This window comes from Lissotriton helveticus, chromosome 3_1 (genome assembly GCF_964261635.1).
Source record: "Lissotriton helveticus chromosome 3_1, aLisHel1.1, whole genome shotgun sequence".
Lineage (NCBI taxonomy): Eukaryota > Metazoa > Chordata > Amphibia > Caudata > Salamandridae > Lissotriton > Lissotriton helveticus.
Genome location: NC_136061.1, coordinates 1,587,420,191 through 1,587,708,548, shown reverse-complemented (window position 1 = coordinate 1,587,708,548; position 288,358 = coordinate 1,587,420,191). Strand labels below are relative to the sequence as shown.

Genomic DNA, 288,358 nt, shown 5'->3' with positions numbered 1-288,358 from the left:
CACTGATATGAGGCTATAAAACTGATATGAGGCTAGAAAACTGATATAAGTGTATACAACGAATACGGCTATAACACTGATATGAGGCTATAGAACTGATATGAGCACATATTGTAGACTTCATTCTTTTTTCTCTTCCTCACTCACCCCCACAAATTCCTCAAACCCAAGAGATCCCCTTGATATCCCTTCCACCACACCCTCACAACTGAACCCCTCCCCCAAACAGTTGCATATTGCCATGCTTGTGTCTACTTTGTGCAACCCCACATGAAAGATGAAATGTGGGATCAAAGAAGGGGGAGTGCATCCAAATAGAGGGAAAGCAGGTGCAGATCTAAAGCAATGTTGTGGCCTCTCCCTTTGAAGAGGTAAACTTTGTGCCACTGGTGCACAAAACCTTTAGGCGCACAGAATTCTTCAGGAAAGTGGTGACAGTAATATTCCTAAATCAATAAATTGCTTAAACTTCTACTCTCCTCGGTCACTTCAACTCAATAAGTCAGATTTAAACAAGATCTGTGCTTGTCCCAGTGATGAGGATTTGCAGAGTAGTCCATGTTCTCTTGACAGTGGTGGAGAGTATCAGAAGTTAATTGCCTCCTTTTGATTCTAGTCCAGGTCTTAGTAATAAGCGCGCAAAGGATCTATATAGGGGTTGGACGTCTTCCTTCAGATGGGCACATTTCGAAACTTGAGTGACAACTCTTGCATGAACTTACAACAAATCCTTTCAATGGAGTGTCAGTTTTAGCAAGTGGCAGAACCTCTGGAACAATCGAAGTTGTATCCCGAAAACGGTTCTAAATCATTGCCTACTCTATGATCTTTCTCTCATAGGAGGCCTGAGTATCCATCTGACTGGCTGCCTTCTCCTAAATAATTAAAACGTATCTATTTAAAACAAATTGTTTCTACGCTTGCATTTAAGACAATATGCACTACATGTATATTTTGCACAGCCTTGCCACTTTTGCACACCAATGATCTGATTTTAGTCTTGGCTTTACGCACGAACCTACAATAGTTTTTAAAGTTTTTATGGCATTTATTTAATGTGGCCTAGTATGTGCGATATATCCGATCCTATTTATGTTTGTGAAAGCAACGTTTACAGTCGTCATTCTCAACAGACAAAACCTGATTTACATTTAGGCTTTTGTATATACATTCTACTGATTTTAATTAACTATGCAATAAAGGATCTAACTGACTGAATTAAAACTTATCATTCACTCTTCACTAAACTTACAGAAAGCGTAGTTATTCTGGCATTCTTAGCCAGTAAGATACTCGTGTATCACAAACATTTCATGTCAAGTTTGAGATCTTGTTTTCTATACCACAAAATTGCTATTGGCTCACATTAATTTGCGAGTTCCGATAATACACGCCTGATGCATAATTGGTTCTATGGACCCTAGACGTTTTGTATTCGATAATGTGTCAGTCAATATATTGCCAAGAGGCCCTTACAATTCAATTCTATCCGATTATTCAGGATCCCTCAGACCTCGGGGACAGAGGAAGAGTGAAGAAGTTTGTTCAGTTTGCCTCCTAGAACTTCTACAGTGGAAGAACGTCTCCTCCTTCAACTCAAATCAATCTGCTCTAAACTCTTCTTTAGGAATGCTGTCAATTATTTACCAAAATGGTATCTTATTAGCCTTCATGTATGGTTTAGAACCTAGATGTATGAACTTTCTTTTGCACCAAGATACCCCAGAATGAGCATGCTAGAACCAATCAAATCCAGATAGACCACTACCTCTTTCTTGTCTGGAGGGGGCAGTGTCTACTAGGTTACCTCCCAGCATGGAGGTCACCAGGTTTCTTCAAGGCATCCTGAACCCCGGGTCACTCTCAGTGAAGTAGCAGGACTCATATTCGCAATGGGTATTGTTTTGTTGATTTTGCACTGGTACTGTGTCTAAAATCTTTAACCGCATCGCTGCGGCGCATTTTCCCGCTGTGCGCTAAAGTTTTTAAAAACCCACGGTTCATGACGAGCTCAGCTCGTCTTGAGCGTACGAGAGGTGTACCTCATGACGAGCTGAGCTCGTCATCAGCGTTGATGTGGTTAACGTACTCCTATGCCACGAACAGTTTCCATTCCTTGCAGTACATTCTCTTCTAAGGGAAGCCCAAAAAGTGAGTTTAGCAAGGACCTAGATATATGGCTCAGGCAATCTAGTCTTCAAAAACCAACTTGAAAAAAATCATTTAAACTTCCTTGATCAATGGTCTCTTTACCTCACACATTTAAATGCTTTCTACATCCCTGAAGAGTTTTTAAAGGTTGTTGAACTTTAGTCAAAAAATGCAATGAAGTATTTTTATATTACATGTTTTAGAAGCAGTAAAATCTTGATTGAAAGGAGTCCTGCATAACACCATTTATGAGCAAGTACTTCTTTTTAGGTTGAAATCCATAATTAATGCGGGTAATGAGATTTACTCAGATGGAATGCAGTTCATGAGTGTGGCATAATTCCCTGTGAAATATGGGGTTTGAAGACACTTCGGGAAAAACTAATAGTTAAAATGTAATACCTAAAAATATGTGCTTTTACTATTAATGGCAAGGTGTCATAGCATCGCACCCTGTAATTCACCACTCTAGCATTTAAGACATTCCCAGTACACTATGCTGCTGCCTCCACTCATTGCTGATCTTGGCAGTGCCCAGCAGCTACTAGGCATAATTCATAGCTTGCATTCATGCCATATGCTCAGTTCCCCTCTAACTGTGCTGCTTTTTTTGCTGTTTTATATAGCGCAAACTCGACCCAAAGGTATCAGATCGATTTACATGAGCACCAGTTGCATTATCGATGGACACATTCATTTTTAGGCACCAGGAGATTGTGATTTGCCCACAATCACAGGATGCTTGAGCCTCCGGCTATACTTGAACCTGGTTCCTCAGCTTCAAAGTCAACGGCTCTAGTCATTAAGCCACATCATATCTACAGTGCGACGGCCTCTGGCTGTGCCCAATGCGACTGAACTGATAGGCCTGCACTGGTAAAAGCCTCCAATGACTCAGCGATAGATAACTCTGATAACGTTTTAACTAGAAACCCTGCACTGGGAAAAACGGGGTCAGCAGACGCAGGTCTCCGGACTATTCAATCTAGGCGCTCTGGACTGTTACTCAGTCAGTCGCAGTCATTCAACCCAAAAAGAACTGCAAATCTATTTGGCCCCTGCACAATAGAAGAAAAATAACAATCCCCCGAGAAATTATACCTTTCGGCCAATGGGTTAAAAATTCTGGCCCTAGTCGGATTCACCGACTTCTGAAGCCACGTATAACGTGCTAAATTCAAATAAACCTGCTTTGGGTTCTCTGCCTTATAAAAATATCCCAACGGCAGAATCTGAATGCCTTGACCACTATTTGCCAAACCAGCATGGACCTCCCAAAATATTCTCTCTACTGGCAATGGAGTATTAAAATTCACCACAATACAGTCACCCTCCCTTGATTTCCTAGAACTTCCCAACCAGGCAACACGACGAATCATGATAATGTTACGTTCAATCGCTGGACCGAAGTCAGTATTGCTGGACTTATTTTTAAGTTGGAAAAAGTCCTCCTTTGATCCAATTGGGAGAGTTGGCACGTTCCCTAAGATAACCACCAATGGTGTTGATTGCGGCGGGAGATCGATAACTGCTAAATTCTGCTGTACGTCATTGGAATACCCCTGCGGCATGCCCCAAATCTTTCCTGCAGCACTAGGAGCTGGACCAGCTTGCTTTACCGCCTGAGCCCCATTTAACATCAAACATTCAAGAGCCTTGTCACACAACCCCCCTGAACTGCTAGAAAACATATCAGCAGCAGGCGACACACTATTAATTGGAGGGCAAGAGGCTCCAGATGTCCCCTATATATGTACCTGAACCGGTGCATTTTTTGATTCAGAAGTGGCTGACACAGCACAGCTTCGAGATTGAAAGGATTTTATAAGTTTATGCTGGTCTGCTATGCTTTGCTCAATGTTATGTAACTTAACCGTAATTTGGCGTAATTTATCTTCCAGCATACTACACATGGCAGATTTAAACACTTCCATTTGTGGGAGGTCAGCCACAGTGGTGACTACTGGCAAAGGTGCCCTAATAGCTGGCGCTGGTATTAACAAAGCATTAGATTTTAATCTTTTTTGATTGACTGCCCATTGCTTTTCCTTTCCTCTTCGTGCTGCCATAGGATTGGCGTCCCCCCCCCCTTGTAGCGACGGATTACAGTCGCCGGATGCCTCGATGTGAGTGGTAGAAGTCAACCCTCCTTCCCCACCCTTTCTTCTAATAGCTGTGGGGACAGCCTCCTGCCTGTTTGCAACTATAACAACAGGAGACAGGGGCATAGCTGTAACATCCTGCTGTAACTCCAGTACGGGGGAGAGCACATCTGTATCTTGAGTAACATTACCCAATGCCTGTGTATGGGTGCTTCCAGCCTCATCAGAACAATCCTTTGAGTGATTAATAGCCCCACCCAAGAGAGGTAAAAGGCCACTAGTAGGAGATCTGGATAATCGTCTGTTTACCATCTCGATCTCCCTATCTATCACTGTAGCAGCTCTAGATAAGAAGGCATCCATAGTAGTTACAGTTACTCTTGCTGTGCCTGAACCCCCATCCTGATTTGCCTGAGTCTTACGTCCCCCCAAGACGGATGAACTAAATTAATATCCCAAACTTGCCTAAAACACCAATTAATAAATATCCTGCAACAAATTAAACACTGGGCTTCCCTAACACAAAGGCAGCCCAGTAATAACATAAAGATAAAAATATTATTACAGAAATAATAAAAGTCACCATAAGATATAAAACAATGTTCACAAAACTGAAATTGAAAAACTAAATAACCTGCCCCAGCTCAGCCTCTTCCGGCCTCTGTCGGGCGCGGACGGGCCCGCCCCTGGCCCGGGCTACACCCGGGCAACGCCCGGGCACGACCGCGCCCATCCTGCGCTGCGGGAGGCTCGGCGTGTTTTTAAGCACCTCCTGGCGCTTAGGGATGATGCCGTTCAGCTGCGCCCCACCGGAATGCCGAGAATGCTGGAATCTGTAGTTCGAGACCGTTCGCGTAATAAACAGACCACGCAGTGTGTCAGCGTAAAAGGCCATTTTATTAGACAAGGCTGCGTAATCTATACATAACAATAAACATCAACAGGTAAGTAACATCAAACACCCACTCACACTCCCCTCTCATTCGTTTCACCCGTTCCACCTCATCACAAACCCCTACATGCCCCATACCATACCTTATTCATGCCCAGCAATCACTTGTCATCCAGCCCGCTCCTTGCGTCCTTCCAGTCATGCCTCTATCCGCCATTCGAACTCCCCCCCCAAGGGATGGGTGCGCCCGCTCTTGACCCCCCTGTCCCTTCAAAGTACCGCCTAGAGCAGCTCTGGCCTAAACTGGCAACGCCATAGACCGACCCAAGCCACACCTCCAACTGCCGGGTGGGTGGGAGGCCTTTCTTTCTACCCTCCCGATGGTGCCAGGCGCAGGAAGGGGAAGTTCCCTTCCTCCCCTGCGCCTATATACCCACCCCCTGAACTCTTCCCCTTCCCCTAGCTGTCCTATCCTGCTCGAAAGACCCCGGGGGAAGACTAGTCTGCGACTGTGCTTCCCCCGGGGCACGGCATCGCGCAATAAACAGACCACGCAGTGTGTCAGCGTAAAAGGCCATTTTATTAGACCAGGCTGCGTAATCTATACATAACAATAAACCTCAACAGGTAAGTAACATCAAACCCCCACTCACACTCCCCTCTCATTCGTTTCACCCGTTCCACCTCATCACCAACTCCTACATGCCCCATACCATACCTTATTCATGCCCAGCAATCACTTGTCATCCAGCCCGCTCCTTGCATCCTTCCAGTCATGCCTCTATCTGCCATTCGAACTCCCCCCCCAAGGGATGGGTGTGGCCGCTCTTGACCCCCCTGTCCCTTCAAAGTACCGCCAACCAGGGAACCCCCTGTAGGGCGGTTCCCTGCCCCACCCCTCTTACCCAGGTCTGTCAGCCCGCACCAAGCACACCCGCACTCACTCCCTGCAACACCAGATGGCCTCATTCCATAACTTGCTCACCACATCTCTCATCTCCATCATGTAATAGGCATTTCCCAACTGTGACAAGTGTACTCCGTCGTACCTAAAAACTAAAGGTTCCTCCAGTCGAATCCCTCCATGTGCAATCACTTTGATGTCCTTGTCTCCACAGAACAGTCTCATTGCCCTATTGAGTTTCCTTCGTGCCTTTTCAATTGCCCCATGCTTCATTGCCCCTCTCCACACTTTCCTGGGGACCAACTCCGTCCAGGCAATGCAGGTCCTTGCAAGCCTAGACTTCAACACCTCCAGGTCCGTTTGCATAAGCTGTAAAAGTGCCAAACCTGACAGCTGCACCAAGTCATCTTCTCCTAGATGTATTATCAACAAATTAGGGCATCCTCTATGCGGGATCATCTTCGTAGTAGTGCCCCCCATCGCATGCCACCTTTGCCCCACCATTGTACCTCATGTAAGTGTCCTTTCAGTCCCAGGTTACGGCCCTAAACCTGTTGCTCTGCATATTTGGACGCCCAATGCACGAAGGAGTGCCCAACAATCCATGTCTCCGTCTTAGTTCCTGGTCCACCCACGCAACCTACGAAGAAAAAGATGTTAGAACAAGAACAGCAAAACCATGAATCAACCAACTGCCTACCTGCGACCATCTCACTTCCTCACATACCTCTCACAACAACAAGACTTCCACCGCCCAATTCGCCTAATCCTGTCTCAGGACCACCCCAACCTGGCTGCAGCTGTCGCAGCCCCAATTCTGAAGGAGTGAGTCCTGAAACCAGACGCATCCAGACCCAATCGTTGCAAAGCCTTGCGCAACACCGCCAATAATTTGCCCGCCGTCATTCGCGCGCCCGATGCATGACAAAAAATGTCCCCTTCCGCCACACTTGCCGTCCCCAGGAAAGTACGCCATTCACCCACAGGGCATACCGCCCCACCCTCCGTCTCATTCAGCCACACCCACTTACCCCTGCCCAACTGATCAGTCTTCAAGCGTCGCAACCTAATACCCAGGCGACCGCCATCCACCCGAATCTCCTCAAACAGCCTGCCAGCCATTCTCCTCGTACCCAACAACTCAGACACCCTGAACACCCCGAAAAACATCCACACCATACACAAACGGAAAAGGCCAGCCTCAACAAGGTCGTAACAACAGTCCGGCAACACCCCAACTAGCCCGACCAATAACTCAAAAGTAACTGCTTCCCGCAGCCTACCCCCCCCCTCTCCTGCATTCCCTGCCCCAACCCCGCAGCATTCTGCTCACGATCACATCTTTAGTCGGATCAAAACCCAGAAACAGAGCACAGTAAAAAGAGATCCCTGCCAATCTACCAGAAATCGTAGCCGCAGTCAAGCCCCTGTCAATACAATTGCGATTCTCCTATTAACATGACCAGAGAATCTGGATTTCATTAAAGACACGGAGGCTAACATTATGCATTAATCTTTTTAATGCAGCTTAGAACTGAATGACATAACAGTGTCCATAAAAGGCGTGTGCCAAGACAAATCAGCCTCTTTTAGAATGCTTTGAACGAAGAACAGATCTTGAAACTTGAAGGAAGTATACTTGGAACTTGTAAAATCCATGCGAGTCATCAATTCGAATTGTCTGAAAGAAAATAAGGCAAGTCAAGAAAGGCACAGGGAAACCTTCAGAAGCAAAGAAGAGCAAGGTTAGAGGTATGAAACGGTATGAAACATTCAAAACATTGTAAACCAAAATAATCCTCAACATCCCTCAAGGGAGGGACGGGAGGGATAATGTTAGCCTCCGTGTCTTTAATGAAATCCAGATTCTCTGGTCATGTTAATAGGAGAATCGCAATTTCATTACAAGACAGGAGGCTACATTATGCATGTTGGTAGCCCTGAATCACAGCATCAGAAACATGTTCAATTGGTTTACAATAATGATGAGCAAAGGTAGAAGCATTAGACCAATCAGCAGCTTTAAGGATAGTATCCAACTTACCACCTGACCAGTATGATTTGCTGGCCATTGCACTTCTTAGTGAATGAGCTTGGAATTTTGAAAGGTCAATACCTGCGAAACTCATAGCCAATTTAACCCACCTAGCGATAGAGGAGGATGAGATGGGTTTAAAGGGTTTAACGTAGGAGACGAGGAGTTGATTTGCATCAGGGGGTCGAAGATTAGACATCCTGGAGTCGTATTCCTTCATGCAATCAACCACGCAGAGCTTTTTACAAAAATCAAAACGTGGGTAGAAGATAGAGTCAGACATGGTCTTAGTTCTCCTAAAAATTTCGAATTTAACACCGAACATCTCATAACATCTATTTGAGATGTCCAAAGCTTTAACATCTGAAACTCTGCGACAGGAGATTAAACAAAGGAGAGAGGCAAGTTTAATTGAAAGGCATTTCCTGTTGAGAAGGGAATTATCAGGCCAGGAGCAAAAGAGATCAAGTAACAATTTAACATCCCAAACAGATTGATATTTAGGTCTGGGGGTCTTTTAAGTCTGATACTTTTAAGGACCCTACAAACAATAGGGTTTTTACCTACCGTTTTACCGTTGACAATAGAGTGACCTGCAGAGATGGCAGACCTATAACAGTTAATGGATCTATAGGAAAGGCCACTGTCAAAAAGTTCCACGAGGAAATTGACTATATTAACGATAGGAGCTTCCACGGGATCCAAGTCCCTTTCCAGGCACCAACTAGACCATCTCTTCCAGATGTTATTGTATCTGTAGTGCGTTCCAGGTGCCCAGGATTCTCCGAGGAGTGTAAGAGCAGATGACGAAAGTCCAGACAATTGGTTAGATTGCCTGACACTTTCCAGGCAAGAAGGTTCAGGCTCCCTGAAAGAACCAGGTGGTGATCTTCTCCGTTTGCGTTCAGGAGGAGACCTTGAGAGGCCGGGATTAGGAGAGGGATGTCGTAAGAGAGTTCCAAGGCTGTGGGGAACCAAGCTTGAGACGGCCAGAAAGGGGTTATCAGGACCAGGGAGCACTGCTCTTGTCTCACTTTCTGAAGAACCCTCTGAATCATGGCAAAGGGGGGAAAGGCGTAGGGTCTGAGAGGGGCCCAAGGTTGGAGAAAGGCGTTGACAGCGAGAGCACCCGGGTCTGGCATCCAGCTGAAATACTGTGGGAGTTGGGAGGATAACCGACTCGCGAAGAGGTCCACATCGAAGGGGCCCCAAAGGTCGGATAGGGAATTGAAAATGGTTGGATTGAGTTTCCAATCGCTGAAGTCTACTAGGAACCTCGAGTTCCAGTCTGCGGAGAGGTTGGATTTCCCGGGGAGGTATTCGGCCCTCAGGGAGATCTTGTGCTCCAGACAGAACATCCAGAGTTTCTTGGCTAGGTCCGAGAGGTCGGCAGATCTGGTACCGCCAAGACGGTTGATGTACGAGACTGCGGAGATGTTGTCCATCTTCAGGAGGACGGATCTGCCTTGGAGAGATTGTCTGAAGCTCATGAGAGCATAGAGCCCGGCTGTCATCTCTAGAAAGTTTATGTGGTGGGAGGATTCCGAAGGGGTCCATATACCACCAGTGTCCTGGTCGAGAAGGCGGGCACCCCAACCGTGGAGGCTGGCATCTGACTCTAGAACGAAGTCTGGAGATGAACCAAATATAGCTCTTCCATTCCAGGCGTCCAAATTGTCCAGCCACCAGGAAAGTTCCAGTCTGGCTTCTTCGTCTAGAGAGACTTGGTCTCCGTACCAAAGTCCAGATCTGAGAGCTGTGGCTTTCACTCTCTGAAGAGCACGGTAGTTGAGGGGGCCAGGGAAGATAGCTTGTATCGAGGAAGAGAGTAGGCCAAGGAGTCTGGCTAGTTCTCTCAGGGATAAGAAGTGATGTTTGAGAACAAATCTGATTTCTTTCCGAATTTTGGCAATCTTCTTCTTGGGAAGTAAGAGAAGACAGGTCGAAGTGTCCACGGTGAAGCCGAGGAACTCCAAAGATTTGGAGGGTAGAAGGGTTGATTTTTCCCTGTTTATAATGAACCCAAGACTTTCTATGAGGTTCATAGAGGTCTGTAAGTCTTCTAGAATTTGGGAGTGAGATTGGGACATTATTAGTATGTCGTCTAGATAAATGATAAGACGAATGCCCCTGGCTCTTAGGATGGAGACTATCGTTCTCATGATTTTGGTGAAACACCAAGGGGCGGAAGACAGACCGAAAGGGAGGGCCTGAAATTGAAAAAGGCGATTGTCCCAGATGAATTGGAGAAAGGACTGATGTTCTATTGCCATGGGAATGGTAAAATAGGCGTCCTTTAAGTCCAGTTTGACTAGCCAATCTCCCTGGAGGAGAAGGTCTCTGAGCAGATGGATGCCCTCCATCTTGAAGTGACGGTAGACGAGGTACTTGTTTACCTCTCGAAGGTTTATTACTGGGCGCCAACCCTTGTCTTTCTTCTTGACTAGGAAGAGGGTACTCACGAAATTCTTTTGAGACCAAGGGACCTCTCTTATTGCGCCCTTCTTTAGCATAGAGGAAACCTCTTCTTTGACGATTTCTAGATGCTCCGGGGAGAGAGTCATAGGATTGGGAGTGGTAGACTGTGAGGGAATCTCTGTGAAGTCTATCCTGAAGCCCCGGACTGTTTCTAGAACCCATGGATCTTGGGTCAGGGATTCCCAAACATGAAGGAAATGTTTTAGTCTGCCGCCGACCCTGGGAGGGGAAGAAGAAAGGGGTGCACTTACTTGAGGTGGTGTTGTTGGGAGCACCACGAGCGGGAAAGCCTCTTCCGCGTGAGCCTCTTCCTCTTTGAGGGAAGTACTGTCTGGAGTTGGAGGGGTAGAAGCCTCTGCCTCTACCGAAGGAACCTCTACCTCTTCCGTAGGTGAAAGGCCGGAAATTGCCACGGCCGGAAGAACGGCCTCTTCCACCGGCCTGGCCAAAAACACGCTTCATGTTGTTTTGGGCTTTGTCTAGGGCTGTAAAGGTTGCCACGTACTTGCCGAGGGTCTTAATCATATCTTGTCCAAAGAGGAGGCCATTAGGTTTGGTTGTAGGCTCTTTCTCTGCAAGGTCCCCGAGTTTGGGGTTGATTCTGATGAGGACAGATTTTCTCCTCTCAGTATTGAGGGAGGAGTTGGCATTGCCCAGTAGTACAATGGCCCTCTGGCTCCAACCCTTAATCAGGTTAGTGTCTAGGGGTGTGTGGGAGATGTGTGATTCCTCGGCGAGGTCTAGGATTCTGGTGAGGGGGCCCAGAAGGTCAAGGAGGTAGTCTTGACATGTTTTAAGGGCTCTTTCTAGGCCTTTTCTTGGGTCCTTGCCCAGTTTGAATAGGAACTTGATTAGGTCGGGGTCCAGATTGGGGGTCTGGCAGACCTTCCCCTCAATGAATGGGCGGGGGCACTCCGATCTCATGGTGTTACGAGATTCCCTTTGAAGGGAGTTTCTCAGCCATCTAGTGACGAACTTAGCCACGTGGTCGTGGGGGTACCACCTTTTGCTGTTAGGGTGGGAGATGTTCTCCGGGGAGAACATTTCGGCACCGAGGGGATCGAGGATCGCGTCCTTTGACGAGGGGGAGGAGTGCGCCTCCGAGGGAGGGTTAAAGTCCCATTCGTCGGTATCCTGTTCGTCAAGGTCTAGGACAAACTCGTCCTCGGGATCCAGGAAGAATTCGTCTTCCTCTGAAGTAGAGTTGGGGCTTGTCAGAATCGTGCCGCTATGGGCGACGTTACCTTTTGGGGCGCTTAGGCCTCCCGTGCTCTTTGAGGTGCTTGGACCTCCCATGCCTTTTGAGGTGCTTGGACCTCCCATGTCCTTTGAGGTGCTTGGACCTCCTGTGCCTTTTGAGGTGCTTGGACCTCCCAACTCGGATGAGGTGGCGTGACCTCCACTGGTATTGGTACAGTGCTTAATTTTTTTGGTGGATTTGGAGTGATCAGCTTCGGGGTCTGAAGTGTCCTCGTCAGGTAAGAGGGACCTTTTATTGGACATAAGCTCACGGAATGTATTAAGCATGCAGGTCCTCATCTCCTTCTGAAGGAAGGATTTAAAATTATCAGAGTTATGGTTGGGGGAGCTTGCCATGGCGTCCTCTGATTCCAGGTCAGACATGCCAGGTAGGTAGTGGCTACAGGGTTTGGAGTTAGCTCCCTTGAGTAGGGTGATAGAGTTAGGTAGTAAATCACCTCTCCTTGTTTTTCTCTTTTTTTTTTTTTTTTTTATATTTTTTCCATGTCAGGGGCCAAAACTAAGTAAGGAGGGTGTGGTGTTATTAATATAGTGGAGGTAAGTAGGTTTAGTCGCAAACTGTAGTGTCCGGAGCGGGGAACAGCTGTTTGGTGATAGCGCAGTCGGGAAAGCCTTGAAACGGCAAACGCTCGAGCTGCGAATGGTTAAGGCGGAGGAATGGACCTTAGCAGGCACACAGCGTTGCGTTGCTGTTGCCGAGGGCCATTCCTCCGGTTTGGTGAAGCCGATGGGGGTGTCGGGCTTGGTGAGCTTAAGCGTGGAGCAGAAGCATGGGTACTGGGTCCGCGGAGGGAGAGGATCCGAGGAGGTAGGGTTGCGCGCAAGGCGCGAGAAGGGAACGCGGGGGGCGGTCTGTCGCGGAAGACCTCGTGCGAGGGGTAGGTAGACAACCATAAATTGGAAGTCGAGGGGGGGGTGGGAGCGGGAGATCGCAGCGAGTGACAGCGATCGAGGGAGGGGTGGGGAGCGAGTCGCGCCACAGCCTTACATAGAAAGGTGTCGTAGTGACATAAACAGAAAGCATGTTAGGCATAAACAGTAAGCATGTTAGACAGCAGTCACAGCATTAAGGCATATAGGCATCCTATCGAAATCTAGGCATCATAACAGAGTAAACTGGCATAAGTTAGTAGTAAGGATTGAAGAGAGTTACTTATCTGTTGTGAGCCGCATTCAAAAAAGGAGGCTGATTTGTCTTGGCACACGCCTTTTATGGACACTGTTATGTCATTCAGTTCTGAGCTGCATTAAAAAGATTAATGCATAATGTAGCCTCCTGTCTTGTAATGAAATCCAGCACAAAACGTCTCAGCCCTTGTTCCACCTCAGACTCCACACCCACGACACAATCCAGATTCCAACCCATGAAAGCACTAAATTCAGACCATGCCAAACGATACGTCCTCCTCGTGGTCTCTGCAACAGAACCCTCCACCAGGCCAATCATCCTCACTCCCCCAAGGCCCAGATGCCGGCCGGCAGCTCGGTCTTGCATGTATCCGCTCCCGGTGCCAGGTGCCGGAACCGCTGCCACTGCGAACGAGACAAAGCATCCGCAATGTCATTATTCGCCCCAGGGACATGCTTCGCCCGAAACACCACATTTAGCCGCAGACAAGCCAACATGAACCTCCGCAACAGCCGCAGCACTCTCAGGTCCCTTGCCCTCTGATGATTCACCAGTTCCACAACCGTCATGTTGTCCACATGGAAAAGCACTGACCTGTTCCGAAATTCCTCACCCCACACTTCCAGTGCCACCAGTAAAGGGAAGAATTCCAAGAAAGCAATGCTCCTCCCCTGAGTGAGCCATCGAGCCGGCCAGCTCTCAGCACACCACCTTCCGTCCCAGAAAACACCAAACCCCGCTGCACCAGAGTAAATTTGGCATTGCCAGACCGCCCTTTCCTCATCAAATTCCAGGGACACACCATTAAAGTCTTTCAGGAATGCAATCCAGGTCCTCAAGTCGGCCCTCACTCCCATGGAAATCCTGACTCTGTGATGTGGATGCACTGCCCCCGACATGGCCATGCTGAGCCGCCCACAGAACGTCCGCCCTGCTCGCACTACTCTACACGTAAAGTTCAGGAAACCCAGAAGTTTTTGAACCGCACGCAAAGGAATCCGCTTCTCCTCAACCGCCCATTCCAGGCATGCCAGTATTTCCGCCACTTTGGCCGCAGGGAGGCGCGCCAGCCACCGCACCGAGTCCAGTTCGATCCCCAGAAACGTCAGGCAACAGCTGGGACCAGCCGTCTTCTCCGGTGCCAGAGGCACACCAAATTGAAGGGCCATCCCCTGGAATCGCGACAGGGCCCTGCCGCAATCCCCGGAATCCACCCTCGCCAGGAAGAGGAAATCATCCAAGTAGTGGGTGACCTCACGGCACCCACTGACTCGCACCATGACGCACTGCAGGAAGGTGCTAAATAACTCAAAAAGAGCGCAGGAGATGGCGCACCCCATGGGCAAAACCTTGTCCACGTAGATGGCCCCCCCCAAACTGCATTCCCAAGAGCGAAAAATCCGCCGGATGAATGGGTAGTAAACGGAAAGCTGACTTGATGTCGCATTTCGCCAATTCAGCCCCCGCCCCACCCACCCTCACCAGACGGATCGCATCGTCCACTGATGCGTAGAGCACTCTAGAGTCTTCCTCTGCAATGAAATCGTTCACTGACTGGCCCTCCGGCCATGAGAGAAGGTGTATCATCCTGAACTCCCCTTCCTCCTTCTTCAGCACCACCCCCAATGGAGAGATGATCTGATCATCCAAAGGCCAGTCAGTAAACGGGCCAGCCACCCTTCCTTCCTCAACCTTCTTCTTCAACTTAGCAGACACCACACTAGGCAATTCCTTAGCAGATCTCAAATTGTTGGCCCACGGCGTTCCCTAGGACCCTGATAGCCCACTCTAAAACCCTCTGTGAAACCCCAGAAGAGCCGCGCCGCCGCCTCCTGGTCTGGGTAGCACGAGAGCCACGGGGTCATCGCCTCCACCCTAACCGGTGTAGGCGCCCTTCTGTCCAGGGTGGCCCCGCCCTTTGGCGTTCCTCCACTGTTCTGAGGGCGTGGCAAGTGTGAGGCACTGAGTGAGGGCATGTTTCCCGCCGCATTCCGAGCACTCATGCTTGAACCTACAGGGGTACCTGGAACAGTACCCCCTATTATAGCTCCAACAGGCCCCTGTGGAATATCCCCCTGGCTTGTACCGTTGAGCCGAGACGATGGTGTGGGGCACTGCACCTCCTCCCGCCCCGCCTTGTGCGGGACACGGCGGAAAGGACCGATACACTACCGGCAAGCCGCTGGCTGTGTGCGTGGACGCGGTGGAGTGCGTGGACGCCATCCACTGCACCCAGAGTTCCTGATCTACTTCCCCCCAACACTTCTCCGGATTCGCACTGACCCTGCCCCTAAATTCCTCATCATAACTCAGCCAGGCAAAACCCCCAAACTGCATCTGAGCCTTGCGAATGATGTCCATGTACTTAAACAGCGCAATCGCCCTGTCCAAGTACTTCTCGCAGTAAATACTGGCATAAATCAAGAACGCTGATGTCCAGTTCTCCATCGTCACTGGCACCCTGGGGCGCCTCGTCAGCTCCCACTCTTCCTCCTTTAAACCCTCCTTAACCTGCACCTCTCTATGCAGCAACTTAAATACATCCACAAATTGGTGCCTCCAAATCCGCGCCCTGAGTTTCTCAGAAAATGCGAGCCCAGCGGCATCGCCAAACCCATGTATGGTAGTTTCTTCGGCACTTTCAGCCCTTTCTCCCCTTTACCATCCCCTTTGTCCGTCTGCACCCCCGTAATCACTGACTTACCGTCCACCTTCTCACCCTCCTCCAGTGGACTGCCCGATGGCTTCTCCGACTCCCGGACTGAACCATCCCGCACACCCACCGACCTGCAAGTCCTCTTACGCCCCCCTCGGGGACCGTCATCCCAGGCTGCCCACCAGGAGCCCTCACCTGTAGGTTCCGAGGTCCGTTCCCTGGGCCGTCCTCTGGGTGCCGCCACCTGGACCGCCGCCGTCCCGACCTTAGTCTTCGTCGCCTTTGGGGCCTGTAAGACACCAATATTGCTGTTGTCCGCCGCGCCCCCTAAGCCCTCTGCGTCATCCCGCACCTCCCCTTCTTCCAGCTCCTCACTCTCATCACCATAATCCAACTCAAGCACTGGTTCCAGATCCACACGCGCACTCTCCACCTCTTTCACTGCCCTCTTCACACCTTTCTGCACACCCCCATGTGCACGCATTCCAGTCACCACACGTGCCGCAGTAGCCCGAGCCCTCGGAGGAGGGACAGCCGCCGCAGACTGCCCTGCTGCTTCTATGCTGCGTTTTGGAGCCGTCTTGCGCCACGCCAGGCACCCCCGGGCTCTGCCGACAGCCGCCGGCTTGGATCCCCTCCCGCCCCTCAGGTCGCTCCAGCCTGAGCGGGCCCCAGCACCATCGGGCCTCAAAGCCTTCCCGGCTGTCCCTACACCTGCCATGACTCTCTGGGGGGGGGTCCAAAACGGTCTTCCTGGCCCTGACTCTCCTCTGCTCTTCTTCCAACTCTGCCTCCCGTTCCTCCTCAGAGGTCGGGGTGGGGGGGCCCTTAATTTCATGACCCCACACAGCCCCCACTCTGGCCCTGGTCTCCTCTGCCCACCTGACCTCCCGGATCTGCTCCAGGATCCGCTCCTCCCTGGCCCTATCTTCCCAGGACAAAGCACCCCAGATCTGGGGGGGCGGGGTGGCAGTAGCCGAGAAAATCAGCCCCCGGGGGGAAGAAAACCCCATGGCCAAACCCAGGGGCCCACCTGGCCACCCCACCCATAGGAACCAGGACAGCCGACTCACCCCGGTCTGTAGAGACCACGGCCGCCACCTGCCGCGCCGGGGCAGGGGTGCCCACCCTGGAACTGGTGGACAGGTCGATGGGGGCATCATCCCCTTGCCCCCCGTCCACCGTCACATCCTCCTCATTGCCGCCCGTCCCGGGGGGGGGGGTCATCTGCCTGCCTCTCTACCGCAGTGGCTCTGGACTCACTCCCGGCACCCACAAACAGCAAAGGGGGCCGCAGAAGGCTGTACCCCTGTCCCACCCCATCCCCCGCACCAACCGGCACGTGTACAGGCCCCAGCCGCTGGGACGGAGGGGCCCCGCCCCCCACTGCCGCCCCGGAGGCCCCAGGCAGGAACTCGATCGGAGGGACGGCCCGCGGGGGCAGGCCCTTACGTTTCCCGCCCCTCGCCGGGTCCCTGGGCGTTCCGCCCCCCCTCCGCTCCACCGCCTGCCCGTGTGTGTCTGGCTCGTCCTCCAGGCATGCCACGACCGCAGCTGTGACCCCGGCCGAGGCCGCGCGCGTGCCCCTCGTGGCCCCGACCCACGCCTGACCCAACACACCTGGCTGCAGTAAATCCTCACGTCCAGCACACGCCTGCAGCAGCAAGGCCGCCCGGACCTCCTCGGACGTCACGCCCGACATCGTGACGAAACTCACGCTTCCGGCGTCCACAGAAAACGGCTGCCGTGTAAACAGCCCCCGACGATGATGCACCGGCCAAAAACTCACCAACTCCGCCTAAACTAAGTGTATACAGGCCCTACACTAAGCTCCCTTTCTTTCTACCCTCCCGATGGTGCCAGGCGCAGGGAAGGGGAAGGATAGTTCCCGCCTATATACCCACCCCCTGAACTCCTCCCCTTCCCCTGCCTGTCCTGTCCTGCGCGAAAGACCCCGGGGGGAAACTAGTCTGCGACTGTGCTTCCCCCGGGGCCCGGCACCGCGTCACCACCAGCGGAACGGTCTCTCCAAGAAGTAATGTTGGGCGGCGTGTGTGGCTTCTAAACAATGCCCGGTACGGAGATCAGCTGGAGCACAAGGTAGGCAACAGAAAAGTACACAACCCCCAGCTTAGTCAACCGCTCTACTCATTAAGCCACATCATATCTACAGTGCGACGGCCAGTGGCTGTGCCCAAAGCGCTAATATTATGGGACATGATCTGTCGTCACTACCCCTTCTCAAAGTGCCCACTGCCACACTGAAGACAAGTCATTGTCAGCAGCCAGGCATAGTCACTGCCTGGTACCATTCCATGGTGCTTTAACATCCTAAAAAACTTGACGAATTACAGTTTTTCTTTTTTCGCAGTTTTTATACAGCACAGACGTGTTCCAAAGGCATTAGATACCTTTATATGAAAACCAGACTACATTACGAAAAAAAGGCGTTTTGTTGTTTGCACCCTGACTCGAGCCTGGTTCCCTGGTTGCAAGATGGTAGATCTGGCCGTCAAGGCCACAAGGGTTCCCAGTTTAACAGCGTGAGAACATATGGTAGACACTGGACCCAACTTCATAAACGTGGAAAACATTTACTTTTAAGACATGTACAACTGGACAGATTGATGTCTAAAACAGGCTTCGTCTGTCGCCCTATGTCCATTTTCGACTCCCCCTCTCCCCACCCGCGTCGCTCCTCCGTCCTCTCAGGCGTTTCGATCCCGCGCCTCACCACGGATACTGAATCCTGGAACAAAACTTTTAGTAAGACAGGGAAAATAACAGCGTTGTTCTAATACACGTCTGCTAGACGAAACCTTTGGAGCACTGTTTTCTTGGGCGAAATTAAATACAGATTAAATCATCAAACTGAATGAAATGGTGCCTTTATGTTGAACTCAGCCGCGCTGGGTCGAAAACCCATTTGCCAATCGCCACTCTATTTCGCGCTGACAGCTGGCAGCTTTAATGACTATCAAGCGCGGGCAGATGTGAAGTGCCAGGCGCTAAAAGGCCACATTGAATTGATGTTTTTGATTTGGTATTCGTCTTTGGAAAGGGCAATTTGTCCTTGTCCTTTGTTCTGTTCTGTATACGAATATTTGTATTTTATTTGACCTGAGGAACTATTAATTTGAGTCAGTGAAATATGTCAGACGAAAGTTCCTCTCAGCTCTGGTATCGTAATGTTTTACGAGGCACATTCATACTCCCCAAAAAACACTTGCACACACTCTACATGTATTCCATGTTTAAGTGCATTTCTGTCCTTTAAAATAAACGTGCTGCAATCAAACGTTTTATGAAAATTAATTAAACGAATAGATCTGCTGTTACATATATTGCTACGTTGCAACTTGAACTCTATTCCAATAGAGAGTCCCACCTGCCAAGACACTAGCTTACTGCCTTTTGGGTTCCATGTTGCACCCTCTTTTTGAGGAAAAAATCAGGCCTCACAGGTGTTTGGTTTATGTAACGTAAAATTATGCCATTGCATGTATTTAAGCCTACAGGTAGCGCAGCTGTCTGGTTTGCTAAGGACATCTTAGGGACATTGGGAAAGCTTCCCTGTGAATACTTTCCACCCATTGTAAGTCACATTTGCTTGCTTTCTATTTGCTGGCTCTTTTAATATTTTAGGCTGCGTAGCTCGAGATTGTCCCTTCCGTCGCCCAAAATCTATTCACTGTATTCTTCCACCAGTACTAGATTCCTGTAAACAGGCCTTTAAGTTGTGTTCTTATCTTGTCACATTTGGTGCATTCAAAGACAGAGGTCAAATCTCAGGCTGTGTCTTTCAAGGAGCTTGGTGTTAACTTTTTTTCTCTGACTTCAAAGCGAGAGGGTTTATGTGAGAATCACCCAGGCTCCTGGGTGTGTGTACTTGAGGAAGGCTAGACAATGTACACACCAACATTTAAATATCTGTCAATGAACTGTGCACATATTTTAGAATATGTGATGATTAGAAAAGCACAAAATAAGCACATTTTTGGATAATTCTGAAGTGTGGTGGAAGTAACTAGTTTAATATGATCAAAACAAATCAAGACGCTGGGTGATGACAATTCCACACATTATCATTTGTGTGCTGCATACTTTTATCATTACAACTGTATGTCTGTGCAAATGTAATGATCATTTTGATTGAAGATGTGTTGTCTGTAATGGCAGTAAGCAAACACACCATGCATTCTTCACTTTACTCCACTCCGCTCTACTCTGCACCACTCCACACCACTGTAGTCTGCTCTGCACCACTCCACACTGTGTTGCTGCATTGTACACTGCACCACACCACTCTATGCCCCTTTAGTCTTCACCTCTCTTCTCTACTATATACTAATACACCCTACCCCACACTACTCTACTATAAACAACTGCAACCTTCGCCACTCCACTCTAAACCACTCCACGCTATGTCACTCTACACTGCAACACTGCATTCTATGCGGTTGCACTCTACACCAATGCACTCTACTCTGGAACTCTCCACTCTACAGCAGTGTACTCTATGCTAGTCTAAACTACTCTGCGCCCTACACCACTCTACTCTACTCTACACCATTGTACTCTAACATGCATAACTCCACTCTGAAACAATCTACTGTACACCACTGCACTCAGCGCCACTGCACTCAGTGTCACTCTACTCTACACCACTCTGCACCTGTGCACTATACTCTGCGCAACTGCATTCTACTCTGTGCCAATGCATTCTACTTTGCATCACTGCACTCTACATTAATGCACTCTACATCAATTTACTCGAAACCAATATACTCTATGCCAATGCAATCTATGCCAATCTACTCTGCACCACTAAACTCATACAGTGCAGTGACATAAAGTGCTGCAGAGTAGAGTTTAGTGGTGCAGAGTAGATTGGCATAGAGTGCATTGGCATAGAGTATATTGGTTTTGAGTAAATTGATGTAGAGCGCATTAATGTAGAGTGCAGTGATGCAAAGTAGAATGCATTGGCACAGAGTAGAGTGCAGTTGCGCAGAGTATAGTGCACTGGTACAGAGTGGTGTGGAGTAGAGTGACACTGAGTGCAGTGGCGCGGAGTGCAGCGATGTACAGTAGATTGTTTCAGAGTGGAGTTATGCATGTTAGAGTACAATGGTGTAGAGTAGAGTGGCATAGGGCGCAGAGTAGTTCAGACTAGCATAGAGTACAGAGTGGAGAGTTCCTGAGTAGAGTGCGATGGTGTAGAGTGCAACCGCATAGAGTGCAGTGCAGTGTTGCAGTGTAGAGTGGCATAGCGTGTAGTGCTTTAGAGTGGAGTGGCGAAGGTTGCAGCAGTTTATAGTAGAGTAGTGTGGGGTAGAGTGCATTAGCATATAGTAGAGTAGAGAGGTGAAGACTAAAGGGCATAGAGTGGTGTGGTGCAGTGTACAATACAGCGACACAGTGTGGAATGGTGCAGAGCAGACTACAGTGGTGTGGAGTGGTTCAGAGTAGTTATGGTAGTCTATGCCATTGTACTCTACACCACTGCACTCTATGCCACTCTATTCTACCTTGCATCTGTACTCTATGCCACTGCTCTCTGTGCCACTCTTCTCTGCACCACTCTATGCCACTGCACTCCACGTCAATGCACTCCACGCTACTGTACTATACACCACTGCTCTTCACGACAGTCTGCCTTGCAACACTGCACTCTATACCATTCTAATCTATGGCAGTCTTCTCTACCCCACTGCACTCAATGCCACTGCATTCTATACCACTGCATTCTACATGGATGCACTCTAGTCTGTGGCACTCTACTCTACTCCACTCCTTACAGATGCACTCTATGCCACAGAGTGTTGTGGCGCACTGAACTCTATGCCACTGCTCTCTACTCTGCACCACTCAACTCTACAACACTCTACTTCATTGTATGCAAATGTACTGCAAGGCAGTCCACTCACTGCGACTCTACTCTACATCGCCCCACTCCATACCCCATTGCACTCTATGCTAATCCACTCTAAGCCAGTCAAATCAACTCTGCACATCTGAACTGTAAGAGGCTGCACTCTACGACACGGCACTCTACGTCACTGCTCTCTACTCTGAAAACAATCTAGTCTACATCACTGCATTCTACATCAGTCTATTCCACTCTGAGCCATTTCACTCTACGCCACTCTACTCTATGCCACCACATTCTACCCTGCACAACACAACTCCACTCAATGCCACTTGATTCTACTCCTCTTCACTCTATTCCACTGAACTCAATGCCAATGCACTGTACACCACTTTATTCATAACCAATGCACTCTACACTACTGCACTCTACTCGAATCCCACTCTGCCCCACTGTTTTGTACGCCACTATACCCTACTCTACAATGCTCTACTTTGTCACTGCACTCTACGCCACTCTACTATACACCATTGCACTCTACATCACTTTACCCTGCACTACTCTATGCCACTGCACGCCACACTAATGACAAAGACAAATTGAAAAGATTTTTATTGTTTCAGTTAATTAAAACCACAACAATACATTTTAAAGGAATCGACTAATGTGTTTAAAATTTCTTAATATATATGTACGATCTCTGTTAGTATATTCTATAACACTCTCCGTCTAATACCGAGTTTGTTATTTAAAATCGAATGAAGTGTAGTTAAAATGCAGTCTGTCTAGCTTAGTTCTGAAATTCTTGATTTTTCCTCATTCATGTTCCGGAGAGCTCTCTCCCCGCGCTACCACAGTTGTGTTATCCTTTTGTTGACAGGGTGCCATGGTGTATTTTAGCGCTTGGGAGTGGGCTGCAAGGAACTTTAGTAATAGGCAGTTCAATCGCGTGTCTGCTGGGTTCAAGGTTGCCATAATTGCAGATCTGTACGTTCTTATACCCCGCTCGTTCATAGACTTTTTTAAAAGAGAGCTTCGAGCTTGAGCTAGATTCGGGCAGATGCAGACAAGATGAATAAAGTCCTCGTTGCTCCTCCCGCATAGTCTGCAGATTTTTGGTCCATTGTGCACCCAGATTGGTTGGTCCATAATCGATGGAAATTTCCCCAAACGGAGTCTCATTAATTTCTGTTTTCTGTGAGCTGGAAATGTGATTGTTAGGTATGGGGCTGCCACAAGTGTTTTGTAATTTGATATGACCATCCATGCGTGTTTTCTGGTACTAAACATGGCTTTATCAAGTAAGAGAGAGTGGAATTTTGTCGACTTGTTTATATCCCGTTTGAACGCCGGGTAAGGCAGGTTAAGTTCCCAAAGTTTTCTTGTTTCAGTCTCAGTTATGGAGTTTTCAAGATACTGATTGTATGGGGATTTAGTGTCAGATCTAATTTCTTCCCATAGTGCTTGGTGCAATTCCGAGGCTGACGTGTTCTGTTTCAGTGTATACCAGTACTTAATACTTGTGTACTTTCTTCCCACTGTTTCATTTACTGTTCCAAATTCTAACCTCGTCTGAGCTGGTGAGGCTCCCTGTTGTATTTGGAAGGTAGATTTGAAGATGGCTGTCTGCGTTTTGTTAAGCAGATCCGCATCTTTCCCATGCAATCCTCCACTGCCGTATGACAGGGTTGGTGGAACTTTTGCTTTTATTGTTGCCAGTAGAGGTTTATATGATGGCCCCGTGAGCTTTTTAGCCAAAGATCTAAAAGCAAATGAGAGTGAATTTGATCTCTGAGTGATGTACGACATTTGCTGCTGATGGCTTTGTCGATTATCGAAGTAGAAGCTCAGGTACTTAAAGTTGGACACGGCCTCTTGCTTTGTTCCCTCCAGGTAGATGTATGTACTGGCTGTCCGCCGCCTGGTGATAAGCATTGTTTTTGTTTTTGTTGTGTTTATCTCCAGGTTGTTATTTGTTATAAATTCTGCCAGCCCTACTAGTAACCTTTGGATGCCAATCTTCGTTAGATTCAACAATACCACGTCGTCTGCATAGGATAGATGAGTTAGAGGAAGGGAGCCAAGTTTAGGTGGATGGGATCTTATTTAGACTTGATGTTAGGTCTGCCATAAAAAGTTTAAAAAGATGGGGGGCTAGGACACAGCCCTGCTTGAGGCCTTTGCTGGTATTGATTTTTCTTGAGAGCCGTGTTCCATTCCCCAATTTGACTTCCATCCAAGTATTGGAATAAAGGAGTAAATCCCTCTCAGGATTTTATCCGGAATGTTCCAGCTGCGCAATTTCCTCCATAAGATGTTCCGATCCACACTATCGAATGCTGCCTTTAAGTCAATGAAACATAGATGAAGAGGCTGTTTCCTACGAAGATATTTGTCGGCTAGCACTGAGAGAGACATAACATTAGTTAGTGTCCCAGCTCCTTTCCTGAAGCCTGTTTGGTTCAGTGGTATTCTCTTTGTGACGTCGGACCAATTTATTAGATCTTCCAGGACGAGGGATGCAAAGTACTTCGCCTCCGCATCTAGGAGGGCAATCAGTCTGTAATTAGCTGGGGATGTTCTGTCTCCTCCTTTAAAGATGGGTGAGATTATGATGCCCTTCCAACTGGATGGTATTTGGTTTTCGCCTATTATTTCTTCAAATAATATTTTTAATTTTCTGCCCCAAAAGTCCGGATCAGTTTTGTAAACTATTGGAGGGATCCCATTCGGCCCTGGTGCTCCGTTGCCACGTGACTTCCTTATGATTCTTCTTATGTCCTCTTCGCTATACCATGTTTGTTTCAATCAATCAATCAGTGACACTTATAAAGCGCGCTACATACCCGTAGGGTCTCAAGGCGCTGGGGGGGGGGGGGGTGCCGCTACTGCTCGAACAGCCAGGTCTTCAGCTTCTTCCTGAAGGAGAGGTGGTCTTGGGTCAGGCGCAGGTCGGACGGGAGGGAGTTCCAGGTCTTGGCGGCCAGGTAGGAGAAGGACCGTCCTCCTGTAGTCGCTCTTCGGATGCGGGGGACGGCGGCGAGGGCGTGGTTGGCTGATCGGAGGTGGCGTTTGGGAGCGTAGACGTTGACTCGGCTGTTGAGGTAGCTCGGGCCTTGGTCGTGTAGGGCTTTGTGTGCGTGGGTGAGGAGGCGGAAGGTGATTCTCTTCTTGACGGGGAGCCAGTGAAGGTGAAGGTTTGTTTGACCTTGTTTGTTGCATTCTTCTTCTCCCATAGGCTAACCACGTCGCGGGGAAGCCTGAGAGTTACGCTTCCTTCTTTTCTTTTTTGGGACACTACTTTAGTAGTTTGTTGGATTACTCCTGGGTTGGGCTGGTCGAGTGTTATCTCTGCGAACCTCTCTGTTAATACCGCAACCCAGTCCGCTTCTTGGACATTGGATGATGTTGGATTTGAAGGGTAATTTAAGCTGTTAATAATCCTCCAAAATGCGTTTGAGCTGGTGTTCTCGGCGGAGCAGAGTAGTTTTGCCCTGAAGTCATCTTTCAAAGACCTTTTGTATTCCCACATTTTCTTTTTATATTCTTTCTTCAGGTTTTGTCTTTGGATCCAGTCTTTGGACGACGTAGTTGTCTTTTTTAGTGCTCTGGCGTTTCTCCTTATCTCTATTTTGAGTTTTGCCAGGTTCTTTGGCAGAGAATTTTTGTTAGTGGGAGGATGTGATTTATTTTGGGCGGACGTCGTTGCTATTAATTTTCCCGTAAAGCTCTCCCATTTTTGTATTTGGGTACCTGTTGTTACCTCACTTTCTATTTTTAATCTCTGCATGTTTGCCTGCAGCTCGTCGATGTTGGCCGTTGTCCAGTTAAGTCGTTTCAGGTTAGTGGTCGCGATGTTATCTCCCACTATATTGCAACTACGGTATTTAGTCAGTTTTAAATTGAAATAAGTGTGCTGATATGAATGATCGCTTTTTGAGGTGTATTCTATTGAAAATTGCTGGACAAATGGCAATAAAGGAAGAGAGACTGCTGTGTAATCTAGCCTTGAGGCCGTCAAGGTTCCTAGGTGGGTGTGCTGCGGCGGATTGTCACCTTTGATTCTCCCGTTAAGGAACCGCAGCCAGAGGAATTCCAGGCTTGTTACCAGTTTTCGCCCAATTGGATCGAATCGCTCTGTTTGCAGCTGAGTTTGGGTTTTGACATTCCAAAATTCGTTGTCAGTTGCTATAATCTCATCATCCTCAGGCGTATAGATTAGGTTTGAATTAAAATCACCTGTTACGAGGATTTCCCAGGATGGGTTATTGTTTCGAGTATCCATGATTATGGATACTAGCTGATCCAATGCAACTTGTTTCTCTTTCACCTTTGGGGGTGCGTAGAAGTTAACAAGTAGTACCGGAGTTGGTCTGCCTGGCATTGATAGTTTTATTAATTGCATGTTTGGCCCATATGGGGCTATTTGTTCTGAGTTAATCTTGATGTCCGACGCGATATAAACTGATAAACCCCCTTTTGGTCGACCATAGTTGAAATTTTTCCATGCTGGTATAATGCATTCCATGCCAATCTACTCTACATCACTCGACGCTGCAACACTTCGCTCTCCACAACTCTACTCTGGACCACTCTATTCTGCACCACTGTACTCTTTGACACTGCATTCTACTCTGTACCACTCTACTACTCGCCACTCTAATGCCCTCTACGCCAGTGCACTCTATGACAATACACTCTATGCCATTTTAATCTACTTTGCACCCCTGCACTCTGATACTGCACTGTACAACACTTCACTCTATGCCTTTCTAGTCTACCCTGCAACACTCTACTCTTTGCCAGTGCACTCTACCCCACTCTACTATGCACCACTGCACTCTTTGCCACTGCACTCAACACAACTCCAGCACTGCAGTGTAGGTCTCTCCACTCTGCACCACTCCACTCTAAGCCATTCAATTCTGTGCCACTTAACTCTATGCCACTTCACTCTATGCCACTGAGCTCTACACTACTACTCTATGACATTGCACTTTACCCTGCACCACTCCTCTATACCTTGTACTACTCCACTCTACGCCACTCTTCTCCACTTTGCACCACTCCACTCTACACCACTGCACTCTATGCCACTTTACTATATGCTGTGACAATCTGCGCCTCTCTAGTCTACTCTGCACTGCTCTACTCTATGCCACTCTACTCTAACCCACTGCAGTCTATACCAGTGCACTCACCACTTTACTCAAAGCCAACTACTCTGCACTATAAACCAACTACTCTGCAGTACTTCAGTCTACGCCATTATACTCTACTCTGCAACACTCTACACCACTGCATCTATGCTACTGCGTGCTATACGACTGCACTATATGGCACTGTACACCATTGTGCTCTACTTCACTGCACTCCAATGCCACTCTATTCTACTCTGCACCTCTGTACTCTACACCACTGCACAGTAGGCGACTATAGTCTCCAAGGCTGCACTCTCTGCCACTGCATGCCACCTACACCATTGTGCTCTATGTCAGTGCACTCTACCCCACTCTGTTCTACTCTGCACTACTATACACTACACCACAGCTCTCTGACCCACCCTACTCTGCTCTGCACCACTTTAATCTACACCAACGGACTCTATGCCAATGCATTCTATGCCACTGCATTCTATACCATTGCACTCTACGCCACTGAACTCTACTCTGCACCACTCAACTCTATGCCACTCTACTGTACTCTAAGCCAATGTACTCTACATCACTCCCCTCTGCTTTGCTCCACGCCACTCTAATCTATTCTGTGCCACTGCACTCCATGCCATTGCACTCTATACCACTCTACACCACTGCTTTCTACGCCACTCCAGTCTACACCTTTGCACTCGACCCTGCACCATTCCACTTTACCATGCACCATTCCACTCTATGCCACTTCACTCTACTCTGAAAAAATCTACTCTACGCCACCCCAATCTACCCTACCCCATTCTACTCCACTCCACTCTATGCCAATGTACTCTATAACACTTTACTCAGAAGCAATGCCCTCTATGCCACTGCAGTCTACGCCAATCTACTCTGCGCCACTGTACTTTATGCTGCTTATCCCTAGGCCACTCCATTCCACTCTACGACACCACACTCTAAGTTACTCCACTCTATGATGGTCTACTCCATTAAACTCCATTCCACTGACACTCTCCTCCACTCTATGCCACTCCACTCTACAACACTACTCCACTATATGACTCTCTATGCTACTCCCTCTACGTTCCTCACTGCCACTTTACTCCACTTTATTCTATGATGCACTACTCCACTCTACTCCACTCGTCTTCTCCACTCCATGCCACTCCACTCTATTCCTCTCCACTCTATGATACTCTATGCCACTCCACTCTACACGACTCACCTCTATTCCATTCTACTCCACTCTAAGCTAATCCACTATCCTACACTACTCCACTCCATTCCACTCCAATCTGCAAAAATCTACTATATGCCTCTCTATTTTACAAGTCTACTCCACTCTACAAAACACCCTCTACTCCACTCCACTTTACATCACTCAACAGCACTCTATGCTACTCCAATCTACAACACTAAACTCCTCTCTGACACTCTACTCCACTCCATACCACTCAGATCAACTCTTCTCCACACCACGCCACTCTACTCCCTCCATGACACTCTTCAACATTCTATACTGTTTCACGCCACTCCATGACACTCCACTTCACTCCCCTCCACTCCACGTCACTTAACTCTATTCTTCACTGCTCTATGCCACTTCACACCACTCCACTCTACTCCACGTTACATCAGTCCTCTCCAGACCACTCTCCTTTACCCCACTAATGTTTTTGCAATGCGGAACAGCAGCCACGCTTGTGTACAATTTGGCTAAAACATATTGACAAATGCAATAGCTCTTACATAGGCGAGGCCTATTGGCTCTGCCAATCTTGTTCTCCTAGGATTATTTTTAAATGCTTGTGTCTATAACTTTCACACATGAAAAGTTCCAAGGTATAAACCTAATGTGCAGATGCACAGGAAGTAAATGCAATGTATAACCATTGCTGTGGCGGGATTGTGGATGGAAACCATGACCACTCAAAGCTTCATCTCTTGAGAGTCATGGCTCGTCCCAACACTCAATAATGATAATACATACACATATATCATATCTGCTGTGAAGATTAACAAGTTTTGGCAATGGCAATAGGTATGAGCTGTTTTAATTGTAAGTGTGAGTTGTTGAAATGGCCATATGTACAGTAGCATTGTCACTAAAATAAAAAGGAGAACTCATGAGAAAATGAGTAAGGAAAGCACTTTGAGTTTCTCAGAGAGATCAGGGGTGGAAATGCAGTGGCTGGAGAACACCTAGAGGAAGGCGATGTTCAATGCAAGAGCAATACCTTGAAAGGTAAGGGAAGTGGAAGGGGGCTTTTGGAAAGCACAATGTTGGGTTTTTTTGGAAAGAGGGCAAGTGCGGTGGCGTTGGAATGAACAGGAAGAGGGTAAATGCTGTGCCAATGGAGCATGTAAGAATTTAAGAAGGAAGGAGCTGGAAAACATTTGAAATGTGCAGTTTTATATTTTTATTCAAATAAATGTTTTCTTAAAGCAGTTGTCATTCCTTCTATACAAATGAGAAATTGTGCAATCAAGTAATCAACAAAAAAAGGAAACCATCAATCTCCTCAGTGGACAGCGTGCTAACTTTGATAAAGCAATGTGTACCAAATCACCAGTGAGTAATTTATGGAAAATGGTTTGGGATAAAATATGTTAAGGTAGATTTCAGACCTGTTCCTGCAGGGCCTTCCTGATTTCTACCAGATTACTATTAACCACTTGTGATTGTGGACTCACATCGGTTAGCTATGGAGACACTGCTTAACCAACTACCTGTAAATTACCAGGATGGACCGCAGTGCTAGCCATTCACTCACCATTGCCTGGGAATGAGCGTGAGCCAGGGCAGCTTGTCATCAGGTTAGGAGTGCTTGTGGCCTTTGGGCGGAAGTGATTTGTTATGTCGTTTTGTATTTGTGGTGCACAAACTGGTATTGGTATGTTATTGCAGCCCTTTGGCAGCCAGGGGTTGATGTTTCCAAACAATTTTGGGATTTTCGCTAAAAAAAGACAGAAAACAGCACCTGGCAATCTGCACTCAATTTTAGTTTAACTAAAAGAATTAGCATTCATACAATAAGCAGTTGCAATGCAATAGGTCTCACATTTATGAGAGTTTGAGGTATTGGCATTGTAAATGGAAATGCCTTTTATTTATGTGTTGTTTTTAAAACAGATAAATATAAGGCATTATTCATTTATAATGCCAATAGCCTAAACTTTCGCAAATGCAAGATCTATTGCATTGCAAATGTGTGCTAATTTTTTTTTTTAAAAGCATTAGGCGAGAACCTGTCCTGCTTGAAACAGCAGGCAGGAAAACGTTATTTGAGAAAATAGTGCTTGGAGGCTGTAATTAAAGCCTACCGAGCAACCACACACGTAACAGGGGGTGTCGGCATGGGAGGTTACAAAATGGGACAAGGCGGTACTAAGGAGGGACTATTAAGCCCTTTGACCAATGAACAGCCATAGTTTGCAGTGTACAATGACACAAGCCAATAAAAAATATGTGTGCGGAAAGTGGGCGGAGCTTCAAGTTCATACCTCAATACTGCTTGCCTCGCAGAGCAGAGATTGCTACGCCCAGGCTCGACCTAAAAATGTTAAATCTGGCACCGGAACAGCTGGTGAGATTCAGAGAAAGGTCCCAAAGTAAAATATTGCACATAAATGTCCAGGTGCCAGATGCCTCATGAAGCCTGAATGAATATTCAGCTCAAATTGATAACAGTGGCAATATGTTGTTTCTTAGCAGTATTTATCGAAAATAAAAAAATCTGCCATCCAGTATCGACATCATGGAAAACCAAGGAAGCGGGGCTGAGGGTTGAGAGTATATTATCGATCCCAGCTCAGGGGCTGTTCTGGTGTGAAAAATAACCTCTAAACGAGAGAGTCAGCCTCAGTCTCTTTGAGACAGCTAATCAGTTGCAATGAGAGAGGTAGGCTGCCTGCAAAGAATTGCATTCAACGGTACAGCTGAGGAAGCAGTGATCACGCAACATAAATGTGCACTGGAAAGTAGAATGGCCTCTCGAGATGCGCAAACCCAGAGATTTAAGAGAGCGACTACAACATCGCAGTTTTTTCGGTTTATGTACTGTGGATGGCCGTACCAAGTGTACATATCATGGTGGGTAAGGATTCCTGAAGCAGTAAAACATAAACTTTGCACTAGTATGCTAAAAAGAAAACAGGCCTTATACAAATGTGCTATGTTTGCTGTTTGTGGATGAAGAAATGGGGCAAATGCTAACTGCACCACTACAAACAAAGCGCAAACTGATTTAATTTCTGCTTGTTTTCAAAGCCAGAAATGGAGAAATATGTTGGGAAAATCATCCTGTTCCACTGTTTAAATAAAACAGTGCCAGTCAGTGTCCATTCTTTAAAGATATTAATCGACTAAGGTTTCTTAAGTAAAATATCCATTGCACACACACATTGATTTCGAGTTTTAAAAGAATGGTGTGCGAAATAAGCACTTAAGGCCATATATATCAAGAATGGGAATTGCGATTTTTACCAAATCCTAATTTGGAAATTGCAATTCCTAATGTAGCTTAGTCATCGACATAGATTTCGCAATTCCTTAGGATTCACAATCACAATTTAGTGATTACAAAATTGCAATCCTTAAATAGGTAATGGCAGTTTGGTAATCGCAAATTTGCGAATGTCGGTTTCTGGAGCAGTATGATAACATCACAATGAGGAAGTGAGCCATCCTGTGCTGTTTGCAGAAATAAGCTCTATAGGAGAAGGCATGATGTGTCAACAAAATCAACTGTGACCTTGTGGGGAGGTGTGTCTGGAGCAGTCTGCTCACTATGGCCACAGATGATAATTTTAAGGATGAAAGAGGGGGCATGAGAAAGTTGAATTTAATCAAAAACAAACTTGAGGTACTCACTGAAGAGTGTGTACAACAACATGATAAGATTTTTGTAAAAAGCTCACTGGAAGTTTCAGAAAGTGAGAAGTGCAAAATCTGGAAGGACAACCAGGTGAAGATTAGTGTGATTTTGAAGAATTTCGCAAGTGCTGGTCCCGAAGAAAAGGCAGCCAGGAGACTTGCAAAGGCACAGAGAACAGGTGGCGGACGATGCATCAGCCACCACCTATGAATGAAAAAGCTACTTATGTAAGATTTTGGTAACAAACTGTGTGATTGTAAACTGCATGTTATTTCGTGGGAAATAAACAACTGAACTAACTCTCAGGTGAATGCTGTTTCTTTTGATTGTTACATTGTATGATGCTCTTATGGATGTTATAATGCCTCCGAATAAATCTTGTATGATGATAAACTGAATGCTGTTGACTGATTTGATCCGAGAAGAGAAGACCTGCTACTCAATTTGCAACATTATGTTTGCCTTTTATATTGGTGTGTGTTCCTAGTTAGAATCAGATCATCGCAGACTTTATCCTTCTCGCTTTTCCACACAGCTATTCCCAGTGACCCATTCCATTTTTAAGAGTTGTGGCTTCCTCTGCTGCTATTCTTCTTTGCCTTATTATTGATGCTCAATTGTTTAAATATTGCTACTGGGTCTGTATGCTGTTTCCTCAAATTATTGAGACTCAGCTGAGATTCATGAACTACCCTTAATGGGAAGTTCAGCTGCTCTAATTGGATTCTGAACTTTATGCTCTCTTTATCTCACTCTTTTCCTTTGGATTTGAGCTCTTCATGAGTTCTAGTAACAAAATCTGGTCATGTATTTTAGAATAGGGTATGATTCCTTTATTGAACGTGCTTGATGTATTATTTGATGATTTGTTCTAACCATATTTATTATGAGATTTCTGTAAACTTACTTGAAATTTATTGACCAATCTGAAAAAAAGAATAAAAAGAAAATTGCTAAACTCATAGAGAGAAATAAACTTTTAAAACTAATTTAAACTCTCATCATTGGCTGAACTAACTTAGAACTGTTGTTGTGATTTAACTTGTGATGATGAAATAGCTCCTGGTTCAAAACACAGTGGCAAAGATCCGTCACCTGAAATGAGTTGTACTTAGAAGTTAGCATGGAAACGGGGCTTAATCCTGAACTTGCTGGTAAGAAAAAAGTGAACCATAATATTTAAATTTAGCCCGACTCCGTGCTATCGGTTGATTTCACGTTGGTCGAGAATTCACCTGCGAATGTAGAATTATTTTGTGTGGCAAAAGTCGGCGAGTGTAAAAACCCTAATATTCCAATTGTTGAAGTGCTATTGTTTTATTCAGCAGAGCAAACAAGAATTGTTTTATGTTTGTTATTGTTAATTTTAAAGATGTTTGGTGAATCACACAAGTACAAGCGAAATTGTAAATGAGGATGAGCTGCTGCAAGGAGTGAGATCATACATCAAAATGAGTTACATGCTGGGATTGGTTAGTTCGTGTACTTTCGCACTGTGAAATGGTTGGTAAAGTCAGGGTGCCGTGCTCTGATAGGTCAGTGGTTGTGTGAATATCATATTGGGATTTATTAACTGGATTTTGATAAAGAACAACTGTGACAGGATTGGAGTGAAAGAAATCTAAAGTTTATGGAACAGAATCAAAAAATTGAATTGCCATTGCTTCGCCTTTCAAATTTGTGAGAATCATAAAATGCTTTAAAGAATTTAAAAGTTTTGTGAAGGGTGATATAACAATTCCAATACAACAAGGTGAAAATGCACAGCCTGAGGGTACGCCTGCACATTAAATGGCACCTGAATTGGGATTACATACATGTTTATGGCTTTGTAAATGGTGCAAGATTACTGAGAAGCAAGGGCCATTAAAATTTCCAAAATACTGTAGCTTTGAAAATAGATTTACTGAAAGATTGAAGGAAAAATTATATAGATTAAAATCACCCCCTAGACCCACTCAATATGAAGCTTTGTATTTGTGATAAAACTTGCACCAGAGAAAGTAATGGAAAATATCAGAAAATGACAAAAAATGCAATTCAGCGCCGGGAAACCCTTTGTGGGTAGCTGTGCGCCTTATAAATGCTATAAAATAAATAAAATAATAAATTCATAACTATGCAGATGCTCGGTGAGATGAAGAACATCGGAGATGGAGGAAAGCCATTGTGAAGGGATTAGATTGTATCCAGCTATTTCCACAGAAATACCAGTGAAAGAGAAGAAGAAAAAGACCCAGGAAAAAGACAAGGAGAAAAAGAAAAAAGAAATTAGACAGATAGTGATTCGAGGGTTGATATTTTAGAAGAAATTATAGATTCACCACCCCCACCTTATGCAACACCAACTGCTAGAGCTGAAAATGATACAATTACAAGCAGTGCAATAGTTACTGTCTCTGTAGAAACCTTTACAGTGCAAGTAGAGAGACCCCCTTCAAATACTTTGGATTGCCTTACCACGTATTGCAAAGCCACAGATTGTTTTCCGCCTGTGATGACTACATCTGTTATGACTGGTCCAGTGCAAGTACCACAACCAGCAACAGTGCAGACAGTGCCTAGACCAATTGCAATTGCCCTGATAAACATTAACTAGACTCTAGAGGCTCATGGAGGGCTCGGAGGTTTAACTATGTCACGAGTTATTCCAACTTCTCAGAATTCACATATTGACTACCTCGGACAGTCCACATATTAAGAGATGGGGGAAGGATTCTTTCAATAACATCAATAGACACAATGGAAACAAATTTGTTTCAAGTTGGCATTTTTCCACCATGGTTTGAGCCAGTGGCAGGGATTAAAAAGACTGGTAACACTGTGCAGATGGCTAGCACAGAACCTAAGAAAGAGATGCCACATATTAATCTCAAATTAAAAATGTAATTAGAAGAGATCAGTAGGGGATCTCTATATTTGGACCATTCGAATCTATAGCAAGGGAAAGAATTGATTTACCTGTGTAAATTAATTAGAAGACGAGCAGCAATTACATATGATAAATGGACCAAGTTGGCCAGGAAATATTAGGTGAATTTTTCTAAAAGTATCCTCTGCAGAGAAGTTACAGGGTTCGATTAGATGATGAAGCAATTGAAACAATGTATTCTTCAGAAATGAAGTTACAAATTACATAATTAATGAAAATGCATTTGCAAATGGAGAAATTTTGAAAAATTTGAAAACAAATGGGCTAGAAAATATGCCAAGAAAAAGAAAAAAAACCTGAGTTAGTAGAGGGAAATAATGAGCAGGATGAGGAAGGAACTTCAGCTTATCCACTGAGAAAAATAGTGGAAAAAGCATATGTCCATGTGCCTTAGAATAGAGGCGCTCTTGCAGCTTTTTCAAACAATTTCCCAAAATTAAGAGAAAAGCATGTGCAATGCTACATACAAGTTGATCCATTTGTGAAGATTTCATAAGTGGTGTGTATTGATTTGAATATGATCTTTGATATTGTAGTGCCATGTGATTTAGGGGGTGAATGTAAAACTGCCATACAATGGCCAAGTGAAGACCCCCCAAGAGTAGCACCACTAATGCACCATCTCCTGTAGTTATGGAGAAATATGAAGCAAGGATTACTTTCTTGAAAGGCAAAGTGCCCCCAAAAGACCTTGATTTGTTAAAAATCAAACAAACTAAACAAGAAACAAAAGAGTCAGTACATGAGTTCTTTGAGCGGTTGTTGCAGGTGTTTCAGCAGCTCAGCATAAGAGAATATCCTGATGAGAGGGACATGGGGATTTTTGTATCTCAGTTTCATACTAGGGTTGTGTTAGGATTTGCGCCATGAACATGGCTAATACTCATACTATGCATTAGAATTGAACCAATATATGTAGCATGTTCAGTCTTTATTTTGGTTTGATTTATGGAATTGCACAAGTGTGAACTTTCATGCTTTTATTTTTCTTGTATAAATTGGTGTGGTTTGCTGTAATACTGTCATAAACATTAAGTAGTTCTTGGTATCTGAATCCATTTAGCTTAAAACAACTTGATTCAGCAGAACTAACAATACCATGTGCCTGCCACACCCACTTTACAGTTGCAATTTGCATAGTAAACCTTGGATCAGCAGGACTAATGACAGTTAACATGTGCCCGCCACACCCGGTTTACAATTGGCAATTTGCATTTCTGTTTGACCACCCTACACACCTGCAGCCTATAAAAGCCTTGAAAGCAGAATGAGACGTGCTTGCGCCCTCGTCTTCAGGACTCCCCACTTACCTCATTTCCCTCGAGTTCCCATGCCCCAGGCAGCATTCTTTCTCATTGGTTCCAGTCAGTTCTTGGTGGTTTCCAGGACAACGCCACGACTTCCTCCTTCGTTCCAACTGGGAAAAACCTCCAGCCTGCAACAAAGAAAGAAAAAGCAGCGCTCTGTCAAGTAAGCAAATTCTAATTAGCAAAGCTTGCAGTGGAAGCTCGTCAAAGATTAAACAGGTACCTTTCTGTTCTATTTCAAAGGCTAATAATTACAACTTTTGCGCTTCACAGAGGAAAAGCTCCAAGGTTCATTTAATAATAGTTTCTTCGTAGTTCAAGAGTGAGATAAATTAGACTCTTCAAAGTAAAGAGAGACAGACTAATTTCCTTCTCAGAAATAAGTGGACATTTTCTGTTGAAAACTTATTTTGGTTTGTATTACTTTTATTTATGATATTCTTGAAGACCAGAAAAAGGTGTTTTGTTGGTACGTTTTTCTTGGAACATTTGAATTTCAGTTTTTGGTGTATTATGCTGAAAAGGTGACAAGGTGTTCTTTTATTTCACTACAGAGAGAGCAGCATTATACACATGTGTTTAAGAACATCACTTTAAGCACGTGATACATCTGATGATAAAAGGAAAACATTGTCTCAGCTATATGTTGAGCAGCAAATTAAACTGCAAGGTATAATCTTTATGTGCAATGTAAATCAGGATACTAGTGAATGAATTCAACTAAGTAGGTTAATGAATGTGTATTGATCTTTATCGTTTCTACATAGATATTTTCCCAGAAGAATTGCTGTGTTTACAGAGTGGCTAAGATATTGCGATCAGTACCACAGTCGTGCCAAGATCCGAATCCAGCAGAGTTTTTTCTTTCTGTTCTTTTTTATTTTGTCCCATTTTCCCCCTTCCCCTGAAGATCTGTTCTTGTTAAGTTGTGTTGCACATACGGTTTGACCGGTGTAGATGTTTGGGGGTATAGAGAACAAGCACCTCATCTCTCAAATTGAACATCCTGATTTTCAAGTCAGTGGAGACTTGACAGGTTGAGACCAGAGATTAGTGCACGTATACAACAAAGTGTAATCTGCTGGCAGAATAAAATACTTGATGAGATTCTGATACATGCAAAATATTGCAGTGATGAACAAGAGATGAAGCAGAAAATGATTAGAGAGAAATGTATGCTGGCTCAAGCAAAGCTTTCTCAAAAATGTTTTCAGAATTAATGTTTTGCAGGAAATCAAGGAGGTATGCAAGAAATTGTTGTTCCCCAAGTAGGTTTTCACAATAATCCAGGAGGAGTTTTGGTGTTTTACAAGGTAGAGGGGTTCCAATTGATTAAGGTTCGGGAATGGATGTTGCAACACTAAAGAAAATTACCTCTTGTCACATTTATAACAGGGTCAGGCATTAGAAGAGGGAGTGTAGGTTAATTCCTGATAAAGCAAATAGAAATGTGCAGATGCAGAGCATGCCAGTACAACAAATGCAAATGCCCACACAGAAACTAATTCTGCAGATACAGGTCCCACAATCCCTCCTGCTCCTGTAAATGTGGGAAACCCCAGATTTAATTCAAGTGAGATGCTGAAAGACAAGGTAAACCCTTTGCAGAATCAAAATCAAAATACATTTCATCAATTTTCTGTTTTCGATAATGACCGTTCAGGGTGCGATATTTCTCAATGATGGTGCCTGAGGGGTAAGGAAGACTGCGTACTTGGCACAGTCTCAGATGTAGACCAAGGTGGTCCATTCGTAGAAGGTAAGGTGAATGCCCACCCTGTATCTTTCCTTATAGATAAGGCTGCTACCAGGTCCACTGTAAGAACTGTGGAAGTCCCAGACCTGCCCCTCTCTGCAAAGAATATCCAAGTTGGAGGAGTTTTTTTTAAAACAATTTACAAAACCAGTCTAAGAAAAAGTACCTGTAAAATTAGGTTAATATTAGGAAAATGTCCTGAGTGGTCTTACTATGTGGACAAAGTCCTGAATGTCACAGTAGCTGAGTTGTGTGATGTGAAATCCAAATTGTTTGAACCTCCTTGACAACACCACAGTGAGCATTGTTGGATGAAGATATTTGACAAAAACAAACTTTGTAATCAAAAAGAGACATTTGAAAATCCTAAACAGGATTGTTTGAAAGGGATAAAAGAGACTGACACTATTTTTATTATTATTTTTTATTAAAATTATTTATTACGCGCACTAACACCAGCGGTTTCTTGGCGCTCATTGACATATTGCGTTGACATATGGCGTTGATCGAGGGTGAACATATAGCGTTGATCAAGGGTGAGGGATTAATCATAGGCAGCTTGAAAGAGCAGGGTTTTTAGAAGTGTACGAAAGCAGTCGTACGATGGGCAGAGACGGAGAGAAGAAGGTAGGGCGTTCCAGGTGGAGGGAGCCAGTACGGAGAAACTCAGACCTCCATGCTTTTTCCTTTTAAATCTTGGGACCTCCAGGAGGTTTAATGAAGCTGAGCGAAGGGCTCTAGGAGGAATGTGACGGGACAAGGCTAAAGAGATGAACCTAGGGGCTGCGTCCGAAAGCGCCTTAAAAGTCGTGCATGCCAGTTTGAAAGTGCAGCGTTTGGAAACAGGGAGCCAGTGCAGACTACGGAGGAGGGGAGTGACGTGCTGGTGTTTGGGCTGACGAAAGATCAGGCGAGCAGCCTGATTCTGCACCAGCTGAAGACGGTGGAGGTGACATGCAGGAATTCCTGCGTACAGAATGTTGGCGTAATCAAGCCTGGAGGTGATGAGCGCAATGACCACCTGGATCAGGGCCTCTTTAGTAAGAAACCTACTGATCTTGCGGATCCGCCTAAGGTGGAAAAAACAGGCAGAAGTGATCGCGTTGATATGTGGTCTCATTGATAGATCTTCGGAGATAATCACCCCCAGGCTTTTAACTGAGCTCACAGGAATAGGAGCAGTCCCTAAAGATGTAGGCCAGAAGGTGGTATTCCATGGGTGATTGGGGCCGCCCACCAAGACGAGCTCAGTCTTGGTGGGGTTCAGCTTTAGGTGGCTATGGTACATCCACTCTGCGATGGTCAGCATGGTGGCCTGAAAATTAATTCGGGAGGAAGGGAGGGAGTCTATGGGGAAAACTAACTGAAGGTCGTCTGCATAATTAAAAATAGTGACCGGGGAGTTACGAAGGGAGGCTAAAAGTGGTTGGAGATATAAGTTAAAAAGAAGAGGGGATAGTGCAGAGCCCTGTGGGACACCGCAGGAGAGGGAAGTGAAAGGTGCGGAAAAAGTGGAGAGGTGGACAGACTGTGAGCGCTGGTGAAGGAAGGATCTGAGCCAGTCAAGGGCCACTCCTTGAATGCCGGCATTGTGGACACGGTCGATCAAGATGGTGTGATCGACCGTGTCGAATGCCGCTGAGAGGTCTAATAGGACAAGGGCTTGAGGGATGTTTTTGTCAGCTCCTTTCCTAAGGGTGTCCATGACTGCTACAATGACCGCCTCGGTGGAGTGGAGGGGTCTAAATCCCGCTTGTTGAGGGTCTAAGAAAGATGATTTCTCAATGAAAGAGCTCAAACAGCGGGTGACGTAGGTCTCCAAGATCTTACCCAGGTAGGGGAGAAGGGAGATGGGTCTATAGTTGCTGAGTGTAGTGGGGTCTGCATTGGGTTTCTTTAGTATTGGTAAGACTGCAGCTTGCTTGAAGGAAGATGGGACCTCCCCGGTAGCAAGGGAGTTGTTAAGTAGCGCTATCGGGGGGCCGGGGCAAGCAAGAAAGGCTTCTCTCAGGACCTGCGAAGGACAGCAATCATTGGGGGAACCTGAGCTGACCTTATGAAGAAGTGAGGAGAACTCTTGTAAGGATATGGGTGGAAATTCAGTCAGGATACTAGTGTTTGTGGGGGGAAGAGGAGGAGGAATAGAAGAAGGGGTAGGGGTGTTGTTTTTTATTGTTGTGATTTTTTCTATAAAGTAAGAATTGAGCGAATCACAGAGGGTTTGGGTCGGCGGAGGTTGGGGGGTGACTCTATCTGGTATGGAGAGCTCATTTACAATTGAGAAAATGTCCTTCATTTTGTTAGTAGAATTCAAAATTTTTTGTGAAAAGTATGCTGTCTTGGCTGCAAGGATGGATTGTTTATAAGATTTTAGGGTCTCAGTGAAAACAAGTTTGAGTTGAGGATCGTAATGGCGACGCCAGCGGCGTTCAGTTTGTCGCAAGGCGACTAACTTATATTATATATTTTAAGATTTACCTAGGCTAGAGTCTGCAGTAGAAAAGGATAGGGATACCAATTTAGAACATGGAATAGATTTGACGAATGTCCACATGAGGTTTGCTTTGCTGAAAAACTGTTCATACAAGCAAACTACGCTAAGAAGCCGTTTGCAGAATTTTGAGCTTGGCTGTATATAATCTGATTCTAGACAAACGTGTTGCTTTAGAAATAGATGCAAATATATTATGTGTTCAATTTTTGCAATATCAGTAATAATGTTCACAATAGGGCTAGTAGGGTTTTACTTGACACCTAAGAAAGACATTAGGTCTACAAACATAACTAAGAAACATCATGAATGATGAAGAGCAATGGAAAGCCTCATTTACAAGCTACAAGGAAAAAGATTACTCAACTAATGTTTATTCAAGGTTAGTGCAGGATTGACTCAAGGGCGATGAAAGTGCCATTTGAGCAGAACTCACATGTGAAACTAAGATAATGGATGGTTAAGATAGCCATCGGATGGGGGGTTTAAGAAGCTAATTATTTAGGATGCAAATTATTTAGAATAACAGCCATATAATCAATTATCTACGTAAAATTAAAAAATGAAATGACACGCATTTCAAACTGCACTAGGCAGAGATAGTTATTCGTATAGGGTGTAGAAATGCTTAAAAGCAAGTTTTCTTTTAACTAGAAAACAACTCGACAATGTTGAAATGTGCTCAAAGGAAGTTAGATATCAGGTCTTACTGTGACATGCTTAGAAATATTTGTCATAACTGCAGAATGTTCCATTTTAATAAATGTTACATTTTCCTCAGACACATCTGATTGTGATAACTACATTTTAACCCATATTCCACATAATGCTTGAAAAGAACAGTTGCACATTTTGCAACAGTATTTCTTGTTCATGTTAATGAAATGCATTACTGAACAGTATTTTTGAAGGTTGATGATTCTCTTACTTAGTATAGTTCATTGTTTACAAGATGAAACATTAACTTTAGACGGTTAAACTGTGTTTGATGCCTATGGGATAAAAGATCTATGATTCAAGAGGCTTCATACATAAAGATGTCTTGCAAGAAACTTTTGATCAAACCTTGCAACTGTATATTATTTCATGGGAAAGGAAGAGCTGAAGTCACTCTCAGGCTAATGCTGTTGCCTGGTTGGATCCGAAAAGGAGAGACGTGCTGCACAATTTGCAACATTATTTTCCCAGAAACCCATTCCCAATTTAACAGTTGTAGGTTCCGCTGATGCTGTTCTACTTTTGCCTTATTATTGATGATTGATGGTTTACAGATTGCTACTGCAACTGTGTGCTTTTTGCTCAAATTATTGAGTCTCGGCTGAGTTTCATTAAACACCCTTAAAGAGAAGTTTGGTTAGTTTAATTGGATTTTGAGCTTTATGCTCCCTTTATCTCACTCTTTTCCTTTGTATTTGACCTCTTCTTGAGTTCTAGTATCTTAGGGCCAAATGTATGAAGCTAAATCCCAGTTGCAAACGCCGAAATTTGCAGAATTTCGGCGTTTGCGAATGCGAATTAGCAAAATGGCATGTATGTATCGTGCTAAAGAAGGAATCGATAAAAAAGCAATTCCTAAAATTGCGCGATTGTCAAATTTTGAGATTTTCCTGCGATTACTTATTTTTGCAAATTCGCATTGTGCGAAAATACCTAACGGGAAATTGCAAAAAAAAAATTGCACTGAAATGTATGAAACAATCGCAAATAGCAATTTTCGGAAATTCGCTAAATACAGAATCGCTATTACCACCAAGTGGGAGCAGGTGGTAACTAGGTGCAAACTATATAGGGAGTACCAGAATGCAACAGGCCCTTTCCAACAATGGCGGGGCTTTACTTGATAGCCAGGAGGATGCGACTCAGAGCTGCTGCGCAGAGGAGGAGACGGCAGGCGAGGATATTCCGTGCGCGCATCACCATCTACCAGCGCACTGAGGAGGACATCTACACCCACTACAGACTGGAGGAAGACAGTATACTAGATTTAATTGAAGAACTCAGACCCTATCTTGAACATCCCACATGCAGGACACAAGCCATCCCCACTCACATCCAGGTCCTGTGTTCACTACACCTGCTGGCCTCAGGGAGTGTTCAGGGTGTGATAGCCTCAGTAGGAGGGGTGTCACAAAGTGCCCTTTCGCGCTTTTTTCATGCGTTCCTCGATGCCATGGCACAGAGGATGCAACACCACATTTACTTCCCCAGCACCCCACAGGAACTAGCCCAGACCAAGCAGGACTTTTACCAAATTGCCCAATTCCCCCACGTCATAGGATGTATAGATGGGACACATGTTGCAATATCTCCCCCCTCAAACAATGAGTACGTATTCAGGAACAGGAAATGCTACCATTCACTAAACATACAGGTGGTGTGTGATGCCAAAAACATCATCACTGACATAGTAGCAAAGTATCCAGGCAGCACACATGACACTTTCATCTTCTGTCACAGTGGGCTATACCATAGACTCTCAAGAGGTCATTTTGGCGAGGGATACCTACTAGGTAAATGCATTTAAACATAGGGCCCATTTGTACTGACTACCTGAAACAGTACGAACTGTCACTCTTGTAAGAGTGTGAATGTTAGTACTTGTGCTGTCACTATCACTGGCTGCAGTTGGCAGGGGCAATGTGCAGTGTCCTCCTGATGACAGCCCTGGCATTTTTTTACACAAATTAGGTACTGCTCCAAATCTGGTAGTGGGAAAAGCACTGGGTCAACACCGTGCCCTTCTCTGGGGTGGTTGCAATAACTCCTGGCAGCACCGGCACTGGTATCCTAGAAGTAGGCATAACAGGTAGCCCCTTCCCTAGATCCGCCATCTTAAGAAGGCACAGAAGGCAGAGCTTTCTTCATCATGATACACATGCCCGCACTGGCTGCCAATGTGAGGATTCCCCGTTCTCCTCGCGGGTAGCCCCCCTAGTGGTAAGGACCCCACAGGGATTCGCATACGGAGTGGCCTAGATACCCGGTGAGAGAAACCACCAGGGGAGTTCAGGTTATGGGCTGATCCAACTAATCTGAAGGCAGGGTGTTTGGAAGACCTTTTAGGGTTTTGTGGGAGCGTTTGTTTCTCTATGCGACCCCTGACCATATCCGAAGCTCTGGGTGATTGACCCAATGTGTTTGTCCCTGCGGGAGCGTCCTGTACCTCCCTTAATACATGAGTGTTTAGCACTTTGCTTTGGCATCCATGGTGGGGAGAAGGGGAGAGGATGCAGTGGCAGGTTTCTTCAGTTCCTGGATGACTAAAACTCCAAGTTCTAGTTTAGTTGTATGGAGGTACTGTACAAGGGCGGACTTGCACTGCACACACCCCACCTCCTCCTCATTCACCACCAAAGTATCTACTTCCTAGGCATGTGGCGACAGTGCGTTACACCCTGATCTAAGGCCATCATTGTAAGAGGTGAAGGTGGGGCTCAGAGACTATATGGAGGAGTTAAGGGGGTGAACATTTTTTTAAACGAGAGGGGCTACAGGGATAAAGGGTTTAAGGAGATATGGATTTAAAGGGGTAGAAAGAATAGGCGTGCAGGGGCTCAGGAGGAAGAAGCTGCGCATGGTTTAATTCCCACCCCACCCACCCACCCACTGAGGCTCCTCGGCACCACGGACCACTCCTGCCTCGGCTCGGACAGACTCACCTGAGGCCTGGCCTACAGCTTCAGTGGCAGGCGCAAGCAGGCAGCAGAAGAGGACAAAGGCTGGGTCTAGTAATAATTCAATTATGGCCGGGGCGCGGCACGGTGACGACGTTTCTCAGTAGTCTGGCTGGGTACTTGGATGCCTCACCTCACTCCTCACGCGCACTTTTAATTGTGCTGCTGCGCAATGCGCATGACTGTATGGCATTGGTCACCAGCCCCACCCTATGCCCCACCCTGTAGACGCACAGACAAGGAGACATCTGTTGAGCTGCCAAGATTTCAGATTGCCGTGTGTGACATTTTCATAATTTCAGTGTAATTATGAGTGTCATTCAACAACTATGAGTGACACTTTCTCGCAAGCAAAATCAAGCAATGAAGGCAAGGGAAACAAATATCAAAATCCACGCGCTCCTAATAAAGTAAATTAAATGAGTGGCACAACTTTGCAGACAGACTAATGACTGCTGAGTTTGGTGTGCCCTTGATCTCTGTATGACTCGGAGCACTGAACGCATCAGGTCTTGGCCCCATGAGCAGAAGGCCTCAAACCGTCCTGCATTTATTGCACTGCCCCTTTTGGCTGCAGATCTTACTTTCTATGTATAATAGACTGCAGGTTCATTCTGTGTGTAGCAGTGGGCACCATAGAGTGTACAGCTGTGTGAGGCTGTTTGCGTGAAGGTGGCTTGCATCTGTGTGCACAGTGTAGCTGTGCACAATGCTATGTGCATGCAGGAACTGCAAACACAACAATGATGGACAGAATGTGGATCAATGTCACACATTCACCCCAGTCCAAAGATCTGGGCCCAAATCCATCGTTTTTCCACTCCACACCACCCTGGGTTAGACAATGGCGATATGCAAATCAGCGCTGACCCTGTGCCCCATGGGAACAGTCCAGTCCGAACTACAAAAGCCATGTCCTTCCCAGAACGGTAACAAGCATCCGAGGACCGGCCCGGTTTCGAGGTAACACCTCTCTTCAGCCCGGCTAGCTTGATTCCAGTGGTGTGGAGTGCCTGGGACTCACGTCTGAGCATCCCCAGTACACTTAGAGCGGTAACTGCAAACACAACAATGATGGACAGAATGTGGATCAATGTCACACATTCACCCCAGTCCAAAGATCTGTATCATCTTATCTTATGATCATATTCGCGATTTTTTCCGTTAAGGAATCGCAAATTTGCGAATTCCTGAGTTTAAGAAACCGCTTTTTGGGTTCTCGCAGATAAATAGCGATTTTTACCGAATCGCTATTTATTTGCGATTTGTTTCATACATACCAATTTGCGATTCGGTAAAAATCGCTAATTCAGAATCGCAAATTCTTACCTTGATACATATGGCCCTAAATTCTGGGCTTGTTCTTAAGAATAGGGTATTATTCCTTTAAGGAATGCCTCTGATGCATTATTTGATCATTTGTTCTAACCATATTTTTATGAGATGTTTGTAAACTTTCTTGAATTTTATTGACTAATCTGAATAAAAGGAATAAAAAGAATCTTACTAAACTCTTAATGAGAAATAAACTTTTAAAACAAATTTTAACTCATATCATTGACTGAACTTAGAACAGTTTTTATGATTTAACTTATGGTGATAAAATAGCTCCAGGTTCAAAACAAGGAGGCAAAGATCTGTCACCTTCAGCAAGCTGTGCCTAAAAGTAAATTTGGGAATAGGGCTTCATCCTAAACTTTATGGTAAGAAAAGGTTGAACTATATTATTTACTTTTTGACTTAACTCTGTGCTATCATTTATTTTGCTACATATAGAAATGTTTTAGGTAAAAAGTAATACTATTAGCTCACAAATTATCATTAGCTCGCCAAAGCATTATGGGATTTGTAGTTGTATGTCGTATGTCTAATAAGAAAAATAAAGTTGTAAAATGAAGCATTTTTAATCTTATCTAAAGAGAGATACCAAATGACATGACAGAACTTCACAATGGACGTTGAATTCTATTTGAAACAAACATTAAGTACATTTATACAGAACAAAACATTTATTGAACTAAACTATTTATCATATGTCTGACAGAACTGCCTGCAACAATTACAAAAGGAACAAGGAGGAAAATCAGGACACTCAGCCAGATATATTGCCCGAAAACATTCCAGCTTCAACACCCTCAACATCTGCACCACCCAGACGTAGAGATACCAGATTTTGTGGAAGAAATTGAGAGCATCAAAGCAGACATGCCTACAACTCCTTTTGACATGATATCTACACAGAGGCATCAGTCCCTTCTTCGATGCAGAAACAATGCCACCAGAAGGCATAGAATTGGTGTTAAAAGGGCTTCTAAGGAAGTAGACATACTGCTGTATTTGGTGGTATGGAGGCGTCTATGTTGCAGTGTAAAAATATGAAGTCATTAAAGACAAAGTTGGTGTCAATTATTAAAAGCATGTACGATATAAAGGATGGAATAAAGCAGCTAAACACAACTGTTGAGGAGAGCCAAAAAGCAGCTGCAGAAAATTATAAGGAGCTGACAAATGCTATTAAGGAGTAATGCAGAGTAATGCATCAAGATAATTTAACACAGTGACGGCACCATCATCATATCATAGGCAAATTCGATTGCTTCACTAGATCTCTCCATCGCCTGACAAATGCTATATCAACATTATCTTGCTGCACAGGCACCATGCAGGTTAAGATGATAGTTGAGGATGAAGTTCTGAGATTAAATCTAAAATAAGGTCAATATTTAATTTGTACTTCTCAAAGATTTTCTCCTCTGTCTGATCTAACATATTTATGTCAATTCTAAAAATGCGCTTCTGTCTCCTCCTTCTTCTCTGTAGACCTGCCAGTATCCTCATCTTCCTCACCATGCCATAGATAGAAGTCATTGTGGAAAATGCAGATGCACTTTGGGGCTGTTTATTAAGGTTGCACCTGATTATGCCTTGTTTTGAGTTGGTGGTTCAAATACTGATTTTGCGACTACTCGCCATTTGGGAATGTTTGATACTTGTGTTTAGTGATTCCCTATTTTGAAACCGCTAAATGTGATTCCCTATTAGGTGTCACAATTTTTCGAGGTTCACAAATATTGTGAATCCCTAAAATTGGTTGTATTGGTCTACTAATCAGCCTAAACCACGAATTTGTCTTAACCATGCATTCCTTTACCGTGCATGCCTTTATCATATAATTTTGTGGTAAAGGCTTGAATGGTAAAGGGGTATGTGTGGCTAAGGTCGCGACCCTCTCCCCCCCACCCTAAGCTACAGACTCCCCCACTGCCCCCCCACCCTGATGTGCAAATACCTGGAACCCCTCCCAACCCCCATGCTGTCCCTAACCCTTAAACACTACCTCGACCTCCTCCAACCCTTGCACTGTCACTACAACTACCCCCAGCCCCCTCCACTACCCTTAGGTCTAAAACTCAAATCCCTATTTTGAAAAACTACCCCGACACCCCAGGCACTAAAAACTACCAGGCCCTCCCCTAAGCATAAAAAATAACCCTGGCTACCCATTCTTCTCCCCTGCCCTGAGGCCTAAAATGATGTCCCTTAACAAACACTATCCCCACCTCCTATCACTCCCAGCCATGAAAACTACCCAGGCATCCCCAGCCATGAAAACTACGCTGATGCTCCCAGCCCTAAAAACGACCTCCTACCCTCTGCCCTGAAAACTAGCCTCAACCCCCATCCCTGAAAACTACCTCCAACCGCTCTGCCCTGAAAACTAGCCCACCCCCAGCCCTAAAAACTACCTCCGATCCCTTCAGCCATAAGAAACTAGCCCTCAACCCCCACCTCAGCCCTGAAAACTACTCCGACCCCCCCAGCTCTGGAAATTAGCTCTGAACCCCCAGCCCAGAAAACTACCCCGACCCCCAGCCCAGATTAATGCCCCGACTCACCCTCCCCCCAGAAAACTACCCGTCCCCCCTGCCCAGAAAACTACAGTCCAGCCCCACTTACCCCACTGCGGATCTCTTCCTGGCAAGGTCTTCCTGCTTCTGTCCCCTGTAGCCAGCAGCTACACTGGGCACTGCCTTAACCACACATATGGGTGGTTAAGGCATATGCGTGGTTAAGGCAAGCGTGGTTTCGCTTGCGTATTCGGAACGTGTGGTGGTTAAGACTGCTGTTTTCTGACCATTCCCCCTAAAATTGTACAGTGAATGCCATTCATACATCACTAAAGCCTATTTAGCAGTCACATTTACTGATTCGTACCGTTTGTGAATGCAAATAGGCCTGCTACATCTGGCCCTTAGATCCTTGAAAGGGATGAAAGTGCTATACTAGTGCTACAATACTTTTGTAGCTTTTGCATTCCTAGAGTCATTATAAGTGCCCTGTTGCCTTCCGATGAAGAGGGAGTAGAATCTTGTCACTAGCTAGACCCAACGCATACTCCTCCTTCATACCATTGTGTTCCACTTGAAATACATAAAAATGTTTGTATCATCGGTTAAAAATCCTGAACATCTTCAGAGCAGAAAAGAGGATCTCAGGGCAGTGAGACCACCCTTTCATCCATTAGGGGGTCGGGTTTGAACGAGGTGCACTGATGAGACAGTCCAGAGAATGTTCTCTGAGAACCTCTTCTATATAGAAGGAACACTTTCCAGCAGACTTCTTAAGTACGCTTTGTACACTGTGCTGAGAACCTATGTGATAATGTTGAGCAAAAGGCATTGTCATATCCCAAGACTTGGAAGCTTAACAAGCATATTCACGTTTATCTAGAGCGTGAGTGCTCATTGAATTGTCCATCTGGCCTTTAGATGTGCCCCCAAGGTGAACAGTGGCAACTGACTGCTGTATTCTCACCGCTAATGTTCAGAAAGCTGTTAAACAAGAATCTATGACAAAATATCGACTACAAAAATATCTACCTAACAAAATATTGCAACAAAAATATCGATGGCAATAATATCGAGATCCTATCTCTAACAAGGTAAGTACAAAAATATAAAAAAAAATATCGATGTCAAAAATATCGTTTTTTAGAAAATAGCGTTTTATTTTAATAAATAAACAATGTAATATTACCAAATAATAATTATAAATGTAATAAACATAGTTAAAAATATATTATAATATTTAAAAGTAATAAATAATGTAATAAAAACTAATAATAATAAAGATATAATACAAAGTATATACTTCATTAATAATAACTGTAAATTAATTATTTTAATAACTTATAAATAAATCAAGATATAGTAAATTACAAATAAATTTATATACATAAAATAATAATATAAATAACAATAACAATGTAAAACTAATAAAAAAAATTAAATACATTTTGTATAGCGTACGGGTAAAAATTACTATTCCCACTCCAGAGAGTGCAACAGTAGGGAAAGTGTTGGATAGCGTAGTGGTAACAATTACTATTCCCACTCCAGAGAGTGCAACAGTAGGGAAAGTGTTGGATAGCGTAGGGGTAACAATTACTATTCCCACTCCAGAGAGTGCAACTGTAGGGAAAGTGTTGGATAGCGTAGGGGTAAAAATTACTATTCCCGCTCCAGAGAGTGCAACAGTAGGGAAAGTGTTGGATAGCGTAGGGGTAAAAATGACTTTTCCCACTACAGAGAGTGCAACAGTTAGGAAAGTGTTGGATAGCGTAGGGGTAACAATTACTATTCCAACTCCAGAGAGTGCAACAGTAGGGAAACTGTTGGATAGCGTAGGGGTAAAAATTAATATTCCCACTCCAGAGAGTGCAACAGTAGGGAAAGTGTTGGATAGCGTAGGGGTAACAATTAATATTCCCACTCCAGAGAGTGCAACAGTAGGGAAAGTGTTGGATAGCGTAGGGGTAAAAATTATTATTCCCACTCCAGAGAGTGCAACAGTAGAGAAAGTGTTGGATAGCGTAGGGGTAACAATTACTATTCCCACTCCAGAGAGTGCAACAGTAGGGAAAGTGTTGGTTAGCGTAGGGGTAAAAATTACTATTCCCACTCAAGAGAGTGCTCCAGTAGTGAAAGTGTTGGATAGTGTAGGGGCAAAAATTACTATTCCCACTCCAGAGAGTGCAACAGTAGGGAAAGTGTTGGATAGCGTAGGGGTAAAAATTTCTATTCCCACTCCAGAGAGTGCAACAGTAAGGAAAGTGTTGGATAGCGTAGGGGTAACAATTACTATTCCAACTCCAGAGAGTGCAACAGTAGGGAAATTGTTGGATAGCGTAGGGGTAAAAATTACTATTCCCACTCCAGAGAGTGCAACAGTAGGGAAAGTGTTGGATAGCGAAGGGGTAACAATTACTATTCCCACTCCAGAGAGTGCAACAGTAGGGAAAGTGTTGGATAGCGTAGGGGTAAAAATGACTATTCCCACTCCAGAGAGTGCAACAGTAAGGAAAGTGTTGGATAGTGTAGCGGTAACAATTACTATTCCAACTCCAGACAGTGCAACAGTAGGGAAACTGTTGGATAGCGTAGGGGTAAAAATTAATATTCCCACTCCAGAGAGTGCAGCAGTAGGGAAAGTGTTGGATAGCGTAGGGGTAACAATTACTATTACCACTCCAGAGAGTGCAACAGTAGGGAAAGTGTTGGATAGCGTAGGGGTAAAAATTACTATTCCCACTCCAGAGAGTGCAACAGTAGGGAAAGTGTTGGATAGCGAAGGGGTAAAAATTACTATTCCCACTCCAGAGAGTGCAACAGTAAGGAAAGTGTTGCATAGCGTAGGGGTAACAATTACTATTCCAACTCCAGAGAGTGCAACAGTAGGGAAAGTGTTGGATAGCGTAGGGGTAAAAATAACAAACTTATAAATAAATGTATAATTTTTTAAATAATAAAAATATTAACTATTAAATAAATATAACCATTTACAAATACTAATACATAATTATTAAAAACATGATTAGCAAAATATTTTTAACCAAAAAAATTAATACAAAATACCATATAATAATATTTAATTACCAATTAATAATTCATTATCAATTATATAATTAACAAAAAAATTAAGTAAAGAACATTATTACTTAATTACATTTAAATTACTTACCACCCCATTCCCCTATAAACCCACAACCCGCTACAGAACATATTTATCAATTAATCAATTAATTAAAATTAATTACTAATTAATTAAAAATAATTACCAATTAATTAAAATTAATGTATAATTCCTAATAATTAATAATTAATTTAACATAATTAAATTACTTCCCACCCTATTCCCCTATAAACCCACAACCCGCTACAGAACATATTTATCAATCAATCAATTAATAAAAAATAATTACAAATTAATTAAAAATAATTACCAATTAATTAAATTTAATTTATAATTCCTACTAATTAATAATTAAATTACTTCCCACCCTATTCCCCTATAAACCCACAACCCGTTACAGAACATATTTATCAATTAATCAATTAATTAAAATGAATTACCAATTAAATAAAATTAATTACCAATTAATTACAATTAATCTATAATAATTCCTACTAATTAATAATTAATTTAACATAATTAAACTACTTCCCACCCTATTCCCCTATAAACCCACAACCCGCTACAGAACATATTTATCAATTAATCAATTAATTAAAATTAATTACCAATTAATTAAAATTAATTACCAATTAATTAAATTTAATTTATAATTCCTACTAATTAATAATTAATTTAACATAATTAAATTACTTCCCACCCTATTCCCCTATAAACCCACAACCAGCTACATTACTAAAATACAAAATTTAATTAAATTACAAAAAAATAAATTAAAACATAATAAATACATAATAATATACAAAAAAATAATTTAAAATTCGATATTAGTAATATTGAAATTATTTACATCGATATTACTGACATCGATATTTCAAACTTCGATATTACTAATATCGATATTAAATCTATCGATATTACTTACCTTCTATATTATGTGCCTTCGATATTTAAACTTCAATATAATTGTATATCGATATTTAAATATCGATATTTTGTCTGCATACCGTTAAACAAATGGGCACATGTTTATTTGCAGGTTAACTGAAGGGAAAGAGACACAGATGGTGCCCTGCATCACATATCTTTAAGAACACCTTCAAGTTTAAAGGCATGGTGCAAAAAAGTTAAAATAAGATAAAGCCACTTCAAAATTTAAAAAAAGTATATTTCTGTAACATGTGTAATAATTTCACCTTAGTACATCAGATTATATCATTATATTTAGTGGCATTTATTAGAGGTGATAGTTTACATTCACTTACAAGCAATCATGTCCTCACCAATTTATAACAATGCCATTAATGAACTAAGAAGCAAGTCAGTTGTTATGCGTACACTCTTTGTGGTCTAGTTTATTTTTATACATGGAACAACATTATTATATCAAACACATGAGACGTTTTTGTGCAATGCACTACGAGAACATATGCATTTCAAGGTCCTCTCATCTGTCATAAAAAAGAGAAAGGAGGCAGTGTGAAATAAATAAAACCTTTATGATCACACAATTTGGTCAATGGGCAGATAGGATCGATCCCAGAATTTCAGGTTTCACATTGTGCCATTAAGTTACTAGATGGGCATCTCTTGTTCTCTCTTGTTTTACATACAACGTTAATACTTTGTTCTAAATCCTAGTGCATGATATTAGAGGGTGGGTGGCAAACAGCAGTCACGTGAAATATTGGCTAGTTTTAGATTCAAGGATCCCAGGGAACCTCGAGCTGAGCCAGAGCCAGGAATCTGGCTCAAACCTTAAGTGGCATGCCAACATCAGTAACATAATACCAATTAAGGAGACAAAGGCATAGAGAGAAGATGATTTGATCATGATCAAACAAGTTTGTGAAGCAGGAGCACCAACATCACAGTATAGGATTCCTTGTTTCAAGATCCATTGCTTTCTCAATGAAACTTCGTGTTCTCTCCCCCATGGGTAAAATCAAATGATTGTGTTACAGTTCTGTTTCTGTTTCTTTATCACATACTAACTACCTGTGCTTTATTTGATTTTTAAGTTCTTCCTACCTCTGTAAGAAAAAAGGATTAGAGAAAAATCATGAAGGGTGGCTGGGATTAATCAAAACATGTCTTCTGGTGGCAAAGCTTACTTCTTACTCATTATACAACAACTTGAGTGAGAAATGGAAGACTCGAGGACTACTATTACTAAAGAAATACCACTTTGTTTTGGAACCTGCCCACACTTTTTAATACTGAGACCACAACCAGCATGTTTTGGCAAAATGGTAAAGCCAGGATTAACCATTGTGGGCCCAATTTAGAGTTTGATGGAGGGTCATTGCTACAGATTACCCTTCCATCAAACTGAAGGTCCAGCCTCCTCATCTATAGTCAAGTGGACCTTCAGTATGTCGATGGCAGAGAATATCTGTCTCTGCCATAGACATACAACTCCAACAGCCTGATGGAGCAATGGCCTGCTGAGGTATGGACATGTGTCTGCCCATCCTATTCACAGTAGCCAAACACATGGGCAGTAGTCGCTGACTGTCACTGCCAGGTAAAATCTGGCATTAAGGCTAAGTGAAACCTGTAAAATGAACCCCAAGGGAGAAAACACCCTGTTTTTGTTTTAATTTGAAAAAGAAAATCCCCCTTTGAGATTTTCTTTCTTAAAATAAAGATATGTTGAAAGTTTATGCATGGCTCCGTCGTGTTGATGGGGCTGTCCATGAAAATGTCAATGCATTGACAGGAACTAATTGCTTCCTTAACTGAGCCTGTTTCTAAACTCCTGATGTTTGCAGATAAAAGAGTAAAGAAGATTGTAAGGCCCAAGATTTCTTTTTATTCCAATTCAATAATCAAATTGCTTCCTTTGTACAGTTGACTCACCAAAGGTATTGACAGCAAGCAGAGGTGACTTACTTCAGGGTGAGATAGAGGAATAACAACTCAGATAGAGCATAACAGTATTGTCAAATCTGTGTCTCTTCTTGAGACTTGGGGCTAAGTTTAGAAGGCACCATGGAATAAAACTGGATGTGAATGTTTACATGTTAGAAAATTTAGATGTAGTTCAGTTGACATTACTAGACCTAGTTAGCTTGCACTGGTAGCCATTCACATTGAAAAAATATTAGTGCATGTGTACATTATGTGAACAAGTCTTTCTCTCTCTGTGTATGCTTGTGTGTTTTGCCATTTCAGGAAAATCATTGAAAAAGAAGCCTAAACTGTGGCGTCTGTGTGAAAGTAAATTGTAATATTTGTGCTCAATCGAGGAAGCAGTGTTCAGGATGTATCTTTATTTTAGATTTTCAAGTTTCCCTGCCAGTGTCCTGTGATTGTCATTCATTAGTTGAACAAACCATTGTGTTGCTGAATTACATAAAAGTCAATTTGTTTCCTTAATTTGTTATATTGAGTCTAACCGATATCATGCATTAGGAATTAGGTGTCTTTAAAAGTATCGTGCTTACTAGAATAATGTTCGGGTTACATGTTTCTACCATTGCTAGTCCAAAATATTTTATAAAAGATATGGTATTTTTGGAGAAGAAATAGTTATTTCTGGTCAATTGTCCATTTATATGTTACACCATTTGCTTTATACTTAATTCTTTCTTTGGGCCTCCTTCAAAGACAGACCTTATGTTAGTCCTCTTGCAGAATAATACTTTAACTATTTTGATTGGGTTCCTTCCTAGTTAACTAACTAATTAATTTCTGCTTTCAGTAATGGTCATAGTTTTTTTTTTAAAACCTATGAGGATTTAACCTGGAATACTTGTCTGACACAGGTTTGTTTATTAGGCTTGTGAAGACTCAAAAGATTTTACAAAGACTTAGACAGGCACATCGACCCTCAAGTTTCAAATGTATTTTTAAAATTGAATGTGACCCCTCCTAAGGTCTACTATCATCGACATATTTTTTTTATCTGCTTCTCCATCATATACATATTCTAAAAACGTAAAATATCTTTTATCATTTTCTTGCATTTAATACACAGATCAAACAATTAAAAAAATTGGGAACACTTTAAAACACATAGATTCATTTGGAGGGGTTTGCAGCAAGTCCACCCAATCCTGAGGCGAGTCCAACTTAATTATTTTTGTTAAAGGAAGCAAATATGTATTTCTAGCCTCTTTCTATTTTTTCAAGTCTCAAGTTTATTATTAAAATTAAGCAGTTTAAAAAAAACATCGACCCTCTTAACTAGTTAATCAGAGTGTCAACAACATCCTCAAAATAACTCCACAACTCACAATCTACACTGTGTATATGCTTTGCTTCCCCTACGCCCATCTTAAATCCGCCCCAGCATCCAAACTCTGGGAATGTATGTGGTCCTCGGTCACACCATTGACCATATTTTTCGGACCCTGAAATAAATGTTGTGAGCATTCATGGTCAGGAGCATAACACAGCCCTCCCACACATCTAAGAAGGCCAGTGGTAAGTTACGGTCATTTTAATTTGTACATGATTAATTAAAACCTGTACCAAACGCATAAAACATTGCTAACAGTTGCTAAAATTCATTTTATGCGACTTTCTAAAATTTCAAAAAGTACTTAATGTCAGTTTATAGTAATCAATAAAATGTAAAGGTCAAATGTTTCATCAAGGAACTGTTCAGGCTGGCTTTTATTGATCCACACTCAGCGTGCTGTTGTGTCTTTTTGCTACTAGTTCAAAAAACGTTGTGACCCGACAGTTTCATTTTATTTTAGTTGGGTTAAAACACAGAGTGACAGCCTGCCTGCAAGTCCGAACAGCATGTAATTTAAAGAATGGACGTAATAAAATTTACCCTCATTTGATTTAGGGCTGATGCAAATAACATGAATAATATCTTCTTTGCCAGCGTTGGACAAGCGATACTGCTGCGGGCAGTTTTTTCTTTTCGAAAGCGGCAAGTGAGGGGCAGCTGGAATTACCCCAAGGCGTAATTTTAAAAACGGTTCTTTTGTCTTTAGGTTCATTCCAATGTTATGGTACACTTGAGGTTGCAGTGTTCCGTAATCGCTGAGTGTGATCAAGCCATGCGCTCTTTTGGTTAATGCCTCCTTGTCCTCAATGAAGGAAATGATTTGTGCTATTTTTTCGTGACTTTTTTGAAAGACAAGAGATCAGTTGTGGTGCCCCAGAGGTCTGACAGTCCCAGAGTTTGGAGTGAGTCAAATAAATAATCTCTGGCTAAGGATTTTTGGTGTCGGAGCAACTCTTCCCATAGATTGGAGTTTAAAGAACCAACCTCGGTGCTGCGAATCTTGTGCCAGCTGGTAACAAACGTGCTCCCTGTTTCCAGTGTTTGTTTTAAAAGGCCAAATTGTAACCGAATTTGCGCTGGAGAAACGTATTTTGGCAGAGTAAAGATGGCCTTGTATGAATTAGCTATCACTATATCCAATAGTCCAGCATCCTTACCTTGAAGGGGTTCACTCCCATATGTGAGGGTCGGCTGTAGCTTTGCATGCAGAACCTGGAGCAAGGGGTTAAGCGATATGTCGGGAAGTTTGACCTTTTATCGCCTGATAAGTAACGGTTCCCTTCACTCGCACGGACTCCAATTGGGGTTTAAACAAGTTCTTATTGTCCAAGATTATTCCCAAGTATTTGTAGGTGGTTACCAGATTCAGCCCTTGCCGTCAGTGCACGCTTCCACCAGGCACACACAACACCAGCCGTCAGTGAACGCTTCCACCAGGCACACACACCACCAGCCGTCAGTGCACGCTTCCACCAGGCACACACACCACCAGCCGTCAGTGCATGCTTATACCAGGCACACATACTACCAGCCATCAGTGCATGCTTCCACCAGGCACACACACCACCAGCCATTAGTGCACGCTTCCACCAGGCACACACATCACCAGCTGTCAGTGCACACTTCCACCAGGCACACACACCACCAGCCATCAGTACACGATTCCACCAGGCACACACACCACCAGCCGTCAGTGCATGCTTCCACCAGGCACATACACCACCAGCCGTCAGTGCACGCTTCCACAAGGCACACACACCACCAGCCGTCAGTGCACGCTTCCACCAGGCACACACACCACCAGCCATCAGTGCACGCTTCCACCAGGCACACACACCACCTGGCATCAGTGCACGGTTCCACCAGGCACACACACCACTAGCCGTCAGTGCACGCTTCCACCAGGCACACACCACCAGCCATCGATGCACGCTTCCACCAGGCACACACACAACCAGCCGTCAGTGCACGCTTGTACCATGCACACACACCACCAGCCGTCAGTGCATGCTTTCTCTGGGTAGACACACGCCACCAGCCGTCAGTGCACGCTTTCACCGGGCACACACACCTCCAGCTGTCAGTGTACGCTTTCACCAGGCACACACACCACCAGCCATCAGTGCACGCTTCCACCAGGCACACACACCATCAGCCATCAGTGCCCGCTTCCACCACGCACACACACCACCAGCCGTCAGGGCACACTTTCACCAGGCACACACACTATCAGCCGTCACACACTTCCAGCCTTCGGTGCATGCTTCTACCAGGCACACACCACCAGCTGTCAGTGCAGGCTTTCACCAGGCACACACACACCACCAGCCGTTGGTGCACGCTTTCACCGGGCACACACACCACCAGCCGTCAGTGCACGCTTCCACCAGGCACACACAACACCAGCCATCAGTGCACGCTTCCACCAGGCACACACACCATCAGTGGCGTCACTAGGGGGGTGCGGGGGGTGCGGACCGCACCAGGTGACACCGTCACATGGGGTGACACCGTGAGCCTCTGCTTTAAATAATCATATTGCTTTGCTACATATCAGGAGGCGAGGAACCCATTGTTCCTCGCCTCCTGCTATGTAGCAAAGCAACACGATTATTTAAAGCAGAGGCTCACGGTGTCACCCCATGTGACGGTGTCACCCAACCCATTACCCGGCCGCAGGCCAAGATTATAATTAGGCTGCTGTACGACGTCAGCGTCCAGACGTCAAGGACGTTCATCTTCCAAACGTCACTCACGCAAGGAGCGCCGGCATGCTTTTGCGTGATCCACTGAACCCAGCCCCGCCGGATGGTTTAGCTCCCGGGGCTCGGGGTTTTACCCCATATTTTCCTGATTGTGCCCCCACACCATGGCTCGAGGCGGGGGCCTCCGAGACCGGCCAGGGCCCGTGGGACCTCGTGTGCTGACTGAGGTAAGGAGCGGAGCGCGCCTGTTTCCTGTACAAAGGGCAAATCCTCACTCTTAGACTTTCGCTGGACAGCCAATTCCCAGACTCGTGCTCCTGTACACATGCACGATATAAGTAGCTTAATTTACAGTAGAAACCCAAAATAGATTTAAACTGCAACTTGGTACAATACCACAACTGCAGGAATTCACGCAAATAGTACAAAGTAAGCCTCGCTCTTGTCTTTTCTCATTCTGTTTTTATATCTCCAGATTCAAGGTAATTTTTGTAGGCCTGTGGCGGAAGCAGTTGTCTCTTCTCATGGCAACCTAATTTTCTGCTCTTGAGTACCCGACCTTTTGTTTTTCAGAGGTTAAACGTTGTCCCGTTTGTTTGAATTTATGTGAAGTGCATTTCCGAGGCAGCTTTGTTATCTAATGTCTTTGATATCTCCTGTTATTCCTGTTCTGACGTTAAGAGGTGACTGGGGTGACTACATTTTTTAATTAAAGAAGCGTTTATAAAGTGCGAGTTAAAGTTAAAAGTGGCTTTTTATTACGAGCTTGAATTCTCTAGAGTTTTCACCGTGATTGTGAAACAAGCAATTTATGCATCCTAAAAATCATGGAATATGTGGTTGTTAACAGGGGTTAGGGAAATGTGCGCGGTTTGCTGTTGCATAATTACACAGAATTACTGCAGATTTGCACCAAATTACACCTAATTGCACAAAATATGAATCCACCATTTCATGCTTTATTTAAGAGGATGCCGGCTTTCACAATATTAAGCAAGATCAGTGAGACTTTCCAGTGTGTTCCACATCTTCGAAATACAAACGCTTTCCCGTGAGTTGCACACCCTCCAAATGCAAACATTCTGAGATGGATTTAGCATAAGAACCTTTATAGTAATCCGTGCAACTGTATTCTTTAACTATCAAACCCACTATCTTAATAAGAGCTGTTGCATCTGGAACCCATTTCTTGGTTGGTAATTAGGCCGCCTGGTAGCTACTACCTATATAGGAACCTGTCAGCACCCATGCATAGTGGCCAAAATGTTGGGGCTTGTAGATGTAAATTGTGTTCTCAAGAATAAACCGAATGCTGGAAAAGCAAATCCTTAAAATAAATGCTTATGGTACAGTTACAAGTTAGTTAAGTAACGGCTGTTGTAAGGTGCGTGTTTCAGCGCCAAGATAATGATGCAAAGTGTTTTGAGGCCACTCTCTCTTTCAAGTTGTGAGAAAATAGTCCTAACAGGCAGTTATTTCAGCCGTGTTTGTGTGTACTGGTGTGGCTCCTTAATTAATTGTTTTTTGGCAGTATCCTAACATTGGAGCTGGAGGTGTTCGGCCTCTCTCTGGTGCTGTCAGCCTGTTTTGCTGCAAACACAGAATGGTTTTTGTTGCTGTATTTTGCACCTCTCAGTCTGAGCCAGGATTCCCTTTTAACAGCCTGGCTTGGTGGTGATTCAATTGACCCTGCTGTTTTTCCTATCCAGAACTGTCTTCTGTTACTTTTATGTCCGTGTTCCCCCTTGTCTTTTGAGTCTGACATGCCACTATGTCGCTCTGGGAAGCATCCGACATCAGACTTTTTTTTTTTTAACCCAGACATGTGTGTACAGTAGGGAGAGTCAGAGTGTATTCAGCAGAGAGTGGGGGAAGGGCAAGGATGGTGACTTCGTGGGCTTGTTTTCTGCTCTGAAAGAGTCCTTGGTGTGCTGAGGATTGTGTCAGTGCGCGCTTGGGCCCGACTGAAATAAATCAGTATGACAGGGCACATTTAAGTTCCAGTGCTCGCCAAGTATCCTCAGCAGAACCAAGGCCAGCATGATTGAGAAAGACAAAATTAAACGTTCTGTTAACCCTATGATTTTTGTTCTGTGGAGAAGCGTGGCTCAATGGTTAGAGCGGCAGACCCTGATGCAGAGGTCTGGCCCAGGACCAGGGTTCAATTCCCGCCTCGGCGGTTCTTGGACTCAATTTCCCCGGATCTGATAATTCTCGCCTCGGTGCCTAGTCCAGCAGCGCTGGGATGCCTGGCTTCACCTTGGGGGTGCCCAGGAGTGGACATTTCACAGGAAAGCCAGGATGGGTTCCACAGCGGTACGAATACAGCGCTACGAGACCTCTGGGTAGAAGTGCGCTATATAAAATACAAACACATTTACACATAACACATATTTAGCTAACGTGGCAGTGAACGCTGACGTGGCCATCATGGCGACCAACGCTTTTAATGCTTCGACCTTCAAGTATGTGTTCAACCCGCGATTCTGCTTGGTGATTTATCCAGAAAAGATTTCATTTGTAGCCACAGGATATGTAGATTTTGCTTTTGTTCTCATATTGTCATTCTAATGGCCCTGGCAAGCTGTAGCATTTTGCTCATCTTGCACAAACATAAAAAGAAAATGGATGCTGTCAGGACCCTGGATCAGGGCAACAGTGCAGAGATAAAAGCAACAAAAACCGTCATTGTTTTGGTCTCATTCTACGTTAGTCTTTAAGGCTTTGATAACACGATATGGCTGTACCAGACTGTAGTTAATAAGATCAATGCTGTTGTGTCGGATATTCGTGTCTTCTTTACCACGTGTTATGGTGCTTTATTTCCTTTCAATAGTGACAGTACAGCAAACTAGAAAGTGGGGATGTCAAAACATCACAGATTGACGAACATACAGTTGCTTTTGGTGTGTTGTCAGAGAAAGCCGAACCTTTTTCAGTAGGACTCTACACATTAGTGTTGTTCTTAAGAAATACCATGACAGCCTGGAGCTGTAGTTCTTATGCTTTTATGTTATGTAGACATCTGGGCCCATACTCGATCAGGTGCACTGGCTCAGCGCGCAGCCGAGTAGCTGCATTTTTGCGTCTAAGGCATCTAAAGTTCATACATGCAACTCAGAAACATTCCAGATTGAGAGAACGGATACTGTAAGGAGAACTAAACACATGGGCCCGTGGCCGCTTCAAACCTGTAAGAATGATTCCGGTCCTTACTTGGGCGCTGTGACATTCATTTCACTATCAATGTATGTCAGATGGCACACATTAACTATTCAGGCCTCTTGGCATTACAGAGTAAATGGAACCATTTACAATAAGGCGATTATTTTAGTTTGCTTAGTGGTCAGTGGGTTGAGACACAGAAAAATGCCTGGCAATGGTTGTATCAACACAGAGTTAGTGGTTATTAAAAGTGGCTTCAGGAAATGCCTGAACCAGAGAATAATTCAATGCGGTGGAAACCAGTGAACTAAGTATAACGCCCAGACGCAGAGTGAACCAAACTGCAGTCAAGTGAGTTTATATTGAGCAAATACAGGCACAAATGCTCGCAAAATACAGGGGATAAAGCTGGACACGCAGATGAGCGCCCAGAAACTCGCGCAGGGTACCCCTAGGTAAACAGTGGAAAGGGTGCAGACTGGAAGGAAAACCCGCCGATGGTACATAAGGTCCATGCGGTAAGTGGTGAGGGGGTGACACCATGAGTTACCCGCACCGGGTGACACCAACCCTAGTGACGCCACTGCACACCATCAGCCATCAGTTCCCGCTTCCACCATGCACACACACCACCAGCCGTCAGGGCACACTTTCACCAGGCACGCACACTATCAGCCGTCACACACTTCCAGCCTTCGGTGCATGCTTCTACCAGGCACACACCACCAGCTGTCAGTGCAGGCTTTCACCAGGCACACACACACCACCAGCCGTTGGTGCACGCTTTCACCGGGCACAAACACCACCAGCCGTCAGTGCACGCTTCCACCAGGCACACACAACACCAGCCATCAGTGCACGCTTCCACCAGGCACACACACCACCAGCCGTCAGTGCATGCTTCCACCAGGCACACACATCAGCAGTCACCAGTGCAAGCTGCCACGAGGCACACACACCACCAGCCGTCATTGCACGCATCCACCAGGCACACACACAACCAGCTGTCAGTGCATGCTTCTACCAGGCACACACACCACCAGACATCAGTGCCAGCTTCCACCAGGCACGCATACCACCAGCCGGGAATGCTCCTGCTTCCATAGGCACACACACCATCAGTCTTCAGTGCACGCTTTTACTAGGCACACACACCACCAGCCATCAGTGCACGCTTCCACAATGCACACACACCACCAGCCGTCAGTGCATGCTTCCACCAGGCACACACACCACCAGCCGTCTTCCACCAGGCACACAAACCACCAGCCGTCAGTGCACGCTTCCACCAGGCACACACACCACCAGCCATCAGTGCACGCTTCCACCAGGCACCCACACCACCAGCCGTCAGTGCACACTTCCACAAGGCACACACACCACCAGCCGTCAGTGCACGCTTCCACCAGGCACACACACCACCAGCCATCAGTGCATGCTTCCACCAGGCACACACCCCACCAGCCGTCGATGCACGCTTCCACCAGGCACACACACCACCAGCCGTCAGTGCATGCTTTCTCCGGGTAGACACACACCACCAGCCGTCAGTGCACACTTTCACCGGGCACACACACCACCAGCCGTCAGTGTAAGCTTTCACCGGGCACACACACCACCAGCCGTCAGTGCACGGTTCCACCAGGCACACACCATCAGCCGTCAGGGCACACTTTCACCAGGCACACACACTATCAGCCGTCACACACTTCCAGCCTTCGGTGCATGCTTCCACCAGGCACACACCACCAGCTGTCAGTGCATGCTTTCACCAGACACAAACACACCACTAGCCGTCGGTGCACGCTTTCACCGGGCACACACAGCACCAGCCGTTAGTGCAAGCTTTCACCGGGCACACACACCACCAGCCGTCAGTGCATGCTTCCATCAGGCACACACAACACCAGCCGTCAGTGCACGCTTCCACCAGGTACACACACCACCAGCCATCAGTGCATGCTTCCACCAGGCACACACACCACCAGCCGTCAGTGCATGCTTCCACCAGGCACACATACTACCAGCCATCAGTGCATGCTTCCACCAAGCACACACACCACCAGCCGTCAGTGCACGCTTCCACCAGGCACACACACCACCAGCCATCAGTGCAAGCTTCCACCAGGCACACACATCAGCAGTCACCAGTGCAAGCTTCCACCAGGCACACACACCACCAGCCGTCATTGCACGCATCCACCAGGCACACATACAACCAGCTGTCAGTGCACGCTTCCACCAGGCACACACACCACCAGACATAAGTGCCAGCTTTCACCAGGCACACATACCACCTGCCGGGAATGCTCCTGCTTCCACAGGCACACACACCATCAGTCTTCAGTGCACGCTTTCACTAGGCACACACACCACCAGCCGTCAGTGCACACTTCCACAATGCACACACACCACCAGCCGTCAGTGCACGCTTCCACCAGGCACACACACCACCAGCCTTCTTCCACCAGGCACACACACCACCAGCCGTCAGTGCACGCTTCCACCAGGTACACACACCACCAGCCATCAGTGCATGCTTTCTCTGGGTAGACACACACCACCAGCCGTCAGTGCACGCTTTCACCGGGCACACACACCACCAGCCGTCAGTGTACGCTTTCACCGGGCACACACACCACCAGCCGTCAGTGCACGCTTCCACCAGGCACACACACCATCAGCCATCAGTGCACGCTTCCACCACGCACACACACCACCAGCCGTCAGGGCACACTTTCACCCGGCACAGACACTATCAGCCGTCACACACTTCCAGCCTTCGGTGCATGCTTCCACCACGCACACACCACCAGCTGTCAGTGCACACTTTCACCAGGCACACACACACCACCAGCCGTCAGTGCACGCTTTCACCGGGCACACACACCACCAGCCGTTAGTGCATGCTTTCACCAGGCACACACACCACCAGCCGTCAGTGCACGCTTCCACCAGGCACACACAACACCAGCCGTCAGTGCACGCTTCCACCAGGCACACACACCACCAGCCGTCAGTGCACGCTTCCACCAGGCACACACACCACCAGCCGTCAGTGCACGCTTATACCAGGCACACATACTACCAGCCATCAGTGCATGCTTCCACCAGGCACACACACCACCAGCCGTTAGTGCACGCTTCCACCAGGCACACACACCACCAGCCGTCAGTGCACACTTCCACCAGGCACACACACCACCAGCCGTCAGTGCACGCTTCCACCAGGCACACACACCACCAGCCGTCTTCCACCAGGCACACACACCACCAGCCTTCAGTGCACGCTTCCACCAGGCACACACACCACCAACCATCAGTGCACGCTTCCACCAGGCACACACACCACCAGCCTTCAGTACACGATTCCACCAGGCACACACACCACCAGCCGTCAGTGCACGCTTCCACCAGGCACAGACACCACCAGCCATCAGTACACGATTCCACCAGGCACACACACCACCAGCCGTCAGTGCACGCTTCCACCAGGCACATACACCACCAGCCGTTAGTGCACACTTCCACCAGGCACACACCCCACCAGCCGTCAGTGCACGCTTCCACCAGGCACACACACCACCAGCCATCAGTGCACGCTTCCACCAGGCACACACACCACCTGCCGTCAGTGCACAGTTCCACCAGGCACACACACCACTAGCCGTCAGTGCACGCTTCCACCAGGCACACAGCACCAGCCGTCAGTGCACACTTTCACCAGGCACACACACTACCAGCCGTCACACACTACCAGCCTTCGGTGCACGCTTCCACCAGACACACCACCAGCCATCAGTGCACGCTTTCAGCAGGCACACACACACCACCAGCTGTCGGTGCATGCTTTCACCGGGTCCACGCACCACCAGCCGTCAGTGCACACTTTCACCAGGCACACATACCAAAAACCATCAGTGCACGCTTCCACCAGGCACACACACCACCAGCCGTCAGTGCATGCTTTCACCAGGCACACATACCACCAGCCATCAGTGCACGCTTCCACCCGGCACACAGACCACCAGCCGTCAGTACATGCTTCCAACAGGCACACACCCCACCAGCCATCTGTGAACGCTTCCACCAGGCACACACCACCTGCCGTCAGTGCACACTTCCACCAGGCACACATACCAAAAACCATCAGTGCACGCTTCCACCAGGCACCCACACCACCAGCCGTCAGTGCATGCTTTCACCAGGCACACACACCACCAGCCATCAGTGCACGCTTCCACCCGGCACACAGACCACCAGCCGTCAGTACATGCTTTCACCAGGCACACACACCACCAGCCATCAGTGCACGCTTCCACCCGGCACACAGACCACCAGCCGTAAGTGCACGCTTCCACCAGGCACACACCACCAGCCGTCAGTGCACGCTTCAACCAGGCACACACACCACCAGCCATTGATGCATGCTTCCACCAGGCACACACACCACCAGCCGTCAGTGCACGCTTCCACGAGGCACACACACCACCAGCCTTCAGTGCACGCTTTCACCGGGTAGACACACACTACCAGCCATCAGTGCACGCTTTCACTGGGCGCACACACCACCAGCCGTCAGTGTACGCTTTCACTGGGCACACACACCACCAGCCGTCAGTGCACGCTTTAGCCAGGCACACACACCACCAGCCATCAGTGCACGCTTCCACCAGGCACACACACTATCAGCCGTCACACACTTCCAGCCTTCGGTGCATGCTTCCACCAGGCACACACCACCAGCTGTCAGTGCACGCTTTCACCAGGCACACACACACACCACCAGCCGTCGGTGCACGCTTTTACCGGGCACACACACTAACAGCCGTTAGTGCATGCTTTCACCAGGCAAACACACCACCAGCTGTCAGTGCCCGCTTCCACCAGGCACACACAACACCAGCTGTCAGTGCATGCTTCCACCAGGCACACACACCACCAGCCATCAGTGCACGCTTCCACCAGGCACACACACCACCTGCCGTCAGTGCACGGTTCCACCAGGCACACACACCACTAGCCGTCAGTGCACGCTTCCACCAGGCACACAGCACCAGCCATCAGTGCACACTTTCACCAGGCACACACACTACCAGCTGTTACACACTACCAGCCTTCGGTGCACGCTTCCACCAGACACACCACCAGCCATCAGTGCACGCTTTCAGCAGGCACACACACACCACCAGCTGTCGGTGCACGCTTTCACCGGGTCCACGCACCACCAGCCGTCAGTGCACACTTTCACCAGGCACACATACCAAAAACCATCAGAGCACGCTTCCACCAGGCACACACACCACCAGCCGTCAGTGCATGCTTTCACCAGGCACACACACCACCAGCCATCAGTGCACGCTTCCACCCGGCACACAGACCACCAGCCGTCAGTACATGCTTCCAACAGGCACACACCCCACTAGCCATCTGTGAACGCTTCCACCAGGCACACACCACCTGCCGTCAGTGCACACTTCCACCAGGCCCACACACCACCAGCCGTAAGTGCACGCTTCCACCAGGCACACACCACCAGCCGTCAGTGCACGCTTCCACCAGGCACACACACCACCAGCCGTTGATGCATGCTTCCACCAGGCACACACACCACCAGCCGTCAGTGCACGCTTCCACGAGGCACACACACCACCAGCCATCAGTGCACGCTTTCACCAGGTAGACACACACTACCAGCCATCAGTGCACACTTTCACTGGGCACACACACCACCAGCCGTCAGTGTACGCTTTCACTGGGCACGCACACCACCAGCTGTCAGTGCACGCATTAGCCAGGCACACACACCACCAGCCATCAGTGCACGCTTCCACCAGGCACACACACTATCAGCCGTCACACACTTCCAGCCTTCGGTGCATGCTTCCACCAGGCACACACCACCAGCCATCAGTGCACGCTTTCACCAGGCACACACGCACCACCAGCCGTCGGTGCACGCTTTTACCGGGCACACACACTAACAGCCGTTAGTGCATGCTTTCACCAGGCACACACACCACCAGCTGTCAGTGCACGCTTCCACCAGGCACACACAACACCAGCTGTCAGTGCATGCTTCCACCAGGCACACACACCACCAGCCATCAGTGCACGCTTCCATCAGGCACACACACCACCAGCCTTCAGTGCATGCTTTCACCAGGCACACATACTACTAGCCATCAGTGCATGCTTCCACTAGGCACACACACCACCAGCCGTCAGTGCACGCTTCCACCAGGCACACACACCACCAGCCGTCAGTGCACACTTCCACCAGGCACACACACCACCAGCCGGCAGTGCACCTAAATGATATTTCAAGGCAATAGTTCTTGCAATAGTAAACATCGAAATTAGAAGTACTTCACTGTTAGAACATGTAATCACACTAGTACATGTCCATACACTGCACTCTGCACATGAGGCTGCCTTGGGCCTACCTTAGGGGTAGCTTACATGTAGTAAAAGGGAAGGTAAGGGCTTAGCCAGTAGGCCCACTTGCCAAGTTGAAATGGTAGAACTAGCCATTTTCACTCCGGGGACCGCATCCACTGGAGCCTGACCCTTCTTTTTTCTTTTTTAACAAGAAAGGAAGAGGTGGGCTGCACAGCGCCCTCCCGTTTGATTTCGGCCCAGGGGATTCCAGTGTCAGTGTCCCGGCCTCTAGTCTGGGTGCCCTGGTCGCACCCTGGGCACCCAGACACTTTGGGGCATGTTCTCAAGGACTTATCGCTGAGTTAGTGGCACTTGATCGTAGCCAAAGTGGCGATAAAGTTATCCTCCTATTCACAAGCTGGTGTTAACAGCTGATATCACCAGTTTTCCTGGGATAGCAGCCGCAAAAAACATTGCCACAGATGGCACTGGCAACTAAAGCTAATGATATGCAGAGTAGGCGTTCCTGTACAAAAAGCCGCAACAGCACCACTTCACAATATTCTCAACGACCAGCTAGATTGGCGATAAGATGCCAAAACAGGCAATAATGCATGTAAGCAGCAAGGATGTAACACCTGCTCTTACCAGGTGTTAAGTCCGACGACAACCTGCACCATAAAAGAGAGCCAAGCCCAGAGCCACACCTGAAGAACAACAGATGCCATGGAGCTACTGATCATGCAGCTCTGAGCCCCAAGAGGGCCACAACACCCACAGCCACCACCTCCAGTCCACCCCCCCCCCCAGGACTATCACAGAGGCAGCACAGACAAATACAGCGGAACTTCAGAAAACGCACCAGCCTCACAGACTTAACACCAGAGGATGCCATTGTCCACTACAGGCTCAAAAGGACAACCATCCTTTGCATCCTCATGATCAATGCCCACAGGCTGATGGTACCAACACAGCGGACAACCAACATCCCTCCGCATACAAAGCTGCTGGCTGTGCTGCACCTGTTGGCCTCTGGTACCTTCCAACCAACAACCGCCAGAGTTGGAGGAGTCTCACAGCCAGCCCTATCAAAGTTCATCACAACTGTCTTGGATGCCGTCATCAGCTTCGTACCCCAGCACCTTTACTTCCCCCATACTGCGCAGGAACAGCTGGAGACCAAGCAAGGCTTCTACGCCATAGCTGGCTTCCCGCAGGTGTTGGGGGCAATTGACTGCACACATGTCCTACTTGTGTCCCCTGCCGACACTTCACACAATTACCGCAACAGAACGCACACACATTCTATCCATGTGCAGGCAATGGTGGACCACCGGGGACTCTTCATCAACATAGTCGCCAACTACCCAGGCAGTGTGCATGATTCCTACATCTTCCGACAGTCCATCATCAACTTGTGCTCCCAGGAAGGCACCTATGGAAATGCACTGCTCTTTGGTAAGTACCAAATGAACACACCACACACCTCATCTCCACGATCATGCAACTCACAACCCTGGGAATGCACACGTTACAAACTCACATAAAACATGCCAAACAACATGCCCACCCACCAGACACAACAGCACAACTTACTGTGGTAACCTGGGCTAGCCATGTACACAAGCCATTAACGGCATTGCACCTCAGCCACAAAATAGCAGAATGTGGAGAGAGGTAGGAATCAGGCATGTGTAAAGGAGGCAAGTGATGAGAGGTGGGAATCAGGCATGTGCGAAGGAGGCAAGTGACCCATTAATAAGAATGTACACAAAGCTAAGTGTGGCGTGGATGTGCTGGCCAGACAGCAGTATGCAGACCACAGACATGTCCATGTCGACATATACTGCTGGTGTTTGGAGTGCAGGGTACAGAGGACGCAAACATGTTACCCCAGGCAGTGGGGAAGATTGTGGAAATGTAGCTTGTTACGTCCCCCCCCGTAAGCGTGAGCAGAGTGGGCTGGCGCCAGGCCAGCGTCGGGGTGAGAATAGCTGTAGCTACTCTGACTAGACAGTTGTTGTTGGAGGGCATGGGGTGGACTCTGGGTGTCCGTTAGGGAGTGTAAGTGGTCCCTGATGGGACTTAGCACCCACATATAGCATCTAGTGTGGCTGTCATGAGTTCGAAACCCACCCACACCTGTTCAGACAGCTTCATCTGGCAGTCCAACACACAGTGTTGGAATGCCATGTGTTCTTCGGTGAGGTGCTGGGAGCCAGAAGTGGTGGTGGGTGTTTCCTGCTGTGTGGTCTGTGCAAGGGTTGTCCATGAACCGTTGGAGTTTGTCTAGGTCGATGACCTGGGAGTCGTCTCCGTCATCACTGACGTGATGTAGGATCTGCTTTGCAGGAGATGTTGATTGTCCTTCTGCAATGTAAAGAGGAGATGCAGTTTCACAGTGTGTTCCATGCATGTTGACGCATTGGCGAAATTTACATACAGACTGCATGTCAATGTACATTGTGACTCTTTTGTGAGGAGATGCCTCTTGGATGCGGGACAGTGGACATTTGTACTATATCACGGATGTGAGGTTGTACTCGTACATTGTCATCTCACCGTTTATTTCTCTGCTTTTATGATGCATTTTCCAGCATGATGCGTGGAAATTGCAGGCCTGTCGCTGGTTATCGCTGATTTTTGTATCGTGGTTTGGGACACCGCCGCTTTTTTTCGCGTTCGTGTTTCATATTTTTTAGGCGTCACGTTAATTTTAACACTGTCAATTGACGCGTTATCGTGAGACTATCGCATGGTACCGCCGTGTTGAGAATACAATGTTAACACTGCGTTATTTTCCCGTGATAGACTGCAATGTGAAAAGTTGCGTTAAGCTAATGTTGCAATAATTATCACATGTTTTTGTGTCGTGGTGTGGGACATCGCCGTTTTTTTCACGTTCGTGTTTCGTATTTTTTAGGCGTCACGTTAATTTTAACGCAGTCATTTGATGCGTTATCGTGAGACTATCGCATGGTACCGCCGTGTTGAGAATACAATGTTAACACTACGTTATTTTACCGCGATAAACTGCGATTTGAAAAGTTGCGTTAAGCTAATGTTGCAATAATTATCACATGTTCTTGAGAATAACCCCCTGTGTTTGGAACTGCAGGAGGAGCCTTAAGGCCCCACAGACCCTTCCAGCTCCTGCGTGTCCACTTCCGGAGCATGCAGCTCACTCTGTCCAAAAGCAATTCTGCTCTGCTTCGAGTAAGCAAGAGCATTTAGCATGCTCTTGCTTACTTGAAGCAGAGCAGAGTTTGCAATGGGTTGGCGTGAGTGCCAAGCAATAGCAAACTGCAATGTCCCGGGGTGGACACCCCAGGAATTTGCAGGAGCTGGCCTTGGGGGTGACGGTCCCCAAGGCCATTATTTTCTCCCGTAAGTGGGCCGCGCGCCACCCTATTTTTACTTAGAAGGGTCGCCCTGGGGAGGTAGTGGTCCCCAAGGCCTAAAAGACCCCAGAGGGGGCCTCTCCCCTCTCATTTTGGTATTTTAGCCCGAGGAAGGTAATTGTCCCCGGGCCTGGGGAGTCTGTGAGGCCCCCAATCCAAATATTTAAGCCCCGGGGAGAGGGGGTGGTGCCCGGAGCATGGGAGGGTCTGTGAGGCCCCCCAAATTAATTCAAAATGTGCCCATTGAGATGGTGGTCCCTCGGAGGTCCAGGAGGCCCCCCTATTTCTTACAAATTGGCCCCAGGTAGGTGTGCTCCCCAGGGCCCGGGGCCCCACAAGACCTCCTATACTAAAATTATATCTGGGGAGATGGGGGTCCCCAGGGTACATATATACCCTAGGAGGGGGCCCCTGTGCATCCTTCATTTATTTATAATTTGAGCACGCATGTGGTATTTGGTCCACCCAAGGCCAATTGCAAATGAAGCATGTGAGCCCGCGCTTTTTTTTTTTCATTTTCGTCAGGAGTCACGGATCCAGCACTTTTCCCGCCAAAGTTTTTTTTTAAGTGCTTTTTTGGCCCTGTGGGAACACCCCCCCCCCCCCCAAGAAACCTAGGGGGTCAGGGTGCTTCTACCCTGGCCCCTTTTCTCTTTTTAAAATGTTTTTCCTGTGACTCGGTTCAAGCGAGTCACAAGATGGGTGCCAACACGTCTTGGTTTGAAGTGTTGGCAGTCGATTTAGGCCTGGGGACCCCATAACCAGGGCCAGTCCTTGATGAAATGGGGAGAGGCAGTGCGGTCCCGTCCCGAGCCTTTTTCAGCCCCGGGGACCCGATCCCCGGGGCCTGGCCTTTCTTTCTTTTTTTATTTAACGGAGGGGGGCCAATCTGCACCCCTCCTGGGCCATTATCAGCCCCAGGGACCCCATGTCCCATAGCCTGCCCTTTCTCTTTTCTTTTTTATTAAAAAAGGGATGGGGCCCCCTCCCTGTGCAAGTTCGGCCCCCAGGGACCCCATTCCCTGGGGCCCTGCCTCTAGTCATGGTGCCCTGCTACCACCTACTGGACCCAGACACTTTGTTAGGGACAGCGGAGGAGCCTGAAGGCCCACAGTCCCTGTTGGCTCCCACGTGTCCGTAACATGCAGCTCCCTCTGTTAAAAAGCAATTTTGCTCTGCTTGAAGTAAGCAAAAGTATTTTACATGTGCTTGCTTACCCGAAGCAGAGCAGAGTTTGCTATGGCTTGGCGGGAGCAATAATGCTCCCACCAAGCCATGGCAAACTACAATGTCCCGGGGGTAGGCACCCCAAGAAATTGCAGGAGTCTGCCCTGGGGTAGCGGTCCCCAGGGCCATTATTGGCTCCAGGAGGGGGGCGGCACCAACCCCTCCTTTTACTTAGGAGAGCCGTCCCGAGGAGGTGGTTATCCCCAGAGCCCCCCTCCTATTTTGGTATTTTGGCTCTGTGGAGGTGGTTGTACCTGGGAACCGGGGGTTTCTGTGAGGCCCCTCAATACAAATATATAAGCTTCAGGTCCCAGGTATATAACCCCTTCGACGCTCATGACGAGCTGGGCTCGTCATGGCGTAGCCTCCTCGCACGCTCATGACGAGCCCAGCTCGTCACGTAACATGTGAATGAGTAAATCTCAGCGTACGGGCGGAATTCCGCCCGCACGCATGCGGTTAAATACCTCCTTTAAATATAATTTGACCATGCCCCCAGGATTTGGCCAACCCACAGACTGATTACAAGCAAAGCGCGTGTTTTTTTTAAAGATTTCGGCAGGAGTCGCAGAACCAGTGCGACTCCCACTGCAGTTTTTTTTTTAGTACTTTTTGGGCCTTGGGGGTACCTCTGGGACCTCCCCCCCAAGAGGCCTAGGGAGTCAGGGTGTTTCTACTCTGGCCCCTTTTCTTTTTTGTAAAGTTTTTCCTGTGACTTGGTTCAAGCAAGTCACTAGATGGCTGCCAACACATCCTAGTTTGAAGTGTTAGCAGCCAATCCGAGCTCAGCACCAAGATCGGGAGGGGTCACGAATCCAGTGCGTCCCTATATATACGACTGGAAAATTCTTTGAATAACTCCAAAACTACTGACTGGATTTACACCAAATAACAAAAAGGCACATCCCTGAACCAACATCTACCTTCATGCCAAATTTGGTGTAATTCCGTTCAGCAGTTCGGGCTGTAGCCGTGCTAAAGGTCCTATGGGAATTAACAATGGGAAATGTGCTTTTAAGCACCCCATGATTCTCTGCCCTTACTTCACGGACATTTTCAAGATAGCAGCTGAAGTGATCCTCGTATCTGTTTTTGAAACTTTTGTGAAGATTGTCAAATGGCACCAAAGTTTATGGCAAATGAAAAAACACTCTTCCTGTAGAAACTAGTTCCTAATTATAACTACCTACTAATATATATATTACTCCTGATTTATGGTTAGGCCAGCTTGCATCCAAATCTTTGGTGGTGCATGTTAAAACGCTACCGCTAATGCTTTTTTGAAATTGCCACACAATCTTTCCACCATGAGAAAGAAACAGCACTCTGGAATGGACGTAAATTAAACTTGTTTATTCCATCAGCCCACTCTGGATAAGAGGCGTTTTGTATCAAACAGCCTTATTCACCTGTGACTTAGTGACTAAGGCTGTTTGATAGAGCTGAAATACAAGAAGCCATTGGTAACCACTCACCTGTAAATCTCTGGGAGAGGATGGGTTCTCAGGTGAATTTTATATAACAGGGTCTATACCTATAACCCAAATGTTATATGCTGCTTATAAGAAGGCATTAAGTAGGCTATTTAAATCATATCACAAATAAGGAAATTATCTATCTTATTCTTAAAGATGGGAACGAACCACTAGAAAGCCGAAGTGATTAACTAATATTGTAGCCAAAATGTTTGCAAATAGATTACAAAAAGAAATCCTCTCATTGATACATGACACACAGGTGTGATTCACACTGGGCCACACCTTCAGGAATTATATGGGACCCCTAACCCTTTGGGCGTTGCACAATCTCCCAAATTAAGTAATCACCTTATCGCTGGATACCAAAGAGGTGTTTAGAAATATTTGGGGGTGATGCTTATTTATGACACTGCACAAGGCGTATTAAACAAAAAGGGGGGACAATGAAGGACGATATTTACCGGGGTCCAATGTACGTGTCCAGTAAGCAGTATACAACAGTTGTACAAAGTTCCCCAAGGGGTGGATATACTAAGGAGAGGGGAGGGAAGAGAAGCAGCCACTCTCTGGAGGGTAGGTAGCAATGTGCAACAGGGAATCAAGTAGACCCTTAACGGAATAAGGATGCCTCACACAATTAAAAGGCTGGACAACAATAGCCATCCGTCCAAATAACTGTATTGTGTCATCATTGGCCTCCTGCTCCAACGACAAGCTGGCGGTGCAATGCCTGCCGGGTAGCACGTAGTGCTACTCTTTTGGTGGAGTTCTTTTATTCCTGGCCAATGGGTGCATGCGTGTGAGGGGCCTAAGAAGTGCAATTGTGAGCGTGAGTGAGAGTTTAAAATAAGTCAGTAGAGTCCATTAGAACAATTTTAATAAAGTGGCTCACTGCTTAATTAAAATTGGTAAAGGGAGGGGTAGCGAAGCGCAACAGTAAAGGTGATGTGGCCTCGTTCAACCCTCGCCTATGGTGTGGTCGACATTTTTCATGCCAGTTATGGCAATTCTTCAGGACCTATGGTTGCTCATCAATTAATGCGAAGTCTCCCCCTAATTGAAGAAACTTCCATATACAACCTGTGTATCAAGGCAGAAAGTGATGCTGCGGTGGTCCATGCCCTAGAAGTTGGGAAGAAATGGACAAACTCAGTCCTGGATGTAGTCACTCAGGATCTTACATGCAGAAGCGTATTCCAAAAAACTACTGTGGTTAAACAATATTATGTCCAAACCTGGTGAGGTAAAGGAAAAGAGAGGGGCTGTGTGGGGCGAGGGGAGACAGGGAATTGATGTATCCCGTAGAAAGATTGCTAGGAATACCATGGTTAAGTCTATACCAGTATTTATACTCCAGGCTATGACACCCATTCGTGTTGTTACAGCTTAGTGGTAGTATAAAAGAAACAATTTAAAAGAGGAATTCTGAAATTACATAGAGAACAAAGCCACACGTGTGTTCATTATAACTGTAATGGCGAGGTCGCCAAATTGGTAAATGTCGGCGAAGCCTTACCTAAACCCTTTGATGGTCGGACCCCACGTACTGTCCCTGGGAAGGCCTGAGCGGCGGGGAGTCCCCTGGATGGAAGGGTAGAATGTATATATTTGTCGTAATCATATGTGTGATCACAGAAGTGGATCACGCAATGTTGGTAAAAAGGTAATAATACTATTATTATTATTAATGGTGGCCTGCCCCGATCACTCGGACGTTCATTACACCCAAACCCCTGCACCTTACCTTAGTGGCTCTAGGCTGAGGCGGGGCAACACCTACCCATCCCACGGCGGCGGTAAAGCAGGACAGCCGGTAGATCGCTGTGCTTGTCGCGCTGTATAAATGCCGGTAACCGCGAAGGCCGAGGGTGGGCGTGTCCCAGGGGTATGTTGCTAAGAGACGCATGCGAGCGTCGTGTGGACAGGGAAGAGGGACAAGCAGACCTGCAATTCCTCAAGGTGGCCGAAATTACGCGCCATCTTGGAGTGTGGAATTCCCAATGTACATAAGACTAATTGCTATCGGTGCTGGGGGATAGCGACGAGTGCTCAAGCCACAGGTGGTGGGAAAGTACATTATGCGGGTACAGTTCAAGGATTGAATTTGATTTAGGTTTATCTGGCAAGCGCATTCCAGGGGATAAAATCGTTAAGCCCATGGGCATCAGTTTGAAGGCGGTGCACCCACCGCTGTTCCATTTTGTACAGTGCCTGCTGATTGATGGAGGGATGGCATTCCAGGATAGTCCATTTTACATCAGTGGGCAGGTGGTTTAGTTGTCTACAGTGTTCGTATAATTTGGTATGTGTCTTTTTACAACGGATGTTGCTGTAGTGCTCCATGATGCGCAATTTGACAGTGCGCATCGTCATCCCGATGTAAATTAGTTTGCATGGGCATATAAGCATATAAATACATTTAGCACTGTTGCAGTTCGTATGCTTATTGAGATGCCAAGTGAAGTCATTAGGTAGTTCCAGGGTTTTGCCCTGTATCGTCTGGGGGCATATCACGCAGGAGCCACATCGATGGTGACCCACGACAGGGGGCAAATCCCAAAGAGTTTTCAGAGGGCGTGTGCTGGACTTCTTAGGACGGGTGTGAATTAGAGTGTCCTTGAGGTTGGCTGTCCTCTTGAAAGCAAAACGGGGACGAGGTAGATCAAGGCCTGCTGTGTTTAGGATGGCCCAATGCGAGATCACAGCTTTCTTAATGAAAGAGGAATTTCTTGTATAAGATGTCACGCATGTGATCGAGTCATCCTTCTCCTTAGTGTGGGTTTCCAGAAGTGGTATTTATATGCTTATATGCCCATGCAAACTAATTTACATCGGGATGACGATGCGCACTGTCAAATTGCGCATCATGGAGCACTACAGCAACATCCGTTGTAAAAAGACACATACCAAATTTTACGAACACTGTAGACAACTAAACCACCTGCCCACTGATGTAAAATGGACTATCCTGGAATGCCATCCCTCCATCAATCAGCAGGTACTGTACAAAATGGAACAGCGGTGGGTGCACCGCCTTCAAACTGATGCCCATGGGCTTAACGATTTTATCCCCTGGAATGCGCTTGCCAGATAAACCTAAATCAAATTCAATCCTTGAACTGTACCCGCATAATGTACTTTCCCACCACCTGTGGCTTGAGCACTCGTCGCTATCCCCCAGCACCGATAGCAATTAGTCTTATGTACATTGGGAATTCCACACTCCAAGATGGCGCGTAATTTCGGCCACCTTGAGGAATTGCGGGTCTGCTTGTCCCTCTTCCCTGTCCACACGACGCTCGCATGCGTCTCTTAGCAACATACCCCTGGGACACGCCCACCCTCGGCCTTCGCGGTTACCGGCATTTATACAGCGCGACAAGCACAGCGATCTACCGGCTGTCCTGCTTTACCGCCGCCGTGGGATGGGTAGGTGTTGCCCCGCCTCAGCCTAGAGCCACTAAGGTAAGGTGCAGGGGTTTGGGTGTAATGAACGTCCGAGTGATCGGGGCAGGCCACCATTAATAATAATAATAGTATTATTACCTTTTTACCAACATTGCGTGATCCACTTCTGTGATCACACATATGATTACGACAAATATATACATTCTACCCTTCCATCCAGGGGACTCCCCGCCGCTCAGGCCTTCCCAGGGACAGTACGTGGGGTCCGACCATCAAAGGGTTTAGGTAAGGCTTCGCCGACATTTACCAATTTGGCGACCTCGCCATTACAGTTATAATGAACACACGTGTGGCTTTGTTCTCTATGTAATTTCAGAATTCCTCTTTTAAATTGTTTCTTTTATACTACCACTAAGCTGTAACAACACGAATAGGTGTCATAGCATGGAGTATAAATACTGGTATAGACTTAACCATGGTATTCCTAGCAATCTTTCTACGGGATACATCAATTCCCTGTCTCCCCTCGCCCCACACAGCCCCTCTCTTTTCCTTTACCTCACCAGGTTTGGACATAATATTGTTTAACCACAGTAGTTTTTTGGAATACGCTTCTGCATGTAAGATCCTGAGTGACTACATCCAGGACTGAGTTTGTCCATTTCTTCCCAACTTCTAGGGCATGGACCACCGCAGCATCACTTTCTGCCTTGATACACAGGTTGTATATGGAAGTTTCTTCAATTAGGGGGAGACTTCGCATTAATTGATGAGCAACCATAGGTCCTGAAGAATTGCCATAACTGGCATGAAACATGTCGACCACACCATAGGCGAGGGTTGAACGAGGCCACATCACCTTTACTGTTGCGCTTCGCTACCCCTCCCTTTACCAATTTTAATTAAGCAGTGAGCCACTTTATTAAAATTGTTCTAATGGACTCTACTGACTTATTTTAAACTCTCACTCACGCTCACAATTGCACTTCTTAGGCCCCTCACACGCATGCACCCATTGGCCAGGAATAAAAGAACTCCACCAAAAGAGTAGCACTACGTGCTACCCGGCAGGCATTGCACCGCCAGCTTGTCGTTGGAGCAGGAGGCCAATGATGACACAATACAGTTATTTGGACGGATGGCTATTGTTGTCCAGCCTTTTAATTGTGTGAGGCATCCTTATTCCGTTAAGGGTCTACTTGATTCCCTGTTGCACATTGCTACCTACCCTCCAGAGAGTGGCTGCTTCTCTTCCCTCCCCTCTCCTTAGTATATCCACCCCTTGGGGAACTTTGTACAACTGTTGTATACTGCACAAGGCGTGCCAAGCGACAAATTAGTTTCAAAAGTTAAATGGCTATATGAAAAACCTTCAACTCCCGTCAACTGTGGAGGCTTCTTCTTGAGGCCATTTGCTGTCTTTAGGGAAACACAATAATCTTTCCCCTCTATTCTTCCTCCTGGCATAAAAAACCCCATCTCTAACTCTGCTAACATGGTAGGTTTAAAAACACCAGAGGGACAAGTAAAATTGATTCTTTATACAGATAGCATCATTTCGGCACACACTAAAATGAGCAAGTCCCTACCAGCTTTCTTTAGGACATAACATCACTTGGGGTAAATGTGAAGCACTTCCCCTTACAAGAATCATTACTAGGGCTAACCGTTGTGGATATCCCATGCGAAGGATGACACAAAACTGAAATATCTATGGGTGTTTATTAATAGACAGCTTAGAGGAAAGGTCGTTGATAACTCAGAGGCATCCATTTTACACACCCAAAATACTTTTACACGATGGAAACAATGAAATCTTATACTATAGGGAAGAGTCTGTGTAATAAAGACACCTTTAGCACCATGACATAATTGTATATTCAGAATCATCCAGTTTCTAATACCCAGAATACCGAAATAAATTGAAAAGAAATAAATAATTTCTTTGAGATTCCACTAGACTAAGTTCAAAATCACATCAACTACATGCACACACTGAATCGAGAGAGTTACGGCCCCCACACATGCAAAGCTACTACTTAGCACATTAGCTTCCACAATTAGTATACTATCTCTGGTCCCAGGGGGCACCCCCTTTATGCATGGACAGATAAAGAAATATGCTTGGAGGTACCAGCGGACTAGATATCATCTTCAAATACAAAATATTACAAAACAAATAACACCGACCTAGTAATAAAGAATATGCTTTTTAACTGGAACCATGGTCATTAAATATTAGAAGTTAATCCGAGATTACATATCTGAGTCCCATTTATTAAATAATGCTGGAATCTCTGTACACAGAAATGTGATATGATGGGAAAACTGGGGGGGGGGGGGAGGAATAAAACATCTCGATCAATGGTTCGAATATGGAAAATTTAAGATTTCTACAAATCTCACAGAGGGATTCGAATTAGAATAAATCAGTACAAGCCAGTACCATCAACTGAAGCAAAACATTGGCAAGTGATTGGTGATGCTGCCAAAGTCATGTATAAGAAAATGTCTCATACTGGGGGGATTTTATAGGTGTTGCATTTTGTCCTGTACAACCTAGCAATTTAACATACATTTTCATAGTTCTGACAGAAACGAGCACTAGGACACACTGAAAAAGGCTACTAGACCAGGTGTAACCCATTGAAGAATGGATGAAGTTATTGTTCACTCATGACGAATATATAAAAGACAATAGATTGAAATTCCTATACTTTAAGAAATTGCATGACTGCCACTGGTCCCCACAAGAGAGAAGGTTCTCTCCCACATACCAGTTGTTGGAGATGCCACCAGACAGGAGGCAATAACCTACTTATGATAGGGGAATGCTCTAGCATGCAACTAGGCCTGGGCGAAATTTCAATTACGTCGGAGTAATCGGAGTAATTTCGGTAATTCTGCGTTACTCTTTGATGCAGAACCACTGATAATTATGAAATTACACTCCCTCACGAAATTAGGAGTAATGTGGGGGGGAAATCCTACTGCAAAAGCACATTTAGTGAGCGTGAGCTGTTACTCGTCCTGCTATTTGTTCTGTTACATTTAGCGCTATTTTTATTGCACAAAATGCATCCTTGCGTCCATTTTGTCACAAGGGATTTATGAATGTTCTAACAGGAAGTGTTACTCGTCTGAAGAATACTGTAAAAGGAAGAATGCTAGTGGATATGAAAGAGAAGAAAGAGACTAAATGAATAAGAGGGAAGAGGGTTACTCTGAAGTTTGAAGAAGGAATGTTTTGTGGTCCTTTACTAGTACATCTTTTCCTATAACTAGACTAGATACAGTAGTACTAAACATGTAATCACGCTTGTTTTTAAAATATGTAAACTTGACATTCAGAAGGAACTTAATTTTCATTCTGAACTGTACCTTTAATGGCGAACTTCAACAATGCGTAAATTCTATTTGTTTCTCAAAAATGATGACAAAATATATCATATTAATAGAAGAAAAGCCAAGGACTGGAATTAGGGTATTTTGTTGACATACATCTAGCTGGAAACCCAATATTCTGTGGCTCCCTTCTGCCCTCCTCTTGGTGTTCGCCACAATGTATTCCCCTAATTTATAAAAAATATTATCAATATACAAACCGTTTGCTCGATATAAAAAAAATAATTACATTTTATGTCTTGCTAAACAGTCTCAAAGGAAACCCTTTCTGTAATATTCTAATTTGAATTATTTTTCTGCCTATGTATTCTTGGAAAAATCACATATGACCTAAACACAGTCTTTCTGTGGTGGATTGGCCATATATTTTTATGGTGGAGCCTGCCTGAGTCTTGCGCTAGTGGATGTGTTCTGGCTTGCAAGGCACTGTTGTTTACAAAAAGGGCTTGAGGCCCGCTGATTGCTTACCAGTCGTTATCTTCAGCATCACTTCATCTTAGCTGCCTTCTAATTGGACAGCATAGGCCAGGCATCGTTTCCTGTTTCTTTCTGACGCATGGACCAAGCACAGACTTAAGCACACACACTTCTTAATTTGTGTTTCTCCACTGCTAACTCTGTGATTCAAGTACTTTTTATTTTTACTTTTTGGACCGTGTAGCTTCTTTCCTGTCCCACCCACCACTTCTCCATGTTGCTGATACCCCTGTCATCTCTGGCCTATTCTCCTTAGCAACATTGTAAACAAATGGTGTTACTGCAATTTCTAAATGGTTGCTTTTGATTTATGAATAGGTTTAGTAGTCCCTCGTTAGTACCACCTTGTCTGTATTTGTAACCTCCCATAAGGACTGGACTTTTTACTTGTGTTGTTACACAGTCTATTTTATTTACAGTCTGTGAGCACTGTTTTCTTTAAAGATTTTCCCCCATTGCAGGCACAAAGTGCTTTTGTGCAAGGGTGCCCACTTTGATTCCGGGTGCTGCGCTACAGTTTCAGCACGGCGCCTGCTTTAAAGTTTTTAACAATAATGCAAACTTGACAAACAAATGCTTTTTTATGTAAAAGCGCCCGATACTGCGCTTTCACTTTAATGACGGCCGAGCACCTTTCTTTAGATGAGCTGCGTCTAAGGAAAAGGGCACCACCGCCATTAAACTGAAAGCGGGTCATGGGGCGCTTTTACCATTAAAAAGCATTTGTTTGTTAACTTCACAAACAAATGCTTTTTTATTGTAGAAACCCCCCCATGCCGCAATTTCACTTTAATGGTGACCACGTACCTTTCTTTAGACAAGTCGCGTCTAAGAAAGAGACACGGCCGCCATAAAACTGAAAGCACGGCATCAGGCACTATTACAAAAAAAAAATCATTTGTTTGTCAACTTGTCAAACAAATGTTTTTTTTGTAAAAGCGCCCCACACTGTGTTCACAGTTAAAGGTGGCCGCACACCTTTCTTTAGACCTTTCTTTAGATGAGCCATGTCTAAAGAAAGGGGTGTGGCTGCCATTAAAGTGAAAGTGCAGCATGGGGTGCTTTTACAAGCATTGGCAATGCCATAGGTCACGCATTTGGGAGGAGATTTTGGGGAGAGGAGTTGGACTAACGGCTAGGGCGCTCGACCTCGGACCTGGGGATCTGGGTTCGAGGGTTCGAGTCTCGGTAACGATGCCAAAAACCTCCTGTGATCCTGGGCAAATCACTTAATCTCCCCGTGCCTAAAATGAATGCGTGTCCTAATGTAACATAACTGGTGCTATGTATCACTTAATCTCCCCGTGCCTAAAATGAATGCGTGTCCTAATGTAACGTAACTGGTGCTATGTAAAGCTGATTCAGTTCGGGTCTAGTTCGCGCTATATAAAAACTCTGCCAAAATAAAAAAAATTGTGGGAGTTTAATCTATGGGCATTTATATTTTAAAAAACAACCAACAAAAAAGGCATTGTCATTTACAATGCCAATAGCTTAAACTCTCTCAAACGCGAGACCTATTGCATTGCAAATGCTTGTTTACATGTACCAATCCATCTCAGAGCAGTACATTAAAAAAAAATCATAATCATTTCAGAATGCGCGTGCATGTGTTATCACGCATAAGCACACATGTAAAACGATGTTGCTTGCGGGCGCCTCTCACTTTAAAAATATTATTTCTAAAAAAATGCTGCACATGGTCGGCATTGTCAAGTTCAATAGGCCTCTAATGCATGTTCCAGTGTGACGAATGTAGTACATTCCAGAGATTGTAATTTAAAATTACTCTTTTACTGGATACAAAAATAGAATCATACAATGCCAGTCACTTTTATTCCGAAGTTCTTGTTATATTTCTGATTTTGGTGCCTTCCTCCATCCTACAAACTAGTGATTATTTCTGACCAAAGAATACATGAGGTTAAATGCCTCAGAAAGGTTGTACATTTCGACAACTCGCAATATCACATCTGTTCAAACACGCAAGCTAATCAGACAGAAGTTTACGTTGCCCTTTCAACCAGAGGGGGGTGCGGGAGGGGCAGTGGTTCGCTATCTGGCACCAAGGACCTTGTTGCTAGGCGACCCATCCCCTATCTTTTTTTTTTCGGGAGGGACACGTATCCCTTTTGGCCCAATAGGCGCATTGTAGAGGTGGGCGAACCGGCCCCACGGGTCTTCTGACCTTCTGAGGGAAACAACAGCACCATTCACGTGGCTGCTGATGCCTCTCCCCTGTTTTGTCTGGTGACAGTGGGCTCTTTCTGCCTATTTAACAGGACCTTGCTGGGGCCTTCGTCACCTTCCTCGCGCAGCGGCCTCTCCCCACAGAGCAGGGCGGCAGCATGTACCTCGCTTCTGTCCATGGCTCCGACAGCAGGCTAAAATGGTATGGGTTTCTACTTAAAGTAATGGATGAAATAGACTGTGAAATGTGCATTATTTATTACTGCGTGTGTTACTCTGCCTTCTCTCTCCTGTCCGGGCTTACTTTTTACAGGCAGTTGCAATCTGTTGTTGTCGTACTCTAAAAGAAGACCACAACGTCCAGAATGCAGTGTATTGTTAAATGAAATGAACATTGTATCTCAGGGTAGGCCTGTAAATCAATCTATCCATCTATCCATTCAGCCAGCCAGCCGTCCGTCGTGCGGTCGATCGATCTGTTTGTCTGTCTGTTCAGAGTGGGCCGGTGGGCTTGTAAATAAACAAAACGTTCACAGCCATATGCCACATCATTTCCGGGAAACAAGCCATGTTGTCTCCCAGAGCAGGTCTGTAAATAGCTTCATGGCTTCGGGGGACATTATGCTTCGAGAGTCAGGCATATTTGCATCTTTGAATAAGTTTACGAAAAAGCACTTACCAGACTGAAATGAACATGGTAATTTGCCTCAACCTGTAATGCCAGAGCAAGAAGGTACGTATCAGGTTATAATGGGATCTGTGAACAACCAAACGTTGTATGCCACATAATTGTTGGACACCAACCGCTATGTTATCTCATTGCTAACCTGTAAGAAACCAAAGCATTCGCCACCCTTGCAGGAGTCAGGTTTTAATGCCTCAAAATACCATGGGACCAAACTATATATTGTCTCAGAGTAGATCTGTAAAAACCAAAGACCCCGCCTCCCAAAAGAAGAGTATTTACACGCCTCATATGATTCAGGGGAACAAACCTTGTTTTACCTCAGAGAGGGGCGTGCGCATCCTGAGTGCAGTGCGGATTTGGATGCGCGTCCTCTGAGTTGGTCTGTAAGTAATCTAAGCATCACTAGTATTCTCTTGTGATTTACGTGATGATGTCAGATGGAGAGTTCAACGTTGCTGGGATGTTCTCACCTCTTTAGTGTATGCCATACTATACTGGGTATTGTGAGATAGGCCCCTAGTGATTATCACTACTGACTGGTCTAGGAGTCCATGTAAGTGAAGAGGGGACATGCAAGTGAATTACCTGATTTTACTATTGCTTATATATAATAGTCATAGTTACAGGGGCTTTCAGGCATCTTGTTTCATCTGCTGTTGCGGCAGTCACATTTTTCTAGAGCATACGGCATGCGGCAGTGGGTCAGCCCACTCCATCTCTTGGCTAACTTTGCTGTGAGTGACAATATTCTGCTCTTTCTGCTGGAGTACATCTTCACACAAAGTTGCTTCCTTCAGTGCCAGGGACTACTGTGGCAATGTATACTTTTTGAAACCAAAAAAAATGTGTTTACTTTTAGAAATGCTCTATTTTTTAAACCGCCTGCACTTTGAAGGGGGAATAGAGATACGCTTGCAGGCGGGTGCAGTGAGTGACTGCACCTGCCTGCAAGGGGATGTCTGGAGGGTCCATGTGACCCCCTTGCCTCCCTCCAGGGGCCGTATTATAGAATTGACCCGGGGCGCAACAGGCGTTTGCACCCGTTTTGTGCACCCCCAGGGCACTTTGGTACTACAGAAGGGACCGCAGATGCTTGTGCATCCCCTTCTGTAATACCAAAAGCGCTGGTGCACATGCAGCACCAATGCTTACTCAGGAGGGCGTCCATGTAAATGAGAGACTCCTGGAGCCTCTGTGCCTGCGTCATATTAGAGATGCGAGCGCAGAGGTAAGGAAGCTCTCTGGAGGCGCACTGTCAATACGCCCCCTGATCACAGCCCTCTGGTGGGAGATAGCGGGTCCCATGGACCCCCCAGACATTCCCTTATAGGCGGTGCAGTCACTCACTGCATCCGCCTGCAAGGGGATCTCTAATCCCCTGTAAAAGTGCCAGCAGGTTGCCACTTGCACTGTGAAAACACGGAGCTGCTTCAAAGCAGCTGCTCCATCGTTCACGTGAATGCTCTGCTCCCATGGCAGCATGAGTTCTGGCCTGGGGGCAGCGCATTCAGCCTAATATGGCACATTTTCCTTGATTGCAGCGGCGCACCTTTTAAAAGGGCCACACCCCATGCAAATGAGGGAATGCCCTCTGAGGATAGCACTGGCTCTATATGTGTGCCAGCGCTTTAAGTATTTGAGAAGAGGACGCACAAGCGTCTGCAACCCCTTATGTCATACCAAGTGCCCCGAGGGGCACGCAAAGCGGGCACAAACTCCTGTTGCGTCCCCAGGGCACTTGTATGATATGGTCCCTGTGTGTAAGGAATAAAAAGAAGGGTCGAGGTAAACATGAAAACAACTGAGATAAATAATAAAATATATTATTTATTTATAAGATGAGGAATAGTAGCTACGTTGCTGATGTGAGCTCTGGAGAACTCCGCTTGAATCATATCTTCTTTACACAAAGGAGTTAGGTCCTTAGTCGGAACTGAGGGTGGGCTGGACCGTTATAACTATATAAAAAAAAACACATAAGTGCCCACACTCTCTTTGTTTATACTATACTTTTCATACGGACCAAATAAAAAAGTTCATTAAATCTGGTCAGGTATTTTTATTTATACCTTTCACTTCTATTTTTTAACAAAAACTTTTTATCTAGAGTTTCTTTCTGGGCAAGAAAGGATTACATATGTACAATACACAAAAATCACTATTTACACATCTATAACTATTACATTTAAGACAAAACGAACATTGCGCAAATTACAATTGAGGCAAAAAACATCCAAATGACAATAGACAATACAAATTTCTTTTTTTTCAATGTATCCAGGTCAATTTCATTCAAACCTATACAAAGCAAACGTCAATTAACAAGAGCAACAAAACAATTGCCTATTTTTCATAACACTGTTATGTGGTATCTGTGTCTTGTGGGTGTGCCGACGCGTTTCAGGTTCGGGTAATCAATTCCCAAACCCTCATCAGGGCTTTATTATTTATCTATATAGGATGCAAGAAAACAATAAAGTTTTATTGACAACCTGTACGCCTCTTGTCTACCACTACGATTTGATTCATAAAGACTTGTACCTGGTTGTTTTCTGATCAGGCGGGAGATGTATTTCATATTTCTTATTGGGGGCGAGCTACTTGGTGAGTCTCTGAATAAAAAAGAATGAAGCGCAAATCATGTCAGGGTACAGGATGAGGCACAACCTCTCATAACAATTAATTTCTAGTGCACCCAAATTACATACCTCCATGTGCACCCGGTGCGCCGATGGAGGGGGAGGACAAAGGTGAAGCCGCTCTTTTCGCAGTCCTATTTGGAAAGATGGGGAAACGCTATTTTAATGCCTGGAAACGGTGTGTATATTACTGCACATTGTGGTCATGAATTAAAAAGTGACACATACCTCGTGTACTTATCCCGATTTGTTTGGAAAGTATTTTAATCCGCACCTTGGCGGAAGCTGTTCAATCATGCAAGAACCTGTCCAGGGTGCCTACGTCTTTCATTTTGAGACTCGCTGAAATAGCCTTGAAAAAGAACTATTTTTCATTCAATGATCAGTTTTATATGCAAGTCAAGGGCACTGACATGGGGTGTCCTTATGCCCCAGAAATGGCAGTGCTCTACATGGCACAATATGAAGCAAAATTTGTGGACAGTAACAATCCATACTCTGGGAATATCATCAAGTGGTTTCGCTATATAGACAACGTCTGGCTCCTGTGGCAGGGGAGCCAGACCGACCTGTTGGCGTTCCACGGATGGATTAATGCCAGATATATTGACATCAAGTTTTCGATGGAAGCAAGCACAACCAGAATGACATTTTTGGACGTGGAATTGACCTGTGCCGAGGGTATTTTGAAAGCTTCATTATACAGAAAGGCAACCGATAAGAACACCATCCAGCACCATAAAAGCCACTACCCTAGAAACTTGAAGGCAAATTTTGCCCTATGGCCAACTATTGCGGATACGCAGAAATTGTACAGAGATAGGTGATTATGATATTTTGCGAAGAGATGAAATATAGGGGCTATCCGAAGAAACTTCTAAAGCATTCCCATAAAAGAGCCCGGTTCACGCCATGCGAGTGCCTTCTACAAACTAGAGAAAAGAAAGAGCTAGACCGCTTGGTATGTGTGACTACGTTCGGACCAGACACACATAAGATGAGACAAGCAGTGCTTAAAAATTGGCATCTATTTGAAGGGCTTGAATGTCCTTTACCCCGTCCTATTTTTGCATACAAAAAGAACCAAAGCATAGGCCAACAAATTGTGAGAGCGGACCTAAAAAAGCCCAAATCTAAACATGATCTATTGTCACTTTGGAACATGAAACCGGTGGAGGGCCACCATAGATGCGGCAATTGTGTCGCATGTCCAAACACCATTGAAGGTAATGAATTCCAACATCAGGATGTAAAGTGGAAACACTTTGGCTTTTCCAATTGCAGGACAAAAAAATGTAATATACGTAATAATTTGTCCATGCAAAAAGATCTATATCGGAAAAACAAACCAACAGGTAAATCTACGCATAAGCCAACACAGGTCGCGTATTAAAAAGAAGGTACTAAATGCCCCTATGGTTGAGCATTTTGTAGAAAAATCTCACAATGAGAATGATTTCAAGTGGTCAGTACTTTTCACAATGAGTAATGTACAGCGCCCCGCTGATGTTGACAAGGTGTTACTACAGAAGGAAGCATACCTTATCCTGAAGTTTAATAGTACATTAACTGGTCTCAATAGTATGCCAGAATTGTCTAGAATCTGAGAAGGTGGATCCATCATAACAGTTATTGTGCCGAACTTATGTAACTAACTGAGCAGACATGCATAAAGAGGTAACCCCCATTAATATACACAAAGCGCTGGAATGTCTTTATTGACAACATGTAAGAACCATGAATAGTGCCACACACTTAGAACACGTTATTATTCTCTAACTATACAGATTGGTGTTCAATTGAATAAACTCTGACGATTACTCAGATAGTTGTTTTTACAATCAAGACCTGTGCCAAGATTATTCTTTTGTAATCTAGAGAATAATACATCTAAAGATAATATATAAAAAAAAATCATTTTTGTTTCGAACTACGGCTCCCATAATGCCTTGCAGTATATGCCCGGCTTATATGCAACCCAACATGGCCGCCGCTATCATTCAGGCGAGCCAGAGGGTGTTTGCGAGACTGCACACAGCATGAGATATTAAGGTAAGCGCTGAGACGATGCAACAATCGCCTCAATACATTTTTCGGCACTAAAATATGCATGGATGACAGCATGCTGACCTTGTTGTTGTTTTTACACAGAGTTCCTGAGAGAGAGAGTCATTTCCAGACATGGCCCAGACCGGGTCGTTAGGAAGTTTGAAGGGGAAAAGAGCAGCCTGTTAATTTACAGAACAGGTATGCCAGCTTCCTCAAAAAGATGTGTCTATTCAACGCTGTTGATTTAAGCGTCTTTTGAGATTGAATGCCTAAATACGTTTTTTATATACTTGGACAAGTTCTTGCATGATTGAACAGCTTCCGCCAAGGTCCGGATTAAAATACTTTCCAAACAAATCGGGATAAGTACACAAGCTATGTGTCACTTTTTAATTCATGACCACAATGTGCAATAATATACACACCGTTTCCAGGCATTACAATAGCCTTTCCGCATCTTTTCAAATAGGACTGCGAAAAGAGCGGCTTCACCTTTGTCCTCCCCCTCCATCGGTGCCGCCGTGTGCACATGGAGGTATGTAATTTGGGTGCACTAGAAATTAATTGTTATATGAGGTTGTGCCTCATCCTGTACCCTGACATAATTCGCGCTTCATTCTTTTTTATTCAGAGACTCACCAAGTAGCGCGCCCCCAATAAGAAATATGAAATACATCTCCCGCCTGATCAGAAAACAACCAGGTACAAGTCTTTACGAATCAAATAGTAGTGGTAGACATGAGGCGTACAGGTTGTCAATAAAACTTTATTGTTTTCTTGCATCCTATATAGATAAATAGCAAAGCCTTATGAGGGTTTGGGAATTGATTACCCGAACCTGAAACGCGTCGGCACACCCATAAGAGCCAGATACCACATACAGTGTTATGAAAAATAGGCAATTGTTTTGTTGCTCTTGTTAATTGACGTTTGCTTTGTATAAGTTTGAATGAAATTGATGTGGATACATTGAAAAAAAAGAAATTTGTATTGTCTATTGTCATTTGGATGTTTTTTGCTTCATTTGTAATTTGCGTAATGTTCGTTTTGTCTTAAATGTAATAGTTATAGATGTGTAAATAGTGATTTTTGTGTATTGTACATATGTAATCCTTTCTTGCCTAGAAAGAAACTCTAGATAAAAAGTTTTTGTTAAAAAATAGAAGTGAAAGGTATAAATAAAAATACCTGACCAGATTTAATGAACTTTTTTTATTTGGTCTGTATGAAAAGTATAGTATAAACAAAGAGAGTGTGGGCACTTATGTGTTTTTTTTTAATCATATCTTCAGCATAAATGTAATTCTGGGGCAATCACTTCCTCTCTTTGAACCTCAAACGTTAATGTGTAATGCAAGTATGTATAACCGTGTCATAATATATATATGAGCACTGTAAACATGTATTATCTGTACTCCGATCACGTCCTGATGATTAGTAATTGCAGTAGTTTACTCCTGCTAAATTGATCTACTGATTTGCTTTTCATAGATTCTTGGACCTGTCGCACAATTCACTGTGGATGTGCACATAAACGCGGAGCTCAGCCCTACCTTCAGTTCCAATGTTGCATCCTCACAAGGACTGGATGAACCAAATTGTGCGCATAGCTCCGCAAAACAAGGTGAGCTATATACAGTCTAGACCGAGCCACTGGAATCATGTGGCAGGGAAGGGCCACTTTATGCAGCAGGGGTCACTAACTTATGTGGTAAGAAAAGGCACATTATGTGGCATAATGTGTCACAATTTGTGATAGTATTTCTCCATAACTTAATTTAATAGCCAATTGCAGCAATAAGCAGCAGAGAGGGGACCAGTCAACCTTTGTGAAGGGCTGTCCACTGTGTGACAACACGCATAGCCATGTTTTTAGTAACTTTTGACCTATTTGATCAAAAATATTTTTTTGTTAAAATCTGAAGATTATGCAGCAGATGATGGGTTATGTCACAAATGTGGAACATCCATAATTATGCAGACAATGCTTCAGCCGCAAAATTCAAGCAACTCTTAGTATAAAGTGTGGGCCTTTACTTCAGCAGTGGTCTAGAAAAGGCATAGAATTTTTGACTGTAAACCTTTATGGGTCAGAGCATCATCTAGGTAATGAGAGTGTCAAAAGAATATATCAGTCAAAACCATTGTAAACATGTCTAACCATCTCCCTAAACTAAATGTGTCCAACATGTCACCGGTGACCCTTCTCCAGTCACTTCAATTTGCTTTATCTGTCCCAGAGTGGCACTGAATAATTCGTATAGTCAATGTAAAAATAAATATCCCTGAAGTATTCCCCCTTCTAGTCAGTCCTATCCCCTAGCCTTGATTCTGATAAACCTTTATCTTCCTTTCCCCTTCGGTCCCCCTTTGTCCCATCTCTCCCTCTTCGGTCCTCTACATTGATTTTAAGAATGCTACCTCTCATCTTTTTCTAACATAGATCCACTTAGCAAGTCTTGAGGAAGAAGAAAAGGGAACACATTTAGTTGGGGGAGTTGGGTGGGAACCCTAGGTCCAGTGGCGGCTAACATTGATCGTTGGTGGTGGGGCGGGGAGGCCGGGGCGTTGTGATTGGTTTGAGCACCATGGTTTGGTGCTCAGATGTGGACAGGGAGCCTGGGCATGTTCTACACAAAGGCTGTTATGCAGCCTGGGTGGAAAACATGCTAAGTGCGCATTCATGTGCACTTCGGGAGTGACAACCACTCCTCCCACCTCTGCTCTGTCAGCAGAGCCGCCCCGCCTGGCAAAGCTGCCGTGCCTGCAACAGTTAAATATAAAATGATAATAACTTTGAGTTAGTATCATTATTATTTTTCCTTACACTGCTGGAAAGCAGTGGGGTGACACTCCTCCGTCTTAACGGAGGAGCCGCTACTGCCTAGGCCAGACCAAGTACTGGCTGATAGAAACAAGCATTGGCATAGCCAATAGGTCTCGCTTTTGGGACCTTATAAGTGTTTAGCCATGCAACAGTTGATGTTGTATTTGTACAAGGATATTGTGCTGGTTAACAGGTGTGTTGCAGTTTCCCTCCCATCACCAAGTGGCGAGCTTACTGAAGTTTGCTTTACCTTGAACATGTAATGAGCAGGTGACCCTTTGTACAGATGTTAGTGTTAAACTATTTTTGTATGCAATACAGATTGTTTAAAAAAAAACAGTAAGTGTGTTTTGTCAAAAGTTACTCGAATTGACACATCCCCAAAAATTCAATTTTTTCATGTTTGATCATACCATAAAAAATCTTTATACCATCCACTTTTTTTCCCTTCAATCTTTATACCCATTATGCAGTGACAACAAAATGATTAACTTATGCTGCAAGCTGACTACATTACCTGACAAGGAAAGGCACATTCGCTTTACTTTCTGTAAAAGTATATACATTAACAACTTCCTGTTGAAAATGCTACAACAACAACACAACAAATAATTATTTTGTCTTGCATGAAAGCACAGGGACATAAACCCATCTAATTCCCCAAGCTTACATAATGTGTATAGAATATACAGTGGTGAACACAGCACAAAGCAGACATGCACATTTCTTGTATTAAAGGTCCTCTATTATTCTAGGTATCTATCCCAGTTATGTGTTAGAACTGGACTTCAGTTTTAAGTATGCACTGTGTCGGCACCATGCGCTTCTAGGTGCACCACTCCCCATTAATAAACTGACCAGCAGGACAGTATTTTGCATCATGTGTATATTGTAAGCATCTCCATAGGTGGCACTGTACGACACAATGCATGATTAGACGATAAAAAGGGAAATAAAATGGGGTTTCCCTGCACTCCAAGCGACATCTTGAAATGCCTGCTGTTTTGCAAACACTGCCTGCGGTGTGAATACATTTGGACAATAATAAAGCAAAAGTTTTTATGACAAAGAAGAAATCATTATTTCCACCATGTTTGAGTCTGAAAAAATGCGTCAAGACTTTCTCATTTGGCCGATAAAATTCTGTCCCAGTCCTTTCTTCAGCTAGGAACGGTAATACTACTGCCTTGGCAAAGGTTTTGCCTCATTAGTACAACTTTAATTTCCTGAATGAATGCAGCAATGAACATGAAAAGTGGACCCCGTTAAACACTTGTTTCAAAGTGTGTGCCTAACTACATTGCACCCAGAAACATTTTACTTGCTCTGCCTACACTATTAAAATCCACTAGATGACAGTAGTGAACAATGTTATAGCTTTCACAACAAAACATGTTCGTCACCTTGTTTTCTGCCTTAACCACTCCCATGCCCTTGACGAGCTGAGCTCGTCATGAGCCACGGTGCTCCGGTGCTCATGTCATGGCCCGTGGAACGCTCGCACGCTGGGCTAATTCCCCTGCTGTGCTGAGCGTTCCATTAAACGGGCGTGATCGTCACGAGCTCAGCTTGTCATGAGCACCGGAGCACGTGGCTCATGACGAGCTGAGCTTGTCATGAGCATGGGGGCGCTGTGCGCGCCCCCCGCCCCCCAGCACAGCAGGGGAATAGCCCCAGCAGCCAAGGGGTTAAAATAATGATGTACGTAAGTTCGTCCAAGGAGAGAGGGACGGAGAAGGGTTACTTGAAGGCATTGAGTTTAGACGACTCTCTAGCCCTCTTGAGAAGCCATGCACAATAATGAGCAGTATTAGAAGTAACCAGCGATTCTAGCCATAAAACGGAGCAGTGTGGTCCGCTGGGTGAGGGGGATAGAAGAGTGCTCCGAGCTCTCACCATGCTGTGCCAGAAGTGTAGCGCAAAAGACAAGGCATGCGTGAAGACATGTAAATGACAATTTAAACAATCATTGTACCCGCAGCCGGGCGACAAAGAAATACATTATTTTTTTAAACGCGAGTTGTGCACACGCGTGCGCGCAACCAAAAAGGTGCTGAGCACTTCACACGCGTGCTTGTGCGCGCGATAAAGCTGGTCGCCGGGAAAGTAGCACTTTCCCAAGCAGCCTACTAAATATCTCGGCCAGACCAGCATGCGCTGGATCAGACCGAGACCTAAAAATTGAGGAGTGGCATAGGCAAACAGGAGATTATAGAGGCATAGATGGAGTCGGAAGAAAAGCAAGGTGCCAAGGAGACAGAAAACGACCAGTGGTTGCGGCCATAGGATCAAAGACACCAACATGAGGCTACAGAAACTGACATTATAATAATGTCCTTTTATAGCTCTTGCTGCTGTAATGCCTCACATTTGTTATACTGCAGCGTAACAGGACATAGTATTACCCACTTTAATGGTACTCAATCAGAAGGATGAAGGGAAGAACCCCCTGCCCTGCTGGGATTTGACCTTGTGACCTACATGTCACACAGACTTTGGAGTCGACCTCTTAACTAAGTTAAGCCATCTTGCATATGTGTGCTCGATTTTCCTGGCATCTCAAGGGAAATACAGAAACGTCCTGTGATGTTGCGTTCTGTGATGTCATTTAAATGTGTAGTTTAGATGTATTATGGGCTAAATATTACAATCTGTTTAGCCGCCCCCACCCCCTCATCGTTCCACGGAAACGCTGGGCTCCTCTTCTTTGATACTTTTATTGAATTAGCCAAACAGCTTTCATATTCCAATTTGAAAGCAAAGCTGAGAACAAGAGATATGAGGTTGTGTGTGAGCAATTTATAGAAACAAGGACGGTGTTTCGTGTAGTTCTGAAAGAACAACCGTGCAAATTGTCTTGAGATGCATATAGAAATAAAAATAGAAAGCTGTGCAATCATAATACAATATATTCATGCAGATAAACCATAAAAATACAATAAATAACCTCAACGCCATCCCCTAACTTAGAGACAAGTTAATTATAAATACTGATCCTATCCTGATGTAATAATAATAATCCACATTTGTAAAGCGCGAACAATCACTCTAAGGGTCTCCAGGCGCTGGGGGCCGTCGGGAAGATTAAGCAAGCTATTGCCCAGAGTCACACCGGGCTAACCTAACGCCGCCACCAGGGATCGAACCGTGATCCCCAGATTACGGAGTCAGTTGCCCTGGCTACGGCACCACACCTCTTCCCTCATGTCAGTCATCTAAGTAAGCGTATCAAGAGAGAGAGACAGGACCAGTTAGCTAGTCCGAATCCCCGAGGGTATTTATATGTATCAAAAATAACTAGCTACTTATAACTTGTATGGAACTCTGAAAGGTCATGTCCAGTGGCACCGATTGGGTGTCTTCATGAAGCCCTCACCCACCAACCTAGTTGGTGGCATGCTTCATCATCGGGCCCACCCAGTGACTTCTAATGTGTCCCGGGTGTGCTTCGACGCCTGATTACAGCGGAGCAGGTATTTTACTGAGAGTGCAGTGTAGTGAGAAAGGTGAAATGAGATTAAAACGGCTTGGCAGGAGTCCCAGTGCCCGAGGGCTAAATTACATTTTAATAAATGGGCTCCTGTCAGCGGTTAAAAACAAGGCAAGGTGGATGTGATGGTCGTGAATTACAACCTCCTACATCCGGTGTGGGTCGACATGTTTCAGCCAGTGCCTTCTTTTAATCTGGATTTCCTCAGGACCGTTTATAAGTGTTGGTGCAAGTTAAAAGTTACATATTTAAGTGAGTGTCACAGACTATGTGTCGCACTCACTAAGGTGCTATAGGTGTTAAAGGGGGCGGGATTCCCTCCTGAAGCATACCTAGACATACAACATTAATGACAAAGACACAACATATATAGAGACAGTTTAGCACTTTGAACAAGTCAAATAAATATTATAAAATTGCGTTTATAAGTGCTGCGTGTTGGGGTTTACAAGCGGCAAAGGTGTAACAGTACTGGTGGTACTGTTAGTGGTGATAATCGGTTTCTAAATGTCGTGGTGATGCTAGAAAACGAACAGCTCACACATATTATGTGGAGAGGGGCGTAAGGATAAGTGATCTCACGCTGATGATTGGCCTGCGGTGCTTCCAGGAGTGGGTCGGCAAATTACTGGTTGGGTTAGACATAGAGAGTCTTTATACCAGCTTACCTCAGGACGCCACCATTCAGGTCCTGAGAGACATCCTCATGCAGACACCCTGGCCACATCACACGCCCAGAGAATTCATCTTGGATTGTGCGACCCTAGCACTCAAAGAGAATTACTTCGAGTTCGAGGGCACCCACTATTTACAAACCAACGGCACATCGATGGGCAGCATCTTTGCCCCAGCGTAGCGGGACTATACGTCCACCACTTTGAGGAGATCCACATCAAATCCGACTCCAACCCATTTGCTGCCAATATAAAGAAATGGCGCAGTTACATCGACGATATCCTGGTGATCTGGCAAGGCTCTGCCCAGCCGCTCGATGCTTTTCTTATATGGCTTAACAACAGAGACCCCTACTTGAAATTTACAAGTACATCCAACCCGACCACACTTGATTTCCTAGACCTCACTATCACGGCCAATCAAGGGCACCTCACCACCACCACTTATGGCGAGGAACTCCCTACTTCCCTACGAGAGCTTTCACCCCAGACCTCTCAAGGAGAACCTCCCATACAGCCAATTCCTGCGAATACGCAGGAACTGCAGTAAAGTGTCAGACTATAAAAAACAAGCCTCAAACTTGGCACAGAAACTCGAGGATCGGGGCTACCCCAAAGCAATCATAGTCAAATCTAACAAAAGAGCAAGGAACCAAAACAGAGATGCCCTCCTCGAAACAACAACAAAGGAAAAACAGGAACAACCAATAACCCGCGTCACCACCTACAACACGGCATCCAACAAGGTAGCGAGAATTATCAAAAAAAACTGGAGGATCATCAATTCCGGAAACAGAGAATGGGACAAACCACGTTTTGCGTACAAAAGAGCAAACAACCTCAAGGACCAACTGGTCTCCACTCGTCCTAGACCACAGACCAGAGTTGAAGCAAATACAATCCATAACACGTGGGGGCTACCAAGAGTGACAGGTCATTACCCGTGCAATGATTGCAGTGTGTGCCATCTCACCAGGCACACAAAAACACTGGATCTGGAACCAGGTAAAACATGGACCCAACAGTCACACACCAACTGCAACTCACGCAATGTAGTATACATGCTGACATGCACCTGTGGTCTACGATACATCGGTATGACCACGCGCAAAGTACGCACCAGGTTGGTCGAACACAGGAGCACTATAAGGTGCACGAAAAATGTGAGCAAACTCACCGACCTTTTCCTCCGCTTTAACCACACTCCCAATGATTTTCAGTGGACCATCGTTGAACATTTCCCTGAAAATGGGACAGACAACGAGAAAAAACTCCTCAATAAGGAACAACATTGGATCTATTGCCTCTCATCACAGAAGGATGGCCTCAACGACGCTATCCCGTGGAACTCCCTTAACCACTAAAATCTTAAATCGACACTACTGTATTATCCGCACTCCGTCCTACGAGTCAGCGTGTGATGGCTCCCCAGTCTTAACGTAATACTGTATGCATTGATCCATCCAACTCATCCCTGGCGCACCTGGCTCCCACACTGAGCCATTAAGAGATGAGAACCTTGGACTGCTCAAGCCCAAGTTCCCTGAACCTCATGTTTTGTAGCACATTCTGGATTTGCCACTAAGTCAAGCGGCTTAACCGCGCATGCGCAAACACCTCCGGCTGTCCCAGCCACACGCATGCGCAGCGTACATGCCACCTGGCGAGTCTCTCTTCCATTGCTATTCCCATACAGGTGCAGACAATTGAACCACTCATAAAAGCAGACCACAACCTCCGAACAGGTACCGGAGTACGAGGACGGCACTCAGGTATCCCGCAGGTCCTGACCAAGACTGTTGTGAGTACGCTGCTCTACCTACACTACGCCCTGGTAAGCGTGTCTTCCCATACAGGTCCCTCTCATACCAGTGGTCCCACGTTTGTATTCCAGGGTCATTTCCTTTGCCGACTCACTCCTGGAAGCACCGCAGGCCAATCGTCAGCGTGAGATCACTTAACCTTACGCCCCTCTCCACATAATATGTGTGAGCTGTTCGTTTTCTAGCGGTACCACAACATTTAGAAACCGATTATCACCACTAACAGTACCACCAGTACTGTTACACCTTTGCCACTTGTAAACCCCAACATCCAGCACTTATAAACGGCAATTTTATAATATTTATATTTATAATATTTATTTGACTTGTGCAAAGTGCTAAAGTGCTAAACTGTCTCTATATATGTCGTGTCTTTGTCATTAATGTTGTATGTCCAGGTATGCTTGAGGAGGGAATCCCCCCCCTTTAACACTTATAGCACCTTAGTGAGTGCGACACATAGTCTGTGATATTCACTTAAATATGTAACTTTCAACTTGCACCAACACTTATAAACGGTCCTGAGGAAAGCCAGATTAAAAGAAGGCACTGGCTGAAACATGTCGACCCACACCGGATGTAGGAGGTCGTAATTCACCACCATCACATCCACCTTGCCTTGTTTTTAACCGCTGACAGGAGCCCATTTATTAAAATGTAATTTAGCCCTCGGGCACTGGGACTCCTGCCAAGCCGTTTTAATTTCATTTCACCTTTCTCACTACACTGCACTCTCAGTAAAATACCTGCTCCGCTGTAATCAGGCGTCAAAGCACACCCGGGACACATTAGGTGTCACTGGGTGGGCCCGATGATGAAGCATGCCACCAACTAGGTTGGTGGGTGAGGGCTTCATGAAGACACCCAATCGGTGCCACTGTACATGACCTTTCAGAGTTCCATACAAGTCATAAGTAGCTAGTTCTTTTTTATACATATATAGTCATCTAAGTAACCCAGCGAGTGACAAACTCAGCTCTCTTTCAATGAGATAAGAGTTTAGTCTGATTTTCAAAAGAGTGATGGTAGAGTTGATGGAACCATGCCCCAATACATAAATTTGTCTAAACCCGAGCATTTTGATGCCTCTTTCTCTATTTATCAGAAGAAAATAAGCAAAAGGATTCCACGTAGTTTGAACCACACGATCCCAGTTTCTGTCACAGTCCTTAGTCAGGTGGCTGACTTACCTTTTACAGTGTAAGTACTTGGAGGGTGTAAATGCACTGCACATTAGTTGTGAGACTATGGGTTTGACAGGGGCTATTTTAGCTCTTATGTGTTAAAGATTACGTTGTGCTTGCTAGAGGAGGGATAGTATGAGTAAAGGAGAGTTTGGAAGTTATGAGTGAGACTTGCACCAGAGGGACATTAGGTAATTCCTACAAAAGAACTTTGGGGCATATTTACGAGCCCCTTTGCATCAATTCTTCACCATGTAACTTGGTGCAAGAGCGATGCAAATTAAAAATGAGATGTGGCCCTGAGTGGCTTCATAAATCTTGAGTATTGCAATGCAGCGCAAAGCGCTGTGTAGCATTATTCTGCACCAGGGAGGCGTTTCTATGGGCATTGCGGAGGTGGTCCCACACAACATCAATTGATTTTGATACATTCCTAGCTTTATCAGAAGTGTCTGGCCTGAGAATGTACCAAAACCTATGCCTCCACCAGGCGAGGCATAACCAAGAGAAATATTTTTTTCTCTTCTCGTTGTTTCTTTTTTCTATGTGTGCAGAAAAATGCCTCAGGGGATTGATTTTGTGCCGTAAGGTTCCCCTTCCTGCACAGAAAAAATCTCTAGGCAGCCAAAAGGTCGCATGTGCAGGGGCAAAGGCAGGAATGCACTATATTGTCATGCCTTGCAGCGCATTATGGTGATTTGGCAATAAATATTGTCCTATATCTTCAATGAATTGGATTTGGAATGTTTAGGCTTATCTTATTCTGTAGCTTGGCCTGAACTCCGAATCATTTCAAAAGTTTAGGGTATAGGAGAGTGAGGAAGCATGTTCTCTGGAAGAAGAAGCTTGCCCCACAACAGTGAATTGGTGTGCAAGTTATGAGATGTGTTGCACATGCACTGCTTGGAATATAACATATAGAACTTACCAGTAAATATTGAGGCTAAGAATATTGAGATGCAAGAATTTTGTGGACAAAATATTGAAGACAATAATATTGAAAAGTAAGTATACAGAGGAAGTACAGATGTGCTGTTCCGAGCTCCACACATACATGCAATGAAGATATAGATTTATATTGTCAAGATACATATTTGTGGAGTTAGGTGTAGAAAATCTACACTTAAACTTACCTTTGAATATTTTGGATTCAATATTTTGGCCTCGATATTTGAATACCTCGATAATCTAGCTTCGATATTGAGGGGGAATACCAACATATAGATATTTGAAAGCATAGCACATTGTCAGCAGAAGCCTGGGGATTGCTACATATTTGGGTTTTGCTTCTGAGTTCTTGAAATAAATATGCTGTAGGTCTGGTTTCTTGAGTCTAGGTAGTTACTGTTTGGATAAATGACGGAGCATGTGAAGCAAGATTATGATTGTGAGGCTTTCTCTGAAGACGAGAAGCTTTAGTTTCATGAAACCAAAGCAGATGCATGGTACTATTTTAAAGTGCGTTCAGAAGTGTAGAGATTGACCTCAAAACTGATGAATGTGTAGATTCTGTGGTGTGAACTGACCTTTAAATAGATAGGATGTTGGGGATTTTGGGTCGGCACAGAACATAACTAGAAGTTTAACATTTTTTTTCTCTGCCATGTGACATACTAGCAGGCACTCTGTTCTGGAGCCATTTAGGGACCAACAGCCACGAGCTTACATTGCTATATATAGATGGAATAGTTTTTGAAGGCTTTCCATGTTGCATGTGTTCTCCATTTAGGTTGAGCATGGGAAGTGCATGCGCTGCGAGAAATGCTGTATTCAGGTATGGTCTTGAAGCTCCGCCCACTGTCTGCCCATATATTTCATTGGCTTGCGTCATTGTCCACTGTACACTGTGTCTTTTCATTGGTCAATAGGCTTAGTAGTCCCTCCTTAGTACCGCATTGTCTCATTTTACCTCCCATTAGGACAACCCCTGTTACAGTGTTGTTACTCGGTAGGCTTTAATTACAGCCTCCAAGCACTATTTTCGCAAATAGCTTTCTCCTGCCTGCTGATGCAGGTAGGACAGGCTCTCTCCTAATGCTTTTTTTCATTTATCTTTAATGCACATGATCACGTATTTGCGAGAATGTAAGCTATTGGCATTTTGTTTATCTGTTTTCAAAACAACACATAAATAAAAGGCATTGTCATTTACAATTCCAATGGCTCAAACTCTCGTACATGTGGGACCGATGATTGTTTACGATGTCACGTGAACACTACCTTACACACTCACAAGTGCGTAGTAATTCACTAAGAGTAAGTATTGAAACGCCAAAGAACAGGCCACACAATTTGAGAACTCTGCCTGTTGGTGCTTACCCCTTGGGGTGATAGTCTTTTATGATAACACAGCATTTGCAGTTTTTTATATGTGGGATAAAATACTCCCTGCTGTATATTATAAAGTTATTGAAAGTCATTGAGGAGTTCTGTGATCATATAGAGGATTAAACCTAAGGGACAAGTTCCTTTATAAGGTGATGGAACTCCAAGATGACTTGCCATATCCTTTCAATGTACTACAGAGGGTATTTTTCGACAGATGTACTAAGAATCATTTGCAATGCATGTTTGCCAATTGTGCACTGGCTTCTTATGAATCAATTCTGATTTTGTGAAATAACTTATGCACTATTAGGTCGGTATGCAAAATCACCATTTAGAGTTAGTTGCAGTACAAAATAGCTCATTACTATTCATGAGGTAGGTCGCAAATACACCCATTTTCCTGAGATTGTGGTCACAAATAATTGATAAATAGCATTCTGAATTGCAATTTGGAAGGGATGCTCTAAACAAGCCCCTTCCAAAGTGGGATACTGTATATCTAATCCCATTTTGCTATTTGGTAATGACTTACCAAATCACAAAGTGAAATACAGTAGCAGAACGTGTGATTTAGCGAATTGTTGGGTTTGCATCTGCTCAAAGGCTTTATTTATCTAAATATATCTGAAAGGGATAGTATGGTTGCAGACATGAAGATTAATGTGAACATTGAAGAGTGAAATTAAGCTGATCAAAAAACAGTTAGTACATTGTCAAAAACATATTAGAATCAGTTTAATGTCAATCAGAATTGAAAAAAGCTTTAACTCAGAATCAGTAGTAACATACGCAGATATGCTTTCGTTCCTGTAATGAGCCATACTGTACAAAAATAAACATATTTCCTGAAATGTCTCATTTGGGTTGATCACTGTAATTTCTGAAAAACATATCATAAGACTGAAAAATGTTTAAACTTCAGTTGTAATTATGCTCCGTGATCTGCCTTTCACCTTGGCTACTGGCCCTGGCATCAGCTATTATCAAGTCACAACACAACTGTTGTATGCTATTACAGCTACATTATTTTCTTATTACATGTCACTAGAGGCTTCACAACTTGACAGACATCACTATTAACCTTTAATAAGGAAATTAGAGGATTTTTCTGTACATGGAACAAAGTATCCCATGCTGCACACTATATATGGTTTAAGGCTGAGGTTACTTTATAAATATACAAAAAAAGTATAGAAACTTTTATACAAAAGCTATACAAAAAAGTGATGGCTGAAATGCTTGAATGAATCTCTGCCACTGGTAATTACTCAGGCCACATCCCAGTCCATCGTCATTTTGCACCGATGCCAGCTCAGTTTGGCCCCAGCCACATGGAAATCAGTTGTTACCCTGCTCCAATAGAAACAGCCCAGCCCAAACTGCCAGGGCAAGTCCTCCCTGAACCAGAACACAAACAACCCAAGACTGATGTCAATCCTATTTGCGCACAACAGTCAGGTATAGCTTGATAATGGTGGCACATTGTGCACAGGACCACCATCTGGGCATACCCCTCCCACTTAGGTTGTAGCACTGAAATATACATAACAGTGATGGATGGAATGCTGAATTACTTAGGCCTCATTCCATCTATTACCTTGTTTTTGTTGCCCTAAGTGTGACAGGTGTGCCAAGATGTGAATCATGTGCTCACTGTCCCACAGGAACCAAGGTGTAATGGCAAAACTGGTCCTGGGTATCTTGTGTTCCCGTTCAGGTAGGACCTAACCTGGCAGTTTGGGCTGAACTATTCCCACTGGAGCAGGGTCAAGAAGGATTTCATTTGGCTGGGTCTGAACTGAGGCGGCATGGTAGGCGAAAAGCAAGAGCTTTGAAGGATATTCTTTTTTTAATAGGTAGCCAATCACTTGCTTGAAGGATGAGGCTGCTGATTGAAACTTGGCTCATCCAAATATCAGTCAAGCAGCAACATTTTGGAGGGTCTGTAATTTGTGCAAAAGATTTTGATGCATATTAATTTACAATGCGTTGCAGTAATCTAATTTGGAAAAGGCTAAAGCTGTAACAACTGTTTTTTCGAGATTTTGTGGAATCAAAGTAAGGATTTTCTTGATTATTTTGAGTGCATAGAAAATTGCAGAGGCTATTTGGTTGACTTGGCTGCTGGAAGTCAACCTATTTGGGAGTTGTCAGCATAAGATACAACTGTAAACCCAAAGAATTTTACTAATTCGGTCAATGGTGTGATGTAAAGGTTAAAAAGGGTGGGACTTAGAGAGGTCCATTGGGGAACATGTCATGGAAGGGTGAAAGTATTGGAGCCGAAATCTTACAGCACTAAACATTGCAGGAAGGATGTTAGGTAGGCCAAGGTAGATCCTCTGATTCCTAGCGAGAAGAAGCGATCCGTCAGAATGGTATGAAGAACCGTGTCGAAAGCTACGAAGAGGTCGAACAATATCAGCGCAGCTATCACCTTCCTCACAAACTGCTTAAATCCTTGGGTTCATGTTGCAGACTAGAAGAGTAAACACAGAATATGTACTGCTAAATTAAGCATACCAATAAATAATATTGTTTGCAATAATATATTAGAATAAGTTTATTTGAAGTCAAGTTAGAAAAGCTGTGGCTCAGATTGAATAGAAACATACAGATATTCTATCTTTCCTGCAATGAACTATATTTGGTGGTCCATTCCAGTGCTTAATTTGAAAAACAGTAAGTGTCAGGGCCCTTTTCAGGTGGCCACTGCAGTCTGAACCACCAATTGCCCCAGTCAGACAATAACAGTACCAGTACAACTGATAACTGTTGCACTGCTACAAGTGTAACAATTCAGACTCTTCAAGGTCACCCACAGCTATAAGAATGGCGTGGAATAGACCGAATTGTTATTTGTAATGTATATTGAATTATTAAACACTTTTGTTGTGGTCATTTCAAAATTAGACAGACAGCGCCACCATGTGGTGAACTGTCATTAGTGCCAGTGTTAAGAATTAAGCACCGGAAACCACCGGCTCAAATTAAGTCCTGATCAGTTCCTGTTTTCCTTGTTTAAACTGCCACTTAAATTATTTTCATTGACCTGCCTTTCACCCTGGCTACAGGCTCTGGCAGAAGACATTGCAACTTCAGAAGTCAAATGTAATAACTTATTAAAGTTGACCAACTAAGTCATTTGTTTACTATAGGTGACTAGATACACCAGAAATCGTTTGTAATAAGGAAATAAGAGACTTCTTTCACATTCTGATTGTAGGTGTCCATGTATTATACAGGCATCACAGGCCTGCATTTACTATGAAAAGCTATTAAAATCAATACAATGCCGTGAGTGTTATGTGGTTGGTAGAGCGGGTATTAGCTAAGAGTTTATGTGTAGGGAAATGGAGCAGATCTTGTTACTGATTTTTTTATTTTACTTTTCAGTAGTGTGTCTGGCATTTGCTTATGGGGCAAAGGAGCAAGGCATACAGCATGGTATAGTTGTGTGGTAAACGAACCACGGTGATCTTTGAGGTGGAGTTTAGTTTGTGAGGGGTGTACTGTGTTAGGCGTCATTTATTTTCTTATTAGTTTAGAAGATTCAAATAGCAGTGATTGGTTATCTTTCATTGCCTCCTTAGTTGAGTAAATGTCAATGGCAGTGCTAGCTTGTATATGTAATTTAGTAGATGTATTTGACAGTTCAAAATATCATTCATGACTGCATTAGTTTTACAGACGTCTATTGCAGTGAGACGTCTTTCCAGTATTAACTCAGCAGATATGTATGCCACTTCAAGGCTATTATGTAAATAGCACCAATTATTAGTTTGACAATATAGTGGAAAATTCTTCCTCATAAAATAATTCCACAAATGTTAAGACAATCAACTCAAAGCACTGTTGGCTTCTCAGAGTGAAGTTAATGTATTATATGTATTTAATGTTTCTTTTTACACACAGTTTGTTGTATTTTACTGACTTTTAAAAATAGTAAAGGTACACAGAGTAGGCGATAGTAGCGTCCTGAATTAGCATACATTCTATATTTATAAATATTGGACGAAACCTATTTGGTGGTGTTGGGAGTACAAGGAAGGTCTCCAGACATAGCAATTACAAATAAATCTCCAGCAGATATTAAGTACATTATGGTTACAGAATACATGTATTAGTAAAACATTTTACCCAACTTGATGATCAGTGATGTTTAATGTCTTAATTAACCACAATGAAAAGTATCCTCATAGTTTCTTACACGGACTGGCCAGATGTCTAGACTGGTCAGAATCACCTTTAACCGAAGACCTACAAATTAATTATTTAATAAAGCTGTACCAGCTTTCAATAAAAGGACCATAGGAAATTTGACAAGGAATCCCTTTACCTCCATCGGACCACAATGGTCCACCTGCCCAACATCAACTATGGCAACTAAAAGTGCCATTATAGAACCAGACAGAATCACAGTTAACAAGAGTGAGTGAAGCAGCAGTATTTAATGAGCAGTTGATGCTGTTGAGCTGTGGTGGTAATGTTGTACATGATCTAGCAACAGTTAGAGTTGGTCATGCTTATTTTTTCTTTCTTTCTTGTGACAAATTAAGATTGGATCCAGAGCTTTGGCTGACCACTCCTTTCCATAGTTCAGAGATGAGATCAGAACTCTTCTAGATAAGCTTACCATGCCAAGAGAAACATAAAATTCCGGTCCTGACATTTTATCTAATGATTGAATGAAATCTAGGAGTTATAGATTTTGTTCACATCAATCCACATAATGTTTACTAAATACCACATTGTAATGGTTCATAAACAGAAAGACCCAGAATAAAGGTCTGACCTCCTAGTGATCTGTAGTCAGCTATCCTAATTCAAGTCCTGTGCCTTGTAAACAACAGTTTCAATACTTTTGTTCTTATCTTCTTACCAGACAAATCAAAATATTTCTTTCCTTCTTGCTCTCAAGTGCTTCAGTCCTGGACTCCTCTGTGTTCCATGTCTACAGACATACCCTGGTGATTGCAGATCTTGCCTTCTCTCCCAGGAGTGAAGCTCCTGTTCTTACTCTTCCTGAAACATCTTGTAAGAAGATGCCCATCTCAGTGTTTAGGAAGCCTTTTCCATCTGCATTTCCATCACTAGATGCTCCATTGTGTCTCACTAGCTTACGACTCCTAACTTTATGTCTGCGCTCGGGCTGGAATTTTCACACCCGGACTGTACTCTCCGTACTCTCCTGTACTCTGTGAAAAACACTGTTATGTTATTTATTTCTATTAAAAATAAAGTTGATCCTTTACACTATTTACAAACTTTCATTATGTTGCTGATGTCATCAGCTAGGTAGTGATCCTTTCACACAAACACTATCCATGCCGTCATCTACTGTCAGTAGCACAACTATGGCACTAATAGGATAACACAGGCATTATCCTTGCATTTTTATTTCACAGAGGCAGAGCCCATGTACTCATGCAATCACAGAGACACTACCCCTGCACTTATGCAATCACCAATGCTCTACCCATGTACTCATGCAATCACTCAGGCACTACTGTTAAACTCATTCATTCACCTATAATACTACTAATGCACTCTTTCATTCAGTGATACACTAGACATGCACTCATCTAATGACCCAGGCATTTCTGTTGCAGCCATCCATTTACTCAGGCACAACCCATGTACTCATCTAAGCAACCAGACATTAGCCATGCACTAATAAAGTCACTCAGGAACTATCTATGCACTCATCCAATCACTCAGACAGTACCCCTGCACTTATGAAATCACCCAGGTACTGCCCATGTACTTATGCAATCACTCAGACATTCTTTTTCCACTCAACCATTAACGGAGGTGCTAACCATGCACTCATCCATTGACCCTGACATTACCCTTCCACCAAACCTTCCACTCAGGCGTTACTCATGCACTCATCCATTCACTCAGGGAGTATCCATACACTCATGCTGTGCAGCCAACACTGAGGGGAGCACAAATTGTGCACTACATGTACCATGATGCAAAGGAGACAACATTTCTGGGTTAAGATGTAGTGGCTGGCCATACCAGAAACTACAAACTGTTTTTCATGACCTCCTCTACCATTTATCACACATTCCTCATGTTCCTTTTGTAAAAATTGCAATCCGGCTCATTGATTACACTTTATCCGGGCCCCAGTTGGAGATTACAGCTCAAGCCAAAGAGTACGGCCCTAGCCGGAGAGTACGGTCTGGGTACGGAGAGTACGGTTCGGGTGTGGAAATTCCGGGCCAAGTGCGGACGTAAAATTAGGAGTAGTAAGTGCATTCTCTGAATACCAAAAATCGTAAGTGTCTTCTGTGAATACCAAAAGTAGTACGTTTACGATATTGTCTCAGATTTGTTCTTTGAATTGGCACCTCTGTATTTTGGTTGTAGGGAATATGTTGTAAATAGATTAGGGTTGTGATCATATTTTTGTAGTACCATTGGATACGTGGGAATGGGACTTAAATAGCAACGACTCTTCAGAGGCAAGGCAAGTGAGAGTTTGGGGATGGCTGCCTGAATGACACTGCTTACTTCTAGAAATGAAAGAACCATTATTGGGATTTATAGATTAATTTTTCTAGGAGGGGCAAATTTGCAACAGACAACTCTAGATATTATATATTGTAATCTAGGTTGAAACCAAGAGACTGCGTGGAGAACCAGAGTAGAAGACTTTCTAAGTGATACCTCTTTTTCTCACCAAAACCTGGAGTGGCGGTCAGTGGCCTTTAACATTAAGAGGCAGAAATTCTGTTTGGGTGGATACTGTTTTAAGGAGTGGAGCCTCATCCATTCTTCTATGAAAACCAGGTCATTTTTCAATTCACATCGATGTCTGATCGATTAGATCCCTTCAGCAGATTGGTAGATGTAGGTGGTACCTCTGCAAACCATCAACCACAGTTGCTCCAAATTGATTGATTGATTATGAAAAGAGTAAGCGTATGGATTGACCATTGATGCATGTCAGGTGTCAAGGTGAAAGGGGTAGACCTGTATGACTCAATCTCAGTCATTATAATTTGAGATCTGATTGAGAGGAAAATAGAAAACTTCTTCGCTAGATGACTACAAAACCCACACCAATGGCTAGGATGAAGAGTTTGTGATCAACTGTGTCAAATGTTGCTGAAATACAAGCTGAACCAAGATGCATGCATTACCACCATCCCCCCAAAAGGTGCAAGTTATCATCTAGTGCCAGAAGAGTGTCCGGATCTGTACTCTATTTAAAGCTTAAACGAAATCTTAGTAGGTGATGGTGGAATCACTTTTTAAATCTTTTTCAAAGAAGGGAAAGCTTTTATACAATGCAAAGACTTATGAGTCCATGAGGTGAACTTTGTGTTTCTGGAGCATAGAGGTGGTTGGTCTAGTTAATATTCTGGAGATATTCACCTTAGTCCATAACATGAGTTTATTGCCACATGAAAGGGTGGTAGGATTTCTTGGGAGAAAATATATTCTATGTGGCCAGATTGGCATTGTGAAGAAGTGGGGTTTGACCTGTAAACACACTCTTTTTTGCTTTTGAACTTGTGGTATTTGGGCCTCTGCTATGAATATGTCTCCCTAAAGGGGTCTCAGTCACTGTAAGCTTCTATGTTTGAATTGATTTGGATCTGTAACCACCAGTGCCTACATTTTAAAATAAGATCCACTGCTAAGCAACTGGAATAAAAGACTGCAAAGGTTACATATGAATTCCTGAACACACCCATGTGCACATGTGTGCAGGATGAGTAAGGAACACTCTGACATAGGCTGGCATCTGTGTACAGGTAGCACTATCAGGATTTGGGTCCAGGGTGAATATTTAGTTAGTTTTACTCTATATTTGTTGGTTATGCATCTCTAAGATTGGATGTATTGTTCCTAAGCCAGTCTTCATGAAATTCAGAATTTGAGTTACTGTGCTGAGCCCAGTAAAATAACCTGCTGACCAACATGGCAGTTCAAAACTGCCCTTATACAATGCACCTATCCATAGAGATTAGCCTTCTCCTGAGAAAAGAAGGCGGTGAGGAAAATCCTTAATAAGGAATTAGCTGCCTCTCTCTAACAAACACTGGCAGGGACACCCCAAAGAGCACAAGGAGAAAAGATGCAGACCTCTGGCACTTAAGGGGTTCTTTGAAGTCTTGGAGGTAAAAAACCAGATTCGACTAGGAGGAGTATGGCTCAGAGGAGAGGCCTTTTCCAATCTCGCTTCACACCACTATCTTGAATCTTCCCACAATGCTATGCAGGGGTCCTGACAGCCCGTGGGTCGCTCCTAGGAAGTGCCACTCTGGTTTGAAGGGGTTTTGTAGCATGTTTGGATTGGGTAGGGACTCACACCATCAGGAACTCTCCCTTTCTGTTTAAAAGTCTTGCCTAGAGAAGATCCCTTGATAAGATGGAGGGAAACAGAATAACTATGAATGAATTAATGATGAGATTTTATATAGCACACAGCTACTCCCAAAGTGTCATGACGCTTTTAGCATCAAATGATGAGCGGAGCAAATACCTGAACCAGAGTCCCCACTACCCTAAATACTGAATAAGTATGTTTTAGTGATTTCTTGAAACATCTTTCTTCAGTTATTGCTCTCAGCTGTCTTGGCAGCTGGTGCCAAATACCTATGGCCAATACCTTAAAGGAAGATCCCCCTCTATGTTGCTTTTTAGGTCTCGCCTGAGAAAGAGCATGCACTGTCTCTTCGAGACATTTGGTAAGTGGCTTTTAAAAGTGTAACCAGAGGCTTTTGCTGGCCTCAAGCTTGCGGTTACGCGTGCGAGCGTGTGCGCAGCCGCCAACTTTTAGCACCTGATCTCGATCAATTTCACTTTCACGGGCGGCCACGTCACTTTTTTTAACTTTGAGCGTGAGGCACGCGCGCGGCCAATGCTTGTCTACCCTGTTGGAAGCTCGTCCTGTGGTTGTAGGACAAGCAGAAGCCGTAGTGTATTTGCAAACATTAACACTAGTCCATAGGAGGGCACTTTGTATTTAAGCTGCGGTATTTAACAGAAACCTTGTCTTTAGTTCTCGATGTCTCACGTGCTTGCAGAAGTTGGTACACTAAAGTATACAGTCGCTTTCTTTAATAACTGTCATTGTTTATACATTTTGTGATTTTTCTGCCTAAGTTCTTTAGCTATGCACGGTTTCATCTTATTTCTACAACACCCTAGGGAAGTTGTTGGATTTGTGGCTTGAAATTCTCCCAACCCCCCACCCCCACCCGATTATCTATCAGTAGAGAATTTCAATTGAACAAGTTTGAATCCACAAATGAAAAGGCAAACCTTAAGCACTGTTTCCTGTTTAACTTTAGTTTTTAAGTTGCAATACTGCAGTTCAAAAGGGCTGGTTGCAAACATGCGACCTGTCCAGACGATTGGTGTTACCCCAGTAAAGCCTTTATCTCCAAGTTCTAAGTATCGCCACAGGTATCTGCAGGGCTGGGCCTTCAGATGCTGTTGACAGGTCTTTATATTCTGGATGTAGTAACGTGCAAGCTTGGAATGAATGCTTCTGATGCCTAAAGTACACATATGAAAATACACTCTTCTAAAATGTCAATGTTCAAGCTGTAACACACTACGGGCAGGAAAGTTTACAGCTGCCTAATGCCATCCACTGCCACGTAATGAGTGTTTACATTTACTAGGAAAAGTGAGTGACGTGACAAATATTAGTTTTACAGAGCTATTCATCAATGACAGCAATAGTGACTTGGCATTAAAAAAACAAAAAGCAGTTGCCGTACTTCAGTTTGCCTCTAAATATATAGACTTTAACTTATCACATTTGTGTTCGATTTGAAGCAACTGAGGTCCAGTGTAGTGCATGTAGCCCACACGAGTTGGCGGGAAACATTTTAGAGTTGGTGCCTAAATTGCAAAACACATTCAATGTTTGTGCTGTTCAGGAAGGTGGTTCAACCTGTGAATCAGAGGTAAGAGGGTATGTTTACTAAAGCTTTGCACAGGTGCCCACTTGGTGCATAGCAACACAAAATGTCACTGCAATTTACCATCCATTAGAAAAAACCTCAAGCAGACGCCCAGTTATTAATTTAACAAGCATTTGCAATGCAATAGGTCTCGCATTATTAAAGTTTGAGCTATTGGCATTCATAGCTGCCAAGGTTTCAGATTGCTATGCGTGACATTTTCAGAATTTTAGTGTAATCATGAGTAACATTTCAACAACTATGAGTGACACTTTCTCGTGGTCAAAATCACCCAATGAAGAAGACGGAAACTTATAAATATTAGAAATTACACCCATTTGAACAACGAGAAACTCTAAGATCTTGAAATTGGTGCAAAGCAACTGATCGTTGCAAAGTACATTGCAACCCTCTGCGCTACTTTTTGGTGAGTTAAAACTGCCACCAGACAAGTAACTCTCCAGCAGGAGCTTTCACACTCATAAGTTATGTCTAAGCAAAGCACCCTCCCTCAGCTCAGCAGGTGCGGCTGAACCACAAGTAACTAAAAGATCTCTGTGGCAAAAGCATTAACCTGCTGAGCTATCTACATAAAATACAGTTCGGTAATGTCAAAGTACACCTTCTTTGTTGCAGCATGTTAACCCTCTGCACAGGCAGGAGCATTTGGCTCTGCGCCTGCAGTGGTTATAGAAAGATCAGAGCTGGCCAGATGTAATCTGAAACCAGTTCTGCTCAGTGAAGGTACACTGTGTCTTTCCATAAGATAATGCAATGGGACTCCCTGCTTTCCACAGCCTGCAATTTCCATCCAGGATGTATGGCTTCCCCTTCACTCCCCCGAATAGATTCAAACCCATACAAAATAAAACCCGTGCGAGAGGCAATTTGGATTGTGTGTTTTAGCTTTCAGTAATTAATTAAATTAGACTCCGCACACTTAGTTAAATTGTTAATGTCTAAAATCACGCCGCACCGAAAACAATTACACCCATAATGCAAGAAGCCAGCAACACAGCCATGATCAGCCACAATTCGAATCCTTTCTACGCTGAATCATTTTCAAAAGCGAATTCGCAAATGAGAGAGCAATTTTGCCTGCCAACCGAAGAATACAAGGTTTTGTTTGAAAGACTGCCAATGATTGCTGGTTGTGTGGAGTGAACAGTTTAAAACCCGGCTCTCAGCAGGAATCATGTTCATGGCACATAAATGAAATATAAAGCAATTACATTACCTTCGACAGTAATGTCAATGGCAGTCTCTCAGAGTGAAGCACGGAACCCGACCAGCGCATGAGAGTCTGCAGGCCCCAAACTTGACTGGCTGCATCATCCGTGGTCCGGTCCGGATTCGCGCAGAATCAACAGAGGCTGCAGGCACCACTTAACCCTTTTGCCCAGCACTGCAGTGACGGGGGTCCTACAACTCTGTTCCGGAGCAGGCAAGCGGCTCCTTGATAAGAGGGCAGCACAACAGAGGTGTGAGAAGTGGCAGGCTCCACGGACTTAAGTCAAACGTTAGGAGGCACTCAACTCTCTCGAGTCCCCCGCCGCTTCTAAGGACCAGGGACCTCACTTCCTCTGCAGGCAGCCGGGACGTGATGAGGTCACATCCGATTAACAATCCCCGGCCCAGTCGATACATTTGTAGCGCGCCGGCTCTCAGAGAGCTGCGCAGTCTGCTGCTGTTAACTGTTTCGGGACACAGGCGGCACCTCGAGCAGCAGAGAGAGCCACGGTGACGGGCAAAAATGTGTGACATTTCATTTCAGTGCGGTGATGCGGATCACCGCACTGAAATGCGTGGGCGTCACACGTGTTGCGTGACGCTTGGCAGGACTGGGCATTGCTAAATAATGCAACAACAATAGCTCAAACTTTAATATTGCGAGTTCTGTATATTATACTAACATTGTTACACATAATGCAGATTAGTGAAAAAAGGTATACTGTCAAACCAAAAGCACAAAAATAACATACACCATAAAACACTGCGATAAATCTAGCATAAACACAACCCATATTTTATGGCACAACCCTGCATCATAAATACCAACCACTCATGCTGTGACGCATGGATGTAAAACTCCTTATACTTGCACAGCAATGACAGCCAACCATTCAATGCAGGAAAACCGAGAGAAACTTTAGGCACAACCATCCACACACACACTAAATGCTGCAAAGATGATTAAATGCAGTTTGCCTGGATGCAAATCTATGCAAATCCCTATTTTCAATTGAAAATACGCTCTGCTGATCTTACACAATCAAACACCAGGAACAGACATAATGGACTGACAGGCTTCCCACTTTCCTAAGAAAAGGCATTAGGATAGAAAATGTGCTCGAATGCCATGGAAACCATGGCTGTCGTTACAAAAATGGGAACAACAGAACACATGGATGTTCGGGTGGAGGTTCTTTATTTTTGCATTATGTGGATGAAAAGTACTAGACAATTCAGAAGTAAACGTTGTCTTGCTTGGTTGACAGTAAAAACAGAAATACTTGAAATCCTCTTTATATTTATTGTATAAAATTGTACACTTGGCAGGTGAACTCTGTGCTTGAATGATATTGGGATTTACAGCGTCTTCTTACACCCTGTGTGTGTGGTCTGGAATTGAATGTTACTTTCACTCAGAAAAAGCGCCGACACCACTGCGTTCCACGAGGCACTGCGTATTATACATCTTGCGGTCTTCCCGCGCGTGTACATCCAGCCAAATAAACACTCCCTGACGGAATGCGATACCCCTCTAACAAGACGTCAAACCCTGCGTGGAATTATAATGAAAGCAATTTAACCTTTACAGCTGTCGTGCCATGGAAGGTTGGGTGCCCGGTGACACCGCTGCTTTGCCGCTTTGCCATGCCCTATCGTTGCGCACTGTAAAGTATCAGCAGCGGCCCGTGATGATTCCAGGGCCTGACATCGAGGCGGGAAAAACAGGCTGAGCGAGAAGAGCGCGAGGACGGAGGCGGAAGAGAAGCAGGGTTTATGCTCAGGCTCACGAGGCACCTCTCCTGGTTATAAGCCTTGCGTGTAAATATGCATTTCAAGGGCACTGCTCTGCCGCCCGCGCTCCCCCAGGACCACTTCCTGCAAAAACAAGTTGACATGTGAAAATGTGCCTCCCTGTGTTCAGTCCAGCCTAGGAGGTAGGCAGCTAAATGTACTTATATTTTGCTGGCGCATTTGGTGAAAACTACGGGATTGTCTCAGCAAATACAGGGTACCATGTCACGTTACCCAACATGCACACACTGGACCCCAATATGGCACGCCCTTAGTAGCACCCCTACCCTCCTCCAAACAAACACATCGGCTACAAGGTTCTTTAAAAAAAATTTGAATGAATCGAACCCGGTGGTGCGCGCACACCACAGAGGAGCAGGAGCGGAATCGAAACCAGTGGTGCGCGCGCACCACAGAGGAGGATACCTAGTATCAAGGTAGCTAACAGTTTATTTGATATATTGATTACAAAGCTAAATCTGCTTATGAGGAAAAATAACTGGCACTAAGCATGAGGAAAGATCAAAACTAAGATCATTAAAGGAAAGGGCCTAGTAGGTAAAAGCGGAAAAGGAAGACACTGAATAGGAAGTGTATAAATCGAAACGGCACACAGGAATGTGAATATATCAAATATTGCAAGATCAAAGAGGGAAAATCTTGAGTGCCTCAATGTAAAACCAGTGTCGGTGATACAAACAGGGGCGGCAGCGATGAGAACACTATGGCGCGCGACGGGCAGTTGATTCCATCGGTTTGCGCGCACCACGGAGAAGCGGTGGCAAACACACGCCCATTCCCACTGGTGGCCAGCACGTACGCTGGAAATTCCCACCGGTGGGAATGGGCGGAGCAAAGGCGGGGCATGCGCCCGTCTTTGCCCAATTGCTTGCCGTTTAAAAAAAAACTGCAAAAACAAATTACAGATGGGGAAAGCAAACCCTCACGCACGAGCTGCAACGCTAAGCACGAGACCTAAAAATAGTTATTTAAAGCCGAAGCACCCAGGGCAGCAGAGAAAGAGAAAGCAAGAATACTACAATGTCCTCCCCACCCACCTACCCTTCACCCTGCATGATGTCATCATTGCATCAGTTATTTATATGTTTGTTACCTGTCTCTACCGTACAAACAATGAACATTGTCCTGGTAACAAGTAGCATCCTGCTTATATCCTGGTCACAAGCAGCGTCCTGCAGATGCTACGCGCACACCCCGACTCAAGAGACATTTATGTATCTTGTTTCTTTTCTTGACCTCTTTATACCTCTGTTTCTGATCGACCTTGTCAGCGCTGAGTCCAGTGCCTGTGTTGACGCAGGCACACTGCGGATGGCATTGCTACCACCGTGCAGAGCTTGCAGGAGTTACTGCACATTTGGGCTGTATCTTTGATTGGCAGTTTTATATAGCGCCAACTCAACACTGCAGGGCTTTACATGAACACTACATTATAATAGGCAAGGTCGGGTTATTTTAATTTTGTTTGATCTACAAAACCCGGCAGGGAAGTATTGAACTGAAATGCCTTTTTGAATAGGTAAATGGGAAACAATTTCACCTGTAAGGCGATTCACATGAACAAAGCTATTACCTAGTTTTAAAAACATCAGAATCTGGTAGTAATAAAACTTTAAAAGGTCAATTTCTGCTCAAGCTAGACAGCTTCAGAAAGTGTTATACCCTGAAACGGGCATACTCTGGAAGGGCAAAGAAGAAAAGAGAGGACCCCTATTAGACCAATCTGGGACAGGGGAAATACATGAAGCAAAAAAATGTCCCTAACACAAACCCATTGCCTCGGTATTTAAAAACACAAAGTATGTATGCTGGTGGTCAATAGGATTGCGGAACACAATAGGAACAATTGTTGCAATGTCAGGAAATACACAAGTCAAAGAATTGACAAATTAACAATAACGAATCATAATTAAAAAAGAACACTATTTATTCCAATACATTCTTGTACATCATTAGATAAAAACATTAAAAATATTCGGAAAAACAGTTGTCGACGCAGCATTTTGGTATTGTAATAAACACCTTCTTCAGGACATTTTTCTAAATGATAGAAAACATACAATTAAAATCTATATTAAAAAGTATTTTCACACAGAAGACATTGAGCATAATGTTCACAACAATTGTTTGTTTTTTTGTTCCATTCTCATTTAAACATTTTTGATTCAATATATTTATGAAACCACCAGCATGAAACACATAATTTCTCAATAAGATCTTACTGATCTTCATATTTAACATTGTCATTAAACATAATACTCTATCTATAGTCCAGAGAATTATACATCCAGATAGTGAACCCACCTAAAAACAGTGCAAGTGATGATATCCTGCAATTAATCAACCACTTCTAGTGCAATGACATCGTTGTACTAAAATCAAGAGACGAATTAATAGTCTTTTCAGGAATTTCCACCTTTAGTAAAAAAAGGAACAATAGTAGGAAAAGGGCTAACTATCTGTTCTTTTTAACCACTTTTCTTAATTATTTATAAGATTGTCAAAAGATCAACTTACCTAAGTGGAACGAACGGATGATATCTTGCAATTAATCAATCACTTCTGGTAAAATCACATCGTTGAATTTTAAAACAAGGGAGGTAAATGATGGCTTCCTCAAGAATATCCACCTTGGATAGGGAAAGAGATATGAAACAAATATATAGAGATTTAAAATTTAAATTTAGCAATTCCATTCACTCCAATTAATCATAAGTGGAGCGTGATATCTAATCCTTTCAACTAGTTATAAACAAAAGAATTACCTTAGCAGGTATTTCTTGTGTTTATAACTAGTAGAAAGGATTACTACTATTGTTCCTGAGAAGACTATTAGTCCCTCTCTTGATTTTAGTACAACAATGTTATTGCACTAGAAGTGGTTGATTAATTGCAAGATATCATCACTCGCACTGTTTTTAGGTGGGTTCACTATCTGGATGTATAATTCTTCGGACTATAGATAGAGTATTATGTTTAATGACAATGTTAACTACGAAGATCAGTAAGATCTTATTGGGAAATTATGTGTGTTTCATGCTGGTGGTTGCATAAAAATATTGAATCAAAAATGTTTAAATAAGAATGGAACAAAAAACAAATGGTGCTTGTGACGAGCCCAGCTGGTCACGAGTCACAGTAGAGCTGTGCGCATGACGAGCTGGGCTCGTCACGACTCCACCCACTCATTAATTCTCCCGCACAGGCAGGGAATCAATCACGCGTGGGCGGACCGCGGCAGTTATGATGAGCCCAGCTCGTCAGGAGCACAGCTCTACTGTGACTGATGACCAGCTGGGCTCGTCATGAGCATGAATGAGGTTAAGCCAATCAAGAAGTACTTTTAAGCAGCGAGCAGAGGTTTCCTTGGAGGTGGCTGAGTTTCCTTCATAGGTTGATAATAGCTATGTATCGTCCACATAGGAATTAATCCTAATACCAAAAGATTCCTCCAGATATGCCAAGAGGGCCACATAAAGGTTAAAGAGTGTGGGGCTCAGGGAAGCTCCCTGGGGCACCTCCATCTCAGCTGTTTACCGTTTGAGGATAATTGGTTTATCCAGGCGGCCTGCCCTCTATCCTCAAGAAATGAGCGAACTTACTAAGGGCAACGTCCACCACGCCCAGAGGTTTCATCCTTTTTAACAAGATACTGTGGTCCACAGTATCAAATGCTGCAGAAAGATCTAAAAGCACCAAGGCCACATTAAGACCGGCATCCAGACTCAGCTTAATTGCTTCCACAATTTCTAGTTTGCTGTCTCAGTGCTATGATGGGTGTGGAAGCCGGACTGAGATGGGTGTAGTAAATTATTGTTGGCAAGAAAAGTGTTAAGTTGGGTATTTATACTCTTTTCCCAAATTTTAGCTGCCTCAGGCAGTAATGAAACAGGGTGAAAAGTGGCTGGACTTTCTGGGTCTGCATTGACCTCTTTCAGGAAAGGGACAACATTAGCTCTGTTCCAGGCTTTGAGGATGATACGCATTTGAATTCAGGTGGAGAACAACTCCTGATATGATAGAGCAATATTGTCAGAGACAGCAGCCAAAATATGTGGGGGAAATGGATCCTCAGGTGATCCAGATTTGCACCTCGATAACTGCATCTTTAGGTCTTCAACCGTAGGAGGTATAAATATTGACAGCTTAGTATTTGCTGACGCCCCTCAGAATCATTGTACTCTGTGGCACCAAACTGGGAATTTAGACTTGAAGGCAGACTGGATCAGAGCTTGAGTCCCAGGGCAGACACTCTTGTTCGTGGCAAGAGCCAAACTCCACCTACAATGGGCTCAAGAGATAGGGCCCTCAGTCAAGGAGGAAAGACAACACCTTGTAGTCCCCTCCTCCCTCATACCTTTTAATGGAGACGCAGAAGAGAATACTCTTTGGTCAACCTGACATAATGGCTGTCACTGGCCATGGTTGGGTCGTGGATGGGTGCAGATGGGCTTGTCTTAGGCACACCTTCGGCACGCCAGCAGAACATCCGCGCTGCGGCCAACAACAGAATAACAGCATGGACGAAACTCTTTATGATGCAGGGGGATACTCTGAGCTACTACTTCTTGGACTTTTGTTGGACACTGTCTCCAGTACTAAAAGCACTACTCCCCCTCCTTACCTCTAGTAAAGTGTGGACTTGCTGAAGATCCTAAAAGTAAGGGGGTCCCTTTACACTTAATGGACTGACCACAGCTTTGGTTGGCCTTTGGGTGAGTACTATAAGCTCCTGCTGGACATAGAGATACTTTGCAAGTGACAGAAGGCACAGGGTGCTTGGAGAGTGCAGGCAGGGAGAGTGGTCAGCCTTGAGGACTGTGGGATGCTGTTGCAGAAGGACTCCAGATCAGGGGACTAACAAATTACAGTACAGGAGGGAAGATCTGAAGCTTGTTTCAGCCCCCTGCCAATAGGAGGAAGAAGCAACAGTACAAATAAGCTGTAAAAGGATGTATGACTGTACAACGCATGCTTTCACAATGCGTACCGTTACCACGCAGGTTTTACAACGCAAGTCGTTACAACGACTGGCGTTGGGGGGCGCTGGATAGTGGAATAGTTTAATTTACTATTCCAACTCCAGTCTCTGTGGATAGTAGGGAAGGTGTTGGATAGTAAATGAAACTATTCCCTATCCTACAGCGCCCTCCAGCGCAAGTCGTTTTAACGACTTGCGTTGTAAAACCTGCGTGGTATGGTACCGTGTTGTGAAAGTTTCATCGTAAAGGATGTTTCCCCTGTAAAATCATCTGGCAATTTGAGAGACAGGATGTTTGAAAGTTGAAGGAAATGCCTTTTTCATTGTCACCCCCAAGATTTTGGATTGATGCTGCTGTTTATTAAACTCTGCAAATGCACTGAGTCCTGCCAAACAGGCTTTAGTGCTAGCTCTCTGACCCTATAAAAGGCATACGACTCATTGGCTCACCTAAGATCGGCATCCATTACTTACTTATTAGTCCCTCGTATATAGTACCTGGGGTACCCAGGGCCTCTAAGTTAAAGTGTCCAACGTGGACTGCAGCATTTATTGTGCCACCACAAGTGTAGCATAGTAAGGTATGGCTCACAGCCCAGCAGATAACCAGCTGGTAAAACAGTTTTATTTATTATTTCTAAGTCACTCCTTAGCAAGCGTACTAAGCCCTATGGGCAGCATGCATAATATTAAAAAGATGGGCATTTTTTGTGGTAACTTTACATACACTGACTGTAAAAATGGGCATTTTCGTTTTTACTGTGGAAAGGCTTTTAGCTCAATTGGTGAGTAGAGAATTACACGCTGAAAATGTAACATAGCTAACATCTGAATAGGACTCCAAGAGATGATACTTCAAGGTATCAGAGGAATCATTGCATTAAACCCGAATTGATACCCAAGTCAAAATCAATGTAACTTCTGCACAAATCCAACAACCACAACAAGATGATGGATGGAGTACTGTTCTTTTTGCATTTGTCACCCTAAGGAGGAAGGGTATGCCAGATGTGGGTCCCGTGCTCGCTATGCCACCGGATTCATGCTAGCATGGCTGATAAGGAGTGATATCCTGAAACCAGTCCCAGCATGCTTGTTTCTGGTCCAGGGAGGGCCAGGCTTAGTAGTTCGGATTGGAAGGTCCTATGGGGCGCAGGGTCACGTCTGACTTGAATATGGCTGGGTCCAAACTGGAATGGCATGTGGAGTTAAAAATTATGGGGAAGATTAAATGAAAGTGCCCAGCGGGGCACCACAAGCCCTTTGGCTGCGCCTCACTGCAGCACTTTCAGAGCACAGGAATGTAACATATTTACAATGATTTGTCACTTTCGTGTGCTCTCCCCTGCGCTGGCGCACAAACAGCTGCCATGCACTGGGATGCCTGCATCGTGTGGACATTGTTTTTGTGCAGGGAGGGGCACCTTCCTGCATGAAAATAATCACTACAGGCACTTTCCTCTTGCAATGCATGCTGTAGAATGCAGCACGCATTGAAAAAGGAAAATAACGAGGAGAAATTAAAACATTTCTCCTTGTTGTGCCTTGCTACACCACCCCAGGGTGACGTAGCATAGTGACGCATTTCCAGGTTTACAATATCTTGTAAATCTGGAAATGTGTCTGGTTTCATGGGTGTTGCGTGGGAACACCCACAGCAACACCCATGGAACTCCCCTTTCACGCAAAGAGCTGCGTGTAAAGGGGCCATATTTACAAGGACAGGAAAAGCCACGGATAGGATGGCTTTTACTGTCCTTGTAATGCGGCAGAGAAATGCTGTGCCAGTGCGCCACAAAAAGTGACGTACTGGCAGCTTGTAAATCTGCCCCTGTAGATTTAACCCAGATCAGTGACTGGGGGTAAATGTTTGATTTGTTCAGCATTTTCTCCATCATTTGTTCTTCTTGCATTTGTCACCCTAAGTGGGAAGGATATCCCAGATGTGGGTTCCGTGCTCGCTATGCCACCAGATTAAAGCTAGCCTGGCTGACAAGAGGTGATACCCTGAAACCAGGCCCAGGATGCTTGTTTCTGGTCGAGGGAGAGCCAGGCTTAGCAGTTCGAGTTGGACTTTTCTCATGGGGAGCAGGCTCAAGACTGAATTGCATATGGCTGGGGCCAAATTAAAATGGTATGGCGAGCGAAAAACAATGGATTTAGCCCAGATCTACTATTGGGGGTGAATGTTTGATTTATTCAGCATTCCGTCTATCATCTGTTCTTTGTACTTTTGCAGAAATTACAACTTTAAACAATTGCCACTTTGTTGCTCAAAGTTTCTAAAGCCTGTTTACGGTCACACATACGCTTCTGTCCTAGAGACAGCCTTTGTCTCCTGGGGAGAGGTGTGAACAACTCTCAACAAGGAACACAAATGGCCTTCCTTTGTATGAGGTGTGACTTCTTCCTGGCAGGATGACCAAACAGGGTCTGAGCTCAACATAAGGCGAGCTTCAAAAGGAAAGCCTCCTTTGAATGGCAAATAGTAGTCACAACATAGAGGGGATGCTCTTGTAACAGATGGACTAGCATCTCAGACTCAGAGGAGAAAGCTGTTGCCAAACTGTTGTTTCCATGGGTATGTAGACCCAGGTAGTTACTCCTCTGGTATGGGCTAGGGAACTCCACATGCTCCACACACAAAGAGAAGTATTTTGCATTTTTGAGAGTGGGTACAATGGTGCATTCTCAGCTAGCTAGAGGTCACTCTTTACAGAAAGTGGGCACTAGGCGTGAGGATACCTGTTAGCCCACTAGCTAGTAGTCGCAACATACCCTGACAGCAAGAAATAGGCATAGAAATGGCAAATATAGCACCCAGGACTCAGCTCACATCTGTACTGGAGAGAGGACCAAATAAATGCCCTGTCAATCCTTAGACACAGCAAATAGAGGCTGCACCAAATACTAGACTGCACCTGCTGCACTTTGGGCTTGGGAAGGACTGCACCTGTGGTGTCCCACTCAAGGAAAATACATCCCTGAGTGAGGAGATGACTTCAAGAGTCATTAGCTGACTCCTTGTTTCAGGCATAGGTCCATAAAAGCTGAAGAAGCCTGCCTTGTGGAGTTGGTGACCAAGGAGGCCTGAGTGCCACTGACTGGCCAAGTGCAGCCTGGTAGTCCAAGTCCCAACCCTCAAAAGTTGCACGCATGTCTGCTGAACCTGAGTTAGTCATCGGAGTGCAGTTTGGTTGTCTAGCGTGGAAGGTACAGCAAGTAAAAGGGAACCACTGGTTTTGCTCTAACCGGACACCAGTAGACCAGTGGCAACTGTTTTTTAGCTGGAGTTTACCAGACCTTTGAGGGACATCAACCCTTAAGGCTAGAGTCATTCCACGATGTTTGAGGACCAATGAGTGGCCACAGGAAGACCCCAGACACCAGCTCAATATCCTCAGAATCCTTAAACATCTTCAGCAGCCTGCATCCCTTGCATCAGAACCACTGCATTGATTCCTATGTTGGTTCACCCATAGATGATGCAACTGGACTGGAGACTGCTTTAGCTGCAAGGCAACTGTTAAACCTGACCTTTTTGTTCCATGTTACTAGCTCCCTGCCAAAATTGGTCACTATAAGAGTGCCCTTGATACATATTGTGGCTAACCCTAAACCATGAGTGGCGGTGCAATAATTTACTGAGCTAAGTGAAAATCTTTGATTTTTTTTCTCTCTTTAAAAAGAGCCCTCAGTGGATTTTTGATGTTAAGATGTCTATATAAAGATACAATTTGTGGGCATTTTCTTGCTTAACCATTCTGTGCCTCTGTCTGTCTGTAGAATCCACGTCTGGGTGGGATGACAGTTGGGCTCTTGTGAATTCAGTCTAGACAGTCCTACAAAGGGACCTGAGGTGTGCCGTCCATATCCTGATAGGCCATCACCAGGCCGAAGGCAGTGGCCGCCAACATGGGTTAGGGAGGGGAAGGGCACGCAGGAGGAGGGGTTGTCTGCATCTCTGCTCCTGCTCTCCCCATCTTGACTGAAGAAGCAGGAAGCACTGCCAGGCTCCCCTGACCAATCACAATGCTGCAAGGCAGCGTTGTAATTTGTAAGCACCCAGGCTCCACTGACCAATCACAACGTTGCAATGCAGTGTTGTGATTGGTCTGAGGGTCCTGGTTTGACGCTCAGCCAGGGAATAGGAGTCTGGGCATGTTCTCCACGCAGGCTGTAATGCACCCTACATGGAGAACATGGAAAGTGTCCATGTCTGTTTAGGGTGGCCCTAGAGGGCCGGCCAAACAGTCATGTGCACTTAGGAGTGGGCAAACCACTCCTCCCCTTCCCTGCTCCAAGAGCCGAGCAGCACCGCCCACCCGCCCACCCACTAATCAGCACAGAAACATAAAATGACAATAACTCAAAGTTATTAACATTTTATGTTTCCTTTACTTTCCACTGCTTAAAAGCTGTGGGGCGCCACTCCTCCCTCCATAGTGGAGGAGCCACGACTGGCTGAAGGGCCTTCCTGAGCTAAAGTGGTGTGTGGAGATGTCATTGACACCTTAATAGGGCAGTGCCTGACCTCACATAAAGTTGTCTCTACCCCCCTGTAGTGTGGCTGGAGCCAGGTTAGAGAAAGGCAGGGTCTTGTGCAGCCTTCAAAGGTTTTCCTTTGAAGTTTGCCTACTTCAAAGGCAGAAAGGGGTAAAAGTATTCGACCTATGACACCCCAAAATAAGAACACTTCTTGACTAAAGGACATTCTGCTTGGAAGAAAAGTTTGATGCTGTAGGAGTGACTGGCAGTCTGTCTGTTGCTTTGCTGTGCTGGCCTGCTGCTTGCTGCTTTTGTCCTGGAAGTGAAAGGACTGGACTTTGCTTTTTAGGTCGAGCATTCAAGACCTCTTCTATATACTTTAGTATATACTCACATACTTTAGTATATACTTATATGTGTATGTACCTTGTGGGCTCTGGAGATCAACCCTAGGACTTGTCTGCTTCCGCTTAGGGGCTTTGTTTTTTGTTCAACTGCCTCTATTTAACTGTCTTGATAGAGAACAACCAGCAGAGGTCAGTAAAATACCAGAATTACTTTCTGCTGAGGGACTTTATATTTTTATTTTCTGGCAACTGCCTCTATTTAACTCTCTTGATAGATAGAAAAGGACCAGCAGAAAACAGTAAAATACCAGAATCACGTTAGCATTCGCTAGATTCCAGCTCATGGAAATTGTCTTTTCAAATCTTGTATTTTCAGTGATATGACCACCGAAGGCCCTGATTTTATATTAAAAACAGAGCTTTGGACTATACCATTTCCTGCTGAAAGGCAATATTTCTCTCCATGTGTTCCCATACCTGGCGTGTCACAGAATTTGGTGCTTACTTTCACTCCATGTTAAAGAACAGTAGATGTTACAGCACCTAGGCTAATGTGCTGCATAGCTAAATATATATAAAGTCCCAAAGGCGCGACCGATTGCATTGCAAATGATTGTTGTATCCTGCTTCCAAGGTTCTCCAAGGGCTTGTGTCTGCTTGCCTCCTGTTAAGAAGTCTCAGGGCCATCAAAGACTTCACATACCAGTGCCTGGGCTCTTCTGCTTAGAATTCTGATTTGCCAAGTGGTGCCAAATCCTGTCTCTGGGCCCTTAGAAGTGGAATCTGGTGATCTGAAGGAGAAAATATACGCATTGACTCCAAGCATCTGTTTTTATTGATGTATCGCTATAAACTTCAATGCATCGCCACTGTTGGCACCAGTGCATGGTTCCCGACTGGCATATTGACCACAGCTTTCACCGCAGGCCCCAGCTTTCCATCGCAGCGTGTCAGAAGAACTGCTGCATCATTAGTTTCGAGCACCGTATCACGGAAGTCTGTGACACACCGATCCAACTCCAATGCAGCACCTGCTTCATCACTGTGTAATCAATGCAGCACCTCTGAGTTTTTGATGCATCGTCCCTTGGCGCCGATTTCTTCATCGACGTGGCCCAGCAGTAAAGAACCGAGGTGCGTGTCCGGACGTCGACGCTTCACCTCCCCTTCCACTAAGGAACCAACGCATAACCTCCCCTGACAGAAAGGAATTAACGCATCTCCTTCCCTGGGAGTAAGGAACAAAGGCATCCCTTTGCTTTTCTGTCACCTCACCACCCTTGCGCCTGTTTCTTTTTTGAATTTTTATGCATCCAAGGTATTTTGTGCTAAAAGTAACGTATTCATAGATTTCTATGGCCCAAACTGATTTAACCTTTGAAAAGTGATATCTTTACTTGTGCATGTTGTATGTTTGTCCTTTTGGTCTTGTTTTATTCAGATGAATATGGGCTATTGTTTTAAACGTGTGTGGACTCATTTTGTGGTGTTTGTACTATGTTACTGTGTGTGTATGTATACATTCTTTACATGTTGCCTCTGATATAGGCTTAACTGCTCGTGCCAAGCTACCAAGAGGGTGAACAGGGGTTATCTTAGCTGTGCAATCCCCTTACCCTGACTAGAGTGAGGGTCCCTACTTGGACAGGGTGCAAACCACTGCCAACTAGAGCCCCATTTCTAGCAAACCCTTTTTAGTAACATTAAGATAATGAAAGATGTGGGAAAGACAATGTTCTAACCTATACCATGTATGCTGCTCTTTAATGACAGTTTATAGGTCACTGTGCTTTTAGAATTGCAACTTATGAACTGCAAGTCAGAGAAGTGTCTCTGTGACAAAAGCAATAACCCACTGAGCTATCCACATAACACACAGTGCTGTGATCTGCATTGTACCCATTCTTTGCAGCAGGCATATTACCCCTCTGCACTACTTTATGATGAGACAAAGATCCCACTAGACAAAACTCTAATCTCTCTCCAGCAGGAGCATTAATCACTAGAGCAATCTTGACACTTTTATTGTTGTGTGAATCTGCTTGGCACACAAGGAAACGCTGCAACAGGTGCTTTTAAACTCAAAAGGTATTTCTAAAAGCACGCCCTGAGCTTAGCGCCAGGTGCAACTGCAGCAGTCGCACCACCCTAAAGGCGGCCCTGCTGTAGGGGTCATATTTTCTAAAACTTCACACAACACAGGGCAGCATGCAAAGTTGCTGTGCTGCATTGCATGAACGGGAGAGATCTGAACAGTGCCACATTAACTAAGATATGGTGCTCTTCGGCTCTCTACCTACACTGGATCACTTGAGTCTGCCTAGAACCAACTGAGGCACCTTTGCGCAATACTGCAAGGGTGCTTGCATTGCAGGAAGGAATGTTTTTGTGCATGGAGGGACACATCCCTGGCCAAAATCAATCCCAAGTGGCAATTTCGTTTTTCAATGGGTGATGCAGAATGCAGGAATGAAGGAGGAAGTATCAAGGAGAAATATACATATACCTCTCTGTGGGAGATGCACCACTTGGTGCAGTTCCAGGTTTACAACGATTTGTAAATCTGGGATTGCATCAAATTCAATGGGTGGGTGCATGGGAATGCCATGTTTCACCCATAGAATGCCTCCCACGACGAAATGTAATGCAACGCTGTGCAATCCACTTCGTTGCATTACGTTTCTTTAACAAAGTCACACATGGCAGAAAATATCCCCGTGTGTGACTTAGTGAATCCCATGCAAGGACCTGTTTTGGCTTGCCACCATTTGGGTCACGCAAGGACAACACAAGTCCTAAATCCATTCAGCAGTGTTGCCCTAGTGCCATCAAGCACAAAGACAGAAAGATGGCCGATTAAGCACATTGAGGGGGATTCTGAAATTTCTTTGATGTCTATTATTTCACCCCTCCTTTCTAGCCACACTGTGCACCCTCGTTTCTAGCAATGCATTTTAAACTCACTATATTGGTTAATGGGGGCACAACATGACTCAGTGAAAGAAATCAAACTTTCAAATCTGTTACACTTACATTTCTCTACTGTTTAATTTGTATGTTGTTTCCAAAAATCATTAAGCGTCTCACGGCTTAATGGAAATCAAGTTTTCGTTTTTTATAACTGAGTGGCATATTATCAAGACTGGCGATAAAATGTTGCCCCTTTAGCGGCAGAAAACTGCAGCTAAAACGGCGATAATGGGCTTGATAATATGCTCTATGGAATTCCAATTGAAGCCCATGTTAGATGCCCTTCACATTTAACATGGGCTTCAATTGGAAATCCATAGAGCATATTATCAAGCCCATTATCACTGTTTTAGCGGCAGTTTTCTGCTGCTAAAGCGGCGATAATTTTACCGCCTGTCTTGATAATAGGTTCCCAGGTGACAAAATAATTTTTTGTTTTCACAATGTTCTTTTTATTGTCAAAAACATACACTTCAGTAAAATAACGTGCTACAACCAGAATCGATTGTTTTTTCTGCAGATACCTCCAAAATTTCACTTGAAAATTGCTGCACTGTGAAAAGATGCCTCGCAATAATCTGTCTCATCGGGATCCTGGCAGGAGCAGCAGTAGGACTGTGGTTTCTCGGTACATAAAATCAATGTGACTGTGGTGTCCTAATCTTCTCTTAAATGTTTATTGACCTAGTGATATGGAAAGATGAGACAATCTGTTTGCCTGATTACATTTACATTTATGGGAAAGTGAACAGAGTGATGCTGGAAGCTATGATTTTGTAGTACGTGTAGACTGCAAATAAAGCCAGGAAGTTGGGCTTACACAGCTGCATAAATATACTTGATATATTATTATCTGTCGGATACCTAGACATAGCTTGCCTGTCCTTCAAATTAAGAATAGTTCAACATATCATATTAAAAACAACCCAAATTTGGATATTTAAATTATTGCATCATATGTGCCTTATGCTGGCTCATAGTGTGGTATGTTGTTTGCAGCTTCCTATTCATGGACGTGGTACTATGATTTAATCCTTTTGTAATACAATGTATGCCATTTTGTCAGCGCACCAAAGTTACGTCACGCTCCTCAATTATTTTGATTCTTCTTTGGCAGAGGTTGTGATATAGTGACTATTCCGGAATACACCACAAACGTGGAATCACTATTGATGCTGTCACTGCCCGTGTGAACGATGATCATCACAAAGCTTAAAAGTGAGAAAGGGACGCAAGAACACCCATGAGCGAAACTATTAGGCCCTGGTTATTTGGAGCTCATGGTACCCACCTCCATAAGTGGATGCCTTTTTTGGCTTGCAGAAACATACTTCTTACTGACCCATATTCCAAGGCAACTGAGCTCAACACAGTACAGAGAGAAAAGTCCTCCAAAAACTAGGGGTGAGTGTAGTTAGCAAACTTGCTCTTCTTTCAGTTTGCAACGTTTGTTGATTTTCCTAACTTAGGTCAATGTTCCATGCAGGAAATGGCTGTCCCAGAGAAATGTTCTTCCAGGTAAATTTTTCCAAGCTTCAAGCAGAATGTACATTTCTACAAAGGATCTTTACAAAGTTGGAGGGTAGAAACTTTTTAAATCGCACAGACCCCTTATATGAACATCTTGTGCTAAATGTTGAGAAGCTATGTGTTCTGGACAGGGACTCTTTAGTAATGGTAATTTCAAAACATTCTTGTACAGAATCCGCATTCCTGCCTTGATTTCAACACTCACACCTCTTTCTGATTTGTGCTCCAGCAAAGTGAAGGCACATTGCACGCTTTCCTCGTGGCCAGAGAACCTTAATTCATATGAGGTCACACCAGTTTTGTCAAAGAAAACTGCTCGTTCTTCTTGAACGCTGAATCCACTGATGAAATTCTATACCATTTTACACAGTCTGGCAACCAGTATCTGGAAATATCATAATCTATTCAAGTTCTTAGAAGGCTACATCATTTAGCTCTTGACAAAACAAATAAGACGAGACATTGTCTTACCTGGAAGCAAGAAAAGGTTCGTGTAGGTTTGGAGCTCCCATTGCAAGCCAAAAGTATTGAGTTAGATTTAATCAGTATCAAAACAGAATGTAAGCATATATCCTTGACATCAGCAGTAGAGGTCGATTTTAATATTTTTCGTACTCCTCTGTATACTCTGCAAAACCTGTCAATCGGGATTTGTTGAGCGTAACTATACCAGCTTTGGCACATTTCGTGCAGCGCTCGACCAGGGTGCAGCTATTGTTGTTTTAAAGCCCCGTTTTTTGCATCTTTGTTTATTTTAGTTTGACATTCTCCCCTGTTTTTAAATAGTTTTTAAATTCTTTGGCCTCGCTCACCTGCACGGCTGTCCTCTTAACCTGCACATTAATTGAAATATTTCACCGTGTTTTTCGCGGGTCCCTCGCCCTTGTCACGGTGGCGGCCATCTTGAGTGAGGAGTGATCCACTCGGCGGTCTAGTCCTCATTTAGGAGGCTCGACCTGTATAAATTTCAGTCATGCATTCGCGCAGCGTCATCGCGCAGCGGGATCGCCGGTCTTCCGCCAGAGTTACGCCAGAGTTCAGCCCGTCTGCGCCCGTCCGCGCTGAGGACGGGCTGCAGGACGGGCTGACTTTTACCATCATGCCCTCTGGTAAGCAAGATCTGGCTGGTCGTGTATACTACTCTTTTTCGGCATTACTCTCACTGCGACCCTGTATCCCCACTTCCTGCACCTTATGCATCTTACCCTGTCATTACTTCTTATGTGCTGGTTGTGGCTTCTCTACTGGCAAAATGCAGCTCTCTAAGACACAACGGAGCGTTAAGCATTACAGGGGAAAAAGGAAGCCTACTAAAGGTCATACTTCTTCTCCCCCCCCGCTCCATTTCTGGAGCCTTAATTGTAGATCGCTTCCTAAGAACAAATTAAACATCTTCGATTTTATTACTGAGGAATCCCCTGATGCTCTGTTCCTGATCGAGACTTGGATTCATGCCAGCTCGGGTCCGGATATAGCCGCAGCCATTCCGTCCAACTATGTGGTGCTGTATCAGGATAGACCCTCAGGTAAAGGTGGTGGAATTGCAATCATCTTTAAATCTATTTACCAATGTAAACTGGAACCATTACATCTTCCAGGTAGTGAGGCAGCATTGTTCAAACTTTCATCCAGCTTGTTACTCTTCCTACCCACTCAGGGGGCAATATTCTGGACCCCTTTTTTTCCACGCTTGAGTGTGTGAAGATGTCAGACCCGATGCAGATGGGATGGACGGATCATTTGCTAGTGGAAGCCTTTTGCCCTGTCCACGATAAGTCTTTCAAATCGGTGGACAGGCCTACTCTAAAAAGACTTTGGCATAAACTCAAACTTGAAGAGTTTTACAGTTTACTGGAACAGAAACCTTTGAGCGTCTTTGCTAACGTGGACCAAGGTTACCAACAGTTCTGCACTTGGATCTCTGAGGCTCTTGACTCCCTTATACCTTTTCGGTGGTCGAAAGGCCGGGCAAAAACATCTAGCCCATGGTATAATGAGTCCCTTGCCGAGCTGAAAAAATCTTGCCGGAAAACAGAGAGGGAGTGGAGAAGATCTTACGATCCTGCTCTGAAAATCCGGTATTTTGCCGACCTGAAGCTCTATCACAGGGCCATCTGCAGAACACGGGCTGCTTTTTATGCTCAGGAATTTGCAGCCAGTACTAATCCATCTAAACTGATCTTTAAGGTCCTGAAGGACCTTATGAAAAAAAGAGCCACCTCGGAGGTGATTTGCACAGACTCCCACTGTGAGAATCTGGCCATTTTTTTCCTGGAGAAAGTGCAGAAAATTTACCGAGGATTCAATCAATGCCGGCTGAATCCAGAGGTAACTGACCCCGATTCTTTGGGGTATGAGACCATGGCTACTTTACCAGACTTGTCCACTGAGGTCTTTGATAAACTTAGCCTCAGGGTGAAATCAGGTTCTCCTCTGGATCCGCTGAAGCCAGCTCTTATCAGCACTCTTTCCCCGCTGTGTCGGGCTCCCATATTGAATCTTATCAATATGTCATTGTCCAATGGAACGGTACCCACTGCTTGGAAACAGGCAGTAGTCACTCCAATTTAAAAAAAGGCCAACTCTGACCCTCGGTTGCCAGAAAATTATCGACCTATATCCCTACTGCCCTGGATAGCTAAAGTAACGGAAGCCCACGTTAACTCAGTTCTGTCTGAGCACCTGGCTCGCAATCAGATACTGGATCCCAGCCAGAATGGCTTCCGGCCAGGACACAGTACCGAGACGGCATTACTTTACATCACTGAACATCTTCGCCAGGTACTTGATTCCGGACGGACAGCAGCACTTTTGTTATTAGACCTAAGCGCTGCCTTCGATACTGTGTCCCACCATATACTGATCCAACGACTAGAGGAAGCTGGAGTCACTGACATCGCTCTCCAGTGGTTTCGATCATTTTTGTCTGATCGAACCTTTAAAGTGGCAATACCACCAGGCCAATCCATCATCCATCCCTTGGAGCTGGGAGTCCCACAGGGCTCCTCGTTGAGCCCCACAATGTTCAATCTCTATGTGAAACCGTTGGCTGCAGTCGTCAAACAGTGGGGTCTGACGATGACCTCATATGCTGACGACACGCAGCTGGCGGTGACACTCAGTGGAGACCCTGAGGTGGAGGCCCCCAGATTCCGTGCGGGTCTTGTGGCAGTAGCAAGCTGGCTTCGCACCAACTGCCTACAGTTGAATGCCACCAAAACTGAGGTGTTGGTATTGGGGAAGCACGCTGAGCTATGGGGAAACCAGGGGTGGCCACCAGAGCTGGGCGTTATCCCGATTCCAGCTGCTGGAGTGAAAAATCTAGGCATTTGGCTGGACCCCGCGCTCACTTTTACGGACCATACTAAGAAGGTGGCTGCCACGTGTTATGGTATCCTGCGGGGCATAAGGCCGGTCTTAAAGTACTTCGATCCCCCCACCAGACAGCTCGTGGTCCAGGCATCGATTTTATCTCGGCTGGACTATGGGAGTGCGCTGATGTTAGGGATGAATCAGGCGGAGGCCTCTAGGCTCCAAAGGGTGCAAAATGCTGCGGCACGGGCCATTGTGGGCCTCCCCAGACACTGCTCTGTGTCTGGTACCATCTCGGCCCTACACTGGCTTCCGGTCAGGCAGCGGATCAAGTTTAAAGCGCTGTGCTTGGCCTTTAAAATTCTTGCCAATCTACTTATTCCTTACATCCCTCTGAGATCATTGAGATCAGAGGCTCTCCATCTGGCAGTTTGCCCTCGTTTTAAACTGAGTAGAATGGGTGGCCGTTCTTTCCGTGTGCTCGCAGCAGGGTTATGGAACTCGCTCCCGGTGTGCACTCGAGCTCTTAATGACTTACTCGCCTTTAGGCAGGCGATTAAAACCTTCCTGTTTCCCGCCCTAGGATAGTCATCCCTTTCTTTTACTGTGTGTTATGTTATAGTGCCTGTCAAAGCGCCAGGACGCCCCTTTGCTGGGGCAGCTGTGCGCTATAGAAAAATAAATAACATAACATAACATAACATTATGATTAATCCTCGAATGACGCTTTCCGGTCTGCTAATTTATCGGCCGCCCGGAAATGCTGCGTCATGGATTACCTCACTCATTGATTGCTTAACAGCAACACTACTAAAATCGAATAACTTCACCATTCTCGGTGATTTAAACATCCATTTAGATGATGTTAATAATCCCCTCAATAAATCTTTTCTTTCCGATCTCGAGGTTTTTAACCTCAAACTTTGTAATTCTGGAGCTACTCATCTTGCCGGTCATCTTCTGGATCCTATTATTTCCACTCTGTCATTTGACTGCACTTACTCAGCGCGTCCGCTCGTCTGGTCTGATCATTATGCGATACATTTCGAGCTACCACCTGGTCTATATTTGGCCAGTGTTTATGTGGAGGAAATTAAATCATCCTATCGCTGGGACAGGCTTGATGTAGCCGCTTTTAATCTGCGCCTGACTGAGACTATTCCATCTTCTATCAACTCGGAGCAGAATTTGAATGCTCCCATTTTTGGTTGGCTGACAGATGCAGTGTCGGCTTTTGTTCCTCGATCTAGCAACAAATGTAGATCCTTGCGCCCACCAGCACCTTGGTACTCGGATGAGCTTAAAACTCAACGTGCTAAATGTAAAGCCCTGGAGAGGAAGTGGAGGATGTCTTACTCTGCTCCTTCCAAAGCGATTTACAAAGAAGAACTAAAATTTTACCACGCAAATTGTAAACGTGCCAAGGCCTCCTACATCGCCTCTACAATCACCTTAGTGCAAAATTGTCCTCGGACTCTTTTTGCCACAGTTAAGAAACTTACAGGAGCTGATACCACTCCTGCGCTGCCGGCTTTAGATGGTACACAATGTAATGCCATTGCAGACTTTTTTATATCCAAGGTCGAGGGCATTTATCAATCTTTGGCCTCCCTTTTACCTTCAACTGATTTCTCTCAACCCAGCTCCTTCGGCAATACTTTCGTTTCCCCTACTGAGTTCATTTACAACTGGACATTATTTGATGACTCTTCCTTCCTGTCTTGCCTGAAAAGCATCAGGTCAGGTTCTCCGAGGGACCCAGTCCCTATGAAGATACTGAAACAACTTGACCTTGAACCGCGGCGATTCCTAATGAAGTTACTTAACATCTCTCTTACTGAATCTCGGGTAGAACAGGATTGGAAACATGCCATGGTCGTTCCCCTGCTTAAAAAATCAGGTGCCGACATCACAAACCTTGCTAACTTCAGGCCTATATCCCTGCTGCCAGCCTGCTCCAAAATATTGGAGCGTCATGTTAACACTCAGCTAAATGAGTTTGTTGAAAACGTGGGATATCTCCATCCATCCCAATCAGGCTTTCGCGCTAATTATTCCACCGAATCCGCACTCCTTGGGGTGACTGAGCGACTCCGACACGGTATCGATAGCGGTGAGACCTTTGCGCTTATTCTTCTTGATTTGAGCGCTGCTTTCGATACCGTGTCCCATTCCATCTTATTGGAGTCTCTCTGCTCCCTCGGTGTTGCTGGACCAGCGCTTGCCTGGGTGGCCTCATTTCTTAATGAGCGCACTTTTCAGGTTTTCTCGAACAAAGCTGAATCTGCGATCTATTCCTCTGCTTACGGCGTCCCTCAAGGGTCTATATTGAGCCCTTTGTTGTTCAATATTTACATCAGACCACTTGCTTCTATCGTAGAGGACGCCGGTCTGTCTATATACTCATATGCAGACGACACGCAGATTGTGTTCTCTTTGTCTAGCAGCAGGACTCAGGACATTTCCGCCCTTAAAATTGGCCTTTCTCGTGTTGCAGCTTGGATGCAAGCGCATCTGCTAAAGCTCAACGGAGACAAGACCGAGGTGATTATTCTGGGTAAACATAAAGATCTGTGGGGCTCTAGACACTGGCCCAGTGATATGGGTCCGTTGCCTATCCCCGTGTCTGTCGCCCGTAACCTCGGTGTCCTGATCGACGATAAGCTTTCAATGAGGCAGCAGGCAACAAAGGTCGCTGCAATCTGTTTCAATACTCTACGCTGGTTGCAGAAGATCATATGGATGTTGCCTGAGTCCACTCGAAGAACTGTCGTACAGGCCCTTGTGATGTCTCGTATCGACTATGGCAATGTGCTCTATTTAGGAGCAGATAAAGCCACAATCAATATACTCCAGGTTGTACAGAACTCAGCCGCGCGCTTGTTGCGCAATGTTCCACGGAGAACGTCCGCAATGCAAGCTCTACGTGACCTTCATTGGTTAAAAATTTCTGATCGCGTGGTCTTTAAAACTCTGTGCTTCCTATTTAAGATCCGTCAGGGCTCTGCTCCCAGTTATCTGTTCAATCTTGCTCAGCCATATCAGCCTGGCCGCTCTCTTAGGTCATCCAACAATAGCAATCTTGTGATTCCTAGGATCCGATTGACAAAAATGGGAGGCCGTTCATTCGCATATCTGGGACCCAAGATGTGGAATGCTCTCCCGTTGGCGCTAAAAACAGAAACTAGCCTTTTTGCTTTTCGTAAAAAATTAAAGACCTTTCTGTTCTAAATTCTTTAGTTTTGTTTTTCTCTCTGCCACTGCTGGTTATTTCTTCTCTAGTCTGTCCCTGGCGCCGGGAAACCCATTGCGGGTAGCTGTGCGCAATACAAGTTCAATAAAATAAATAAATAAAATAACTAATCACCTGTGCAGGTGCCAGGTTCGTGCTACTATCAGTCGAAAAGCCAGGTCTGAAATCCCTTTCTGAATTCTGGGAGGGAGTGTGATGTTTAGAGGTGGAGTAGAAGGTCGTTCCAGGACTTGGCAGAGAGGTAGGAGAAGGAGAGTCTTCCACTGTAGCTTCAGTTGATGCAGGGATTGTGTGTGAGGACAAGGGAGGCAGAGGACAGGTGTCTGGAGTGTTGGTGGTTGATGTATGCTGGTCCTTGGTCATGGTGGGCCTTATAGGCATGTATCAACATCTTGACTTGGCATCTTTTCTGGATGGGGAGCCAGTGGAGGTTCCTGAAGTGGGGTGTGATATGTGTCCATTTGAGGAGGTTGAAGATGAGTCTGGCAGCTGAGTTCTGTATCGTCTGGAGTCTCTTCAGGAGTTAGGGTGGTGATGCCTGCGAAGAGCACGTTGCCGTAGTCCAGCCGCAGGTGACTAGGGATTTAGTGACTGTTTTGCTGATGTTGACAGGGAGACATATGAAGATCTACCGGAGCATGTGGAGTGTGTGGAAGCAGGAGGAGACGGCATTGATATGTAAAAAATAAATATGTTTAAATAATGTATTCCATTGAATTCTCTGCTGAACTAAATGTCATCATGACACTGACGTGATTAGAAATAAAATTATCTATGCTTTTACAATTGTTGTACAATAGTAATATGTATCTTTTTTTTAAGTGAACTACTTTATGAGGCCACGCTCCCACCAGGACTCCGTCCCCTTGCAAGATGCAGAGCAGAAGAGGAGCTGCAACGACACCAACAATGACCTCAATATCCTAGCACCCAAAAAAGGTTATCAGAGTTTGTTTCTTCCACCTGAGATTCCTCATTCTTTACATTACTGCTTGAAAGATATCACTAGGACAGCAATTTTCAGGCCTCCAAATGTTCATTCTGACACATTCACAGTGGATTATTTGTAGTAGTCCGTGTACCTTTCCATTAAGTTTCTCAGGATATTCTTGGCTCTCCTAGTCTCCTTTGATTTGGTTTACCAATATTCATTTACAAAAATGAATATATTTATTTATTTATTTGTTTGTATCGTGCTAGAATCAACCCCAAAGGGGTATCTCTGCTCTTGAAGCAGACTGTGAGGGGAGGCAACAGATTCCAGTAGTTTCAGCGGGCACAGAACAGGAAGGTCTTAAGCATCTTTCTACATTGCAGATGTTCAGGACACTGTCTTAGATGGAGGGGGAGCCCGTTCCAGAGGCGGGGGCCGAGATAAGAGAGAACTTTTCCTCCTAATCTAGCCCTTGTTACTCGAGGTACCACCAGAAGATGTTTAGCACCTGAGTGAAGGGATCTGGGAGATACATAGGGTAGCAATTTCTTGGAGAGGTAAAAAGGGCCCAAGTTGACCAGTGCCTTGTGGATAGTGCAGCATGTTTTAAATTCAATCCGTTGACGGTAGGGAGCCAGTGCAGTTTTACAAGCAGAGGGTGGGAAGAGGTCCAAAGTGGAACATTGAGGACCAGCCATGCTGCCGTGTTCTGACCCACCTGCAATCTGCTGAGTGAGGCGTCATTAGCCGAAATCAGCAGGCCATTACAGTAGCCCAGGTGACTTAGGACCATCGCCTGTACTAGAGTTTTACGGGTAGAATCTGGCAGCAGGGGAAAAACAGGCGGAGCAGGCCTATTACATGGAAGCAGGAGCCAGCTGTTTGGGCAATATGTTCCTTCAGGCTGAGGGCTTGGTCTAGGCAGATAACCAGATTTTTGACTGTAATCTTAAGAGAGGGATGGGGGCCCAGGTCAGTTGGCCACCAATCAGGAGTCGATAGGAGGTGGGCTTCTCCAAAGAGCATGATTTCAGCTGCATGGCAATAATATTTACCTCAGCCATGTCAACGAAACTTATATTTATTAAAGTGCTGTTTAGGTTTATAAAAATCTTAGAATTAAAGTGTCTTAGAGCTTAATCTTAAATGTAATAACTGCACATCCAACGCAGCCTTCAACATACTTATTGAAATTATTGTATTTGTTTAAAACTACTGTGAAGGTGTATTTCTTTAGTGATCATATCAAACTATTCTAAAGACTGGTGTAATAGAAGAGTACCGAGTGTCAGAGCAGGGTTTCTGGCATAGGTACTTGGCAGTCCGAAGAATAACTTCTGGTACTAAAGAGTAGTTATCTGTTGGTCTTACTGGATGTCGTAAGTGGAAATGATCGACTATAGTCTCAAGCAAAATTAGGAGAATAATCTCTGACTGTGGAGAAAATCATAATCTTTATGCAGCAATGTTGTTGGAATTACTCAGGAGCTTGATGGGTGTTTTGTGGTAAATGTCATTGTGATCCTTGTGATCATTTCATGGGGATTCATAAGACATCTACAAACTGGTGGTGCAAGAACACGGGGTCGGCGAAGGCAGCATTGAAAGTCCTCGACTGGGAAAGCCCCCGGGTTCCCATACTGCACCATATTATTTGAGACGAAAGGGGTTTCCCGTCTCTGTCCCTATGAAAAACAGCAATAAGGTGAATGAAGCAAAGCAGGCGGAGGCGAAGGCTGAGGTTGAGATCGAAGTAAGTAAATCGGGCAAAATAGGCAGACTACAAAAAACAAAGTCAAAGGCTAAATTTGAAAAACATAAATACCGTGGGAGAGCACGAGACCCTGAGTTACAAGTGTCCAGGGAGGGCAGTGCCTTAAAAGATATTACAAAAGCACCTCCTGAAAATAAAGAGCTATTTGGTGGGAAGTCTGCGGAAAATACTGACGAAAGTTCTTCTCCCTTTCGGGTATATAAGGGAAAAGGCCCAAAAAATACAAGGAAGAAAGGCCCTTCTTGGGATACTAAAGTTAAAGTAACCCCCTCGCTGAGGTCATATTTTAAGGTTTTGCCTCAAGTTTTGGATGTGGTAAAGCAGGGGGAAGCTCTCAGGGTAAGCGGTGTCCAGCCTGACTTGGGGAAGCAGTCTCACTCTTTCTTCAATATGGCAACAGAGAGTCCTTTGCCCCTGCCGGGGTCTTGCCCTCTGCTTAACGTCAGCTTAGACACTTTGCCTACTTCTTGCCTGCCTTCAAGTTCTTCTAATTTATCAGTGGTACATGTTGAGACGCAGGTCGAACTGTAGGTCGGGCAGCCCCTTCAGTTGAAGGAGTCAGACGTACCAAAATTCTCTGAAACTAATGGGATTATGACCTCAAATAATCTTCCAACTGGTGTGGATCCAGTTGCGCTGCTGTCCATGGGGGAGCGGCTGCGGCGGTGGATACTAATGCGGGAGTGGGGGCGGCTTTAAGCGATAAATCTGCCTCAGGAACTCCGTTAGAATTATTATTTCTTGCGATGGCATCTGACATTAAAAAGGGTTTTGCAATCTCAGAGTCTAATCAGGGAGACATCAGACTTTTTTGAGAGTTCCTAGAGAAAAAGCTTGATATTCTAAACTCCAGGACGGGGGTCTTAGAAAATTCCGTGGAAGAACTTAAAACAGACCTGGGAGCGGCTAAAGATGATATTTCCTCACTTAGGAAAGATGAAGCTGCACTCCGAGACCGAATGGAGTCACTAGAAAACTACTCCAGGCACAATAATTTGCACCTTCTGAAGGTGCCGGAAGGGAAAGAGGGGGAGGACTTAAAATCCTTTACTGTGGCCCTCGTCAAAGAAGCAGTGCAGATATATTTATCAGAAGAAGAACTGAGGTGAGAAATACAGAGGATACATAGAAACACTTTTAAGAGAAATCCTAACCGAACAAAACCAAGAAAAATCCTAATCAATTTCCTTACCTTTGAATTGAAAGAGAGAATTCTAACTGTTGCTCTTAAATTTAAATCTTTGAAATCGAGAGATTTCATTTTTGAGATTAGGTCAGATCTTTCACGTGTCACTCTGGATCGCTATGGGGAGCTGGGAAAGAAAATGGAGGACTTTAAGAAGTTGGGGGCTGTTGTTCAACTCAAATTCCCAGACCAATTGAACATCATGTTTAATAATAAGATGCACAATGTGCGAACAGTGCAGGAGGCAGATGATCTTCTAGAGAATTTAAAATAATCTCTTCCATACCACGATAAAGTATGACATTTTTGCAGTATATCTGCTAGAATTTAGGTGAGGTACAAAAGAATTGGGTTAAGAACTGTCCCAGCAGATGGATTATTGGGCTTATGCTTAAACACTTAGCCTTTTTGGAAATATTAGATAAACACACTAGGTACACACGAGTTAACTATATTTTTTAAATATATTTATGCACCCAGCACTAGCACTACCATAAGCTAAAAGTAAAAATAAGGGAGAGCAGGGTTTACCACGAGGCAGAACCTGGACTTCTCCAGGTAAATTGGGGTTGGGTTCTCCAAGGGGAGAGAGGCAGGGTTAGGGGGGGGGGGTCAGCATGGGTGAGGGAGCAGAGGGGTAAAAAAGGAAAAAAAGCAATTCTCATTCGTCTTTTAGTCTTATTATGTTCTATTTTCCACAGCTCTTGGTCAAGTGTAGATTTCTTGCAGGATGGGGTAGAGTCAAATTGTGGTCTCCTTAATCCTCCATGGGAACGCTCCAATGTTTATCATGGAACGTAAATGGCCTCCGAATTAAGAACAGGAGAGGAAAAATCTTACAATACCTGAAAGATTCACCCGCACATATAATTATCTTGCAGGAAACCCACCTCATCAAAAAAGAAATTACTGACATATGTCAGAAGCTTAGGTGGGTGGAACGCTGTCTCTGTTCTGGTCAATCGGCTAATGTTAGGGGGGGGTTCTATACTAATTAAAAGGCAAGATAATGTCAGCCTTCTGGATGTCAAGCGGCGGATGGGTATAGCAAAGATCTCTGTGGAAAGTATGCCTATTACTGTATTTGGTTACTATGGTCCCAAATCAGGATGATCCTTCAACCTTAAAAACAATTTTCCTAAATCTGTTGGGGCTTCCAGATAGGACAATTTTTGCAGTGAATTTCAATATAGTTTTGAAACCTTTACTGGATAAATCCTCAAATAGCAGAGCAAACATCCTGTCTAAATCTAGAGCCTTTTTAAAAACAATGATGAGGCAAAATGCGCAAATCGATATCTGGAGGGAGAGGTCGGACACCCAATTGGGAGTGTCCTTCTATAACAAAAAATATAGACACAAATCCAGGATCAAATATATTTTAATCAACAATGATTTAAGAAGCAACATTTAAAAGAAATAGAGGTTGCAGATTCCAATACACTAACAAGTAATGATGAGATAGGAGACGGCTTCCATACAGTTTTTAAGGAACTATATGATGAGAATAACAGCATAGATAAAACCATTGCTAGAGATTGGTTAAACTCGGTCCATCTCCCAGTTCTGGAATCTACTGAACAGGAAAATCTAGAGGTGGACAGGAAGTAAGGAAGGCACTTTCCGCTTGCAAAGCTGGAAAGGCGGCTGGGCCGGACGGCCTTCCGGCTGAAGTTTACAAATCCTAGGGTGAAGTGATAATTCCATTCATGACCATACTCTTTAATAAGATTCTAGTAGATGGGGTTAAACCACCCACTTCGTGGGGAGAAGCTAACATCACTTTGATCCTGAAACCAGGTAAATCCTCTACTAACTGTGGGTCGTCTAGACCCATCTCACTCCTTAACTCTGACTATAAGGTTTTCACTAGGATTTTGGCCAATAGTTTAGGAGCAGCTGTAGGAGATCTGCTGCATGCTGACCAGAAGGGTTTTTTAAAAGGCAGAAATCTTTTTGATCTCACGCACGATCTGAGAGGCAAAATTGACTTTTCTTCCAATTTCACTCTTCCACTGGCTGCCATGACGCTTGATGCAACAAAATCCTTTGACAGGGTAAATTGGAACTAGCTTGCTGCCGTACTCGAGAAACTGAATTTTGGTCCAAAGTTCTGCCGAACTATTAAACTCATATATTGTGATCCATCGGCAAGGCTGGTAGTGAATGGCAAACTGACCAAGCCTTTCAGCATTAAGAGAGGAACTAGACAGGGCTGCCCTCTCTCTCCCCTCCTCTTCGACTTGTACATAGAGCTATTTGCTCAGAGTCTTAGGGAAGAGTCAGCCATATCTCCATTCAAGAGTGGCACATGGGAGAGGAAGATAGCCCTGTATGCTGACAACATTTTAATTCTTTCATCAGAAGTCATCAGGCTAGCTGAGAAGTTTGGCAGAGTTTCTGGCTACGAAGTTAACGGACCGAAATCATGACCTGGAACTTGCCAAAGGGTCGATATCATACTAAGGACGAGATGAGGTACCTGGGAGTTAAAATCGTCCCTAACATTGAGGAGATAGCCAAGGTGAATCTTTTGAACATCCTTAAAGAGAGCCAAAAACAAATGAGATATTGGGTTCATCTTCCCTTAGCTATTTTAGGTAGAGTAAACTTGATTAAAATGGCAATTTTACCAAGAGTAACTTTTCTCTTTAACACTATTCCATTACATTTTGATAAACAATTTATTGACAGATTCCAGCAGACAATTAATTCATTTGTGTGGGCCTACAAAGCAACCAGGATCTCCTGGAAAAAACTACGACGGAGAAGGGAAAAGGGTGGTCTTGCACTCCCGGATGTTCAGTACTATGCGTGGGCATTTCAATTAACCCACTCAAGAATGCTGTTGAAATACCAGATTTATCAGATAGAGGGAAGATGTTTAAAGCAATGCTGGATCAGGTGGGGCTTCCTCATGAAGGTTTTCTCTTTAAATATGGAGACAAAAATGTTTTCAAGAAAGTTAGGCTGAAGGTTCTATGGGGCGCAGCCCAAATATGGGCCAGAATTAAATCGTCAACGGGTCTGGAGTATTATTCAAGATTAGCTCTGTTGTGGGATAGCCAAGGGTCTCCAAGTTGTCTTAAGGACATGCTGGCCACACCACTAAAAACAGCACGTTTATTAACATGGGGAGACTTAACTGAAGATGGTTCTTTCCTTTCTTGGGCAAGACTTGATGAGAAATTGGAAGGGGGCATGTCTAGATTCAAATATATACAGTCAAAACGTTGGTCCCAAAATCAAAAAAAAAAACGATTGGGTGGGGAAATGGTCTTGAAGAACACCTTGTTAAAAAACCAGCAGGCAAGAAGGAGGTAGCTTTTTTCTATTGGGCAATTGAGGTGGCCATAGACGGGGATTTCAGACTAGCGGGTGAGCTATGGGAAGAACTGATTCCGGAGGGGGATTGGGCTGAGTTTTAGCAGGTCTCCTTTAGTACTTTGTTCTCAGTTGTGAAGCCAGCTTGGCTGAGAAGAAACCATTATTTCACCACACATACTGTCCCCAGCTAGACTCTCTAAGATGTCCAATGGTCCACCTGCTAGATGTAAAAAATGTAGCATGGAAAGGGCCCCCGACACACATATGTTATGGACTTGCCCTGCTATTTCTGAGTTCTGGTGAAAAGTGGGTTCCACTATAAAGTCTATTCTAGGATACCCAGTACATATTACCCTCAGTTTAATAATTGTTGGTATTCAAACTGAAATTACTGGCCACAGTAGAGGTTTTCTCTTTTTTGCTATGCTGTTGGCCAGACGAGAAATTTGTAAGAAATGGGCTGAGGCCTTGCCTCCTACATATTATGAATGGCTCTCATCTGTGTACAAAACATCTCAAATTGATCTGGCCAGATTAAAAAATAGCAAGAGAGCCATTTGGGACTGCCTATTAAATTGGTCTCCAGCCTATACAGATATAACTAACCTGTCTTTGTATCATGTAAGGAAAACCTTATTTTTGTCCTATGATTAGGCCTCATGGAAAGCTCTCAGACTGTGATGGATCCCGTTGGTATCACTGGGTTAACAGGTAATAGTGATCTAAGGTGGGTTCTATTTCCAGCTGCAGTCTTCAGTTTCTTGAAATCAGCGGAGAGCATGATCACCCTCTAATTAACAATGAGAGGCCAGTAACAGGTAGGAAGTAGGTGAACCTCTGGTAGGTGGGCGATATAGGGATGGGGCAGCACCCCATAAAACCTACCTCCCCAAAGCAAATAATAGTGGCGACCTGCAGATCACCAGTTTGTTGGGGTCAGAGGCGAATGAGGATAAAAAAAAAGCGATCTACAAACTGCCCATGGAACCATTCTATGCGAAGATAGGTGCATTTTCTGTTCTATTTGTTGCAATTAATGTTTTTATAAAGATCCTCCAATCCATCCCAATAATCGTGCTTCATAAATCTATTCTGTTTTTACCACAATGGTCAAGAAGTGCTATGAACACGTGCCAGTATTTTCATTCTTGAACAATTGTTTGAAGGATCATCAAATAGAGATGATCTATATATTTAAAGAAGGTAGGTGCAGGCTGCATTTTATGACTACACCTCCATGTTCACTTATCAAAAAACAAATGTTGATCTATTTTAATTCATAGGACCACATTTTGGCTTTTCTATGTGTTGCAGTTGCATTTATCAGATGGAAAGGGTAATTTCACTGGAATCGTTCTAAATAAAATGGGTTTAGTATCTTTCAGAATCAACACAGAAAACTTCTTGTTGGAAGTGAATGTCGAAGACAAAACTGAATGGCTACCAGCCTGCCACGAGAGGTGGAACTCCTCCTTGGGCACTGTGATCTGCAGGCAACTTGGGAATATCAGGTAGCGAATTCTATAATCTCCTCCAATATTCTGGGCCTGATTCATAAACTGCACTTTTTATTATGTTTTGCAGTACTACAGTAGCACTTACTAGAAAGTGCTATTCACAAACTGCATTTTTGTAGTAAAGTACATTTTGAGTAAGTTTACAACATTTCAGCATTCACAAACTGCACTTTTGTAGTAAATTACCCTGTTGTTGTAACTTACACTTTTGTAGTAAGTCCCTCCTTCCATTATTTTCAATGTGAGGCTGTTGCAGTACCAGTGGTTGACCATGTTTAGTGCAGGACTTACTACACTACAAAAGTTAAAGGGCCTGATTTGCTAAGGTAAACTGAGATGAAAGTCTAACTTTACGACTTTTGGTATTCATAAAAGAAATTTACTAATTCCTAATTGCTCTTTGTGAATACCAAAAGTTAAACTTTACTACTTTCGGTATTAACAAAGGACATTTACGAGTAGTTAAGGCCCTTAGTGAATACCAAAAGTCGTAAAGTTAGACCTTAGTCTCATTTTACCTTTGTGAATCGGGGCCTAAGTTACTACAAAAGTGCAGTTTGTGAATACCTAAAAGTAGAAAACTTACTCAAGAGTGTAAAGTCACTCAAAAGTGTAAGTTACCTTTGTAAGTCAAGTCCACTGTGTTTGAATAAAATAATTGATTTCTTTTTCCAAGTTTATGGCTTGATTATGAACAATAAATCACTTAAAGAATAATGTGTGCAGAATTTGACTAGTGTATACAACATGTATAGCAGGCAGAGATATTTCTTTATAATTGCAGGAAAAAGATGTTTATAGGAGTGCTCAGTAAATGTCCACATTAATAGCTAATATAATGTTTTCTCTGCAAAAAAGCTGCGTCTGGGGTAGTAGATTTTGGACTGCAAAAGACTCATGCCAGTGCCACACAGAGAATTCCAACTCCATACTCTTCAAATGAAGATTACTGTTGAGCAAATGATGAGCACAGAGTAGTGCAGCCTCTGTTATTTACACTTGAATCCAAAAATCAGTATACAGCAGCATTTGATGTCACGTAATACGTGAATGGTTTATGCTATGATATCTACGTACAAAATGCTGTGGCCATCATTTAGTGGAGGGGAATCTCACACTCAATCAGTGATCCCTGCACTTAATGCAGTTACTAATACAATATATAGAACATTTCTCAATAAATAAGAAATCTGACAAAACGGTTTCTTTGTTGATGATGAAGAAATCTCCATAATAATCAGTGTACTTATTATATTCAAAGTGCAAATGACGCAGTGCTCAAGTGGATGTGACAATACAAAAAATATAAACACAAGACACTGTACAACCCCGGCCCATCCGTTAATTTACAAAAAAAAGATATGTTGGCAGTTGTTGCACATTCATAATGATCATGATCAAATTGTGAGCCGGGAATAAGATGTTGACGTTTCGGCCCTGGCTGATTTGAAGGGTCTTCTCAGGGCTAAGTCGTTTGGCTTAAGACCTGGGAGAAACAGAGAGAGAAACCCAGAAGCCACCTGTCAGTTATTCGCTCTATCTCTCCAAGCAAGACGTGAATAGTATGCCTCTATGTCAAAACCACTCACCAATAAGTATGAAGATGGGATTGTAATTTGAGCAGGCACACTTCCACTCACACTCTGTGTATCCTGGAAATATTTTGAGGATAGGACACTGAATGCTGTATGTATTGTTCTAGTTAATTGAAGGAATGCCACCATGCAGAACATTTGTACATTTTGTGGTAAGTGGGTTTAAGTTTAAGAAACAGAAGATAGCTATAGTGCTTGCTTCTGTGATTCATACATAACCCTCACAATAGCATTACAGACTAATTCTGACTTTGAAGTTCATGTTTTCCAAAGCATTATATTGCTATTTTTTTCAGCCAATTAGCAAAGGAATCTGCTAAGCATTAATTCAAGGTCCAGTAAGATCGACAAGGAGGCAATCATGATAGTGGCCAATAGGCCAAGGCAGTTAATAGATAAAACATGTTAAAAAACAGTTGACATTTTAATGAGATGGAAATAATTGTAAATATCTTAATCATAATATCTACTTACCTTACAAAATCAAAATCCATAAGGCATTTCTATATTTTCATTGCAACTTTTCTGACCATGCTGAGCAATTATTTCATGCAAAGAGAACAAATGAAAAAAGAACAATTGATGGACAGAATGGAGAACAATGTCATACATTCACCCCAGTACAGAGATCTGGGCTTAAATCCATCGTGTTTTTTGCTCACCATGCCATTCCAGTTTGGACCCAGCCATATGCAAATCAGTCTTGACCCTGCAATTATTTCATGGCCAATTAGTCAAGGTCTTGGTGAAAAACTCTGTGTTGTTAACAGATATTATGCTTTATAATATTATTGTAATGTTAAGTGAAAATTTCATTCGTATTCCTTCCATCACTGGTCCCAAAAACTGCTTGACAAACTATTGTTATTTTTGTCATATTTGTGGTTGATATTCAGCATTCACAAAACTCCAAATAGCACCTCTTACAAGTAGAATGGAATGGAATTCAGGTGTGGAATTCTTCTCCATATTATTATCAGTGTGGCCGTTTTTCAGGACACCAGACCCTGTTTTACTGGTGAGAACATTCTACAAGTAAATTTACTTGGAAAAAGGTGGCATTACAGCCAAGAACCTTTTTCCGTGCCCTTGCCTGACCCTCAATCAAAGCAAGTGGGGGCATGGAATGTACCCTCAAGGCAGATGACGGACATCCTCCCCTCCACCACGAAGGGAACCAACTTTGGTTCCACAAAGCTGCACAGCCCTGTAGTTGCTTGAATCCAATGAATTAAATTCATATACTTTTTTATGCTTTTTCACAATTTTATCCGTCATTTTTACTCTCTCTTTTTGGTTCAATTCATTTTATTCAATCCGTTTTACCGTCCATATTCAAAAAAGCTCAAGAGCATAGGGTGAGTTTCATGCCATGATTTATTTCAAAAGCCCAATGCATTTCGGGAAATAACACTCCCTTCGTCAGGGGCATCTAGAAATACAAGCAAAATATTACATTTAATTCGAGTATCACAACAGAATATATTGTAGTTACTTTACAAAGCGCACATATCAGGATACAACAGTTTAAATGAATCGTGATGTGGAACGCTCAAAACTGATGACCTTTTACATTCCTGAGTTTTACCATCATTGGTGTTCTAACAATATCTAATAATGCTGAATGGCTGTGCATTACAAAACCTCAGTACACCCCTTATCTATGTTACGAGTGGAGCCAATCTTTAACAGAAATACACCACAAACTTAACAATTTCATATGCTTACCATGACATATTGGAGGATTTTAAAACATCAAGTACATTCTTGCCATGAGACCTCAACCATCTAAAAAATGTAACTTCATGTTTGCGATTCATAATGTGCCATCGCACGCCTATTTCATTTAATTGCAAACAAATACTGCTTTCCGGCACTGGATGCTTTATATCCATCACGTCCCTCAGTAAGAATCAACAGGTGATTAGTTTTATCTGTTACTGACGTAAACCCCCGTGTGTTAAAGCTGCAGAACGAGTATACTGAATGAATTACCCCGGGGCTACTCACTATCCCAGAACGCACTGCCATGATTGATTTTTCGCCCGGTAAATAACCGCTGCTGCTATTAACCTTCCTCGTAGTAAACATATAAATGCGGTAAACCCACTGTTTTAAAAGGACAAACTATATCTGCTGTGCATCTTGCAGATTTAAACATGAATATGTGTACCACAGATAATCATGAAGTTCCTACGAATAAAATCAGTAAATTCTGTTCCAACATGACACGGAACCCTTCCCCTGCTCCAAGTGTCCTTTATGACTTGCTCTTTACGAACCACGTTCTTCAATCTTGTTTGATTAATGTTTCTCCAATTTTGCTGTAGGGTGCTATATCATGTCAGGACATCCTCCCCTCCCCAATCCCTCTGTCCTTTCTCCTGCTGTCCACAGAAGCCCATGAACTCATTTACCACCTGCTCAGTCCAGGTGATAAATATTCATGTTAGACTATTTTTAATATATCCTTATAGCCCGCCGTAGCGGGCTATACCGGCTATTAAAGGCCCGCACCCGCGTTTAAGGCCTGTGCCAAAGGCGAGGAACTTTAACAGGGGACCAGGACTTTAATAGCGGGTATAGACCTGCTACGAAGGACTAATAGGCTATTAGAACGTTCTGCTACTAGAGGGCAGAATGTTCTAACAAATAAAACAAAGGCCTCTCAAAACTCGAGGGGATTTAAATCCCCTCGAGCTCCGAGAGGCCCTTGTAAAACTTTGGAATGTTGCTCTGCTGGCCTTTACCAGCCCGTTAGAAGCATGGAGCACTCCATTGTTTACAATAGAGCTCTCAACATTCCAATGTTCCAATAGGGAATACTGTGCAGAACTATGCCTGGTAAATCCAGGTGTGCACAGTTATTCGCAATTCCAAGGAGTTGCACTCATAATTATGTGGTATTGGCGGGGTGTTATAGCATAGTACCGTTGTTTCCCGGTGCAGATTTACCACCCAGCAGAACTTTGCAACTCATTATCGGGACCTTAGTCTTCTGGGTGGCACAATTCCTTTGTTCAGACCATTTGCTGTGGAATGCATGTCGCCTTTGTTTTTGTACAATAAGATCCAGTAAGCAGTGTGCAAAACTGAAAGTAACTTATGCATAATGTAAATTGTATTCATGAATATTCATAATGGTAAAAGCTTCTCCTAATTCACTTACGTATGAATTCACCTAACACATAATGTACAGAGCACATATATTTTTTCATTTTAACGAGTTTTATTTAGTTTTAAAAAGAGCAACAAATCATATGACATTCAAAGTTATATGTAAAATACAATTATAGAATAACACTAAGGGCCTCCTTTATGAGGCCCTATCGGAACATTTGTGCAGCCGAAAATGTCACTTTTATGACGTTCTGGTAGCACAATGTGGTACTGGCATATTTTAAAGGCCACTTAAAGCCATGTTACGTGGATTTTCATGGCCTTATAAATATGTGCCCCCTTCACGCAGGAAACTGCGTGAAAAGGGCAAAACATGGGTATTGCTGGGGGCATTCCAAGCAACATCCATGGCTTTTTGACACTGCCCCAAATTTTCGAGAAATGGTAAGTGTGAGGCAGCTGCAAAAATGTGTGCCTCTCCAGGGGAGGCGTAAGGGAGGCACAACGAGGAGAAATATCATTATTTCTCCACATTTTTCCTCTTTCACTGTGAGCTGCAATCAACAGCACACATAGAAAGAGGAAAAAGCCAATTGTTTTTGTGCCGGAAGGTTTCCCTAGATAAGGCGAATTCCTGCCCTTTTCTTTTGCCATACTGCAGCGCAGCCGCAAGGCCTGCTGTCCTTGCCTACTTTAATAAACCCATAAATGAGGTCCTAAATGTCGCACAGATAAATAACAGTTATTGAAACAAAATATGTTAAGGAATTATAAAAATATAAAGTATATTAGATTAGAAAATGAATTATAAAATAACCAAGAAAATGAATTTCCTTTTCAAAATACTATAGGTTGATAATAAAAATGCAGAAGAAAATCAAGAAATAAGAAACAATAAGAAACAAAAAATAAGTTTAAAAGGGGAGAAAAGAAGGAATATTATTTGTTAAGAACTTTTTATAGTATTATGAATGCTAGAAATAACTATACGCAGATACTAAAATAAAAGTGTAATTATTTATGGTATGAACACTTGAAGGATAATAAACAACAGTACTGCCAAATATATTTTCACTACTAAAATATTGTTGAGATTTATTTATTTTTTAAGTTGGAAAAGGTAACCAAAACAGATCGATCTTAATTTCAGTTTTACTGAAAACTGCAGTATCTCTCCCATGGTCATCACAAGTACTATCCAACTAAAAAATATATGATAACTCAGAAAAATCTTTCCAACAACAGATAATTTGTTCAAAGTCTATTATTTTCCTTAAGTGTTCCATCCCTTTCTACACAGTTCTTTAAAATGCTGCTTGGATTGGTACATTTATGCAGGGCCGGACTGGCCGCAGCGGGCACCGGGCGTTTCCCAGGTGGGCCGCTAGGGTGGGGGCCGGTTTTGGCCCTCTGGTAGGCCGTTTCTGTTACAGGGGGCCTGCAATATTGGTCCCCTGTAACAAAATCGGCAAAACTGGCTCGAGCAAACAGCTCGGCCGCACTCATCGGGACCCCCCCCGCGGGACCAGCCGAAGAGCTTGCCATGGCTGGTTTCGGTGCCCAGTCCGGCCCTGCATTTATGCTGCACAGTGTTGAGTCCATAAGCCTGCAAGTTACAGAGAAACATTAGTTTATAGAGTGAATTTCCAAACTGCATTGATTGTGTTTGGTCTTCTGCTCTGACACCTCAATTGAAGGGTAACTTGTGGATGCCTTATCAAAAAATGTGCTCCTATTCTCATTGCAGCAGATGTACTTCTTCCACCATCATGGTGGTGTAAATGTTGACATGCTCTTGTTTCTCCTCAAATATGGTGAATATTTCTCTGATAAATTAGCTGGCTTTCTCAACATGTTTGGCCTTTGGGAAATCTCGGGTGAATCACTCTGAAATGCCCTGTTTGATGTCAGAGTTACAACCAATATGTGTGGGTAATGAACATATACCACAAATAACACAGGGTTTTGTAAAGTCATGGGCACTACGCCCACATACTTTGTAAATAAATGAGGGACAAACTCGTTAGTATTGTACTAGAACTGGCCCAGGGCATGTGCGCCCAGCCCCTCCTATTAGCAGGGTCACCTGACTGATGACGCCTGTGATGGGTGGGTGTAAAGTGTGAGCTAACACCAGGCAGACCACTAGGACGTGTCCAGCAAGACACTTCATCTTTGAATCAATTTTAGGATACAATACTTACCTTTCTGTGAAAATCTCCCTCCATTTCCATGGTGGTCTATCACAGAGACTTTAGAGCAGAGTCAGTCACTCTAAGTCCGGTGATGGGTCTGCCACCATTTCCAACTGAAGGGCAAATCCGCAACAGCCGGCGATAATTATCGCTAAGCGCGCTTAGCGTGAGGATAATTGATGCCGGCTGTCGCTGGATTTTATCACTGAGATACCGCACTATCAGTGACGCTTATCTCCAAAGCGATAAAAATCCAAGCGATAGCTGATGAATGTGCGATTATCGCTGGAAATCCAGCGATTTTCGCACAGCCATTGGCGATACCTTGGTGATAGGGCAAGGCCTTGATGATATGCCCCTAAATTACTCTCACACCTTGGGGGATTGGATGATGGAGTTAGAGAAATTACAGGCTGCAAGATATCTGCTGGTTGCAGAACTTAAAATTAGCTATTATGTCGTCCGCAATGTATTTTGGTATATCTAGAGATTTTTGGGCGATTTACCATTGTCACCCTCTAAATCAGTTTCCGAAACCCCTATCATTTGGGGACAATAAATATATTATTGTGAACCAATTTGTGCCACATTAATAGGCACATTGCAGGGAGTGCAAGGCATACTTAATAACTGGATTTGTTGTATCTCTGCTAATATTCAATCTGCTTGATGTGCAGCTTTTCTTTAATCATTTAAATGGTAAAACAGAAGTGCACAATATAGTGCCTTCTGGTGGTGAAAAATGATATAAAACAATAAAACTTATGATGCTTTATCCAGTGCCACATAATTGTAAATACATTAAAGTTATATAATGAGTTCCTCTTTTAAATTGGCTAATAACCATTTGTCTTGTTCTTTCTGCTCTGAAGGGTCACAGACCACAAAGGAGTGAACGTGACTGACATAAAGCTAAATGATAGCCAGGAGTTTGTCCAGATTGTGCCCAATCAGAATACTGGCCTTGAACACATGTGGCAGATCAGGTAAGTGACACTGATCCCAATATTGTTGTGTGTGGACTCTAGGGGTATACAAAATAATTCCACTTGTGAGTGAACTTCTAAAGGTTGTCTCCTTCGAAAAATGTCCCCTTTGGTAAAATGTTTCTGCAAAAACGTAAACTGGAGTGTTTTGTTAGAACATTGCATTTTTTTTCTTGCATAATACCTAATATTGTCGAACTGAAACTAGCACTTATTTAAAATCAAAGGTGGGCATGACAAGCAAGGACAGATGAGTAGACAGAAAAAATAAATACCCCCACTTAGGTCTGCATCCAGAATGATTATCCTTTCATATTTCCTACCTTTTCTCTTTTCACTCCCTTCTTCTAGCATTCCCTTCCTCTAATCCCCTATTGTCATCTCTCCTCCCCCTTCCCATGTGTCCATTGTCCTTATGTTTCCCTCTTCCCTTTTCCATGTACACCCTACCTACCTCTTTTTGTTTTACCATCACTTTCTTTTCACCTCTCTCCTACATGCCCCTTACTATTTACTACTACACCTTCTTCTCTCATCTCCCCCCACTTGTCATACCCAATATTTCACTTTCAAGCACACATTTGCCTGTCCCCTCTTCTCTCATTCATCTTTCTATTCTGTTTTTTTCTTCCTTTTTTTCACCTGTAACGCATCTTCCCATTTCTCTCTTTCTCTCCATCACCATCCTCCCCCATTTGGCCCTGTTCCTCCCTATCATCCTTCTGTTTTCCTTTATCTCTCCCTCCCTCTCTCTCCTTCTGTGTAGCTGCAATATCAATAAATGTGTTTTGCCCAATGAGGTACCCCTAATATGCGTCATATGATTGCACATTTGGACTAAAAGGTAATGCAGTTGATTAAATAAAAACAAGTTAGACAAAATAATGGCATGTTTGGTATTTTTCCTCAATAAGGGGGAAGCATAATATAAATAATAAATATGGATAATTAGTCTTGACAGGTACAAATGAAGTCCCAGCACCTTCTACAGTGCACTATATGCATTTCTGGTGTTCTAAAAAGGTGATTGACATAGTTTCTGCAGTCCTAAAAGCCTGGTAGTGAAAGAAGTTGTCAGTCTAATTCTCCGTTCTCATTTTCAAATTATTAATTACCAAATATACTTTTAGTACTTATAAAGAGCATACATATGTATTTGAGCCTAAAGGAAACCGGTTTGAAGAATGTAAGTCAATCTTCCCACATGGACAAAATAATCTAGCTGATGCACAACATTAAAGCAGAGGAGGGAGAGAGAAAGGCACCTATGTCCTCGCTCGATCTCCTGTTAAACACAGCTTCTTTCAAACAGTGGCGCTGGATCAATATTCAGAGTGGGAGTGCTGACATCAATATTGCATCTCTAAACTCATGCAGTCTGTGAAAAATTCAAGTGTCATAAAATGACCTGCGTCTATTCAGCTAGATAGTGGTATGGGCCAAGTATGTAGCTGGCAGTGTGTTTGGAATCGCACTGTCACAAATATATTATTTAAGCATGAACACTGACATTTATAGACAACACATTCTCCATTGACATGGTCACTTCGTACAGTCATTTCACTGAAAACTATGTATCGCACAAACGATAATGTATGGAATTGGGTTTGTTGTAATCCTATTAAAATTATTGTTTCCATCACACATGGCTTTAAAGACTATACTGACTATTTCATGCATTTATGACATATATTTTAAACATTTGTGCAGTTCATTAATAGGTATTTACATTTTGTGGTGTGTTTGAAAAAATGACACCCTACAACCTTTCCTTTCACACCAGCAACATTGCCAAATTCTTCACTTTTCAAGGCGGAGTCCTAAGGGAAGCACACCGAGGAAAAATATCTTTATGTCTCCTCGTTTTCCCCTTTTTTTCTATGTGTGCTGCAGTCTGCAGCACCTATAGAAAGAGGAAAAAGCCTCTTGCGATTGTTTTCATGCACAAAAATAATCCCTGCAATGCAGGCACCCTTGCACCACGCAGGCACTATTGGCGCTCCCCAGCCCATTGTGCGCCGGCGCAGGGGAAAAAGACAGGAATGCACCGTATCTGATAGATATGGCGCATTCCTGTCCTCTTTTTTTGCCGTAGGGCAGCGCAGCAGGAGGGCCTGATGTGCTGCCCTACGGCAAAACCTCATAAATAAGGCCCAGAGTGTCTGGGACTGCTACCGTAAGTGTATCAAAGTGTACCGGTGAGTCACAATACAGACAGTCCAAGCATGTCCAACAATGTCCATTTGCCTCCCTAATTTACATTTTTGCATTTTTAAAAGACAAAAACCACTGAGAGCATACATGTAAACGTGAAAATTTGCTTTTCTGGTTTAAATATTTTGCAGTGTTCAAACATGAAAGTCTGTATACTTATTTAATTAAAGTCTTGTAAGCTAAAACTAATCACCATGGGAGCTCAGACACATCCTTTTTTGCGGATCAATGAATTTGCATTATGTTGTTGAGAATCTCCTGAAATCATTCTCTTTGTGAAGTCAGGGGACCCCAGTGACATTAACACAAGAATAAAAGGGCCTAGTCACAAAGGCATTTTGAAATATGTAGAAAAATGCTCTTTCAGTATTCTTTTAGTCACTTTTACATGAGTTTCTGAATCAGCCCGGAAACATCCAACTTCCTATTAGTAAGAGTGAAAAGAGGTCACTGTGCTCTCTATTTATACTGATTATATATGAATATGTTGTGAGTATTCCATTTTATTGAAATGTTTGATGTTTTGGGCCTATATCAAAATGGCACGTAAGGGTAAGTAAACGCATGCTTCAGGGGTATGTTTTTACTTACTCCAAAATGCTTTTGTCAGTTGGCTTCAGAGTGGCCAACTTTCCTTTGGAGTTAAGGTTTGTCTTTTTTCTAGAAAATATTCCAATTTATATTCTGAAGAAATTAAATACAATCGCTCAGCTCAAGCTTATCTGCTTGAGCAATTTAAGTGATCCTAGACACATTAATGTAATTAATTACGCTTTTTAAAAAAGAATTTGATAGCACCATTACCTAATTCTGTATAGGATGTGCACAACCTAAATTGCAAATGTTTTAACAGAGAATAATGTTTTTTCCGTATACAAGTATATTGCCAATATTGTAGAAAGTTAGCTTTTTATGTGGTAGTGCCAATGTAAGGGCACATCATACAAACAGTACAGAAGACACTTATTGGTTTAGAGGACTTAAATTAATAATCTAGTGCTCTATTTGTGGTAGATTGGTCGAGCTGTTTAGGCTTATCAGAGGGCAGTGTTAAGAATTTGTTGTACACTGTCAATAAATGAGACACACATTCAAGAAGAAACTAACTCGAAATTCCTTTAGCAAAATAAGCCAGATTTGTATATAATTTTAGACACCAAGATCATTGGTGTTATAGATTTTTGTAGTATTAGCAAAAATACAATCAAATTACGAATTTGAGGTATGAGCCTCGGACGTGGTAATGTTATCCTATTGGAGAAACATTCACTGCATAGAAATACTTGCAAACAGTTTGCAGGGGTTTTCTTCTGGACATAAGGTGCTTCGTGGCCAATGACCAAGAAACCACCAGCAGTTTGGTTTTACCTGTCCTGTTGAGTCTTTGTGCAGAGGTGTTGGCTGGGTTGGTAGCCTTGAGTGCTACACTGTACAGTCAATAAAGACTTACCTGCAAAAAACAAAAAGGCTGAAAGATGGGACTGGGGGACCAGTCCACAAGAACCCAAATGGGGGACGGGGCTTGGCTCTTGAGGTTCTCTGGAGCATGAAGACACAGTTGGTTTACTTTGACCCTGGCTCGGAATTTCAGGTGCAGAGGTGTTTAGTCGGGTGGGTTGCTCGAGTCAGAGGCTCTCACTTGGTTTCTGTAACCTGGAGAGGGAGAGAAAAAAAGACTGCAGGGCCACTCTCGGTGATGACCTTGGAGATCCTGACATCCCTCATTGGCAAGTTCAAGTTCAAGTTCAGGGATTTATATAGCGCACTACTCACCCAGAGGGTCTCAAGGCGCTTGGGAAGGGGGGTTCAATTTTTGTCCAATAGCCAGGTTTTGAGTTCTTTCCTGAAGGAGATGTGGTTTTGAGTAAGGCGGAGGTGAGTGGGGAGTGAGTTCCAGGTCCTGGCCGCCAGGAAGGAGAAGGATCTGCCACCCATGGTGGATCTACGGATGCGTGGGACTGCGGCGAGGGCTTGATTGGACGATCTAAGTTGGCGGGTGGGTGTGTAGAAGGACAGTCAAGTGCTGAGGCATTCGGGACCAAGTTTGTATAGGGCCTTGTGTGCGTGGGTGAGAAGACGGAATGTAATTCTCTTGTTGACGGGAAGCCAGTGGAGGTCTTTTAGGTGTCCTGTGATGTGATCTTGGCGAGAGATGTCCAATATGAGTCTCGCCGATGCGTTTTGGATGCGTTGGAGTTTTTTCTGTAATTTTGCTGTGATTCCGGCGTATAGTGTGTTGCCATAATCCAGTCGACTCGTGACCAGTGCGTGGGTGACAGTCTTTCTTGTTTCGAGAAGATCTTTTTGAGAATACGAAGTACGTTGAAGCAGGAGGATGATACTGCGTTGACTTGTCTGGACATCGAGAGAGAGGAGTCTAGGATGAAGCCCAGGTTGCGTGCGTGGTCTGTGGGTGTGGGTGCTGTGCCCAGAGCGGAAGGCCACCAAGAGTCGTCCCAGGCAGAGGGGGAGGATCCTAGGATGAGCACCTCCGTTTTGTCTGAGTTGAGTTTTAGGCGGCTATGTTTCATCCATTCGGCTACTTCTTTCATGCCTTCGTGAAGGTTGGTTTTGGCGGTGTTAGGGTCTTTGGTGAGGGAAAGGATTAACTGGGTGTCATCGGCGTAAGAGATGATGTTAAGGTTGTGTTGACGCGCGATGGAGGCGAGTGGGCTCATGTAAACGTTGAAGAGGGTGGGACTGAGTGATGATCCTTGTGGTACTCCACAGATGACTTCAGTGGCCTTTGAGTTGAATGGGGGAAGTCGGACTCTTTGAGTTCTCCCGGTGAGGAATGAGATGATCCAGTCCAAGGCTTTTCCTTGTATGCCGATGTTGCTGAGGCGTTGTATAAGGGTGCTGTGGCAGACTGTGTCGAAAGCGGCCGAGAGGTCGAGTAGAATGTGGGCCACTGTTTCACCGTTGTCCAGTAGTGTTCGGATGTCGTCTGTTGCTGCAATGAGGGCGGTTTCGGTCCCGTGATTGGCCTGAAATCCGGACTGAGAGGGATCGAGGGAGTTGTTGGATTCAAGGAAGGCAGCGAGCTGGCTGTTGACGGCTTTCTCAATGACTTTGGCGGGGAAGGGGAGGAGGGATATGGGTCGGTAGTTTTTAAGTTCAGAGGGGTCTGCTGTGGGTTTCTTCAAGAGGGCGCTGAGTTCGGCGTGTTTCCAGCTTTCTGGGAAGGTGGCAGAGTTGAACGAGCAGTTGATGACATCACGGAGATGGGGTGTGATGATGGAGTCAGCTTTGTTGAAGATGTGGTGGGGGCAGGGGTCGGTTGGCGAGCCGGAGTGGATTGAGTTCATTAGGCGGATAGAGTCTTCAGTGGTGATTGGGTTCCAGGCGCTGAGGTTGTTAGTTGGCGGTGTGGGATCTGAGGGGGGTGGGGAGGGTTGTTCGCAGGGAGTGTTCTCGAAGCTGTTGTGAATGTCGGCAATTTTGTTGTAGAAGAAGGAGGATAATGCATCGCAGAGGTCTTGGGAGGGCGTGATGTCGTTAGAAGCTGCGGCGGGGTTGGTGAATTCTTTGACGATGTTGAAAAGTTCCTTGCTGTTGTGGGCGTTGTTGTTGAGGCGATCCTTGAAAGCTGATTTCTTGGTGGATCGAATCAGTTGGTGGTGTTTGCGGGTGGCCGCCTTGAGGGTGGCCATGTTGTCGGTGGTTGGGTTTTTTCTCCATGTTTTCTCTAGGGTGCGGCATAGCTTCTTGGATTTTTTAAGGTCATCATTGAACCAGGGAGCCTTTTTGCTGCCTGAAGTGATCTGGTGCTTTTTCAGGGGTGCTAATTCGTCGGCGCTGTGGGTGATCCATTGCTTGAGCTTGGTGGCCGCTTGGTTTGGGTCCAATGAGAGGGTGGGAGGGTTTTGGTTGAGTGATGTGAGGAGTTGGTCGGAGGTTATTTTGTTCCTGTTTCTCCGAGGAATAGGTTGTGGGCGGTTGTGGGTCAGGGTGGTTTTGTAGCTGAAGTGAACACAGCTGTGGTCCGTCCAATGGAGAGCTGTGGTGCGTTCGAAGAAAATGTACTTGCTGGAGGTGAAGATAGGGTCGAGCGTGTGCCCGGCTACATGGGTGGGGATGTCCACAAGTTGTTTGAGTCCGAGATTGGCCAGGTTGTCCAGAAGGGAGTTGGTGTTGCTGTCGTGTTTGTTTTCAAGGTGGAAGTTGAGGTCTCCTAATAGAATGTAGTTCTCGGAGGCGAGGGCATGCGGGCTGACGAAGTCAGTGATGTCCTCGCTGAATTGAGTGCGTGTTCCTGGAGGCCTGTAGATGAGGGTGCCTCTAAGTGTGGTCCTAGGGTCGGTGTGGATCTGGAAGTGAAGATGTTTGGCGGTTGCAAGGTTATCGTCGATGCTGGTTGTGATTTTGATGGTGTTCCTGTGGATGATGGCGATGCCTCCTCCTGTTTGGTTGGTGCGGTCTTTACGGGTGATCTTGTAAGCGTCCGGTATGGCTATAGCGATGTCGGGTGCTGATGATGTGTTCATCCATGTTTCAGTGAGGAAGGCGATGTCCGGTGACGCAGTGTCGAGTAGGTCCCAGAGTTCAGTTGCGTGTCTGTGGACCGAGCGGGTGTTCAGCAGGATGCACTTCAGGTGGTTAGAGTCAGAACTATGTTTGGGGGAAGTGGATTTGGTGAGTGTCCTGGTGCAGGCGAACTTGCAGGTGAGACAGGCGAATGAGCCGTGGGTACGTCCTGGGGTGGCTTCGCAGCATTGTGGTGTGCGTCCGGGGTTGAGGGCGAGGAGAGATGCGGCATCATATGTGAGTCTAGTGGGCTGGGAACGGCGGGGGCCAGGAGGTCTGGCGCTGGGCGCGGTCCAGGCATGGACGGGCGTAGACGGGCTTACCTTTGGCGCACCTTCGGCGCGACCGCTGCGCGTAGGTTCATCTGTCTTATGTGGAGAGTGGAGGGGGCGGAGCGTGGGAGGGTCAGCTGGGAGGTGGGATCGAGGTGGAGGGAGGGTCTGGGACAACAAACAAAATGGCAGCAACAATAACAAATGTTGCAATGCCGGGGGCGATTGGGGCACAAAGCACTTTCAGTAATGGAGCGCTATGGGGGTGACTTTAAGCAGCAGTGGCTAGCGGTAGGAAGCGCTGTGGGAAAGTTAAAGCGCTACGATGTTTGGCTGCCGACGACAATAAATGCACACAGCAGCAAGAAATATACAAGCAAGTAGTCGAGACAAAGTGCACTCGGCAGTAATTATTTTACAATTGGTACAATGCCCAAGCAGTGCGCGACTTAACAGCAGTATGCACCTCGCAATGGAAATCTAACACTGATACAATGCCCAAGCAGTGCGAGAATACAACGCAGTGGCTAGCGGATGGAAGCGCACTTGTGAGGATTAAAGCGCTACGATACCAATCGAGGAGGAGGTGAGGGGAGCGGACGCTTCTGCCGAGGACAGGGCGGTCAGTATTGGCATCAGTGGTGTCCAGTCTGGACACATAACAAGACTTGGTGCTTGCAAGGGCTCCAGTAACCCATGTATTGGTGAAAGGAGGTCCCAGGAAAGCTCAGCATTTCGAGACTTGGTGAAGGACAGGGCTGACCTCTTGGAGGCTCAATGACCTCCTTCTGGCGAGTTGCTCCCTCGGTAGACCTGATGGTCAGCAAAACGGGGAAACAGGCAGATGGGGCCGGTGCCCGCAGATGCAGGGAGTTGACTCCTCCACCTCAAGGGAGATGCTCCTTGATTGGTGAAGTACTGGACAGTCCTTCTTACAATTCTTCTTTGCCAGTGCCAATCCTTCCCATTAAGTGGCTGGTGGTACTTTAGCAAACAATCCAATAATGTGTAAATTCTCTGATGGAGATGCTTCCCATGATCTGATAGCAGCTTGAGATGTTTTTCCTAATACCACAGCAGACCTATATTCTAAGTCTTCTGCTGCTCCCCCACTCAGGGACTTAGCCACGATTCTGACAGCTTTTACTTCTCTTACCAAAGACCAAACCCTGGATCATAAAATCTGGTGCCCCCAGGGACCCTTGCCCTCTTAAGATCAGGCAGTTAGCACCGGAAATCACAGCCACGCTTCTTACAGACATCTTTAACAAGTTGCTCAGCACTGTCTATTTTCCTACGGAATGAAAAGAAGTGTCCACTGTTCCACTCCTTAAAAATCCCAATCCCGCCAACAGACCCGAATAACTATCAGCCAATTTCATGGCTGCCCTTTCGGCCAAAAATTGTCAAGAAAGCCATCAACCTATAACTAACTTCTTTTAAACCACCTGTTAGATCCAACCTACTTCGCTTTTAGAAGCCATTGTAGCACATTATTGGCCATAATCACTACCTCAGAAGAGGGGATTGTACCATGTCATGTTTTCAAAATGGTCTGCACCATTTCTCGCATCCTGCAATGCAGGCTACATGCAGTTTTTGTGTGGGTCCCCTTGGGTGGCAAAAACATTCTTCAGCCCATGTGGATCCTCTTTAGTACCCATCTCCTGGGTACCTGAGGTACCGTTTACTAGGGACTTACAAGGGTGCTAAAGTCCTTGCCAATTGGGTTACAATTAGACATTTACCTGCTTTAAGGGAAAGAGCACTGGCACGGGTGCCTGGTTAGCAAGGATCCTGTGCACTTTCAGTAGAAAAGCATTAGTATTAAGGCACACAGTGGGAGTGACCATGTCTATAAGGGGCATTTTGCCATTCATATGTACTATGCCCATGACAACAATTTTGTTTTTTAAAATAGTTTTAAATGTTTTTTCTAATTACCAAGTACAACATTTTTTCTTCACACCTTACACCTTCTGCTTTTCAACCGCTCTTAAAGGTATAAGAGAACACATATTTCAATGTTCTATGTCATGTAATGCAATACAACTTCCGATGTACTATTCATACAATTAGACCAAAGCATTTGTGTAGGTAAATTGTCAATTACTCGTGTGAGCATAAAAACATATTCTCCCTCTAAGAAATGTCACGTAGAAAAAGAGGCTACACTGTTATGTTGAGGGGGCACATGAATGCAAATGAAGCAGATTTCTATAATTTCACGTTCTAGAAGTATTTCAAATGCCAGCACCCAAGCCTAGTACTAATGTTACTTGTGGTTCATCCACCCTACAAAGAGAAGGGCGACTGAGGAATGGAAGTAGGAAGGAGGGACTCAAGAGTACATCAAGTAAAGGATAGAAAGCACACATATGGAACCTCTGCATGGTAGACCTGGGGTCATGGTGGGCGCTCATTGTCCTTCCTCTTCTCCTTTAATGACTGGAGGAGCTCATCCCACTGTGCTGCTATTGATTATTTATGTAACCCCCTTTTTCCTATCTCCAGAAAGCACTGTTCTTACCTTCGGCCCAGTGCACAATCGTTGATTACTATGAGGTGGTCGAGGGAGGAACCAAGGATTTCCATCTCATGGTTATGGCATGTTGAGCCAGTATAAATGCCAGATAGATAAATTTCGATGCAACCTTAGATGTCTTGGTTCTAGGGAAGATACCAAACAAATACGCCTCAATGTGCTCCAATTTAGATCTAGCCTTCACTCGTGAGATTACCTGCTTTACTTCCTCCCTAAAAGGAGGTAGATAGATGCAAGTCCAGAGAATGTGCTAAAAGTCTGCAGATAAGACTCTGCGAACCCGGCATACAGGAAACTGCCATCGACTGGCCCCGCCCCCTCCTTGCCGGCAGAACCCAAAGAATCAGTTTCCACCCTTCCTCTCTGAACCCACGAAAATCAACTGCGGAGTACCCAAGGATCATCGCTCAGGCCCCCTCTCTTCAACATCTACATGCCCCCCTTGCCACCATCGTCAGACAGCACTGGCTCAGCATAGTAACCTATGCCAACGACACCGAGCTCATCTTCTCCCTCACCAAAAACCCCATCACCGCCAGACTCAACTTCCAGGAAGGAATGAAAGATGTCACATCCTGGATGAGCAGCATCTGCCTGAAGCTCAACTCAGAGAAGACAGAGGTCCTCATCTTCGGACCCTCCCCCTCTACATGGGACAACTCCTGGTGCCCCCCCATGGATCACACCCAAAACCTCAGCATCATCCTCAACTCCTCCCGCCCCATGACCCGACAGGTGAACGCTGTCATCTCCACCGCATCCTCCTAGAGATCTTCAAATGGATCCCCCTGAATCAAGGAAGACCGTCACCCACATACTGATAACCAGCGGACTGGACAATGGAAACGCCCTATATGCCGAGATCAACAAGTCTCTGCTCCGCAACCTCCAGACCATACAGAACACCGCAGCCAGACTTGTCCTCTGCATCCCTCGGCCCGAACACATCACCCAGCACCTGCGTAACCTCCACTGGCTCCCTGTCGAGAAAAGAGTAACCTTCAAGATACTTAACCAAGCCTACAAATGCCTCCACAACACCAGATCCCAATATCTCAACAACAGAATCTCCTTCCACGTACCAAAGAGGAACCTCCAATCCGCTGACCTCGCTGAGCCCCCATGCATCCACAGAGCAAGAACGGGTGGAAGAACCTTCCCCTCCATCGCAACCAAGAATGGAACAAGTCCCGATCGACATCAGGCGTGCCCCCACCCTGCACATCTTCAGGAAGACCCTCAAGACCTGGCTCTTTGACTGACCGTTGCTGCTCCCCCCGCACCTTGAGATTCTCACAGGTGAGTAGCACGCTTAAAAATTCCCAGATTGATTGATTGAATGGATTGAATCAGTATTTGGGATGGACAAGCCATACCAAGAGCTTCCCTACCTTATCTCTTTCTGTATGTGATCTTGCCACATATGTTGCTGGATCTAGACACCTGAGGCATTTCAACAATGCTGCATGTTTCTCCCTGGCTTCCTATGGGGGCGATTGTATGTGCTAGGCCTAAAATAACAGCCTGCTCAAGGACCAACAGGGAATCCTCTACAGTTTTAAGCTCTGAGCTAAGTGTCCCACAAATTCCTATGGTGGTATCAATACAGAAACCCTGCAACAACTTTAAAAGCCTCTCATTCTGATAAATGTGTCAATGCTGTGCTTTCATGTTAGGATTTGTTGAAGCGCAACAGCTGCCCCAGCAACTGGGCGTCCCGGCGCTGAAACCATAGCAACCAACTGAGAAAGAAGAGGGACAGGGGTCTAGGGCTGTGGGAACAGGTGGGTTTTAATTGCTTTGCGAAAAGCAGAAAGATTTTGAAGCCGACGGATGTTAGGGGGAAGGGAGTTCCAAAGTTTGGCTCCCAGGGCTCTGAAAGAGCGACCCCCGATACGGCAAAGTTTTGTACGAGGGACCACTACTAGATGTTGACCTAGCGAGCGCAGATTGCGCTGGGGGGAGTAGAGTGTGAGAAGCGGGCGGAGGAGTTCAGGGCCATCCGTTCTAAGAATTTTGAAGGCAGTGGTAAGGGCCTTAAATTGGATTCGTGCTTCCACTGGAAGCCAGTGGAGTCTTCGTATGGTGGCTCTAGCGGAGCATCTCCTAGGAAGACACACTATAGCTCTGGCCGCAGAGTTCTGAATACGTTGCAGCCTGGTTGTCTCTGCTTTGTTAGCGCCCAGTAACAGGACGCTAGCATAGTCCAGTCGGGAGAGGATGATGGATTGGACTATGAGCTGCCGTGTTTTGGGGTCAAAAAATCCAAGAATGGGGTTGAGGCTTCTTAGTAAGCCAATGCACGTAGCTGCTACTTTTTTGGTGTGGGTTTGGTAGCTCAACGAAGAGTCCAGCCAGACTCCCAGGTTTTTTACCAGGGACTTAGACTGGGGAATGGGGCCGAGCGAAGATGGCCACCAGAGGTCATTCCAGCAGCTGGTGTTCTTACCGAGGAGCAACACCTCAGTCTTCCCTGCATTGAGTTGTAAACAGTTTCCCGTCATCCAGCGGGCAACTGCAGCCAGTCCATCCCTGAATCTCTTGGCAGAGGTTGAGGGGGTCTCCGTAAGGGTGATTACTAGCTGTGTGTCGTCGGCGTACGACACCAGCGTGAGGCCCCATTCTCTGGCCACTGCTGCGAGAGGCTGCACATACAGGTTAAAAAGAGATGGACTGAGAGCCGATCCCTGCGGAACTCCTTGGCCGATAGGATGAGACTGGGAGATAAACGGGGGTGCTGAGACACGGAAGGATCTGCCCAACATGAAAGAGCGGAACCATTCCAGGGCCAGGTCACTGATCCCTACGTCTTCAAGGCGGCTCAGCAGGATGTCATGTGAGACCGTGTCAAAGGCTGCGCTGAGATCAAGTAATATCAGCGCAGCACTTTGACCGGCATCTAGTACCTTCCGGAGATGTTCGGTGGTGGACAGAAGAGCGGACTCCGTGCTGTGCCCTGGCCGGAACCCGTGTTGGGAAGGGTCCAGGATGTTGTTTTGGGCCATATGGTCTGAGAGAACTGCATTGGCGTGAGCCTCTGCCAGTTTGGATACCCAGGGTAGCAGTGAGATGGGCCTATAGTTCTCTGGTTTTGTAGGGTCCAGGGTCGGTTTTTTAATAATGGGAGTGACCCATGCCTGTTTCCAGCAGATAGGAACAGTTGCCGAGGAGAAGGAGAGGTTGAGGAGTGTGGCTAAGGATGGGAGAAAAAAGTCCAGAGCCTCTAGAAATTGGGCCGGTCTCATGGGATCTGAAGGGGCGCCTGATTTCACCCTTCTGCAGAGTTTGACAAGGTCTCCATGAGAGATAGCGGGCAAGCTTGAAAGTCTGGTGCCTTTAAAGGAAACATTTGGGGATTTAGTGTGATCTGGGGAATTCTGTGGAAAGGTGTTGTAGATTTTCCTCACCTTGTCAATAAAGAAGGTCGCTAGGTCTTCACATTGCTGCGTCGAGGAAATGCAGGGGACAGGATTGCCACCGTTTTGAAGTTTTTGGACCAGTTTAAAGATGGTTTTCGTGGGGTTAGAGCTAGTATTGATATCCTTAGCATAGAATGATGCCCGGGTCAAGCGTATAGCTTTGTGATATGATTTCAATTTGGACAGGTAGAAGGCTTTATTTTTGTCCAAATAGTCCTTTCTCCAATTACGCTCAGCTACCTTGCATTCCTTTCTGAGCAGCTTTAAATTCTCATCAAACCATGGGTTAGAGGGAGTGCTACGTCCTCTAGTCCATTTAGCAGGTATGAGGGCGTCAAGTCCTTTGGTGATCCAATCCTGGAAAGAGGCATAGGACGTATTGATATCCTCAGTGGTTGCAAGGGTAGGTTCTCCTAAAGTAGCGTAAAGATCCTGGTATTGTAGCTTGTGCCAGGGTCGTTTAAGACGGGAGGGTGGTGTATCCTTTATATGTTGGATATCAGCCGGTATAATAAATTTAACAAGGAAGTGATCAGTCCAGCCCATGGGTTTCGGCGGGTCGGCTCTGGCTTCCTGGATATTCGTAAAGACAGGATCAAGTAAGTGTCCCGCAGAGTGGGTGGGAGACTGGATGAGAGGGGTCAGTTGTATGGCAGTTAGATCCGCCACAAGGTTACTGATAGTGGGGTCCGAGATGGAGTCAAAGTGGAGATTAAGGTCTCCCAAGATGGTGAAATTAGCAGAGCTCGTGACCAAGGCGTGGGCCACCTCCAGAAGTTCCTCCGTGAATTTAGAGGAAGGCCCCGGGGGTCGATAGATAAACAGACCTGAGAGGGTGAAGTGGGGGCCGGTGGAGATTTTGAAACGGGCGCACTCACATCCTGTGATGACTTCCTTCAGGAAGGAACATGAGTATGTCGTTCTATGAATCATGGCAATGCCACCTCCCCTGGAGTCCCTGTTGATGGATGTCATAGAGAATCCATCAGGTAGCGTGAGATTAGGAATGCTGGTTAGCTCATCCCTAAGCCACGTTTCACACAGGAACAATATATCTGGGTTCTCATCGGACAATAAGGTGTTAACCTCGGGGTGGTGCTTTACCAGTGACCTAACGTTGAGTTGAAGAATCGTGAGTGGGGTATGATTTATCATGCTGGCTTTGTGCCGCGGTAATCTCGGTTTAGTTACGACGAAGTTGCAAGATTTGCAATATAAGTCGGTCTGGCCGATGCAGCCCACTATCTTATCGCAGCGTTGGTCTGGGTTCAATGCGAGGAGATAGTCTCTATCATAGTGGTATGGTCTCCGTGCAATTGGGACAGGGGGACTGGCGAGAGGCGATGACTTGGCGAGGACGGGCGAAGACGGGCTTGCCTTAGGCGCGCCTTCGGCGCGCAGACGGCGCGCCCGCTGCGCCCGTCCGCTGCGCGTACGGTGAATGCACATGATTAATAGAGGGAAGGGGGCGTGGCCTCCAAGGGGGCGTGGCCTAACAGCACGCCGGCAATGGCGCCGTGATTTGTTTGTAGTTGAAGGGTCCGCTGACAGCGCAGAGACAGCTGAGCGGTGTGCGTAGGATCCAAGTCCTGTGAAGCTAGGCAGGTAGGTGCTTTTAAAATCAGCAAACACAAAACACAAGTGACACTCAAAGATTTTAAAAATGATATAACTAACTCCCGGCTTTTCGCCTCAGGAGGATTCTAGGTTATGGTAGTCAGCGCTTGTATTCAGCACTTAAATACCGAGCGGCAAAGGGGGCGTGGCCTCCAATGGGCGTGGCCTCCAAGGGGGCGTGGCCTAACAGCACGCCGGCAATGGCGCCGTGATTTGTTTGTAGTTGAAGGGTCCGCTGACAGCGCAGAGACAGCTGAGCGGTGTGCGTAGGATCCAAGTCCTGTGAAGCTAGGCAGGTAGGTGCTTTTAAAATCAGCAAACACAAAACACAAGTGACACTCAAAGATTTTTAAAATGATATAACTAACTCCCGGCTTTTCGCCTCAGGAGGATTCTAGGTTATGGTAGTCAGCGCTTGTATTCAGCGCTTAAATACCGAGCGGCGAAGGGGGCGTGGCCTCCAAGGGGTGTGGCCTCCAAGGGGGCATGGCCTAACAGCACACCGGCAATGGCGCCGTGATTTGTTTGTAGTTGAAGGTTCCCCTGACAGCGCAGAGACAGCTGAGCAGTGTGCGTAGGATCCAAGTCCTGTGAAGCTAGGCAGGTAGGTGCTTTTAAAATCAGCAAACACAAAACACAAGTGACACTCAAAGATTTTTAAAATTATATAACTAACTCCCGGCTTTTCGCCTCAGGAGGATTCTAGGTTAAAGTAGTTAACTGTGGTTTCCCTTAGTACTTCCCTAATATTGCAATTGTCCAGCAAAAGCGCCTGGAGTTTCCAAATTGGTTTAGGTGTGGATAACAGCCAATCATTAGTGGGTTATGATCTGTCAACCTTTTCCCTTTATAGGTTGTGTGATAGATGGATGCTTGCAAGAAATTAACTGGAGCTAACAATTCGATCCAACCTACCATGTAATCCATGCGGGGCACATAACAAACTGACTTTATAAATGTCAATCAGTTCTGCAATATAAACTAATGTACTGACTTGATAAACATAAAACAATTTTAAGGAAACAAAAAAATATATTTTAAAGAGTGCTTATCATATATTTACATGTTATGTTATGTTATGTTATTGTATGTTTTGTATAGCGCTCAGCTACTCCGAGGAGTGTCCCGGCGCTTCAAACCCGATGAGAAGCAGGGCAGGCAGAGGATGGCCGGTTCTACTGAACGAAAAGCCAGGACTTCAGGTCTTCCCTAAAAGCTAGCAGGGTGCCAGTCTTTCTCAGAGTGACCGGCAAGGAATTCCACAATTGAGGGGCTAGGTGTCTAAAAGAACGGCCTCCGATACGGACTCGCCGAATACCAGGAACGGCTGCCAAGGCCAGCGAAGCTGACCTAAGTGATCTAGATGGCTGGTAGAAGACCAGCCGCTTACTGATATACTTCGCGCCAGTTCCGTGTAGAGGTTTAAAGGCCAGCGTGAGCGTCTTGAAAACGATACGTTTCAGAATAGGAAGCCAGTGGAGAGTTTTCAGAAGATCTTTAGCACTGGCTCTCCGGTGAAGGCCAAAAATGGCCCGCGCGGCCGAATTTTGGACTATTTGGAGACGTGATAGGAGATACTATGGAAGTCCGAGATATAACGAGTTAGCATAGTCCAGGCGAGAACCTATGAGTGCCTGCACGGTGATTTTTCTATGGCCAGGGGAGAGCACCGGAAGGAATTTCCTGAGCATCTTTAGAATGCCAAAACATTTACCAACTAGGCCAAGAATCTGGGGCTTCAAAGTGAGGCAGTTGTCCATCATTACTCCTAGATTCTTGGCTGTGGCAGAAGCGGCGGAGGGAGGAGACATAGCGGCAGGCCACCAAGCCTTCCACCTAGGGTCCGAAAGGCAGCCAAAAAAGAGCACCTCTGATTTGTCCGAGTTGCACTTGAGGCTGTTTAGCTGGAACTATTTGAACACGGCCTCAAGGCAACCTTTAATACTCTCTCCATCAAAATCAGCGCCCTTCATGCAAGAGAAGAGGAGCTGGGTGTCATCCGCATATGAAACGATCTGGGCACCGTAAGACTCTGCCAGTGTCGCCAAAGGGGCCATAAAGATGTTAAAGAGAGTAGGGCTCAGAATTGAGCCCTGAGGAACTCCTACCTCCTATGGCGGCACTACGGCAGAGTACGGAGGGGCCCAGACCGTTTGACGGCGGTCCGCTAGAAAGGACTCGAACCAGCTGAACACCGTCCCCTGCAGACCAATCTCACTGAGTCTTGAAAGGAGACCGCAGTGGGGGACGGTTTCGAAGGCCGCCGAGAGATCCAGCATTACGAGCATCGCCTTTCCCCCCGAATCCAAAACCTCCTTGATTGCCTCCGTAACTTCTAATAGAGCAGTCTCCGTGCTCATGTTAGTGCGGAAGCCGGGCTGGGTGTTATGCAGGATGTTGTTGGTCTCAAGGAAGTTGGAGAGGGAGCAGTGGACATGCTTCTCCACGACCTTGGCAAATGCTGGAAGGAGCGAGATGGGCCTATAATTGGCATGTACCAACTGATCCAGATTAGGCTTTTAGAGAAGCGGCAAAATAAGAGCCTGCTTCCAAGCCAAAGGGACCACTCCTGTGCTGAGTGAAAGGTTAAGCACAGGATTAATTAGAGCGTTAATATCTTGTGCTGATTTTGCGAGAAATTTGGCTGGACAAGGGTCCAGAGGGGAACCTGATTTTAATTTAGTCAGAAGATCCAATGATGCTGACAGAGAGAGAGAGGGGAAGTTAAAGCGGGTAGGGCCGTCGGTAGCAAGGGGCGAAGAGGGGAGAACCGTAGTACCGGGAGCTACCGCTGCATCAGAAAGTAAAAAAGAGTCCTGAATGGACTTGATTATATTCAGCTAGTTGGGTGACCCAGACTTCGGAAAAAGAGTAAGCAGGCGTGTTCGTAGTGGGGGACGTGAATTCCTTAACAATTAAAAATATTTCTTTGATAGTATTTGTAGCTGCTTCAATTCTTCTAGCTAGGTAGGCTTTCTTTTCCAAGATAATGTCACAGTGGTATAATTTGATAGATTCTTTATAAGCCATCTTGGCTCTGGGATCATAGTGGCCGCGCCAGACCCTTTTGGCTCTCTTACACTGCCGCCGCTTCTCAACCAGCGCAGCCGCGAACCACTGGGCAGACGCGCGGCAGGTGGGCTTACGGGTGGTCACCGCTGGAGCTAATTCGTCCAGTCTCTCCACAAACCAAGTCTGCAGGAGGTCGAGATCGGCCTCAAGATTGCCTGACAGCTTGCAGGGATGAGATAATAGTGCTTGTGCAAGCATGTCAGGTGATATGCGATGATAAGCTCGTGAGGTTTGGGGGAGGCGGCTGTGCATACTAAAAGTTAGCTTATCAGAGTGAAAGACCTGAAAATTCACTAGGTAATGGTCTGACCACAGGACAGGGGCTGGGGAGGAGATACCAATTGGAATGGTAGAAAATATTAGGTCGAGAGTGTGACCTTTGTTGTGTGTGGGAACAGAGAGATAAGGAATGAGACCCAGTGGAGATGCGTACATACAGTTTGTTCTATGATTTTCAAGGCAAACAGGTTTGGCACAAGCTTGGCTTTTTGAACCAAGCCTAAGCCCTGGCTTGACATCCTTATTACTTTGCTGGCTTACCTGTCTGGAGTCAAAATAAAAGATACATTAGGAAATAAGAAATGAAGAATCAAAATGATATCGATGATTTGGTACGCCATGTTTTCCAAGAGAAAAAACAATTTAATAGGATGAACAGAAGGGAAATGTGATTAAAATGCTAAATTGCAAAAAGTAGAGAAGGAGCCCACATCTTTCTCTCAAGAAGAGAAATTCAATGAAAAAATTAGGGAAGGTGGAAGGTAAATGATAGAGGCCAATGTGGGTTTCAAATTGTTGATGAGGGAGATCCACCTGCAAAAGCCAAAGTGCTTAGCTGTTTTAAAACACACACACTTTCTGAATAATTTGGGATAGTGTATGCTAAGAATGAGCTAGCTGTATTGTGTTTGTATTTTCATATAATAAAAAGTATCAGTGATGACTGTATTGTACACTGATATAAACCAATGAGTGAATATTTGTAAGGTTTGTCATACATTTACCCCAATACAGAGATCTGAGCCTAAATCCATAGTTTTTTTGCTCACCATGCCATTCCAGGTTGAACCCAGCCATGTGCAAATAAGCATTGACCCTGTGCCTCATGGGAACAGTCCAGCCCGAACTGCCAAGCCAGGTCATCCCTGGACTGGAAACGAGCAACCTAGGACCGGTTTCGGGGTTTCACCCCTCTTCAGCCAGGATAGCTTAATTTCAGTGGCATGGAGAGCATGGGATCCATGTCTGGGCACACCCGTCCCACTCAGGGTGACAAATGGAAAAATAACAGTTGATGGGCAGAATGCAGAACAATGTCATATATTCACCCCAGTACAGAGATCTGGGCCTAAATCCATCTTTTTTTTGTTCACCATGCCATTCCAGTTCGAACCCAGCCATATGCAAATCAGTCTTGACCCTGTGCCTCATGGGAACAGTCCAGCCCGAACTGCCAAGCTAGGTCCTCCCTGGACTGGTCACCCCTTTTCAGCCAGGATAGCTTGATTCCAGTCTCATGGAGAGCACAGGCCCCACGTCTGGGCATACTTGTCCCACTCGGGGTGACCAATGCAAAAACAAAAGTCGATGGACAGAATGCAGAACAATGGTATAGATTAACCCCAGTACAGAGATCTGGGCCTAAATCCATCTTTTTTTTGCTCACCATGCCATTCCAGTTTGAACCCAGCCATATGCAAATCAGTCTTGACCCTGTGCCTCATGGGAACAGTCCAGCCCGAACTGCCAAGCCAGGTCCTCCCTGGATTGGAAACAAGCATCCTAAGACCGATTCCAGGGTTTCACCCTTCTTCAGCCAGTATGGCTTGATTCCAGTGGCATGGAGAGCACAGGACCCACATCTGGGCCTACCCGTCCCACTCGGGGTGACAAATACAAAAATAACAGTTGATGGACAGAATGCAGAACAATGTCATACATTCACCCCAGTACAGAGATCTGGGCCTAGATCCATCGTTTTTTGCTCACCATGCCATTCCAGTTTGAAACAGCCATATGCAAATCAGTCTTGACCCTGTTCCTCATGGGAACAGTCCAGCCCGACTGCCAAGCCAGCTACTCCTTGGGCTATAAACAAGCATCCTAGGACCGGTTTCGGGGTTTAACCCCTCTTCAGCCAGGAAACCTTGATTCCAGTGCCACGGAGAGCACAGGACCCACCTCTGGGCAGACCCGTTCCACTCAGGGTGACAAATGCAAAAACAACAGTTGATGGACAGAATGCAGAACAATGTCATACATTCACCACAGTACAGAGATCTGGGCCTAAATCCATCGATTTTTGCTCACCATGCCATTCCAGTTTGAACCCATCCATATGCAAATCAGTTTTGACCCTGTGCCTCATGGAACAGTCTATCCCGAACTGCCAAGCCAGGTCCTCCCTGGACTGGAAAAAAGCATCCTAGGACTGTTTCGGGGTTTCACCCATCTTCAGCCAGGATAGCTTGATTCCAGTGGCATGGAGAGCACGGCACCCATGTCTAGGCATACCCGTCCCACTCAGGGTGTCAAACGCAAAAACAACAGTTTATGGACAGAATGCAGAACAATTTCATATGTTCATCCCAGTACAGAGATCTGGGCCTAATTCCATCGTTTTTTTGCTCACCATGCCATTCCAGTTTGAACCCAGCCATATGCAAATCAGTCATGACCCTGTGCCTCATGGCAACAGTCCAGCCCAAACTGCCAAGCCAGGTACTCCCTGGACTGGAAACAAGCATCCTAGGACTGGTTTCGGGATTTCACCCCTCTTCAGCCAGGATAGCTTGATTCCAGTGGAATGGAGAGCACAGGAGCCACGTCTGGGCATACCCGTCCCACTAGGGGTGACAAATGCAAAAACAATTGATGGACAGAATGCAGAACAATGTCATACATTTACCCCAGTACAGAAATCTGGGCCTAAATCCATCGTTTTTTTGCTCACCATGACATTCCAGTTTGAACCCAGCCATATGCAAATCAGTCCTAACCCTGTGCCTCATGGGAACAGTCCAGCCCGAACTGCCAAGCCAGGTCCTCCCTGGACTGGAAATAAGCATCCTAGGACTGGTTTTAGGGCTTCAGCCAGGATAGCTTGCTTCTAGTGGTACAGTGAGCCCAAGACCCACATCTGGGCATACCTGGCGCACTTAGGGCGAGAAAGCAAAAGACACAAATGATGGACTGAATGCAGAACAAATCAAAACAGACAACCCCAGTCAAGAGATCTGGGTTAATTCCATCATTCTTTTGCTCACCATGCCACCCCAGTTTAGACCTGGCCATATGCAAATCAGTCTTGACCCTGTGCCTCATGGGAACAGTCCAGCCAAGTCCTCCCTGGACCGGAAACAAGCATCCGAGGACCGGTTTCGTTTTTGGGTTTTTTGAGAATTCCAATAGAAGCCCATGTTCACACCAGAACATGGGTTTCTATTGAAATTCACAAGGCCATATTATCAAGCCCATTATCGCCGCTTCAGCGGCAGTTTTCTGCCGCTAAAACAGCGATAATGTCTAACGCCCAGCTTGATAATATGCCCCCTTGTCTGATATAGAAAATTGGATTTCAAACACGTCCTTGGCTATCTGCAAAGCTTGGTTGATCAATCAGTGCCTGGCTCAAAGGATGCCAGGTAAAGGTGGAGCCCAATGCAGTATAACACAACTAACTTATACCCAGACATCCTCCCTCATCTTAAAGCCTGGGAAAACTGGTCTGAGGCACTGTGAGGTGTTGTCACAAAACCCTAGGATGGCTTAGTCTTGGCTGGTGCTTAAATTAATACCACCTTATTTGAAAATTACAAGGGAACCCAGGGCGCAATAAGCTAAGGACCTTGGGTAGGTACTTATTATCAACAACAACGGTCCTGGAGAAGTGTGGCTCAATGGTTAGAGCGGCAGACCCTGATGCAGAGGTCTAGCCCGGGACCAGGGTTCAATTCCCCGCCTCGGCGGGTCTTGGGCTCAAAAATTCCACGGACCTGATAATTCTCGCCTCGGTGCCTATTCCAATCATGGAGTCCCACTCTGCAACTCTGGGCAATAGCTTGCTTAATCTCCACAACGGCCCCCACAACGCTAAGGATGCCTGGCCTCCACCTTGGGGGTGCCCAGGAGTGGACACCTCACAGGGAAAGCCAGGATGGGTTCCACAGCGGTATTCGTACAAGCGCCTTGAGACCCTTGCGGGTGAGTAGTGCGCTATACAAGTATCAATTTACATTTTAGTGAGGAAGGGGAATGTTCAAGAAATTAATATAGACTAAATAAGGTTTCCTCACGTCGTGCAAGGACCCCCATTGTGGACCTGTACTTACTCCATTTTTCGATCCTTGGACCAGGGCACCGCTCCCGCAGATTCCGCGTAATCCACGCTGGCTCCACCCTTTGAAATTCACTCTAACTATTGCCCATCTTTGGCTGAGTGACTTTCAGCTTATCCCCACCGTGGGTTCAAGCTAAATTGTTAATTCTTTAGGCAATCATTTCTGTCCTGAGGATGAACCAATATTGAGTATGGTTCGAAACGTCGTCGACAAAAATGCACTAAATGCATAGTTAACACACATTTGAACAGGCATATGTGTATACTGTGGATCCTCTTATAATTTGAATTCTAGATGACCCGATTTTGCCTATTATTCCTTCCCTTGTTTTTGTTCCCCCAGTGTGTTAGCTGGACATCGGCTGGTGTCCCACGTTCATCACACTCTGTGTTTTATTCCTCCTTGCATTATTGTTATCAAGACATTAAAGTGTCCGGCTGGGCATTTCTTAACAAATATAGTCCTATTTAGTCTATATTCATTTCTAGAACATTCCCCTTCCTCACTAAGGACCGTTGTTGTTGATAATAAATTAATACCACCTGCAACGTCAATTTAGGTTCACTTACAATAGCCTGTAGTTCCACTGATAAGGTAGTTGGCACAATAAATAAAAAAATATGTGGGACAACTGGCGATAAATATCGCAGAGTGCGCTTAACGCTATTTCTTTTATCGCCGGCTATCGCTGGATTTCAACACCGAGATAGCACATTATTATCAAAGCTTATCTCTGAGGCGATATAAAATTCAGCAACAGTAGCAAAAAGAGTCAATATCACTTGATAAATTGTGGGAGATAATAAAATACTTGCTGATACACACCTGTGACCTTAACCCTGCAATCCACCTCCCATTATGTAGATGGCTTAGTCAAATTTTAATCAGGTGTTAAAATCCTGCAAAATGAGGGCTTAGCACGATTATTCTTGTCGCTAAGCGGGTCTGCTGCAGGCTTGTAAATACCGCGAAACCTTGTTAATGACTATTTCCATGTTGTTTTGCTCCGGAACGCCTACTTTGCATGTCATTAGCAATGGCATGCAGGGTGATAAACAAACAGGAGCAAACTCACGGAAACTAGCGCTAACAAGGCTTAGCGCGAGCTTGTTAATAGTGCAATGTAAATATCACCGCTTTTCTGGCTTTTAAAGCCAGAAAAGCAGCGATATGGACCTTGATAATATGCCCTGTGTGATGTAGCTTGCACGTTGGTTAGGATTCCTGGCCCATATAATCTGCTAAAATGATGTCCATTCTTATTTTATTGCAGAGGGAGCTGTGTTTCAGGTCGCATTGTTGCATTAAAGTGCTCAGGTAAGTGTTTAGAAAGAGGTCTATCTGTTTTTTGCAAAAATCTATTATATCTGCTTCAATTTTTTATCGTTGTTTCCAAATCCCTTTGCAGTTATCTTTTAAAAAGCTATTTTAGGCATGAAATCTGTACTCAGTTGGGTATTTATTGCTTACGGATACGTAGTGTCTTGAAAGGCCCTACCTGAATAGAAAGGGCGTTGGTGCACGCCATATCTAGTATGCCAGTTCGAGGCATTTCTTTCATCACAAAAGCACCCCAACACATTTCTGTTCAAAGGTATTTGCTCTCGCGCTATGTTGGAATTGTTTGGTATTAATTACCTACAACAAAAAGCATCACCAGCCAAATACAATTAGAACCGAAAGAGAGTGTGTTTTGCACTTTGCACCCGATTATGATCTCGTTGGTAAGTAATTAGGAATAGCACTAATTATTGTTTTAAAAGGTAATTATTAACATCTGTAAGTTGGTTGTAACTGCCTGTGCAAAAACGAGAATAATTTTAATTTCCGAAACGGGGGCTGCTGCCCCCCTGAGAGCAGCCCTCTGGAGGTGGGAAAGGGGGTCCTATGGACTGCACCTGCCTACAAGGGGATCTCTAAACCCCATTAAAACTGAAGAAAGTAGCAGCCACCTGAAACCCCTCAGAGCAGCAACGGTTTCCAGCTGGTTCAAAAGTCCTCAAAGTGGTCTCACTTTAAAAAAAAAGAAAAAAAGATAACCGTGGAAACTCCCTCTTCCCAAACTTCACAGAGCGGTAACACTAACATTTGTGAACGTGTACAGACCTATTTGGCAAAAGTAGTATCCCTTATTTTTGACTATGTTTACTTTTTCCTTTGTACTCAGAATGTGGAACACGTGCCAAGGCTTCCCGGGTGATTGGTGGCAGCGATGCTCTTCTGGGTCGTTGGCCGTGGCAGGTCAGCTTGTATCTGAGTTCCAAGCATGTCTGTGGCGGCTCCATTGTGGCTCACCAGTGGATTGTGACAGCTGCACACTGTGTGCACAAGTAAGTGTGAAACTCATGCTTGTGCATTCGTTTGTTGTTGCAAACCCTGTCATTAAATCTGTGCAATAAAGACTTACAAAGAATATGTACAACCATTACACGGGTGCCTATTTCTAGATTTTTGTGTCCTGTTAATGCTTATTTTGAGAACATATGCTTTCAAGCTCAAATTGCAAATGGAGGAAAATTGAAAATAGTTGTAAGCAGCCTCGCCCTCTTATCTTTTTCCAGAGAAGGAGTGTCTGTCAGGCTGAGCACTAATTGTGTTCAATTCAGGCAGCCAGGAGCAAGGAATGTTCCAAATGTGCAGGCTCCTGGCTCTCTGAGCTGATCTTTATCAAGCTGAGAATTTCACAGCCCTGTGGGCGTGACCTCCTCAGCCTGGCAAACGTCCCTCGAGGCCCTCCCCCTCATGACGAGCAGCAGTGCCACCTATTGCCTTAGACCTGGGGGTTTCAGTTTTAATCCCTGAAGTGCCCATGGTTGAGTGTCAATTGGTGACACCTCATCACAGAGTGGGGTGGGGTAAGCAAGTCTCACTGGCACCCTCCCACTATGGGACGAGTGAGGGACTGCTGCCTTCCCGCACGGATTTAAGGTCAGCCAATCAGAGAAGGGAGCACCCTAACCATCCTGGGACCGCCAAGGCTCTTCTGTCCAGTAGCTGCAGGGCAGGTAAGTTTAATGTTTTTTTAAGTTTTTGGTGAATGCATGCGTGTATGTATAAATGTATGAATTTGTTGTGAGTGTTGTGAATGGGTGTGTATGAACATTTGTGAATGCATGGGTGTAAGTGAGTAAGTATATTGGGCCCGATTCACAGAACTAACTTAAGACAAAATGCTAAACTTACTACCATTTACGTATTCACAGAAGGCACTTACTCATTTTGGTATTCACAGAAGACACTTACTCATTTCGGTATTCACAGAAGTTAGGACTCCTAACTTTAGGACTCCTAAATGCATTCTGTGAATACCGTAAGTCTTAAAATTAGGATTTTTCACAATTTAGTAGTAGTAAAGTTAGGACTCCTAACTTTAGGACTCCTAAATGCATTCTGTAAATACCGTAAGTCTTAAAATTAGGATTTTTCTCAATTTAATAGTAGTAAAGTTAGGACTCCTAACTTTAGGACTCCTAAATGCCTTCTGTGAATACCGAAAGTCTTAAAATTAGGATTTTTCTCAATTTAGTAGTAGTAAAGTTAGGACTCCTAACTTTAGGACTCCTAAATGCCTTCTGTGAATACCGAAAGTCTTAAAATTAGGATTTTTCTCAATTTAGTAGTAGTAAAGTTAAGACTCCTAACTTTAGGACTCCTAAATGCATTCTGTGAATACCGAAAGTCTTAAAATGAGTGTTTTTCTCAATTTATTAGTAGTAAAGTTAGGACTCCTAACTTTAGGACTCCTAAATGCCTTCTGTGAATACCAAAAGTCTTAAAATTAGGATTTTTCTCAATTTAGTAGTAGTAAAGTTAGGACTCCTAACGTTAGGACTCCTAAATGCCTTCTGTGAATGCCGAACGTCTTAAAAGTAGGATTTTTCTCAGTTTAGGAGTCCTAACTTTACTACTATTAAATTGAGAAAAATCCTAATTTTAAGACTTACAGTATCCACAGAATGCATTTAGGAGTCTTAAAGTTAGGAGTCCTAACTTTACTACTACTAAATTGAGAAAAATCCTAATTTTAAGATTTTCGGTATTCACAGAAGGCATTTAGGAGTCCTAAAGTTAGGAGTCCTAACTTTACTACTTCTAAATTGAGAAAAATCCTAATTTTAAGACTTACGGTATTCACAGAATGCATTCAGGAGTCCTAAAGTTAGGAGTCCTAACTTTACTACTACTAAATTGAGAAAAATCCTAATTTTAAGACTTTCGGTATTCACAGAAGGCATTTAGGAGTCCTAAAGTTAGGAGTCCTAACTTTACTACTTCTAAATTGAGAAAATCCTAATTTTAAGACTTACGGTATTCACAGAATGCATTTAGAAGTCCTAAAGTTAGGAGTCCTAACTTCTGTGAATACCGAAATGAGTAAGTGTCTTCTGCGAATACCAAAATGAGTAAGTGCCTTCTGTGAATACGAAAATGGTAGTAAGTTTAGGATTTTGTCTTAAGTTAGTTCTGTGAATCGGGCCCATTGTGTGTGTGTGGCCTGCTGGCTCCCTCCCTGCCAAAATTGCTGGCAGCCACTGGTTTTAAGTTCTTTTGATGCAGTCATGGTTACGGATGGGTTCATCAGTCAGCAAATCCTTAGGAAAGCAGAAAATGTTTTTGGCTTTTCGAAGGAATGGATACTGCACTAGTGATCAACAGAATGCAACTAATTGCTTGATTAGCACACTGCAGACAAGGTAGAAAAAAACATCTGCTGGAACACTCCCAGTAAACTTAACAATCATTGGCATAGCTAATAGGTCATGGCTTTCTAAGGCAGCACTATTGGCTGAGCCAATGGATTCTCATATTACATATTTTTGTATGTATCTAGATGCATGTTCACGCTTGACTGGCAGTCTTGAAATGGGTTTTCCATTAAAGAAAACCCACTTTAAGTTGCCTATGTACGTGTCATGACTTGAGCAGCCATTTTTAAGTTACTGATCTAAAATGGTGAATGGCCATCTTAGACTGGTAATCTAAAAGGTGAAAAACAAAAAAGAGACAGGGGCCGAGCAACACCTTGCAGCTGCAGGTCCTTGTTAGAAAACTATATATATATTAACACAAATGGCAGGTAGAAAGAGGGATGGGAGTAGGTCTGTCAATATCAGGAAGAGGGGAAGGTGGAAAGGGGGGATGAAAATAGAGGGCACATGGGGGTGTAAGTTAGAGAACTAGAAAACACATACACGCTCATGTAGTTCCTAGTCCTTATGTTAGCTGTAAAATAAAGTCTCATCAAGTTTGCAGTAAAATGATACAACTTTTAATTTAAGAACAGCTTGCAACCTAAATGCTCCTGGGTGGGAGAAACACAAGAATAGTGAGGAAAGCAGCAGTGATAGAATTTTTAATCATTATAAATTTAGAAGGCATAGGAAATGCAGTTCGAAGAGCAAACAGAACTTCTTGTTCAGTGAAATTATTCTTCTGTACTGATTGTTCCACCAGTGAAAGAACTTGCTTTTACAAGGTGCCCTCTCCAAAGCCCATAGTACATGAATATGTTCATATGCAAAAGTATACAAAACCTTTGGGTGTGTATGAAGTAGTTGTACATCAAAATAAATGAACCAGTTGGTAATTAAAGGGCAGGCTACACTTTTTGACTCACCAAGCAGATGGAGACTCTGTCATATTGCAGCATTTTAGAGGAGAGGGGACTCAACCTCTGCTCAGTAATCAGCCCAGACAGATATATGCATGCAGCAACATGGCCATTGTGGTGGCAACGGCTCTACAAATATATTTTTATAAATATAAATATATATATATATTACCTACTGGCGGTCACCAGCAGGTAGTTATAGTTAGGACCTATTTTCTATCAGAAATCCGCAATTCTATTTGGATTAACTTTGGCGCCGGTTGACGAATCTTCGCGAAATTTTCAAAACTCGGGGAGCACTCCGGTCCGCTCCTATCCTGAAAGTTTGGGGGTGATTAGTCAAGCGGGGGCCGAGAAAAAAGGGGGGTCCCAAAACATGTTTTCCCCATGCAATTTACCATAGGACCTTTAGCCACAGCTACAACCTGAACTGCTGAACGGAATTACGCCAAATTTGGCAGAGATGTATTCCTCAGTTCAGACTTGTGCCTTTTTCTTAAATAGTGTCAATCTGTTCAGTAGTTCCTGAGAAAATTCCAGTTAAAAGCATATATATATATATATATATTACCTACTGGCGGTCGCCAGTAGGTATATATAGTTAGGATTTTTTCCCTATGGGATTTTTGAAAATTCTATGTCTAATAACTTTGGCGTTTGTAGACGGAATTGGCTGAAATTTTCAGGAAAATGGAACATTTTGTTTCTGAGCAGCCCCTGAAAATTTGGGGGGGTTTCGTCAAGGGGGGGCCGAGAAAAAAGGGGGTCCCAAAACGTGTTTTTAACATTGAGTTTTCCATAGGGCGGTTGGCCTCACTTTTAGCCCGAACGGCTGAATGGATTTGCACGAAACTTGGCAAAATTGTAGGGACTGGTAGCCCGATGTGCCTTTTGTAGGTCTCAATATATGTGCTACAGTGGATTTTGAGAAATTAACGTTCAAAAAAAGATATATATCTAGAGCCGCGCCTGGAGCGCTCCCCGGTACGCGTACCGGGGAGCGCTCCAGGCGCGCCACGCGACTTGCGCACGGCAAGCTGATTGGTTCTCGGGTGTCTGTAAACATTCGAAACAGTCCGCAGCGGCCGCCATCTTGTGTCTCGGTAGGATTGAGACACAAGAGGTGGCAAAAATCAAAGGGGGAAATGAGCAAGAGGGGGCAGGGTACACACCCCCTGACCCCCTAGGTTTCATGTGGGGGCCATAAAAGGCTCCCGCGGGTGAAAACATTTTTTTTAAAAAAATTCGATTTTCGCGGGGGTGAGCGCCCGGTACGCGCACCGGGGAGCGTACGGGGGAGCGTACCATGGAGATTAAAAATGACAGACTTTTAAAAAAATAAAGCTTCTTTTTAAAAATTGGAGGTAGTTCTGAAAAGAACTTTTTTTTTGATTTTGTTGTTTTATATATTTTTTAGACTTTTTAAAACAATTTTATATTTTTTTGGGATTTTTTTCAAGGGAAAAACAAAAACAAGGATTCCAAAACTGCTCAACAGGAGCAAAAAAATTTGAAAATTTAGGGACTGGAAGAGCAGCGGTGTTGCTGTTTCTTTAGGGCAATCAGTTCAACACTCTGCTCCCCATAGCAGAGCAGTTCGTCACACTCTGTGCACAAAAATTTGATGCCCGCAAACACCGGCTGAATGTTAGGGACCATTCTTCCACGGGGTGGTCCCGAAGGTGTTGCTCCACCAGTGGAGGTGCTGCCGCCATCTGTGGGTACATTCCGTGCCAGCTCTCTGACACTCTCCCTGGCAAAGTTGTTAGGGTGTCTTCTTTTCACATGCCGGATCAAATTAGCATTCCCCAAACTATATTTTTTTCAGAGGATTGCCTCTGGATAAACTACTCCCACATATTTTGCATGTTACTTTGGGAGCGTTGACTTTTTTCTGTCCTTCTGGGATTTCGTAAAATTTCCAGATGAAATGGGTTTTTTTCTTTTGCTGAGGAGGGTCCTCATCTAAAAATCCCTCTGAATCACTGCTGGATGACTCTCTTGCAGCCATTGCTGGAGATCAGAAAAGTAGGAGATAGAGTAGACACAACAGCTCTTGCTCTCTCCAAGTACAAAGCAATAGTGAGAGAAATGGGTGGGTTTCACACAATTTGGAAAAAAAAAAGTTCTGAACCAATGAAAAGTGTTATTTTAAAGTCACATGGTTTGACGCGCTTACGCTACGCGCCCCGGGGCGCGTCCCGGGCGTGTATCGTAAGCGCATCGGGGCGCTTACGTTGCGCGATCGTATGCGCTTCCGGGTGCGCTTACGCGGTGCGTCATAAGACGCATCTCGCGGCTACGCGATACGTGTCTTATGACGCAAGGCGTGGCGGCTACGCGATACGTCACGATGTTGTTTTCGTTCTCGGCAATAGCGCTTCCGGGACGCGCATTAGTACGCGCCCCGGGGCGCGCCGCAAGATTGCGCTTACCCGTGCGTTCACCTGTCCGCGCCCCGGGAGCGCACTAAAAATAATATTAAAAAAAAATAAAAAAATTATAAAATATAAAATTAGATTTAAAATGTATTATTTTTATAAAGATTTGCTATTAAAAAACCTATGAAATTCACTGAAAAAAACCATAGGTTATAGACCATATATAGTTAGGAATTAGCATTTACAAAACCTTGAAAATTCACTGAAAAAACCATAGGTTATAGACCATATATAGTTAGGAATTAGCATTTAAAAAACCTTATTTTACTCACACAAAACCATTGAAATTCCATATATAGTTAGTTGTACTAACTATATATCGCGCACCCGCAATCCACTGCTGATGATGTCACATATTACATCATTCATGACATGGTCAGTGACATCACTGATGACATCACTGATGACATCTCAAATGACATCACTGATGACATCACTGATGACATCTCATTTGACATTACTCATGACATCACTGATGACATCATTCATGTGATGATACGATGAACCTCTTCAGACTCTAATATAACCGTAGATACACTCAGTGTAAAAAGACACTCACAGACTGTCACTCATCCATGGAGTTACTCACACACCTAATCAGTCTTGCAAAGAATCAATCACACCTCCATTTGCTCAACTATATCGTTAAACACACCTTACTTATTGAAACATATAATAACACATATTTACTCTGTTATACAATCCCTGATACAAGTTCACAATAATCCATACAGCCACTCACACATTCACTGGCTCTTATGCACAGTTATTTATATATGTCAACTACCACATGTACTGTGTTTTACATATGTACTTACTTTGACATGTAGCACTGAGATATCCATTCACTCACCAATACACTCATGCACACAGTAAACCACATGCACTTTTGAACCCATACATCTAGTGAATCAACTGCTCACACATCTATGCACAGAGTCATACACCTCCCAGCCACCCACACACACACTCAGTCTCCCATACAAATACTTGGCCAACTAATCAATAACCCATATAGTTAGTCATATAGCTAATGATCAACACATGCATCAGATTACAAAACAACAGACACAATGGTGCACAATTTAAAACAGTTTAGTCACTAACCCATGCACTCAGTGAGACACATTTAATCACTCACTTATACAGTCAGTCATGCACCTACTAAATACATCATCCAGACACTTATACATCCACTCATTCTTCAATATATAAGACATATTTTAACTTTACAGAAACATACAGTCACTGGATGTTGTCATCAGTGATGTCATCAGTGATGTCATTTGAGATGTCATCAGTGATGTCATCAGTGATGTCACTGACCATGTCATGAATGATGTAATATGTGACATCATCAGCAGTGGATTGCGGGTGCGCGATATATAGTTAGTACAACTAACTATATATGGAATTTCAATGGTTTTGTGTGAGTAAAATAAGGTTTTTTAAATGCTAATTCCTAACTATATATGGTCTATAACCTATGGTTTTTTCAGTGAATATATATATATATATATATATATCTATGGGCGTGGTGGATCGGCAGACTCTGAATGCTAATTGGCTGTCAAGTGGTTGTCAACATTCGAAACCAGCAACTGTTGGCAGCCATTTTGTGCCGCGGTAGAAGCAAGGGTGAAGAAGTCAGTGGAACAAGTGTGCAAAACATAAAAAGGGGGCAGGGTAAAAATACTTTGGCCCTCTAGAGGTGCTTAGGTGGTGCCAAAAGGACCCCCAGGGCCCAGTATATATTACTTTTTTTTTAAACAGCAAGTGTGCGTAGGGTGCGCGGACTCTGCCGTAAAATAAATAAATAAATAAAATTGAGCTTTTTTCATAATTATCCCCCGGGGGGCCAAATCCTGGGGGCAAAATTATTACATTTTATGGGGGGCCCAGAGGGGCCCCCCAGCCCTGAGGATCATCAACCCTGGGGCTACAAAGAAAAATGGTTGGGGGGGCTCCCAGGTCCCCAAAGCTCCGGGTACCACCACCCCTGTGGGCTTTATGTATTGTGGGAGGAGGGTTGCGTCGCCCCCCTCCTGGAGCACTCGAGGGCCTCGTCATCCCCAAGGGGAGAGTCGGCTCCTGCAGTGTCCCAGGGTGTCCATCCCGCCCTCCCATAGCAAGCAAATCTGTTCTCTCTTTCAAAATCTAAACCAGGTTGCTTTTCCACATGGGGAGCTGCATGTTAGTAGCTCCGCATGGGGAAAGGCAATGCCGGCTCCCAAACGCATAGAACTTGTGCACGAAAGGCGCTGGAGTCGTGCACCCTACAGATTATGAGTCATGCATCCAGTGCGTGCACACCAGGGGGCCGCACTGAGCGCAGCGCTGGGTGCCCGACTTCTAATTTTACTGTAAAAAAAATAGCCCCTATCAGTAATTTCTAATATCCCCCCGGACCCCATCCCCGGGTCTTATAAAAAATATTGGGGACTGTGTGGGGGAGGCAATATGCCCCCACGGTCCCGCCGGTTCCCCGCGTCCTTTGGGAGAAGGCATTGCCTTTCCACATGGGGAGATGCTAACATGCATGTGGAAAAGCAATCTAGTTTGGATTTTGAAAGAGAGAACAGATTTCCCTGCTCTCTCTTTCAAAAACCAAACCAAGTTTGCTATGGGAGGGCGGGAGCCGCAAGACTCCCGCCCTCCCATAGCAAACAGCAGTGTCCCGGAGGTAGGCACCATTTATTTTATAGCTCATGGGGTTGGCTCTCATAATTGCATAGCAAACAGCAATGTTGAAAAAAATCGTCCGGTAAGATAACAAAGTATTTTGAAGTCTATTTTCGCAGTTTTTTGTTGTAGTTTACTGCCGTTAAAGTGACGACAATTTTAACGCCGTGTTTGTAAATATGCCCCTAAGTTTTGTAATGTTGACAATCCCGTCTCTCATTTAAATAGGCACAAAGTATTTATTGAAGTGCATTGTGAATCGTGAAGCAACACTGTCTAATTGTGATCGATAAAGAATTGAAAGAGTTGTGTACTTCTTTTGCTCGTAATGTGCATAGGGAAAGATTTACAAGTTCATTACGTTACCGTTGCATCATTTTTAAGATTAGAAAAGTGACGCAAAAGTGGCGCAAGGGGCTTGTAAATCTGCTACACAGTGTTCTGTCTTACTTTGCTTTCCTTTCTGTTATGTAAAGGATCCTGGGTAAATATAACTGTTTCTGTACAGCCAGTACTTTTCAACCCTACCCCCAAACTGCTTACTGCTTGTTACCATAGTAACAGTTCATGGAACAGTTAAGTGAGCACAGAGGATATAAGTTCACCACACAATGTTGGTAATCGAAACAGTTACTGTGCTGGAGTTTTACATTTTTTCCATAGGAACCGCTAGTCGTAGAAGAAGTCACTGGAAAATATAATAAAAATAATAGCGGGAGACCACTGGGGCCCCCACTGTCCCGGGGCTTCACTCATGTTGGGAGGGGGTGCAGTAGGCTGGGGTTAACATTATTTTGATGGGAGGCGTCCAGCGGCACCCACTTGGATTTTTAATGAGCGGGACTACCAAGACCAGAGAGCAACAGTGCACACGCCTACTCGCCGAGACCTCTATGCCCACTGGGGCGGAACTTACCTGAATAAAGAGGCGTACTTAACTCATTGCAGGTGTGCGTCCTTCTGTTGCCAGTGATCAAGGAAGTTGTTTTTCCGAAACTTGTTTGGCATGTGCTGGGAGGTAGAGGCTGGCTCCACTGCTGTCCTCATGATGGAGGTACTAACCCCCCGTGTGTGGCCTTTCCATAGAGGGCAACCTTTGTTTTTTTCACATTCAGGAAAACCTCCATCAACGCGGAAGGAAGAGGCCACAGGCAGGGAATTCGATTGAGGTTTCTTTTAATGATACAGCAGTTGTGGCATGATGCATTTCAGCTTGGTGCGCCTTCTTCAGATGCCGCTGTCGTACTGCAGGTAAGTTTAGCCCAGCTTAAATAGTTCTGCACTGCTCCCGGATGAGGAGCCAACGCCTCCCCCAACCAAGTGATCATTCACCAAGATGTAGCGTAGCTGATGACTACAACTCCCAGAAACCTTCATACCTGGGCGGGTGGACCTGGGGAAACAAAGTAATGGACGCACTATGTACAGTTTAGTGCAATCAGGAAAACTCTTGAGTTCCTGCACAACGTTCCAACCTGGTGAGAGCAAGTCCGCCGGGTCGTGGGCTGAATACAGTGAGTCAGTATCCTCTGTGAAGTCACAGACCGCCGTTTGGCAGCATCCCTGGTTCTTCTCACCCTCAGAAGGTGGGCTGCCTCGTGTCAACACCTTGACAAAAGTAAAGCTGCTTGCGCAGGAACCAGTAATGATGGCAGCCAACTTGTAGAATGGGGCCCCTTTATGTGTCTCTGGTTGACACAAAAATATCCAGGAAAACCTCCAGCAACGCGGAAGGAAGAGGCCACAGGCAGGGAATTCGAGTGAGGTTTCTTTTAATGATACAGCAGTTGTGGCATGATGCATTTCTGCTTGGGGCGCCTTCTTCAGATAACGCTGTCGAACTGGAGGTAAGTTTAGCTCAGCTTAAATAGTTCTGCACTGCTCCCGGATGAGTAGCCGACGCCTCCCCCAACCATGTGATATCCTCCAAGATGTAGCGTAGCTGATTACTACAACTCCCAGAAACCTTCATACCTGGGCAGGTGGGACGTGGGGAAACAAAGTTGAATCTTGCTGGAAAATACAGGCGTTGCAGTACTGGGCGCACTATGTACAGTTTAGTGCAATCAGGAAACCTCTCGAGTCCCCGCACAACGTTCCAACCTGGTGAGAGCAAGTCCGCCGGGTCGTGGGCTGAATACAGTGAGTCAGTATCCTCTGTGAAGTCACAGACCGCCGTTTGGCAGCGTCCCTGGTTTTTCTCACCCACAGAAGGTGTGCTGCCTCATGTCAACACCTTGACAAAAGAAAAGCTGCTTCCGCAGGAACCAGTAACGATGGCAGCCAATTTGTAGAACGGGGCCCCTTTATGTGTCTCTGATTGACACATAAATATCCAGGAAAACCTCCAGCAACGCGGAAGGAAGAGGCCAGAGGCAGGGAATTCGAATGAGGTTTCTTTTAATGATACAGCAGTTGTGGCATGATGCATTTCAGCTTGGTGTGCCTTCTTCAGATTCCGCTGTCGAACTGCAGGTAAGTTTAGCCCAGCTTAAATAGTTCTGCACTGCTCCCGGATGAGGAGCCGACGCCTCCCCCAACCATGTGATCATCCACCAAGATGTAGCGTTGCTGATGACTACAACTCCCAGAAACCTTCAAACCTGGGCGGGTGGGACGTGTGGAAACAAAGTTGAATCTTGCTGGAAAATACAAGTGTTGCAGTACTGGACGCACTATGTACAGTTTAGTGCAATCAGGAAACCTCTCGAGTCCCCGCACAACATTCCAACCTGGTGAGAGCAAGTCCGCCAGGTCGTGGGCTGAATACAGTGAGTCAGTATATATATATATATATATATATATATATGCTTCAATTCCTTGCGGCTCGTTTTTCGAGGGGAACCGCCCGTGGTCTGGTGGCGCGTCAAAACTGGCAGAGCCCTGCCAGAAATTTTCTTTCCATGAAAAATCAATAATAACGCGCTCTCAGAAGACAGGATAGCCACACAGTGTCGGTTTATTGCTGTCACGCGTTTCGGAAGTCCTTGCTCCCTTGCTCACACAACAATACCACAGCATTCCACCAGTTACATACAGAAAGTGTAATAGCAATCAAAACAGGACTGCACAATTCAGTTTTGGCAGACATCTTAGAAGGGGTTATTTTCACACATTTTCCTTATTCTAGATGCCATATTTTTTTAAGCAACTCTTAATTCGATGTAAAAATACATTATAGTCATTTTTTTGTGTTTTACTCTCGCCACAGTGGCATAATCTGCTGTTCTGTTTAGTTACCCTTTCTTTCTTTCACCAAGTGGCTATATAAGGGTCAATTGTCTCTGGTGGTTTTGCTGTTAAAAACATAAAGTGAAAAAAACGTGAACTAAAGTGAATAAATTTGTAACGTTACAAAGTGACGTGATCTCTTATTCTATCTTGTTACTGGTTCTTCCAGGTGACAGGTTTCAAATTGCTCATGAAGTGCACGTGATATCTACTCTGAGCTCCCTGATGTCACCTGTTAGAGTAAAACAAACATACAATTCCATTAGAATTCTTCTTAAATGTTAAAAACATATGTACAGTTTTAAGCATTGACCAAATAAACATTTAGACATATTAGCCATTAGTTGTTATGTTAACTGATGATCTCATAATTTTGACTAGAGATTATGTTATGTCAGATTTAGGGATCATACAAATGTACTATTAGCTCCTCATGATCATTATGACCGTTAGGTTGTCTCGTCTCTAATTCAAGAATCCACTTGGATTCCTTCTTCCGCAGTTGTAGCTCTCTGTTTCCCCCCTTGGGTTCTGGTTCACTTGTTCTATTGCAAAATACGTTAGTAAATTGCAATTTGAATTGTGGTATTGGGCGAAATGTCTCGCGACAGGGTATTGTGGATCCCTGTTCGTGATAGCCCTTAGGTACTGCATCACTCTATTCTTCACCATCACGGTTGTACTCCCCACATATCTTTTTTGGCATGGACACTCAAGTACATATACCACATGTGTTGAGCTGCATGTCAAAAATTGTCCAATAGTTTTCTTTTTATTCGTTCCGTGAGGGATCTTGAACTCCTTTCTCATCGAGCTGTATCTACAGGCTTTACAATGCCCACATGGGAAGAATCCCTCTAAGTTATGCTGATTCCTATCTCTATATTCTGTGATATCTCCCCTTGTGATCAAGTCCCTCAAACTTCGACTTTTTCTGTATGTTATTGCAGGTCTCACACTCAATCTCGGTCCAACAACAGGGTCACATTTCAAAATATTCCAATTTTTAGAGATTATTTTCCTCACATATTGCGACCCCTTATTGTACGTGAGGATTACTCTAGTGGTTTCATTCTCCTTCTCTTCCACTTTCTTCGGTGTTAATGTCTTTTCTCTTGTGACGCTTTCCATTCTCGATAAAGCCCTATCCAGAACCCATTTGGGATAACCTCTTTCTCTGAATCTCTATACCATATTTTTGCTTTCTTGCTTGTACTCATCAGTATTGGAGCAATTTCTCCTTGCTCTTAGCAATTCCCCATAGGGGATGCTCCATTTCAGGGTGTCTGGGTGACTACTAAGAGCATGGAGGACACTATTGCCAGCAGTTTCCTTCCGGAACAATTTTGTTGTCAGTCACAGTTACATATGTAATGCACCCAACAATGGTCCTGCTACTCAAATCAATCCACTTCCTTTGTCCTATTTTCTTACTATGCCATCAAGGCCAAATCCCCCTTGTTCTACTTTTTCAAGTAATAGAGGACCTGTGTATCCCCCGCAACATATCACTAAACCTTGGCAGCAACCACCACACCCTTCTTCTTTTTTTCCACATTATGCCAGTTTTCAGCACCAGCCATCACATTCCTTATCTTTTCCCCCACACCATGTTAGTCCTCAATGGCAACAACCTCCCCATTATCCACCACCTCCATATCAGCTTGCTCATCAGTGGCAGCAACCTTTTCAGCCCCTACAACCAGCTAAACCCCAGTGGCAACAAACATGGCAGGACTTGCCTTCTTCCCAAGATCCCTCGTACTCACAATTTGTCCATTCTAACAGATATGCTGTGTTAGACGAGGTAGATTGACTTAGCTTAGATTCAAACATCTCTACGCCTAAATTAGATATGGAGAGTGTTCCTCTAGTCATACTTTCCCCCACACCTTCTGAATTCCCAGTAGTGCCATCGCTAATATCCCTCTCGCATATAGAAAATAGGGATAGCCTTGATGCATGTACATCTACCGTTACCCCCACATTAGGCCCAGATACTAACCCCCAGGAAGTTGGTTCTTTCCCACCACGTGTAATCCAGCCAGAGCCGACCATCGTTGGCGACACTAGTAAGCCAGCAGGACTCTCCCTTATTTCCTGGAATATTGCTGGCCTTGCCAGCAAAATAGGTACACCCTTCTGGACCAGATTTATAGGGGAGGGATTGGACCTAATCCTTCTGCAGGAAACGTGGTGTCTGGACCTTATTAACATCGACGGGTACGCATCTCACTGCCTTAAAGCCACCAAATCTAGCTCGGGCAGGGCCAAGGGGGGCCTTTTGATGCTTTTGTCCACCAAGCTGTGTGATTGTACTGTTAAAAGCAGTACGACAGTTGGGACCCATAGTCAAGTTATAAGAGTGGAGTGTAGGAAGAGTATTGATTTAGGAGTAGTAAATTTCTACAACAACATTTTTGATGCCACCAGAGGAGATATTCTACCGCCTCTAGAAAAGGAAATTGCCAAGGCCTTGGGCATTTCGAAAAGAAAGGCTGAGGTTGTTTGGGCAGGGGATTTTAATTTGCAGCCCTGCCATTTGTCTAATGGGAATATCTGTGGCTTCGGAGTGGCTATGAGTAGTCACTGGGGGGGTACGGGTGTGAGGGAGGATTTTCCTCACTTCCAACACTGTAGTTACGGTTCTACACTAAACAACATGCTAGTCACACTAGACTTGACCCTGTTAAACTGTAACATAAATAATCAGGCAATAACATGCCCCACATTTACAGGAAGAGACGCAGGATCTTTTATAGATCATATTCTTTTGTCTAGCAGTGGAGACTTTACCGATTTGTTTGTAAATGAAGAAAGTCTCAGCGACCATAACAGCATCCGTGTTACCCTCCTAGGGCATGGTACCTCGACAGTTTCAGGTGAAAAATGCTCTACTGACCTAGTACCTATAAGACCGAAGGGTCTAAGGATTAAATGGACTGGATTTAATTCTAAGGCTAAGCAGAAGGAGGTTCTTACTAGCTGTAAGAACCAAATTAGTTCCTGTCTAGATAGTGACTGTGACCCCGGTTGCTTATTAGTCGACTTTGTCTCCATGAATAGTATTATTGATGGTATTTTTACTAAGGCCCCGTCATCCAATAGTGGTCCGAATCAGGGGTGGTTTGATAAGACCTGTATAGTCGCCCTCCGAGAATTAAAGAAAGCTTTAGGTATCAAACCACGTGATAAGGAGGATATACAATATCTTAGGGCCAGATATAAAATAGCAATTAATAATAGGAAAAGGGTATTACAGATTGAGGCGTGGGATAAGTTGAAGGAAGCAGCTGAGACCAAAAACTGCAAACTTTATTGGGAAACAATTAATAGTCCTTTTCTCAATAAAGAAGATGTTCCAGAACTAACATCATATGTGACATGCAGCGATTGGGTCAGTCACTTTTCAAAAATTTTTAATCCGGAAGGGTTACCCCTTGTGTCACTGTCACCTGAGTCTACCTCTTGGTTACCCCTCCCGTTGGGAATAACATTAGAAGAAAGCCATGAAGGAATTTCTATTAGCAAAGGAGGCAAGGCCCCTGGCCCTGATGGGGTCCCGCTGGATTTATACAAAGATGAACCAGTTCTGTGGGCTCCCATCCTGGTGAGGATATTTAATTGTGCGGCAGAAACTAATTTCCCTTCTACCTGGGGTCAATCGGTTATTATCCCCTTACACAAGAAAGGTAATAAGTCAGAGGCCTCCAATTATCGGCCTATTTCATTGTTGGATGCCTCTGTAAAAATAATGAGTAGGATTTTGCTCAAAAGGCTAGAAAATTGGGCAACTGATTCAAATATTTTAACTAGAGTCCAATACGGCTTCCGGATAGGTTTGGGCACATTGGATCAATGTGTAAATTTGGACCTTTTAATTAATAAATATACTGTGGCCAAAAATGGCAACCTCTTTTTATGTTTTGCTGATTTGAGTAGCGCTTTTGATTTGGTTAACCACGCTATTCTTTGGGAGGTTTTGCTTGATGCAGGGGCACCGAGGGAAATCGTTCATTTCTTAGCTAGACTTTATGAAAAACTCTCCTGTAAAGTCCGCTATGGTACCCTAGGTGAATGCACCCCGTTTTTCAAAGTGTCACGGGGCATACGCCAGGGATGTGTTCTGGCCCCGCTTTTATTCTCCCTTTTTATCAATGATGTCGACCGTTCTTTGGTTGACATCCCAGCAGACGCTCCCCTGATTGGTGGTAAACCGGTCCCGCTGTTACTTTATGCGGATGACGCTGTTCTTTTATCTCGAACACAGATTGGCCTCCAGCGCTTAATTGATAATTTTATGCAGTTTATTCAAGTTAGGAGGCTCCGAGTGAATAAAACCAAGACGTATGTTATGTCATGCGGTCAGGCAGCAAAGCAGTCAAAGCATACCTTTTTCCTGGATAAAGAAAAACTGACTCATGTCAAATCCTTTTGCTATCTGGGAATTACATATAATAATAGTGGGACCTGGACCTCGGAATTTGATTCTATTAGATTAAAAATGCTGCGGTCCACTAGCAGTATCTTTCGATTTGCCTCTAAGCTGGGCTCACGAAGCATTCCAGACATGATGAACATATACAATGTTTGTTGTGTCTCTTCTGCACTGTATGGGGCAGGTGTATGGGGCCACAGCGAGGGTACATCCCTGCAGAAGGAGGAAAATAAGTTTCTTAGGAGGGTGTTATGTGTTCCCCCTTCTGCCTCTGTTCAATTGATCCACGAAGAGGTCGGGGTCGAGTTTATTTCTGACTTAGCAGCAGTTCGGCCACTTTTATTGTGGCGTTCTATTTGGGCTAAGCCAGAGACTCGATTCACTCAAGATATTATTCTTGACTGTATAGGTTTGCACCATTCTTCACGCATACAGTGGTTGAGATACATTCATCGTTGGTATCTCCTTCTTTTTAATATTGATGTGTTCCGTGAGCCAGAAGAGGTTGTTTTTATTTCAAAAAAAGAAATTAAGACAACGTTTCTAAATTTTCAAAAGGCAGAGCGAGATAAAATTTCTGGTAATCTTATTACCGTGAAATTTTATAAAGACTTGAATTTAATTTCGGGGCTCCAACCCTACCTTGTGTATGTGACCCGGCCCTCTCATCAGTATGTTTTAACACGTGTCAGATTGGGTATCGTTCACCATTTGGTTGCATTTCCAAACACGAGAGCCAGATCAGAGACACCCTGCCCGTGCGACAGTACTTCCCGCCAGAGTAGTTGCCATTTTCTACTTTTTTGTAAATTTTTTCATTTTCTTAGGTTAAAATACCTTAAACCGATTTTTATAAAGTATAATATTTGTACCACAGAAACTGCACTGATATTTTTATCCTCATTAGAGAATGAGGAGATTTGCTTTTTTCTGGCTACTTTTATTTTGAAGTGTACAGCTGCCAGGAAAAGTATTGTACTATAATATCTTTTATACTTACCTGTCTGTACCTATGCTATACAGCTGCCAGGAATTGTATTATGCTGCTATTACCTTTACATTCCTGTCTGTATATATATGTTGTCAAGTTTTATACTAATTTTAGTAACTAAGGTATTATTTTTACTTGTTGATGTCCACAGTATGTTATGATTATTTAAATTGAAATGTACAGCTGCCAGGAAATCTCTATCAAGTAAACCCTATTGATTCCCTGTCTGTTCATTTATGAATGTCTTGTATTTTTGTAACAGCCTGTTGACTTAAAAACGTAAGATTACTTTTTAATTGTTGCACACTAGCCTTTGCACATCTTCCTACCTCCTTTCTTATTGTTGTTCATATGATGATTTTAATATTTTAACTATGTATCTTATTATGCTTGTATGATTTGTGTGTATCAAATCGAATAAAAGCTTTTGAAATTGAAAATTGAAATTGACTAACAAACACATTTTTTCCGGATGGAAAGTTCTGGAATCTGCAGGAAGCCACAAACTTCCTTCCATAGAGCATTCCCCTAAGTCTTCTGATACAATGGTACCTCACTTGTGTGGGTGAACCTAGTGCCCACGACAGGACACCACATGGATCTATCACATTTTTCTCCTAAAAGCGGACATGTTTTTTGCAAAATGGGTAGCTGTGGATTTTGGGCACTAGCTCAGCAGGCAGTTAGGGAAACATAGTAAACCTGTACATTTTTGAGAACTTGATTCCTAGGGGAATTCAGGATGGGGTGACTTGTGTGGCTCTCACCAGGTTGTTGTACTCAGAATCACCTTTGAACCTCAAACTTTGATGAAAAAAAAATGTTCCACATATTTCTGTGATGAAAAGTTCTGGAATGTGCAGAGAGCCACAAACATCCGCGGGGTAAGCAGACAAACTGCAGTAGGTAAATATTTTGGGGGAGCACAAGCCCTTGCTTAACAGGCTGCTATCTCTGTCTCTGGTGCCTAGTGGGTGGATCCCTGCTTGGGGATCGCTCTCGTGTGGTGATCCCCAAGCAGGGATCCACTGGAGAGAAGTATCATTAAAAAGAGGAGATTCTCCCCTTTGCAAGATGCCTCTCCCACCCCAATAAGTGTTTGGGGGCTGAGATATGCCCCTCAATTAATGATGCTGTATAAGTAAAAGAAGCCCTTTGGCTCATTTTACTTTCACTTTAATGTAATGACATCAGTGTGCAGATTATTACAGTAAAGTTTGTAAAAACATTCAGGCTTACTCTGAAAGACCTTCCCTATCACTCTGAGCTTAAAAAGAAATAAAGGACTCCCTCTGGTGTAGAGCATCAGAGGGGCCATTGGCCAACACCCACACCCAAAGAGTTTATGTTAAAAAACTATCAACCTTGCATTTCCTATTTTAGTCAGTGCATTTCAGTCTGCTTTTTCAGTCTGCAGTGCTCTACTTTTCTCTCTCCCCTATGCTTTTGATTTTGACATGTGCATTTGGTGCTTTTTATAACCCGTGTTATTTGTAAAAAAACATAAACCCTGACCTCTCCATTGTCCTTTTCTACTGCTAAGCTTTACAATCTCCCTTCATGTTCTCTTAACCCTTTAACCAGCGCTGATTCAAATTAAATGTTATGCACACTTACATGCCTATGTTCCTTGGCTTTACATTTATTATCTGTTGACCTATGCACTATACCAATTACACTCCATCTTTCATGCCCTTCCATCCCGTTCTAAAATACTCAGGGCCATATTTATGAAGAAGTAGCAGAGCGTAACAAGTCACCTCGCTGCGCTGCTCTGGATGGCAGAGAAAGGGCAGTACTGTACTGTATTTTACACAATACAGCGCATTCTGTCTTTTCCCAGCGCTGGTGCACAATGTGCTGCCTAGCTCCAATGCAGGCATTCTTGCATCAAGGTGCAAATGGTGCCGGTGTTGTAAGCAGGATTGCTTTTGTGCAGGAAGGTGCACCTTCCTGCACAAAAACAATCCTCTGAGGCATTTTGCTCTTTCTATTTGTTCTGCAGAATGTAACACACATAGGCAGAGGAAAAAACAAGGATAAATGAAGATATTTCTCCTCGTTATGGCTCCCTTGCGAAGGTGTACCATTTTGCGGCATTCCCAGGTCTACCAGTAATGGTAAATCGGAGAATGCATCAAAATCTATATGTTTTTGTGGAAACACCAACACACACACACCCCATGGAACTCCTCCCTGGGTCAGTGTAACACAATGCAACGATTTGGGCTGTGTTACTCTTGATTTATCAAGCCACACAGGGGCACGAAAGGTGGCCTTGCGTGGCTTGATAAATCGCATCTTGAGGGTTGCTTACCTTTTGCCTCACATTTAGTAGTCCAAAGGCGGTGCAACCTCTTGATAAACATGGCCCACAGTAAGCACTTTCATGACCCTGTCTGTTTTCTTACAAACACCTAGCAAAATATGCTTTTTTCAACCCGCTAAACCCCAAACATACCTCTCTGCCTTTCTCTTAAACCTAGCCTATGCAACTATGCTTACTGGGCTGTAGCTTCATTATATCTGTTGCCTTCTTCCTCACCCGGCGCATGTTTTGAAAGATCTTCAAATGACTCCCAGCCAGCACCACACGTACCGCCACTCAAGCCCTCGTCACTAGCTGATTGGACTATGGCAAATCTCTCTACAAAGGAATCACCATCCACCTCCAGAAGAAACTGTATATCATAGAGACCTCTATTTGTAACACAACCAATAGTGAGCTAGTTTAATTGGCCAAGGACACCCAAGGAAACTAGTCTGACATGTGACTAAATTAAATCAAACATAAACAGAAGAGATAACTATTTTTTGTTTATAAGTCAAAATATTTTTGTTTTATTTAAATCATTTTCTTCTTTTTTGATACACATTTCATATATATCTGTACATATTACATTAAAATGACAAACTTATGTAAATATAACAAATGTGCAAAAATAAGCTAAATAATAAAGAAACATAACTGAGTGAAAAACTCAAATGACAGTGATGTTAAACGGGGCTATTGGAGTAAGCAAAGCGGTGGGTGGAATCTCTACGCGCGTTTCGGCATTTGCCTTCTTCAGGAGTCCGTCATTTGCACTAAGACATATACATAACAATAAAAGGTGGGTGTGACACTCTTCTATGATTAATGTTCTGACTGGATAATTCAGCTAGTGGGTGATAATCTCATTGCTCTGTAGGATTATGTAGGATACCTTACACTTGTTATTGTAGTACTATCTCTTGTATCTGTGCTTCATACGGAGGACAATGACGAATTGAATCCGGTATGTGCGATGGAAGACGCTTATCTCCTAGTGGGTATTTCTTATTATTGTTGGTTATATCGAGCTAGTTAGATCAGCGGTATTGGTAGAGCCTGTAAGACCTCTTAGCTCCAATGTGGGATGTTCATGTCACCTGTCGCGGTGGCATCGATATCTCTATTCGGCGGGAGAAACGCAGGAGGGGGCCACACGGTCCTGATAACTATTAAAACCTTGTCTATAACTTGCGTTGCATTGTATCCGGCGGATTGGTTCTTGATATAGGGCCGACTGAATCAATTGGTAGTTCTCAGCGTTTACGCTTTATCGGCAGCATGCGCCGAGATTAAACCGGGGTTCTGGAGAGCGTCCTTCCTCGTGATAATACTGGATGGATCCAGTATTATCACGAGGAAGGACGCATGTTTAATCTCGGCGCATGCTGCCGATAAAGCGTAAACGCTGAGAACTACCAATTGATTCAGTCGGCCCTATATCAAGAACCAATCCGCCGGATACAATGCAACGCAAGTTATAGACAAGGTTTTAATAGTTATCAGGACCGTGTGGCCCCCTCCTGCGTTTCTCCCGCCGAATAGAGATATCGATGCCACCGCGACAGGTGACATGAACATCCCACATTGGAGCTAAGAGGTCTTACAGGCTCTACCAATACCGCTGATCTAACTAGCTCGATATAACCAACAATAATAAGAAATACCCACTAGGAGATAAGCGTCTTCCATCGCACATACCGGATTCAATTCGTCATTGTCCTCCGTATGAAGCACAGATACAAGAGATAGTACTACAATAACAAGTGTAAGGTATCCTACATAATCCTACAGAGCAATGAGATTATCACCCACTAGCTGAATTATCCAGTCAGAACATTAATCATAGAAGAGTGTCACACCCACCTTTTATTGTTATGTATATGTCTTAGTGCAAATGACGGACTCCTGAAGAAGGCAAATGCCGAAACGCGCGTAGAGATTCCACCCACCGCTTTGCTTACTCCAATAGCCCCGTTTAACATCACTGTCATTTGAGTTTTTCACTCAGTTATGTTTCTTTATTATTTAGCTTATTTTTGCACATTTGTTATATTTACATAAGTTTGTCATTTTAATGTAATATGTACAGATATATATGAAATGTGTATCAAAAAAGAAGAAAATGATTTAAATAAAACAAAAATATTTTGACTTATAAACAAAAAATAGTTATCTCTTCTGTTTATGTTTGATTTAATTTAGTCACATGTCAGACTAGTTTCCTTGGGTGTCCTTGGCCAATTAAACTAGCTCACTATTGGTTGTGTTACAAATAGAGTTTATATTATTCCCTACATTTAGTGAGTTCACCAAAAGTAGGGGTCCCCTTCTTTCTAAATTGTATCATAGAGACCTCAGCAGCAAAACTCATCCTCGACCTCCTAGAGATGTCAATTCAAGATTCGGACCCATACCTTCAAAGCCCTGCACAATCAAGGACCAGCATACATCAACCACCGCCTGAGCTTCCACCATCCCTCGAGACACCTGCGCTCAGTCTCCCTCTCACTCGCTCACACCCCCGCATCTGCCGGAAGAGTGGAGGACACTCCTCCTCCTACCTTGAACAGTCTCCCCCTCTCCGTCCCCTTCCCCTCTAAACCTCTATCTCTCTTCAGAAAATCAGAAAGGGACCCAAGACCTATCTGGTAAACTAATTCTACCATCTGCAGCAAGTCCCTCCGTGGGTGACTAGTATCATATTATAAATTCGGATTGATTGATTAATGAGTAGCAGGTGCCGTGGCACCATAGCTCAAAAATGCATTAAATCCACATTTCTGTCTTATTTCTCAGTTCAAACAGGAGCCCATTAACTTCCTTGTGCTGGGGCCCATCACACACTAATTATCCCACTGCACACCTCCATACTATGATGTTACATAGTTGTGGCCTTTAGTAACATCACCTCCACCTATCACCCATATTTGCCACCCCTACACACCAAACACACCTCTACATTGCAAACATTGCCAAAAACAACAGCTGGTCACTCGCATTATAAAGGAGAGAGATATTGGCTTTGTCAATTCTTGGTAATTCTAGGTGCAAAATTATTCTTGCTTAGATAATTTGTGTGATAGGTGTCAACAACACATGTTAGATGTCTTCACATCTAACATGGGCTTCGATTGGAATTCCATAGAGCATATTATCAAGCCCATTATCGCCACTTTATCGGCAGTTTTCTACCGATAAAGAGGCGATAATTTTATCTCCTATCTTGATAATATACCCCCATGTTCTATCTGTATTCACTTCTATCTTATAAGGCATGTGTCACTGGTGCAGGCAGCTGTGGGGTACACAATGTGATTGAAGTACTACTGCCTGTCTGACCCAGAGCTGTTTCTTTATTGAGTTCTTGTAGAAGCTTCTGCAATGAGTGTTTGTCTGCCAATTACGCTGTTCCTCCTGGGGCATCTAACTGTTTATCTAATCCATAGAATCTTATATATATTGTGGCACACATTTAAAAAATATTATTGCAACACAGCAACTAAAGATGCTGCTCTGCATTGCGTTAAAGGGTGGGAACAGAACAGTCTTATGTCTACTAAGATTTGCTGCTGTTTTGAATCCTCCCTGCTCTGAAGCTTTTTAGGCTGCAAGCGACAACAATGCACCCTTGTTCAACTGTGTAAAGAGGGGGCAATCTGTAAGGAATAGTTCATGTATTGGAAAGATACCCTTCCAGTACAAAAAATATATTTTTCCTGCTTTGTCTGTGTGCTGTACAGCATAATTTCAACCTGTGACAAATGGGTCATTCAAAGAGCCCTGCAGTAGATGCGTACAGGACTGGCCGCAGCGGGCACCGGGCGTTTCCCTGGTGGGCCGCTAGGGTGGGGGCTGGTTTTGGCCCTCTGGTGGGCCATTTCTGTTACAGGAGGCCTGCAATATCGGTCCCTGTAACAAAATCGGCTAAACTGTCTCGAGCAAACAGCTCGGCCGCACTCCCCTCTACCCCCCGGGGGCCCGGCCGAGCAGCTTGCCAGGGCTGGTTTCGGTGCCCAGTCCGGCCCTGGATGCGTTTAGTGCATTGATTCATCTTACATTTTCAAGGAAGTCCGCCAGCACAACTGGGAGATATCAAGACCAATGACGCACAGCGCTGGTCTGTGCAGGTAAGAGAGGCGGGGCGGGGTGGGGGGTGGGGGGGAGGGCTGGCCAACAGTCGACGGAATGGAGAAAATTAAATAAATAAATAATGCCTATACCGTTGTCTGTCGACATCCACACCGCCCCACTGCGCTTACCTGCACAGACTGCTGCTGATTACGCATCAGCAGAGGCGGTGGAATCACAGCTGTCTTTATCAGTATCAGGTGCCCAGAGCAGAGGCCTGGAACATCACCATGCAGGAACCTACTGTAAGCAGTGGCACTAACATTTGGAGTTTAAGTGTACACACTCTTTTATGGTGACGGTCTACAACCCAGTCCCTTGCATGTGCTTTAGGCGGACTCATAACATGTGGAATTCCGACCCTACTGGCATATCTGTTGGGAACAATAATGCAGTTTGGATTCTTTTTCTCTCTAACAATAGCCTTTTTCCATATTTGTAACAGTTGTTTACATGTGTGACTTTTCCACCTGTGTGGGAAGATCAGGAGGCAAAAAATTGTTTTTAATCACCATCTGTTTGCCTTTAGGTATCCTAAACACAGGGCAGGGGCTCAGAAGTCACAATCACTGTATGCAGCACATGCCCCTGTCCTAGAATTACGACTTCCTGCTGTGCATTATTCACTGGGCTCTCGCAGCTTGAGTAGAATATGACTAAAATACCTACTACAGATAATATTTTTTTTCAAATCCTCATATGACACATTCATATTTTTTAAGGCAAATGGAGATTCAGTGACTTGCCCAGAATCACAGGATGTTGAGCTGACGGCGAGACTCAAACCTGGTCCCCAGTAACCGTTACGCCACATCCAATGGTTTGCACACACCTCTGTGTGGCGCTTTCATCCGTCTTTCATCTGGCAGTGTAATACTCAAACTTAAATCAAAATTGGAATGATATCTCAGCAAAAAGGCATAACAATCTACAGAAGGCCAATTGATTAAAACATTTCTGAATATTAAACCTGATGCAATATCAAACTCTCATTTGAAATGGGCTGCACCTAAAATAGTGCCTTTGTACACTTTGCACAGTGTCAATTCCATATTATTCCCTCTAAACATTGTTTACACTGCAGGTATATGGAAGAAACTAAAAATAATGCTCTTTTTCTGTCATTTTTACTGACAAAAGCAAAAACGTGAATTATCCCTGTTCTGGGAATCTTAATACCTCAGGCTTTGAGCAGCATTTAAAATGTAAAAAAAATACATTGCTTCTGATGGTTTATTCACTCTCAAGGTGCCTACTGAGGATAATAACTAGTGATCTGACCACAATGATTATTAAATCTACGATTGATTATGGAATTAATTTCCTTTACTTGTCTGTTTAGGTGGATCCACAAACTATGCCCAACTGAATGCTGCTGATAAACTACAAATAACGGGGCAGATTTACACGCCTGTTGCGCCACTTTTGCATCACTTTTCCCATGTTAAAACTTATGCAAAAGTAGCGCAAAGCCCCAACGTATTTTCCTTTTTATAATGACGCATTTGTTACGAATTTCTAGGCATTTTGTTATTGCTAAAATAATGTATTCCATGTAATCAGGATGAATATAAGACTTAATATATCTTGTTATCGTGCAGTGAGATTATACTTCCTAGTTGGAGTAAGTGCATTGATCGACTGAATATGTATTATGTTTGCCCTGTAGATATTTAATGGTTTACCAATCATAATACATGTTAACTACTATTGTTATGCTTTTCTCTTTTCTTTGCTGATAGAAAATAAGGCCTAACACTTTGCTTTCCCATTTTCAATAGTGGATATGACAGTGAATCCACTTACTTTGAGAAAGGGTTCACTAATGCTTTCATTTCCCATTTTTATGTATTAAAAAGACTTCAAATCATGACTATTTCTTTAAATTTGAAAACGGGAGCGTTCTCCATGCCCATTTGTTTGGTTTATAGATAGTCTATAGCTTGTCCAGCATGGGCCTCCACTGCAAAGGATTGGTATTTAATAAAGATTAGGGAATGTACCTCTGCCCTTAGTGGTATGATTGATTGATTTATTGATTGATAACCAGATTACCTACTTCATTCCTACCAAATTCTTAAAGCCATATATTTATGGTTTTGCAAATGCACCCTTCCCATTTTCTGAATGACTGTACTGTAGTTTGTAAGATTTGTGGCTTGAAGTCCATTGCAGTAATACATTTTTCATCCTCATCTTGGTAAATATTTTGTAATTTCATTAATCTATTTTTCTAGATACATTTTATAAGGTCACATATACCATAGGACGTTGTACTTTCAAAAGTCACTTGTTACTGTTTTTGAAATTTTCTAGAGCTTCTAGTACATTGGCAGTTAGCTTTAACACATAAACAGAGAGGTGGAGGGTAGGCCACCATACGTCACGAAAGAGTATAATTGAAAACACAAAATTGAATATGGTAGCACCAGAAAAAACAAGAGCAAGATAAAAGATATGTTGTTTTGTAATCATACAACAACCATCATGAATCCACAATTTTCGGATGTCATAGAACTTCTCCTGCGCTTATGAGGAAAGTCATCCTATATGGAAGAGGAAACCTCACACACATGCTTCATCAACAGCATCCTCTCCCTGCCCTGGTAGGTGAGCACCACTAGGGCGGACTCAACCTCCTTGAAGACTTAAAGAAGGAGGGAGTCCTTTGATAAAAATTACTGAACAAGGTGAGAACCAGACTATCTAAAAATACCTCAGAGTGCCTTGGTATTTCACCTTTATTGGTGAGGACCCTTTATTATTATTATTATTAATTAGCATTTGTTGAGCGCATAGCTACCCTGAGGCATCCCAGCGCTAACGGCAAAACAGGTTGAAAAAGATGGCTAGCAATTACTCTTCCGGAATAGCCAAGTTTTGAGACACTTCCGGAAGGTAAAGTGGGAAGTTTCAAGCCACAGATTGAGAGGGAGGGTATTCCACAATCTGGCTATGTTATATGAAAAGGAAAGACCTCCGCTACGCAACCAATTAATTTTAGGAATGCTGGCTAAGTTTAGGTTCGCCGAGCAAAGAGCCTTCTTGGGAAGTTACGCGGTGACAAGAGACTGGTTGATGCGAGGGCCTATGACCATAAGAGTCTTATGAGCAGTACATAAGGACTTGAAGGAGATCCTCTCCTCTATCTGCAGCCAGTGTAGGGTTTTCAAACTGGGCCTAGCCGACTGTGTTCTGCAACAGCCAGTCAACAGTCAGGCAGCACAATTCTGTGCCACCTGGAGCTTCCTTAGAGTAGATTTTGGAGCTCCCAAATGCAGTGAGTTACAGTAGCCCAGGCGCAAAAGAATCAGGGCCTGGACCACGACTCTCCTTGCCTCTATGGGCAGTAGGGAGAGGACTTTCCGCAGCATTCTGAGGATGCCGTGACAAGCCCCTGACACTGCCACTGCCTGTTGGTCGAGTTTGAGAGAATTCTCCAGCCACACACCAGGCTCTTAATCTTGGCCTTCGGGACTGGGGGGGGCACCCAGGCAAGGACATCTGCAGTGTGGGGACTAACTTGGATGTATTGTCCAAGTTCATGACTTCCATTTTTTCTTCATTGAGTTTGAGACATTAATGTTGCATCCAAGTGGCGACTTTTTCCAGGCAGAGCTCCAGGTCTGCAGGATCAGTCCGCAGATGGTTTAGAGATACCACCAGCTGAGTATCATTCCGCGTAGGTGACTACTTTATTCCCAAATGGCTGGATGACCTCTGCCAGTGGCATCATATAAACATTGGAAAGAGTGGGACTTAGAGAAGATCCCTGGGATACTACATAGTTAAGAGGTAGAGGTCTGGAGGTGGATTCCCCCACGAAGACCTGAAAAGTCCTGCCATTAGGGAAAAATTGAATCCAAGAGATGGCTCCTCCTGCTACCATGGCTCTTCTTAGCGGTTCAATGAGAAGATAGAAATTGACCGCGTCGAAGGCCGGGCTAAGGTCTACTATTACTAGATTTACTATCCTCCTATCTTCCTCAACCAAAGCCGTTAATGCGGATTCTGTGCCATGAGGTGGGTGGAAACCCATCTGGGAGCGATGTAATAGCTCATGGGTCTCTAGAAAGGATGACATGGTGGAATTTATATGTTTTCAAAGATCTTACTAAGCATGGGTAGCAGGGATATAGGACAGTAGTTGCTCAGTACTTCTGGGTCCAGGCTAGGTTTTTTCAGTAATTCTTTTACCATGGCGTGCTTCCAAGCCGGTGGCACAAGTTCATTGGAAATGGAGAAGTTTAGCACCTCCTGAATGGCTGGTGATACCACAACTTTTACCTTGGATAAAATATGAGAGGGAGCGAGATCTAAATGAGAGCCTGATTTTATTTGGGAGAAGATATCAGATAGAGTCTCCATGTCCAAAAGTGGAAATTCCTCCAGGGTGGGAATGGCTCTTTCCCTCATGCTCATTGAATGAGATACATCCTGCCCAGTCAGCGGGTGACGAAATCGCTGGGCATTGGGGAGACAGGGAGAGTAGCATAAATGGATTGTATTTTTCCCACCCGCCAGTTCATTACATTTCCCAGTGGTTGTACTTGAGGAGGAATCTTGGGGAGTGGACTCCAAAAGAGACTTGGTGATCCGAAAGATTTCTTTGGGTGCGTTTGCTGCTGCCTTGATTTTCTCCTCATAGTAGAGTGATTGTGCCCTTTTCATTTCAGCTTGATAACGTTTAATGGATTCTCTGTATATTATTTTTCTGCTTTCGCTAAAGTCCTTCCTCCATATCCTCTCTAACTGTGTGCATGTCTGTTTGAGCAGTCTGAGCTGAGGTGAGTACCAAGGAGAAGTGTTTCTCTCATCCTGCGATTGTAGTTTTTAATCGGAATAACTCTATCCATTGTAGATTCCAACCAAAGATTAAACGTCTTAGATGCTGAAATAGTGTCTGAATCAAAAGTGGGTTTTGAGTTTTTGAGTTCTGTCGACCACGCCTCAGCGGAAAGTTTGGACCACGGGCAGGCTTTCGTAGAGATGTGTTCCTTGGGTTCATAATGAGTGAGAGATTTTAGAGAAAATGGTATTATTAAATGATCAGACCATGGTAGGGCAATAGGAGTCTCTACCGTCAGCTCCATGATATTAGTGAACACAGGGTCTAAGGTATGACATTTTATATGCGTAGGCCCTGTGACTTTTTGAATGAGTTGTATTGCAGCGAGATCTTGTATGAGCTCAGATGCCTCACTTTTAGTAGGGTCCTCAAAGTGTTGGTTAAAATCCCCTATCAGCGAAAAATTCCTGGAGGATTTCGCTAGTGAAGCAACAGCTTCTGGCAGGGAGCTAAGAAAGTGGCCCACTGGCCCCAGCGGACGATATATAGGAATCCCAGAAAAGGTCAGTATAGCGGAGAGTGAAATGGAAAAGAGTAGACTCTCACAGTTAAGTACTGAGTTGGGTTTGACACTACATTTGAAAAGGTCTTCATAAATGATGGCAATGTCCCCTCCTTATTTTCCCACGCGGTCTTTGCGCTGGATATTATAGCCTGAGGGCAATGTACAGACCACATCGGGAGCTGAATCCTTATGTGTCCATGTTTCAGTTAGAAATAGGACATCCAGATTAATGTCCTCAATGAGCATTTTTAGCTCCCCTGTGTGCTTGGGGAAAGACCTACAGTTAAGTGAAAAAATGTTGTAAGTTATAAAAGCTGGGCCCTCTCTGTGCTTTCCCAAGCTTGTTTGCAGAATATAGTGGCATTTTCTGCATGAGGAGTCCCCATTGACTTGGGACAGAGAATAGGTATATCTAAAACCGAGAATGAGCAGGTATACAGAGGATTATGGCTCAACCTGTCTTCTATCTGAGGACGGGTTTGAACAATATTCCTCTTCTGTATTTCACATTTTCAATTAGTACATAATATATGCTGGCTATGCCATGTGGGCCAGAAATGTTGGAACACATTCTCCGTCTCTGCCGTGAGCTCCTTGATCTGCACAAGACGTATTTAAAACTATTTTCAACAGTGAGGGAGTCAGAACTATCATGGAAGCAACATTATTTTGTTTCAGGGGCTCCACTCCAAAAGCTGTTGGTAATATAACAAACTATTGGTCTCAAGCAATTAGGGGTAGGAAGCCTGATCGAAGGGGACTTGTTATCACAGGTTGTTTGATTGTTGCTGCTAACAGACATTATGGGGGATATGTACAAGGAAGTGGAGGAAAGAAGCGTTAGCCTTCCTGGCTTAACGCCTCTCTCCCCCACTTCTGATACACAAGGGTGCACCATATTTACAAGAATGTGGTGCAGCCTTGCATTTTCCCCTGCAATGGCACTAAGTTTCGCAACTTAGCGCCAATGCAGGGAGTCTTGCACCAGAGTGCAAGGGTGTTTGCGTGCAGGGGAGGATTGTTTATGTGTAGGAAGGTGTCCCTTCCTGCACATAAACAATCCTAGAAATGCCATCTGTCACTTTCATGTGTGCTGCATGAAGCTTTAAAAAAAATAACATTCAGCCACTTTCATGTGTGCTGAATGAAAGTGACTAATTGTCTTTTTTTTTTTAAGTTTGTTTCCTGTACATAAACAAACAATGGCATTTTCCATGTGTGCTTCACAAGGCAGCACAGCTGGAGAAAGGAAAAACGAGGAGAAATAATGCATTTCTGCTCGTTTCGCCATTTAAGGTCAAGTTTTTACCTGGTCTTAATTTTGGCTCTGCCTCCTATGTACACCACCCTTGTACATAGGGGACTGCATCAAATACAATGGTTGTGGAGGTGGAACGCCCATCGCAACACCCACTGCCCACCCCTTTCATGCTAACCATAGCGTGAAAGCGGGCCTTATGTACTTAAGTGGCTTAACGCTGCCTTGTACATAAGGCGCAGCTCCTATCGCCACCACAATGTCACTATAGGTGACATTGTGGTGGTGATATGGGCTTGAATATATGCCTCTATGTTTTTGTTCAGTTTTATTGAGGCATATTTGTAGGTATGTCACTGAATGAATTAGATTTTATATGGTATGGTGCCTTATATTTTATGTGTTTTTAAATGTTGTACTTCTTGTCTAATTTTAAGAGGATACTCTTGTATGTTTTGTATTGGGTAAATAATGCAAGTGGTTTAAAACACGAGACAATAAAGTACTTCTCACTTATTAGTACATAATGTATAATCATTTGTATTGCCTCTCATTTATTTAATGTAACTGAACTTAAACGCAAATCTATGTACATCATGTAAAACTAAAATAACGGGTTTATCTCTGTGTTGCTACCCATGCCACATTTTGAGCCTCGTTGATGTTAGCTAAACAATAATGAAACGTAAAATTCGTAGGACTCACTCCTGCTTTGTTCAATGATTGGTTCAAAATTGCTAATTCTAGAATTGTCTTTATTGGCTAACAAATTCTACTTTTAAAGACAATATATATTTTCATGAGTAATTAAAGTGTATATTTTGACTTGGTTTCCAGCTACAGGTCACCTCAGGTCTCCAGTTGGTTGGTTATAACTGGGCTTGTCACCCAGTCATCTGCTAGAATTGCAGAGGGAACTACTGTGGAGAAAATCTTCTACCATCAAAACTACAATGACCGGACCCATGACTATGACATTGCCATGATGAAGCTTACAATCCCTTTAAATTTCTCAGGTGCAATATTTCTTAATCTGTGGTTTATTTAATGAGTAGATACTAAGTAGATGTTGGTACACAGATTCTAGCTAAATCTTAATAATATAAATTTAAATGTTTACACAAAGTGCCTCATTTTATTTATCTTTCTGCCTTGTCTTACAAATAACCTCCTTCTAGAGTTGTGCAGTTCAGATATTGGCCCTTTTGAAATTATTTTTCTTGCTAGTAAGATATCTCAGTGGCTTAATGCATATCCGCAGTTCATTTGAGCATCTTAAAGAAAGCATAGCTTAATTTGGAGGTGTGGGGGGGAAGGTTTGTACCAGCCAAATAGAATCTCACAGAAATGTGGTAATAAGTCTTAAAAAATAATGATACTTTCTAGCATCACTACCTTTAATTAAATTTGCTCAATTTTTACATCCATTGATATCAAAAGCACTCTGCTGGTTTTGTTTTATCTTACTGCAGTAATGGTCTTGGGATACTCCACAATATTTGTTTTGCTTTGTTCACACTTTATTTCGTTTTCTTCAAAATCTAGAATGGCCCCAGCCTGTTGTGGACCTACATTGAGTAAAGGTGATTGAATCCCAACTTCCACCCATAAAAGTACTTTAGTGATCCAGACAGAATGCTTTAATAAACATTGGTCAACTTGTGTGCACTTAGGAACAGCCTGACAAAGCGTCCAAACCACGGCATTAAAAAAGCAAAACTTTCAGGCTAAAAGTCTTAAGGATAACTTGCAACATCTGATTCTCACTGTGTTTTTAAAGGAATTTACAAATGTTTGCACTGCAGTGTACAGATTGTCATACGTAGATACACCATGTTCTTCCTCTTTCATGTTAAAGGAGCACTAAGGGCCATATTATCAAGAAAGGGTGATTAATTATCGCCACGTTTATCGGCAGGAAGCTGCCGCTAAAGCGGCGATAATGGGCTTGATAATAAGCCCTTATAAATTCCCATAGAAGCCCAGGTTAACACCAGAACCTGGGTTCTATGGGAATTCACAAAGGCATATTATCAAGCCCATTATCGTCGCTTTAGCGGCAGTTTCCTGCCGATAAAAGCGGCGATAATGTATGGCCCTTTCTTGATAATATGGCCCTAAGTATCTCAGTGATGCCCCAGCTAATTACTTGTTCCTGCAATGCAAATAATAAAAAATAAAACAATGTGATCAGTGTGATTTTCGCATGGTAAGTCAGTCCCATTAACAAGTGTTTGTGTAGGAAGATGTTTTAATGTCAACTTCAGTGAAATACAACTCTAGAAAATACAATTATAGGACAGTACTTTCTGTTTTTCTGTATTCATCTGTTCAAAGTAAATTTAAAAAAAACAGGAATGTTAGTCAAACACTTTAAATGCATCAGGCTATAATAAAGGCATTACTAAACTGATCATGGCTTCAAAGTCCATCTAGAATATTCCTTCTCAGGAGAAAAAAAACCTACAATATAATACAACACTAGCTGATAAGCCAGTGAAACCACTGCCAGCTGGTGCATTAGAGTCTAACCCCATTCTTTAAGTTAATTAAATTGACTAAAGTAGTGCTGCTCTGGTCATACAATTTCTGATCGCCTGAATCCCTCAGGTGTGATAATGTGGCCTCTCCGCAAATGCAATGAGGTCAATAAACAAACTAAAGAAAGTGTGACCTATCTCTTCACTTGTTCTGTTCATTTTTTAGTGCCTCAGCCAAGTAATCCAATGGGTTAGGCTCTTGGGCTCACTTTTGCACATCCATGTTGACAGTAAGGACCAACCTGTGTTCATCAAAGGAAAGACTAGTGTAACCTACCTTTATACCTTGCAAGAGCATTAGTCAAAACGGAATTTTCTGAAAGGTGATGCCATTCTCCTTGTCTAAAATGGCTAGCCAATAGCTCTTGACTACAGTCAGTAGAGGGGACCATCGAGCTTGAAGCACTGGTATGGAAACACGTTAAATAACAGTGTATCTTCTTGGCGTGGAAAACACAAATCTGGTTCCTCATAGATCCTCCAGTCAACTTTGAAACAATTGCAAATAGACGTAATATTGTCCATACCACAATCATCTTTTACTAGGAAGGTCATGTTATTAGTACAAAACTCCATCCTGTTTAGGATCTGTTAGTAAGGCTCTACTATTACCTAAATGTGCACATAAGCCTGTCCTTCGGCTGAAATTAGTAGTAGTTGATAAAAGGTTTTAAGTGATTTGCCCCTGCAACAGAAACAGAAATATATTCTGCTACCAGTATACTTCTGAGAGAAAAAATAATAGAGACGTGACACATAAAAAAACCTGTAGTGATAGATTTCCTAAAAGACAAACATCGTATGGAGTTATGTAAATACGCATGAGCCGTATTCTTTTGTTGGCACCAGATAGTCTGTGCAGCTCCAGTACAGTCAGGGACCAATGATTCCAATACACAAATAATGAATAATTTTGCTTTGAGCTGTGTCAAATTGTTTTTCCAATCGGTTACACACCTCTAATAGGCAACAATTCCATTCTGTCTCCTGAAAAACCGGTGCAAATAGCAGAACAGTATGTTCCTGCAGTAGCAATGAAAATTTGCACAGGTGGACCCTTACCGGGAAATTAGCCCAAAGATACATCTTATTAGCTTAGTTGTTCTTCTAAGAATTAATTATATGAAAATAGTAAACTTATTGGTGCTTGGAGCACACTTAATAATAGTATTAACAGTATATAAGCAGTGTATGTAACAGGTGTCATTGTCTTATTAAATGATCAAACTCAAAAGGATCACAATCTGAGTTGACCTTCTCAGAAATAAAATCATGCCATGCATGAGCCATCTTTTTGGTACTCTCTAGCAGTTATTTCCAGAAGAAAGCTGGAAGTTATTGTAGTTATTGCTGGTGGTCAGTAGCCATGTTTGTTGGAAGAGGGGTCACAGTTACTGTTGAGGAGAGAAAGTAAATACAGTTGAAAGGACAATTTGTTTGTGGATTGTTGGAAGAAAGAAGCAGCAGTACTGTTAGGAGAAATTCAAATTTAGGCAGTGTTAGACCTGTCTGCTTCTGGGAAGACTCTAACCATCATGATTTATTTTTGTCCCCCTTAGCCTCCCAGAGTTTCTATTTTTATTTTTACATATGTCCATCAGGAATTTTTTAATGCTGTCAGGGGGCTAGGTGTTCCTTGGCGATGACGCCATTTTTCCCTCATAACCTGTGAGGCCTAGTCAGCCCCCTTGAAAATCTAGGGATCTCCAGAAACCTAAGATGGTGTCCACCAACTGCCATAACGGACACAACTGGAGGACAGGTCCATAGGATAACATTAGGGAACTTTCTGGAATTGACTAGAGACTTCTGCAGGTCTCAGGCCACCCTATATAAGGCCAGTGACCAGCAGCCATTTTGTGCTGACCCCAGAGTAGAGGAGTGAGGCAGTGGTGAGAGGAGGTGGACACACTGAGAGCAGCTAGTTTGTCACTGAGGCTGACAGTTACTTCAGAGGATTGTTCCCCCTTCAGCCTTTGACCGATCCCTCTCTCAAGACAACCACTACTGACAAAGAAATCGAACTACTGAAGGAAGAAGACCCTTCTATCTCAGAGCCCTCAGCAAAACCACCCAGAACACCCTTAACTGAGGGTATTCCTGACTGTCCATATCCAGCGCTGTGCTCACCGTTGTTGTGGATCAGCTGTAGTGAAGGTGGGCGTCTGTGGCACCTTAGCGCCCTGAAGAGCGAGGGCGCCGTGTGTGCGCATCCTTCCTGAGAGGCCGGAGCTGAAGGTGTCTGAGGAGGAGTAGCGGCGCTGTGTTAGTGGATTGCGGGACCCCGGGGGCACCAGCCGCGTCAAGCAGAGCAGGAAGTGCTTCCGCGCATGCCCACAGCGCGCCCGCTATCGAAAGCAGGAGGGGCCTAGGGTCGGGCAGGCCCAGGAGAGCAGCATCGCCGTGAGGAACAGTGTCCTTCCTGTGAGCGAGTGCGGAGGCGGGAGTAGAGCGAGCACTTCCGCGCATGTCCGGCGGAGAAGTGCCAGCTGGAAGAGAGTCATCGCGTCAGCCGAGGAGCGCCGCATCGACGATCTCCGGAGAAGAGGCAAGAGTGCCACAGCGGACGACGCGGTAGGGAGCCCTGGGCCGGGGAAGCCTTCCCTGTCTTCCCCCTTCCGCCTGACTGCTGCCAAGCTCCATCGAGTGTGGAGAAAACAACCGCTGGGACACTTCAAACCCCACAAGTAAGCCGGGTAGAGAGGGAGCGGGAGGCAGCAGAGCCAAGTGCCTGACATCCGGGACCTCAGGGCTAAGCCCCAGAAATCTAACTGTCTAATACCTGGAAAACGAAAGTGGGTTAAGTGACTCAGAGAGCCACAGCAAAGACCTCACTACTTACCACAGAGGAGAGAGGAGGAGGTGGTGTAGGGAATCACAGGGTTCCTGCGTCAAGACCCTAATAGTCTATTGGTAACTGAGGGAGTGGTTCCTCCACTAGAGAGGTGTAATCTGTGATTTAGAGTGAGGGGAACCTTGCTAATGTTATTGTATCTTCCCTTTTAGTTACATAACTGGTGGGTTATGCAGTGAAGAGCTACAACCAGGTCATTCTGTGAGTTGAGCAGTGCTTTAGAGCTGTGGGGTAATGTACCTGCTAATGAATCTTTAAACATATATTGCACTGACAGACTGCATCTTCCTTTCTGTAAATCTATTGGTGAAGCATTGTGACATTGAGTATTAATGTATAGTAACCCTGCATGGTGTGGAGCTAATGAGATTCTCCTAATCATCCAAAGAGTTACCGTTATTCATTACTGAATCTTTGACAAAAGAATGTGGTTTACTGCCCTTTTTCCACAGCAGGAAGAGTGAAAAGTAATTTCTCAAAGCAAAAGTGTAATGTTTATTCCTGAAAGAAATTGATGTTGTATCCTGTATGATTTGAATCTAAAGAGACATATTAGTTTTATAAAAGGTAACGGTATTTTTCCAAACAGTGGTGTTGTGTCTTTATTTTAGTGGTTCAACACTGAGTTACTGTGAGTGAGACTTGTAAGTACTTAGCCAACGCCTTGAGTTAGCTGTAGACCACTACTGTGCCAAGCTACCATATGTAGGCTTGGGTAATCTAGGTCCAACATAATTGGTGTTTCAGCGGTGGGATAACGGATTTGTACTTACACTCACTTATTAGTAACGCAGTGCCAACCACGAGACCTCACCTGGAGTTTTCTCCCTGCGGCCCTCCTAATTTACATTTTTGATTTTTCTAAATTTACTTCTGGTGGTGGGTGGAGGTTAACCTCAGGTCACTTCGTGGTTTTCTCCTGTGAGTAATTTTATACCATGGCAAAGCTGGAGGTGAATCTTAAAGAGCTGGAAGCCAATACTGTGGCCCAACTCAGGGATTGGTGTCAGCAGAACGGGGTATTTTTTAATAAAGGTGCCAAGAAAGGAGAGTTGCTGACAAGCATAAGGGCATGGTTAGAAGCTCGTCTAAGGGAGGAACCAGAAACGGAAGTGGGTGATGGGGACACTGTTACTGAGGCTGCATTGCTGAACCAAATGGGGAGAGGGAATCTTCTGACAGGTCCCAGGATACCTTCAAGGGCAAGCAGCAGCGTTTCAGACAGGGGCTTAACCGAAGCCGAGCTGGAAGATAGGAGGGAGGAGAGGAGGTTGAAAATAGAACTAGCCAGGATGGACATGGAAAGGGAGGATAGGAGGTTGGCGCATGAGCGAACCATCAAAGAGATGGATTTACAAGCCCTAAACCGAGGATCCCCCAAATCAGAGAATGGTGGCAGCGATATCCAGACCAACACCAGGGAACCTAGACCGTACCTACCAAAAGATATTATGGCTTGTTATGTACCCAGTGACGACATTGCTAAGTGGCTAGCCGCCTACGAGGTCTCGCTAAGGGCCCATGGGATTCTGGAAGTCCACTGGGGAGGTGGGTTATACAAATACATGCCCCCCACTGGCAGGGATACTTTGTTGGCTCTTGACCAGAGTGAACAGACCTACTATCCGGCTATGAAATCAGCGCTGCTCAAGAAGTTTGGGTTGACCCCTGAGAAATATAGGCAAAAGTTCCGGGGCAGCTACAAGCTGGGCACGCAAAACTGGGTAGATTTCTTGGACTACTCCAGGAAGGCCCTGGAGGGTTGGGTAAGAGGCAGCGAAGTAGGAGACTATGAGGGACTATATGACCTCATACTCAAGGAACACCTACTCGAGAAGTGTCTTCCCGAACTAAGACAGCCCACCTGTGAAATCTAAAATCTACCGGCTGTCGCACAAGGTGAAGGCCAACATCAAAAGTGAAGTCGCCAAGATGCTGGAGTTAGGGGTGATTGAACCTTCTGGTAGCCCTTGGTCTAGCCCGGTGGTTTTGGTACCAAAAGCTGCCCCACCAGGCACCACACCTGAATTGAGATTCTGTGTGGACTACCGAGGCTTGAATTCAGTAACCAAAACTGACGCCCATCCCATCCCACGGGCGGATGAGCTTATTGACCGGCTGGGAGCTGCTCAATACTTAAGTACCTTTGACCTAACTTCAGGGTACTGGCAGATTTCCCTTACCGAGGAGGCGAAGGAAAGGTCAGCCTTCTCGACACCTGAGGGACACTACCAATTTCGTGTGATGCCCTTTGGGCTCAAGAATGCCCCTGCCACTTTTCAGCGGCTGGTGAACAGGGTCCTTTCGGGAATGGAAGCTTTTTCTGCTGCATACCTGGACGACATTGCTGTCTTCAGTAGCAGCTGGGAGGACCATTTGCAGCACCTGCAAGCTGTTCTTCATGCCCTGCAACAGGCTGGCTTGACCATCAAGGCCAGCAAGTGTCAGATCGGACAGGGGTCGGTGGTGTACCTAGGTCACTTGGTGGGCAGAGGGACGGTACAGCCCCTCCAGGCAAAGATTGAGACCATCATCGCCTGGGAGCCCCCCAAGACTCAAACAGAGGTCCGAGCCTTCCTGGGCCTCACTGGATACTACCGTCGCTTCGTGAAGGGGTATGGCACTATTGTGGCACCCCTCACTGAACTTACTTCCAAGAAGCAACCCCGACGGGTAGTCTGGACGGAGGCTTGCCAGCGAGCCTTCATGACCTTGAAACAAGCATTGTGTTCCGCTCCCATTCTCAAGGCCCCTGATTTTGCTAGAGAATTCATTGTCCAAACAGATGCGTCAGAACATGGCATTGGGGCAGTGTTATCGCAGCTAAATGATGAGGGCTTGGATCAACCCGTGGTCTTCCTGTCCAGAAGGCTACTCCCCAGGGAAAGGAGGTGGAGTACAATTGAGAGAGAAGCCTTTGCGGTGGTTTGGGCTCTGAAGAAGCTGCGACCCTACCTGTTTGGTTCGCACTTCCTAGTTCAGACTGACCATCGCCCCCTTCGTTGGCTGATGCAAATGAAGGGGGAGAATCCCAAGTTGCTAAGGTGGTCCATCTCCCTACAGGGAATGGACTTTAGGGTGGAACACCGACCTGGGGCGGACCATGCCAACGCAGACGGTCTATCCAGGTATTTCCGCCTTAGTGATGAGGACTCCCAAGGGGTTGGGTAGTTCTCCCCACTTTCAGCTGGGGGGGACGCGTGTTAGACCTGTCTGCTTCTGGGAAGACTCTAACCATCATGATTTATTTTTGTCCCCCTTAGCCTCCCAGAGTTTCTATTTTTATTTTTACATATGTCCATCAGGAATTTTTTAATGCTGTCAGGGGGCTAGGTGTTCCTTGGCGATGACGCCATTTTTCCCTCATAACCTGTGAGGCCTAGTCAGCCCCCTTGAAAATCTAGGGATCTCCAGAAACCTAAGATGGTGTCCACCAACTGCCATAACGGACACAACTGGAGGACAGGTCCATAGGATAACATTAGGGAACTTTCTGGAATTGACTAGAGACTTCTGCAGGTCTCAGGCCACCCTATATAAGGCCAGTGACCAGCAGCCATTTTGTGCTGACCCCAGAGTAGAGGAGTGAGGCAGTGGTGAGAGGAGGTGGACACACTGAGAGCAGCTAGTTTGTCACTGAGGCTGACAGTTACTTCAGAGGATTGTTCCCCCTTCAGCCTTTGACCGATCCCTCTCTCAAGACAACCACTACTGACAAAGAAATCGAACTACTGAAGGAAGAAGACCCTTCTATCTCAGAGCCCTCAGCAAAACCACCCAGAACACCCTTAACTGAGGGTATTCCTGACTGTCCATATCCAGCGCTGTGCTCACCGTTGTTGTGGATCAGCTGTAGTGAAGGTGGGCGTCTGTGGCACCTTAGCGCCCTGAAGAGCGAGGGCGCCGTGTGTGCGCATCCTTCCTGAGAGGCCGGAGCTGAAGGTGTCTGAGGAGGAGTAGCGGCGCTGTGTTAGTGGATTGCGGGACCCCGGGGGCACCAGCCGCGTCAAGCAGAGCAGGAAGTGCTTCCGCGCATGCCCACAGCGCGCCCGCTATTGAAAGCAGGAGGGGCCTAGGGTCGGGCAGGCCCAGGAGAGCAGCGTCGCCGTGAGGAACAGTGTCCTTCCTGTGAGCGAGTGCGGAGGCGGGAGTAGAGCGAGCGCTTCCGCGCATGTCCGGCGGAGAAGTGCCAGCTGGAAGAGAGTCATCGCGTCAGCCGAGGAGCGCCGCATCGACGATCTCCGGAGAAGAGGCAAGAGTGCCACAGCGGACGACGCGGTAGGGAGCCCTGGGCCGGGGAAGCCTTCCCTGTCTTCCCCCTTCCGCCTGACTGCTGCCAAGCTCCATCGAGTGTGGAGAAAACAACCGCTGGGACACTTCAAACCCCACAAGTAAGCCGGGTAGAGAGGGAGCGGGAGGCAGCAGAGCCAAGTGCCTGACATCCGGGACCTCAGGGCTAAGCCCCAGAAATCTAACTGTCTAATACCTGGAAAACGAAAGTGGGTTAAGTGACTCAGAGAGCCACAGCAAAGACCTCACTACTTACCACAGAGGAGAGAGGAGGAGGTGGTGTAGGGAATCACAGGGTTCCTGCATCAAGACCCTAATAGTCTATTGGTAACTGAGGGAGTGGTTCCTCCACTAGAGAGGTGTAATCTGTGATTTAGAGTGAGGGGAACCTTGCTAATGTTATTGTATCTTCCCTTTTAGTTACATAACTGGTGGGTTATGCAGTGAAGAGCTACAACCAGGTCATTCTGTGAGTTGAGCAGTGCTTTAGAGCTGTGGGGTAATGTACCTGCTAATGAATCTTTAAACATATATTGCACTGACAGACTGCATCTTCCTTTCTGTAAATCTATTGGTGAAGCATTGTGACATTGAGTATTAATGTATAGTAACCCTGCATGGTGTGGAGCTAATGAGATTCTCTTAATCATCCAAAGAGTTACCGTTATTCATTACTGAATCTTTGACAAAAGAATGTGGTTTACTGCCCTTTTTCCACAGCAGGAAGAGTGAAAAGTAATTTCTCAAAGCAAAAGTGTAATGTTTATTCCTGAAAGAAATTGATGTTGTATCCTGTATGATTTGAATCTAAAGAGACATATTAGTTTTATAAAAGGTAACAGTATTTTTCCAAACAGTGGTGTTGTGTCTTTATTTTAGTGGTTCAACACTGAGTTACTGTGAGTGAGACTTGTAAGTACTTAGCCAACGCCTTGAGTTAGCTGTAGACCACTACTGTGCCAAGCTACCATATGTAGGCTTGGGTAATCTAGGTCCAACAGGCAGGTAAAAAAAAAATGCTCTGGCCTAAAGATTGGCTAGCATAGTAAACAGTGGCCTCAAGAGGCAGTCCTGACTGCAGACTTGAGCTGACAGTGCAATGCCTGGTGATCTGAGGTAGTCCTGAGTGTAGGATTGGCCTAAGAGTGCAGCGATTGATAGAAGAAGACAGTTGCCATAGAAAGGCTGAGCTACTGGTGTAATGAGCAGTGGAAGGTGGCTGCACTGATTGCATGGTTGCGTTAGCAGTACAATGATGGATGGAAAAGGGTAGTACTGATTGCAGCATTTAGCTAACAGTTTAGTGACTGCTGAGAAGAGGCAAACCTGATTGCAAGGTTGGGCTCGAAATGGAATGATTGCTGGAAGAAAGAAGCTCTAAATCAATGGGACAGGCAGCAATTATTGTCAGTGGAATGAAGGAAATTCCCCTAACTGCAACAGGATTCAAAGACAGCATTAATTCTAATGAGGATATGGAAGAGACAGTAGTAAAGCTGGCGCATTCAGAGGCAGTGTAGTATATGTCCACCACAAAAGAAACCACAGGAAACAGGATACAAATATATTTATGCTCTGAAGAAAAGAACTCCATCCATATAACTTCCAGCAGGCTTGCTGTAACAGTCCGCTCTGGATTTCCCTGTCCTGTCATCTGTAAACATTCTCAAAACTACATGACACATTATTGAAAGAGCATCTAGAATGCTAACTACAATGCAGTCCAGTCACTAAAGATACCATAGGCAGTCTTGCTTATTTCCATTAGTAAAACCATAAAATATGACTCATTTGCACTTTCCACTAGCATGAAAGCAAATGTATTCAATACTTGACGTGCACTAACAATTTTGTTGCTTGTCCCTTTAACAGATACAGTGAGAGCAGTCTGTTTGCCTCAGTACAACCAGGAGTTCCCCAAGGGCACACAATGCTGGGTCTCTGGCTGGGGCTACACGCGAGCGGACAATAGTAAGTTATTCTGGCCTGGATGTACTTCGTATCTTCTGTTGTACTGATAATTTTGTCTTAAAATGTTTATAATTTTAGCAAGTTGCTTACAAAGAGCTTTATCGCAAGTGTCTTAAAGTGCTTCAACTATAATTATTACTATCACCTATCTAAATGGGAATCATTCTTAGCCCTAGATGATTGACATCCTGGATAGAGCCACCAAGTTTGGTACCCATGACTCTCAGATAATGCACCGATTTCTGCAGTGCATTTGCAATTCTTTTGAGCTATTTCACTGGCTGATTTTTGTCTTTCACTTCAGATCGCTAAGCATTGGTGAATAAAACCTTAGGGTAGTAGAGACCTGAGGCTCCATGCAGATTATGATCTAGCAGGATGAAGCAATGCCTCACAAAATATTTGGAGGTTTGTCAATGAGAGATCTGAGACTACTGGACCAATCAGGAATGTTTACGCTTACAGGAAAGGGGGCCAGCCCCTGAGAAAGTGGGTTTATTGGCAATGGTGTGTTCAATGGCCTTTCATGACCATTTCCTAAGCTTAAGACGACAGTATAATTTACTTTTTAAGGATCACCACTACAGTCTACCCTACTACACTGTCCCCTGCTTCCCGCTACACCACTCTGCTCTACAGTATTCCACTCTACAACATTGACTCCTCTCCACGCCACTATACTGTATGCCACCCACTGTACGCCACTCCACTGTGCTCTATTCCACTCTACGCCACTCCACTCCATGCTCTTCCAATGTACATCACAAATCTGTACCGCATCCCATTCTACGCCTGTCAACGTTAGAACACTCAACTGCATGCCACTCGATTCTGGCGCTATTCCACTATACGCCAATTCAATCTAAAGCACTCCACTTTATGACACTGCATTATAAACCACTACAATGTAATCCAAGCCACTTTACACTACTCCACTGTACACAACTCCATTGTATAGCACTCTACTCTATACGATTCCACTCTATGCCAATCCACCGTACACCACTCCACGGTATAACACTGTGATATACTGTATTCCACTTTACACCACTGCACTCAACTCTACCTCACTCCACTCTATGCCATTCCACTTTGCTCCACTCCACTCTACTCTATGCCACTTCAGTCTATGTCACTCCACTGTACTGCACGCCACTCTATGCCCCTCCAATCTATGCCACTGCAGTCTACGCTAGTCCCCTCTTTATTACTTCACTCTAAGCTTTTCCACTGTACGCAACTCCACACTAGCCACTCAACTCTATGATACCACTCTATGCCACTCCACTATATGCAACTTCACTGTACTGCACTGCACAACAATCCTCTCTACGCCACTCTACTCCATCCTATTCCACTGTACCCCACTCCACTGTACTACATTCCACTCTACTCTACTGCACTAAAATATGCTCTTCAGCATTACACTTTACGGCACTCTCCACCACTATAATTTGAAGGTGTAATTATGAATTTTTTAATTACCTTTTTTGGGAGGGTGTCCCGCGGGCCATCCTGGAAACCCCCAACCTTAAGTTTTCGTTGGAGGCCGTGGGAAAGCCCCAGGGCACCTCACGGCTCCAGCCAGCTCCCCGGCCGGTACCCATTGTGGGTGCAAATGGGAGCCGGCATTTTTTATTAATTCACTGTGCTGGGGCCCACCTGTGGCATCCACAGCTTTTTTTTGTGGGGGACTGCTGCAGGGGAGCTCCAGTGACCCTGCAGTTGCAGCCTACTCCCTGAATAGGAGATGCCTTTTTTTTATTTTAAGTGGGTGCTCAGCTGCCCACCTGGGGCACCCACTCGGCACCTTTCATTGGCGGAAGCAGGAGTGCCCCAAGGACCCGTGGCTACTGCTGGGTTTCCAGCCAGGTCCATATTGGGTGCTAGTGGGAGCCGGCTCCATTCCTTGGCTCCCACTCAGGTTGAAGCAGCATTTTTCTCTTCTCCCGCCTGGGGCAGAGCTAAGTGATCATGGGCTGGGAGAGTAAATGGGTATACCTGCACTCTCCCAAGCAGGGACCACCAGAGTCCAGGGAACACTGCAATCAAGCTCCGGGGGATGGGATCCATGGAGCCAATATTCAGGAAGGGAAGCCCCACCCATGTCCCTATCCCACTAGGAATGGGTTCAACAGGCTTATTCGAATTTGGAGAGAGGGACTGTGTCTCCCTCAACTTATTAAAAACAATTGCCCCAGTAGATGGGGTCCTTGGGGCCTTAATGAGGCTTGGTGAGTGGGCTGCATGCCCCTTTTCCCTTGATAGTTGATATGGCCTGAGAGATGTGGGCCCCAGGCCTGTAGAGGCTCAGAGAGGAGGGCTGCATGCCCCCTCCCCTTTCAATAAGTTTCAGCCCCGTGGATGTAGTCCCCGGATTTGAAAGAGGCTCGAGGAGAGGAACCATAGGTACTCTCCCCTACAAAGGTGATTGCCACAGGCCCTGGCCCACCCTGGTGCGTTTTTTTGTTTTTTTTAAAGAACGGGAGCTCTTGCTTTTTTAAAACTCAAATTCACAAATCCACTGCAAAAGCGCAGTAAAAACAATTTAAATCATCTTTGGCCCCAGGTATGGTCCCTCTACAACAGGTAGGAATACCCTGCCCCCTCATAGCTTTTTTTACAGTTTTTTCAGTCTTGAACTGAGTCCCCAAGTCCTATGATGGCTGCCACCATTTCTTTGGATTTCTTTGTTTGGAGGGATTTCTTCGTTGAATTCCTCACTTTGTGGAGTATGTAGGGGTGTTTTTTTTTCCTACTGGCATCTACCTTTCCAGCATAGATATTGTCTCAGACTTACAATTTAATGGTAGAACTACCTTGTCCATGTGTGGTTAATTATGAAAGATTCTAGACTATTTTTTCCTTCAAAGTGAGTCCCTTCTGCATACACTTAAGGTTTTAGGCTCTCCAGTAGGTTACCTTTCTGTGACCACTGTAGGTCTGGCAGTGCGTCAGGGGGTCCCTTTCTTCACTGTTTCGTCAGCTTGGAGAGGTGTTTTTTTCCAATCTATCATGGCTTAGTTTGCGTTCTAAATTCCAGGCAGGTCCAGGACTTATCTAATTTTAAGCTTCTCTCTTTCTTTGGATTGGTGATTCCTGGTTATTGGGTCTGGGCATATCCTTGACAGTCTCTGCCCAGGTGTTTTATCCTTTCTGGCGTCATGCACGCAACCTAGTATTCATCCTCGACTCCGCCCTCTCCATGTCAAAGCAGGTCAACACTGTCTCCTCCTGCTACAACACCCTCCGCATGCTTCACAGACTCTACAAGTGGATCCCCACCGAAACAAGACGGACGGTGGCACAGGCCCCCGTCAGCAGTAGACTGGACTACGGCAACGCACTCTACGAAGGCATCCCGACCATACACCTGCGACGCCTGCAACACATCCAAAACGCCTCCGCCCGACTGATCCTCAACATCCCTCACCGCAGCCACATCACCCCCCACCTGAGAGACCTACACTGGCTCCCCGTCAACAAGAGGATCACCTTAAAGTTGCTCACCCACACACACAAAGCACTCTACAACAACGGACCAGCCTACCTCAACAGCAGACTCAGCTTCTACACCCCCACCCGCCAGCTCTGCTCCGCCAGCCTCGCCATTGCCGCCGTCCCCTACATCTAACGAACAACCTCCAGCAGCAGATCCTTCTCCTTTCTCACCGCCAAGACCTGGAACACCCTCCCCACCCACCTACGACAGACCCAAGACCTGTTCAACTTCAGAAGACTCCTCAAGACCTGGCTCTTCGACCAATAGCAACACCCCCCACGCCCCCCTCCATCCCCACCCCCCTAGCGCCTTAAGACCCTCACGGGTGTGTAGCGAGCTTTATAAATACTTGATTGATTGATTGAAATGTCTCTGGTGTGTTTCTCTCTATAAAATGTTTTTGTGTTTTCAGGAAAGTCTAGTACTCAACGTGTCAAGAGCTTTTGATTTTTCTATAGGCTCTGCTGATTGCATTAGACAGTGGCAATGTTCCTGTGTGTTTTTAGTGGTTCCTGTGTTCTGATCTGAGCTCTTTCTGTGTGTTCAGGCCACACACAATGCTTTGTTGGTAGTCTTTGAGGGTTGTTTAGGTGGCATCCCTTTTTTTTAACTGCTGGGTTCCTTGCTGCAAAGTGTAGGGAAAGTGAAATGCAGAGGGGATGATTTGCAATCACATCTTGCTTACTTTTGCAGCCCTGGAATCCTATTCTCAAATTCCTCTTTTCGGATGCACACAGTAGGGCCGATTAACAAGCCCCTTGCACCACTGGTGCAACACATTGCATGGCGCACCAGCAGCGCAATCTGCTGCTTGATATTTAGAAGCACACGTTAAGCCACCCTGCATGGCTTTACCTATGCTTGTAAATATCGCGCCTTTTCATGTGACACTTTTCATGACATGGGTGTTGCTGTGGGAGCACCTTACTACGCCACCCTATGGGTGGCGTAGCAAGGTGCAACAAGGAGAAATGTTTTCATTTCTCCCCATTTTTTTTCCTTTTTCAGTGTGTGCTGCATGCTACAGCACGCATTGGAAGAGGAATTCACCTCAATTGATTGTTTTTGTGCAGGAAGGGGCCCCTTCCTGCACCAAAACAATCTCCCCGTGGTGCGGGTGCGAAGCTTGCTGTACCAGCTCATGGTAGCAGTGTGTGCACCAGCACAGGGAAGCACAGAGATGCTACATATTGTTGTAAATATGTCACATCCCGGTGCTTCGAAACTAACGCAGTGCAGCTCAGTAAAATGATTTACGGCACCGCTCTGCATTAGTTTCTTGTAAATCTGCCCCAGGGTGTTTATTTGTTCTTGTGGCTTCCATTACTGTGGACCAGTAGTCAGTCCTGGCTTCTGTTGGTTACATACTCGCTTTGTTAGGACTCTTATGAGGACGCTGGGTGAGGAGGTAATGCCCTGATTACTCAGCTGTAATCTTACTTACTCCAAGTCCATGTTTCTCTTTTCACAGTCCTAGATCCCCTCAATTCATGAACAATTACTGGTCCCGACCACAGGGGAGCTTTTGTATGCGTCAGGAAGAGATGGGGGCATAATAATCGGGGAAGAAATTACCACTACAGCCGATAAGATAGAAGTCAGCAGTTTTTAGATGGATGAACGGATTCAACAATTTTCAGTGTCGCACATTCTATGTAAAAGGTGTCCAAAGTATCTCTACCCCATAACTATGCTTTCCAGAAATCCATATGAGATAAATTTACATTAGATAAATCTAGAAGAGAATCTTTTACGCAGTCATTGACTACTTAAAAAGATCTGTCATTGTTCAGGCCCTTGTGGACAAGCGTTGGACACCCGTGCCACTTTAGTAGATTATTTTTGTAAGCCACCAAAGAAAACATGATCGTGTAGAGATAATACCTTTATTAGGCAGAGCCATATGTCAGGTTGTTAGCTTTTAACATCACAAGTGCTTTCATCAGGGTTTAACACATCGTAGAAACTAACTTAATTTACATTTACTTTTCTTGATTAAAAAAATACCATAGCCTTTCCAGAGCAAATTCTTCAGGACAGCAAGTTTACCTTGAAATGTTCGCTCATTTGTTTTACAACCTAATAACCAGTATCATGAGCTCCTGAGCCCATTGTTTTAAAAGTAATACAATTGTGCCATCTGGTGGTCATTGTCCCTAACACATGTCATTTTTATTGCGCCTCAACTTCGCTGCTTTGATTCTAGATTTGAATGTTAGGAATTTCGCATAGGATATCCTTGTGAGCAATTTGGGGTCGACTTTTGTCTTCTTCTCTCTCCCTTTTCCCTGAACGAATAGCTTGTCAAATAGTTGCTCTTCTTGAAAAATGCAAATATTTCTTGTGGGTGAACTTTAAATTAAAAAAAAAACACCTACCATTGGTTAATTTATGTTTTATTTATGTTGTGGAGGTGTTTTTGTAAAGTGCTTGCAGTCGTCTCAGTGCACCTTGCAATCGGTTTGATGTTACTTGGGAATGCTGCTGGCAAAGCAGTCATATTCGATCCATCCAGGAAGCTTCAGCCGAAGACTTGTTCCTGAGGGAACTGTGATTCCCAGTGGCGGCTGGTGAGGGTTGTAAGTGGTAAGACTGAGCTTGAGCTTGAGCTTGGTCTGGGGAGGGGGGAGGGGGGCTTCCTGGGGCCAGGCATTTTTTCGGGAGGTTAGTCCACATTTCCACTGCCAATCTTAACAAACATTAGATAAAAAGGTGCACACAAAAAATAGCTTTAATAAGCCTGGCTTAGTAGGCAGGTCTGATTTCCTTGTTTAGCATGCGTGCAGCACTCAAAAGTTTGTGAATACATGTCAAGCCGCTCTATTGAGGATAATAGATTGGTAGGGGCGAATAATATTGGCACTGAATAGAAGATGTTTATTGTTCCCCAACTCAATGGTACTCTTCTTATCGACCTCAGGAGGATGAAAGGCTGAGGGGAACCAATAAGATTTGAACCTGTGACCATGAGTTCAAACGCAGACCTCTGCAGACGACGCATTAGTCCACGAAGCCACCACCTGCGTTTGTCTCTTCAGTGTCCAATCCACGCCCTGATGCCAGCAAGATTCAAAACTTCATTTGTATATTTACATACATAGCTGAAATACGGATGTCAGGACATTTTTGAAATATGATACATGAGAGCCAAGGTTGTACATGCACGCAAGTAAAGGAAGAAGCAGGGTACATTCATTATTACTGTTATGCTTGTTTGAGAGCAGCGTTCTCACTCAGCTCCATCGAATCAGCCTCTGCTGGGCATGGTATCTCTCTTCACACCCAGGCAGCCAGGCCCAGATGAGGCAAACGTCCCTGACCCTCCTGTTTCGACTCATGATGTATTTTTTTTATTTTTTATAATCAAGGCCTTAGTGGTGATCAGTCTAATCACCCAGGCAGGCAGCTTGTTGTTCACCCCATGACAAAGACAGATATTTCCGGTTTCCAGAAATTAGGTATTTTTACATATTCATGGCCACTTTCTCTTTCACTACAAATGACCTCTCTGCCTGCACATCAGCAGTTAACCAGGACAGGCCGGCCTATGGGCCGGCCTATGTGTTAGCCTCCTGGTCTGGGCATATCTCCCTGCCCCCTGGGGCCCTTGCAATTTCGCCTGGCTGTAATACACCAAACCGGTCACCATTGCAGCTGCTCTCGCCACTTCGGAGGCTCCGCCATTTCTCGAATCATGCCCCCCCACACCCTCTCCAGTTCAAGTGAAGGAAGCAGGGCATGTCATTATTGGGCTCGCTTTGCTTGTCTCTGCGCAGCGCTCAGCTCTAACCCAGACCTTTTAACGGGCCCAATTAACAAAACAATTGAATTGGGCCTCGCAGCTGACACTTGTTTTTACTTTGGTCTGCCGCAGTGCCCGGTTTGCTGACTCCTTCAGTCTCTGTCACAGACACAATGTCGAGGAGTCATTCCGAGTGAAGTCGCCAAACTACCCTTCAGTGCTGTGCGCAAGGACACTGGTGGCACTATTGTCATAAATAAACATTGAAATCAATCATGTGTCTGAACATCACCCAACACACAGAGCTAAAATGGCATCATGCGTGGGAACCAGTGTGTCGCAGTCTCACCACAGTGGACTCTAGTCTGGGCAGACTCGATTTCTTGCTTTTTTGCCTGGAGACAGTCTCCCACACCCTTTCCCAACTCGTCACAGGGTGGGTTCAATCCGACCCTGTGACGAGTTGGGAAAGGGAGGGGTGACAATGCTCTCCACTCCCTGATTGACGTGGAGGCTTAGCGCTAAAGGGCTTCCTCCTGAAACGCGCGGAGCTAACTTTACCGCCACGTCATTAGGGGGTGGAGACGAGGCCTGGATGCTCAGTCTTTGTCGAGCTGATGACCTTAAAGGCCTCGGGGCTGTGAGATTGTCAGCCCGGGAAATACTTATACTTTGGGCTCGCCCAGGGGGAGCTGCACTGCCTGAGAAAGAGCATGAGCATGAGTCGTGTCATCTACTTCCACCACAACATTCCATGCACAAAACGGATTGGGGCAGATTGTGCCCCAAGGTGTAACTAACTAAAAATGTGTACTAAAACAGATTTTTAGCATCGCTATGGTTGCAATGGTTTTTACTCTAAATGTAAAAGGGGGCAGAACCCCGACACCCGTGGACAGAAACCGCCGCTGTCAGCCGCGGTCCATGCAGGTAACAGCGGTGGGGCCAGGTTGGGGGTATGCCTATGGATGATAACAGGGGCCCAGCCTCCTGTAAATGACGACTGACGAAGGAATTGGGCCTGCCTTTGGCCTGGGCTTTGCCGTGGCACGTCTCCCGCCACAGGAGTTGGTGGTAACTTTTAAGCGTGGGTGAGAGTAGCAAGGACCCCTCCTCTTGTGGGAAAGGTGATTATGGGTCTTGCAGAAATAAGTCTCAATGAGCATCCTGCGCGGTGAAAATGATGGGTGCTTTTAAGCGTGGGGCACAGGAGAGCAGCAGGAGCCCCTTCTCTCCTGGCGCAGGTGATTATGGCCGTTTGCCTCTTGAGTTGGGATACGATCCGGCCATGGTCCTTATCGGATAAGGGCATAATTCATCTTCAGCATGGCTCTCGTCAGGCCCGGCTCCAGGAATTCTTAATTGGGTGGGCCTAGGACGCATTTGGGTGGGCCACTGCGGGCTCGATTTGTCGCATATATGTCTAGGCAGGCCTGCTTCAGGGCCTTCCTTTACCTCTTCTTAGTCTTACAAGGCCCAGTAAAACTCACTCTTTTCCAAATCTCTTTTTAATGTTATCACTCACAAAAAGTATTTTTTCTATGTAATGTTCCTTTGATGGGAAGAGGAGGTTTCTGAGGTGGGAGTATCAGGCAAGTGACACTTCTCTGGCTCCCTCTGTGTGAGCCTTCAGGGAGAATCCCTCTTCATTACTACCTCCACCTGACCACGGACTCTTCAACGCACTCCATTACAAGCTTGATTAGCCACTATTCCTCTCCAGTGCACCTTATCTCACAGATGACCTTGGGCCCCGCCCCATGTCAGGCACCATCTCCCGGTAAAAACATTAGTAAAATCCCCTTCATACTTAAAACATTGAATAGAGCAATAAATATAATTAGCACGCACTTTAAAGTATGTTCCACAGTGGCCCTTATGGCCCGACTGCTAATTAAATAAACAAAAACAGAAAGGCCATGACAGGGCCGGCTTCAGCGCTGATGCAAAAGTCTTTTTTGGCGCTGCACCAAAAACCTTTTTCTCCATAAATACCTTTACTACCATCTTCCAACAGTGCCCCTCATCCCTCCATGGCCCCCCTATTGACCTCTTCCTCGGATTCCCTCACTGACACACGCCACAACTGCCCCTCATCTCCCCATAGCCCCTCCCCTTTATGACCTCCTCCTCGGATTCCCTCACTGCCACCCTCCCCCAGTGCCCCTCGTCTCTCTGTAGCCCCTCCCCCTCATGACCTCCTCATCAGACTCCCTCAATACCACCATCCACCGGTGCCCCTCATCTCTCCCTAGCTCCCCCTCCACCCCATGACCTCCTCTTCGGATTCCCTCACTGCCACCCTCCACCAGCGCCCCTCATCTCTCTGTAGCCCATCCCCCTCATGACCTCCTCCTTAGACTCCCTCACTACCACCCTCTACCAGTGCCCCTCATCTCTCCCTAGCTTCCCCCTCCACCCCATGACCTCTTCCTCGGATTCCCTCACTGTCATCCTCCAACAGTGCCCCTCATCGCTCCATAGCCCCTCCCACTAACTCCTCCTCGGATTCCCTCACTGGCACCCTCCACCAGCACCCCTCATCTCTCTGTAGCCCATCCCCCTCATGACCTCCTCCTTAGACTCCCTCACTACCACCCTCTACCAGTGCCCCTCATCTCTCCCTAGCTTCCCCCTCCACCCCATGACCTCTTCCTCGGATTCCCTCACTGTCATCCTCCAACAGTGCCCCTCATCGCTCCATAGCCCCTCCCACTACCTCCTCCTCGGATTCCCTCACTGGCACCCTCCACCAGCGCCCCTCATGTTTACGTATCCCCTCTCTCATATGCATTTAATTTGTTGTATAACGCTGCTCATATCAATGTAGTGTGTGTCAGTACTTTACACCACGCACACACTTACAGAGACAGTGAATCATGCAAGTATGTAAATCAGTCTACAGGGAATGTCCCATAAGCCAATGAGGATTACAAGGTGTAGGAATCATAGGTCATCCATTCTGGTGGGTAGTATATTTTAAGAGGGTTTGGTCTGGGGAAACACAACCTTAGGATTTAAAGAGTATTCCATGGGGGTCAGCTTTACTGATAAAATGTATATCTGCCCAAACATACTCATTTTAGCAACATTAGAATAATGAAAAGACTAGGGAAGTTCTAACTATATCACAAAACAAAAAAAGCGAAGTTCTAATTATACCATTCATGTTTGTTTACAGCTCTTTGGTGGCAGTTCATTGTTCACTGCCTTTTGTTAGGATTGTAACTTCTGAAGTAACACAAGGATCTCTGTGACAAAGGCAGTAACCCACTGAGCTATCCACATAAAATACAGTGCGTCTGCATTTAAAAAATACTAACGGACAAACGATTGCTCTAAAGCAGGATCACTAATCACCAACTTTATCTGGGCATTGCCATTTTGTATTGTTTGATTGTTGACCAGCATCGGCTATGATGAAATGATAAAAACTGTTTAAATGAAGCACATACGAAGTATGTGTCCTGCTGGGCCTGTGCAGATTTTAAAAAGATTTTTTTTTTGTAACACATTCTCTTACCTACTCCATTAGTCATACTTTGTGTCACAGCCTTATGTGATAAGCAGCTGCAGGGGTCAGGGGGTGACTAGGAATAAACAGACCACTTTTCCCCTGCGCTGCATAGAAAAAGAAATATCAAGCAGCAGGACAGTAGGCAAAGGTTACCAAAGGTTACCGTTGTCAAAGAAAGGATTTGTCCCCTTTCACCACGCAGAGATGAAGGGGTGAAAAAAGTAAACAAAGCTTAGTTAACATGTTAATGGTCTTTTAAAGACCTGTTAAGTACTTTGGTGCGGCTGCGATAATCTTAAACTGTCTGTGTGTGTGTGTGCGCCCGGGAAGCTGTCTCCCTGGGTTGACACGCACGACCTGTGCGTCGCACGCCTGCCTTCAAGCCCTCACTGCGAGGGCCGAGGCTCCTGTTTGGGTGGGCCAGGCTCATCTTTGGGTGGGCCGGGCCCACCCGGTCCACCCGCTAGAACCGGGCCTGGCTCTCGTTTGCCTACTGCTGGAGCTCCTTTGAGGCAGAGCATTCCCCCTGCTCCTTTGGAACCTGAGGTACAGGTGGTTTCAACAGCCAGTAAAAGGGTAGAAGGGAAAGGAATGATTGAGGACACCTGCTCCAAATAAAAGTGCTCCGAGTTTCCACCAATAAGTCGAGGGAGGTGGATACTTATAACAAAGACATGATGGAGGAATTACAGGATGCTTTCTATGAGAAACATATGGGTGCTTTGGACTGCAACTGATATCTGGCAGGCTGGCGGCAATAGAAACTGACCTAACGAATTGTTAATTGCCCTCAACACTTCCTAAATCACCAGTGACCCCTCCCTCAGTAGCCCCCCCCCGTTGTGCCTCTGTATGTCAGGAGTGGGATTCAGGAAATAAGGAGAGAATGTTTCAACGACATGGCCTCCATGCTGCAACCAGTGGAGGCTGCCACCAAGTTGTACAGTGTGGCAGGGGGAAGAAAAATAAATAAACAAATAACTTACCTTGCTGCCAGACTGCCACCTCGCTTCGCGACGTCCTCTTCTATTACTGCCTAAAGCAGGAAGCACACCCAGACTCCCCTAAGGCAATTACAATTGTGATTGGTCTGAGCACCGCGGTTCAGTGCTCAGACAAGCAGTGGGAGCTTGTGCATGTTCCTCACCAGCGGTGTATTACAGCCTGGTGGGGATCATGGAAAAAGATGGCCAGCCAAACCGTCATGCGCACTTAAGTGCCCACTACTTCTCTCCTGGCTGGTTGTTACACAGCCAAACCAAGCCAAGCCCCACCCGCCAACCTGCCTAACAACAGAAAAAAAAATGGTAGTTACAGTGTTATTACCACTTTATTTTTCCTTTTTCTGCTGCTCAAAATGCAGTGGGGTGGCACTTCTCTGCCCTAGGGGAGGAGCCACTGCTGGGTGTAACCCCCTCCACTGTCAGGGCCCGCTCTTCAGAATAATTTGATATCTCAACAACCTATGCTTCTGGTGCTGAGGGGTACAAAAGACAGTGGTCCTAGAACCTTTTTTCAAAAGCAATTTGTCAAATAACAAAAGTTACATTCGATTCTTATGTTTATACTGGAGCCAGAAAGCAAAATAATTAGAAACAGGCTCCTACCATAATTATTCAATAATTTGAGCATCAATTTAACATAAGGATAAACAAACAGACAGACCCAAAGGGTTATTCTTATTCAGCAAGTCATTTAATGTACTTAGTCAGGTGAAAGCTCTGAACATATTCAAGAATTGACAGTTTCTTAAAAAGATGGTTGCTCCAAGAGGTGCTGAGAGTTCATGCAGATCCAAATCTGGTAGCAAAAACGGCAGTATCTCTTGCAGGGAGGAATGGTAGGGAACGCTGGTAATTCAACAAAAAAACGAGAAAATACATTGAATTGGGATGCACTCTTCTCTGGGCACACACATAGAGAGATGGATTAACTCTGTAAGAAGGGTGAATTGGATTTTAAAAGACGTGAAAAAAGTTGAGGGGGACTGTGACATGGAGCGAGCGTATAGCAACAGCACCTCTACTGCAATTCTAGCCTTTACCTTGGGCTTCTGTTATAGGCCTGAGGCACTGGGACTTGCACCCGACACATGTCAAAGAATCATGCCCAAGTTCAGTGTGGAGAGCTTTGAGCTTCCTATCAAATGGCCACTTCGAATAGATATGCCCCCTTGAGTTCACTTGGTGCCTGTTATTGACTCGTTATGCAGGATTGTCCAAGCAATGGTAACCAGCTTCCACTTCTACCCCCTGTTGTTCACTTAGCTGACTCTAACCCCAAGATGCTGAATTTAATAAGCTGGAACATTGCAGGACTTTCTGTCAAATGTAAGGAGGAGAAGTGGGTAAACTGTATGAGAAGATTTGAGGTCATCTGCCTCCGAGAAACCTGGGCTACTACTAACCTTTTCTTCCTGAAAGAGTACATGTCTCTTTTTTTGTTCCTGCTTTTGAGTCCAGGGCCGGCAGATCCAAAGGAGGCCTGCTCATCTTTGTATCCCAGGCAGTTAAAGGAAGGTATGAAACACTATGTCAAGTCAAGTCAAATAATTTATATAGCGCGCTACATACCCAGAGGGTCTCAAGGCGCTTGAAGAAGGGTGGGGAATTACTTGTCGAATATCCAAGTTTTAAGTTGCTTTCTGAATGCTAGGTGGTTCTGAGTGAGGCGAAGGTGCATGGGAAGTGAGTTCCAGGTTTTAGCCGCCAGGTAGGAGAAGGATCTTCCTCCCATGGTGGTTTTGTTGATGCGAGGTACAGCGGCAAGAGCTTGGTTGGAAGAGCGTAGCTGGCGGGAGGGGGTGTAGAAGGAAAGTCGTGTGTTGAGGCATTCGGGTCCAAGTTCGTAAAGTGCTTTGTGTGCGTGGGTTAGGAGGCGGAATGTTATCCTCTTATTGACGGGGAGCCAGTGGAGGTCTTTCAGGTGATCAGAAATGTGGTTTTTACGTGGAATGTCTAGTATGAGTCTGGCTGATGCGTTCAGGATGCAAGATACTATCCATGTGGGCTCCCACTCTCCAGGCATTATTATACTCTTTTGCAGGGTCTGCTAAAACTGTTGTTGAACATTTATATTGCTAAAGGCCCTTTGCATAATGTTTGCAATATACACACCTTGGGTGCCTTTCTGCATACGCTGGAGGGGACCAAAACGTCTGGGGCTGACCTTATTCTTGCAGGGAATTTTAATATCCATCTTTGTGGGAATCCTCTAGCAGCAGCCAACAGTACCCAATGTTGTATGTTCCTGGGTGGGTTGCATATGGAACATTCTCATCAAGGCACAATGTCAAATGGGATTTTGAATGAATTTAATGTTGTTTTGACCCATGCCAAATGTATCTCTAAAGTGATCTATGGGAGTGGTATTTGGGGGTACTCAAACAGATCCAGTCGCAGATAGTTGAAAATCCTTTCTTAAGATGACTTTTATGTGTTCCCTAAAGTTTTTCAACCTTTGCAGTACAGGAGGAACTGGGAGCAGGGTATGCAACCGGTTTAATAGCTCTCCGTCCACTTCTTATTTGGTTAGACATCTGGACAAGGAATGAAACTAAGTTGAATGAAGAGATACTGAAAGGTTGGTTTGCCCCTGACTACTTCCTTGGCTAAAGTAAGTTAAGGAAGCCTTGAAGAGCATAGGTAGGGTGGAATTATTTAATACCACCGAGAGTATGGTGAAGGCCAGTCGCAAATGGATAATAGAATATTTTGTGAGGCATAGGGCTGTCAGAGAAGAAACTGCCCTTTAGATGCCCAAGGTGCGCAGATTATTTTGCTGCAATCACTTCAAGCAATGGAGCCTTACTTCTCAGTTGTAAAGAGTAATTGCAATCGTTTTTGACTCACTAGACTTAGGTTGGAACTATTGCACTACTTGATGACTTTTTAATGGGACAGGAAAGATACCCACACCCGTGATGACTGCGACAATATGTCTCTGCAGGACACTTTACATTTTATTATGTTTTGTAATTTATATGCTGTTCCGAGAAAGGGCTACATAATTCCCTTGTTAAAACCTGCAAAGTTTACCCAAGTGCGTCCAGTCCTCTTGTGTATACAACTGTTGTCATCAGATATCGTTTTTAATATATTCTGGGGTATATTTACAAGCCCCATATCACCACCATAACGTAACTTTTTAGGACATTGTGGTGGCGATAGGGGCTTCGCCTTATTTACAAGGCAGCGTTAGGCAGCATTAAGCCACTTAACGTGGCTTAACGCTGCCCTGTAAGTTAGGCCCCCTTTCAGGGTATACTTAGGGTTAAAGGGGAGGACAATGGGTGTTGCTGGGGTGTTCCACCACAACACCCATTGATTTTGACGCTGCCCAATATTTACAACGGTGACGTAAATATAGGGTACCGTCAAAATAAGACCAGGGAAAACCTATTCTTACCCTCATGAAATTAGGAGAAATGTTTAATTTCTCCTTGAGTTTGCTGTTTCAATGTGTGCTGCGTTGTACAGTACACATGGAAACAGCAAAACACCAATGATTGTTTATGTGCAGGAAGGTCTCCTTATTATTGTTATTATTATTATTATTATTACTTGAGGAAGTCTACTTCTAGTCTCAGATGTGCAGGGATGTATTTGGAGTAAAAGGATCCTTGTGCCTGATGGCCCTTTCAGCTAAGTTTTAGAGATCAGCCTCGAAGGATGCCACATTTTTTAAGTTTATGTGCCACCGAGGCTGGCTAGTTAAAAAGTATTTTCTGAATGGCACTCATACAACCAGAACAGGTTTTTTGTTTCTCCCACACAAGTATATACAGTGGCGGCTGGCAGGGAAAGTGGGTGGTGTGGCTGGGAGGACACTTACCTTTAAAACGGCTGCTGTCTCTCCGTCGTGTTGCCGCTCTTCTTCAGTTCGAATCAGGAAGCGATCAGGATCCCCATAGCCAATCACACCACTGCAGTGCAACGTTGTGATTGGTCTGAGCACTATGGTTCAGCGGTCAGATGGGGACAGGGAGCCAGTGCATGTTCCTCACCAAGCTGTACATTACAGCTTGGTGGGGAAGATGCATAGTGGACATGATTGTTTGACCGGCCAAGCAGTCATACACACTTGGAGTGTGCAAACCACTCCTACCCCTGTGACACCAACCCCGTGGGAAAATAAAATGATAATAACAAGGTTATTATCATTTTCTTTTTCTTTTTTTGTTCTGCTGTTCGAGCAGTGGGGCAATGCTCTTCTGCCTTAACGGAGGAGCTGCCCCTGTGTATATAAATCAACAATCTAAACACTGATCCAGGAAGTGGAACGCCACACTTGCTCAAACTGGGGTGAATAGAAGTCAGGCACAGCTGCAGAGGACTTAGTCCATAAAGCTTGGGCCTGCACAGAGAAGACATGCAACATTTGCATTACTTTTTAAAGGGGGGAATGGTCCCCAGATTCTGATTTACAGACTCCAGGGCTCGAACAGGAATGCCGCATGAGGAGCAGATCAAAAAATAGAATTTTACTAGGTCTTAATTACTTCAATTAATTAGAAACCTGTTTGGCATTTGGGCAAAATTTTGGGTTTCATGTTTATAATTTATTGGGGTCTTTACACTTGGGAGATTTTGTGGGAAGTACTGTGATGGTCTTACATAAGATAGCTTTTCTAATCATATTCTGAAACCATTTCTTGTTACTTGCCACCCTCCATCTGTGTAGTTTAGACAATTTTAAAAATATGTCCTTTTATTCTAACTAACGTTTTTCAAGATTGTAGGTATTTAAGTATTTGTAAAGCGTGAACTTAGCTAGGAAGCAACAGAGTGTCCAATGAGGATGATAACAGAAAGGATGCTGGATGATTATGTTTTGTATAGGGATGTGTCTTTATCGTGTCTTTGAATTACAGGAGCGTCAAGGTAGTTATCCTGATGTATTGTCTGTTTTCTTCTTTCCTACATCTTTTGGTCTATGGTCTGGCAAAGTCCTGGCTCCTGGTATTCTACGGCTGTGGTTGGATCTTGGCAGGAATGTGGGGATGGTATTTCAGATGGTTTTGTACGTGATGCAACAATTCTGATGGTCAGGGTGGAACAGTGTGGTTCCTTCAGTGTAGGGGTTACATGGTCAAATGTAAACAGCCCCTTCATGACATATGCTTCTAGATTGCCTTTCAGTGGTGCTGTGTGGTATCTGGAAGTCCATGGAACAAATCACTGCCTACATTCAGGTGGAAGGGAATCAGTGCTTGTATGGTTGCTATGAAGACATTATCTTAGAGAAAGGGTTTCTCTTTTACTTCCTTCTCTCGTCCTTTCCAGAGACATGTCCCTTCCTGCCTTTTCGCCATCCACAACTGGATGGCTACTTGCTTTCTAAAAATAAACTCTAGTAAGACTGAGGGGCATATTACCAAGGGCCATTATCGCCGCTTTAGCGGGACTTTTTCCCGCTAATGCGCCGATAATTTTCATTGCCCTATTACCAAGCTGTCGCTAACACCAGTTAGCGACAACTTGTGAGTGATAGCGGGCCTTTAGGGGCCCACTTTGCATATCAGCGATAATTATCGCTAATGACATGCAAAGTGGGCGTGCCAAGATGTTAGCGACAGTCGCTAACATCGCTATCTCCTATTACCTACAAAGGCGTAGTTTTGGAAATATTTGCGCTAAGCGCGAATATCTCTAAAAGCCAACACCTGCCCAGAGCAGTTCTTAGCCATGTTATCCAATGGGAGGTGGATAACATGGCTAAGAGCATTGTCAAGATAATGTGTGAATATCGCTGTATTTCCAGCGATATTCACGCATTTCGAATGATTTTTATCGTTTCTGAGATAAACCTTGATGATAGCAAGGTATCTCAGTGATAAAAATCGCCGTAGCACGGCGATAAAATTATTCCCGCTAACCCTGCTTAGCGATAAATATCGCTATTGCAAGGTAATATGCCCCAGAGTTTCTAGCTTTAGAATTTGTTCCTCACTCTCATATTGTGTTTTGTTCCTCTCTCATAATCTTGAATTTATCTCCAATTCTCCCTTTAATGTAGTATATCAGATTGCTGCTGTCACCAAATCTTTTTAATTTCAGCTATTCAACATTTGAAAATCAAACTGTTAAATAATTTTTCCTCCTTAAACCTCTACCTTTAACTCTTGTCACTTTAAGTATTGCTTTTGACTGTATGTGGGACTGCCAAAAGACCTCACCACTTACCTGAAGTCTGCAGAGAATGCTTATCTTTACCTCCCTTTTTTATCTACTCTCGCTCTCATACATTCTTAAACTTGCACCAGCTACACTGACCTGATCCCTGTCGCCCTATACTGCAAACTTCATTTTCAGGTATTATCTTTAAATTCTGCCATTCTCTCTTATCTCCTACCTAATTTCCTTGGTCTCCCCCAATGTCCCCAGTCATTCTTTGTGGTCTGCCTCAGCTTGATTGCTCTCCTCCCCCAGGTCTCCCTGCACCCCCTTGGTCTTCCGCTCTGCTCTGGTCCTTCTGCTGTGGAACTAACTCCCCCTCACAGTTAGATCTTCATGCACTATAATGTTGTGTAAACCTTTGGTAAAGAACCTCTCTTATATACCTGCTCCAATTCTTGACAAGGACTGTCACTGGACTATAGCCCAACTTGTATTCAGTTGTTCTATACTGATATGCCTTGTATATTACTCTGGATAAAAGTTTTGTAATAAATTCAATTAATATTTTACTTGAATATGAGGTTACTTCTGAACGTGAATCCAAATCATTTTGCATTGTTTGTCCGCTGTATCATAAAGCATGCTAGGTTCATGTTTGAGAGCCAAGCTTGAACTTTTAATTTATTTAGTACAGTAATTGAACAGGAGGAATTTAGGTTTTGCTGGATTGAGCTTAATGTAGGTATTTGCATCCACATCTGAATTAGTTTTAGATTGTCATTCATTTGCTGTGTGTCATTGTGGAGGCAACTTTGAGGTACAGTGGGTGTGGTCTGCATATATGTGTTATACTTCACATTGTCAGTAAGTATTGATCTATTTAGAGGCTGGAGATAGGATTAAGCCCTGGGGAAATCTGCAGGAGACATGGAGTTTCTGAGAACTTGTGATTCGTTTAAGTATAAAATGGTGGTGGTTTGCAAGTTAGGAGATGGGGTGATTATTTAAATTCCTTGATCGTTTTCCCTCTGTCTTCCCCACCCCACTGTGAACTCTGACATAAAACAGTCAAAAAACAATTAACTGGGTTGGTGTCAGGGTCTGGGGGTGGGGGGGTCACCATATAGTTATAAAGGCTTAGAAGATGTAGTATGTTGTGAGTAATTTTTACTATATTACAAGATGCTTATGATCACATAGACAGATATTTTGGAAGCAATGTAAGTCTATTTTCCATCTTTTTATGTGTATTTGCAGTTCATGCACCAGAGACATTAAAAGAAGCATCAGTACCCCTCATCAGCACCAAGAGGTGCAACAGTTCCTGCATGTACGATGGAGAGATCACTTCGAGAATGCTCTGTGCTGGTTATCTAGATGGGAGAATAGATGCTTGCCAGGTAACTCGTGAAACAGGTTGGCAAAAACTGAAAGAAATTACACAAAGAAAAAGATGCAAATGCAATAAAAACACTGAATATTCAGTTCAAATTCAGACTTTTTCTATGTGTTCCTACATTTGTTAGACAATGAAATTTAGACACTGAGTGAAACATTAATATTTCTGCAAATACATGGTTTGTTCAAGAGGTGTAGATGGAAATAAACTCCTGACTACTGGTTCAACAACTAACTATCTAGCCATTTTAATCTGAGTCAGGATCAATCTCTTTAACTCTAGGGTATCCACAGGTGTTGCAGTTGTATTTGTTAATACAATGTTGTGTAACAATGCTGGTAAATACATATGACAAAATTAAACTTTGGAAAATTATAAACAACGTCAATATTCAAGACATATGCCAATGAACTCAAAGCGGACGATCAAGAAACAGTTAAAACTTCATTCAAACAATCGGACCAAAAAGCAGAACAAGTACTTCCCTTTTTAGCCTACTCCATCCCTGAGTAGCTTTCTTCCTGATTTGGTGCTTCACCAACGTTGGTGTTGGTTATGCCCACACCTGCATCCATTGATTCTCAAATTACTGGTTTGGCATGCATTTTCTAACTATATAGAATGTGTTCTGTATGATAAAATGAGCACACACACTGATAACCTGCCTGTAATAGCATTACAATGAGTTCCACTGCTCCACGTCACATGGCTTATTGCGCTTGTATTGTAATAAATAAAAGAACATGAACCAATTTGGGCTCATGAGCATGTGACACAGCAATATCTCTCCGGCGATCCTGGATAATACTGGACTGTCCTTTTCAGTTTGTTAATATTCCTTGGAGATTGATAGCCATACCAATTTACTTACCATAGGCATAGAAAGCTTTCTACCCTTTTACCTTGGACCAAAAGCCAAAAACACTGACATTGTCTCATGAAAAGAGTCTGCATGATCAAGGCAAACTTCACAGTTTATGGAAATAGAATTCCTATCTATTGCCTGGTACTGATCCAGAAAAAGTAATGGAAGAATAATCTCTTAGTCATCAGCATCGTCATCAAAATACATGTAGTAAGAAATATTCCATCACCAAACAAATAAGAATGCATTGTGGTATAAATATAGTAAAAATCCAGCATAATACATGGCTAAAATATAAAACCAGGCATAAAACAAAACACAAATCTGAACTGAAAAGACAGCCTGTAATCCGCTAACCAACTAGATTTCACAGTTCAACCATTTCAAGTAGTTGGGTCTTTGAACAAAGTTTTTTTTTCTTTCATATTTTATAACAGATTAATTTGTTTCCTCTATGGTATCACTATGTAATTTTCAATACTGTGGTGGATTTTGTATGTCTGTACATTTAAAAACAATAACACTTTTGTTCTAACTCTAATCCTGAATTGTAATATTAATTAATGGTTTTATCAATGGCTGATTTACCTCGTCTTACAAAGGACAAGTGGCAGTATAATTAGTGGCAACATTCTGAATTTGAATTGAAGATACCTTACATAAGGGGAATAACATAAACTCACAGCTTTTTTATACTTCTGTGTATTTAATGTCGATATTTGTGGGACGCAATGAGCTATGTAAGATGAGATTCCAGTAAAGATCTTATTTTATCCAATTAGCCACTTTTCATATGACCCACGGTTGCCCAAATATAACAAGATGTTTTGTTTAACTTGAGATATCCAAGGGAAGAGAGAAATGAGTGATTTTCAAATATCAAGAAATCAGATAATGCTTTGGGGAAATCTTTTGCAGACCCAATGGACCAACTTTAGGCCCACAGTAACACTTGTTATTTAGCATCTAAATCATCCAAATGTCTCAAAGGCTTCAAAGGCATTATGCATACTCTTAGAAATTCCCCTTCCATGTTGAAAAGATCATTTATTTTCCAGTGACTACAACATTTGGTATCTAATATTGCACTAGCAGCTGTTTTGCTTCCACTGGCCTCTACTGGGGCAGTCAGGGTTTTTTTGGCCCAATTTCCTACTAGAGGCCTACAAGATAAATTTACGCTAATCCAAAATACCTTCGCTTTTCTTTACCTGTAAATGTAACAAACCTTTTTCACAGAAAAGAATGCTCTAACAGTGAATGTAAAACATCTAACTTTTCTTGATTTAATAAGAATGGCTGCCTAGGGAAATACTAATTTCCCTCCACTATCCTGCCTGCATTGGCTTTAAGTTTTGTAGATGGTAATATACTTGAAAAGAGTGAAGGGCATTATATAGGAAAGGTTCCTGTCCTTTATAATTGTTGTGCCACCTATACATAGTATTCACAGTATTTCAGAATTGTCTTCCATTCTCAAATCTGCTCTATATTTATGTATAGAGTTATCAGGCAACCCTGGCCGATTCACTTATTAACAAGGAAAGGGTCAGCCGTCAGTTTTTTTTAGCCATCTGGCCAAATAGAACTGCCGCCCATTATTCATACATACTGCAGATATTTCCTATACCTGGCCTTGCAGAATGTTACATCTATCCCAGGAAGGGTATGACAGGAGTAAATGTACATTATCAACTGCTGCGCTGAGGTTTTGCTATGTTAAAAAATATTTCCCCCTCAAAGTAACATTTCTTTCTGAAGCAGTATAGACGTAGACCCTGTTCCATTACTAAGCATTTGTCAGAAGCCTGCCTAGCAGTTCAAAATGTTATTATCCACCAAATTTCTGGGTTGATTATTGCACACAAGGAAGAGTCCCATTGTGGTAGCTAGCGAACCAGAAATGCCACACGTAAATTACAGGGAGCCATCAGGATAACGGCAAAGGCATGTGCAAACATTGATGAACAAAATAAGATACCTGAAGATGTATAGTAAGTAAGCAAATGAGAAATTATTAGGGCAACAGGTCCGTATTTCAAATATGCAATAGAAGCTGGACAATTTTGACAACAAAGAAGAAACAATCCTAGAGTTATAGGCTTTCAGAGGGGACCGAGGTCCCAGATATCTTCTAATCCATTTTTCCTAATTTAAATGACAGGATTGGGATTGACAGATCCAGCTCACTCATAGATTTCCTCTTAGACAGACAGAGAGACAAGTAGAATCTGGCTCTAGCCAATACCCTAGGGTGATTCTTGTGTTTTTTGTGAATTTCTTTCTCTGACAAAATGTCTATGAGAGAGCAAGACCAGAAAAGAAAGTTAGTGTTGAGAACAGTTTTTTTCTGTTAGACAAGAATACTGTCATACTACAGGAGAAAGACATTGGTGACTAAGGGCCTCTTTACAATATTTTGACACACGGCAGTGCAGCAAGCCTTCCTGCTGCACTACTGTGCATCAAAATAAAGGGCAGGAATTTGCTGTATCTACCAGATATGGCGCATTCCTGTCCTTCCCTGCACCGGCGCACACACTGCAGCCGTGCGCCGGTGCAGACACTCTTGTGTCATTTTGCAATGGTGCCTGCTCTGAGGGGATGATTGTTTTTTTGCAGGTAGGGACATCTTCCTGCACACAAAACAATCATTAAATGAATTTCCCTCTTTCTATGTGTGTTGCAGAATGCAGCACACATGGAAAGAGAAAAAAAATGTGGAGAAATAAAAGTATTTCTCCTTGTTGGGCCTCCTCATGCCACCCTTGAGGAGGCAAAGGATTGTGATGCATTCCAGGTTTACAAAATGTTGTAAATCAGGGAATACGTCAAGTTCTATGGATGTTGCATGGGAACACCCATATCAACACCCATGAAACGCCCCTTTCACGCAGTTTTGCATGAAAGGGAAACATATTTACAAGGTCATGAAAATTCACACAAGGTGACTTTGCATGGCCTTGTAAATATGTGGAAGCCCAGTGCACTGCTGGTGCGTCAATAAAAGTGATGCACCAGTGGCGCAATGGGCTTGTAAATAAGCACCCAAGTCCATTGATCAACCCTTGGCTAGCATCTGCTTGCTTGAAAGTTATGAAATACTTTAAAACCGTTATATTCACATCGGGTATTAAAGCTCAGACTTTTCTTGACTCCCTCGTTTCAAGAAAATTTCGGAGGATAGAAGGGAATACATTTTTCATCTTCGTTTAGATTTATGATGTTGACAATAATCACACTCACACGGTTTTCCCAAACACTTTTTTCTTTTTTTTTGTGAATCTCAGATTTGGTGTTGTCTCCCCATCATTATCTCCTTGATTTCCCTGTTTGATCTTTTCTTATAAGCATGAGCAGAAGAATCATGGGTGCCTCGGAGCCCCCTCACCCCCCATCTCAGTCCAATGTGTCTGTCCAACCCCAGCACTCTTTCATTCTTGATGGATGGCTCTAGCACTTTAGGTATGCACTCAGGCCTGCAGGTGTGGATAGAGTGGGGAGAGATGGGGTCGGGGTTTTTTATCTCTTGTTGATGCGGGGAGGCGTGGCTTTGGTTGGGGGAACACACTTTATCTGAGGAAAAAATGGAAATGGAACATTTTAAGCTCTGGGCTTTATTCAGTCTGGAAAGAAGAAATGCAATTGGTATTGGAACCAGGAAATTGATCTCTGATTGTAAAATTTAAATTTTATCCCTGAAGGTTAGCGGGCTCAACGATGGAAAAAAGGCGCTATCTCAAGAACTGAAAGTATTTAAATGTGATGTGCTTTGTCTGCAGGAAACTTCTCTAGGGGACTCAAAATGTAGATAGAGGGGTAGTAATTGTATTGAACCTAGTATGTTTCACATGCACTAGAAAACTCCCAGACAGAACGGGAAGATGGCCTTGGTCGAATGCTCCACTTCTTCTAGTCAGATTAATTTGTGTACCATTTATGGAACCAACAATGGCAAGCCCAAGTTTGTTTGAGAAGCTTACTTTAGAATTAGCTCTGTGGTGCTCCCCTGTAAGACTTTGTGGTGATTTAAATAGCAATCTAGAAAATCTCATTTCCCTCAGTAGTTAAAACAGTAAAAAAAGAAGAGTTAGAGAAGCTATTGAATCCCTTATGCCAACTCATGGTCTGCATGATGCTTGCCCAACCTTAAATGCGAACAATCTAGGATTTACTTAGACTACTTATAATATATTGCACGTCGCACAGATTCATAAACATCCCACATTTTTATCGGATCACATCCCAATAGTCCTAGAATTTCATAATAAAATAAATAGAACAAAACATTGTTGGACATTTTAAAGAACATTGCTAGTGGATCCTGATTATACTAACTTTATGAGGTAATGGATACCTGAATGTTTAATTATCAATCTAGGTTGTGCCAGTCTAAATATAGACTGGGATGCACAAAAGGTGGCCATTTGTGGTACACCACTTAGTATATGATTAGGAAGTAAAAATGCAGAAGAGCGATACAAGGTAGGTTGTGTAAATAGTTGATGGAATTAGAACATAAACATACTCATACAATCATAAATAATGATCTGATTAAGCAGCATATACAACATCAAATATCAATAGTGAAGGCCAAAATAAATAAGCTTTATAGCAATGACTTAGCACAGAAATGTGTAACTAGCAGGAACTAACGCTATATAGTGACTGTATGGGTATATCTTAGCATGTGAATGGCATCCAAATTCTCTAAGGAACAGCATAGTGTCAGTTTACAACAAGAAGGTGGATTTATTATATGAATCTATTGAGATCAGTATGTTATTTGTATTTGTAGAGCACCTGGTTACACTGACCCAGTGTTTCCCCGCACTAAGGTAACAGCAAAAAAACAAAAGCAGCATCTAGAATAGCCTGATGACATAACAGATTAGATCACAGGAAACAGATGGGTCTTCACACTTTTCCGAAAAGTGGATTCAGATTCCTCCAACCGGAGACTCTGAGGGAGAGTATTCCACAACTGGGCCACCAAATACCGAAAGGAGCGGCCGCCCATCCTTGATCTCCTAATCTTGGGGATATGCACCATTCCTCTCCCACTTTATTTAAGCAGTCTGGTAGGTACATAGGGAGTAAGAAGGTCATGCAGATACACAGGGCCCTTCTTCTGTAAAATCTGGTGGCTCACGCACATGGCCTTGAACTTCACTCTCTCCCTGATGGGAAGCCAGTGCAGGGAGGCAAGCGCTTTCTTTGCAGACGCTCTCCTTGGTAACATAAGAACAAGTCTTGTAGCTGCATTCTGGATACACTGCAATCTCCATATGCACTTGTCGGTTGCACCCCAATACAGGAGATTGTAGTAATCCAGGCGCGAAGTCACCAAGGCATGCACCATGATCTTCCTAGATGCAAGGAGAAGGGTATCCAGGGTCTTCCATAGACCTCGTAGGATAACGAAGCAAGCGCCTGTCACCCGCCTAGTGTAAGTAAGTAAATATTTATTGTACAAGTTAGTAAAAACCTTTACAAAAAGGAGATTGCTCAAGTAAAAAGAAATTCATAAAAATAGTACACTAAAAGTTCATCATTTTTGCATAAACAATAAAGATATAAAGAGATATGGGAGGAAATGGCCTAGCCAAGTTTTCCTTTTCAGCTTGGGTGATCCTCCAACAGAATGTCTATATCAACAAGTGTGCTTTAGTCAATCCTTAATCCAAAAGTTGAGGTATTAAAACCTAGATCAGTGTGGTAATCAAAAGCCAGCTTATTGTCCACCCATACACCGAGATTCTTCGCTTGGTCACACGGTGTAGGGGTAAAGCCCAACGTCTGAGGCCACCAAGCCGATGACCAAACTGACGGAGCCTTTCCTATTACCAGTACATCGGTCTTGGTACCGTTCAGCTTCAGACAATTACTTGCCATCCACTCAGCCAGTTCTTGCAGGCAGGACATGAAATTAAAGGCAGCATCGGACCGAGCCTGAATCAAGTAGACCACCAGCTGGGTGTCATCAGCATAGGACAGGACATTAATTGCAAGCAAATCTGCAATTTTTGCCAGGAACTATAGACCGTATCAATCAGAAGTTGGACTGATTGATGGAGCCTCTTCTAATAGCTCTCCACCGGCATGACCCTACTTGATGCTGAGAAAGCTTTCACAGCTCGTCATTTTTATGGCGGTTCATTGGACTTATGGGCTTTGGTCTACAGTTTGTGAAATCAGTTTAAATGCTATATCAACTCCCCACAGCCAAACTACAGATCATGGGCACGCTATCTGATCATATCATACCGACAGGGCTTTCCCTGTTCACCCCTGCTCTTTGCAATATATCTGATCCATTCCTATTAAAGCTTCATTTTAAAGAAAAATGCAACATAAGTACTGGCCTACGCATATGATGTCGCCATATTGAACACTTCCCCAGAAACAGCCATTAAAGCTATTGAGTTGGAAGCTAATTCGTTTGGTAACATTTTAGAACAATTTAATTATCCACACTTGACCCTTATTGGTCACTGCAATATAATAAAGATGTCAATTTTACCATTATTTTTTATATTAATTTAGAGTAATAACTTTGGATCTTAATTTAAAATGGTTCAAAAAGATTGACTCTTATGTAACAAATTTAAATGGGAAGGAGGAAACCCATGCAGAGCTAAAATGTTTCTAAGATTACAGAAAACAAACAGGGGTTGGAGACTCCACAATTTCAGATTTTACCATTTTGCATCACTTATGCAGCATATGAGTGTTATCATAGTCGGTCAGATACCCAGAAGCACTCTTCCCTAATTTACCAGTTTAGCTTGGGTAGTATTGCTTAAGGATGGTTACTAAAAATTCATGAACAGAATTACTTTAAAAACTGTTTGGTTTAAGGTACCTTCTCACTGTGATCAAGCTCTGAAAAATCAGGATGTAACAATTTGAGATAAAAAAAGTTTCATTATTATACTCCTTTATGGAGCTCTTCGCTATTTGTCATAATAATTTTGCTAATCACTGGAAGATGACAGTGATTTGCTACTTAGCATAATTATAAAATGGCAATACATTCCTCTATCTCAACTGCAGGAAAAATGTAGCTTCCCCAAGTAATTTTGTTTCTCAAATATTTGTAAATTAGGGATTACATATTAAGAATTGATCAGGAATCGTGTAGTTTGGACTGGTGCCATAATCAATTCATAGCTAGTATTCAGAAGATTGGTCAATATTATTGCATATTTTTTAAGAATAATATCTTTATATCTCCTTCACAATAACGACTAAAGCCCAACAAATGGAGGAAGGATTCTTCCAATAGTCGCTCAACCCTAGGTCAATAAAGCACCTCTTGATGTGGTTCAGTCGTGGAGTTCTATGAGCCTTAGATCAGCTTAAAATGTCACTAAGTGCATCTTAATGCGATGATCAGGAATCAGTACTCTTAATGTGAAGTCAATTCAAAATAGGCCCTACATGTTTATACTGTACAATAGGCTTTAAACCAAGATGTAATCTTAGGGGGAAGAGTGGGGCATCTTGCCCTAGGTTAAATAACAACCTAATAAAGTTATTCTCCTCAACCCATAACTCTGCCACATCACAGTACCCCATTACTTCTGCCCCATATAGTGCAGCACTTATGGCCGAGATTTGTAAATTTCTAACGCAGGATACAGTGGATAACAAGCTGCCGTTTTAGCAAAACTAAATAAAGCTGAGGCCCTGTGCTTAATCATGGAGGTGCTGTTGGCAGTTTGTGACCCTCACAAGTTGGAATAAAATAGCTTTACAAACTGGCAGGTCATTTGCCGCTGGCTACGGTTCATACATCATAGCCCATTGGTCACAAAATATATATTAACGTGTACGATAGAGGGGAAAAGAGCATCAGGTACTTGGAGAAGACCAATCAAGGGCAAGACCATTTGTAGCTACATTTGCGCACATTTAAAACTGAAGGGGAATACTTTAACATGTACAGACTTACGCCGCAGATTATTGACTGAAAGCCCTTATTATGGAGGCTGCCTTGGCATGCTGATCGTCTACCTGCTCAGGACAATTTGGATCCTTTTCACTGACGAACTGTGATCTCGGGACCCGAGATCCCCATAACCGAGACTATCTAGCTCCCCTATTACCGCCTCACACCATAGCCCGTTCAGGTAGACGCGTAGAGCCCCCAACAACAGCGTCCCTGACGACAGGCATCCCGCCCCTCTCTCCTGTACAGGAACCAATCAGAGACGTCGAAGGACCGGAAGGGATACACCGTGACCCCGGAAGGCCCGCCTCTCCACCGACTGTCGGATACAGAAAAGCCGGAAGAGAAGACACGAGCGTTGTCGAAGGATTGTGGCAGGAGAATTCGGCTGGACCGGTGACGGACGGAGAAGACGGGAACGGAGAACGCGAGGAGTGGTCCGAAGAGTGGTGGAGTCCCACGGAGGAGGCTGGAGAGCGGCCGTAACTCGGAGGAGAGTTACGGCGGAGCGCGTGAGTACCAGTTACTCCCTTGAGCACGCTAGGTGCCCGTGTATACAGTTGTAAAGCCCTCCCAGTGTAAATTGTTCCCGCTATCCTAGGCACGTCACAAGTAAGCACTACCCAGGTTGTAAATAAGCACTTTACACTGTACAAAGAGCACCCCTCTCCCCACATCCCTGTGCACTTCTATTTCTTTCCTTTCCCTGATCCATACCCGTACCGCCCTCACTTCCCCTTCGTGTCCTCACACTCCCGGGTTAACGGTGAAGGTACAGGATCTCGAATCCAAGCACAGCTAACGGCTCCCTCTTGTCTCTTGTTTGTCCTCCGAGGTGTTCTCCGACCCCAACGAGGCAGCTACACCAAAGACCCAACCTTTCCTTGGACCCTCATCCCGCCAGACAAGAAAGAAGAAGACGGACACCTCTTCCCGTGATTTGGACCGGACTCTCCTACTGTCTCCGTATAAACCTTGTATAAACAAACCCTAATAAATCGCTATCGCCCACTATATCCGGCCTCCTCGCCTGCTTTACCAGTCCGCTGACCGCCCACGATCACATCTGGTGTCAGAAGTGGGATTCACTGGAGGAATGGAGGCCGTGATGAAAAGGATGGCGGAATCCCAAGAACAGCTGGGAAAGTTAATGGAGCAGTTCCTCAAAACTGCCGAGGACGATCGGGGGCAGCTCCACGATGTCTTGAAGGGACAAGGATCCTCCCACGACCAGGCTATGGGAAAACTGACCGATGTCCTGGGTCAGCCGCGCCCGACGTCCTCCCTCCCGTCAGTGGTACTGCAGAAATACGTACCGGGGGAGGACCCTGACTTTTTCTTTACCAACTTTGAACGGCTGGCCCAGGCCGCCGCCTGGCCGTTAGACCGGTGGGCCCACTATCTAGGGCCCCTGCTAACGGGAGAACTACAAGCTGCCTACCAGCAAGCGAATATACAAGGCAATACCCCTTACGACGACGTAAAGAAATGCATACTTGAGCGGCTGGGTATAGACGCGGAAACCTACCGCGTACGTCTGCGCCAAGTAAAAGAAGGACCCCAAGAGAATCCCAGGGCCCTCTCCTTCCGAATCAAGGACCTCGCCAACCGCTGGCTGAAACCCGACAACTCCACGAAAGAGAATATCCTGGAAAAGATTTACCTGGAACAATTCCTATCGTCTTTGCATCCAGGCACGCAAAGATGGGTACGCCAGCATGCTCACCTGACCCTGGACACAGCGATAGAAATCGCAAGCGCTTACAGCAGGGCCCAGGAGGTCCAGAGGGGAAAGGACGATCATCCCCACAAACCACATCCCCCCACAGGACTACGACCACCACGACCCCCGGTACCAAGAAGACCTGATCCTCCTATCTTCTTCCCCACCCCGGTGATACAGCGTCCTGTCAATCCCGGACCTCAATGCTATAGCTGTGGCGGATTCGGTCACATTGCCAGGAACTGTCCACACAAGGAAGAGCCGATGGAAGTGGGTCTGGCACGGAACTATGTGTGTTCCGTACCAGGGACCCCTCCGCCCCCTTTCAGACGTCCGGTGAACTTTGATGGACAACCCCTCATGGCCCTTACGGACACAGGGTGTCGACAGAGTGTTATCAGGCCTCAAGATCTACCCTACCCGGTGCAGCCGTCGTCCGACAGGGTGGCCATTCAATGTGTGCACGGGGACACGAAGAGTTACCCCACCGCCCAAGTACTGGTGCAGCATGAAAAGGATCCCGGCACGGCTCTTACAATGGGACTGATCCCCGCCCTACCAGAACAGGCGATCCTAGGAAGCGATTACCCCGGATTGCCCGGAATGTTGCATGACACCACAGAGTCCCTGACACACTGGTGGGAAGATGCTCCCTTCCCTAAGGGATTATCCTCCCCCCTACAACACCGTAAACCAGCCAAAACCAAAGCACAGAAGAAAAAGGAAAAAAGGGAATATACGGGCGCTTATCCAGTGCTTCCAGATGAACACCCCTGGCAAACGGACCGTGAATTCCGGGCCGCACAGCAGGAAGACCCTCTGTTACAGGAAGCCTGGGGAAGGGCAGTGGATCAAGAGGACCCCCTTAACGTAGGTCCCTACTTCTTTAAGAAAAACGGTCTTTTATACCGAAAAGGGGGGATCCACCAGAAACCCCAACTCCTGGTCCCCGGCCCCTTTCAGGAGAAAGTACTCTTCCTAGCACATAGCCATCTTCTGGGAGGGCATTTCGGTGAAGAAAAGACCAGCCAAACAATCCTGGATAAGTTTTATTGGCCCGGAATACACCAGCATATCAAAAAGTTTTGCAAAGAGTGTCCAGTCTGCCAAAAACACAGTAGATACCGACCCCCTAGGGCCCCGCTGCAACCCCTTCCCATCATAGACGTCCCATTCAGCAGAGTAGGGATGGACATAATCGGACCCCTATTACCGTCACGGAGTGGGTGTCGTTACGCCCTGGTAATTGTGGACTATGCCACCCGCTTCCCTGAAGCCCTGCCCCTGAGACAACCCACCACCCAGAACATTGCGAAGGCCCTCATTACTGTATTCACTCGGGTCGGTTTTCCCAGGGAAATACTCACCGACCAGGGTACTCCTTTTGTCTCCTCTTTGATGAAACAGGTATGCGCCAGCCTGGGGATCAAACAAATCAGAACCTCGGCGTACCACCCGCAAACCGACGGTTTAGTCGAGCGGTATAACGCCACCCTAAAACAGACCCTTAAGAAACTGTTAGGCTTAGAAACCAAGAGGTGGGAAGACATGCTACCCCTTGCCCTGTTTGCTATCCGTTGTGCCACCCAAAGTAGCACCGGGTATTCCCCCTATGAATTGTTATATGGCCGACCCCCCCGCACCTTTCTTGACATGGCCCAAGAAGCATGGGAGGCAGAACCAGACCGTACCCGGCCCCTTCCTGAATACATGGAGAATCTGAAAACCCACCTATCCCTTATGAGAGATATAGTAAGCCAGAACCTCGAGAGTGCCCAGAACAGACAAAAAGGCCAATACGACAAAGGCACCAAACCCAGAACCTTCCTGGTAGGGGATCTTGTGTTACTTATGATGCCCTCCTCCGATCAAAAACTCCTGGGACAGTGGCAAGGTCCGTATAGCATCCTACGTCAGGTGACCCCTGTCACATATGAGCTAGACATAGATCCCGGTCGTGGAGTCACTCAGATATACCACGTTAATCTTTTAAAAAAATGGGAAGGCCCCCGCCCCGTCTTAAGTGGGTCAGCACGCACAGAACTCCTCTCCTTCAACCCTTGTATCGATCCCGACATCACCCCACGACAGAGAGAGGAACTCGAAACAGCCCTATTTCCATTGCGACATGTGTTCTCCTCTTCCCCGGGACATTCCTCCATAACTGAGCACACGATTCAAACCATACCCGGGCAGGTAGTACGTCAAAGGCCGTACAGAGTCCCCGAGGCCCGCAGGGAAGTAATCCGACGTGAAACGGAACAGATGCTACAGATGGGTATCATCGAGCCCTCGATAAGCGAGTGGAATTCCCCGATAGTACTCGTACCCAAGCCGGACGGCTCTGTCCGTTTCTGTATTGATTTCCGGGGGGTTAATAAGATATCCTCCTTTGATACATACCCCTTACCCCGCGTCGACGAAATGGTCGAACGCATAGGGAAGGCCCAATACATCTCCACGCTAGACCTCTGTAAGGGGTATTGGCAGATACCCCTACGGGAAGAAGACAGAAAAAAGACGGCCTTCTCCACACCTGACGGGTTATACCAATTCCTGGTCCTTCCTTTTGGGCTTCATGGCGCCCCAGCCACGTTCCAACGGGCCATGAATAACATCCTGCAACCTCACTCTCTTTATGCTGGTGCATATCTCGATGATATCGTGATTTATAGTGACAACTGGTCCCAGCATTTGGAACACCTGTACCAGGTCATCTCCTCCATAGGGGCACATGGTTTTACCATTAATCCCTCCAAAACTACCCTAGCAGCACAGACCGTGAAGTACCTAGGCTATCTCCTAGGGGAAGGCTTAATCAGACCCCAGGAGAGCAAAATCGAAGCCATACAGTCCCTCCCCTTCCCCCAGAGCAAAAGAGACCTTCGTGCTTTCCTGGGGCTCCTGGGTTACTACCGACGGTTTGTCCCCAACTTCTCACAAAGAGCAGCCCCCCTCACCGACCTCCTAAAAAAGTCTATGAGAACAGACACCCTTCTCAAATCCCCTACGGTTGATCTGATGCAGGCATTCACGGATCTAAAGAATGCCCTGACTTCCCATCCAGTGTTAGTAAGCCCGGATTATACACGGCCGTTTATTTTACAAACGGACGCCTCCGAACAGGGGCTCGGGGCGGTCCTCTCCCAGAAAGACCCCCAAGGGAACGAGAAACCTGTCCTCTTTCTTAGCAGAAAACTGTTTCCCCGAGAGAAAAACTACGCCGTGGTGGAGAAGGAAGCCCTGGCCATTAAGTGGGCAGTAGACAGCCTACGGTATTATCTGGAGGGGAGACAATTCACCATCTACACTGACCATGCTCCCCTGGAGTGGATGGCGCGGAACAAGGGCCACAATGATAGAATCCTCCGCTGGTTCCTATCCCTCCAGCCGTATCACTTCACCACTGTACACAGGAAGGGCATGGAACAAGGTAACGCAGACTACCTTTCTCGTTACCCTGTGTCCACTAAGGGTACAAGAAAGACAGCTAGGGGAAGGGGATGTGATCTCGGGACCCGAGATCTCCATAACCGAGACTATCTAGCTCCCCTATTACCGCCTCACACCATAGCCCGTTCAGGTAGACGCGTAGAGCCCCCAACAACAGCGTCCCTGACGACAGGCATCCCGCCCCTCTCTCCTGTACAGGAACCAATCAGAGACGTCGAAGGACCGGAAGGGATACACCGTGACCCCGGAAGGCCCGCCTCTCCACCGACTGTCGGATACAGAAAAGCCGGAAGAGAAGACACGAGCGTTGTCGAAGGATTGTGGCAGGAGAATTCGGCTGGACCGGTGACGGACGGAGAAGACGGGAACGGAGAACGCGAGGAGTGGTCCGAAGAGTGGTGGAGTCCCACGGAGGAGGCTGGAGAGCGGCCGTAACTCGGAGGAGAGTTACGGCGGAGCGCGTGAGTACCAGTTACTCCCTTGAGCACGCTAGGTGCCCGTGTATACAGTTGTAAAGCCCTCCCAGTGTAAATTGTTCCCGCTATCCTAGGCACGTCACAAGTAAGCACTACCCAGGTTGTAAATAAGCACTTTACACTGTACAAAGAGCACCCCTCTCCCCACATCCCTGTGCACTTCTATTTCTTTCCTTTCCCTGATCCATACCCGTACCGCCCTCACTTCCCCTTCGTGTCCTCACACTCCCGGGTTAACGGTGAAGGTACAGGATCTCGAATCCAAGCACAGCTAACGGCTCCCTCTTGTCTCTTGTTTGTCCTCCGAGGTGTTCTCCGACCCCAACGAGGCAGCTACACCAAAGACCCAACCTTTCCTTGGACCCTCATCCCGCCAGACAAGAAAGAAGAAGACGGACACCTCTTCCCGTGATTTGGACCGGACTCTCCTACTGTCTCCGTATAAACCTTGTATAAACAAACCCTAATAAATCGCTATCGCCCACTATATCCGGCCTCCTCGCCTGCTTTACCAGTCCGCTGACCGCCCACGATCACACGAACGTTATTCTTTCGAAAACACGACAACCGCCCTGACGAAGTTCTAAACACGAACGAAACACATTGGCTGTTTGCTTGCCTCTTTGGATGTATTTAAATAAAGTTGATACCCACGAAGACACTAAATAAGCTTCCTTATTAGTCACTACTTCACCTGGGGAGTGCACCACTCCATTGTTCATTCCAGGTTTGTTCCAGGCCTAGGCGGGTTGCACCCCTCAACGGCAAGTGCAGGAGCAGATTGCACACCTATCATTCTACCAAATTTCTAGACTCTACTTTGAGCAATTTGTCCAAGGCTAGTGCAGCACCGGGAGTCAGCCGTGGTTTCTGTGAATTTGGAGTACTTTAACATGTTAGTTCTCATCTGCAGCTTTATGATTTATTGATCTTAAAAACTCCCTGCTGGTGGCAATAACACCAAAATGAGTGTGCATCTGAATTCCTAATACATGTTCTTACTTTCTTTAAATCTATTATACAGTGAAGTTTATGCATTTATTAGGGAGTGTTAGACTTGACATCTTTTGGCTTCTTTCCCCTGAGTTTTTACTTCCTGACCTCCCGGTTTTGACTCTGTTTTTGCTGGCGTAGTGTTTCTGCGCCCTTTTCTCACTGCTGATCAGTGGTAAAGTGCAAGTGCTCCTGTGGTAAATGGTGTTATGGATTGGTGTTTCCATGATTGGATATTTGATTTACTTGTTAGTCCCTAGTAAAGTGCACTGAATGTGCCAGGGCCTGTGAATCAAATGCTATTAGTGGCCTGCAGCACTGATTGTGCCACCCACCTGAGTAGCCTTGAAAAGGTAACTCAGACCTGCCATATCGGAGTCTCTGCGCAGTTTGTAACTGCCATGTCGACTTGGCCAGTGAGCACACTTGCCAGCCCCTCACCTTCCCTTTTCTTACATGTCAGCCACCCCTAAGGTAGGCCCATGGTTCCCCTGGGGGCCGGGTGCAGTGTAAGTGAAAAGTAAGACATGTCCTTGTGTGTGTGGCATGTCCTGATAGCGAATTACAGCCAATTTTGTTTTTCCCTATTGCAAGGCTACCTGTTCCCAATAGGACAGAATGGGGAGTTTGTTTATAACATCTTATAAACATAACTGGCCTGGGTAATTAGGTAGGAAAATAAAGTTTAGTATGCTGAGCTCAGAATCTAAAGATGCATCTTTTAGTGAAGGTGATTTTTACATTCGGTGTTTGAAAATACCACTTTTAGAAAGTAGGTATTTTCTTGCTCAGTCATCCCATGTGCCTCAGCTGGAATGTGGATTGCCTGTCTGGGTTTTGGATGACAGAAGGCTGGGGAGCAGGAGTGGCTCCAGATAGTCTAGGTGGGTCAGGAAAGGGCTGAATAGACCTGGGCTACAATTGGGGAAGGGGGAGGAGATTTCCTTGCACCTCAAAGGGCCTGGTCTGCCTCTGACCAGGCCGTCTCCAGCTCCTGCCAGGAAGTCACACCAGAGAAGGCAGAACTGGTGAGGGTTGGGCACAGACACTCTCTGCCTAAAAGATCAAAGGATTTGGGGATATAAATACTGGGGCCCAGACCCCTGAACTTTAGAACTCTTTTGGACCAAGAAGACTGCCAAGAAGAGGATCTGGAGAAGCTGTGAGGAGGAACTACCACATTGCTGTGTGCTCTGCTGTGTTGGCCTGCAGTGGCTGCTTCTGTCTTCGGCAGTGAAAGGACTGGACTTTCTGAAATCTACTTTTGTGAGTTTCTCCAATGGCTTGTGGTAAGGCTTGCCCCCTGTTCAAGAAATCTCAGGAACAGCAAAGACTTCAAGCGCTTCTGCCCTCAGCACTGGGGACTGTGTGTTTTGTGGTGCAACAGAAGAAAAAGCAACCTGACAACGTCGACGACGACGCTGCTGACTCCGTGTCCTGAAGGCACCGCAGAGGGCACCTGCGCAATGCTGCACCACGACCCTGATCTCTCCAACAACACCCCTGCTGACGTCGCCACCAAGCCGCTGCTCGTGCCGCCTCGCTTCACTACGACACCATGGTATCCCCGACGACGACGCTCCACGCCGGTATCTACGTTTTTGTTGGCACCCTCATTCCGCACGACACCTTGGTATCCCCGACGACGACGCTCCACGCCGGAATCTATGTTGTTGCTGGCACCCTGATCCCGCACCACAGCCTTGGCCTACCGATGCCGGCGCCATCGACTCCAGGTAATCAGCCGGCAACAGCGCTTCAGCAACGAGGACGCTGTTGATTTCATCGCGACCTGCCAGCACTGCGACCCTTGTCTCACCGATAACCCCATCTGATGCCGCAGTCAGCCGGGACTGTTTCGATTTGTTTGTTCACTACGTCGTGATAGCCTCGGACGGAGCTATCGGCATCAAGGAACTGTTTTTCAAGCATATTTGGATAACTGAAGATTTTTAAGTACTGTATTGTGGATTTTTTTTATCGTTTTTGGTCTTGTCTTAAGAATATAAAAATATTGGATATTTTTCTAAAGTGGTGTGGTGTCCTTTTGTAGTGCTTACACTGTATTACTGTTGGCTATGTGCAAATGCTTTGCACACTGCCTCTAAGATAAGCCTGATTGCTTGTGCCAAGCTACCAATGGGGATGAGCAGGGGTTATTATAGGAGTGTAACTCCCTTATCCTGACTTGAGTGGTGGTTTCTGCCCGACTTTGGCACATGCCCTAGCCTACCAAAAATCCCATTTCTAACAGGAACCAAACATGTGATGAAAAACACCCCGTACTTGACTCCTTATAAGAAATAGGGCTAATTACCCCTACCTAATTAATCTTGAATCCCAAGAGACCCAGCCTGTTTTTTCAAGTCATTGCTAGGCCAAGAAGTCTAAAGTTTCCTTGAGCTAAGCAGCACAAAAGAGGTGATATAAAAGGTGGGAGAAACCTTTATGAACAAAAATCAGCGCCTTTAGACTGACACTTTCTCTTTACACACGTCACAAAAAATCAGATGTCTTAGAGCCCCATGATTTTCTTCTGCATCACAAGTTTACATAGTACAGGTGGATCATTAGTCTGAACAGTACTTGTGAAGTTATGAAGGCTTAATGATTGGTGTGTGTGTGTGAAGAGAGATATCTGTTTAAGAGTCTGGTCTGACAAACACAAGCTCTGTCCCTTTACAGGTTCACATTTCTCAAGGAGGATGGTTGAAGGGTAGATTCCTTATTGATGCCTGTCTGCATTATGCAAGGCCCTTCTTTCTGACCTGAGCTGAATGTTTTCCTAACTCTTTTAGGTTTGGTACCCACACTTGCCCTGACGAAGTTGCCGGAATAATAGTAGGCAACGAAACATGTTGGCCCATATGGTGATGAATGGCCAATTAGATGCTGTTTTTAAACAAGGACACTTACTGCTCTGAATAAATTCATTTTGTAAGTAAGTGATACCTACTTTTAATTGAGGATTGCATCTCCTCTTTTGTATTGTGTGTGGGACTTGGTAGGCATGCAGTGATTCTTACAGACTGTCGTTTTTTTCACTCATTTTCTCACAGATTTCTCAGTTCAGAGGAATCTCTTTACTTTCATCTTCTTTTTTCCACTTGGAAAGCTACCAATGATGACAGTGTGGGCATACTGGTAAATATATGCCAGCAGCCACCCCTTGGTGTTTTTACCGTGAGGTGCTTCCCATTCTTTTTCACTAAGTTGTGTGGTGAGATATATATATTTTCCAAAATTTCTTTTGGTTTAGGCTTGTTGGAAACTGTGGCACATGACAAAGTTGGATGTGAATTTGGAACAGTAGGACATACTGGCAAGTAAAATGTGTACTGCAGAGTAAGGGGGATTTATACCCCTGGTCCTTGGAATTATAAGATACTGTTAGGAGAAGGCCATGTCTTATTGAGAAATATATTGTAAGTGGGGGGAGACCTGACCACTTACCCCCTGGTGCTCCAATCTGTTTTTTGCGTCAAAGGATATGTCATAGAGTAGATAGCAAGGATAAGATAAGATAAGGGGCCAGTTGGTAGGGGATCTGGCCCAAGACCATTATAGCCCTTAAAAGCACCAAACAGGGAAAACACAGATATCCCCTTAACCGGTAAAGCCTTGAGTTCTCTACCTTCATTCACTACACCTTTTACCAAGACACCTATGCTGGATATTTGAAAAGGAGGGATTAAATAGGGGTTGTTAGTGGATTACCCAGAAATGCCAGTCAGAGGTGCCAGTTTAGGAGATAAAGATTGGAAGGACTGAGAGGCAAGGACCAGGATATGAACGCTTGAAAAGTAAAAGCATAAAGTAATGATATTCAGACTACAGACCAGCAAGTGTCTCGGCGAGAACTAGGGTTTTCCAGTTATTTACTTACTCATAATCGTCAGAGCTGGAGATGAAGTTGCTGTGCGATGAGTCATGCATGCAGATTGTGGAAGCATTTGTTTAGATATTGATGTTGTTTTGCTCGTGTGGCTTGCCCACTTGATGGCCAGTGGCTATCATCAAGGTGGCCAAAGATGCCCCCAAATTATCAAAATCCATGACATCTGCCCCTCCAAGGAATTCCATGAGACAAGAAGAGCTTGAGGAATCAGGTGATCTCATTGGAGGCTCCAACTCGGACACCTGAACCCCAAACACTTGCTACCTGGTCATAATCTGCGTATAGACTGTCCTTAGTCGACCATTGACAATGCTGTGCTTCTCTGAAGCATTCCAGAAGGTCAATCCAACAGACTTGTTGACAGCCACACCTCTGAACATCTACGACATCTCTGGAAGCTAGGACACTTGAGCTGGGTGTGAACCTGCATTGATAACAGTTTTGTTGTAAGCTTTATTGCAAGCAAATTCACTTAAACAGAATTTTGAGTTTCTACATAACTTTTCATCTTCACGGATTAGAGAAAAGTACCTAATTAGCACAGTGGAACAATATTTTTGCACATCCGACATTCATTGATGAGGTGAAGGAGAATTATACAATTCAACCAGCGTTACTTAATTTGCAGAAACAAATATCTTTTATCAAGTTAAATAGAAGGAAGGTTTTTTGGAGTTTCAAGGTTTTTCCTTCCTACCAACATCCATAGATTTAGTAGTTACTGATTTGCCTTCCTTCCTCATTTCAGACTTTCTGGGCTAATCATTTAGTTGTAGTTAACCACTAACAAAGTATATCTGCTATTAATGTTCTTGCTCTAAATGATTTCTTTATAAAGCATCCCATCCAGCAGCATTTTCCATGATGACTTGAGGTAATTGTTTTTTTCTTTGCAGGGTGACAGTGGAGGACCCTTGGTGTGCCAGGATGAATACACATGGCGCTTAGTTGGTATTGTGAGCTGGGGAACGGGGTGTGCAGAGCCCAATCACCCTGGAGTATACACGAAGGTGGCTGAATTTCTAGACTGGATATATCACATTATTGAGGTACAATCATTTTTGCAATGACCTGATCTGTGACTTGAAAACACATCTGAAAATGTTGTAAAGCTGTTTTCAATAAAGATCCCTCGATTTGACATGTTCAATCCACCCCAAAATAATAATATATACAGTTATCCCTGGGCATTTTATAAATTAAGCTATTGATATTCTTGAAGTAGGTCACAAATTGCAACTCACTATAATTTGCTACCATCACTGGGATGGTGGTCTTCTATCAGCAGACCACGATTGCTTTTAAAATAAAGCTGTTTTTAACGAAACCCATGTGCCTTAAAGGAAATGGAATGCATTTTAAATAAGCATTTGCAATGCAAAAGATCTGGCATTCACAAGGTTTGAGCTATTATAATTAGTATTGTAAATGACAATGCCTACACATATACGTGCACACTCACAAACAGGACTACTTCATAAAACCATAGCTGCTTTAGCTGTGGCAGGATCTCCACCCTGATCCCTTCTGCCCTCTCGCTCTCTTACTCTGCAGGCAGCCGATCTCCTACTGTGCTGCTGAAAGAAACTGGCAACTGAAATAACTTTAGACTTTATAGGCGCCTTTCTACATGAGAGCACAGTTTTATTGCTGCATTGAAGAATGACTTGACATTTGTCCCAAAAACCAGGACATGTATTGAAAATGAATGAAATAGTTTGGACAGTCCTCTGAAAACCGGGACATCTGGTCACCATACAGAGTGACATCATGAGAGAAGTACCAAGAAACTGGTTAAAAGAGGAGGAGAGGTCGTGAGGATGACAAATGCAATAAAAAGATTAGGGGCCCTGAGCCAAAGGAAGACAAAAACAAGCAGCTGCCACAGTTTAAAAAAAGAAAAAGTACACATACAGTGCAACAACCAAGTAAAGGGGCAAGTAATAATGGGAGGATACAAATGACAATCAAAAATGAAAAGCAGGCCCTATTTAGGGTCTGTCCCCCAGGTCACAGCATAAAAGGCCAGTAGTGGCTTATATAGTTGTACGCGTTGTATTCAATGATGAACCAAATAGTTTCAACAATTTATTTTGGTGAAGTTTATACAAATGACTACATGGCCATACTAAGGAGGGACGAACAAGCCTATTAACGAACCAGACGCCAGCATCTACAAAGGACAAAGACACAAGAAAATGACTAATGTGAGCGGGGCTTCTCCTCCGTACTATACCTACAACTGATTGCCAGGAAGCACTTGCATGCTGCCTCATACTCAACCTAAACATTTTTTTTAAATATTTGGCAATGGCCCATTAGACACTTAAAAATGTTTTGGGACATAAAGCACAAAGGGGAAGGGTGCCACTTCCCATGTGCAAAGGGATTACCACCTCCTTTAAGGTGTTAGTAAAATATGAATGTTTTTGTGATCGGATTTCATTCCTACACATTTATACATATAAGGATTTGGTATTCGAAAGGGATGCCCTTAAAATGTATATTCCAACTTTTTTGTAAGATTTGGCAGTGACCCATAGGACTCTGAAAAATATTTTTGGGCAACATTCACAAAGGGAAAGGGGATCACTGCCCATTTGCAAATGGATTACCACCTCCTTTGACGTGTCAGTAAAACTATTAATGTTTTTGTGGCCGAATGTCAATCTCACACATTGAAACATATCTTAAGGAATCAGTAGTTCAAAGGGATACTCTTAAAATGCCCCTTCCAAATACCAATTCGGTATGGTTTCCTACAAATCTTTTACAAATTTCTAAATGGGTTTAGTACATTCAAAAACACATTTACTGAATTGTAGGGTTTGCAACCGTTAAATACGTTTGTACATCTGTACCAAAGTTCTGTGAGCAGTGGTTGCATAAGTAAGTCAAATGAGGTGCAAAGAAACAAAATACTCCTCTTTGAAAGACAAATGTGCAAGGTAGGTAGTGGAATAATTTTAATGCAACTGACAAAAATGTCCTTTAAATTTCACTGTGAAGGTTAACTACTACTTGTCGTCAGTGATCCCCCATACCTCTTCACCTTTCTTGATACTCATGTGGCTAGGACATTACTCCTAATGTCTAGCTGGATGACAACAACCACCCAATCCAGGAAATAATATCTCTAAGCCAATCAAGTTTCTATCAAAGATAGAAATTGGATTTTGTTTGTGAAGTATCGGAGAAACTGAAAACTAGAAGTGTCTCACAAAGGTTTGTTCTACTGTATACGGACACATCGATTAGCGAGGTACAAGAATATCATGGACAGAATATTGAAAGGTAAGTGCATATATGGAAGAACGGATTTATTATTCCTAACTCTGTATTTGTGTACCTCGAAAATATGCATATATTGTTACGGTACATAAATGTGGAGTTAGATATAGAAAGTCTGTACCTGTCAATATTTTTGTTTAGAAGTTTTGTTTTCAGTAATTCTGTGCTATCGATATTCTGGCTCCGGTATTCAGGGTGCACACCGTCACAAATAACATAGATAATTCAAAGAAGGAATGTTATAAAACAAAACTCTCAAAAATGAAAACAACCATTGAATATTGTCAAAAAACAATAATGTTTTGAAAACCTTGGATGATAGGAAAGTAAGACGTGCCACCTTCTTTGCCAGCCATCCCTGGGGCTACAAAGCTGTGCCTGCTCCTTTTTTGTGAAGAAGTGGTTTGCTTGATCCCATAGTATCTGTGGGACGCAGTTGTTAAAGAAAAACAGATTATCATTTCATGGACATTTGATAGCTGCAAGTCAGAAAGGGTAACGGCATAGCTATAACTGCAAATGGGATTCGACTGGAAGCTAGCTTGGATCGAACAGTATTCAGTTGTTCAAGCCACTGCTTATATCTACAGATATTAAACTGTAGCACAATTCTTTCAGGGAGAGATATCATGAAATTTGAATACCTGCTTAGAATATTAAATAAGGTGTAAATTATATAGCAATGAAGGATCATCCACAATCATTATAAATTACTTTGTAATTAGGGGAGTGGACTGTGGAAATATGTGTTTAAACTGTAATCTATTGAAGTCTTCTTCGAAAAAGTTTTAAAATCGGGGATCACAGTAATGAGAAATATATCAACAGTTGTTGTATTAAGAATGATATGTGCACTGCAAATTATAGGTCCTACCTGTTTAAGACATCTCAGTTTAGGTGTGGTTCATTGAGACAATAACAAAGCAGAACGGTGCGGTCTTGTCAGGAGAACAGAGAGGAATATTCAGTTTTCAAACATCAGAAGTGTACTTTGTGCTTCAGACATAATTTTGTACACAAGAAAAAACTCTTGTAATTCAAGGCCCAAAACAACCCACAGAAATAATGATTAAACCAGAAAAGTCCTTGAACCTTTTTCAAAAACATATTCATTCTAGAAGGTTAATTGTCTGTCATTAAGTAGTTCCTTACCTTGTCTGTAAATCAACATTATTTTTGCAATTGAGATGGCAAATCTCTAGATACAGACATGTTTTTCCGTCCTTACACCAAGCTAAAATATCAACCTTTCTGGCATCTGTGAGGAAGGGCAATTGCGCTACACAGCACTGCATGTGTGATTGCTTAATGGGGCGTTTTTGTGGTTTACTAAGTATTAGAAGTACATTTACAATATGCTTTAAGATTTAGGAGAGGCATATTAGCTATTATGTAATAGGATGAGCTAACAGCTCATAGGAGATGATAACCTGGAGTAATTAATGGATTCTCCAGTCTTTTGAAAGTACTTCTATTTAATTTTTAATGTTGTATTTATCTGCCATTATTTCCTCTTGTTTAGCTGTCCTATGTATGAAGGTTGCCTCTAATTCAAATAATATAAATAAAATGTAATCTAAATTAAACATTAACAAACACCAGTGGCTAAGTGGTCCTCTGACAGCATAAGAATTCCACCGATTTGCAGTAGCTGTCAGCAGGTTGAAATGCAGAGCCATGCCCCCTTTTGTAAACTTCCTGAAAATTGTATTGGGCAGCTCTAATTAAATACTTTTGTGTCTTTTTGGTAAAAGAACCAAATCAATATAGGCTGAAAACGTAGCAATCTTAAGAATTTCATTTAGCCATGTCTTACGTACGTGTGTGCCCTTCTGAATATCAAGATTCTATTAACTTGCTTACTGGTTATGTTTCCTCATTGTATCCACAGAACAATTAGGAGACGAACGAAGAACACAGCCCTAAATGTTGGATGTACATGGTGCACCTTCTGGTTCATAGAAGCAACCAAGGAACAAGAAAGCCGTCTTTGAGAAGGACCTGCTAAAGAAAGATCATACGGTTAGCATGGCTGTGGAGGACAGGATTCAACCCCATCGTCACATGCATCTATGTCTTCCAATGAACCTCAGGACTAAACATACAGGGGTAGATTATTACTTTAGGCCTCCTTCCGCAAAGCATTGTGGACATTGGGACACAGTGCCCTCTTACCTGCTGGTTGCAAGATGATATGTAAATGGTGTAGAGCTCGGAGAGCACTTTGCTAGTTAATTTCAACAGACCGCCTTGCATTTGAAACTGAACTAGAACCACCATGACGTGACCTAAAGATGGAGGCGATCCAGCCCAATTTGAAGTGGGGAGTTGCCGACATCACCAGAAACCATATTCAATGTAGAATGAGCTTACAGTGAGCTTACATTCTCTGTTCCTTCAGTGCAAACGCTCTGTGCCTTTATTGGTTGTACTCAATGAGCAACGCTCAAAGATGAATTCTGTATTAGCAATCACATGATGCCCCTTTGTGGCTTTAATTTGGGCATGCGCCATTATGTAAGACAACAGAGATGCTTCCCTCCATTCTGGCATTTTTCTACCTGTCTCACTCAGAGGTGGGTCAGTTACCTGTTTGAAAATCGTGTGGCTCTAAAGTCACGCACCTGCCGAGAAGACTGCCATACTAAAGTAATTTTTAAACTCTTATCAGGTGAACTACAAGGCCTAATTGATGGTGATATGAGATTATTTTGAATGCTAGCACAATAAAATATAGACTAACATGCTAGGGTGCATTGCCTTATTACAGTATATTTCATTATGAAGATTCCAATTTTAAGCGCTGGTAAACAATGAATCAGGTATGATTCAAAGAACTGGAGTTTACTTGGGTGGCTCTGTACTCCATGTGTGCTTGTACATCTGCTTTTTGGCAGAATATTACTTCTCACTTACAAATGAGGGCATATCATAACCAAGCCTACTAATGACAACCTACATTTGTTCATTTAACTCTTGTAAACTAAAATGAAATTTGCAAATTAGACATCACAGGCACATGAACAATGAAATACCCGTTCACAAACAGTTCCTACCTGTGTGTGCCACAACCAATCAAATTATATTTCGCTCTCAATTCTAATATTTGCCTGCAGGGTCCTTTACCAATACTGCTGCTCCTAACGCTAGTGCCTCTCAGACAGCTCACAATATACTAAAGCCATTGCTTAATTTGAGTCTGTGTTTGTTGGCAGGGGCCACTGCCACTTTTGCCTCTGGACCGGCACTTATTTTTGTTTACAAGACTTTGACCCTGAGCAAGAGAGAGAAAAACATAAAAAGGGGGAAAGACAAGAACGAGAAAAGCAGGAAACATTGACAAAGAAGGCAGGGATGAAAAAAAAAACTGAAATAGAGAGATTAATTAGCAGGGTGACTGGTATGTAATATGGGGTTTACACAGAACCTCAGGAGGTGATGATGATGATCGATAGTGCTGTAGTTACATTCGGTTGGGGTTAGAGTGCGTGAGGCAAAAGCAATAGTTTGTTCTTTACCATCAATCCATTGTCCAAAAACTGCACCAAGGCCCCTCGGACTAGCGTCTACTGAGACAAAAGAGTTAGCATTGGATACAAATGGATGTAAGGCTGGGGCATTAATGACTAACATTTTTACCTTTCCAAAAACATCATCTAAGGTGTCATTCCATTCAAACTTAATACCTTTTTTAAGGAGATATCTTAAGGGTTGAATCAATTGTGCATATCCAGGTACAAACCTCGCGTAGTATTCGCATAGCCCAAGGAATGATCGCAATGCATCTTTGTCTGTAGGTGGAGGTGCATTCGTATTGCTTCTATGTTACAAAACTTTAGTTTGATGCCCTCACTCGAAATCTTGTGACCTAGATATTCAACATTATTGACCAACAACTTACATTTGTTTGCTTTCACAGTCATACTTTTATCTTGTAAAATACTTAGAACCTTTTTAAAAAAATGTATGTGTTCTTCTTTGGTCTCTGTATGGATCAGAACATTATCTTGATATGCTTGTACTTGTGAAAACTCACCAAAAAGATTGTCCATAAGTTTTTGAAAAACACTCGGGGATGACGCAAGTCTAAATGGTAGCCTCAAATATTTAAATGCCCCAAATGGAGTTACGAATGCAGTGAATGCTTGACAATCTGGAGAGAGTTGGATTTGGTGATAAGCGGAGTGCAAATCTATGGTGGAGAAAACTTGGATTTCCCAATTTTAGCTTAAATCTCGTGTATAAGAGGTAGTGGATGGCAGTCCACAAGGATATTTTGATTTAACGATCTTAAATCCACACTTGGCCTCAGTTTTCAGTTCCTTTTCTTCCGCAAAACCACCGGATAAATCCATTCTGAGGAATTAATAGGGGAGATTATGCCTTCAGCTTGTAAATTATTAAGTAAAGCTTTTAAATCATCTCTAACAGTGAGAGGTACATGTCTGACTTTGTGTACTATTGGGACAGCATTCTCTTTTAATTTTTATGCTGTGTTCATAACCTTTAACACTACCCACTGTGTTCTTGAACAAATTTGGAAAATACTTTACTAGGTTTTCAACATTCATGTCAGGTTGATCAATGACCAAAATATTGAGAGGAAGAACTCCAAGTACAATAGGAGGATGTTGTCCAGGATGTAATATAATACCTAAAAGAGCTAAATCCTTACAGCCTATAATGTCTCTTCCTTTAATAGCCACATATACTTTTGTCTTAACAGCTCTGCCCAGGCATCCTACTATTTCCCAAAAATATCCTAAAAGATCTATGTCCTGTTCTCCAAACGCTTTTGGATTGATGTCAGGAGCAATAAGCGACATATCATTTGGCCATAACTTATAGAATGTACAATCTGCCAGAATGGTAACAGGAGCTCCTGAGTCAGCCATTCCTAAAACAGTTCTACCATCGATAGAGATGTCAACAAAGGGTCTTTTGATAGGCTTGTCTAAAGACTCCGGAACTTCCACAGTAACCACAACATTTGCAAATTGTGAAGTACAATCTTGTACATCTTGCGTTTCCAACAATATGTTAAAAATCCTAACCCTATTTGGATTGGAATTCACATAACTTCTACAAGCTCCTTGAAATGACCAATCTTTTGGCATTTAGTGCACCTTTTCCCCAAAGCAGGACAATTAGGATTGTTTCCTATATGATTCTTAGAACCACACAGAAAACATACCAACTGTCCTATTGGAGATTGATTTTTATAAGTTCTGTTCTTATTATACGTTTGTTTATTACCAATAGAACACACAGTACTATCCTCATTCACCAAACTCACATTAGAGGACGCAGCAGGCTATACCATGGTTTGTGCAGGAGAAACCATATTTGATTAGACTGACTAGACAATACTTTGGATGTGACAATCAACCTTTCAATGCATTTGGCAATGTCGATTGTTTCAGCCAAAGTGGGATTGCGTGAGGTAAGTAGGCGTTCCTGAATTTTCTTGGAGAAACATTAGAACACAAATTGATCCCTAATGTAAGTATCAATATCAGGGCCAAATTCACACATTTCAGCTAAAACTCTTAAAGTTGCTATATAATCCTCAACTGATTCTTCACAAGACTGCTTACACATTGCGAAATTAAACCTTTCTAACGTAACACTTGTAGTGTCAGAATACTGTTTAGCCATGCATAATTTTGCTTCAATAAATACATTCCATTGTGCATCTTCAGCAGTGGGTGCAGGGTGTCTTAAATTATCAAAGACCCTGTGGGCTGCTGTACCCAGATGATTTACCAATAAAGCCAATTTCCTCGTAGGAGAGTAGTTCTCCGCATCGATAGCAGTAAGATAATTCTCAAAGTCTCGAAGCCATTCTGACCATTTAAGTTCAGGCTTCACGGGTTTCAATAAGAATGGCGCTGGCTGGATAACACCTTGACTTGAAGCCATTGAGCTTAAAACAGAGATTCAAACTTCAAAATTTCCAAATAATGTTTTACCACGAAATTGTAAAACTTGAAGTCAAAGTCACAAAATATTAAATTAATATGGTTGAATTATCTTGTGAGGAAAATTGACGAATTGTCATACATACAACACCACATAAAGAAATGGAAGACACTCACTGTCAATAAAGAGAATCTAAGGTGTGTGAATCACCGTGTGTCACACCGTTAAACTGTAGATTTTCTTGAAATGATGATGAAAGAAACAGGTGTGCGAATCACCGAATATGGTATCGCACCGTTATATCTTGAATGCCAGTAACTGTTGGTTGTTAAAAGTGCTCCACACACAAAGAAAGTTCTTCCTTTCTAAACCAATATGGCCGCCGACGTACGTGACGTGGGTGATGTCAACACGCCCCCAGGATGCACTGTACCACATGTCATACGGAGAGAAGAATAGAAAGACGAACTCCGGGATCTGGAACGCCCAGGTATGCTCAAACGATGAATGCGCGAGATATGCGCTGCGTATCTTTCACCCGATGAAAGCGCGAGGCAGTCAATATAGCATATGCACGAACGCTGCACATAAATACAATTAGACTAACCTCAAGGTGACGTGTTTCCAATAATAAAATTCACTAATGTTCCAAATTTCTGAATTGTATCCTTTTAAGGATGGCAAAAAGTCGAAACAAGAGACATGCGCGTTGAAGTAGAATGAGCTGAAAATAACAGCAATCCTCGACTAACCTCAATATATTTGAGAGGATGAGATCGTCCTTATCATCTTCTTAAGGAAATAAACCAGTGAGCTCTTGAAGTGTAGATCAATTCATCCTTGATGGAATTAATTTTAAAAAATGGTCGCTAAACCCCACTCCTGGTACCAAATTTGTAATATGTGGTTTACACAGAACCTCAGGAGGAGACGACGATGATAAAAAAATAAGTTTAATTGGCAAGAACCAATAAGTAATATTCTTAAAGAAGAGCTCACAGGAAGAGCGACTGATGAAATTCAGAGCCAGCTGTAACTGTCTAAAAAAGAACTGCAACACATCTGACATGCTACAATTCTAATCTAGAATTACATATTTAAAGGAACAGAAGAACTTACTAACATGTAATACCACATGGTAGTAGATGAAAAAGGCATGAGGTGGCATGAAGACTACACAGCCGTAGTATTCGTCACCACTGCCATTCGATTGCACCAGCTGGGGGCTTCTGAGCAAACGTTTGGGGTCCGCCCTTATTCTTTTACAAATAAAGCACTATCCAAAGATCCGTTAACTCGCATTGAAATTTGGTCCGACAATCTCCACTCCTAGACGCTTGTTATTAGGGTTCTGAAAGAGTAATTGACACAATGCACATAGTATGCAGATCAAAAGAGGGCCTATAATTTCGCTGACTTCAAAATATTTCCTATTCTGATCTATCACATACCTGAGCTGCTACTGCATTGAGCATTGAGTCTGTATATTAAAGTGGATATACCCTGTGCATGCAATGACCCAAACAACCTGGCAGTGTGACATATTTCAAGATGTATAGTAATTTAATCTTTAATCTTAACACCTGCGATTTCATAATTTACAAATTTTGCAAATGCCTAATTGTTTTTCAACTAGTTGTGTAACTAGTTTATTTTTACCTTTAAAAATATGAGTTTATAAAAAAACATAAACATGAATTCTACAAAACTACCATCATTCAGGCCAAGTATTCAAGTCCAACTGAATAATTCTTAAAAGGTGGTGGAGGAATCAAAATACCTATTCACAATATGTATGTATAATTTAATTCCTACAGTCATTATCAACGCATTCTGATTGGACAAGAAGTAGGAAACACATCGTTTATGCATATCCTACAGAGGGCTGTGCAATCAATAACAAAATAAGATGTGATGTTGATGCTCAATTTACAAAATTGATATATAAAAATATGTTAAAGTGTGCTGAGCAACTGCCAGGGTCACTTTACTGTTAAAAACGAAAACCCAAATGCAATGAGCAGAAGGTCCCTAGTCCATTCATTAGCAGTTACTGCATCAAAGTAAGTTGGGTTAGGGATTTCATGGACAAAATTCTCAAGTTGAAACATAACACTCATAAAACCCTGTATGCGAAATGAGAACCCCGTACATGGTAAGTATTTAAAATTGAATTATCAAAGTCATCATCTCTGTCGCAGCACAAAGAACAAGGAGTGGTGGAAATAAACCATAGGTGTATTATCAGGAAATGAAATGCAATGTAATGTAACATATGAATTCTCATTTTACAAAATCAACAAGCATGTTTAGGCGTGGTGCTTCTACAGCCAATGCACAAAGGTATGCAGAGTTAATGAGCACGAGTGTCCTAAAGTTTTCAATAGAAGCTTGGCATTCAAGTTTATCCATGATGCTAATAGAAAGACAATACATCAAAGAAATGCAGTATTGGTTATTACATCTGCAATGATGTACTTTCTTGATTGTAGAGTACATCAATATTGATACTGAAAATACTCGTAAATAATTATTTCCTTTCTGCATGGTCATTGAATCATTCCTTTAAACTCAAGGCCATAACCAAAGGCCTTCCCATTTGCCCCAAATTGGAGACAATGACGACACGGCTAATGCACTTGGACAGAGTTGTCAAATGTAGGTATGTGAGGGCCAGGCACATGCCAGATCTTCAGGATATCCTTCTAAAATAAATGTACCCACAAGGCATCAAAATGGAAATCAATTGCATAGTCATTGGTTATTCTGGAAGTTTAGCAAGGATCCTCCCTTACTGGCCAACGATCGGTCCCCTCTGCCCTAGATGGTCGGAAATACCATAGAACTGGTGTTAACAGAGAACCTGCCCATTGAAGGGGGTATCCCACCACTAGACAGACAGCTTCTGGTGGAATGGAGGATCGCAACACTAGTGTGTTCCAAAGGGGAGCTGAATGGTATCAACGCCTACTGCCCTATGAATAGGGCTCCTGGTTTCATGCATATCACTTCTTTTTGTTCCCTTTTATAGTCATGATTTTTTTCTTGTCATCAGTGCTTTAAACTCCTTATTTTAATTGATGTATTTAATGTTTTGTTTCACGCAAAATGAAGTTGTGACAGATATATTTCCACATTTGTTTAACTGCTAAATATGAGATTTTATCTCGGAACTTTATTAAGTACTTCATAAAACTCCATTGTTTCTGAGCTGTGGGACAGCTGCATCATCCCTAAAAAAATAACACAAGAAATCTCTCACTATAAAAGTTTGCCTGAGAATAACAAAAAAAGCAACTGTTTGTGCAAGAATTCTTTCACAAGCATCGTCTCACAAAGTTGGCTGAAGATCTGAAACATTGCATACTTTGCTATGCTCCTGAAGCGCAAAGTTTGCCACCTTCGTTCAACTTTGCAAGCATGCTTGAACTTTCCATGCCACAAATTTCAATCCCATTATTTAAATTTTTGCCCTGTCAATCTTTACAGCTGTTGTTTTGCCGTTGACGACTGTGAACATGTAGAATTACTTCTAAGATGCTGGTCACTATTTGGAGTTTGGCAGAACTTCTGAACCCCACCCCTCCCTCCCCCCACCCGACCCACCTCCCAAGCAGAGATTTCCTGGTTCACTTAGAGTCAAGAGAAGCACATGGCTTCTGCAGGAGCAACCTCAATTGGCTCCACCAGTAGAAGGAAACCCTTGACCTTGTGACCCCCCCAGGCCCCCCCCGCCACTAGGCCATCAGGTCACAGTGGTGGTCACCTTGTCCTTTGTAGGGCATGGTCATCATTACTAGATTTTCCTGCCTGGGGCCCCCATAGCAGACTGAAGAGCAGTTCGAAAAACATAAAAGTGGCCCCTTACATTCAGGTCTTTACTGTTTTTTAAAAAAAAGTACAAACCTAGAAATAGATTTTCATTTTGAATTTATGGGTAAAAATCAGTAAGAAATGTCAAGGCTCTAGGATTCTGGGGCCAAGACAACATACCATTTGTTTTTAGCGAGCATATCATGCATCCAGAGGGTTCTTGGCAACGCCATGGACCATGCCAAGCCTTTGTGTTTTAGGACTGGGGAAAGGGCACAGAGTTGTGAGTTGGGATGTGACCATGTCCTGCACCATGAGTTTGTAGGAAATGGTTATGGGTCACATCCTGTGCTGTGGGTCAGGCCAGAGGTTAATTGGTCAAAGTGCATGAGAGAAGGCCACCCCAGGTATCCATAGTCTTATGCCCTACCATCTATGGTCTGCGAAAAGAGAGACCAACAAACAGCAGGGCCCTTCGGGGGGGAGTGTATTTAATGCAGAGTATGCTACATGTCAAGCTTTGCACCAAGAGCTCAGGCAGTGTCCTTTCAGTCCTCTGGGCAAGAGGCACATCATATAACGAAATCAAAAATACATTTATACATTTTTTTAAAGCCGAGTTAAGGTTCTTTAATCAAGTAAAATCTACGGCTTAAAGGTGCTTTATGGACGATTCCAAATTCTCAAAAAGACTGAAATGCACCAGTTCATCATTTATTCTTTATTCGGTTTAAACATTTTAAACATAAAAGTACATATTAATAACAACACAACTTACAATGCACCAGTTATCGAGAGTGAGGAACCTTAACTTTCCAGATCCATTGAGCATTAACGCATACATGATGTCCCACATTACATAAAAGTAAAAATCTAATACAATTGAACCAAACCGGTTTCAGACCTGCTTGCTCTTCACTCGGTAACATACTGGCATTCTGAACAATCAAGGAGAATAAGCTTTTTGTCTGTTTCATAAACTAGTCAACAACATTTGATAACATTGATAGAAACAGGTTTGGAAGAAATGAATGACCGGGGAGGATGACCTTGTTACATCTTTAAATAGAAATGCATTAAGAAATTTGAGTGCAACTGAAAATAACCAAAGGTCATGGTATAACTCCATGAAATACAACAGATAATGCTCTTTAAGAAGGCCCGTATGTTAGTTCCTTTCCAATTCCCCGTGTAAATAGATGACCTTCCAAACTACCTGAATTCCTGACCGGGTTTTCCATAGAAATTAGGACAACAACAAAAACTATTAATTTAGCCTATGCCGATTACCTCATTTTTATTTCTAAAACGCACAAAACCTTCAATATTAACTTTGCCTTGATCAGTACAATAGGAGTAAAGGCTTGACGTTAAATCTCACTAAAACCAAAGTAATACATTTTTCTGGAATTTCCAAATGATTTAACTGGACGATAAACAATTCAAATATTGAATAAATTGACTCTTACTCTTATTGAGGAGTTATTTATCACATACATTTAATGTAGGACTTACACTTTCAGAACACAGAGAACAAATGTGCGGAAACCACTAAGTCACTAACACGTTTTTCTAATATTTCTGGAGGAAGAGTCATGGCCCCTCAGACATGGAACTCACTTCCTATCAGTGTATGGATGGCTCCAAATTATACAAAGTTTAGACAGGCACTCAAAGCCAAGACCTGCCTATTTCAACAAGCGCACAACTAGTGTATGTTCTAGATATAGCAGGTACTTCTGTAATATTCTGTCTTATTATTTAGCTCCATTAAACATTATGATGTAGGTGCTCTCTATAAATCTCTCTGACATAACATAAAAAAGGGCCATTGAATCTATACAGGAAAAGACACATCGACTTGTCATCTATCTAATTTGACAAATTAAACTCTGAAACATATTTGCATTTTCCATACATTACTCGAAATTCAGAAAAAAGCACATGAACTGTCAGATGCTGTTTTTTTTCGTTTTCACAGAACAATAAAATCATTTTAATTACGGTTTAATGAAATAGTAAAAAAAAAATCATAATTATCTAACGGGTAATCTTTTATACTTATAGCTTGCTTTAAGCTCCTAGGAAATTCTCTTATTAACGTAGTTAATTAATTCTAGTTTTATAGGAAACATTTGCTTTAAGCTACTTGGAAATGCTCTTCTTAATAAAATTATCTGATTTTACATTTAAGGGAACTTTTGAACAGAGAAACCATATGGAATATAAGATTCTATATATTGTTCCCATTAGTAAGCAATGAGACCTAATTTTTCTTAATTCTTGCAATACAATCATCTTCTAGATAACTTTTATCTTGCGGCTGTAGGTTTTTATTTACTCCTGCATGATTGTTTATTGTGAGTTATTATATAAATCTATACAAAAATATGGACCTACCTACTACAGTTTACTTCATGAATGATAGCACTCATGAGGAATATGGTGACAATACAAGCCTTACCATCAATAACATCTCTTTGCCGAAAGTATAATTTACAGGCTTTGATTGTAGACGTAAAATGCAATGGTAATTTTAAGGTTAAACACAAGACTGCAACCCTTAAGATTCGATTTTTTGGGGGGGGAACTTGTTTTTATGGTGGCTAAGCGTGTACACTGGTATACTCGTGTTATGTATGTTTGCTTGCTGTGGCCTTTTTCTTCTCTGAGACTACATTTCAGAAAGACTCAAGGAGAGAGTGTCCAGGGAATAAGTGATTGCTATATTGTGGAGTATCAAAGAGTAGGGAAGTAGGGAGTAACGGAGAGTGGAGTGATTGGATTAGAGTGGAGTGGATTCGAGTAGATCAGAGTGGAGTGGAGAGCAGTGGATTGGATCACAGTTGATTGGAATATAGTAGATAAGAGTGGATTGAGTAGAGTGGATTGAGTAGAGTGGATTTGAGTAGGGTGGATTAGAGTAGAGTGGATTGGAGCAGAGTGGAGTGGTCTACAGGAGAGTGGAGGTAATTAGAGTGGATAGAGTGAAGTGAAATATAGAGGAGTCGATTCCAGAGGAGTGAATTAGGGTGCATTTGGAGTAGATTGGATTAGGGGTAGATTAGAGTGAAGGGAAATAGAGAGGAGTGGATTAGAGTAGATTAGAGGAACGGTTTGGAGTGGAGTAAAGTGGAGTGGATTATAGTAGAGTGGATTAAAGTGGTTGGGAGAAGAAAGTATTGAAGTGGATTACAGTTGATTGGAGTAGATAGAGTAGACTGGATTAGAGAGGATGAGAGTAGAGTGGACTGGATTAGATTGGAGTGGATTAGAGTGATTCAAATCAGAGTGGAGTGCGTTAGAGAGGAGTGGATTCCAGAGGAGAGAAGTAGGGCATACTGGATTAGAGTGGAGTGGATTAGAGTAGACTAGAGTGAACTACAGGAGCCGCTTGAAGTGGAGTGGATTAGATTGGATTAGAGGGGAGTGGAGTGGATTAGAGTAGATTTGAGTAGTGGTTTCGAGTGGATTACAGTTGGGTAGGTTGGAGAGGATTAGAGTGGAGAGGATTAAAGTGGATTACAGGTGATTGGAGTGGATAGAATACACTGGAATAGAGAGGATAAAGAGTAGAGTGGACTAGAATGGAGTGGATTAGAGTGGAGTGAATTATATTAGAGTGGAGTGGATTAGAGTGTATTGGGGTGGGGTGAATTGGAGTGGATTAAAGTGATATAAATCAAAGTGGAGTGTGTTAGAGAGGAGTGGATTCCAGAGAAGTGACGTAGGGTGCATTGGAGTCGATTGGATTAGAGTGGAGTTAAGTGGATTAGAGTGAATTAGAGGAGATTAGAGTGGACGAGAGTCAATTAAAGTGGACTGAATCAGAGTGGATGATAGTGGAGTAAAGTGCATTAGATTGGAGAGGATTGAAGTGGAGTGGGTTGGAGTGGATTGGAATAGAGTGGATTTCAGAGGAGTGGAATAGATTGGAGTGAAGTGGATTAGAGAGGAGTGGATTGGAATAGCGTGGCATGGGTTAGAGTGGATTGTATAGTATATAGAGAAGTGGAGTGTATTGGAGTGGACAGGAGCAAAGTGGATGGGTAAGAGTGGGCTGGAGTAGACTACAGTAGATTGGGGGAGTAGAATAGAGTGGATTAATGTAGCTTGGAGTGGATTGAGTAGAGGGGATTATTAAAGTGTATTAGAGTGGAGAGGGGATGAATAAAGCACATTAGTAGACTGGAGTGGAGTGGATTACAGAGGATGAGAACAGAGTGGACTGTAGTGGAGTGGACTTGGTAAGAGTGGATTAGAGTGATTTAGATTAGAGAGGTGTGCGTTGGAGAGGAGTTGATTAGAGAGGATGTGAGTAGGGTGGACTATAGTTGATGGACTGGAGTGGACCTGGTTAGAGTGGAGTGGATTTGAGCGATTTAGATTAGGGTGACCTGCATTTGAGAGGAGTGGATTCCAGAGGAGTGAATTAGGGTACTTTGGAGTAGAGTAGATTAGAGTGAACTAGGGGAGATTAGAGGAGTGGCTTGGAGTGGAGTGGCTTGGAGGGAAGCAGATTGGAATAGAGTGAAGTGAATTAGAGTAGAATGGAGTGAATTAGAGTGGATTAGAGTTCATTAAAGGAGTAGCTTGGAATATAACGGAGTGGGTTAGAGTGGAGTGGATTGCAGTGGATAAGAATGGGGTGGACTAGAGTTGATAAAAGTGGACTGAATTGGATTAAATTAGAGTGGAGAGGATCAGAGTGGAGAAGAACGATATGTAATAGAGTGGATTGGAGTGAATTAGAGTGGAGAGGATTAGAGTGGATTGATTGAAGTGAATTAGTGAGGAGTGGATTTGATTGAACTGGAGTGGAATAGAGTGGCATGGGTTAGAGTAGATTGGATTGATTAGAGAGAAGTGAATTGGAGTGGAGTGGACTGGCGCAGAGTGGACTTGGTTTGAGTGGACCTCAGTGGATTAGGGTGGAGTGGATTGGATTAGAGCGGAGTGGATTACAGTGAATGAGAGTTGAGTGGATTAGAGAGCTTTAGAGGAGTGGTGTGAAATGTATTAAAGTGGGTCAGCATAGATTAGAGGAGTGGCTTTGAGTGGATTGAGTGAAGTGGACTAGAGTCGATTAAAGTGAACTGAACTAGATTAGATTGGAGGGGATGAGAGTGGATTAGAATGGAGTAGTGCGAAGTGTATTAGAGTGGAGTGGGTGGGTGAGGAGTGTAGTCGAGTGGATTAGAGAGATTAGAGTGTATTGGAGTTAGGTGGACTAGAGTTGCGTGGAACAGAGTGGCATGAGTTAGAGTGGATTGTATTGATTAGAGAGAAGAGGATTGGACGGAATTGGACTAGAGAAAGTGGACTTGGTTTCAGTGGATTAGCATGGAGGGGATTCAAGTGGAATTGACTAGAGTGGATTGTATTAGAGTGAAGTGAATTAGAATCCACTGGATTGGATTAGAGAGGAGTGGATTCAAATGAAGTGGGCTAGTGTGAGTGGATTAGAGTACATTAGAGTGGCTTGGAGTGTATCAGAGTGGATTGGATTAGACTGGTGTGGATCAGAGTGGAGTGGTTTAGAGTAGACTGGGTTGGAGGAGAGGGGAGCAGATTAAAGAACATTAGAGAAAATTACATGAGTGGCTTGCAGTGGGGTGGGTTTGATTGACATGGAGTGGATTGGGGTGCCTTGGAATGGACTGGATTAGAGAGGTTTGGACTGAGGTAGATTGGATTGGAGTGGATTCGAGTAGAGTACAGTAAAATGTACTAGACTGGAGTGAATTGAAGTGGGGAGGATTGGAATGAAGTGGCCTGGAGCAGAGTGGGAGCATTGGAGTGAATTAGAGAGGATTGGATTGGACTAGAATGGAGTCAATTAGAGTGGAATTTGTTGGATTATATTGCATTGATTAGAGTGGAGTGGATTAGAGTAAGTGGGTTAGAGTTGATTAGGGAAGATAAGAGGAGTGACTTGGAGTGATGGACTGGAGTGGATTAGAGTGAAGTGGATCGGAGTGCATTGAACTGCAGTGGGTTAGAGTAGATTGAGTGGAGTGGTTTAGTGTAGATTAGAGGAGAGGCTTGAAGTGGATTACAGTGGAGTGCATTGTAGTAGAGTGAGTGTATTAGACAGGACTGGATTGGAGAGGGTTGGATTATAGTGGCGTGGATTTGAGCTGAGTGGATTGGAGTGGAGTAGAGTGAAATGTATTAGAGTGGAGTAGATTAAAATGCGGTGGAATGGAGTGAATTGGAGTGGATTAGAGAGTATTGCATTGGATTGGACTAGAATGGAGTCTATTAGAGAGGTAGGGTTAGATTGGATTAGAGAGGAGTGGACTCTAGTGGGTTCGTTAGAGTGGATTAGGGCAGATAAGAGGAGTGGCGTGGAGTGGTTGATTAAATTGGATCAAAGTGGATTGGAGTACATTAGACTGGAGTTCATTAGACTGGGGTAGATCTGATTGGAGTGGTTTAGTGTGGAGTGGAGTGGGTTTGATTGGATAATATTGATTAGAGTGTAGTGGATTGGAGTGAATTATAGTGGAGTAAATGGAATGGACTGGATTTGAGTGGAGCAGAATGGAATGGAGTTGATTAGTTTGAAGTGGAGTGGATTAGAGGGAAATGCATACAGTGCAGTGGATTACAGTGCTTTGGAATGGATTTGGGAGTGGGTTCGAAAGGAGTGGGTTAGAGCGAGTGGATTATAGCAAATTAGAGGAGTGGTTGGATTGGAGTAGATCAGAGTGGATCATATTAGACTGGAGTGAATCAGATTGGAGTAGTTTAGAATGTAGTGAAATGTATTTGACTAGAGTGGATTGAAGTGGGGTGAATGGGGTGGACTCGAGTAGAGTTGAGTGGAGTGCATTGGAGTGAATTAGAGAGGATTGTATTGGGTTTGAATAGAGTCAATTAGAGTGGCATGGGTTGGATCCATCGATTGGAGTGGATTAGAGAGGAGTGGACTCCAGTGAGTGGTTAGAGTGGATTAGGACAGATAAGAGGAGTGGTGTGGTGGATTGGAAAGGATCAGAGTGGATTAGAGGAGTGGCTTGGAGTGGATTACAGTAGAGTAGATCGGAATGTACCGTTTCAGACGACTGAATTAGAGAAGGTTGGACTGGAGCGGATTAGAGTCGAGTAGATTAGATAGGATTGGAGTGTATAGGAGCTGAATTGATTAGAGTAGAGTGGGTTAAATGGGGGTGGAATGGGGTGGTTTGGAGTAAAATGGACTGCAATGGAGTGGATCAGAAAGGATTGGATGGCATGGATTAGAGTCGAGTGGATTGGAGTGTAATAAACTGGATTAGAGTGATTGAAGTGGATTAGAGTGGAGCAGATTGAAGTGGGATGGATTGGATTGGACTAGAGCGGAGTGCATTTGGAGTGGATTAGAGAGCTTTGCATTGGATGGGACTAGAATGGATTAGAGTGGAGTGGAGTGGATTAGAGTGGTGTGGGTTAGATTGAATAACACTGATTAGGGTTGAGTGGATTTGAGTTGAGCAGAATTGAATGGAGTGATTTGAGTAGAGTGGTGTGGACAGGATTAGAGTAGATTGGATTAGAGTACATTGGATTAAAATGGGTTGGGAGTGGAGCAGATCAGCGTGAACTGGAGTGGATACTTGTGAATTAGAGTGTATTGGAATGCCACAGAATGAAGTGTTTTAGAGTGGTTTGAAGTGGAGTGGATTGGAGTGAAGTGGATTTGAGTGACATGGGTTACAGTGGATTGAATTGATTAGAGTGAAGTGGATTGGAGTGGACTGAGTTACAGTGGATTAGAGTGTAGTGGATTAGACTGTAGTTGATTATAGTGGATTGCAGTTGATTGGGTAGATTCGAGTGGATTGGAATAAAGTTGAGTGGATTAAAGTGGATTGGAGTCTAGTGGATAAGAGTGGATTGAAGTGATGAGTAGAGAGCAGCAAGGCCGTTTGTATGATGTGGGTGATAAGGCCGGAAAGTTGATAGCCTGGTTGGACAAGAAGGAGAGGGCTAGTCGTGTGGTTCCTTTGATTGAGAGGGCGGATGGAGTGAGAGGGACTGACCCGGTTGAGATTGTGGAGTGTTTTTCTGAGTATTTTCAAACCGTATACTCCCCTGTATCGGACAGACCGGAACAGGATTTGCATCTGCTTCTGAGAGATATTGCTTTGCCCTGCTTGTCGGATCTGGATAGGGAACTGATGGACGCGACACTCTCGGTTGAGGAGGTCGCGACCGCGATCCGCTCTGTGAGATCGGGAAAGGCCACGGGTCCGAATGGACTTCCCATCGAACTCTATAAGCTGCGCCCAGACAAAATAGCACCACATCTTCGCTCGATGTTTTTAGAATCGCTAGACGCAGGTACCCTTCCATCCGATCAAAGGCTCGCGTCTATCGTCGTGATTCACAAGGAAGGGAAGCCACGGGATTGCTGTGCGTCTTACAGGCCCATCTCGCTCTTAAACACTGAGCCTAAGATCCTCGCAAAAGTGCTTGCGAACTGTTTAATCACTGTTGTCTGCGACCTGATCCATCCCGATCAGTCCGGGTTTATTCCGCACCGGAACACGGCGCTGAATCTCCGGCGTCTACATGGCGCCCTTGCGAGAGCGTCCTCGCTGAGTGAATCGGCCATTTTGGCTTCTTTGGACGCCACAATGGCGTTTGATACGCTGGAATGGCCGTATCTCTGGGCTGTCCTTGCCAAGTTTGGTTTCGGCCCTGTTTTTATCAGTTGGGTGAAACTACTATATCAAGACCCCTTGGCCCAGGTGGTTGTCAACGGTCATGTTTCTGGCTCATTTTCTCTCGGGAGGGGTACTCGCCAGGGGTGCCCATTGTCTCCGCTCCTTTTTGCTCTTGCTTTGGAACCTTTGGCGGCTTGGCTGCGCTGGGAGCCATCAATGAAGGGTATACGCTGGACCCCTGATTTCGAGGACCGGATATCGCTTTACGCTGACGACATCCTGTTATATCTCACGTTGCCTTGGAAGTTGCTAGTGGTATTGTTTGATGTCTTGACTTCCTTCGGTAAAAATTCTGGCCTTGTGATTAATTGGTCCAAGTCCTGCGTGTACGTTATATCGGGAGACCCTCCTCCCTTGCCGCGTGGGTGCCCAATACAGGTGGCACACGCGGGTTTCAAATACTTGGGGGTGTTTATCACCTTAGATCCTTTGGTTCGCTATGAACGTAACCTGCTGCCCCCGCTTCAGCGCTTGCGATCCGATGTTGTGCCATGGCGTAGACTTCCGTTGTCCCCGCTCGGACGTGCGGCTTTATTTAAGATGATGTCACTGCCCCGATTTTTATATGCCTTACAAAATACTTGTGATACCATCCCGGCCAGCTATTTTCGGGAGATTGAAAGCTTGCAGCGACAACTGATATGGGGTGGACGGTCCCGTATAGCACTTGCCAAGTTGACACTTCCTTGGTATGACGGTGGAATTGCTCTCCCGGATATTAAGCGTTACTACTGGGCCTCCCAACTGGGGGCGATTAATCACGGCACGTATGATCCTGCGTCGAACCCCGCGTTCAAAATGGACAGATGGTTGCTGCCTGGTGGTGACTACAACAGGGCGCTTTACACGAAATCCGCAGGGAGGCTGCTCACTGGCCCCACCAAGATAGCGGTGCAGGTATGGCATCGTGCAAATTATGCCATGGGATGGAAGAATAGACTTACACGCGCTACTCCGCTTTATGCTTCCGCGAGGCTGGGCTCCCTATGGAAGACTAAAGGCTTTGATAGATGGGACGTGATTGGTATATGCAGGGTGAATGATGTGTGGACCAAGGGTAGAGTCAAAACCTTTGACGAGTTGAGATTGGAGTATGACCTGAGTGACAGGGAGTTTTTTAGATACGCTCAGATCCGACACGCGCTGATGGCAGTTTTCCCTCCGGGCACGGAGGTTCCGGAGGAGTCACCGCTTGAAGATCGGGTGCTGGATGGGCATGTTCCCGACAGTACGATTTCGCTTATCTACAAAAAACTGATTAACGATAGGACCGACCTTTTGCAGCGACTCAGGGAAGCCTGGACTGGCGATGGTTTGGAGCTAGATGACGAGGACTGGCAGCTGGCCATATCCTCGTCGAAAGAGGTTGCAATTCCGGCCCGCCTTAGGTTTGTGCAGCTTAAGATTCTCCATAGGATCTATGTTACCGGTCCGCGTCTGGTCCGTATGGGTTATGCCTCGGATGAGCTGTGCAGGCGTGGTTGTGGCCTTCCGGGCACTTTTCTTCCCATACTCTGGGAGTGCCCGGTGGTTGTTCGCTTCTGGAATCGAGTGCATGCAGTAATGGAAGAGGTCACAGGTGTTGCGTTGTTTCCTGAAGCTAGACGCTGCTTGTTGAATGTTTGGGAACCGAATGACTATGATTTGTCACAGACTCAGTGGGTGACCCTTGGCAATATGATCGCTAAGAGGAATATCACCCAGTTGTGGGGCTCCCAGAGACCACCCACAGTTCTGGCATGGAAGGAGAATATGGACTGGTGTATGTTCAGGGAGAAAACGGTGTATGTGGCCCGTGGCAGGCCCCGCAAGTGGGGTAAGATTTGGGGTCAGTGGAACTCCTACCGGGGAGATATATGTACACCTCCCTTCACACAATTGGTGGCGGATCCTCCCTCCCCCTGACCCGACATTCCTGCTATCATGTTGCTTTGATTGTCTCCGGACTCGCTGTCTCCCTCAATCCTCCCATCCTGCAATGTCAATGATTATATTATGTTCTTATGCTTTCCTCCCCGCAGGCCGCTTCGCCATTCGATTGAATGCACTGCCTTGATTGTTTTTTGTTGTTCATGTTGTTAAAAGTTTCAATAAAAAGAAATACAAAAAAAAAAAAGAGTGGATTGAAGTGGAGTTGATTAGAGGGGAGTGGATTGCAGTGGAGTGGATTGTAATTAAGTGGGGTGGGTTAGATTATAGTGGAGTGGGATAGAATGCAATGGATTGGGGCAAAGTGGATTGTAGGCCAGTGGATAAGAGTGGATTGGTTTGAGTGGATCAGAAAGGAGTGTTTTAGAGTGGATTGGAGTGGAGTGAATTAATGTGGAGTGGATTAGTATGGAGTGGAGAGGATTAGTGTGAACTAGAGTGGATCAGATTGGAGTAGTTTAGAATGTAGTGAAATGTATTTGACTAGAGTGGATTGAAGTGGGGTGAATTGGAATGGGGTGGACTCGAGTAGAGTTGAGTGGAGAGCACTGGAGTGAATTAGAGAGGATTGTATAGTGTTTGACTAGAGTCTATTAGAGGGGCATGGGTTGGATCCATCAATTGGAGTGGATTAGAGAGGAGTGGACTCGAGTGAGTGGTTAGAGTGGATTAGGACAGATAAGAGGAGTAGTGTAGTGGATTGGAAAGGATCAGAGTGGATTAGAGGTATGGCTTGGAGTGGATTACAGTGGAGTAGATTGGAGTGTAGCACTTCAGACTAGACTGAATTACAGAAGGTTGGACTGGAGTGGATTAGAGAGGATTGGAGTGTATAAGAGCTGAATTGATTAGAGTGGAGTGGGTTGAATGGGGTGGTTTGGAGTAAAATTTACTGCATTGGAGTGGATTAGAGAGGAATGAATGGCATGGATTAGAGTTGAGTGGATTGGAGTGTAATAAACTGGATTAGAGTGATTGAAGTGGATTAGAGTGGAGCAGATTGAAGTAGGGTGGATTGGATTGGACTAGAGCGGAGTGCATTTGGAGTGGATTAGAGAGCATTGCATTGGCTTGGACTAGAATGGATTAGAGTGGAGTGAATTAGAGTGGTGTGGGTTAGATTGAATAACACTGAGTTGAATTGATTGGAGTGATTTGAGTAGAGTGGTTTGGACAGGATTAGAGTAGATTGGATTAAAATGGATTGGAAGTGGGACAGATCAGTGTAAACTGGAGTGGATACTTGTGGATCAGAGAGTATTGAAATGCCACAGAATGAAGTGTATTAGAGTGGTTTGAAGTGGAGTGGCTTAGAGTGGAGTGAAGTGGATTAGAGTGACGGGTTATAGTGGATTGAATTGATTAGAGTTAAGTGGATTGGAGTGGACTGAGTTACAGTGGATTAGAGTGTAGTGGATTAAACTGTAGTTGATTATAGTGGATTGCAGTTGATATGGGTGGATTAGAGTGAGTTGGAATAAAGTTGGGCGGATTAAAGTGAATTGGAGTCTAGTAGATAAGAGTGGATTGAACTGGAGTTTATTAGAGTGATGTGGATTAGAGGGGAGTGGATTGCAGTGGGGTGAATTAGATTATAGTGGAGTGGGATAGAGTGCAGTGGATTGGGGGAAAGTGGATGGATTGTAGGCCAGTGAATAAGAGTGGATTGGTTTGAGTGGATCATAGAGGAGTGGATTGGAGTGGAGTGATTTAAAGTGGAGTGTATTAGTATGGAGTGGAGAGGATTAGTGTGAACTAGAGTGGAGTGGATTAGAGTGGAGTGTCAAACTGCCTCCATGTTTCTTACATTTTTTTAACTTTGCTGCGTAATTTGGCCCTCACCGCAGTAAAACTCCAGTGGCACTGCTTTTTCAGTGTGTTCAGTGTAAAACCAAACACAATATGATGATATTATAGTTCTTCAAATGGCTGTATTGTTATTATCACCCCAGTATCATTTTCTGACTCAGAAACAAAGCTAGGGGACATGACCCTCCGACACGGTCACAAGCCCTCAAGTGACAGCTATATTAACGTGATTGACGGTCAGCAAAAGTGACTCATGGCACAGAGTACTGCAGCAAAAAAGAAAAACAAGAAAAAACACCATGGAGAGAACAGCGTGAGGGGGAAGAAATCAGACTGCAATAATGTTGGGAGAAGCTTGGTCCCTGGTCTGGCAGATGGCACTCTTGATCAGCCAGTCATCCAGGTAGGGGAAGACATGGATGTGTAGATAAGCGGCCACAACTCCAAGACACTTGGTGAACTCCTGGGTTGCAGTGGTTACCCCGAAAGGGAGCACTTTTAATTGGTAATGCTTTCCACTCTCCACAAACCTTAGACATCCGCAAAGTGCCGGGTGTATTGGTATGTGGAAATAGGCGTCCTTCAGGTCGAGACCAGTCATGAAGTTGCCTTGCTACAGAAGCGGAATGAAATCCTGAAGAGTAACCATATGGAACTGATCTGGGAGAACGTATTTGTTTAGGGGCGTGAGATTCCGAATGGTCCGTTTTGGGAATTAGGACGTACAGAGAGCTTACTTCTGTGACCTGTTGATGATGGATGGCAGGTTCTATAGCCCCTTTGCGAAGGAGCAATCGCATCTCTTCCCGGAGTAGCTTTTGATGTTGTGGGTAGAGTCTGTGTTTGCGAGGTGGCATGGTGAGAGGTGTGGAAGGGAGCTCCAGACAATACCCACATTGGATAATATCCAACAGCCACTGGTCGGCGATGATGGTTCACCATGTGGGAAAGAACATTTGAATGCGCCCGTGATAGGTGTTGTAAAGTAGGGGAAAGGAGAGGCAAGTCAGGGTTTGGTTGTAGTGGCAGATCCTCTAGGGGAGATGCCCTTATCTCTGTCTTTGGAATTGTTTTTGGTCTTCGAGCCTCCATGCCAGGGCATGCAATGAAAGGAGCTGCAGTGAGCAGCTGCTTGAAGGACGCCCATAGCCTTTGCTGTCTCAGTATCTTTTTGAATTTTATCTAAAGTCCGGTCCAACTGCGCCCCAAATACATGTTGACCATTAAACAGCATGTTAAGCAGGTTCTTTTGGACTTTTGGCTTGAAGCCGTAGATTCGGAACCAGGCGGGCCAGCACAAGAGAACCCTCTAGCTCCCTAGCAGCAGTGCCTGCAGCATCTAATACACAGTGGATAATGGTGTTGGAAATCTGTTTCCCCTCTGAGACGATCTCATGGCCTCTTTTCCTGTACTCCTCCAGAAGATGATGGCGCTCGTCCATCTCATTCCAGTGGGGTGGTCATATCTCGAGAGCAGCCCCAATAGTTAGCTATATGCTAGTGATTGGCTGATTGTGCTGCCACCCTCTTACCTGCAGTGTCTATACACTTGCCCTCCTTATCTGGTGTAGTGGCCTCACCAGTAGCCTGGGAACTGGGCTGTATTGATAACCAGGGAGTCAGGTGGAAGCTGCCACAAATATAAGTGGGGTCAGTAGGGGGAGGCCTCATATTTTTTGTCTAGCATGGGTGTAATGATTAGCACGGACAGGATCTTGAAAAATGTCAAGGGTATGGCGCAGCATTATCTTAAGCATAGGGATGCATTGGGTGGAACGGTGAGTGGAGGAGAGGGTTTTGAAGAGAAAGTTCTCCGCTGAAGGTTTGGTGTGGAGATCCACCTTATGAAAGGAGGCGGCCATGCTGATAAGTTCTTGGAAGGATGTCGAGGTGATGGGTGAGAAAGGGAGAGTGCTAGTCACCTTGGTCACTTTCTCATGCTGCTTTGGTAGACTTGGCATGTCAAGGCCTTCATCAAAGGACAGCTGGCATTTGGATAGCTGAGCAGTATACCCCAGAGGTCGGGTGAGGATCTGGCCCGTATAGGGATGAATGACAAAATGTCTGTATTGAGCATAGATCTCCTCTTGCAGTTTATGGAGGATCAATTCGACATCACTGAGCTGCAGTCGGTCCTGCGAGTCGGCATCGAGGGTTTCGGCTCTGACGCCAGTTTTGATTTAGACCCAAAAGGTGTTTAACCCAATGATCAGGTCAGCGGCGAGGCAGAAGTTAGTGGCCTTGCGGATTTCTTTGGCAGAGAGCCGGAGATGGTCGTTACGTCCCAAGGTGATGTATGGTGCTGACCATGGCCTAAAGGAAGTAGTGGTCTGGCTGCTTGTCTCTGGTGTTCCAGAGAAGCTGGATGACTCTTGGGACGGGGCTGCTTAATTTGTGAGCAGTGTCAAGGGGAGGGGTTACTGTACTTATGGTTGGATGAGCAGTTGGATGATCCTCGATCTCCAGGTCAGTGCCAAAGCCGTCTTCGGAGGAGAAAATGTCCTTGTCTACAGAGAACGGCTGTGGATGGTGTTTCCCTGTAATGTCCTCAGTGCTGAATAGGTCCATGTTGCCATATCCGCTCCTATGTGACATCCTGGGAAGGTGAGCAGGACTATCGGCGGAGGCTCTTCGTGGAGCAGAAGGAAAGGTAGGTGTTGCAGGCCATCTCGTGTTCCAGTGAAAGACAGAAATACAGACCTGATGAATGTCAGTTCGAGGGTAATGCGAATGGCAGCAAGGACAATAACGGAATGGCGTTCATTCCATCACCGTTGAGGCATAGTGGAGAGATGTGGCAGAGAGATGGAAGAAGGCCATGCAGGGCGAGGTAAACGAGCTGGAGAGGCTGACCCAAAAGTTGCTCGAACAAAGCTGTTGTTGTAAACCAGACAAAAGCAAGAATTGAGATGCAATACAGAGCAATACTGATGGAGGGAAGGGACCTGTGTAGACTAAGAAAGAGCACCTAAACTGTGTCAAACTGGATCACATGTTTGAACCGGACGATGGAAAGAAAAGAATCTACCTATGGAGTCAGTACTAATGCGCATTACCAGCAAGAACAGTAATTGTGGCTCGTGACTCAAAAGACTTCTTCAAAGAAAAACAAATGGCACACATCCGGGCCCAACACTAGAAGACAGCAGCATGTACAGCATGTGTATCTGCAGCCACACATTCCTCAAACTAGATACTTCTAACACATTTGAAGCAAACCAAAGTAGACAGATGAACCTTTGCTACAGCTATTCATAATGAACTCCAGGAAGACCTCAAATATACTTTATCTTTGGTGGTTTACCGGTCTTCTACAGAAAACATCCTTGTAAATCCCTACGCTTCTTCCCAGAAAGAATGTGAACCTCAACTTCCCATCAACTCATGGCTAAAAAGGCACTCTATCTCAGGCTCCAATGAGGTATTATGACTTCGGCCCAAGATTATTTCAAACAAGCGATAAAATTCCTTGTGTTATATAGACTGCACTACAGAAATACACAACCAGGAGGAATTCATAAACTACACCTAATCCCATTAGAGCTACGTTGGCCACTAGCCACGGATAAGTGAATCCTATCTCTATAAATCTGTTCACTCTGAAATGGCCCCCCCATCGGCATTATAAATATCTGTAAACTAGCCTGCATTAGCCAGAAGGCACTTCACAATGGAACTCCAAATTACCTTGTCCGCAAACATCCCACCTCAGACTGCCAAGACTAACTTCAGACAAGTCAAATCACCCAAATGCCACCCTCTGCGGCACCCTCGTCTACTGACCACCAGGCCACTGGGCTTCCTTCACCAATGCCATCCTCTATTTTATTGCGCCCCAGGCCCTTGCATCCACCAACTACACCCTACTCTGCGACCTCAACTTCCACCTGAACAACCCCAAAAACCAGAACACCTCATCCCTCCTAGAGAACCTCACCAACGTAGGACTCAAGCAGCTAGTTACCTTGCCTACACACAGCAAGACAAATGCTCGACCCAGTCTTCACCGCATGAGACAGCATCATTTTCAGCCATACCACCGAACTCCTCTGGACTGAACACCACTGCATTTATTTCTCCTTCATCAAACCCACCGTACACCACCACACCCACCGCATCCCCAGCAGAAGCTGTAACAAAGTCACTGAAGAACATCTCACCACCTTCCACCACAGAACCCTGCCACTGGCTTCCAAAGATACCAACACCGCAGCACACAACCTCCATCATTGGATCGCCAACTGCTCCGACACCCTGGCTCTCCTCAAGAACCCCCCGGCAAACAACACGTCAAAAAAGCAAGCTGGTTCACCACTGCCCTCCAAAAGTCCAGAAGCACCTGTAGGTTGCTCAAGAAGAGATGGAGGAACAACAAACCCCAGGAAGCCCACACCGCCTTCAAAGCAGCCACCAAAGAACACCACCACCTCATCAAAACCACAAAGACAGAATCGACACCAGCGCACACCCAACCAAAGAACTCTTCGCATCATTAAAGAGTTTGCCAAGCCCAACAGCGAGACCACAGGCGGCCCACCCTCACAAGACCTCTGTAGCAAACTCTGCACCTTCTTCCACCACAAGATCAGGCAGATCTACGACAGCTTAGACGCCCAAACCATCCGACCACCCCCACCGCCACAGCAACCAACACCGCCGCCTCCCAGCAGACCCTGCTCAACTGGACCCCGCTCACGATGGATGAAACCCTCAGACCATGAAGAGCATTCACTCCAGAGCCCCATCAGATCCCAGTCTCCACCACATCTTCCACAGAGTGCCACTACACCCGAGCTACGCAGCACCATCAACTGCTCCATCAAAACCGCCACCTTCCCTCATGGCTGGAAGCACGCCGAGATCAACCCCCTGCTAAAGAAGCCTTCTGCGGACCCCACGGACCTTAAGAGTTTCAGGCTCATCTCACTGCTCCCCTTCCCAGCCAAGGTCATAAAAAAAACATCAAAGACCAGAATGCTGACATCTGCGACAAAGCCCTGGGCTGGATCCGCTCCTTCTTCTCTGGCCGAACACAGTGGGTCAGACTACCACTGTACCTCTTAGAATTCACAGAGATCCCCTGTGGAGTGCCCAATGCTATTCCCGAGCCCCACCCTTTCTGTTTACATGGTCCCCCTTGCAACCATTATCAGAAACCACAGACTCAACATGGTCTCCTAACCAGGTTAGCCTCTCCCTCACCATTGAACCCTCAGTCGCCAAGAACAGCATCCATGAAGGGAGGGATGAAAGCCATTGCATCCTGGATGAGAGACAGCTGCCTAAAGCTCAACTCAGACAAGACATTCCTTTGGAATGCATCCTGGTGGGCTGCTGCACTGGGAACACCCCCACACCCACGGAGCACGCACGCAACCTCTGCATCATACTTAGGGCTCCCGGTTTTATGGTATTTATTTTTTCTACATTTCCATCTGTATTTATCCATATTTATTTTTTGCTAATTTTGTCTGTATTTATCCATTTCTATTCTGTGTTTTCTGTATAAATGAAGCTGCCATGGGCATTTTTCCACATTTATTTGACTGATAAATATCCGTTTGCATTTGAATGCCCAAAAGGCTTCAGCAGTATACAGTGCAATAGTGTTATCTGATAACACTTGCATTGCTGAATAGCATAAATAACTGTATATCTGCACTTAATTAAGCTCAATTTGGAAATGTATTGTTTTTTTCCACCTCCCCTACCTCTCAATCTGTACACCTACTGACCTGGCACTCAGGATTGACAGTAGAACAAAACATTCAAAGAAGACATATTTTCCGTATTTTTCTGTATTTAAAAATAAATACAGACCGGAAAAAAAAAGTTTTCTGTCTGTATTTATCTGTAAAAATCAGTAAAAACGGAAAACTGGGAGCCCTAATCATACTGTACTTCACGCTCACCATGAACCACCAGATCAACGCTGTCTCCTTGTCATGTTTCAACACGCTCCGCCTGCTCCAAAAGACATTCAGATGAATCTCCCACGAATCCAGGTCGACTCTCACCCAGTCCTCATCAGCAGCAGACTCTACTACGGCAACGCGGTATACGCCAGCATCACCCAGAAACTCCACCGGAAGCCCCAGAACATTCAAAATACCACAGCCAGACTGGTCCTAAACATCCCCCACCGTTGCCACATCACACAATACCTGCGTGAACTCCACTGGCTCCCAGTTGACAAAAAAATAACCTTCAAGCTCCTCACCAACGCATACAAGGCCCTCCACAATGCAGTACCAGTATACCTGAACCACTACCTCCCATTTCACGCACCCAACAGACCCCTCCGCTCCGCACAGCCGTCACTGGCCACTGTCCCACGGATTTGCAGGCAAGAAGAAGGATCCTTCTCCTACCTCACCACCAATACCTGGAACACCATGCCCCTCTGCCTCAGGCAATCCCATTGTTGGCCCAATGCAGGAGGGATCTTAAGACCGGACTCTTTGAATGAACCCAGTACCAGACGGATCAAGAGCTCCCCTCCCACCCGCCCCCAAGCCCCTGGAAACTCCCACAGGTGAGTAGCAGCGCTTTAGAAGCCCATGATTGATTGATTCTACTTGAAATCTCATTCTTCAAGAAGTGAAGGATACTACAGCAGTTATTCTCTGGTAATCTGCAACTCCATCCTACTACCCATCAGGGCAACCTTTTCCAATGATGCCTTAAAAAAAACCAACTAAAATGTATATTTTCCCAATGACACGTTATGCTTCCAGAGGATCATGACTGTGCAAAGAACAACGTATTCCAGAAAGTCCTCTTTACAGTAACTACCGGTAATCCTGTAAATAACTTTGATATATGATGTCACTGTGTTTACACAGTGATTATTTATTTGCATGTATGTGGACTACACCAAGTCATCCATATATGTACTTATATTATGTGATACTGTGCAACCTTAATTCTTTTACAGTATACATCCTTCATGTAAACTACAACTTACCTTTATAGTATGATACCCTGTTTCCCCTTTTTTATCTTTATTTTCTATGTTTTATGTAGAGAACACTCTGGTAAACAGTATCTTGCGACATTATCTTACGTGAAACGCTTGGTCTCTCACTGTGCCGGGTCAGTGATTCATAAAACTATTGATAAATAAGTATAACAGAAAAAAATGAATAATCTACAACACTCACTGGTTTGACAGTGTTCACCAATACTTTTTAAGCAGTTTTCC

General features: G+C 44.4%; 1 protein-coding gene across 1 annotated transcript; it reads left to right on the top strand.

Moving 5' to 3' along the window:
* The first annotated feature begins 82,707 nt into the window (after positions 1–82,707).
* On the top strand, positions 82,708–262,577 carry TMPRSS5 (transmembrane serine protease 5). Its single transcript, XM_078683973.1, has 13 exons — positions 82,708–82,929; positions 89,595–89,727; positions 126,719–126,826; positions 135,116–135,232; positions 142,890–143,025; positions 150,814–150,927; positions 174,207–174,250; positions 175,101–175,263; positions 206,219–206,397; positions 216,938–217,036; positions 236,173–236,315; positions 256,573–256,725; positions 260,859–262,577. The coding sequence occupies exons 1-13, from the start codon at positions 82,927–82,929 to the stop codon at positions 260,865–260,867; spliced, it is 1,401 nt and encodes a 466-aa protein (XP_078540099.1). The 5' UTR covers positions 82,708–82,926; the 3' UTR covers positions 260,868–262,577.
* The last annotated feature ends 25,781 nt before the right edge of the window (positions 262,578–288,358 follow it).

Coding starts and splice junctions, on each gene's coding strand:
- TMPRSS5 (XM_078683973.1), top strand. Junction 126,827..135,115: donor AGTAGGACTGTGGTTTCTCG/GTACATAAAATC, acceptor CTTTTTTTTAAG/TGAACTACTTTATGAGGCCA. Junction 143,026..150,813: donor AGGCAACTTGGGAATATCAG/GTAGCGAATTCT, acceptor TCTGCTCTGAAG/GGTCACAGACCACAAAGGAG.